Source organism: Excalfactoria chinensis, chromosome 5, assembly GCF_039878825.1.
Source record: "Excalfactoria chinensis isolate bCotChi1 chromosome 5, bCotChi1.hap2, whole genome shotgun sequence".
NCBI classification, from domain to species: domain Eukaryota; kingdom Metazoa; phylum Chordata; class Aves; order Galliformes; family Phasianidae; genus Excalfactoria; species Excalfactoria chinensis.
The window spans coordinates 22288011-22535320 of NC_092829.1; the positions used below are offsets into that span (position 1 = coordinate 22288011).

Consider the following 247310-nt stretch of genomic DNA (forward strand, 5'->3'; position numbering starts at 1 on the left):
TATTCCTTATCATTACTGCAAACAAAAAAGAACTACTGAAAAGAGAAATTCTAAATAAAAATAATGAGCAGATGGCACTTCAGGCCCAATGTCTGACATTCAGGTTATTTTTAGCCAAATGGAAAACACACAATAATTTGTTATTAGATAAAAATGTTTGCAGTTACTTGATGAAAAGGTCTCACCCTTGGTAGAAAGACAGGCAATTCCCTGCATCTTCCAGCAGCTTCACTTCTTTTTTCCTGTTCATGGTTTATATCTTAAGTCTTTCCTTACAGAGGAGTGGGGCAAGCTTTGTGCTAGAAGCAGCTTCTTTAAAAGTCAATGTTCACATCAGTGTTCAATACTGAACTCCTAAATAACATTATTTCACAGACTCCTGTGAGCAGGGTCTCAAAACTGCAGAAGGTGCTTTGTAAGCCTTCTCAAACATGAGGCGTGCTCTAAAAGTAATGCCTCCTATTTTATTATGTTGGCCCCTGACATTGGAGGCAGATGCTGGTGTTAAGGCACCAGTCTGAACCTTCCCACCAGCAGTTACACCTTCTTGCTATGTGACAGATGGCTGCAAGGGGGCAGCCTGACTAAATGGTTTCTGACGTGGAAGCACAGATGAGGCGAAGGTTTGTCACTGAATTTGTCCATGCAGAAAAAAATGGTATCCACTGACCTTCATCAAGAGTTGCTGAACTTTCATGGAGACCAAACAGTGGATATGAGTACAGTGAGGTGGTGGGTGGTGCATTTCAGCTGTGGTGCCAGCAGTCACTTCCTTTGGGGCAGATTTTTCTGAGCATGGCAAGTAGGTTCTTGTTCATTGTTGGTGAAAATGTGCAGCTAATGGCGGTGACTCTGTTAAAAAATAAAAAGAAAAGAAAAAGAAGAAGAAAAAGGAGAAGAAGGAAAAAAAAAAAAAAAAAAGGTGATTTGTAACAGATAATTTACCCAATCAAACATCGTTATTGTACTCATTGCATCTGTTGCAGATTCCATTGAAGTAAATATGAGGCATTATTTTCAGAGCAGCCTACACATCACCTTGCTGGTGCAATATTTCTGAACACAGACAACAGTATATTTTTGTTATTTCTTTTCACTTTCTGATTTTTAAATCTTCTCACACCCTCTCTCTCTTCTTGGTAGGACTCACACATGAAGACCAAACTTTGCCCCAGACAGGAACCCCCCCAGAACAATTCCTCAGCAAATACTTGAGCCTCTCTGCACCAAGAAGAAAGGCGAGCACCCAGTTTTGTCCTTTGCTATTCTGCAGATGTGAGTCTTTTCTCCTACAATAAAATTCTACTGATAGATGTCAGAGTCCATCTTCTAGCATAATAAAACAAATATTTTTCCTGACAGAAGAGGTAAAAATTTGCCCTTCAGTGACAATGGACCACAATATCAATGTTTTGCATAGTATAATTCTTTTGTGGGGCATTTAGGACACAGACAGTTGTTGCAGAAGTGTTAGCATTACCACCTCTCTGCTGCTAGGTAGCATGCTCTCAGCTAGTTTGCTCTAAAAGGTCTATCCATCAGTCCTCTGCAAATGCAGAAGAAGAGGATTCATTTAAGCCCTCTTTGAGAGTGGTTTATGCTGATCCATTTAACTGTGCATTGCAACACCAACATAATCAGTTACCATTTCCCAGCATAATTGGGCGTGCTAAAATAATTGTCAGAAAATGCCCTAGAATGCCAACATGTCAGTTCAATCAGCTGATGTCAGCATGCTAATGAGAATCACATTTATTCATTCATGATATCCTGGGCTGTAAGTAAAACAATTAAAATTCCATTACAGAGAACACAGAAGCAAGTGGATTTCAAAAATCTTCATCACAATGATTAGAAATTTGACAGAAAAAAAGAACTGTTGATTCCAGAAGCCTTTTTTTTACCCCTGAAAAACAGTCTTAAGGTAGCAGAGGTCACATTTTAGATCTAAAATATGGAGATAATGAGACTCGTCTCTTTTGTACAGTGCTTTGAAATCTCCTGATGAAAAGTGCTACACAAGAACTCGATATTATTATGATTAATGCTCATAATCACCATCTTCTCAGTACTTTTTCCCCTTCTGACCTTGTAGTTTCCATGTAGTAAAAGGCACTTACCTCACTGCTTGATCAAGCTCTTAAGACAGCTCAGGCAGCAGGTTTATGCCTCCTTTCCAGGAGGTGGATTCAAGAATCTACCTAGGTGGCTTGATAAAAATAACGGGATGCTCTGAGAAAAAATTTGTTTATCCCAGAAAGTTTTTCATCTCCCAGCTCTCAAAGTTATTTCTCCCTGAGTCACTGACCCCTTAGGAACGACACCCATAGAAATAATCCTAAGTGAAATTTGTGAGAAAGAATGGATTAAGAATAGTGTTTTAGCAGTGGGGAGATCTCTCTTCAAATAGCATTCATTCCAGTACAGCAATTGCAGGTTTGTGAGCAGAGACTGCTGTGGCACCAGTCCTCCATCAGGTTTTGGCCAGCTGGTGTTCTGGTTATTCTGCATGAACAGGTGGGTTTCAGTCCCATCACATACAGGATTTAGAAAGTAGCGTTGAAGGGAATTCAGAATTTAAGAAGCTATGTAAGCATATGTGTTCTGGTTTTTGTTTTTTGTTTCCTCTTTTTCCCTTGGGAGGGAGTCAATAAATGGATATCCCACTACAAGTGGCATATACTTGCATTCTAGGTAATGTGACTGACTTGTGACTGTCAGTTTCCTAAGTTCAGGTAGAAAGTAATGTATTGCAAATTTGAAACAAGCAGAATATTTCCAAGCTAGAATGTAGGCCCTGTGCATCTGGGTTTCTGATGTACAAGCCATACAGATGTGTCCAAACTCTAAGGTAAAACAGCAAAAATAAGTATTTCAAACCATGAAAGCAAAGGAAAGAACGAATAAAATAAAAATAAAAAGACATTTTTCTGTGTTGTAGTCAAAATTTTCTTTCTGAAAACCTAAAATTTCCTAAGATACTGAGTGTCCTAAGATAGGTGATGTTTTAAGCATTATCAAGTACATCCTATATTTTTCATAATACTGTGAGAAACTACAAGAATTTAAGATAAATACAAATACCAAAATGGGGAGGTGCAACCTAGAGCTTGGTAGTGCAGTTTGTTTGTTTGTTTTTGTCTGAAAGAAAAATACCCAAACTAAAAGAGGAAAAACAAGCCCTCTAACTAGCAGTAGTTACTGAACTACTGCTTGAAAACAAAGCAGGGAAAAATCATATGTGAAGGAATATATTCTCATTCCTCAGAACACCTCCTGTTCAGTACATATTTGAACATATGTGTGGAACACTGTAGAAGAGCTGTCAATAACACCACCAGAGTTTGATGCGTGGAAAATATCAGCATTTAAGACATTTTACAAGGTCAATATTCACATGGAATTATTTCCCTTCCTTGGAACTCACAGGCAGGTGATTGACTCTTTTCAGTGCAAATGAGCCTTTCTCCCCACAGACACAGATATCTCTCCCAAATAACCTTGGATAAAATTATTCTTTAATTTCTGTGAACATTCCCTCTCTTTGCTGTGCTGAATTGTGTTTATTTTTACCTTGCTCCACCAGCTGCAAAGATACCACTAGCTGTGAGACAAAAACCTTCACAGCTGGAAACCAACTAAAATAGTCACTGGGATGATGCCACAGATACACAGCATCAATTAGCAGCAGGAGCAGCTGTGGCAGCAGGCAAGGGCCTTCCTGTGTGCAGTTTGCTGCCTTGCTTTGCATCAGATGGCCCTGCTCCTGGGCAGGAGGTAGCACTGCACATGTGCTGCACCACATTTGTGCTGCACAGGGGGACAAAATGAGTCTGTGGAGTCACTTAAAGGTGTTACAGGCTCTAGTTTGGGGCTGGTAAGCAGTTCATACAGCTTTTGCCTGGTAGAAAGCTCCTAAGCAGTTTCCTCTATGCTGAGGAAAGTACAGTGAGCCTTTAGTTACCACCTAAGATCTGCCCTATTTTTGAGTGGCCCAGATTCATGGGAGTTCATGAGATTCATCATCTCAGTGATGGTGTTCCAAGGGTGGTGCATGCCAGAGACCTCAAGAGCCATAATAGTTCTGCACAGCTCCAATGGATTGTTACTTACACATGCTCATCTTTCAAACCAGAGTCTTCTGATACTGCCCAGGCTTTTAGGGAGAGAAACCTGAGAGGAAGTGGATGAGGGGAAGAGTAAGAGGAGGGAGAAAGGAGGGGAGAAGAGAGAAAAGAGTAAGAGGAAGATAAACAAGAAAAAAGATCTCATTAAATTCAGGTTGCAAATTAAAGGCCAGATAATAAGCCAGTTTAATTAAATTAGTGTTGTTAAACTAAATTCAATCAGTCTCCATGCACTTGGTGCATATGCAAGTTCAGATACTAAGTAGGCTGTTCTGTCAGGAATCCAAGATACCAGCGTGCAACAATCTGCAAGAACCCTGCTGTAGGCCATGTACAAAATTACTTCAAATGTATTAACTTCCCCAGCAGTTCTCCCTAAATGAGAAAACATACAGGAACATCGTATACAAGGCATTCAGAGGAAGCCATGATGTGAAATACAATGAAACAAGCTTCTCAGGGACAAGCTGCATTTTGGAAAGAAATAGAGTTTGCAGAGCCATAGAGTAAGAATGCTTTGTAGGTGGACAGGTGAGTGAAGCATATTCCATTATGTCGGTCAAACCCTTCTTCATCCCATTTCTCAGTAAGTAAAACTAAGCATAACAGTAATAGATCCCAGAAGGCCTTTACGAAGCACAAACAGTAAAGAAAAATTAAGAAAACACCCAACTATATTTTACTTGAAATAGTATGCTCACAAAGTACATTTTGAGGTGAGATTCTTTGTCTTTCAGTTGTAGCACTTAAAACACTGTCATCTGTACTGAATTCAGCCTCAGATTAATGGAGACTTAACAGATTTAAATGATTCTTTAGCCCCTCAGAGGTGAATCACTGGGGAGATACAACATGAGACATGATTTTTTTTTGAAACTTAGAAAGTATTCTTACCACCTCCATAAAATGCACATACCAGACTGAGAGAAGCACATTTTCCATTGTTTAGTTCTCCCTATGTTTTAAAGCCTCGGTGAAAGTATCAATTGCCTTACCTTAACTGTTTCACAGATGATAATTTGTGTGCTTTCAGTAACACTCGAAGAGAATACTGATCAAAGCAAAAAATGGCAAAATGCATCTTCTTAATTTCTTTATAGTCCAAGAAACTCAGCAATAATTTTATAGATTCTCAATGCTTAAACAAGATACCTGTAAAATGTAGCCTTGGTGCTCAAAGCTGTGCTACTTATAGTTAGAGGCACTGTTTCTTTGCTGAATCACCTGCCTACTGGTTTCCTAAGACAGCTCAAGATGCTTGAGCCTTCTTCCCTGCAGAGCCCTCTGTGGTGGGAATGCCTGTATTCCCCACTCCTGGGCAATGCTCCCAGCACTGGGCTGCTCAGTAAACTCTTCCGATATTTTCAGAGGTCAGCTTGTCCAGCTAATGCAAGGAGCATGTAAAATGTCATATCTTGGCACCTGGTACCAGCTGGGGTAGCTGTCTTGTCACTTCATACATTGCTTATTGTGACTCTCAGCCTATGGCCTTCACATGCTTAACGGGCTGAAATCAGACTGCAGCCTTATGATGGTGTCAGATGAAAAGAAAATAATGGAAGATCATCAGACACTGAATCATTACCTGTCACAATAATCACGTTTGGACTGTGATGAAGAATACATGTGGCAGGGCAGAGCCAGTCCTGCTTGCATTGCCCGTGGGCTGTACATGAACTTAGGGTCTGTGTTCCCCAAGCTGTCAAAGCAGGGCCTTTCATGAACACTAAATTCACATAAAAGTGCAGTAAAGTTTTATTAGGGGAAAAAACACCCTCTAAACATTTGGCTCAATTCTCTGCTGCAGGAAACCTTTCTGCTTCAGCAGTCAAAAGAACTCAGGCCAAGACAAAAGTACATTGGCAGAGTTTAACAGGAACTGGCACCAAACTGAACAGTAATTTCCTTACACCAAGTGACACGAGCTCCTTGCTTTTATTATAAATCAGATGTGTCCATGTATTTTCAGAACTGAAAACAACAGTCACAAAGTTATGCCTGAATTCATGCTCAACTCTCACACAGCCCATAGTAAGCCAAGACATCACATAGCACCATATATTATGTAAAACAGCTCTCAAGAGCATAGCAAATTAATCTAAATGATGTTACATTGCTCAATATGCTCTCAATGTAGATCTTTTCTTTTTATTATTATTTTTTATTTATTTTTTCCCAGAGAAGTAACATGAGGATTTAACTACTATAGCTTGAGACAAAATGAGAAGAACAGCACTTAAACTTTTTCTTCTCTGCATCTTCTATTACTACAGAACAGACAATGCACCAGGAGAATGCTGTAAGAAATATTTCCAGAGACACATAAGTGCCTGTGGAGCCTTTGCCCATTGGGCTAATTCCACCAATGTATTCAGTGCCTAAACACACAGAATGATGGAGAGATGATAGATAGAGAAGGGTATTTAAGGGTCCTAGTCTCATTCTAACTGGTTTTCTGCTGAAAATTCCCACGCATCCCAGACTAATGGTACTAAAATAAAGTGAATTGCCCATGCACATTTGACAAATCAAAATGACATGCTCAAATTCATTTCCATACGCTGTGTATTGGTAAAAGTTGGCCTTCGTATGTTAGATTCAAGAGGAGAATGAAGGCATCTTAGTATCTCTTAAGTATCCAAATAAAAATTTCAGATCCTCAAAGATTCCTCAGGTTTCCACAGGTCAATTCTCTTAGGAGACCAAGTTTCTGCACTAGGAATGAGCTGACATGTTTGGGTCCTGAAAGCACGTGGCAGCGTGATGTCATTCCCACACTTCAACTGGCTGACCTTCCCAGACAAGGAAGACAGCTTCAGGGGTTGGCCTGTGAAATACACAACAAGCATATCTGATCTTAGTCAAATCACAGCTGGGAAGAGAAGCTGTCCATTTTCTACTCATTCCAGTCACTATCGGTATTAGAAGTATTTCCTCAGGATGCAATTTCTCTTGAACTTGCTCTCCATGTGTGTGAATTGACTACCAAACTGCAGGCTGTTAAGACTGTCATTATGTAAGAAGCACACCTCACACTTCGTGTGCAATTATAGACTCACAGAGTTGCAGAGAAGACTCTCTCTCCAAAATGAAAGAGAAAAAATCAGAAAGGGACAGGGCAGGATACTCAACTGCAAACACAAGGGTTGTACTCGCATCCCCAGTGCTTCTTAGCATTTCTTCCCAATTTGGTTATCTCTGTACAGCATTTCCTACTTTCTCATCCTTTAGTGCGCAATTGGAAGTAAGAATTCACTTTTATTTCTTACAGAGCTTCTTTTGTCAACCAAAAACAAACTGTTCAAGGAGCTCTCTAGGATTAGAGCACCAAATAGCCATCAATTTAATTTTCAGTTCATTGATTTGGTTTGTCACTTTCAATAAATGGGACTCACATGTCCATGCACATTTAGAGACATGAACAATTTTGTAACTGCGGTTTCGAGTTCTCTATCGCTAAGATACCTTAGTAAATTTTATCAGACATCACATTCCTCAATATTTGCAAAACACTAAGACAGCTTGAGATAAAAACTGGTCTCATTAAAATGCTGTGAGAGAGATCACTATTTTCCTACACCAAAACCTGTAAAATAGATTATGTAACTTAAGAACAACCTATAATTGGATGAAGTGAGACTTAAGAGTTGCAGGTTTGTGTTTCTTCTAATATTAATTCTCTGCCAAAGCACTTCATTAAATCTCAGTTACAGGTCAGAGTTGCACCATGTAATAGTGGGATATATTAAATAATCTTGTACTAAGCATGGGTCTTTATTGCCTCACTTCACCAAAAAAAAAAAAAAAAAAAAAAAAAAAAAAAAAAAAAAAAAAAGTAAATTTGTGAGGCAAAAATTCCATATCCACCAGACATTTATAGATCAGGAGAAGGAAATACATTTGGTCACAGGATCCCCTGGAGTTCTTCCTCCATAAAGCATTCTCTCAGGTTACCAATGAAATCAGTGAAGCAGTGGCTCAGCTGTAACTAAAACATGCGGTTCAAAATTTTAAAATGAAGGAAAACACAGGCTTTGTTTCTTCACTGCCCAGACTAAAAACATTTGATAATTCTTTTATGTGTTCAGTAATTTGACCGGGAAAAATCAGCTGAGCAGTGTAAGGTAATGAGTAAGCAGGGAATATTTGAGTCTCCAAGGCCAAGTGCTGGATGTAATTCTTCCCTAAGGCATAGGAAGAATAAGTGCAGAGGAAGTGCAGGCACACCATGCAATATACTCTTTCAATATGTAGGTCTAAGATACAGGGATGGAACTTGTGCTCTTAGCAGGGCAAAGCTTCCTTTGTGGTTTCCTCTCCAGCCTGTCTGAGTCTGCTTCAAGCTTCTCCCACCTTGGCTTAGACAGGACATCTTCCACTATCAAAGGAAGAACTGACTTTTTTTCCTAAAGGTAGGGTGAGCTTTTTGTCATTAAACTGTTCTGAAATTTGAAGCAGATTCTAATATTAAATTTATAACAATAATTTTTCAAATAATTAAAAGAAAAAATAAATGGTGGTCTATCACTCAGACTGGATTACTGGCTACCTTCTCCATGCATGGTCATAAATGAAGCTTAAAACTTGGCCCTTTACACTGAACATAATTTGGAGGAAAAAGCCTCCTAGACAGATGTCTACTCCACGGTTCATAAGAGTATGTGATACCATCCACACTTTTCACAGCTAAACCCTTGAAAACTGGGAGATTGATAAAGGGACCCAAACGTGAAGAGCATTCATTAAAAGATGCAAATAGCCAAGATCCATGCTGTTTTGTTTCAATCTTCTTTATCCTGTTGAAAACAGGAAAGCCTCCTGTCATGCAGGCTCAGGGATTTTCAGGGCCCAATAAAGGTTAGTGACATTTTCAATTCATGTTTGTTTTCATTCTTCTAATCATGAACCCTGTGTCAGCCTGAGAAACCAGCTGAGCTTAATCCATAACCTTTTACAAGTGAAACATTAACTCACAGCATGTTCTGTTGTCTTTTTAAAGCAATACAAAAGCAAAAGGAGGGGGAAAAAAAATAAGAGAGCCACAATATACATTATTAAACATAGCAGCAGCCAAATCTGAAGGTTACTTGAAAGCAGTTAATTGTGGAAAACAGCATATTTTTAGGTCCTTAAATTCATCATCTACAGATGTCATAACTACTGTTTATTTCACAGGATGATTCAGGACTGTCTGTGACAGAAACCTAAGGGCAAAAATGTAGAAATCAACAATGAAATATGAACTAGGATATTTATGTACATCTTCATATATTACTCCAGTATTCTGGCCCATTTTCTTACCAACCTTTTGGTTGGTACAAACCATAGGGAAAATATCCAACTACTTTCTCCACTTCTACAAATAAAGTGCTTCCACTGGTCTCCCCTCAAAGTTCTTTTCAGATTTGTGAACAGTGCTTCATGCTTTTAGTGAAACACAGTGTGACCATCTGGGTTTTACACAAGGTGGATGGCTGGCCACACATGGCAGCTCTCCTGCCCTGAAGAGAGAACATGGTGATGCACATGAAGCCAGCCTAGAGAACAGCTCTGGCTACAAAGCACACACAACCAAGGAAGAATAATTACTTCTCAAGCCTGTAAAATCCATTATGCAGAAATCCTGACCTCCCATATCTCTGCTGGATAACAAGCAGAGTCACCCATGTATTAGGGAGGAACTCAAGTTACAAACTTTTCTTGCTCAGAAAATGAAATCATGTAAATTCTCAGAGAAAAGTGAAGAAACAGCACTTGGGAGGTAGTGAAAGGAAGACAGCGAGGCAGAAATCAAAGAGTGTTGGATTTCTTGAAAATGACCATATCCTTTGATAGCAAAGGAGCCCTCATAAGAAAATCTTAAAAAGGGGGAAAAAAATAAAAAAATAAAATAGAACACAGTTTGAATAAAAGTATGGACTGCAGATGGTTCCTCTGAAAGACAACGTGGAAGAATGTGAAACCTAATACTGGATTTTCGAAGAGTTGCTCAAATATCTGAAATCATAAGGAGATGTAAGATAAGTGTTAAAGAATGCACATATTCAGCACACAGTGAGGATAAACTAATGAAGCCAAAGGTCTTTTGTGCCACAGCTGACTGCTCTTCTGACTGAGTTACATCAACATTAAGCATGAACTTACTCACTGCACACGTATGAGTGAGTGGTTCAGCACTGGGAATGCTTCCCCCAGAGGTTCTCTTCAATTAGACCTCAGAGAACACAATGAGAGGTAAAACTTCACTAAGTGCTGAGATTTTTCATGCCTAATGGAGACTGAGCACAGGTTGCACTTTTTTCTTCAGAAATGGTGTTAATAGGATTTCTTTCCCTTATTTGACCATCTATTTCATTAACACCATTGGGATCTCTGTTCCTGTGTGATTGGGTTGGAAAAATAAGCTAAATATCAAAGAGGAGAGGGAAGAAGAAAAGAGGAAAAGGGAGAAAGTGAATGACTAAAAGGAGAATGGATCGAAGTGTAAGCAAACCCATGCGGTAAAATCATATGAGAACCATTTCCTTAGGAAGCTGCCTGAAAATAACCAGAATGAGCTAGAGGAAGCTGACCCAATGAGCCAAAAATCAGAAGGCTGACCTGTCCCATCTCCACTGTTGTTGCACCAGACACAATGCTGTTTCCATATCCAGACTGCCTGATCACAGCATTTTGACAGCGCTCCTGAGCCTGCTATTCAGCATGGCATTAAGACCTCTTCATTTAAATGAAGGCTATGAAAAATTAAGAAGCTGAAGCTGAGACTAACAGAGAGAACAAAGCACTGTATTACCTGCTGCACACTGCTCTCTTGTGCAGCAAGAGTTTTGGCACCAAGAGCAGGACTCACCATGTGCAAGCGGGTCAGCCGGGAAAGAAGTCCCAGTACCTGCAAAATGCTTTGGTTTGTCAGCCAGGGTTACTGCTTAGACTGGAAGTAACACAGCCACAGCCCAGCCTTGTCTTCTGAAGCGGAGCACAAAAAGAGACCAGAGCTCCAAGACCTACTTAATTCTCCAGGCTACTCCTGGGGCAATGCAGCTACTTAGCCAGGGCAGAGTGTAGCATTAGAATCAAGACCAGAAAGAATAAAAGGGGCTCAGGAGGATTAAAAAAGCTTTTATAGCTAGGGAAGTAAATACTAAAGAGAAAGGAAGTCCATTAACAGATGAGGGGATGAAATTATGGCAACTCAGAAATAGGTGAGATAATAGCCTTGCTAAATGAAAAGTAGAAGGAACAAAAAAAGAGCTAGAAGGTCCTCTGAAAATAACCATTGGTAATCACATCTAAGACTCCACATTAAATATTTCACTTATCCTCAAGAGAATTAGCTAATAAATTTATTCAAACACTACTTATTATACCTTTGGTAAGAACAACTGCATACTCATTCATGACTCGTGCTGATGTCACACCAGAGTTTCCAGGTGCTTTATCAGATGGGCTAGTATCTTTGTGGCCTTGCCAGTGAATCCATCATCAATTCAGCCTTCAAGCTGGCTGTCCTCCTCTGTGTTATTCCACCACTAGTTCTTCTGCAGTTGCTTTCCTGATTTTCTTCCCATTCATAAACAAACATAAGATTTTTTAGATTTTTTTTATTTTACTAATTTAAAACCATATCTCTGAGCATATTTTTAATTATTAAAAAGTCATTTTATTTTTAATGCCTATGTCAGGACGTGCTTTTTGAGTCTCTACATTTCTTAGTATTCTCTTAAGCCTGAAAGGTGAAAGATGTCAAATGTTTTCTAAACAATGAACCATTCAATCAGCAGCTGATCACGGTCTTTAGATGTGCTTTCAGTGCTGCTGATGAACTGCGTGTCACCCTTCTCTAACTCAAGCTTTCTCCTGGGTGCTGCTGTTTCTAGCTTTTGCTTTCTTTGATCCTATCTTACTCCGAAGGGGTATCACTGAGAGCTCAGTTATAACACACTTGTGTTTTCTTTGATAAGGACAGAAAAATTCCATTTGGACTCCTAAATATCAGGGCCAAAATGTTCATGAGCCCTTTTGTGGGCTCAGCTTTTCTGAAAATGCAACTTTCCCCTTCCAGTTCCCATTGTAAGTTTAGGGTCTGGGATCTGCTTGTGAATATCTGGCTTTGGAAGCCTTGCCAAACATCAGCCAGAAGAAATGGGACTAAGCAGGAAAAGGGAAAACAGTGTTACTATAAGACCATAACTGATTATGTCAGACAGATGTTTAAATGCAGTAATTTCCAAGGGGAGAAAAAGAAGAAAAAGAGCTTTGATACCTGGGCAGATTTGCAAGGATTGCTCAAGCCTGCATTTCCCACCTACCACATCATCTGTTGTCACTAACAGGTGTGCCAGAGCTAACAATAGTTGTTAGTGGTACATCTGTACTACGTGTTGTTCATCGTCTCACTCTCTCAGAAGGCTTCCCCTGTTTGCCGTGTCCAAATTTCAAGAACTCAAGTTTCCTTCTGTTTCCTGGGAACAGAAATGCATGTTTTGCACTGTGCTGTAGGCAGAAATTTGAGTAAACTGAGCCCTAAGTTATGAGGCTCTCTCAGTAGGTAGCACCAGGTGGGAGTCAGAGCCAATGGGTATCCTTGATCTTTAGCATAGCATTTATTTCATTACATCTAATTTGGTTGATATTATCAACATTATTACACTGATAGTTGTTTCAACTCCGACTAATTTAATTGATAGAATTCTCTGTCCTTGCTATTATATGAGACAATTAGCTCTCATTAGTTCACATTTCACTCATTTTCCACTGACTGATTGCACTACATACTGATACTTGCTAATATCAATATGTAATGCAATCAGTCAGAGGAAGTGTTGGTACAGTATCTCTAAAAACTATCACACTTATCATTCTGATTGTCTTCAAAGTACCAATATTTTCCTATAACTTAATGGTTTCATAATGTAATATTTTGTATTAATAACAATCTTTTTAAGGTCACACAGTTAATCACATACAGATTAAATAGCGGTTAACTAATGAGGATAGCAACTTATTAATAAATTGCAGATAATACACTTCCGTTATTCAGAGTAACCTTTAAAGAGAAGAGCTAAAACTGAGGGCTGACTTAAAGACATTTTACTTCCCTTTTCCTACATATTTTTTTTCTTTTTCCTAAATTCTAAGCTTTTCTTGTTTGCTATTGTCACAGACCTACTGTAACCATATGGGAGATTTAGCAAAGCAGGAACATGAAGTTGATGCTTTGATAAAAAAGGTGAAGAGGTTTCTCAAATTATTAATTTGTCCTGTAAGCACCTATGGTGGGGAGTCTGTAATGGTAAGGATTGAAGCACAGAGATTTGTCTATCAGATTATTTCATCAGAAATGCTGAAGATTCAAAGGAACAAAAAGGGCTAAAGGCTTTTTATAACCAACTGAATACAATCCACTGAGCTTTGTCTGAGGCCCAACTGTAAATACACCAGCAGTTTACTCAGAAAAATGCATGCCTAAATTTCTCTTCTTAAACTTTCATATATCAGAACTCACAGGCGTGAATTTGTAGCTGTGTTCATAAACAGTAAACCTGAAGTTGTTACATTTTAGCAAAGCACGTAATTCCTCAATATGCCAGTAGAGTGGGGATCATTCTATGAAAAATAATAGTCCAACTCTCTCAACATGCTATTTGTTCAGCCTCAGCAATTCAATAGCAAACACATTGAATCACCTCTACATTTAGTCTGAAACAATCTCATAATCTTTAAAAGAAAATAACTGATGTGGGAAATCTTAAATAAATAAATAAATAAATAAATAAATAAAAAGCATAAAATACATGATTTGCAGTTAAGGACTAGGAAAATTCAGAACAATCATATTTTAAAGAGTAAATCCAAATTAGTCTTGCTATGCTGAATTTAATGCTGAATAATGACAGAGGACATTTAAATACCAGAGTTACTATAATAATCTCTGTTTGAATCATGGCTTCCACGAACTGGGCTAAGCCTTCAGACAGAAACTAATTGCTACAAACACTAATTTTCAAATCCCTTTTGTTTCCTCCTGCAGGCACCTCTGGATGCAGAAGGTACCCAATTAGCAGAATTCATGATTCTGATTGTGCATTGTGGGGATAGTATAAACACTGCTGATTACTATTCCACTGCCATGGTTGATTTTTATTTTATTTATTTCTTTTCCGATTGCTTAATAAGGCCATCTATTCTGCATCAGGCACTGGCAAGGCTGCTGGTGAAATCAGTTAGGTCACTTTTTCTGGTCATAGTAGCAGGAGGAGCCTTGTGATGGCAACAGATAACTAAAGGCATAATTACAGACTATTTAACCACATCTGTTTCCCTACTTAACATTGTTTGCTCAAGTTAGATGCAGTTAAATAAATCAAAAGGAAAATAATGGTGAAGACACTAAAAAAAATTACTATTACATGGGTAAAACTCTAGAGCTTGTTATAATTACAGAAAACAGAATTTACAGTGAGTTTTTAAAGGTACTAATTTATTAGAGAGTTTCTATACACATACACTCTCATCTATTTGCTGCCGATTTTATAGCCTCTATTATTTAAATACCTATTTATATAGGAAAAAACAGTTGAAACTAGAAAAAAAAAAGTAGATAACTATTATGTACTGAGTTTAGCTGTATGTTCTTATCCAGTATAGTAATGATAAATGAAGTTTAGCAACTCTTTTTACAGTTTTGTGATTAAGAGCAAATCCTGTAAATATCAGAACCTCCTATCAATGACAATGGATAAGGCAGAGGTCTCCTAATACCTCTACGAGCAACAACATATGTAACTCCAGCCATCCAGGGATACTGTATTTCTCCTTTGATTTTATTTCTGCAGGTACCTCCATTGTTATCATTCCTTACTATATTGCTACTTCAGAACCAAGTATAGCACAGAAATACATAAGCGCTATCAAAGGCCACATTGGCCACAAACGGCCAAATGACCTGGTGCATCAGATACAGATATATCTGTATACTCAGCAAACATCAGCATGTGTTCTAAGATTTTTTTTCTGCACAGAAAAATATAATTAGAATAAGTAATGTCAGATGTTAGAAGACAGTAGGGGTTTATTTTATTTGGCCATGCCTTTTGGTTTGGGGTTTGTTTTTAAGTTGATTTTTTAATTTTGTTTCTATGTGGTTTTTGTCATCAGTGTTGGTTGGTTTTAAATTAATGGGCCAAAGAACAAGGGCAAATATCAAACTTCTTAATGTCAGCTGCTACCAAGAAGCAGGTAGGCAGATGTTTCATGCTATCCTTAAAAAAACTACAGCAAAGCCCACCAACAATGCAGAACCCACTGAAAAAAATGAAGTTTGCCTGATGCTCAGGCTGTCATAACACAAGACCATCATATGTTTCAAAATAAAAATTAGTGTTTGACTTAAAACAATGGAATTCCACAATCTTACTTCAGATACGTCTATTCTCCCCACTCCCTCCTTCTTTTGTTTTTTCCAGTTATCCTTTGTTTTGACAGACCATTGGAAAAAGCTTGAAGCCTGTTAGGACAAGTAATTTGGGTTTTCAGCATGCTCCCCCTGTGTCAGGAAACTTTTTTTGCTGGTTACAATGGATTGTACTGATCTAGTTCTGCATCCTAGGCAAAACACAAGCGTCACACTTGCAACCACTGGAGGAAAAAAGCCAAGCTGTTCCAGAGGTAAAAATGGGTTTGTAGAAAGATGGGTTAAATAAATAGTACAATCCTAGTTTCAAATGATGCAGATGAAAATACTGTCCTTTCCAAGCTGAGTTCCAAAGTGAAACACAACTGGGGAATACAAGGAGTCTGAGTTACTCTGCTGGCAGGGACTTTTACCGCTCATCAGCGTCAGTACAGGCAGAGCTTGCTGACTAAATTAAATCTGTAGCATCTGTCACTGACGTAGGTTACTATTGTGTGAACTGACCAGTTCACAGTTTTTGCTTGGTAACAAGTAGTTATGACAGTGCACATCCTCACTGTGCATGCACACATGTGCACACCTATGCACATCTGGAGGATTAAAAGATTTAGCATTTTGCATGCTACAGAAGCACGTGTATTTCAATCACTGCGTCTTAGGGTTAGATGCCTCATTTTCAAGGCAATGCATTCAAGGCTGACCTTATTCATGTTTTATCTATTTCCATTCCCTGTACAAAGAAAATGAGACCACTGTTATCATTACAGGCTTAACTCACGATTTTCCTCTGAACTAATACCAAATCTTCCCTTTAGCACATCTTACTCCCAGCTCTACCGTCTACACGCTGCCCAAATTGAAACAGTTAAGATAGCCTTCCCCCTATGCCTCCCTCTTATCCTTTAATACATTTTAAAATCCTGCTCTCAATTTGAATGCAACATAACAACTCTTCTCCAGCTTCTTCCCTGCTATTCAGTTGTGTTTCTTAAAACCACTCTTGCAAAAGAGCTGTTTTCCCCTTTGACCATATCTAGTGAGCTGTGACTAAACAAACTTCCACAGAGCCATTTGCCCTCAGCAACTGCGGACACTGAATTTAAGTTTCCACTGTCACAACTTCCCTTCTGAGACAAAACACAGCATTTTAGAAACCAGACATGAACACAATCCTGCCAGGAGCACCAAGTACATACCTACCACTGCACAGCTTCACCAACAGCTTGACCTCCTGCCCAAAGCAGCATGTTGTCACCAGACAATAAACTTACACATGACAAGGAATAATAGATGTGAGGCACATAACCCCTTGCTCAGCTGTAGTATTTTCTAATAAAGCTATTTCAGAGAATTTTGGACTAGTGCATATCTTCTTCAAGCTTACGTGAACAAAGGTAGAGCTGCTTTGTTCTGTAGTCCAGTCCTATGTTACAGTGACTAGGAACAGCTCTGGGAGTTTACCTTTATTTCTGGCAGACACAGCATCTGTGTATAAGGTAATGTTTACTTGTCTGTATAAAATATTCTAAGCTCACTCTCTTAGACTTGCTAATCTTTCACTATTACTCACACATTGCCTTCTTCTCATTTATTTTTGAAATTATTGTTACAAATTACATCTTAGTGTTTTAAATAAATGCTCACCTGTCTTGCTGTAGTGAAGCCAGGAAGGTGTGATCTCAGCTTTCTTGTACTAATGAACTTGAGCTCATTAAGAATCTAGCTAACACCAGGAGAGTTTTATCTGAGAAAAGATAAAACTCTGGTTGGCCAGGCTTTGGGGATCTCTCAGTATTTTAAGTGCACTGACAAGCACTGGATTGATCTCTGGCCTTTACTATCATCCGTTGTTACAAAGATTTTTCAGCTTCCACATAATATATTTATAGCTCAGTAAAAGAATCTCTTAATTCTTTGGAGATGTTCTTGTAGCTACTGTTTTTGTACAACAGGATTTATCATGCTAGGTTTGAAACATTTGAACCTGTATCATCTGTTTGCTAGGAAAACATAAAAGGGGCTGCATTTCATCTGTAAGGTCTTCCTCTAGCACCTGCATTTGTATCATGAGGTGAAGTAGCATATTCTGGCGTAGTCTCACCTTCCATTTTTTTTAAAAATAAATCTCCTATTTTAAAAAAGATTGTCTGAAAAATAAAGCTTTACTATGAACACACATGCAGTCACAAACCTGCAGGTATGCTGTGACTGTTGCTCTCACAGCTCTGATGGCAGAGAATGCAGAATGTGGCTGCAGTCAGCTACAGCAGCTGAGATCTGGAACATGACCATTCCCAGCTGCAGTGATATCAAGCTCTGGCAAAGCAGAAGAACGGATAGCATGCAAACTAGTGCTATTTATTACAAAGGGAAAAGTCTTCTACTTGCATTATCAGTAATACATGAACGGCCCAGGCTTGGGAAGGTACTATTAACCAAACCTACTACCAATATCACACTGTCAGGTAAGCAGCCATTTCCAGTTAAGATAATTGACCCATACATTTTTGTTTGAAGTTATGAACAACTATGCTGTAAGACAGAAATTTCTAGTCTGTGGAAGTGCTCAATGTATTTCCAGGTGTAACGCACCGTATTGGTTATTAATATACAGATGGTAGCAAATGTACAGAAGGTATAAGTAAAGGAAAACTCACCAGTGGTGGTGCCTTGGCTGAAGAAGCTGGGGCAGTCCTCACTGGTGAGCAATCTCCAAAAGATACGGCTTCAGTGCGAGTCAGCCCTTAAATGAGGTCTCAGAGGGGATTGAATCGAGCTCCACCCCTTCCAGGAGCACAGCTACATCACTCTCACCTGTGCTCCCACAGCTGACCCCATACTTGCCTCAGCTGATTAATCAGAGGTTCAGGCTGTGATTACCAATCTCCCATACACACACCCAGAAGACATCTATTTTCCTAAACTACACCTTGGCAATTTTATAGTAATTGTTGGAGGATAGTCCTGTACCTAATCAGTTCTGAGTTGTGTTTTGGTTTTTTGGTATAAAGCCATTTGATAAAACTCATAAACTTGCTTGTGTGCTGATACTGGATCGTTTCAGGCTGAACATTTTACCTGGCATTATAAATATTGCTTATATTTGTCACTCCATTGGACAATTGCATGTGGCTTGGTTTTACTTGCAGTTGTTTCAACTTGTTAATGACATCATCATCATAACCTGGCATTTTTGTAAATGCCCAGTTTGCCTGCTGGCCTTTGTTTTCACAGAATCACAGAATGATCCGGGTTGGAAGGGACCTCAAGGATCATGAAGCTCCAACCCACCTGCCTGGCAGGGCCACCAAACTTCCACATTTACTAGATCAGGTTGCCCAGGGCCCCATCCAACCTGGCCTTGACCACCTCCAGGGAGGGGGCATCCACAACCTCCCTGGGCAGCCTGATACAGGACCTCACCACTCTCCTAGTAAAGAACTTACCCCTAACGTCCAACCTTTCCTTGTTCTGAGCCTCTTGATCCAGTTGTTTTGAAGTTTTGTGCAAAATAGTTTCTATAGTCTCTGCAATGTTTTTCTTCCACCCATCTAATATATTATTATATTAGATATATAATAAATATATTATTTTCCATGAAAAAGCACAAGAATAGGAAAAAATATATGACACTACATTCTTCTTTCTTCCAGCCCTGTTAGAAGCTTGCCATTTTGTTATGAAGATTTAAGGATTTTACATCTGTTGAACCCATTTATTCTCATACCCATGTGCTGCGGAGCAGAAACGTAGGATACTGCCACTGCTACTTGTTAATGTTGTTTTATTTCATTTCTCTTCTGTAGAGTCAACAAGTCCTTAGGTGCATTGCTTTTGCTGTCTTACTCAGCCGTCAAGCTGAAGTCTCCATTCCTCCCCAAGATAGGCTGTTCTCATGAGCATTTTCTGAAAGTACCAGGCCTGTAAATACAGAATAATGTGGCAACATTACTCGGATAGCAAACACTATGTAGGCAGAACACAACCATAATGCAGAAGCAATAGAGATTATTATAAAATAAATAAATAAATAAATAAATGCATAGAAAGAACTCGAGATTTCTACTTACAAATCTTTGATTTATTAAGCAATTTAGGTGTGAACACTCACAGACTATTAAAAATACGTAAGGTATTTAAAAATACATAAAATATTGGTCATACTTGGGCATATTAAATTTTAGAAAGTGGTTCCATTAAAAGTTATTAGGCAACAAAGATCAAGTATTTGTTTTAAATCAAAGGATACAGTATTATTCATCTAAGTTGCAATTTCAACTTTAGATTTTAAGAGAGAAAAGTCTGGAGCTGCTCTTTTCTTTCTTGTGTAACCAGTTATTTAAATCTATTGAAATAGACACCTCACTATGCCAAGTAGTGTTACCAAGCAATCAAAATCTGGAAGCACACAAGTGTCATTAAGGACAAAACATATAGATCACATATTCTGAAAAGTACGTTACCCTTTTGTGTCAAAAATATTACCCAGCAACTTTGTTCCAACTGGATGTCTACCAAAAAACAAGACAAGTTAAAAATCAGTGGAGTTAAACCCCTTGGAGAGATGTAGTGCTGTGAGTATAATTGAAATGTTAATAATTGCGCTCATGCTGATAATTACCAAGAATAGTTTGGTATAGTAGTTACAGAGCTCACCCTTCACCCCTGGGTCTTGGATTTGATTTCTACCTGGAACTGTATGAAAAGAGTTCAATTATCTCCATCTCCCTTTTAGTGGATGGATTTTCCACCCCATTCACACTTCAGGAATAAACAAGAATAAAAATGGAGAGGGACAGAAAGAACATTTTATGGCCCCTAATTAGCTAATTAGTGTGAAGTTGTTGGGTTTTTTTTAATTAAATTTGTGAGGAAATGTAATACAGTTTAGACCATTTGGAAAAAGAGACAAAATGACTGAAAAAATGCAGGCTGAGAACAAAGATCTACTGAAGACCTTTCAGTACATTTTATTTTCATGTTTTGAGTACAACTTACAAAAATTACAGTGGTCTTGTAATGTAAAGATAATACATATTGTTGCTGTGCAACAGCTTCATAGCTACGTACCAACCTTATCAATATGACATAAACACTTTCATTCAGTACTTATTACTATTCAAGCTAATGCTTAATAGGAAAAAGAATAAAATTATAACATGCAAAGAATTAAAAACAGAAGGTTGAACAAACACATCATACCAATATTCTGAAGCTGGACTTTAAGTAGCCCAGTCACAACCATCCACACATGCAGAAACAAAGCAATAACTATGAGAATATGTAAGTATCCATATGGTTCTCTATCTCCAAGGTTTCAAAGACTATATATAGTTCTGCCCACTTTGGAGTTCATCTCTTGGAATTGAAAACATTGTGATGGGAAGAGCAGCCCAGTACCTGATGCCCTAACACAGAGCTATAAGACAGAGCACAGTCTGGAATTCAGGGAACTGAAGGTTGTGTCATCATATCAAGTGAAATCAAAGAGGGCTTTTCAGAGCTACACAAAGATTAAGCAATAAAGATCAATATTTCACACTTACTGCTCATGAAATGCTGTAATTGGTCTCCATAAAATCACTTACCATTTACTATGATAAATGCTCGTTTAGTCTGTGAATTGTACAAGTGTAAAAAATGCAACATGGTGGACACCAGCCACATTCCTTAACTATGTTAAGAGCAAACCAGGTAGGACATTACTTCATTCTTACCTGGAAGCAATACCATCATTACCTGTATTCTTCTTTCTGGACTGTTCTAGGTACTTAGATGGAATAGAAAACGAAATAACATCCAGACGTTATGAAGGGTTTGTTTGTTTGTTTGCTTTCTGGTTTTGTTTTTCTTGTTTATGTTTTTAATTGTAGACTCCACCAATTAAATGCCACAACACAGGAAACTAACTACAGTCTACACCTGGAAAAGAACAGGAATTTTTCTGTTCCTTGGATTACAGTAGCATTCAAAGGAAATTTGAAATTAAGTAGGGTCGGGACAACCATGTGAGAGGATTCAGAACATTTTAGAATTGAAGTACATGCATCTGCATTGCACTGATATTTGGAATATTCACTGCAATAGGCTAAAGTACATCCAGGTGTAAGGAAAGGGATCACTGCCTTTTTGTACCCAGAAAGTTCTCCAGCTGCTGACAAAAGGGCACAGCATCCATTTCTCCAGTTCTGTCCTGTTTTCCCTGGCTTTTATTTGCAAATACTTTATTTATATATATAACTATATTTAGTATATTTATATACTCAAATAGTAAATAGTGAGACATTATACACATTTTTACCCCTTTCTTTCCGCAATGTGGCAAAGTATAAGGGGAACAGGAGGGAACTAGTGCCATTTCAGTCCAATCACAAGGCCCAGAATTTGTGAAATCAACCCTTGTTTCCTGTATGAAGAACCTTAAGTGACTGAATTTTCATACATTGTAGGGCCAGCTTAAATCTACTTTCTGTAATAAAGCATTTCACGAGTCTTTATTTCTCTCTATGCTAAGATGGCATCTCCCTAAATTACAGAATTAGCCACAAGAGTATATTTGTGAAACAGTACTGAAGTTTGCTCTCACGGCACCAGCAGGATGATTTGTGAGCCATATTTCTATTTGGTAAACATGCAAACTGTTCTGCATTTGTCAGTTTTAATTGCTACAATTACAGAGCATGAAAATACCAAGTGCCTTACTAAAGGTGGGGAAAAAGAGTTGAATTCTCCTGGCTTTGCTTTTCAAAGCAACAGGACAATTCATTCATCTGGTAATGTTTAAGATGCTTTCCCTCTTCCTAGAAGAGAAAACTGTCAACACAGGAAAGCACTGGAAAGGCCTTGCCATGCATGTTGTTCCCACTGTCTGTGAGGTGTTATGCTCAAGTGCACAACACTTCAGCACCATGCAGTGCTGTGGTTCTTCCTCCGGCTATATATCACCTGTGGTGTTGCCACTCATTAAAATAAATAAGTAAAAATCCACAACCATCAGCCACAGTCCTACAAAGTTACCTATCAATTAAAATGTATTTTGAAATTTTTGAAGTGGTAAAAGTCATAAATCTACAGGGAATGCAATTATCACTGGTAGTAACAGGGCAGGGAATAACTGCTCCAGCTCAACATAATCAAAGGCCTTGATAGTAAATGTACAGGTTCTGCACTGCACCCACAGAGTTTCAAAACAGTGAATACAAGGTTTTTCCTCTCTGGGTTTTAAAACAGGAAAAAATACTAAAACCCAAGTGAAAATGGGAAAATAGAGAATCCATTAAAGATATTCTCACAGTAGGGCACAATAGGCCTTCTATTTAGCAGCTCACAGCTAAAGCATTTACAAACTGTATGGTTATCAAGAAAATGATAGGTGAAGGAACTTAAAATAATAATTTCAAATACTCATTTCTTTGACCTTGCTCTATTTAATTTCACAAGAGGAGTTAACCTACAAAATGTTTTGACATCAAAGGGTTCTGTCCTTGAAACACCTCTCACAGTTGCTGTATGGAGGTATCTCTTATGTCCATTATTTCTTTCAAAATACAAATAATTCCACTTCTTCATGTATAGCTTCACTTCTCTGTGTCCCCAATTCCTCTGATTTCTACAGGGCAGTGATTGGTTCTATTGGTCATTCCACACACACTCCAAAACTTTTTTCCCCCATATTAGTAGTCTTCTTTTTAAAATTACAATTTCAGTACATGTGAGGATCTAAAGGAAATATACAATATTTCAAGTGCAGACACACTTATGAGTCTTGAGAATACTGCTGCCTGTAGTTTATGTACTGACTCACAATGCATTCCACCACAACCAGCCTGGCCTTCAGTCTATAATTTCACAACAATTTTTTTTGTCATTAAACTCTACCCATTTCCACTGTTACTGACTTCTAAAAAGATAATCTCCAAATTGAATCCATCCTGTTTATTTGTCTTTGTGTGCCACACACGACTTTACATTTGCTGGTATTTATTATGATGTCAGATGTCTCCCATGTCGTCCAGCCTATTTTGACCATTTCCAGGCTCTGACAGTTATTTCTGTTTTGGAAAGCAGAAAACAATACAAAATGGAAGTGGATGGGGAAATAGTTTGTCTGATCAGAGCAAAGCAGCTCTATAATCTTTCATACATGATTACCCCTTGACGATATCACACTTCTAAGGAAACGTTTCCACACATACATACATCTAGCAGTATGATTTATGAAAGTTACCTGCTCTGTTGTCTCTCCTTTTTCCTTTCAAGTGCAGACTTTACACAGTATTTTCCACAGTCAGACTCCAGCCAATGCCCTACTTGCCACCTAGCCTGCTGACATCCCCACTGCATTGGTACCATCCTGACTTGAAACAGAAGCAGCCTTCATGTCCGTGATAAGTTTAATTTTCCTTCTTCCAGCTGTGGGCTTGATGAAATGAAACAAACTTCCTCTTCAAAGAAGTGTAAATTTCTTTCACCTTAATTGTGTGTAGATTATGGCTCACATTAAAATTGACAGCACTATTTTATGACATTCACGGCACTGCATGGGAAAAGGAAAGGAAATTTCCCATAACCTGCCCTTTCTGGTTCTTTACAGACTCCACACCACAGCAGTCCATTGGACATTTTGGATTCTCTGGCTGACTTCTTTTGCAAAAATTGCTGATAGTAATTTTTAGGCACCTGTTATTTTTCACTGTTTCTTTGCAAATAAGAATGCATTTTTTAAACTGAAACACGTTAGCTTGGTTAAAGAGCTATTTTCCCCATTTTTCCACAAATACCATTCTGTTGAAAACAGAGTCCCAGGGCACTGGTTCTCTGCTTGCCTTTGTAAATTGACTATGCTTTTTGTTGTTGGTGCTGTTGTATTCCCTCCCTCTTCCCTGTCTTCTTAATATTTCTATGGCTAGAAGACAAAACTGAGCTGGTTATTGAGACAGTATCATTTATTTGTGTTCTTTAAGCAGGCTGCAGCAGAGCCAGAAGATAATGGGCACCTCATTTATTCAGGCTTTGAATGATCATATTTAATTCCCAGTGACAGCTGTCTTCATTGCATTAGCATTGCAAATCAGCTCTGTTTTGTAATGGCCTTCTATTGAACATGATTCAATTATGTGTGGTCCGTACCAAGCCAGGATATGGTCTTAGTATCTATAGCAATATTTCTGCAAGCTGCTGCTCTTTACACTGCTCACATTTAAGCTGTCTGTTTACCACAATGCTTTCCTTGAACTACACTGAACTCTCTTCATTTTGCAGCTAAATAAAGAAGAATGAATATAATTTGTAAAAGCAGTTATCTGGTCAGACATATTACATAGCCCATCTTCTTTACACATGCCTAGAATCAGGAAACACTTGTTAAAATAATTGTTACTATACTTAAAACATTTATATTACAAAAGTCATTAAAGTGGATTTAAATGATTATACAGTGTTAAATGGTATTAAGCACTAAAGCTCAATGCTGGTTCAGAAGAAGATTATAATAACATACCAAACAACTACATTTCTTTTAAGGTTGTAGTTTCCCAGGAAAAGGGCAGAAAGGCTTAACATCTATAAAACAAGTTAGAAAACACAACGTTTTGAACATACAGTTTCAAATAATTTGATTCCTAATTAATTTACTGTGGAATATCTAAATCCTGTTGCAACAGACATTCCAGTCTTTCTGCACCTGGAGCTGACATATAGGTTACATTTCAGATGAAGCTGCTGAGGGCCTGGATCACATCACTGCAACTTAATAGGTTTGTCTACTTGTTGCAATACTACTACCTTTCTAAAATCTGATTCTACGTGTAAAGTAACTCCTCCTATTCTGTCAGGCAGCCCCAGAAAGAAAGTTTCCACTGTACAGATCCAACAACACATGCCTCAGTTTGTGCAAGGCAAAGCACAAACTGTACCCTTTTCTCCAGGATTTCTATTCCTGTGGTCTCTAAAAGAAATTAATCTCTTGCAGAAATCTCATTATAAACAATGCAGCCTCAGGGCTTTATTAGCACCCTTCATCTTGTTAATAATAGCAGAAATGACAGAAATATGTTGTTTATTCCACACACTAAGGTGATGGTCCATCATTCCAGAGTTCGTTATTGAACAAGGTAAGGTTTCTTAGCCATCCACTACTTTGAATTGCTTGAGGACCCTCTCTGGATAATAGTGGTGGAGCAATCATAGTGCCCTTCTATGGGATCTGGAGTCTGCCAGCCATCTCCAGCTGTCCCAGGCCAGCAGGCAACTTAGTGGCCTCCATGCAAACACATCACTCCCTAAATGCTGTTGTGCAGGACTGATGTCCACTTTCCACCTTCAATCAATACAACTTCAGATAAACAGGAACTCTTCTGCTGCAAAAGTGACACCTCATGATATACATGAAGAAAAATTGTACACATCACAAATTAGAATATCTCCATTTTTTATCAAATTCTTTCACCTCAGAAGCACTGCACTGTAGCTGAAATGGAAGAAAAAGTACAGTAACTACCCTGTGGTAGGGCTGGTTGGACTCCTGGTGGAGTCTCATGTTTTGGCAGCCAGCCACGTGGCCCATACAGTCAGGTTCAAATTCTGAGACACTGATCTCCATACAAAATATTTTTTGTCTAAGGAAACAAGGTTTGTGTGACCAAAATATCTCCCTCTCATCCAATTTTCTCCTCCTGCAGTCATAGTTAACCCAAATCCGTAACTTATTAGAAGTTCTAGAACTCCACAATGCAATAAACATCACCCATTGTATATGCATTGCTATTATGTAAGATAGGTCATGTTCACTGTCATAGGGAAAAAAGATAAAATAAAAAAGGAAATTTCTATATTGCTTTATGTAATAGATACTAATGAAAACTTTCTCCACCCATCATATAATTTGGTGCAATTAATGTAATTTTTTTCTGATAATTGTAAAAACCTCAGGACCAGAGGTCACGAAATACGAATTCCACATCCCATTTCAATATTTATCATCCTGTGCTATCCATAGATACCATTAACATACAAATAACATAGCTGAGAAACAATAAAGGTTTCATCAAATAAAAAAACCTGTCAGAGAAGTAAGGAAGTGGAAAGTAAATCCCTTAAAACCTTCTCACCTTCAGCTGGATGCATTCATCCATCACAGTCCATTGCTTCTAAGTATTCTAGCAAATATTCCAAAACCACGCTTGTCAACTGACTTGCTGCAGTACTTTGAAGCTGTTTATATTGCTGTCTCTGCCTCAGATGACATTCTAAGTACAAAGGCAAGTCATGCAAATAGGGAAAATAAGGCTAGGAGTATTGCTCAGCATGATCTCACGTGACTGCTAGTGCTGTCCCAGTCCTAGATAAGAAAAGTATTAAGGAAGGATTTGGAGGATGAATGAAATACTTTGGGGCTGTTTACAGGGATATTCCCTTTTCCCAGCTGAAAGGGAGGTACAAGAATAACATGGAGAAAATAAAAAAGTGTCTGCTTGGAACCTCAACAAGAAGATGAAGAAGCTGGGCTTGAGGGCTGACTGGATGTTGGTACTAACGCATAGTCTGGAAGATAAGGAGAAAGGTTTTCCAAAGCCTTGAGAATGAATCAGTTGGTGAGGCAAAGTGGATTTTTGCAAAGCAAAGAAACTAAAGGTGAGAGAAACATAGGAAGAAAGATTCTTGCAGCCATATAAAATAAAATATTATTATAAATTATAAAATAAAAAAATCAGCGTGGACATAGAGTCAAAAATTAGCAACTTTCTCTAAGTTTACAGACATGTTGGGACATACAAGAGAGTTGGCCCAAGTTTAAGCAGAGTAACTGAAGACTTGAATAGAGAGACAGGTTTGTGAAAAATTGGCCTAGAAAACATTTATCAAATTCATCTTTCCATGGACACGTATTCAGGGATACTGCTAAGGAGGACAGATGCAGACCATGCAGAATCACTATAAAAATTGCAGGAATTGTCACTTGGGCCATTTCTCCAAGGGAATCCTTCCTAGAGAAATGCATCTTTAAAATTAAGTTTTTAATAGAAAAGAGTCAATAAAAAAGAGATGGTTCACATGAGTTCTAAAAATAAGAAGTCAGCCCATGATTTCCTGTGCAACAGGAAAGCTGGTTGTTGGTTTTTTTTTAATTAGTTCTCAAGTTCCTCTTTTTAAAAATAATTAAATAATGGAGAAAGTTTAATATGGAAAATGTTGACTTGTAAACCTGAATTAGATTCCAAAAATCTATAAATAAATGCATTATATTAAATTATCACACATATAATTAATCTCTCCAAAATTGATATTAGCTATAACTGCAAAATGAATTTGACCTTGATTGATCTTCAGCCAAAGTATTAATTCCCTGGATAACATCTGGGGAAAACCAGGTAAAAGATTATAAAATTCAGTCTTGGAAGATGGAAAGGACAACAGATCTTTCTGGTTTTCAATTTTGCCTTGTACTATTATTTATGGGATGCGGTTTCATTGTCTCTTACACTCCTTTCTTCCATATAAATTATTTGTATTTGATATATGGTAATTCACAATCACCATATTCAAAAGACCTTTAAGAGCACTATAAATAGAACTAAGAGGAACCACTCTGAGAGCCAATTTGCCATTTTCTCTGTGGACAAAGTCAGGTGAACTAGCTTCCATTACTAAAGAAGCTCTGCAGCATTTTCAAACATTTTCTCAGACAGTTTCGAAGTAACAGCTGTCAACTAGAGCAAGAAGGCTGGAGAAGTTAAGAAGATGTGAATTTGCTTATGAAGAGCAAAATCAATCAAGTAACCAAATAATCAGATTCCAGTACAATTAAATAAGGGAAGTATAGAATTATTAATACATCTTAAAATCTTCTGTCCATACACTTATCCTTTTGCTTTGCCTCACTTAAAAAAAATTACTTATGAGCACATAAAAGAAAAGAGTTAAAAATCAGGGATGTCTTCATCACAAATATTTGTCCATATGAGAATGGAGTATCCTGGAACAATTACTACGTATCTAGGCAGCAGCACTACAAGTGAATGTGAATTAACATCACTACAGATTATTCCAGTAGTTCCTATTCATCACAAAAAACAGCAGCTTCAGGAAAACATAACACTACCACATACAACCAGACAGCAAATATATCTGAAAACATGTTTTCAAATCAAGAAAGTTGTCACAAATACCGGTATACAAGGAAACTCACAAGATGATATTCAAAACTTTTTTCCTTTTTTAATCTGAATTTCTTAGAAATTTCTGAGAAACTGCAGCAGGAAAGCTCTTATTTGTGAGATAGAAAAGGTTACAAGCAGACAATCCATTCAAACAGTGACCTTGTCAGCCAGTGCTGGAGGATAAAAAAAAATCAAGCAGCACCACACCTCGTCACATTCTCCAGCACTCTTATTGCTCTACTTTCTCAAAGAAAAGCCATGCAAATAATAGAGGACAATTCACATTAAATTGCAGTCCACATGCACAAATGTTGAGGAAAATATAACTAGTACTAATATGAAGAATATTTTGCAACTTATTTCCACAGTTGTTATTCTAGCAAATGAAAGGAAATACACCAGCTCTCCACTATCTTCTCTCCGTGCATTACTTATCACCAGCACAACTCCATGCAAGTAGTACAATAGCTCTTAATCTTGCATTTATACTAAATTACTGAACTGGGTTTTACAAATAAATACGAACTGCAAATGTGTTGTTTAGTTCATTAATTTTGGATGTGTGCTTTTCTGGAAAAAAAAAAACAAAACAAAACCATCAACTCTCCTTATGTGATAACATTAATTCTGGTAGTAGAACCAGAACTTACTCTGGTTAAGATTAAGTGAACAAGTATTTTCTCGGACTGCAATCTGCATACACTTACAATCACTGTTAACAACATAATCAGCATCATATATCTGGGGGATGACGGGAACCATTATTCACACCTTACTCATATCAGACTCACCTTACCTGGTACAACCTAAAAAGCATCCTCATTCCTGGATTTCAATACAAATTTCATAGAAAATAGTAAAAACATGAATTTCTTTTATACAGTTTTGTGTACATATAAAAACATATATACACACAATTCCTAGATAGTATTATCTACATTACATACAAAATTATTTACAGATATGGCTAGGCTTTCCTATCTGCATTTTAAAAGTATGAAGATACAGAGCCATAGAAGTTATATTAACAATTATGGAGTAACAACAGAAGTTCAGATTTGCTCTTTTCACCCAATATTTTATCCCCACAAGCCAGTAGAAATCAAAGCTACACTTACATTTTGTTGTCCAGGTCATAATCTATGAAGTTTCCATTTTGAGTAGTCCTATTTGGGCATAAATGCAGATCCCATTTCTGTCGTAGTTTCACTGAATTATCTTTATTTCACTGGTTTCACAAATTCCAGGAGTTCAAGAAGTGAGTTCAGAACAGTTCTGCAGGTAACTACTTGGTTCAACCAGCTGCAAACACATAACAAAGGTAATCAGAAAGCAACTGGCAGTGACAGCAATGCAGGAAGCATGCCCGAGCAGACGAGAACTTAAAAGCAGAAGATCTAGAGAGTAATCCTCTAGAGAGTAAGATCTAGTGAGTAATCCTCAGTGATACCTGCATCCAATTTGCATTTCAGGTTTTGGCACAAATTGCTCAAATCACCTAAAACTGGCCATAAAGCAGGACCTGACTCCTATCTAAGGACAAATGGAAAGGCTTCTTGGTGTCTGAGTCTTGTGGGCCAGGATGTAATTATTGTCCTCAAGACTGTGTTGTCTTAACCCACATGTTTATCATCTGAAAGGACTGTTTGGCTATTTGCCACTCTGCAACATGGCCAGTGTTAGATGCAGCTCTACACAGCTTTCCTGGAAGCCCCATGTCTGACCAGTGGAAGCACCAGAGGTCCCAGCTCTTCTAGGAGGCCACATGAGTAGCAGGGTGCCCATCAGACAGGATCTTACATATTTCTGAAAGCTAAAAAACGTATCTATATATTCCAGGCAATGCAGTGGTACCAGTCTATAAATTTTAAATAGCGGAACACTTGATTCTTGATAGCTTATCTCAATATTTCAGTGGCTGATGACAATGTTAGTTGCCAGTCTTTCCATTTTCTGTCATAACCCTCATCTCACAATCACTAGGGGTATGACTCTGCCTCAGATATTTAGGGTATGGCTTTTGTTTTTTGTGTTTTTTTCCACAGTATTCTCAACACATTCAGCTTTTCAGTCAGAAGTATCTAATTTTCTCTGCCCAGAAAGAGAGGAGGAAAAGCCCTCTAACACATAGCTGACTGCATAGCTATGTTTCTGTTCATATTGGGCCTTGACGGAGAAAGGGCTATTGTTGCATTAGCTCTGTAGACCCACAAAGACACCCACGTTCTCCAACCACACTGTTTTCTGTTCCCACAGAAACCACACGTTTAGTGGGGCAGCCCTTGAAATGAATGGAAGCCTCAGCATTCATACAGTAATACAGTAATGGATTACTGCTCTTCCAGTACTATTTTATGAATACAGAGATACTGAAAATATGGAACCATTCCTTCCTTCTCTGATTTTGATTTACTAATGCAAAACTGTACAAAGAATGAATTAACACCTTTCACAAGATCATAGACATATATGTCTCATCTCCAGTAACTCAAACTGTACTTACTGTTCTGAATCTCAGTGTTCTATTTTATTCCTCATTCTTATTGACATGAAAAACATCTGCATGCTATTAGATATCTGATAAATGCATAGAAAGAAATGATGAATTTCATTAGATTATTATTGTGAGTTTGGTGATTATTAAGCTACACCAAATTTAATCAAGCACACTCAGTGAAAGCCTGGTTAGCTTTTATGCTAAGCATAGGCCAGCAGAAAGCATAGCAGAATCAGAGCTTGCATGCTTAGTATTGAATAAACCATATTTTCTATACTGTTTTCCATAAAAACAGACATGCTAGATCAAACTAAAAGATTTTTCTCAGCCAGTAGCCAGAACCTGATGTTTAGGAAAAGAAGCATGTGCAAAAGGAAAAGTAGAGTGCTATTTGCCACTGATTCCTGTTTAAAATCACCCACCTTGTATTTGATAGCTCTTAATTATTCTTTTCTTATAAAAATGTTTTATTGCTTTTAAACATTTTGTAATTTTGGCATCCTATGAAAATGAATTTTAAAATACAATATGCTTAAGCAGAAAAGATCTTTCTTATGTTTGTTTTAAACCTGCTGCCAAAAAGTTTCCCTGGGTGCCCTGCAGCGAGTAATCATTCCCTATTCAGATTCTTCATGTCATTCACGATTTTCTATTCCTCTCTCACACCCACCTTTTGTTGCCTCTTTCCAAGCTGAAGAGCATGAGTACAATTCTCATACAGAAGCTGTACCATTCCCTTTCTAGGTCTGTATATCCTCTGTCCGCTCCCCAAATCAATCACTGTGTTGCTATCTCATCAATGTATGCAGTGACATAATCAAGATTTCAGTTTCTTTTTCCATTCTTTTTCAGATACTTCTGAGTATTGTTTGTCTTTTGATGGCTGCTAAGAGCTGGGCTGATGTTTTTAAGGCATTAATCAGAGTAGCTCCAAGATCTTTTTCACTAATTTTGAGTCCACCACTGTGAGCTTCATAATTATAACTGTTTTTCCCTCAGGAGCATTACTTTGCACTAATTTGGTATTTTCTTACCCAATCATTCAATGCAGTAAAATGCTTCTATAATCCTAAAGAGAAAGTTCGAGCTACCCTGAGAAATTTCATATCAGCCAAAAATTATCTCCTTACCTCCTCCTTTTTCTAGACCAGTCAAGAATCTAGACTTCATTTCCCTTCTAAACCTTTTGTAAAGTGATTGCCTCTCACTTCTCCCCCTTTTAAAATCCATTACTAAATCAGAAAGAAACTTATTTCTTACTCCATAATAGTCAATTTTTGTTGACCTTTGGTAAGTTGCCAATTAAATATCCAAGTACATAACATCAAGTTTTGCTAATTTTTCCCCATTACAATACATTAAAACACTGTCACGTATTAGTTCTGGCCTCTATTACAGCTTCAGCTAATCTGCTCACTGCAGAATTTAGATACACTAATGAATTTTGGTCTCTAATGAATTTCATGCTCTACAGGCTCTGAAAAAAAAACAACGAACGGGCATCACAAATGGCCCTTTCCACTCGTCAGGCATCAGTGCTGACAAAAGCCATAACTATCCCCCACAGTTAGCAGTTTAGAAGTCTACTTATGATTTTTTTCAGGTTCTTAGATGAACACAATCTATTTCTATTGGTTTGTTACTATACACATACCAACATTTTCAGAACAGCAAAATTTACTTTGATCTCTACACAGAAAGGTTCCGGTATAATAATAATAGCAATAAATAAATACATAAATATAAATAAATGAAAGAAACATACAAACACTTCTGTTTGTTCCATCAAGTTACTAAGAACACTCATGAACCATAACACATAAACAATAGAAATAATTCATGTAAATTAGAGGATTTTGTAGGGATTTATTATGATCTACCTAGAATCACAGAATCATAGAATTACTCAGGTTGGAAAAGACCTTGAAGATCATCAAGTCCAACCACAGCCTAACCAGTAGCCTATCTCTTAAAAAAAAACAACCACGAAACAACACCACAACAACAAACTTCTGCTAAATCATATCCCTGAGTACCACATCCAAACAGCTCTTAAACACATCCAGGGATGGCGATTCAACTACCTCCACCTACCTTTCCTACTATGTCTCTTTTACATTTCATCTGAAATAGAGTCAGGATTTCTCCTTTTCTCACTTAAATGATGTCACTATTTGTGTTGGTGTTTTTATCATGATGAGGCTCAACAACACTTTGGCTTGTTTCATTACGGTTTTCAATTGAAGCTTCCAGGGTTTTCTACATTCTATTTTGGACACAACTTTTGTTGCAATTGAAGTTGTCTCTGATACCTTTAGCAGACTCCTGTCTGAGTTTTACCCTCGTGCTTGCCTCTTTTAATTTCTTTTAGAAAGGTTTTTTGTGTGTAAGTACTTTCCTCTTCAAGATTATATTATGATGGGGAGATGTGCAGGGAATTGCTCTTTCCTGGCCTCATTGATACTGAATTTGAGAAGGCTGGGGCCAGCAGTACAGGGCAAATGATTGATTTGATTTTAGGAAAGAATTTCAATAAATAAAAGAACATTATTTTCAGTATCAATTTGTAACCATTAATTGGTGGATTAAAATAACTGCCTTCGGAATACGCTCACAGTCATGTGCAATGTGTGGCGTGTAATTAACATCAAACTCTTGTTTAAATCACTGCCATCAAGTGAGAAAGCTGGATAAAATTTCTGCTCTCCTGGATAATTTATGAAATATTAAATCATTACAATGATGTGGGCCTTTCTGTTGTTGTTTTAAAATTGATTTACTTCATTCACCTGACTAAGCCTGCCTTTCTCATGAATGTGTAGAACCTTTCACCTGGGATAAAGATTAGACATGGCACTTCATCATTCAATGTGCAACTGCAAAACCTACCTAAATTACAAGGAAAATAAAACCTGCTATTATTTCAGCAAAATCTATTTAGAGATAATTCAAATGAAAAAAAAGAGCAAAAGATTAGTTGAAATTTGTGCCACTAGAGATGAGAAAAACAAAAATGATAATTGTTAAGTAAGTAGCTTATAAACAATTCTTATAAAAACAAGAATTTCTGCATGTTGCTACTGACATGAGTGACCTCAAAGAAATTATTCCAATCTGATGGCAGGTTTTTTTTTTCATTCTTTGCCCATACTGTGAAAAAATCAGAACATTTTTTTGTCAGAAATAACTTCACATTCTTGTTTTTCAGCATAACAGAAGGCAAAATAACTGAAAATGAACTTGCATTAGAGAATCATAGAATCATTAAGGTTTGAAAAGACTTCTAAGATCATCTGGTCCAACTGCTGACCCTCTGTGCCCAATAACCATGTCCCTCAGTCCCTCATATCTACATGGTTCTGGAACACCTCCAGGGATGCTGACTCCATCATCTCCCCAGGCAGCCTGTTCCAATACATGTCCAAACTACTACAACAATTTTTACTAAACTTTTTTGTCCGCATGACTTTAATTGGACCATACTGGGCTGCCCACAATGATACTCGATGAAAAGTTTATTTTTGGTTGGAGCTAAATTTTTCTTTATTTTAAATGTTAAACAGAACTGGTCTTCTCTGAATTTTATCAGTGGCTGTGGCGGATTGCAAGTTATTTGAAACACTGACCCATGCATGAGATCAACAAATCTCAGCTTTTTTAAACAGAGCAGAACAAGGGCTACAGGTGGAAACCAATTCAGAATCGGTGTTTTGCATGTTTGCTTTTAACTGAAAGAGGATCAAAGGTTAATAAACATCTATTTTATATAAACACTGACTAGGATTTTTTGACATTTTATATTATGGAGAGTTGCTGTAACAACAGTCAATGTCAGCAAATGACTCAGCTCTGCACAACAGAAAGAGTCAGCTGTCTTCCAGTCACCCACACCATGACTAAATTGGTTCAGGCACATACAGATATTTCTTTATAATCTCTCCTCTACCTGCTTTGCTACACAAAGCCTTTCCACTTCCCAAAAAATTAAAAACAGAATCATGCCAAGGCATGCTTATTTTACTCAGAAATAAGGTTGCACAAGCTGACCCACAACAGTGAGAAATAGCTAGTGTAGTGGGGAGGACCTTCACTTTAGTAAAGATGCATTGAGTGTTCTAATAATAAGCCAAAAAACAGATCTGGGCCACAAAAGTAATTTTTGAACAGAAGTCAAGGATGAATAAAGGTGACTAAAGACTGCATTAGGGGCTCTTACTTTCCTAAGTGTGTATGAAATTACAGACAATTTTCAGGACAGCCTGAAATCTGAAGGATGAGAGTTGAATAATGGTAACACCAAAACCAGGAGGAACGTTCCATCTTGCAGCTACAGGTTGTAACCAAAACCACCCTTCTACACACTTAAAACAGGAAAAGCAATATTTTTCTTTCAAATACTCTTTAATTATAATAAAATCTTGCACACAAATATCTCATGGAACTACTCTAAAGAAATCCAATTTAGACAATGTAGCACACAGGCATCCTTTTTCTCACCCCTCTTCATTTATAGCCCTGCATCCAAACAGCTGTCTGCCTCTGCCTAAGCCAATCTCAGCTAGTTTACGCCCACAGATTAGACATGACACTTGAACGTATATGCCTTTTTCCCCAGTACCTCAGTGTATCAAAGCACGAGTTGTGGTCTAAAAATAAGAAGGATAGAAAACCTGTTGGCTTAGGGACCCCTCAGCCTGTTAGTGATTCAGACAAAACAGTAGGTCTATTACTGTGCTTACTTTCTTATTGTTTTCACTTATTTCAATCAACATGTTCACTGAAAAAAATTATTGTAAAAATGGGTGTCTTTTTTTCTCCAGCTGGTGCTTCTTGACTCCTCCTCCCATCTCTGCCACATTGGACTACCCACCCATTACAGCTGCTTGTCACACATAGCAACCATGGAAAAACAGGCCTGCAAAGGAAGAGGGTATTCAGAATTGCTTTAAAATTTTACCACTGAACTTTGCCTTTGGTTTCTTGTAACTCATGGAGCAATTTATAAAAAATATGCCTAACTCTGATGAATTATTATTATTAAACCATATTAATGACATTGAAATGCTTGAAAACACAGTCCTCAGAGTATTTGGCACAAATACCAACCCATGTTCCAATTGAAACAAGAACCAGATAAGTTCACCAGGTACCAGACAATCATTCTCACATCCTGACTTGCCAACTCCCCAGTGTTTTCAAGAACCACATTCTCAGTTATTCTCACATGTAAATAACTCACAGTGTAATGACAAGAATGTACAACTGAGAAGTCCTGAAGAGATGTTACCTGGCTTTAAAACATTAGAATGAGAGTTTTTGTTGCTGAATATGCAGCTATTCACAGAACATAATAGTTATATGCTGCATTTTAGGAAATTTATATATGTTCAAATTTTAATTACATTAAAATCTGCTGATAAGGAAAGGAAGTTATTTTAACCGAATGCTAAAGCAGTAAAAAGAATGAAATTCTTCAATGCCATAACAAAGTTTGTCTTTAAACAGCTAGGTGATACGTTTGACTGCCTTTGTAGAACACATTCCCTCCTCTTTTATGCATATTTCTTTACTGAAGTATTAGATTGCCACTGATTCCCTTCCCAATAGCATTTCCTGTGTCTAAAGAAGTTCTCTCTTTGCACATTTATTCAATCTGCTCAGACTGTAATCTTCTTGTCTTTAAGAATTAAGGCAATGCTGAGTAACACACAGTCTTTAATATCTATTATTATAGAGAAGAAATCAAAGTTTTACTCATTGTTTATATAATCAGAGTAAGTTTCTTTCTAGAGCTCTTGTTATGTTGTCAAAAGATAGTTTGATTTTATTTTTCTACATGCTGCTATAATGCTTTTCTACAGTTATGTTGGAATAGTTCTTCTAAAGAACTGCCTTCCTCACACAGCATTTACCCTTGTCATATAAATTTTTGCCACAGTTTGCTTTACGCTTGATTGTTCACACTAAATACATTGTCAGATGTTGTCTATTCGCAAGCCTGAGCTGCATTACTTTTGACTGCTCTATTATTTGCTATTACATGTTTCCCATGTCTCTTCAAATGAAGTCATGTGCCACAACAAGGAAGCCACAGCCCCTACCCTATGCTGCCTTCCCCCATACCCTGGCATGGCAAAGGATCAGTGTCACATAAGAATATTGCTGAATAAAGCTGGTCAGGATGTACCTCTCCCCTTAAAAAAAAAAAAAAAAAAAAAAAAAAAAAAGTCAATATTGTACTTGAAGGGCAAACAATTGTGAGATCTGGGTAAATTTGGGTAAAACACATCTTTCAGAAGCATCATCAAATTAGAGAATGTTTTCAGATGTCCTAACCAAGCAAATTTATTTGCTGGATATTTCTAAAATAATAAAATACAGATATATCCTTTTCTGTTTGAGTTTCTACTTCAACAAATCTCTTTTCCAAACTAGAATTCTTTAGGGAAACAGAACTAAATTTGGCTTGTGCTATCTGTTTCTTGCAGGCACTGATAGGTGCACCAAAAACTCATGCAGTGTCTGGAGTCACTACATGTATAAAGAGACAAAATTCAATGAGGTGAGTGCCTATCTAGAGACAGCTGACTAATGCATTTATGGAAGCGGTGTCACTCTACTGATTACAGTGCTGAAGTCAGCAAGGAGAACCATGCCTCATCTGAACAGTTTAACTCCATTGTTCATCGCTCCTAAGTTGCAAGGCTTCAATAAAGCTTTGGTGCTCCACCTGTGCTGGGGGCTGTGAAGGAGCCAAAGCCTTCCCTAGAGAAAGGCTTTCAGTGTTCCATGTGACAAAAGTGTAAAAGTGGTCTTATCTGGCCAAAACAATGAAGTCTCCCCAAAAAAACATCATCATGGCAAGCCAAAAGACAATTCACGACACATTTACAGCCTGAAGTCTATAAAATATTTGAAAGCATATCTCCATTCTCTGGGATGAAATGTAATCTTCTTGCTATAACTCAAAGTGCAGAATATGGACTGATTTTAATGAAGAAAAAAAGAGAAGAAAGAGTAGTAATTAATCTGTTTTTCTCGTGTTGAAGATCATTGCTGGTCCACATTCTTTCTTCATATTAGTACAGCTCAGTGTGGGCAAAGTAAACAAAATTTATCATCTGAAAGAAGTGGGTCTGATAGCTTTAAAGCCAAGCTGCTGGACAGGTAGACCATTGTTTATAACACCACTACTTATTCCTATTGCTTCCTACATAACATTTACAGTAACAGTGAAAATTTACCAGCATAATTGGCAGATATCTATCCATCTCTCATGATGCTTTTTGTTTCAAATGGAATAAATCCATGTACAGATATACACATCCAAAGAATATTCCAAAGAATAAACAAAATATGTTTACCATGGATACATGCTCCTCAAGTCTTCAAATACAGCGCTTTATCATGAGTAATACTTTTTTTTTTTTTTTTAAGCAATAGTATTTTTAAGACAATTTCTACTGAGCAAGACTGCGGGCAGGGAAGGATTTTATAGCCTTCCCTGCTTTTAATCCAAGTTGAAATGCAGCAATAAATAACATGCATTTTTAAAAAGAACCTTTCAAACTATGCCTCTGTCCCTGTGCCTCTCAGTTAATTCATTAATTAAAACATTTCCATTAAAAATACTAAGGGTCTGAAAGCGGAGTAAGGCACAAAGAAAAATGAGATTGTGCTGCACTTTTATTATAATCTCTGTAAAGCTAAAGGAAAAATTTGAATATGTTGAGGCTGAGAATCTTTCCTACCTTAATGGAAAATTTACTTTTTTTTTTTTTCCTTAAATTCAAGTGTAAACCAGAAAATGGGCAGTATTTTTCCAACGTTATGCTTTCTTTATGTTAATTCTGATGGTGAGCATCCACTGCTTTTCAAATCAGATGGATAGTTAACATGATTGTTTCTTTTATGTATGTATATATATATACATATACACATTTTAAGAAATTGCATGCTATCAGCTTCTACTTTTGATTTCTGTCCCTTTTTTTCAGCTGATAAATGCAAGAAGTGGCTGTCTGCTTGGTGACCTTCCCAATATATGAATGAATACTTTCAGCCAAGGCATGCCCTTTCCCAACATTTCTTTTAGTTTGCATTTAACAAAATAACAGCAAATGTCAGGTATTAGAAGGGTTGAAACAACCTTTTCTATTTTGTTGTCTTTAGAACCCCATCTTTTATTCATGACTCTCTCTTGGTGCTGCAAGGGAGGCTGTGTTGCTATAGCAATGCCCTGCATATCCTTGTGGATAGCTTACAGTTTCACTTTTTTTAAACAACAAAGGGCCATTGATACTACGTGTTGCCAAAGGTTACAAAAGTTGAATTCTAAAATGGAAATATTTCTTCTATAAGACTGCACAGTATATCTGCCATGTAAATTCAAAGATTCAAGTAAGCACATAGCCCTTTCGTGAATATAGATGAACCTGGGATAACACCATTTGGCTTCAATATATAATTCAGAAGACAAGTATTTAAAATACAGTCCCATTATCTCCTGTTCTCAGGATACGAATGTTCAAATATATACAACATACTCTTACACCTTTCTGACCTAGAAATAAAACCTCTCTATATTTTAACTGTTCTGGCTAATAAAGCCCAATCTCATATTCCAATTATGATTTAATGCTAAATACACTTCCAGTGCCAGGGAACAGTCACCTTACAGGAGCTTCCCTGCCCACAGTGGATATTAAATATAGTTGAGAGTCCCTCAAGACTTCACAAGTATGATTTTTGTTTCTACCCTAATTGATTTCTGTCAGATTTGCGTCCCAGAGATAGATGTTTACATAGTATGAATTCAATAACGGTTCAACAAGTTAAATCAAATAAAGAATTAGAAAAAATTAGAGTTATGGTAGTAAAAAGGGAATTGCATACTGATGATTCAGCAGGCAGCACCCAATGACTCAAAACAGATCAAAGGGAGTAACAAAGGAAAAGCATCTTCTGTCACTTATTCGGATTAGTGAATCAGAGAGGAAATACAAAGTTTTCTACCCTCAGAGTGCTATACAGAACAAATACATCCCTCAGCATACTGGAAGCTTTCACTGTATGTCTCCTGCTGTGCTTACTGGAGTAGCAAAGCAACTTCAAGAGGTGTGCCAATGAAATGATTCCATTTCAAGTTCCCCTCTCTCTTCTGCAGAAACCCAGCACACAAAGGCCACTGCTCAACCTCCACCAGCATTCCCTGCACCTTGCGCTCAACCCAGCCCACTGCTCCCTCATGTCTGTCCTGCTGCAACAATTTGAGGTGACCAGTTCACAAAGGCAGCTCTCCTCCCACTCAAGTGCAGAAGTAGGCTGTGAGCCCTTGTGTTAATTTCCAAATCTCACCAGGTTTACAAACCCACAATCAGTTGCTAAAAGAATAGCAGAAGCAGAGTGCAACAGAAGGAACGTGGAAATATTCATCTGCCCTGGACCTTTTGGATGCTTGAGGATAAAACTTCTTCATCATAAAGCAATAATTATAAGGAATAAGGAGTGATCACTTAAAGCTCTATTCATCAGGTTATCGGGTTTGTTAGATCCATGGGAGCTTGTGACAGGCTTTAGGCTTAAAGGTAGGGGCCTCAAATTGCACCAGAGGAGGTTCAGGTGGGATATTAGGAAAAATTTCTTCTCCAAGAGAGTGGTAGGGAACTGGAATGGGCTGCGCAGGAAGGTGGTGCAGTCACCATCACTGGAGGTGTTCAAGAACTGCATGAATTGCGGCACTAAGGAACATAGCTACTGGGAATGGTGGAGATGGATCAGCAGTCAGACTACATGACCTTTGAGGTCTTTTCCAGCCCAAATGATTGTATGACTTTGTAGACCTGGCACCAACTGAATTTAATGCTGTTCATGAACTGTAAGCTTACTGGTACTTAATGAAACAAGACTTGCTTTTCATTAGACTTTATCTCAAAAATGTATTGCCTATACAAAAATAGATGTCTGTAACAGCCACTTAGCAACCAGAATATATTTTGTGTCACATATTTAGTGTTTGAAAAGCTGTAAAATCAGTAACAAATTTATTTGTCGCTATTCTATTTCAACTGAAATTACTACTGCTGATTTACTTTTGTTTTCCACCTGACCTGGCATCACAAATACTTTCCCAAGTAAGCTACCCTCCTCCCACAGCTGAATCACCTGCAGTACTGATTGCTGTCTGTTGCATGTTCCTGGTCCCCAGACCTCTCTAGTCCTCTATCCCTGTTTCCTTCACACTGCTGGCTGTCTTCTGATTCATTCTTCTGATACATTCTTCTGTTTTCTGATGTGCTCTGCAAGTATTTTCTTTACTGTATGTATGCTCCCACAAGAATAAACCCCTCTCTTAAAGTGTTCTCACAGATGGAGTCTTGGTTTATGGCCACATGTAAAAATTTCTTCTGGATAAGAAAAGTTTTACACCCAAGATCAGTGCAGAGCAACAGATGCCACTGTTTGCAATTACAAAGGCTCTATTTCGATCACATTAATCTCTAGTTGGCTGCTATGTAGTTTCACAATGCAATCTGAAATGAAACTATTTGCAGTGAACCTCCCTCAGAAACTCAGCAACAAAGATCTGTGTTCATTTTCAGATAAATACTGCTTGGAAATGGAGTTAACAGTAGGCAGCAATGATTTGTGATAAAATCATTATAAGGCTGAATTGTAATCATCTACAGAATTAAGCTTCATAAACCCTTGGGAGATTTGGATGTAAGTCACACTTCAGATAAATTCAAACATGCAAAGATACTTAAGGATACTGTTTGTAGGATGGGGTTTTTCTTCCATACTCAAGAGCCTTACACTGACCTGGAATAACACCAGCTAATAGATGTTAGATTCTGATTAGGCAAATTTGGCTGTCGAGGCCAAGATCAGAGACCTGAAGCTGCTCTGTGGAACTATATTGAAGCTTAGAGGTTTTTCATAGCTTTCAAGTATTTGTTCTTAGGAGCCTTAATAGTTGTCATAGCTGACCATAAGAACCTGAAAATTTCCATAACTGTCAAAGTTTTAAGGGCTCTTGAATTTGGGATTTTACTCCTAGGCAAAGTCTGTGTTTAAACCATACTTCATTTTTAATGCTTTCTTGCCCTCACAGCAGGAGGTCTATTTCTGTATCCATTCAGAGCAAAATAAAAGATGGGAAACCATGTGCATGACCCAATTTTTAATTATATTCAAATTAATTTTATCGTATTGAAATGCAGGGTTTCTTTAGAAAATGGCAGCTGAGCCCATCACAGGTTTTGAAGAAAAACCCTGCAGCTTTCATATACTAAAAAGGGACCTTCCTGCAACTCCGTGCTCAGTGCAGTGTACTAAATGGTTTTGTGCTTTTTAAAAGAAGATGACTTCTCCATTGATAATGGCAGATTTCAAAATTCTGAAGAATTAATATCAGGATTTGGGGCACTTCTGACACAGGGACAGCAACTAGTAGATGGGCAGAGTATAGTACAGACGCTGTCTTAGATCCTAGCACTAATAGTCTTTCCATTTATCTTAACTGTTAATTAGCATGATTCATTGTTTCTTTTCCTCTAATATCCATTGCAAATTAACTCCTTCAGTGTTGCTTGAGCTTGTAGAAATGAGCATAAGACTTACACAATCTTGGTCAACCAGTAACACTATGTTAATTAGAAACTGCTCTGACTTTCAAACGTTTAATAAAATGTTATGCAAAGCATTATTATCTTGTTTGTTCAGAATAACCCTCACGTGTCTCCCTCATCTTTCTCACTTCTAAGTGCAATCAACAAGCAGCATGCCCTTCACAAGCTTAAATTCACAGCAGCTTTCTGCATAGTGACAAACACAGCATCTTCTCTTCTGTATTTTCTTTAGATAGACAAATAGACAGACACGTAATTTAGACCGAGCAAATATTTCATTTAGTGTCAACTTAAGCACATATTTTCTTACCTATCACTCAATACATCTACTTTTAAATTTGTACATGCTCTAAATTAAAACATTTCAAAATGTTCCAGAAGCCTGAAGAGGAGACAATGATTGTGCTCTGACGCTGCCTCAACACCGGCCAGCACAGTCACTCTCACTCTCAGATTTCAGCCTCTCCCTCTATCATTCAGAGCACAACATAAAACTCATCTCACAAAACAAGGCCCTGAAGAAGAGTCCTCAAAGAGCCCATCAGATGGTCTGGCCATTTCAACTTCATGCAGACTCTGTCCTTCATATAAAAAGTTAAAAGTTCAGTATCTGAAAACAGAGACTGAAACCCAGGTTTCCCTCAACTGTAATTTAACTGATGATCTCTCATTTATGTTCGATTGGTACATAAAATACTTTGTAACATACATAAAAATTAATGTCAGGCAGGACACACCTTCCCCCCTAAGAAGCACATTTTTGTCCTGCTTGTTGAAGTCTTCTACTGGGATGTGGATGACCTGGGTTACAACCTCTTTCAAATCCAAACAACAGGAAGAACTGAATGTAGGTTTATACATTCTTGTTGGGAGTCCAGGTTACTGACTGCAAATAGATGAGGGGGTTTTCTCATTGATGCTTCAGTGAGTGCTACCTATCACCTTGAAATTAAAACAAACTAAGCCAAAACCAATTCATAAAATTGCACTGGAATTTGCAAGGTGTTTTCATTCTCTTGAAACTTCCCCTGAGGGGGGTGAGGGGGAAGGGAACAGGATAAAAGCAACACTAAACTATATTAAGTATGCTACTGGGCATACAAATTACCAAACAAAAGTGGGGATGCGCACAGTAAAGAACATTTAAAAGGTACTAACATCTACTAGTTACAAAGAGAGTACTGCTTTATCCTACTTTGTAACAGGGTGTTTTACCTTAAAACTCATTTATGGATAAAAAGAATTTCTGTTCTTTAGCCTCCTGTTCTTATCTTCAGTTATAGCATGTTTGAAGACTGTTATTAATGAAAAAAAAAATAATTCTGATTTCAATTAGGTTCCAGTTTCCCCTTTATTCTTTGTATAGTACTCAGCTACTGATAAAACTGCAGAATAAAACACATGTGGAAAACAGTATAGACCCATTTGTTCTGACTGAGTTTATGGGCACTTACCTGAAGTGTCAAACACATAAACTGCCCATCTTGATGTCCAGTCGTGGGTGAATGAGAGATCTCATAGCATCCAGAACAGAAACCACATGGCAAGAATCTAAGAACGAACGTTCTTTCTGAAGGACAGCTTTTCCACAAGTCAGGACTCTACACAGTAGTGGAAACTGTGTGGAAAGAAGCAGGGCAAAATGACCAGAACATTTTTTGATCAAGGCAATTTTATGAAATTTAATACCAGAGGGTAACCACAGAAGTGTCCTGGAAAAGCATAACAGAAGAATTAAAACAACATTGCTGAGCAAGCGTAAAGCTGGGAACGTTTGCAGAGTCACAAAAATGTTAAATAACATAATCCTGTTAAAAAAAAATAATAATAATAAATAAAAAAATCAATGCAAGGCACTTATTGCAGGAAGCCTCCTGAAACCAAGTTTTCTGAAGACTTCAAAAAAAAAAGCAATTCTTTCTGTAAGGTGATGATGTGTGGAGCTGTGTCCACTACAGTGGGGCCCGGGAGGTGGTGGTTTGCTGCCCCCCAGAGACTGCACGGACTGCTCCTGCGGCCATTGCCTCATTGGCACCGCCGGCAGCAAAATCGTGCGTCTGTGCTCTGCCCCGCACCCAAGCTGCTCTCACCAAGTCAGGTTTGAGCCATGATAGGTTTCACCAGCTGTGTTAGGGAAACTAACAATTTTGTCTACAGCCACAGCTGAGGCCTGATTCTTAATGCGATTGACAGGTGTGGTGCCTTGTGTTTTTTGTTACTGTGCTTCTGAAGTTTACAAAATGCTCACAGTCACCAGAATTAGTTTGTATGTGTGCTATTTGCTCACACAGAATTGCATATCCCCACCTATTGCTTCTTTGTGTTTGCATTTAAGAAATTAATGTGAGAGAGATGATTGCATCTTCCTTCATCTGACCTGCTCAGTGGCCACCAAAAAGAGGTCTCAACCTGAGCATTTGCAGACAACTTCTTTCTGCTTCTTCTGTGCTCTTTGTAAAATTATCTACTTGTATTGTCAGCTTTAACTGTATGTTTTACAATTCTAAAAACACAGCCTGCCTTTAAAATTAGTGACAGTGTGGAGTTGAATTGCCCGTACTTTAGGCAACAACTAACAGCTGTTAGTTCAGCTGTTTCTTATTGATTCAGCATCATCACCATTACCCCCCCACCCCACCCCATGTCCACATATATTTTGTTTTTTCTAAGAGGTCTCCGATGCTAAATCACTGTGTCTTAATTTTCACATAAAACACAAAAATAAAGAGCACAGGTAGAAAGGATTTGCAGTGTGGTATTAGTCCTTGACAAGGAAAGAAAACGACTCATTTCTCTTCTGTCCTTCATCTTCAATCAAAATGCAAATTTGTTATTTACAGCACTGTGAGAGCTTATCACGTTGTCCTCTGCATTTTGAAGACATGAGAAGCGATCTAGAAAAGGCAGAGGTAGATTTGTGGGAGACTGATTACAAAGCAAGTTACACCTTTTGGGTAAATACAGCTCAGACCCAGCAGATTTCCCCAAAGCAGGCAGTTGAACGAGGAGCAGGAAATAATAGTTAAAGGAGCGCATACATTATTACCCCTTGCCGCAGGACCATTTACCGCATATTCAACTTTTTATGTGATGTATTCATGAGTCTGAATGCAAAGATCCATAGATAAGTAGCAGAGACATATCCCCATCAGAAAACTGAATGGGAAAATTTGAGACCTGATTCTACAACGTGTATTTGGGGCTCAGAATGTTTCTCACAGTGCTGTTGTTAATCTGCATGGAAAAACATAATCTCTTGCCCAAAGGACCTCAGGGAGAGCACACAGAGATACCAGGACAGGGATAGTCTTGCATACTATCGCTATTCAAAGCCAACCGAGGGCTTTCAAGCCACTGACCCACATGAGACCATCTTAGCTTCAGCCAAGTAAAGAGCTCATACAGAGCCACGTCCTCCTGCCCTTGTGAGAGCAAAAGATCTCACTGCCTGGCGTCTGGCTTAACAGGATAGTACTGATGATCACAAACCAGAGCTGTTCATTCCAGCAAGTGTAAGTTAGAAGCAAAGCAAAGCAAAACAAAACAAACAAAGACAAACGTTTTGCAATCAGGAGCAAACTGCGGTGCATATCGTCTTCCAAGAGGCAGGCTGGCACACAGGTGAGGGCAGGCCAGCCGGCGGGAGGGTCGCTCCCATGGCAGTAGGTGTCCCCTTTTCAGCTCAGTAATCAAATAGGTTTGACTGGTCGATGTCCGCCTTTGTCCGACGCTGACCTACATGTTCCGCCGAGGGACATCTTTGTCTCACTTTTCTTTGGTCACCGAGTTCATGGAGCTCAATAGGCTGCGGCTCGCAGTCCATTAACGAGGGTTCTCAGCGCGGCCCGGGCCACCCAGGAGCCCCGGTGCATGTTCTCACTGAATGGCTTCACTGGTGGCCCATTCAAATGCACTAATGTCGGAAAAAAGGGCTGAATGGCGGAGCCAATGTACACCATTGCTCAGGCGAAGTGACTGCAGCCTCCAACAAAGCCTCCCCTGTGGCGATGTTAAGCAGAGTTATCAATAGTGCAAAGGCAGAGCGAGAACTAATGCTCCAATCATGTCATCAACAGGTGGCACAGATGCAGCCACTTCAATACAGAAATCACAGGGCAACATTTCCTGGTAATTCTATCCTCTTTCCAGTGCGAATGTACAGAAAAATGTGCAGATGTCATGTGGCTCTCTTGTAGCGTGTCAGACCCCCTTGAACTGCGCTCCAAAGGACTTTTTTGTTTCCTGTTTCTTTTACTATTCACATCCACCGTCGGCAATGTTAGAGTCTCATTTTGTGTAAACAAAAAATCTTGGTCTTAAGATACACAGAAATAATTTTATTTAGTTTTCCTCAGCTGTATGAAAGAGCATCACAACCAGGAATGGGAACTGTTCCAGTATGTACAACGCAGAACATATTCTTACACTATTTTATTAATTCTTAGGAGCACACTCTATTTTATTTTAAATCAAAATAAAGTTGAACTCACATGATCTATGAACATGAATGCCTTTTCTTCTCTCTTCGGTACAATGTTTACCCCTGATGTATTGGAGAAAATGGGACCTGTAACAATTATGTATACAACTTCCATACAAAGTGAATTTGCAAAGTGCATTTGAGGCAAAGAGCTGCCACAGTTTCTGGTTCTAATTAACAGCTCACAATTTTCCGCAATGGATTTCAATTACTGTTCTTGTGGTATATATTCAGCAGAAGGGAAGTAACCATCTCCACGAAATGTTACTTCAGAACAAGGTGGACACCCTTCTCTGCTCGGCTTGACAACTTGCATTTGTTTTCATGTTAGTAATATGAGACAAAAGAGGAAGGAAAAGAAATACGTATATATAAGGGAAATTCCCCTGCCAGGGCAAATCCCAGCACTCCATCAGGCTGGGACAGGATTCCTTCAAGAAGAGATTCCCACAGCTGTAGGCAGTGCTCAGGAGAGGCCCCAGGTTGGGCACACAGATCCCTGCCAGAAAGTTTTCCTGAATTCTGCACCTAACCTGAAAAACACAACTGGAGTGAGTAGTGCAAAGACACAGATGGAGATACGTTGATGACGTCTATGACAAGGCGTTGCTTAAATGCCGTTCAGAGATGATTTTAGGGAGAGAACTAAGCTCCATGCAACAAAGCTGAGAAGAAAAATTCCCTGTGGTTTCTAGCTGTATGAATGGGAGACATAATTATTCTAACTTCGGCTGTTGTTTGTTACCCCCTGTGTACCAGCAGGGGGCACCTTCTGCCTTAGATAGACGGGAGAGAAACTGGGGGCCGGAAACGTGAGCCAGCAGTAACCGCCAGCACGAGTGGCACATTTAACATTCCTCCACTTCAGTACAAAAAAGTGTCCATTTTAATGATAAATAGAATTGATAAAGAGAGTCAACACTTTTTCACTGCCATCACCTGGACGTAGATTTATGTCAAAAAAGGTTGGTTTACCTGCTCTGACTCGTTCAAAATCTGTTACTGTCTCTCCAGAATACATTTTGTCAGTACAAACACTGAACAGAGATTTCAGTTCTTTGTTCAGTTCTCAGAATATGACTTGCACTTTTTATTGGCAGCTTCTTGATCCATACATAATTAAGCTACTCCAAATTCAATCTCATGATATGAATGAAGCTGTGGTAATGTTTCCATATTAAATCAACCCCACTCTGGGAGGTATGGTTGCTCATTAAGAACAACAGAATACACCACCGGAAACAAATATTTTTGCAATAAACCTTGCAGAAACATAGGGAAGTGACCATGAGACAGAAATGAGCCCTGTATAGACGTCTATCCATCTACATCAAGTTTTCCATGACCCTTCTCGTGGCAGTTTGTGGAGTAGCGAATCAGCAGCTTCTAAAAGACGAAAACAAACCAAGAACAATATCCAGATAAAATCCCCTCTCTGCTTTGTACCCAGCTAGTTACTAATTGTTGCCAGTTGTGTTCTGCTTCATATGAAGCATACAAAAAAATCTGTCCTATAGGGCTAACCTGCAGACTTCAGGAACACTATGAACCTTCATTCTGTATTTTGTTGTAATGTTCACTATTGGAACTGGTCAGAGATTTCTAATTCATAAAAAGCACTACAACTTTTTTATGTTTTCACTGTAAATGCCAGTAAATTAATTTCTCCTTAAAAACAATTCAACGTAATTTACTATTAGTTAGCAGAGAATCACCCGCTTTTCATTATTTCCTCTTCCATTATTCTGTACACTTATAACCTTAAAGGCTCAGCAGATCCCTGTGGACCTTTAAATTATGGAGTGGTAAGGAAACTCCTGCTGCTTTGCACAACTTCATCTTTGCTGCCTTTGTAAACGTGCACATAAGCAAAGGGCTGAAATACAAACTGCAGCAATTCTTCAGCAAGGCCTCTCCTTCCACAGCTCAAATTCTCTACATCCTAAAGCAGCATCTCTCAGACACCTGGTGCTCTCCCAGGGAAACAACCACAGGTTGCAGTTCCCAGCTGGCACAGCAGTTCTTTATGCACAACAGTTGTCCTTGAAGGACAGGGAAAAGTGTTTTACATCTTCATATTCAGTGTTAAAAATGATAGTAATAATGATTGTTTAAATCTTCCTATAAATATGAGCCAATGGCTCTTACTTGCTTTTCCAATTGTCAGTATTTACAATGGTGATTATTCTTCCTGTTTCAGTCAGGTACTCTCAAGATACTTTCTAGTCACAGAACATAAAATGAGGACTGGAGATTCATCCATGTAAGGCCTCATGCCTAAAAGCATGCTTAATATTAGGTTGGATATTTGGAAAAAAATACTTCTGTAATGCTCAGGAATGGGCTGCCCAGGGAGGTGGTAGAATCACCATCCCTGGAGGTGTTTAAGAACTGTGTAAATGTGGCCCTGAGGGACATGGCTTGTAGGCGTGGTAGGGATGGGCTGATGGTTGGGCTTGATGATCTTGGAGATCTTTTTCCAGCTTTAATGTTACAATGATCCTATGTATCTGTTTAACACTCAGAAGGATAATTCATTTAACTAAAGCAGACTTGGCAAGAACAAATCCTTCTTGCACGTTTTCATGTTGCTTGTGGACAGAAGGATCCAAATATAATAAAGGATAATTTTCTAAAATGTGGGGAAAAAAAAAAAAAATAAATTAAAAAATAAATAAAAAATAATAAAAAAGCAATATTAATTTGTTTCTCTTCTAATTAAGAAAGAAAGAATATCTGTATCTTAAACATTAAAGCTGGCTTAAAAAATGGCTCCATATCTGGTGGAAAGTGGCAGCCTCAGTTCTCCATAGAACTCCATATTTATTCTCCATGTTATTATTAGTTCTCCATATTTATTCCCATGTACTGAAAAAATTTGGTGCCTTACAAAATTCTGTATTGGGTAGGTCAGCTATTTAATATGCATGTTTTTAGATAAGAGTGAGAAACGCTGACATTTGGGGACACAGCACCTTATGGAAGCGTTTACTTCCATCCACTCTGCCCTGCATAACTTGCACTGGGAATGACCAGCAGCTTTCCTACCGGTGCTAGAAGAAAGCAAGCACTGCCACTTTTCCTCAGGTTGGTAAAGCAGCCAGGAATGCAAACATACTCCCACTTTCCTCTGCTCACAAAGTGCAACAGTACCCTGTGCTTTTAGGAGAAAGAACTCGAATCTAACTTCTCTTTTTTTTTGTTTTTTTTTTCCCTCCTACTTACTCAAGAATACAGAGCAGAGAAAAGAAGGAGAACAGGACCTTGAGCATGAGCCAAAATACTGAGACACTGGCCATGAAATCTGGATAAAAGTCAGAGCTGAAATAGATGTCAAGAGATTGTTTAAACTCAGCAGGGAGCATCTTTGCTGATGTTAATACTACCGACCTACTTCAGCAACTTACCAGCTGTCACGCACTCCTTTGTTTGTTTTGTTTTTTAAATCACGAATCACTCCGGTCTGTCCCTAAGCCACGAATCACACCATGTTACACCTCAGGATGCAGCTCTACCTCCGATGTGGTCTGCAGACGCAGCTGCTTAAGAAAATTATTCTAGTGAGGAGGGACACATCGAAAGGTAGTTACTCTACCCACTGAAATTGCGTTTGTACATCAGAAGTGATTATTATTACTTTTTTAAGCAGTGCACTGGACTGGCAGGAAAGCATTTGTTCTGCAGCAAACGAGAGTGAAAACCAGTAAGAGACCAAGGCAAAAGAAAGACTACAGGTTTTGCTCACCCACCTGACAACGTTTAGATTTGGAAGAGCACATTTTAATCTTCCTCATACTCATTAACTGCTCTCTGTTTGACTGTTTACGACATTAATTGCCCTTATAGAAAAATGTAGCTATTACAATACACAGCTCTAATGAAAATCTAAACGAAAACGCAGCATCAAATAAATGAATCACAGAAAAGTCTTACAGCACAATACCTGCACAACACAACTCTTTTAAGTGTTTTGTAGCTGAGCAACGACACGTGCACTAGTTGTGAACGTGAAAGCTATAAAAAGGGCAAGCGTGCGTCTAAGAGTAAGAGCACACACATTGCTTTGTGAGACATGTAGCTCTGAGAAATAGCACTAAAAACCCAGTATTAGATTAGCTTAAATCTCACCGTATTCCAGGTAGCATAAGAGAGGCAAAATTTCCAGACAATGTCACCTTTGTAGTCCATCTTCCAGCAAATATAGCTAACATTATTCCAGCAAGTTATTCACAGCCTTGTGCCATTGAGCCCATAGGTTGCTCAACCTTTCAAATCTCAGAGTCATCAGCTTTGATCAGTAAATACCCAAAGAGAGATCATAACATCTCTTAAAAGACGCACAGATCAATCTTAAACACTGCGTTAATGTAGGAATTTTGTACTTCTCTGAGTAATTTCTCTCTTCTACTGCAGTCTCTGTTTTGCTGACATAGGAAGGAGAAACCAAATTATTACTCCCTGTAAATACGGTTTTCTTCAATGCAAGCTCATTTTTTTAATAAAGATCAATTCATATATTTGTGCAGTGAGAGGTCAATACTACAGAAATAAACTCAACAACCAACCACACAGTATCGCATAGTTATATGCCATTCCTGTGTGCTTATAGCCCCTAAAAGAATGTTTATATCATAAGCTACGCATTGAGTTTGTATGGGTAAAGCACTTCAAAGCACTTTTCTTGAAATAAGTCTCCTTCAGAGCTTTAATCAGTCCAAGAAGACACACAGTTTAGAGCATCAATTTAGTGTGCATTACTTAAACGCAGTGGATGTTCACAGTAGGTTTGCAGTCTCCCTTTGTAGAGACTGATGCATGTTTGTATATGTATGCACGTTTATCTATGTAAACACTGACAAACAAAAATACAGGGGCACGTTGTAAGCTTAGGTATAAATTATGATGACACATTACATTTACATTTGCCTTAATATGGTTTGGCTGTCACGTTATTTTTTGCCACCCTTCAGCAAGGAAACGTGAACTTGAGTTTAAGTATTTTGAAGAAGAAAATGCCTCCTTGACAAAAACCACTTGAGCCTTTTTATTTTTGTAGTAGTTGGATACAGCAGATGATCCACGTTCTACATTAGGCCTCAGCTGTCCTGACGAATACAAAGCATTCCCTCTGTCCTGCTAAAAGCCGTACTGCAGTGTTTTGTTTATTTTTTCCAGCATGGAACAAAACTGAAACTTTCCACAGTTTCAGTGGAAAAGAATCTTTGGGACCAGAACCTGGGCTTTCATTTAGTGATTGAGGCTGTTTCCCATAAAACAGACTTAACAACCATATAAAATATTTTAAAATCTTTCACGTGGTGTAAAGTCAGTTACACAGACTGGGACATTTTGGCACAGTCTAAATGGTTAATGCCTATGCTTGTACTTTTCAAACCTTATTATTACCTGTGGGACTTGTTTTAATAAGGCAAACCTAATTAGAGGGAAACCATTCATAAACAACAGTGTACATAACCCAGAATGGAGTAAAAAGATGCTCAGTATTTGTGACTTTCTTTCTATACAGCTTCTAGAATCTTTTCTTTTCACAATAATAGAAAACCTTGAATTTAATTGTTAACTTATATAATCAGCATTTATTCATTTTCTAAAGAAACTGATTGAGAAAACTAGAAGCAGACATGACCCTGAAAACACAGAAATACATCCTCTAAGTAAACCTTGTGAAGTGACTTAAACCAAAACAGGTTTTTCATTTTATTTAACTTTTTTAGCAGCTCAAATCCTACTAAAATATCCAAACCCACAAACACACTTTCTAGCAAGACACCTTGTTCCAGAGAAACCACTGCACAGTGACATTTCAGGTCTTTCAGGAAATCTCATACAAAGGAGCCCAACGTTTGGTGTAGATCTACCTGTTCAAAGTACTGCAGTTTTATCCTCTGGAGCTCTGGTTTCTAAGCTGTGGTGTAAATAATTTAACATCACAAGGCTTTTGTATGAATATTCTAGGTACAGATAAGAGGATTACTTCAGATCTTGTCCAGTACTTGACATCACAGCTCGGGGCTTTGGGTTTTGTGATCTCAGACACTTCTTGGCTGTGTTTTGCTTGCTTGCTGTTTTTGATATATATAGATTTTCTAGCTCACTTTTCCCAGGAAATGAGATTGATTCCAATACATCATCAGTTGTTCATCTGTCCTCCTATCGGTCCTCCTGCTAAAACTGCTGAACATCAGCTCTAATCCCATGGGCATTATGGGATGGGCAGAGAGAGGTTTCAGGGAAAGCCCATGGTGACATCACATGTGAAGCCCTGTGGAACTGCTGCTCCACTTCTCCTGGTAACACTAAGGGCAGCCTGGACCCAGACGTGGGACTGCAGCCACCTACTCACACTGCAGTTACTCCTACCAAGGGAGGGATGCCAAATTTCCCCATGCTGGTGAATGGGTACCAACAAATGCAGGTGCCAGCAAGTCTTGGCAGGAATGCTTCTAAAGCTAAAACCAGAGATGACAGTTTTAATAGTATTATGTCTCAGGAGATGACCACTGTGGTGATGGCCTCCCTCATAAAACAAATACAAACCCATCAGGATTAGTTCTTCTACAATAGAAAAATTATGAAATACAATAATAAAGCAACACACATCCTGAACCACGGCCAGGAAAACATTTTTAGTCTGCACTATTCCAAACAATACTGGGCTATTTATACCCCACAAAGGCAAAACAACTCCAAAAGCAAACAAACAAAAAACCAATGAGCATTACTGAAATAAGAAACAGCCTTTTGTGAGTTGCGTGTGAAATTTTTATGCTAGACCCCAATTCAGAGGAAGGCTGATTAAAAACGGTTCATTTGCAGGCATGTTGGAGTTGGCTGACTGCTGTCTAATCATTGGCAGTATTTATACGTGGATCTCAGACTCTTTAGAAGGGAAAAATTGGAGGAAAGAATTTAAAACAAAATGAAGAACCATGCATTTCACCCCAAAAGCTTTCTCTTGCTTTCTATTTAGAGCTTTACTGAGTACTCCAGTTACAGAAGCAGCAAAACCGAACAATAAAAGAATGAAAGAACCTGGGCAAGTATGAGAATCTAATAACTGCTAATAGTACATTTTGTCAGAACATCTCAGCTTTTTCATAGGTGCTGGGTTTTGAGCTGCTCAGTACAAGTGAGTTCATAAAACAATGGTGACATGTTTGTGACATGACTCCTAATGGGGTGTAAAAGAAAACTGAAACTGAATGATCATCTTTTGGTTACCTCCCGTGCACAGACTTGGTCTCGTTCTAGTTACTCGTGTACTTCCATCCAATAAGTGATCCAACAAAATAGTGCCTGGATAATAAAAATTGGAGCCCGTTTTGTTGACTTAAATGTAAAATTACTTGTTCATCACACTGGGCTCAAAACACACCCTGGGGAATGTCAGAGCTTCACTCTCACAAATAAAGATGAAGAATCATATACTGGCATTCTAACTCTTTTCTTTGCTGTAAAGACAAGAAAGCCAACAGAACGTGGTCTTCCTCTCATGGTCACATTTCAGACCACATGCTAAATAAAAGCCCTTTCTATGCAAGTGTGCCTGCATTATTTACCATTAGCAGATGTGGTCACCTTCAGAATTAAGCTAACAAAGAAGTAGCAACCACCATGACCCTTCTGAATTGCCAAGAAGCACATTTTAAGGAATAAAAAAAGAAAAAAATGTTCTGAAAACTCAGGCGAAACTTTCTAAGTAAATGACACTCCATAAGAAACCCCAAAGTGCCCTCTTTTGGCAGGTGGCACTAACTGCTAGCACATCTGCAGCGCGAGCTAAATCCACACTATTCACTTTCTGATCTGGCACATTATCTATTTGAAATTGTCTTACCATCGTTTGCCTTGCAGACAAACCAATCCAAAAATACACACAGCTCAAAAGTGTTAACGGGAGTTATTGTGACATGCAAAACTGGTATCATAAATGCGAAACCACTATAGAGCAAGGGTGTGCATCTGTTAACATACTCCTTTAGAATAAGAAACACTGAAGCGATCTGTCATTTTAAAGCAAGCATAATTAAACAGTTGATATTCAGAAAGAAACATGGTTGTTTGTTTTTGTCCCCAAAAATAAATGTACTTCAAATTTTTATTAATTTTACAGTATCATCAGCATCACATTAATAACATTAATGTTATTAATTTGCAGCAGTACTGATGCAAGACCTCACTGCATTACGTACGGGTTATTCTTAACACTCTTTTTTATAGCTTCAGTTTAGGAACCAAAGTATCTTTGGCTTGAGTTAACTGAACATCAAAAAGCAGCAGATGAAAATTTTATCTGAAAAATAATCCCAAAGCTCTGTTTATTTCTTGGGTTGGTACAGCAGCATAAAACACTCATTTATTGTCCAACCTTTCCTAAGTACGTTCATCAGTGTAAGAGTTGTAATATATTTCATTTTGTTTAATTACATATTTTGTTTCTATAGCAACTAGAAAGCATCTAATCCGTTTCTATTGCTTCCTAAGCCTTTACACGCCAATTTTCTCCATGATACAGTAGCTAGAGATAATCCTTCTTTAGAGCTCCGTGTACTATCTGTTCTTTCTAAATATCCCTTAATTAGTATGCATTAGGATTAAAACCAATTGCAGCAGTGCTACAACTAAAGGAAACAGGATAAAAAAAGAAAAACAAAAAACCCCAAGCCAGATATTGACAGAAAATTCATAATCTACCAGTGAGGAATTTGGGCATAAACCTACTGCCACCTGCAGGCACTCAGCACAACGCCTCTCTGCAGCACAGAAGCAGGGTACCTCCAGATCACAGGTCACAAAGGGAAGGCAGGTTTAATAGTCCTGTTTGTGCCAGCTGTTTCTGACTTATTTTGCTCACAGGAAAAAGGGGCTGGAGCATCTCCCTTACAATGAAAGGCTGAGTAACTGGGACTGTCCAGTCTGGGGAAAAGAAGACTGAGCCTGGACCTGATTAATGTTTATAACATCTAAGGGGAGGTGGGAGACAAATGGATGAGGCCAGGTTCTTCTCAGTGGTGTACAGTAATAGGTCAAAGAGTAACGGCCTAAAACTTGAACATCAGAAGTTCCATACAAACATGTGGAAAGGGTGACAGCACTGGAACAGGCTGCCCAGAGAGCCTGTGGAATCTCCTTCTATGGAGATATTCATGACCCACCTGGATGCCTATCTGTGTGATGTGCTCTAGGGAACCTGCTTTAGCAGGTGGGTTGGATTCTATGACCTCTTAAGGGCCCTTCCAACCCCTGCAATTCTGTGATGTCTGATGTCTTCTGTTCAATAAGTCATGCAGCTTATTTTCCTTTGCATTGCCCTATTCCAATGTGCTTCTACTCATCAGTAACCTGGGCTACACGACTCATTTCACCATTTTTTGAAATGCTGGTATTTGACATACACTTCAGTCGGTCAATCTTCATTCTGTAGTTAGAATGTCCTCCTCTCAACATTTCCTTCAGCTCACACCTAACTTTGGGTCCCCAACCAGCAGGTAAAACTCTCCACTCACCTCTAGCATTCCAACTCACTGTATAACACCTGGGAAAGTCCAACTTTGAAGAATGAGGTCTGTGTGAGCCAGCATGATGAAGCTGCAGTTCAGCACATCATTTTCTGGAAGCACCAAACTGGAACGGTAAACACTGAAAAAAAATCTTAAACATTGATTGAGGGTCACCTCTGTTTCACTGAGACCAGGTTCTCTGTACAGAGAAAACAGAAGCATACACAACGCAAGGACAGTTAGGTTGGCATTTCCAGGAAATTAGCAGGCTTAGGGAACACATGCTGTGCTTTTAATTAAATCGTAGGCTGCAAACTCCATGCTGATTTACTGCAGATGCACTACGCAGCTGAGCTACACGTATGCCACAGAGCTACTGAAGCAGTTCCAGACCCCAAGCAGTTCCCAAGAGCACCACCAGTATGCACGTGTCACCCAGAGCACCTGGCTGCAAGACCCCAAGGTACCTTTTCACACCAGAGGCACACCGCTGCCTGCCATTCCTAGCACCAATGGTAGATGGCCTTGGTTACAAACAACTTCTTTAGAAGGATCGCGTACCCCTACCATAGAGCTCACTAAGCTGTCTGTAAAAGGGTGCTTGGACAGAGCTGTCACACGCAGAAATTGTGTGAAGAAAGCCATCTAGCTAACATCAGGAACAGTGACAGGCTCAAACCAATCTGAGACGCACAAAAGCACCGAAGATTTAAGCTACTTAAATGTGCATTCTACAGACCTCATGCTTTCTTCTCAAGCACTTCCCCTTGCCCTCAAAAAAACAACCCCCCCTTCCCCACACACACACAACAAAACAACGAGAATACCCACAGCTCTTCCACAGGAAAAGGGGGAAAAAAGAAAAAAGGAAGAAAAACGAACAACAAACAAAAGACAGATGTAACCTTTCAATGGAAGGCTGCATAGATGTTGGGAGTGTGAAAATTGTAGTACTTAATCATCCCTTGCCACTTGGTGGGGTTGGTGAGCTGGCTATGCAGGCCTTGGCTCCCAAATCTTAAACAAGATGTTCCATGGAATGCAAATAAATAAACAGCTGATTTTCACAGTTTTAAAACAAAGACTGTGAGATAAAGTGTCAACATTCAAGTGTATTTGGAAAGCTTAAGGGCTTGCTGTTACAAGATACTTAGTCTAAATTCCACAATATTTGCACACTGAATGCTTTTGGGTTACAGCAATTGCATTCCAACTAAATATATCCACAGTTTTGTTAAGGGAAAGATGAACAGATCACCCTTGCTCAGCAAAAATAGCATCTCTTCTGAAGTATGACGAAGTTATGTCTTTATCAGTGCCAATTATTCTTATTTATTTTCCTTTCACAAAGTGTGTAGGTCAAGAAATAAATAGTACGCCCAACATCTTATTCCTTTCAGTGCTTCATTGAATTTAATCGTATTTGCAGGTTAAAGAAAAGCTACTGAACCTTGAAAAGCTTTCCTGTAGCGGTGCAAAAGACAGATGAACAAGAGGCTAACAATGTCTGTACTCCAAAGGACTAAAATCTCCTCAAGACACCTCTTACAATTTATGACAGCAGGCAAACCATTAACCAACAGAATACTACAAAGATCCGTAACCTGTACCAAATACAGCTCATGCAGAAATAAAACAATCACAAGTCAGATTTTCAAGAAAAGAAAAAAAATAAAGGACTAAACCAATTATAAGAAACACTCCCATTCCTCTCCTATCACACACACATGTAAAAAGGAAAGCCACAGCTCACTTTCTTGCAATTACAGAAACAGAATAGTTCGATCTCAGTTGTCTGACCACTAAGACATAGTGCTATGCTTACCAAATGCCAAGTTCACATGAGCAACTTACTCCGAAAAGAGAAACCACACTCACCAGGTGTCAGTCTAAAGGGCACAGATGTACAAAGCGAAGCTCTGCACCCAAACAGATCAGATTAGAAACAGTTTTAGAAACGACTGCAACCACAGAACACAGGGAGAAAACAGGTAAACCACTGAACAACTCAGGGGCCTCAGCACACTCTAAGTACAAATGATTTCAGGCCATTCAGGAACCAAGACATTGTTAAGAGTGCTTAAGAAAAGTGATTTATAAACAGTGCAGAGCAGTGCTTTCATAGCATACTAAGAAAAAAATGTAAGATGAAAAAAATAAGTGTGTACACGCTCAATATTCAAGAGAAAGAAAGTGCAAGTCAAAGAGCTTTAAAAAGGTTTATGCTTTCTACAAACTTAAATATACTTTGTTTACAGATCTGTTACATCAGCAACACCAAGAAGACTAGAAAACAAAAAAGCACAACAACGTTTGGGATGCCCACTAACACCAATCATTTATTTATATACTAAGTTAAAAAATACGAATATTTTATTACAAAAAGTTTATCAAACAACTGTATACATACAGGTCATCTTGTTAAAAGCCACTGTCGACTGATACTTTATATACATTATTCATGTCATACGCTTGTAGAAAAGCATCACTCAGCAGAAACTGATTTGGCATTTGGAAAGTAGTTACCACTCTGCACTAAAAGAAACAATATAGGAATAAACCATTTATATGTTACAATAAAAATACTTATTTGCTGTGATCCTTTAAACCAAATGGATGCTTTCTTACTCCACAAAGAGTCATCGTAAGTGGAGATTAAAGTGCACAAAACCAAGGCGTTAAAAATTCTTCAACAATCCCATCTAACAGTCTAGATGCTTCAAGCACATCACAGTAACATTAAAGATTAAGGATTTTTCTTGGTGGCTTAAACAGTAAGATACAAGAGAAATTCAGCTTTCTAAGCTGCATAAAATAATTCTGGTATACAATAAGACAAAATGGGTTACAGAAACTTGGAAAATAATGTTTGGTGAAGAAGTCAACATAAATTTACCCAGTTATATGATTTCCCTTTTGAAAAAAAAAAAACAACAAAACCCTCACCATATTCCATACAACTATGGATCAAATAAGCAAAGCATGCAACAGTATTTACATAATCATCCCGTCAGCCACCCTTCTTGGGCTGCATATAACACAGTTGGGGGAACACTATCTACTTTACACATAAATCTTGATGATAATCTGGGGAAGAAGAAAAAAAATCACCAATAATATGTTTACTGTAGAGTCCTAAGTTAGAAAAGTGCTCCTGAAAAGTTCTAACTCAAAGTATTGGCTTTGTCTCATTACAAACAACGTAGTAAAGCTTACAAAATAGAAGACAGTCAGAACTAGCAGAGCTGTCAAGGGCAATGATGTCAATAAATCGATCCACTTTGGATAAAATAATGCTTTATGCATGTTACAATCTATTCAAAAGCAACAGCTGAACAAGCTAAATTTATATCCACAAGAGAAGCATGACGGTCACTGAAAACAAAGGGAGTTGCTGGTAATTGTGGGTGTTATTTTTATCGAACAAACTGGTCACCAATGAAAAAAAAAAAAAAAAAGAATTTTTTATTTTTATTTTTTCCATTTTAAAAGATCAACTTTTAATGAGAAATTCTGACCCATTACATTTGAAGAGCATACTTCATATCGTAGGCACTGGACCCAATTTAGAGGTAAAATGTCAGTTAACATGATTTAACATCCTCAGGTTTCTGAAGGCCATCCATATGAAGTTTACGTACAGCACTACAAATACACATCAGATACTGCTGTAAATTTATGAGGAATACAAAACGCTATTAAATACAACTTTCATCCCATGGCACATCAAGCATGGCTTAGCAACAGTCAGTTGTGGTTATGTTTTATTGAATATTTTCCTTTCTGTAGCTGAGAAATATACAGCTTGGATTTGCTTCCATCCGGTCTTTTGAACCAAACTTCATCATGGTTAATTGTTGTAATTATGGCACTACAGAAAATGAGGGAAAAAGGGCCAGGGAAAGAAAAATAAGAAGCATTTAGAAAAGTTAAAGAGTAAATAACATCAAGAACTGCAGCTGTACTGTAAATGAAAATACATAGTAGGTATAAACGCTAGGCTCAGAAAGTACTGACTCTATTCTAAGGACAGTTTTGACACCATTTTTTAATAACTGCCTATATTTCTAGTAAAGACAGTTGAATTTTCAGCCAGCTATTTTTATTTCTCTTATGAGAAAATCCTCACAACACCTACAAATACTTTAAATGTTACAAAGGACAGTCACTCAGAGTAATCAACAATGGACTACTCACAGTACGCTAGAAAGCATATCCTTAAACATCCTTAAACATATAAAACCCCAAGTTATAGAGCTAAAACAAAGCTCAAATAAACGAATACAAGGAAGAAAGTGTTCAACTGTTAATCCCAGCACCAAGGCCATGAAAAATAAAGCTAAAGCCTGACCTATTTAATTTAACCAAATCATTCTTACATGATCTTCGTTTTCATGCTCCTTGTGGTAAACTCCAACAGAAATACTGAGGAAAACACCCAAACCTTAAAACGTTTCTTCCAAACAGAACTGGTGCCAAACACAGCTCAAAAACAGATTAAAACAGTGGAAGCAGAGGACAGACTCTTAACAGGATCCTCTATTACAGGACAAGGGGAAATTGCTTAAAACCAAAAGTGGGAAAGATTTAGATTGAATAAAAGAAAAAGTTTTTTATAACAGTAGTGAAGTAATGGCACAGGCTGCCCAGAGAAATTGTGGATGATCCATCCTTGATGGCATTCAAGCCCAGGCTGGATAGGGCCATGGATAACCTGGCCTAGTGGATAGCAACAGCAGAGGGTTTTGATCTAGTTTATCTTCAGGATTCCTTCCAATCCAAGCTATTCTGATTCTTTAAATTTTGGAAAAAATAGCTTAACTTTAACAGCAAAAAGTAGTTTTCCATAATTAACTATTTTACAGCTGGCCAACAGGTCAAAGCCTCAAAGCAACAAAATCCCCAAACACAACCCTTAAATCACAGGCTGTTCTGAAATTGGTTAAGAGCTTCAATCCTTCAATAAAATCCCAACCTGAGAAACAGTGCATTACCTTCAGTAAAATTCAACCTTTACAAGGACGAATTTATTTCCAAATAAGCCTTATTCTTCAAGGCAACCACGCTGCCTTCTGCATAACAGGACTACAGAGAGCTGTATAAAATGAATAACACTCACCTTGTAGGACATTCATCTTTCTTATCAATGTATATCGTCTGTCCACGTCCATACCACTCTCCATCATAATACAGTCTTCCTTCTTCAGATCTAGCACTGTGTAGATGCTTCTCTAATTTGACAGGTGCTAAAATGGTCAAATTTAATATCAGTTGGCAGAAGTCGGTAAGATTTAGAAATAAACATCCAGTAAATGATTTCTACACCACATTCGCAGTTTTTACATTGTTGGAGGTAGTCTCTATATAATAGTTAGCTCCAAATGCAAGAAAATTAGAAGCATGATATTTATTTCTTTCCAGTCAGATACATTAAAAGCTGCATTTCCATTTTAAAGAAGCTCTCTTTCATACAACCCTCCCATCTATGATGTGAAATTTCATAATTAGAATAATGCAACAAGACACAGAATCTGAAATCTCTTAATCAGGGCATTATGTCAGAATGCAAGCAGTAACTGACCACTGAAGAAACCACTCGTCTTCTCTCCCTTTTCATCATTACTCACTACCTCCAAGCATTTGATTTTACCTAGTATTAATATGCTTCTTACCTCAGACCATGTTATCATTTACCACTCCTTTCCCATAATGTTTTTTCAGAGCTGCAGCTTGCAGTGAATGCAAGGTGTGTTCAGAATGTTCCCTTAAAGTTCAGATGAGCTTCCTGCCTCACTTTATGAAAATACTGGCATAATATACCAATATGCACTAGTAAAGCCCACTCCTAGTCTTAATTTTTAATTAATTTTTACAATTCATGCAGCAATGACAATCACCAATCAAGCTGCAAGTATCAACAACTCAGAGCAGGAACAGACATCTGCCAGTTAGCTCACCCTACCCAGCGTTCAGTATACCAAGGCTAAAATAAATATAGCCTGCTTCGATGCAGTTTGCATCACTGTACATTGCAAGCTCTGTTTTGTGAAATCAGACAACATTTACTTACGTTCTGGCTTTACTCTGTGTGGCCCCAATGTAGCCATTGCCTTGAAACAAAAGAAAATGAAGACAGTCAGCACTTTTTTTCTTAATTGCCAGCTCAAATTGTGTTGTGCAGCACAGCTCAAGACATTTCTTTTTATGTGCAGCATTACTGTTATGTGATACTGATGACACTATGAAATGCGTACAAACCTTGAGTACTTTTTTGGGGGGAAAAACAAAATTGTTACTTTATGAATATAAACAAACATGTTACTTTATGAATATAAACTGTTTGGTTACACTTGCTTTTAACTGTTGAGGGAGGGGAGGAAAAACGACCTTCTCTAATGAGTTTTGACTTTACATATTTCAAGTTTCCTAAATAAAATCCTCAAAATGGCCATTATTCTATTTTAAAAAAAGAAAAAGAAAATGACAATAATTCTGGTTCTGAAAAACTAAGTGCTATCTGAACAACCCACTCTCCGGATTATTAAGTTGTATCCGCAAGCAGACAATTCATGTGAGTGAAAAAGCTGTGAATCATATGCAGCAGCAAAGTAGATTTTTAATTCTTTTTTGTTGCTGCTATTGCTTTAAATCATGTTACATTACAGCAAAGAAACGGAGTGAAAGCTATTTTTAATCCGTGTCTCCGATGAGACAGGAAAACAGACAGGTTTTCACGTCAGCAGCACAAGACAGATGGAAATAAATTCAACACCATTACCCAGAAAGCTTCCGAATTCTTACAACAGAGTTTCCTACTCCACAAGTTAGAAAGCACTGATTTTTGCCAGAATGCAAAGAAAATTCTTCCAACTGCTGTTGCAGGGCAAGAATAGCATTTGATTGATTACATCAAGTTACACTAACACTATGGCAAAGATCTGGTAAGACACTCTGTACCCAAAATTTGGATTTATTTTTTTGCAAATATATTAATTAGTCAAACAAATGTATCTTCCTATAAACTCTGATCTTCTTACAATCTGTGAAAAACACAGCATTGTACTTGTATGGGAGATTGGTAATCACAGCCTGAACCTCTGATTAATCAGCTGAGGCAAGTGTCGAGTCAGCTGTGGGAGCACAGGTGAGAGTAATTTAGCTGTGCTCCCAGAAGGGGTGAAGCTTGACTCCACCTCTTCTAGACCTCATTTAAGGGTTGACCACCACTAAGGCAGCATCTCTTGGAGATTGCTCCCTGGTGGAGATTGCCTCAGCATTTCCCAGAGAAGGCATCCATATCGGTGGGTTTTTCCTATAGATAACCTTTTGAATATCTGTTACCATCTTTGTATCATTCCAGCTTACAATACTTTAAGCCAAAAGGAAAAAAACAAAAAGGTGTAGTGAGAGGCTTGAAAGACACACATCATCATAAAATGACACACTTACTATCAGAAAACAAAACGTATTACATACATTCAGAAATCTTTACTTAAAATAAAACTATATCAAACTACCATCATATGACAGACTTTGGCAGAAACAATGAGAAATCGGATGGCTGTGATACAAGCTTCAAGTTCAATCCACCACAGAAATCACAGATGACACATATTAGGAGAAGTTCTGCCATCTCCTTTTCAGATTCCTTTGCTTGTTTTCAATAGAGTCAGGAAAAGTAGCAACAGCAAGGCTGAAACTGGAATCATTAGCAGACCACTTTCTTAAGTCTTGATGGTATCAGAAATGCATTTGCATATTTCTAGCAGGGAACAGGAATAGACAAGAACCCAAAGAAACCAAGGCTACAGGCATTCATGCTTTCATCTTACCTTCCTTATTGTTGTCCAGTCTTCAAGTATATCAAGGTCTTGCAACATATAAACTATATAGGGGCGTGAAAAAGTTAGGGAAAACTCTTGTAGACAGTGATAATACAAATATTTAAAAGATTGCACACAGATATTAATAACGTCATTTTGTCAGTGTCTCACAAAAAGAGCATCTGAGTGAAGCTGAAGCTCAGTAGAAATAAATGCAACTTTGAATTAGGCAACCTAGAAGTATACTTCTGAAGTTAGTAAAAAGAGGTAAGTAATAGCATGTAAATATTCATACTATTGGAATTCAACATAAAAGTATGATAAATGATTGTCATACAATCACACCATCCCTATGGGTTCCAAAAATCATTCTACTAGCAGTTGTAAGTTACAGTTAAAACTTCTTGCAATTTCAATATGCCTCTAAAAAAAGCATTTGCAGTAGTATAACCTCTTATAAAATCATCATTTTTACTGTATTCTACATTCTATTTGAAACTTCTAGAATCCTTCACCATTCTCATATTTAATTTCCTCTAAATCAGAGAGAATTACACAGCAAGAGCACTGCAGAATACCTAGGTACCTGCTTTACACAGGCCTCTGCAAAGTAACAAGTTCACAACTACCTTAACATCATAAGCAATAACAGTGTGGATTAGGGACAGGAGGGACATGGAATACTCAGTTCACAAATGCAATTCCTTCTTTCTTAGGAGACAATTTTTCTTCAAAGTGCTATAACTTCAGAAATCTCAGCTGCACTGTCTTCCCATCTACAGCTTTACAGAAGATGCTGATGCAAAATTCTTAAACACTCTACCCATTCTACAAGAACCACAAGCTCAAAAAATGCCTATAAAAATAAAAAATTCAAAGAATTGAGACAGTTAATCAAGAAGGGTTCTAAAGACGTGGAAACTGTTAAGAAGTCATAAATTGAGTTGAAGATTTCCCAGTAAGAGAAGCAAATCTATAAAGCACAAGTGACACAAGTCAGGTTGCGCTTCACAGACATAATGCCTGCTTCTGTTTTCATTTTGTAGCTAACAGTTCATCAGGCTGAATCTCCATTACACTGACAGCCAACACTTTACCCCACATCTTCTCTTCCATCCAAATAAGCCTTTTAGTAAAATCACAAAATGTAAAGTCATGAGAAGTTACTGATTAGTCATGTATGTCCGAGAAGAGTGTTTATTTTCATTTCAGAGCTATTACCTTTCTATGTCTCCACCTAAGAAAACAAGCTTTTCCTAACTTGCATCAACTATCTAAGCCCTTTTGTTCTAAATCTCTTCTCCCATATTCCTTGCTCTTCACAAAAATAAGACCAAGATACATCCTTCATTATGTACAGTGCATTCCTTAATGGGTCAAGTTCAGAAGCACTTCCTGTCCTTCCAACTATGATGTAAAAATGCTGTCGTGCACCTACACCAAATACTCAAAAGATGAGCCAAAGAGTTTCTACTTATTTTAAGAGATAGATATTTGTTATTAACAGTCTCTGTACACAGCTGCTAATTAGAGACTCCTAATTTTACTTTTCACAATGCGATGTGTCAACTAGACTTCTCTAATCTGAATTAGAATACCAATTGCCATTCAAAAATAAGTTTTGAGAATGTCTTATCACTTCAATTCGTTGTTACTGTCATACGTAATATGACTAGCTATAAAACAGCAAATACTACCAGAATGATCAATGATTCCAATGAAAGGATATCTGATACAACGACAGGCTTTTTTTTATCTGGACTAAATGGATCCTTCCTTTTTTTCCTTGACTGTAGCTCATCATTCCATAATTCTGAAAAGAAAACAGTAAGAATGAATGAATCAGAAATGTGTTTACCTAGTTGTTCTCACAGAAAAGAAAATCTGAAAAGCATTTGCTTTTATTTCCAGACAACCTGGTGAGATGCTCATTCTGAACAGAACAAAAGTGTCACAAGACCACGCAGTCACAGATGAATATTCTCTACACACAACAGATGTTGGTAATTATTGGACCAAAGTTGTTTTTCAAGCTTAAATTCAAACCCATCCCACAGACCTTGCACTGTTGTTCAGAACAGCATTCAACTGAATAACTTGAAACTCACCAGGAATACTACAGCTACCTGAATACTTAATAAAAGAATTAAAAAATTAAATTCCCACTCACCCGAGGTAATGTCAATGCTATGTCTGTCTTCTTCAAGCCTTCTAATCTTCTCTTCTAGTTCACTTTGTACAGTATCATACAACAGAAGCTTTTCACTCTAAAATAAGAAAAAATGAGGCATGACTGAGTTCTCACCTAAATGTACTTTACCATAATTTATAAAGGCTCAGCAGAAGGAAAGACCAGATTTGAGGTGAACACTTTCCAGAGCTGTAAAGCATACAATATTGCCCTGTACTCATTTCCTTATCGTGAGACCCTAGCTCCTCAAAGATGGCACATTCACTTGGCATCAGTATATATATGGCTATCAAGTATCAGTACTAAGAATAACTAAGTATATAAAGCACATAGCCAGACCTTCAGAATAGAACTCAATATTTTGACACGAATTCCTTTTGGATAGCAAAAATTTATTCACAGTGAGTGACTGTAAAACATTAAGTTCTACTCTAGCTTTCTTAAAAGTGAATGTTTTCATTGAAAGCCTTATATTAAGCCTCCAACGTTAATGAGATTGCAGTAATTTATAGAGAATTATTATCTACTACTACATTATTTACAATTACCTTTTCCCACAGAACTAATATATCTACTCATAGTAGAAATAATCTATTGTGCACATAAAATACTCTAGACAGTTGTGAAAGCAAAACTGTGTACCTTAACGCTGTGAGAAGCAGCAACCCTTCAAGTTACAAATTACTTGTGCTCCACAGATCCCCCTTTATATATTTCTCAATCCATTACTACTTAATAAAAAAAGTAATCCTCAATTAAACTGAAAAGGCAAAAGCCTTCTTATATATACCTGAAATGTCAAATGAGTACTACTTGTTCTGGCACCACTGTAAAATTTCCTTTTTGAAATGAAATATTGTTTGTTTTTATACACCTGTTTTGCTGCTAATCTTGGTAACAAATAAGGTGTGAGAAGATGTTACAGGCAACAGAGGCATTCTTGCTGAAAAGCTATACTCAGTGCAACGAGGATTCTACAAGAGTGTTACTGATTTTGGAGAGCTTTTCCCCAGGGACCCAATAAGGATTGGATGGTGCATGTTTGAATCCTGAATGTTCCACCGTAAAAGAAGAGCAACAAAACAAGCAGCAAGGACAACCTTAAGGACAAATAATACACAGCCAAAGAAAAACATTCAATCGCAGATGAGAAATCCTGCGAGTCTTATAGCATTGTCCAACATCCAGACTGCATTCATAGGAATGAAGAGAGTCAGTAACGAACAGTCTGTCCTATGTTGTACCTTTTCTTTTACAAGGAAACAAAAAAATGGAATTTTTAGATAGTATGTGTGTACGCTCTTAATTTATTGGCAGAATAAGAACAAGGGATTTCAAGAATACAGTCAGCCACCTAGAAGAACACACATTTAAGCCACTGTAATAAGATGCTGAGGAGGACTACACTGCACACATCAGCATCTAAGCAGTTATGCCACAGAGTCAGATATACAAGTATTTGATTATTTGTAATACAGTGTCACTGTTTAAGTGCTTCAATGGAAATGTTTGTGTTCAAGTAGATAAATACATTTTTTCAAAAGCAGTCACAGGAATGGCAACTCTATCCAAGATATCTCAAAAGCTGAATAAGACTATTATAATCACAAAAATGTGCTTTTTGCTAAAATTATGGTAGATATTTTAGTTACTGATCTTGGTAAACATTGTACCAAGATGATTTTTACCGATCTTATTTTGCCATGTAAGAAAATTACACTTATATGAAAGCCAACCTATTAGAAATCTAATTCTGATATGCTTTGAGCAAGCTTTTATGTGGATTTTAATATCAAAACAGGATTGCATTAAAATAGCAAGTAACAGCAACAGAAAAATTAGAACATAAAAAGTTAGAACAGAAAAATATGCACTGAATTCAGAAAGTATGACACACAGTAAAGGAAAATGATTAATACAGAATAGCTGGCACAACCTCACAGTGCTGTCGAGAGGCTTGAATTTCACATTCATACTTGTTCTTCACAGATTCCAGACAAAGCTCTCTATAGATACCTGTCATCAAACAAACGACAATGTTACTTTCTTTAACTAAAATCCGGTTTCAAAATTCTCTTTTAAGACTGCCTTCAAGTCCCAAAATATGTACAAAAGGTAAAAAAAGATTATACATTTTGTTGGGCAATTAATCCCCTTTAATTCATTAAATCTAAATATCTGAAGAAAAATAGATGCTATTTTCACTTTTTGCCCTATCAGTTAACAGTTAAACTAGTTACCATGCTAACCTTACAAAATAGGTCTATTTCATATGGCCTACCAAATTACCCTGGATATCCACACATTTCAAATACATAAGTATTCACCTATTCTATTTTCTAATTACTATTTTAAATAATACTTAGAGAGTTTCAAATAGGTAGGAAAACAGAATGAAAGAATGAGCTTTTACAAATTAATGTGTGAAATAAGGCTTGCTTTATGCAACATGACACTAATAAATCACATCATTTAACAAGACTCTATTCCACTCAATGAAAAAGACTTCTTGTGATATAAATAAGAGTGCTTCTGAGTATTAGGTCTATTTCTTGCACCTATCAATTTATAGTCACTGCTTATTTGCAGTCCGTAGGGGTTACTTGCTGAATCTCAAGTCCTGCTACTGCTCACTTCTGTCAAGGTTATGAAACACTAAGAGCAAATAGAACCTCTTTCTGCAGTTTCTGGAGTCCTTTAAAATAACTTTCTGTATCTCAATAAGTTGAAGACAAAATGAAAATAAAGAAATAAATAAATCTGATTTCTAGTCTTTAGGAAAGTTATAGTATTTCCCCTGAGCTCTTTCTACACCGGAACACTGATCTTCACTGCTGTTGAATACATCTATTATGAGAATCCTTAATATTCTGCCTATTCACACCCACCAACACCAAAACATTGACAGAAAGTCACATTTAAAACTAAAAAGCAACAGCCTGGATTTCATGTCACACCTCCTGGGAAGTTAAGCTTGGAATCTTCATCTTCTGCAACAGGCAAGAGTTCTACTCAAAATTAATCAAGTAAACCCAGAAATTCCATGTCATCAGCTAAGGGAAAGCATTGTGAAGATGACCAATAGAGAGAAAGATGCCAAAGACCATAAGATTTCAAATTCTCTTCACAGTCTGTAGTCAAAAGCAACAATGAAGCATCAAAGTTTACTGTTTCTACTTTAGAAACTTTGTGCTCACTACAAAAAGACAGATATTCTTTGAAACATAAATAACCCATATTTTTAGCACTATGTTATTGGACAAAGAGGGAAGCAACCTATTCAATTTGACTTGAAGAATACTTTAAGTTTAAAATCATGCCACAGTATTTCTAACTTTAAAACACACTCATAGCAATTTTAAAGTAAAAACAATAATAATTGATAAATTGATGTTTAAATGCATAGAAATATATTGTTGAAACAGAGATATTCATTTTATATGCTTACCTGCCACCTTTGTTCTGATTTGCATATTTTCTTGTAATGCTGCCAATGGTTCTAAATATTCAGGTGCTTTTCCAGCTATGACCTCTTGCAGTTTTGCATCCACTTGGCTTAATCTTTCTTTGTAAAGTCTGAAAACAATATATATATATTTTTAAATGTTTAAAGTAAATACAAAGTAGAAGGGATTTTAAGAAGAGCTAATCTGACTCTCTTTGTTAATGCCATGGTGCACCTACAGAAGAAAATTTAAGATTTGTTACCATTTAATTTTCCATGCTTGCATGACTGGAGGGAGAAAAAGATTTTTTAGATAGAAACTTGCATTCATTTTCTTGCACACATATCTGCTCCCACAGAACCACAAACAAAGGAAAACGACAGGCAGGCTCTTACCGAAGCAGCCCTCACTCCTTCTCTTGTGAAAATCCACACATTAAATACTATCAAAAATGTCACATCCACTTCTGAGTACACATGGCTATTCATTTTCTCATTTTTCTCTTCACTCTCATTGATACAGATATTATGGTAAACTACTGACAGACCTAGCACTGGTTTCACTTTCAGTATTGGTATCTGATTTGCAGTAACCACAAGAAATTTTCATTAGTACCAGCTATAAAAAATGCTGTGATACCTTACAAAAAACCCTTGTTTCTAGCTTAGCGAACACAATGCTCGGGTCTGTTTATACAAGTCGTACATGTACACAAAGAGGAGAAGGATCCTGATATACCCCTCCAAAGATCACAATTCCTTGGTGCAGTAGAAGCACACCTGGACTTTACTGCAACACTTCAGAACTGTTCTTACAGCAAAGCAGAAACAAATATATTTATATATGTATACACGCACATGCATACACATACAGTACACATCATGTGCATGCGTCTCCGTGGTATATATTCCCTCCTCTCAGAGACTCACTGAAGAGAAATATTCTGGAGCAACTGCCTGATAATCATATCAGAACTTTCAACTGTTATTCTTCTCCAAAAGTAATATCCAGATATTTGAAAGACAAGAAACACCAGTTGCACACAATACTCTCACAGAATAGGCCCTCAAATGAGGCTCTTAAGATACTTACTGATCTTTGAGATCTGTAAATTGCTTTTCAAGATTGGACATCTCATCTAAACACTCCATTCTTCTCCTCTCACAGTCTTCATCATCCATTTCTAAGAATAAAAATAGGTAACATATTTTGAACAATGTAACCAAGTAGACTGCCTAGTCTGCTTCTAAAACTTGAAGCAAGTCTGAATTTAAGCAATAAACAGATCAACCGCCATATTGCTATGCCACAGCAGGCTACAAAAAAACACTCATCACACGAAGTAAGAAACTTAATTTTAATTCAAGAAGCCCTAGGAAGTGCTATTTTTCTTTCTCACACCAGAAAACAACACGACTGTAAGACTTCAAGAGGTTAAATCTCATAAATGACAGTGCAAAATGCTGATGAAAGTGAGAAACAGAACAATTAATCCTTGTATAGCAAAACAGATGAGAAGCAGCATTACTCATGAAGAGTTATTAGCCATAACTGAAAATTCAAGTGTGCCCTGCGTCAGTATGAGCAAACGAAATCCCTGGAGAGCAAGCGAGCAAGTCAAGGCTTTCTTTCATTAACATCCATTAGGAAGAAAAATGTAACACTTGGTTTTGAAACAAGGTTTCATCCTCTTTAATTGGAAGAGCTGTTTGAAGCTAAAATATTCATGTAGAAATATCTGTAGCTCGTCTCATTGACCATTAAAAAGACTGAATTTGTAATTAAAGTTTTTAACAGTAAATCCTAAAAAATACAGGATTTTACAGAAACTTCATTTTGTATGCTTTTATGCAGCAAGAGTTATGTAATTATTTTCAGACCTTTTATTTTAATTTATACTTCCCCCCCCCAATTTACATAACAAACATAACAGTAAGGTATAATGAACACCCACTTTTAGGACAAGAGTTTTTGGCTCTTGTCAGAGGGACACCTGACCTTACTAAGCATCAGTTGTTACCTCCATTCCCACTTCTTAAGCTACAAAATAGAAAAATCATTAATGTTGTGAAGTGGGAGCACCCATTGACCTTCAGGTAAATGCCTTGACAGGGTGAATTAAAAGTTTCAGTTTAGTTTTCTTTTGCTGAAGAAAATAATTCTATCTATTTCCTTGCTTTTATAGCGGATTAGATAAACTAAAAGTTGCAAAGAGTTTCCCCAGGACAACATTTCTTGCTTCATACTTTTCTTCACACAGAAATCCTATCTCTGTCTCTGCCCTTTTAGATTTAGAGAATCACTCCTTAAGAGGATAAAAGGTAAAGATGGATGTAACAAGCAGCAACCACAGAATGGAAAACTGCTCAGTTTTAGTGACATGCAATCTTCTGCTGTACTTGGCAAACAAGGATGAAAAGGAAAGTTCCAGACTCTAGTCCTATCAAAGACATGTCAGTTTTCAGGGTATTTCTGAATCTAGTGCTCCATTAATCACAGTTCTCCATGACAATGAACTGAATTTCTAGACCCAAAGCTCCACCAGTCCCACTCATGCATCTATTAAATAGCAGAGAGGGAGAACAAGCTCTGCTAAGCTATATTCAGGAGGCAGAGATGTCCTAAAGCTGCTTTATTTCAGCTGCATCTCAAAGAAACAACTCTCAAGTTAAGGCACAAGCCATTACCAGTGTTAGAAGGGTGGACAGCCATGCAGCCAGGAGCCAGAGCACAAGAGGAGAGCTTGACTGAGAGGCAGCCATGCCCAGCAGCACAGTCACTTCAGAAAACAGCTGACAGAGGCCAAGCAGGGCCCCAAACCAAGCAGAGATGCTCCGGATCAGCTCCTCTAGTCCACAAACAGCTCTGAATGCCTTTGCCTCTTCCTCACCCACATCTTACAACAGACATGTTTCATCACTTTACATGCCAGATCCAAAAAAAGGCAGCATTCAAGCCTTCATTCTTGTTGTTTTGCAGAACAGTACAATGATTTGCAAAGGTGAGAGAAGCCTGTGTATCACCTCCCTGACTCAGAGGAACCTACTAACTCAGATTTGCCAGATCTCTTGATGTATGAAGTCTGTTCCACATTCCTTTTTACTGAAATCATACCTTTTTACTGAAATAGGCACAGCTTTTAAGTTTGAAAACCACAGTAGCCCCTTCTACCTGTGTATGAAAACCAACAGGCAGCAGAGAAGTATGTCCAAATGAAAGACTTACTGCAATTCCATATATTACAGTCAGTACAAGTAAGAAACACTGACAAAGTTTTAGATGATCTAGCCTGAAGTGAGAAAATTTAAAGCTGGAACTTCTAATAAATGCTTAGTACACAGGGAAGAGTCTGAGGGAGAGTAACATGCTGTTAAAAGGCACTATTTTAAACTACCTTATTCTCAAGAATAAGGCAGATCTTGAAACCCAGAATAAGACTGAAAATCAGATTTAAGAGCAAAGCTTTAGTTGGGGGTTCAATGTACTACCTGAGCTAAAATGACCAGGCAACTTTCATCTCTGTCAGATTTAAGGAAAGTGGCAACTACGTTACTTTGAGAGCTGTCTGAAGCTTTTATGTGCTATAAAAAAAGATTCTCTAAAGTTTGAAGGATCAGCCCTGTGAAACACAACAAGACCAAGCACATATTTCAGCTTTTTCCAGGTATTGTTTAGTTCTACGTATGTTTCAGCAAGCAATTCATTAGGAAGTTTTCCCTCATATCAACATGGATTTTATTGCTTATGTTTTTTAAAGGACAACAAACTTAAAACAAACAAAAAAAAACCAAACCAACACATTAGAACAGCAGCCTTTTCTGAACAGCAGCCTCCCCAACACTGGAGGGAAAGGCGATTGCATCTTATGTTTTTATCCTCTGTTTCAAGAAAACACACTGACATGAGGGCACATTGGACAATCTGGTACTTACTGAAATAAAACAGAGCTCATTCAAACCTCCGCTCAGCTACTCATACACTCAAAAAACATTTTACTTCCTGTCTGGAAGTCTACATTCTACCTCTAACACTGAATAACAATATTCTCTCGTTTTATCTTTATTCTGCCAAGTAACCATTTTCAAGTGTTAAGACTCCTGAAATACCTTTAATTTCCCAATTACACAGCTTTCTCCTATCTTTTAAGAACAGTTTAGTGAATAATCAGTAATGAAAAAGTAAAAGGTTTTCAGGTTATCACTCACAGCTTATCTGTTGAAAATTTATATCAATGGAAAACAACTCATTATATATTAAAGTACTTGCTAATGGCCCCATATTGTCTCAACACTTCACATTTCACATCAGGTTTCATACTACACAGAGCACTTGGGACATATTAAATCACTTTCAGAATCAGTCATTCTTTCCCTACTATATTCAAATAATCCAACTCAGCAACCAGGGCAGTCAGTTTAAGGACCGAAAAAAAAGTACTTAAAACACAAGAGTGCCTAAAGTAGCTCTTATGAATAAGCTGTGACCTATATAAAATGCTCTATAAAATGCCCAAATTCTCATCGTGTTTGGTGAGCACAACTTGTGGCTTTTTTATCCACCCCTGATATGCTACTCTGTACCTCTGCCAATATTAAAAAACAACACAACACTTTACTAAAAATGTATCAACAAAAGGAACAGGATAGAAATGGTGCCAGTTCTCAAGGGCACATTAATGCTGCTTCTGATAACAAATTTACTGAGAAAGAACTTGAAGGGATTCCTTTTTTCTTTTTTCTTTTTCTTTTTCCTTTTTTCACAGTAATTTTAATTACTACTGATTTCTTGCAGTGCCAATCATCTTGTGTCTGTAGAAGCAATGCACATCCATGGAGTAAATTCATATTTGTCAAGACACTGAGACAAGCATGTAATTTCCCATAGTCATCACATTCAAAGTGCTCCCATAAAAGCATTTCTCCATGGAATGCCAAAGAAGTTATCCACAGGTTTTCTTGTATGGTTTTAAAGTAACACATACTACTTTCACTGAAAACATTGCTCCTCCTTTATCCCTCTAAGGACTGTGGAAAGACAATAGCATTACTCGCTCCCATTTAAAAATAACAAAAAATAAAAAAATCCACAAACTTGTAAAACTCAAAGTTTGCTTTAAAAATGTCGATTACCAAAAACTACAAACAAGAATACAGGCAAATTTTCAAAGAGAGGAAGCTTCAAAACCTGTGGCTGCTACTAACAGACAGTCTTCCCTTAACCAGAGCCAAGGAGTTGGAAGAGAGAAAGTTACATTAGTATCTGTCATACCAAGCTCCCTTTCTCACAGAGAAAAAATGATTTATTTATTTACTTTTAAAAGACATGCTGTTTGGCTAGAAAAATAGGCAACAGAAAGGCAGACTATGTAACAGTAACCTACATAAACTGCATAATCTATTTCAAGACAAGCGGGAAGACCTGCTCGGCTAAGTAAGGGTTATTGTTGCAGTTCTGCTCCTGGACCTCATCAAGGAGTCCTTTGCAACCCTGCATCTCACGTCCATATTGCTCAATGAGCTTATCCATTCCTCCTCTACTCTGTTTACCCTCTGAAAGATTTAACAAACTGTGTCTGTTCCCTTCTTTTGAAAAACAGTCACGTTCAGTAGGGAAGAGCTATCTCCATTAATTTACTTTCCTAAACAGAATATTCACTTTTCAAGTCCACATTCAATTCTAATAATAAAAGAATTGAAACGTACCTTCCTTAGTCACATCAAAAAGGAACAGAGCAGGTTGCTGTGCAATCAGGGACATAATTAGACATGTTTTTCCAACTTAAAATATGATCTCTGCAGCTACTTGCCTGGATATCCTCACTCAAATGTACCTTTCTTACAATATAACCAACAGTACACACTGATGCTGCCCAGCCTAAGTTTCATCAAATCTACCCAAGTCATGTTAAGCACATCTTTCTGGTCCTCTTTTTTTTCAGCTGAACAACTTCAAGAGAATGGGGGTAAGGAAAGACGCTTCAGTCTTTCTCAGCAGCAGATCTGTACCTGGATCAATGAACTCTCCATCTGTAACAGCCCAACTATTTATAGTTGTGTGCACATATATGTTTCACCACAGAACAGCTTTGGGCACACTGGTTCAGTTTGCAGCGGTTTCAGTGAACAGAAACCAAATTTAACTATCAAGTTCAATTCAAAGCTTCATTCCAAGCACTTGCCAAATGTAGTCAAATATCTACAGAAAGCATAAGAGTTTGAAACAATGACTTTATCTTCAGGCAGCTCCCAACCATACATGTGCAGTTCAGGCTATATTATCTGAAACAAAACTGCAATTGCTTTGGAGATATAGGGGCCTCAGCACTATCTATTCCGAACGAGGAATCTCTTCAGCAAATCAGTTGTTATTATAGACATAAATAGAAAGAATGTTTGTAATAATTTTGCTAGTTCTTGCAAGCCCATACCTGGATGTGCTCCACAGTTTATGGACTGAAAATATCTCCTGGGTAATACTGCATTAGATGAGAGAAGCAAGATGTTCCCTCAGATGAGGAAACAGCCAAGAACTTCAGAATCTCTGCTTCAGGAAGCCTCCTGTCTAAACCTGTGCAAGTTATTAGTCTTAAACTCACAAAAACATGTGCCAAGTTAACTGATGTAAATTGGAGATCTTTACATATTCTAACAAAATAGCAATTCATGACTTCTGTTGCTATGGAGCTGCAGTCTATCTAAGCATTAGTACACATAGCCCCCAGTACCTCTCACTGAAAAGTCAAATTCTTCACTGAGACATTTTTGCTATTTCACTTTTTAAAGGGCTGTTTTTCTGACAGCTTAACATACAAAGGCCCAATATCACTGAAGACAGAGCAAGAAACAAGGACAAGAAAGTACAATGCACCAAGAAGGGTGAGTAAGAATGAGACGAAGGATGGTGTCAGTTTAATCCAAGCAGACAATCATTGACCAGCTGCCTAGAGTTGCAAAGTAGGGTTCAGTCAGCAATACTTGCCCAAGGGTATGCCCATACTCTCTCAGCAGGGCAGCAGCATTGCCTTCCTAGCGCTAGTAGGAATAGATGAACCATCACTATACACACCGTTACTGCAGAGCCAACTTAGATGACCCTGTATCATACCTGAGGGCTTCCACAGTTTTCTACCCAAAAACAGCCCAGACAAGAGGAGGCTCCATGGAACTACCACATCAGGGCTTTGCCTGGAATGAAGTCAGTGTGAATATACAAGCCAGAGGATGTTAATAGCAAAGATCTCCCAGATCTTATAATATCAGATAATAATGAATTAACAGTATATTGAGGGCTTTAACACATTCAGGTAAGCCAATTGCAGGTCAATGCATGTAAAAATACAATTTCAAAGTTGGAAGAGATAGGACACTCTGAACCACACAAGCCCTGTGCTCACACCACAAGTCACTGTGCTCCTACAAGCTTGGGCCTGGACCAGGGCAGCACACTCTAAATGCAAGGAGAGCAAATTACAGCTACCAGAAGCTTGCCTCAGGACTACAGCCAGCACTGAGCACCACTCCAGCTTTTCAAAGAATCACAGAATTGTTTGAGTCGGAAGTGACCTTTAATGGTCCATTTGGTCCAACTTCCCTGCAATGAACAGGGACACCTACAGCAAGATCAGGGTGCTCAGAGCCTGGTCCAGTCTGACTCTGATTGTCTCCAGGGATGGGGCATCTACCACATCCCTGGGCAACCCATTCTAGTACCTCACTAGCCTTACTGTAATTTTTCCCCCCTCCTATTCAAACCAAATCCTCTCTCACAGTTTGAAAACATTTCCCCTTGTCCTATTAGAACAAAATCTGATTAGAGTATGATGCCTTTTTTCCTGTAGCTCCCCAGTGCATCCAGTGACAAAGGTCCCGTGTGGGCCAGGACCTATGGAGCCCCAACGATCCCAGATTGCAGCGCACTCTCCAAAGCATCACCGTGGTTGCCATTAAATGACAAGTTTCTAATTTAGCCCTTGGAATTATAAGGTAACCTCCAACAGAAAACTTTCTATTAACAGGTGAACAGCTGCTGGAGTCACCTTTCACACGTTAAATCATCCTCAGACCACAGTCCTGAGCAAGTCAGGCACAGAAAAGAGCCTTCAGCAGAGCAGGGTTTAATGCTGCGCAGAAGAGGCCAATGGCACTGACAGGTCCCCTCCCACCCAGACAGGCCCCAAAACACCCAACCGAAATGTTCAGTTTCGCCTGCGAACAAACAGGCGGACACTGGCTCCGGTCTCAGACTGAAGCCCAAGAGAGGCCCCACACAGACACCGCGGCACCACGCGGCCCGGCCCGCTCGGCACCAGGACCAGCGGCGGGGCCGAGCTGGTGCCGTCGTGCCCCCGCCACGTCCCCGCCCCCGGCTGGGCCGCAGCAGCGGGAGGGCCGCGGGGCGGGGTCGCGGCGGGGGGCGGGTACCGGCAGTGCCGCGGCCGGAGCTGGGGGCCGGTTCCCCCCCGGGAGGGACAGAGAGAACGGCAGAGACGGTGACCCCGGTACCTGAGCTGTCCCCCTCCTCGGACACGGACGAGCTCTCGGTCTCCTCCTCCTCCGAGGTGCTCCCCTCGTTCTCCCCGTAGTCCACCTCCATCTCATCGTGGTTGTTTTCCTTCTTCTCCCGGGAGTGGACCGGCATCGTGCCCGCCGCCAAGACCCGGGACAGCCCTAGAACGGCCGTTCCCGCCGCCGCCACTACCAGCCGCGCCGCGCCGCCCCGCCCCACGGTGCCACCGACCCCGCCCAGCGCCCGCCGTGCCCTCCCATTGGCCGAGCTCTGTCATCGGCCGAGCTCTCTCATTGGCTGAGCCCTGTCATTGGCTGAGCCTCCCCATTGGCCCGGCGAGCCAAAGCGCGGCGCACGCTGGGAGTTGCGAGCTGCGAGTGCGGTGTGTGCTGTGAGTGGCGCCGCGGCTCCGTGCCGTTCCGTCCTCCTCGGAAGGACGCTGTGATGGCCGGCAGCACCTTGCGTCTCTTGCAGGTGGGCCCGGTCAGCAGGGACTGGGCTTGCAGGGGAAGCGTGTGTAACACGGGCTGGTCCTGAGATTTGAGCCGGGGAAAAGAGCAGCGGTGTGGGCTATCGCTGTGCTTTCCCTGTAGGAAGTTAGTGTTCTGTCTGTCTGCCTGCCTTGCGGGAGCAACTCTTCGTATTGAGATACAGGTTCATCTCGGCAGCACGAGGTCGCTGTAACCGTTGAGGGCGACCTTCATTCCCGCTTCCCCGGGGTGCCGTGCCCACTGAGCCATAGAACGCCCGCTGTGTCTGCGCATGCTCCGGACAGGCGCATGCTCTATGGCGGAGGTGGTGGGGCCGGGTGTGAGTGTAGGGCTTGTCTCCCTCATTGGTGCCCTTCGTGGGTGTATGGGCTTTTCTCGTTTCGGTACCCCAGAAGCTGACCACGAGCCGATTGATGCAGTATAAGAATGTAGAAGCAGTTCCCAGAGGAACTGGAAGGTACTGTTCCTTTGAGCTGACTTGCCCAGTGTGCGATGTAGGGATGTCAGGTATTTGGGTGGCTGAAAGGAAGTAAGGAAGTCTGCTAAAAGTTGGATGCGTCCCCATGGAAAAAGGGGTGAATTTTGCAAACTGAGGCTGAAATGCTTTATAGTGAATCCATATGGATTTAGTAAAAAGAAACCAAAAATAATAATAATAAAAATCTTAAGGTTTACATCTCAGTCTAGCAAGATAAAACAGGAAATCAAGTGCTATGGCCTAGAAAAGCCTACTGGAAGCAGCAGCAGGGAATGGCAGGAAATCAGGAAACTTTTGGCCTCGTGATGGTAATTTCCTATGCAAGCAGTTGGAACTAGATCTAAGGGGCTAAAAATGAATTTCAGGAGCAAAACAAGTTTCCCTTGCCACAGTGAAAATGAACAACTGAGGTACAGAATCGAGACAGATTATTATTTTTTTTAATATTAAATTTTTAGTTATGTGATTTTTGCATGTTTCCTCTTTTGTGTTCTTTATACTTTGAAGCCAAGAGGGAGTTACCCTGCTAAAGCAATACAGACATTTACTGTCTTGAGGGGGGAAAAATGTGCCAGCTGAAGTCAGTCTCTCTGTCCAGGTGGAATGCTGGACAAGGGAAGACATCAGGCTAATTCCAGGAGCTACATTTTGGCACAGCGCACAGGTAATTTGTTTCCAGGAATATGAAGTTGATCAACCTGATCACCCATACACCTTCAGCGTGAGAAGTGGCAACACCAAACTCAGTCATCTTTCTAGAGCCCAGATGTGTGCTAGGTGGAGAGGGAAAGAAGATTCTGTCTGGCTTGTGAGACAACTCTTGGAGATGAGTTCTTGCTGTGTGAAGATGCCTTTTAGGAATCGAGCTACCAAAGGATCAGCCTGTATATGAGCCGTTTTATTGAGATAGGTGAAAGAAAGCATCAGACCCCTGCATTGTGCTGATTTTTATTATTATTTTATTTTTTCTGGATTGAGTTTTGCCTGCCAGCAGAAAACAGCCATGAAAAAGGTGATCCTCGAAATCTCATCCTCAATAGCTCAGTTCTGCGCTTACCAGGGAAATAGTGAATAATGTCTAGTATGCGGTACTTGTGAACAATCAAAAGAAAGTACTCCATTAGCTGGGATAGTTGGCAGTAACCTAAGTTTCATAAATGGCAATTCTTTTAAAAGGTGGTAAAGAAAAAAAGTCCGGACAGAAAAAGAGTAGTTATAAATGAAACAGTGATCAGCATAGACCTGGACAGTATGAAATTTCCTTTCTCAGTATGGGAAAGAAAGAAAGAATGTTAGAGAAGGAACTCACACACAGACAGACAGGAAAAGCTTGAAAATGCAGGCATCAGCTTTGTAGGACTTAATCTGGGCCAATCTTAAGACAGTAATGGCAGTCTGGCTATTGAGTATAATCTGTGAAACACAGAGATAGGTTGAACCAGGCACAATCATGGTGGCAATTAGACCAGGCATCTTCAGGAAAAGGCTGGGAAGCAGACCTGTAATTTTGCATCTTATTTGTTGACTGGATATAGTGACTGGAAATGCATATTACTCTAGAATCTAAAGAGCAGTTACTATCTTCCTGGTTACCAAACTGCTTGCCACCTCTCTATGTGCAGAGTGGTAGAGAAGTGGTAGCACTGGAGTGTTTGTGAACTCCCCAGAAAATTTTACTCATTTTTGGAAGGAAATGATACATTGGATGTATCTAGCAAATTAACACTCCATTTCAAAAGCCAATATTGGGGATGGGGGGAGTCTCAAGAACATGGAAAAGACTATTTTCCTAACATGACAAGGTCAGCAGTAAGTTGAAGTAGTAATCTTCACGGTGTGCAAACTGTGTTGGAAGGCTATTGGAGCAAGTTCCTCCCTCTACTAACATGTTGTCCAGGAGAGATTCTGGTATATGCTGTAAGTGATCTAAAGTAATCTTAAAACTACTAATGCAAATAAACCCAAGGAGATATGACTTATTTCTAAAAGACCTTGCTTACTTCTCCAGGTGTGATATGGGGAGAAAAGCAGGGGCAAATTATTTTCTTTGATAAAAAGGAAATAATGCTATACTGGTTTCTTGTAGAGCCTGGAAGACGTGCTTTTTCTGTGGGGTTTTTCTCTTCTTTAAATTCTTTTGTGGGTATGTCAGTGTTGCAAAACCATTTCGTAAGCTGGGAAAGAAAAAGAGAACATCTTAGTGTTGAGAGGGAGTGTTTTGAACATTTTCAGTTGTTGTTTTTTTTTTTTTTTTTAAGCTGCTGTAATTGCTGCTGTATCAGCACACTGATATTTCAAAACCTCTTTCATATCAGATATGGGTGCTAATGTTTACCTAAGAATTCAAATATTGTGAGTTGGAGGTGACTTACTGCAGTGAAAGACTGAAGTTTTGCATCTACTGGGTGGGAATTGGTAATGGTTTATCTGTTAAGAATAACTTCCAAGCGTATAAAAGTTTCTGACCGTGATAGCTCGTGTATCTGTTGTTTAAGCATAGCTAGCATAGTCTTTAATTAAGCTTTGTTTTGGTTTGATTTTTATTTTTTCTTTATTGGAGTGTCTCTCTACTACTTTTTGAAGGCACTGTATCAAATTGTACTTCAGAGTAGAAGCATTAAATCAGCTCAGTTTCTGTGTGGTTTTGTATCTGGAACAAAGAGCCCCTGTTAATGTCCTATGGAGGACATTATGGAACTTGATTTTTTACCTTTCCAAGAGTCAGTGGTGAGCTCAACAAACTTCACATGTGTAGTTGAGTCTTGTCTACAGTCAGGACTCTTGTCCATCTCAAATAGGTAGGGAGGAACTAACTAAAGGCTGTGGATGGAGCTGAGGAAGGCATTCAGTGGCTAATGCACAAATTCATAGGAAATGTGTCTTCATTAATTCTGTAGCTCATAGGAAAACTATTCCAGCTTGGGATCTTTGATGAGTGGGAATACCACAGTGTTCTGGCTTTGTACCACATGCCCACACACAAGTCTTAATACTGATACTCTTCCTAACAAACAAGGTGATAAAGCACGAATTGGTCACTCAAAAGATAAGCTCATAAAGAGGTCTTTCCCTCAATTACATTAGAATTTAATGTAGAGATTTTATCTGCAAGATAATGTGGGAATGGGAAGCTGTGGTTTTTTTGTTTGTTTTCTTCTTCATGGATCAACATGGCATGGCTGGAATAGCTAATGCTACCGTTGTTCTCATTCTAGAAGTGTTTTACAGGATCCTGATATTTGCTTAGATCAGTGTAGCCAGCACCTCCAGAGTTCAGAATTATTCAGAAGTACAAAAGCCAAACTTGAATTATTTAGATTTGGGAGTCTTTTTTTCCCAAAGTAAATAGTTGCCAGTCGAGTGAACTAAAAGTTGTTAACTCAGGGTAGTTGGCAGAAATACTGAAGCACAGGCACTCACAAACATTCCACTTGGAATGTAGTATGACCTAACCCCTCCCCCTAAGTAATCCTGGTATTTTCTAACTTTGTCCTCCGCACATAATGAAAGTCATTGAAGTCACATGCTTCAGAGTCAAGCTTTTGCAAGATCATGGCCTTAACTGCATAGAACGTGCTCTTCCTGCTCAGTGTGCTTTCAGTGAGGAGGTTCTCTGTAGAAGCCATTATTAACTTGGTTAAAACCACTCCCTCCTTTCATTAACTACTTTGGTAACATTCTGTTCATCATTTTTAAGCTCTATCTTGAGTTCAAGTCCTAAAAAAATTACAAGAAAAGCAAGTAAATTCTATAAAGCAAAAGTGTTCTTGAAGGTTGTTAAGGTACAACCTTACATTTAGAACTGATAATGTGTAGGAAACAAAGCACTTAATTTATAGTAGAGTTATTAAGAGATAGTAGAGTTACCAAGTCTTTCAGAGGTAAATTCCCTGCTATGGTAAAATAAATGGTAATTGTAGCTGTTAGATAACATCACTAATCCTCAGATCTCCTTTAGCAGGATGATGGAACCATGAGATGATTTGTGGCACACCACATCAGCAGATGACGCTGGCTCCCTAATGTTGACTGAAACCCACTGCTCATGATAGCCACTGATGGGTCATGCATTTAAATGCCTGTGTTATCTCAGTAGCACATATATTGTTCAAACTGTTGACAGCTCTAATGATTTTATAATGTCTCAAATAGTTAAGTATTCCTTATATTGAATACCGTAGCTGTTGTAGTCACTCATCACTGAAGGAACTGGGTTTCCTTGATAGACTCAAGTATTACCAGACTATTTAAATAACAACAAAAAAATAATAATAATTGAGCAGAGGCCACTAGTAACCGTGTGTTAAATAAAACAATACAGTTCTATTGAAAAATCCAATAATTTGTTGTATTATATATATATGATGATTGTAAGCCAACGTTGGGATTTGAGGAAAACCTTTGGTCTTTTCCAGCACTCACGTGGCAATACAGCACATAGCGCTGGCTGCTTGCTGGCCTCCCTGTGACTTGACATGCACGGCTTGTGGAGTCTGCGTCTCACTCTGCTCCAGGACCATCATGGTCCACGTGTCCCGGGAGCACACAGCGGAGCATCACGCTGGATGCTGTTGGCTCGCTGCGGGTCTCCTCGCGCTGCCAGGAACATGGGCAGCGTTGAGCGACTCTGGGCGGAGCCGGGCGAGGCATTGCAGCACTCCGAGCACGGGTGTGGAAATAACTGTGAGGCGCTCGCTGATCGTTGACTGTTGCTCAACTGGAGCTTGGTTAAAAGCTTTGGAGCCACGGCCTCCACCAATATGGTCCTGGCCTAGATTTCATTTCTGCGTCCTCTGCGGGATTCCTCTCATACACCTTTTCGGTTTCTTGGTACGATACAGTCAGCAGCTCCCGAATCATCAGATAACTTTACACTGCACTTTTAATGAGCTGAACGGCATCGCCCTGCTCCAGTCACTGCTGCCGGGTTCCCGCCCTCCACCCTCTCCTACCCGCCCGGCACCCCAAGCCATCAGCCCCGGCAGGCCGCGCCCCCCACGTTTTCCGGACAGCCGCGGCCTCCGCCCGCCGCGCCCCGGAGGTGCGCCGGGTAGCGCCGCCGTGACGTCACGGCGCGGTTGCCATAGCGACGCCTGGGGTCGCACCTGACGGCTGTCGTGAAGCAGCAGGAGGAGAAGGAGGAAGGGGGGAGTCCGGGCCTGGGCCACCCCCTGGCCCGCGGGGAGTTGGCGCTGCGCACCCCCGCCCCGCCGCGCTCCGCCCCGCGGCAGCCGGAGGCGGCGGCAGCAGGAGGAGGAGGAGGCGGCGCCGCCGCCGGCTATGTAGGGCCCCGGTGCGGGCGGATCCGGAGGCCGCTGCCCGCCTCTGGAGCGCGGCGCCGGGGCCGGGCCCGGCGGGATGTTCTCCAAGAAGCCGCACGGAGATGTGCGGAAATCCACGCAGAAGGTGCTGGACACTCGCAAGGACCCGCTCACCCGTCTCAAGCATCTGCGCGTCCTCATCGGTGAGGCGGCCGGCGGGGAGGGGGAACGGGAGCGGGTGGGGCAGCGCGGCCCCCGGTCCCGGCGGAGGAAAAGCCGAACCGAGGCGTGGCGGGGAGGTGGTATGGGCCTGCGCTCCGCTGGGAGACCCGGCCCGGCCTCGGCTTGCTGCGGCGCTGGGGCGTGCCGCCGGGGCCCCGGGCGCCGCGCTGCACCGAGGACCCGCAGCTCTTTGGCGTCTGAGGGAGGGATTCGCGTGGCAGCTGTGGAAGGGGAGAAGCTGCTGTGTTTCTTAAGCGTGATGCTCTGTAGTACCGCATTAATGTGCAGTCGGTGTGTTTGTGTGAAAGTGGCAGTTGGGAGCGTCTGTAAGTTCCTGAGCCATTTTCCCTCGCTGCTCGACTTCATGTGTGTTCCCGAGGTGAGAGCTGCAGCGGTAGGTGCTGCCCAACATATGTGTAGACAGGTGTTCATATAGCATTTAGATGTTTCTGTTTTGTGGAGTGATCGAGGAGGGGACATAAGTACCAGGGTGTCGTTCAGGCAGTTAGTTCACCTGACTGGCACATTCTGCAATGTGGTTATATGCAGTGGTTGCCTAATGGAAGCACCAGAGTTCCCTCCTGAAACGTCTGTTAGATGTCTGTGTAGAAATCTAAGTCCATGTCATCAGACGATCCTTGATAACAGAAGTTTGCTTTCCAGTGTGTTTTGGCTTTTCAGCAAATGTATGGATTGTTTCTGATAGTTAATAAGCATATGAGCAGAACTTGGACAAGGGCAACACATTCCATGTTTAGAACTGAGTACTGAATGGATTGGGGTTCTGCCTACAGGCTGGAGGTCTTTTAAGTAGCTTGTGCTCAGCCTCCAAAAGCATGTTCTCTTTTCAAAATAAAACAATTCTTTGACCCTTTTTCTTTTGTTATGTCATTTCAAGGAACAGCTGTTCCCATATGCTGGCAACTGCTGCTGCATGCCTTATTTTCTGCAACATATTTATTCTGTGTTTTGAAGCAGGGAGTAACTTTGTCGCTTGCTGTCCTTGACCCTTCAGCAGTCAGAAGTAGTTTCTTCCTTCCCGAACCTCAGAGCTTTTCCACACTACCTGTGCTCAGCCAATTGTGGCTTATTTTATGTCTATTTTTGTTTATTTTTATCTGCTTAATCGGTCAAATAAATTTAGGAGATAAGATTATTACGAAGAAACTAAGTATGGTACTGAATTAGGATTCCTGGCTGCTGTAGGTTAACTCAGGAAAGCAGTATACCTGGTGAAGTACATTGAATACTTCTGGTTTGCTTTCTTCTGTTCTGGATCTCCTATTTCTGTCTCATTTTCTATTTACAAGATTTTTCATTCAGCTTTGTTAATACTTGTGTTTGCTAAGAGTCAAGCCGTGAGCTCTGTCTCAAGCAAACGTTCTTATCTAATCTAAGGCTTCTGCTTACTGACTGTAGGACAGACAAAATCTGCTGGGGCATGTTCTGGTGTGGTGGCCAGTCCCCTTTCTCTACTGCACATGCGTATATCTCAGTTGTTGAAGCATAGCACCCACATATCCTTTCTCTAAGTTTGGGAGCACACTGTGTAAGTGTACGGATGTGTGTGTAAGGAAAGGTGTGACCCTGCTCTCCAGCTTCTCTTGTATCTATCTGCAAGATTCTGTTGTTAAACAGAGCTAGATTCACGAGGTTTGAAACCAAGGTGCTCAGGGAGCAAGGAGGCACTTAATTCATACATTAGTGTGAAAGAAATACTGTGCAAGTTATTTCAAGTCCAAATGCTGTGCTGATCACATCTTTGTCCTATTCCTTACATCTCTTCTCCCTTAGCTGGCTTTCAAAGCACATGCCATTTTTCCTCCTGTTGTTTCTGTGACTAGTCTGCTGAACCACATTAAAAACAAGTGATGTGCCCACATAGGACAGAATACTTCCTGAGGTGGCTTTGCATGCAGATAGCATTCTGTGGCTTGAGCAGAGTAATGCTGCATTTTCCTGTTTGCCTTTTTTCTTTTCTTTTTTTCCCAGTGGCCATTCCTCCCTATGTAATGATCGGGGTGTTTCCATGCACTTCAGTGGAACCAGGCTAGCTATTGCTAGCAGAGTATCTCAGAGAGATGGTGGCGGAGTCTGTTCAGCATCTTTATTCATGGAAGTAGTTTATCTTGGTTATTGCTCTTAAGCCCTGCATGTTGGAGTCTAAAAGACCATTAAGAAGAGAATTCTCTGCTGTTTTACATCCAGCAGAAGGAGAGTAGTGTTTCTTATAAATAAGGTTAAAATCCTTTCAGTAGGCCTGCAAGGTCAATTGGACTAGAGTTAATGTTATTTCTGTACTCTTCCAGTGTTTGGTTCAGTGGCAATAAGCTGAAACATGACCATTGGATTCATGGCAAAGACTTGCTGGGAGGAAAGGGAGTGCTAGTTTGTCTTTTTATCTGGGCACCCTAAGCACCCATTCTCCAGTAAGACCTTACCAAATAATGAAATAGGCGCCAGGGTAAGTTTAGGTTGGATATCAGGAAAAACTTTACAGAAAGGGCTGCTAAGCTCTGAAATAGGCTCCCCAGAGAGGTGGTTGAGTCACCTCTCTGGATGTGTTTAAAAACCATTAGGATGTGGTGCTCAGGGACATGATTTAGCAGTGGGTTGTTAGAGTAGTATGGTTAGGTTGTGGTGGGACTCGATGATCTTGAGGGTCTTTTCCAATCTGAATGATTCTGTGATTATTGATAGGGTGTGGATGCCTCATCTCTGGAGGCATTCAAGGCCAAGCTGGATGGGGCCTTGAGCAGGCTGATCTGGTTGTTGGCAACCCTGCCCATGGCAGGGGGTTGAAACTAGATGACTTTTAAGGTCCCTTCCAACTTAAGTCATCCTATGAGTCTATTAGCTGAAGAGGAGAAATTAAAATAAAAAACAAAGCAAAAGAAAATCCTCATTATGGTGAAATACTGACAATTGGATCCTGCAAGGCAACAGTGCAAGTCAGGCATCATCTAAAAATAATTAAGCTGATATAGTGTGGTTGTTAGCTGAGACCAGAAGAGGCAGAACAGTTTCAGAGAGTAGATAGCACAAAAGCAGGTGACTAAAAATAGTGCACATTGGATGGGATTATTTAAATGTTTTTACAAGTTAACTTAGAATGCAGTGACTTGTACCATTTCTAGAGAAAAGAACTTAGTCATTATTGACAATTCAGTTTAAATTTAGTAAACAATGCAAATTAGCCTGTGGAAAAAAATATAGAAGTCTTATAAAACTGTAGTATGCTATTTTCTGGAAACATCAGCTTTACTTGCTGCTGTAGTTTGTACAGATAATTTAGAGATGAAAATGACACAGATAAGGATAAAGCTTTCATATGGAAAGAAATTTTTTGGCATCCCTTTTTGGAGGAGCAGGAAAAACATATACACGTACATGAAAAAGGCAAGGAAGTGAAGCCTATTTGGAGCCACCAAAAGCCGCCAAATCTGAAGATCCAGTAGGAGATTTCTGGTGTGGGGATCCTTGAGTGTTGGACTGTCAGTCAGGTATGGGTGTACATGGGGCAAGTGTATTCTCTTTATTTATTCATTTTCCCCCAAACCTCTTCTTTAGAATCTGCTCTTTGCCCTGTAAGTCTGGTATCCAGTCTCTGAGTAGTTCTCTGCCATGGCTCAGTATGTCTCTGCTGATGAAATTCAGACTTTTCCAGAGAAATTTAGGTGACTATTGAGTAATTTATTATATTATTATTTTTTATTTTTTTTTTAAATGAATGTAATAAATGATGGTTTTGTGCATTTCACAGGCAGTTGGTCCTTTAGGAGACCTCCAAGTAGCAATAAATATTGTTATTGCCAAGAAATTCTGTGAAATACTGGAAAACGCTTGAAGCCATATCCTGAGACATATCAGTCTGTGAGTGAGAGTTATCTGCTGTTCTGTTTTGCAGCTGAAATTTATTTCTTGAAACAGCTGGAACTATCTCCTTTAAGAGACTCGTTTCTTTTAAGGTAGATTAGTTTCTTCCTATAGTGACCTGTTTGTGTTTTGTTGGTTTTTTTTCCTTCCCCTTTTTTCCCCAACCCACTCCAGTTCTTTGAAGTACTTTGAAATCATTCAGTCCCTCTCTGTGGGTTTTTTGTTTGCTTGTTTAAGTGAACTCTTCTTTCTCCTTTCTGTACACTGAAAAGGCTGTAGCAGTTGTGCTTACTGTGAGCTACTTTGGTGGTAAAAGCATATCAATCTTGAGCAGAAATGCAGGCAGGGATTCTCCTCCAATCCATGGATGTGGATCAGCAGTGTCAGAAGTAGGGCGCTGCTGTTGAGGACAGCTGCCAGCTGTAACTGGTGTAGATGTGATCACTGGGATGTGGCTAGCAGATGGCACTGAAGGCACATAGCACACCTTAAGAAGTTAGGTGTTGCCTTTAGAACAAAGCTTGTAATTTTACAGAAAAATATGTATTTATATAAATCCTCAGTGTTTTAGTGGCTAATTGCAATTTTTGGGATTATTAAGGGAGGTACTATAGAAGTAATATTGCTTTGTTCTTACAGTTAGTGTTTCACTGTTTAATAAGACCTTTACCTCAGGATGAAGGAAGAAGAATATTTTGTTTCTCACAAATAATTTTATTTGTATCCGATCTCTTAAAAATGCATTACTTGTATCTCTGCATCCATAGTAACAATGTTTGTAATGCATAATGCTAAGAGAGGAGAGTTTTTGAAGTGTGATTTGTTTTAATTATTTTCTTCTGTTCTGGGTGGTCAGTTCTTGACATTCTGTGTAAGTGAGCTTCAAAAGGGAGAAGTTGAGCAGTACAGTGCAGGATGAGACATTCTGTGTTCAATGTCCATTTTGATATATTGCTTAATATTAAACACTGTGCTTGAAGATTACACTTATCAAAAGGGATTTTAATTTAAGAAATGTATTTGGCTGGCAGTCAGCCCTAATGCCTCAGCTGGATAAGATTCACTTGTGTTGCACATCAGCAACATCGTTCATTGAAATATCTCTTCTGTACTATAAGAAATGAGACAAGTTTGATTGCTGCAACAGCAGAGGGCTGCTGGAAAGCTGCAGCAGAAATAGCTGCCTGGAATTTCCGCTGGAGATAACTGTTCCAGAAGTTTCTGTGGATGTGCAATGCTGTGTTATTTTTGGCATGGATTGTATGTATTTTTTTTTATTTCCCTCTCCTGGTAACTCTAACTGCAGAGGACATGTCACCAGCAGCATTTGTGGCTTTGGCTGCAGGCTGAGCACAGTTTAAGATGCCTGAGTAGGTGTTCTGTCAGTTTGACTTAAACCCAATACTGTTCTGTTCTCTTCTGGCCATCAGAGAAGGTGGAAGAACCGTTTTGCTTTAGAATTTTGGCTCGTTTTGCATGTGCCTTGCAGACAGCAGTGCTGGTCAGTACTGCTAGCCTGTGAGGCTATGGCTGGAATGGGATCAAAGTCCCAGGCTAGACAAAGGGACAGCCCTAGCTGCTTGGACTTGAAGGGAAGGTCAGTGTGGGTTTAGTTGTGGCAGTTCAGAATGGATATAAGTGCATTGCTATGGGAGTGTTTGAAGTTGCTTAAATAAAAGCCTGACTTCTGGAACACACGTGAGTTATTATGGGAGTAGTTTTATAATGCTCATCAGTGTTGTAACCCCTCTGGAGTCTGCTGGCAAGCTGAAGCAGCTGGGCTGGTGAGCTGTCAGCTGCTCTGCTCATTCCTACAGTTAACTAATGGTGATATTTGGTTGCAGTTTGTAGGCAGATGAAGGTGATGCTGTTAACGTGCTTAATCATTTATATTTATTTTTCCCGTGCTTATTTGTCTCTAAGAGGTGCTCATGATCTGAAGTTCAAACTTGTCCAGTGCAAAATTGAAGTCTGTTAAAAAATTCCAGAAGTGCGTTCTTATTCTTTCAGTACCGGGGACCTCAGGGATGTTTTCTTTGACAATATTACATAAAAAATAACAAAAATAATTATCTTGGCTAGCTATTAGTGATCCGAAACAGTAAAGCTAAGGTGAAAGCCTTGTTTAATAGAAGTACACTTGTGGCATGCTGTTGGAAACAGTGTGGCTTATTATATCTTCTCTTTTCTCACTTTTTGTCAGTCTGTTAAATATCCCCAAATCATTGCTTAGTTCTAGATGTTTTCTACTTAACTTTTTAAATGATGTGGTTTTAAATTCAATAGGCTGTACATACATAAACTGATTCTCTGTACCGCTTTACTAAAAAGCGGCAGTTAGATTTTTTACCATGAGGAATTAAGACTAATCTCTGCTTGTTGTTTGGGTTATTTGCTAAATTTTAAGAAGCTTCAAAACGTCTTGCTTCCTAAAGCCACCTATTCATTAAGAGAATCAATACATAAAATTTCAGCCTCTAGTGGACTCTGGATTTACACAAAGGAGTTGTAAGTCTGGCCTTCCTCTTAGTCTTTGTTGGTTGCAGTTGTACTGCTATTAGATTTGTGGGTGAGGATGAGGGAAAGTAAGAAGCCACCGAGTCTCTGGATAATGCTTTTGTTATACTGTCTGCTGTATACATGCTATTAACAATCAACCGTAAAGCTAATGGCAGTTTAATTGATAATGGTGTTGATTATTCCATGAACTGCTATGGTAGATTTCTGTGCTGTGTGTAGATGGGGAATGTTCATGTTCTCTTCAGAAAAAGTTAGTGTCTTTCTAAGATCTGCGTGGGTTTTCTGTTGTTCTGGCTTTGAGTCCAGCACTCTGATTGTTTACCGTCAAAGTTCTGTCCTGTGCAGAAAATGACCATTTTAATCTTGTACAGAGGCAATCTTCTAAACAGTAATATGCATTTCTCTTGCAAATTTGCTCATAAATTTATAATACATACTGTGGACTACTTTGTCATAATTTTTGCTGTAATATGTTTAAAACAAAGTGGGGAATGATGGTTGTTTATGCTATAAATTAAAGCTCACAGAGGTCGCCCTCTGCAGTGGGATGGATTGGGGCGTTACATGTGTGAAATTGGAAACTTTCTAGAATTGTGCTTAGGTGAACCTGTACAAGTTTAAATGTACAGTAGAAATCTACTGCTTTTTCTGTTTCATATTTTACATCTGACACAATGATGGCTTGTTGTGTTTCATGGGTTTTTTAAAGCTCTTCTGCGCTATAATTCTAAGTATGATATGCTTATATATCTTCTTCAAGTGTGTAATATTAATGGATGCTTTAATTAAAATACTAGATTACTTACATGACTGCAGCAACCTTCGAAGCAGAGTTTTAGCAGAATTAGGCTTGGAATCTGATTTTTTCCTAAGTTTTGCATGCCTAGCTGGGTTACTTGAAAAGACTGTAACCTTCGGAAGGTTTTGAACAAGTAACTTGCAAAAGAGTTGGCTGTTTGAAAAGACACAAAAAACAAGTTCCTTGAAGAAGAATTGACAGAAAATGAGTGCAAGTAGTTCCTAAAAATATTATCATGTGTAAGCACAGAAATTGATAGTAGAGATGGAGGAGTTTTTTGATACAGTTTTGTTTCAGTGTATTTTTAAATTTTATTTTATTTAGTCCTTCTGTGCTGCAGCTCTAGTCTATAAGATGGGGAACAGTAGAACTTCAGGTTTCAATCAATTTAATGGAAATACAAATTCCAGTTTATTGGGTACTTGACTGTTTTTGTAATGAGGTTCATACAGATCTCTTGGATATAATTCAAGATTTGTTTCTCTGTGTCATGCATCAAAATAGAACAAAAATCCATGAAGGGAATACAACTTCTGCAATTTCAGCCAGGAAAACTAACTTACCTTCTTAATGCTGGGCCTAGAGAAAACAAAAGCCACTTTCATATAAGCTTAGTAGGAGGGAAGGGAAGGAAGGATAGAGGAGGTGTCATTTGTGTGCTGAAATGCAACTTTCTCCCTCTAAAAAAGCAAGGAAAAAAAACAACCACAGAACCAAGAGACAAATAAAAAACCCAAACAGATAAGAAGGAACCACAGAACACAGTTAATGCAGAGATCAGATTTGCATCAATTTTTAGGTCGTAGCGAGGAAAACTCAGCAATCCAAAAATAAATAAATAAATCCATGTTTACTCTTACTGTGAAGCATGAAGAAAACACAGCATTTTCTTGTCAGAACTTTTGTGAATGAGGATGCAAATCTGGATTCCAGTGTATTAAAACTATGTTTTAGAACAGTCTAAGCTTTGGTTTTTACATTCTTGGAATACGGAAATAGGTGTTGTCCTGTTTTTCCTTTCCTGTTCTGGTAAACTTTTCTATTTTAAATGGTGCCAGATCTATTTTTGAGGTTTGGGGTTTTTTTGTTTGGTTGTTTTTTTTTCCCCCCATCTGGGCATGAGTACTGAAAGCACAAGGAAGGAATGCATTACTTTGTGTTAGCTGCATGAAGCTGTGGTGAGAGAATGCAAAGTTCTTTTGTTTAAATATATATAAATTCTAAATGAAAGAGGAAAGCTTGTTTCTGTGTAATCCCACAAGGGTACATCTCTCTTAGAAAGGCAGGAAGGTTTTGAGTAGCCAAAGCAGACAAGCAGCTTCCTGCTAATTTCCAGTTCAAGGCTGCATGAAAAGGACAGGCATGTGCTTCTTGTAGAGGAAATGTTTTTATCTCTTTGTGGAGCATTTGAGATACCTTGGGAGATCATGGAGAAAGACGAATAAATTGCTTAGAGTTGAAGAAAATGGTTTAAAGTGATGGGACTGAAAATCTGTATTTTTAATTGATCGCAAAGATAATGGTGAACTAAATGTTTCAGAAACACTTCTGTTCAGAAAGATGATTAGCTTTTAAATGAAGGAAAGTATAGCAAAATAGCTCTGGAAGTTGGATAAATTCAAGTGATGTGCATGCAATACAATTTTGCTCTGGTAATCAAGGAGAGCAGTAGTCTGCCTCTTGATGTGTGGTGTGGCCATACAGACTGCTACAGGGGCAGCTGTGAATGGGGGTGATTACACGTTACCAGACAAGATCTTCTGAAATCTGCATCACTATTTCCATACTTTATCTGGTTATTCTTTTCTTACTTCTCCAACTTGCTGGGATTCTTGGTGCAGCTGTGCATAGTACCTTCCAAATTTCTTTCACTAATGTGGAATTCCCGATTTCTGGGTCAGTAATGTGTTAAATTTCTGAAGGTGCTGTTTGGTGATGTAGAAGCTGTCTATTATTGTAGGTGGCAAACAGTGACCTTTCAGCTGTACAAGCATCCCTCCCCTTAAAAATTTTCAGCCTTAAAAGAAATTTTGTGTGTGTGTGTTATTGGCAGGTAATGACTGAACAAAATTCATATTAAATAAAGTGTTGTGTCCTTATTTTCTTGCATCCTAAAGCAATAACGCTTACTGCAAGCACTCAGTGCTTACTAACTCTATGAATTCCAGAAATTTATTTTGTCTGTGTTGTTGAATGTGATCTTAGGAAGAAATGAGCGCGAGCTGCGTTTGATAGAAAAGTTGCGACTTCAGGGAGCTTTTGACTTGCATTGTCCTCTTCCAAGATATGGGTGTATTTGGGAGGTAGGCAGGCTTCTAGAGATGCTGTTCAGGTGTTAATGGTAACAATGCAGGCCAAGCAATGCTCGTATTGTTCTGAGGTGACTGACGCCTACTTACTGGTAATTAAACATATGAATACCACCTAAGTGGAATGGAATGTCTGCTGTATTTCTTCAGAGAACGGAGTAGTGCCAGTTGTACCTGTGGAGAGTCATTGCAGTAAGGGTGGGAAATGAAAACTGACTGTTCAGTTGGTAAACTTTCCTGTTCATACAGGGGAAAGCAGGAAAGCACACCCTTTCTACCCTCACCACAACATTTCAACCTCAGAGATTTCCAGAGTTACCAGCATCTCACCTCCAGAGGCACCACAATCAAAGGAGCCTGGGGCAGTGAACGAAGCTGGCAAACCTGAAGCTTGGGAGGGGAGGAAGGGGGAGCAACAGTGGGAATCATGAGCTGCCACTTGCTTCCACCCAAAATGTTTCTCTAAAGAACAGAGGTGGTCATTGCTTACTCTCCTCCCACTAAGCATAGTTGTGTATGGTAGTTGCTGCTGATAACAATGGATTGCAGAGATGGTCTTTCTGTTATACAGATTGGGGGCAGTTGGGTAGCTTTACTTCTAGTGAATTACCAGTTAAACCAAGATTCACCTGTACAGGGCTAGTCTTCATGGAATTCTGATTCCCTGTTGGGGTTTGCAGATGCTGCTGCTGTACAAGTGTGTATGAAAGGAGATGCTGCTTCCTGTTTTAAATTTTTGCATGCGCTTAGTATTTAATTTCATTAGCTTTACTTTAAAAGAGTGGAAACTTCAAGAATTTCTTTATCAATAATTACTTAATATTTTAATTCTCCTTTTCTGACTACAGGATAATGGTGTACTGGAGGTGACTGAATATTAGAGACAATGAAAATCTTCTGTTTTGTTTTTCAGAGAATGCAGAGTCAATCGATCTCAAACAGTTTTTTGATCTACATTTCTCACATATTTATTATGTGTTCTTTGAAAACTTTGTGACTATTGAAGTAGGTCTAAAACAAAAAGGTGAGTATTTAAAATAGAATGATTTTTTGGTCTTTGTGCTTCTGTGATCACATATATAATAGGGATGCAGGGATATGTATAAACATTAACGTGGCAAATAAAGGCAGAGTAATTAAATATGCCTGCAGTGGGGATTGAGTAAGGAGAGTTTATTCTCTAATGGCTGTTTTTGAAATTTTGAGAAATGGGAATTGTTTAGATGTTAGGCTTTTTGTGTTCTGCAGAATCATTGGAAGCTTTACTTCATAAGATGGTGTATAACTCAGTCACTGCCAACTGCTGATGCTGTAACAGAAAGTTATACGAAATGTAGATTATAAATTATATAAATTATACATGTTATAAATTATAACAAAAGAATATTTATTTATTTGCAGAAGGATTACAAAATAATTATTGATAGTAGAAGTGCATGTTTTTGTTTTGTAGTCAAAGAATCTTCTTCAGCATTCTTTAAATTCTGCTTTGGTATCTTCTTAATTGCACCTAGGTCACAAATCTCAGAGAGAAGAATTAGATTCTATTCTTTTTATTTTTGAGGTAAGACAACTTCAGTATTCTGTAATACATCTTTGGTTTTTAGTGAAGTCCTGTTGAATAGTAGCAGTAGCTGTCCTTCAGTCCCCTAGAAATATGCTTCATGCTGAACTGCATTCCCTTTTCCTTTAGCTTAGAGTTAACTTGAATTTTTGCAGGAAAGTGTCTTAACTGGAAAAAACATCTTATGCAAATGTTCCCAGGCTTTTGGTGGTGGTGGTTCTTTCTGTTGTAGAACCAGCCTACACAGATCCCTTTCATATTTTGGTTTTCAAAATAGCATTTCACAATATCCTTACCAAACACATTGCTTCACTTCCTTAATATGAATTAGAATCTATCCGAATTAAATCGGACTCATTCTGATGAGAGATCATAGTTTAGAAATAACTTAGAAGGTCGCATTTTTGCCTTTTAAAAAAAATTCTGCTTATGTAAGCAGGGTTTTTCTTTTCAAGAATATTTAAAATAGAAAGTTGCTGAATGCTGATTATGTGGTTGAAAACAGATTCAAGAGGTTTTTTGTTGTTGGTTTTTTTGTTTGCTTATGAGGTACACTGCTGCTTAAAACTGTAAGGTTAGCTGTATGGAAGAGAGTGAATCTGAAAAGAGCTGTTGAGCTGTTTTATTTATTTATTTATTCATTGGTTGTTGCCTAACAGTTATTAGGTGAGCTGTGCTTTGGAAGCCTAATACAACTGTTGTAAATGAGAGCAACAGAGGCAGATGCTCATCCCATTGCATTCCCTGTGCTGCAAACAGTAATATCCAGCAATCAGTGAAGCTAGATAAATGGCAGCAACATCTGAAATGTGCAGGATGTGCCAGACAGTATGTTAGAGCCTTTGGGCTTTTTAGCTTTAGGGATGGGATTCTATGGAATGGACAGTAATGTTTCCAGGGAAAGTAGTGTGGGAGTTTTCTAAAGTAACCTTTTGGTAACTGATCCATGGCTCCTGTGAGAGTGCTCTTTAGTCTTCTGAATATGATATCTACAACGTAGATCTGTGGGTTCTACTTTTGTTTTTTGCTTTTGTAGAAAATATTGCAGCTCCTTCCAGAAAGGATTCATCAGAGATGGCAATTTCATAGTATTGGTAAGTTTATCTTTTTTAATTTTTATTTTTTTAGCAGTAGCTGTTAGAAGTTTGTGCTACTCATTTCATGGAACTTTAAGTGCCATGGCAGGGATTAAGGTCTTGAAACATTAGCAATGTAGGGAAAGGAAAAAGTAGATGAGGAGGAGAGAAATGAAACAACAAAAAGCAACAACATGAGATACTCTTCTACCTGAGAATTCAGAATTGTAACAGTGGTTGAGAAAGACAAGGGTGAGTGGACAGCTGCGCTGTAAACTAATTTTCCAATTTTTATATAGTAATAGATGGAAAAAATTGGGGGAGATCTATATTTGTAAATGAGTAACTCTGGCTCTACTTATACTAATGATGTAAAAATCACTTATGTTCGGTGTACACCTCCCCAAAAATCCTTTAGGGAAGATGTTTTATGTCATAAGGAAGCTGTGAGAGGTGATCTTCTTTTTTTCCTTCTGGCATTGAGAGAGTTGCCTGAAGGTAACAAGTTCACCAAGATTAAAATGGAGGTTGCCAAGGACTTGTTTAAAAGATGTTATCAAGTCTGACCGAGAACTCTGACATCTTCTTAACAAAGAAATTAAGAAAAAAAATATTTTTTCTTTTCAGGGTTGATTTTGAAGAAGCTTCTTCATACTGGAAATTCATTAAAGGTATTGGAAAAAAGTTGCATACTATTTAATGTTGTCTCAAATACTTAAAAATAGGAACGTAAAGGTGAATTTTAATGGAAAAATCATATTAGTGAGAATCAGGTCATGAGTTATGTGCCATGAAGTAATCACTTCTAGTCAATGTTTTAATTTCAGTAGAACTGTTGACAGTAGCAATGTGCTTAAGTAGGATAGCTATTTTAAGAATGTATGCAAATAACTGAAGATTTTTGTATTAAAGCAGAAGTAAGCCTTAATTGTTTGTTGTTGAGGCTCTGGTTGTCTTAGAGAATTACCTAGGTCAAAGATGCTAGTGGGTAGTAAAATAACAATGGTCGTCGATGTAGTTTTGGTACAGCAGTAAGCAGCTGTGCCGCTTCTCTAAACCATCTTCAAGCTTTTTGGTCTCAAAGTCCTCCAGTGTGAGAACTATTCTGGGTCACTATCCCATTACTTGAAGATGGAATGAAAAAGGGTAGGATTATAAATATCTAAAGGGTGAGTGTCAGAGGATAGGCCAGGCTCTTTTCAGTGCTGGCAGTGACAGGATGAGGACCAACAGGCAAAAACCAGAATGCAGGAAGTTCCATGTCAACGTGAGAAAAAAGTTCTTACTTTGAGGCCGGTAGCAGTGGAACAAGTTGCCCAGAGATGCTGTGGAGTCTGCTTCTCTGGATACATTCAAAACCTGTTTGAACACTTCTGTGCAGCCTACTTAAGGAAACTTGCTTTAGCAAAGGGTTGAGCAAGATGATCTCCTGAGGTCTCTTCCTATTCCCACAGTTATGTGATTCTGCGAGTACTGCTACAGCAAAAAGGTCACTCTGCTATTACAATTCACAAATCTATTTTGAGATCTTATGATATTACATATTTTCTTAAAAATTCAGATGGCATCTCACACTATTAGCAAGTGAGTAGGTGTATGTTGGTTTTCTTCCTCTTCTTTTGGGGAAAGCACTATGAAAGAGATTCAGTGGGGCTTGCATTTCAGCAGAACCTGCAGATTGCTAGCTTGTCTTTGGTGGTGGTTATGCTGTCCTCATCTTTTCCACCCTTTTTCCTCCTCCCTACAGGATGCACAGAATTGTTTTGGTCCGAGTTAACTTGTTCCCTTGTTCCATTTTCTCATTTCAGATACGTCGAGAGGGTGTGCGTCTCTTCCTGCTGTGGCTGCAGGCACTTCAGAATAACTGTAGTAAAGAACAACTATGGATGTTTTCTTGCTTAATTCCTGGATTTTCATCACCGCAATCTGAATATGGTCCCAGAACACTAGATAATCTCATTAACCCTCCTCTTAATGTTCAAGAAAGTAAGTAATTTGGTAAAATTATTCATTTTTTTCCCACATAATTGATATGATATAAATTTTTAAAGCCAGGATTGTTATTTTCCCTGATTGGTAGAGTATAGAGGTAAGTTTCTCTTATGATTGTTTTCATGACAAATTTATTTTCAGCTGTTCACTTTAGCAGTAAGTATCAGTTAATTGTAGCTTTGGGGAAAATTCTTACTTCGTAATTCAGTGCATATACCTTCTGTAGGAATGTAGATTTATCCATGAATTGGAATTGAGTAGTCTTGTGTGCAAACTGTGCATTTGCTTGCACAGTTTGACTGTGTATTCAGACGAATGTGAGTAAGAAGCTAAGTGCTTTATTCCTCTGAGTAGAAAGTGCTGTTGCTTTTCTTCCCACCTCTACCTAGTGCTTTATAGCTGACACAAGCGTTACTTATAGGAGCAAACAGAATCTTCTTGGTTGGTAGTTAAGTTTACAGAAAGAAAGCTGACTTCAGCTGCTGAATTTCCTGACAGGTTAGCTCTGGAGTTGTAAGTTACTTTAGGCCCTGTTTTGAAGTTGTCTCATGTATGCAGACATAAGAGAGAAGGAAGAAATCCAGCTGTGTAGGCAGCATAGAATTGCAGAGTAGGAAGAGTGAAATGCAGACATCTTACTGCAGGACCAAGAGAAAGATAACACCTATCTAGCTTCACTTAGAGGCAAAGGATGTATAAAACTATTTTATATAGTTTCAAATACATCAAATAAACTTTATTTGATGTAACTGATGAATTGCTAAATGAAGGAAATGTAGATGTAAATATAGTGTTGACATTTATGAAACACGAACTCTATGCTCTTCATTATTTGTATAAATTTCAAAATACTGATTATGCCCTTTGGAAAAATTGAGTCTTAGCAGGTAAATTCTAAGGTGTATAAGAGAACTTAATTCTCTTCTGTGTAATTACTGGTATAATGATTTATTAGCTAAAACTTACAAAATTTCATTAATGTGTATTTGGTTTGGTTTGCCTGTACCTCTCTGTTTACGGCAGTACATTTCTACTTTCATGACTTGGTAGATATTTATATTGAAGTCATATAAATGTAGATCTGATTTTTAAGTTCTTATTAATATTCTTTGATAGCTCAAGTGACTATAGAGGAAATCACTCCACTTGTTCCTCCTCAATCGGGAGATAAAGGACAAGAAGACTTAACAAGCTATTTCTTGGAAGCGCTTTTGAAATACATAGTAATTCAGGTACGTTCTGTAGCTTTCAGGCAAATAAACATGAAACAACTAACATCTGTTTGTCCAACAGAAATTAAAAGACACTGTTAGAATTGTCTATACTGCAAATGTATATAAAAATGATATTGTTTCATGGAAATAATATATAAAGGGGCAATTTCTTCAGTTGTCTTTCTCTTTTAGATGCTTACTTAATTTAAATTATTTTCTTTTGTTTTTAAGGTTAAGAGTTTAGAATGGAAGAACAAAGAAAACCAGGAAAAGGGATTTTCATTTTTATTCTCAAATTTTAAGAAATATTATTTACCTTCTATTTTCCCAAACATCTGTAAGGAGACCAGCTTATACAACCCTATACTTGGTGAGTCTATGCAACTGATGAAGTAATTAATCATTACATTTCCTCCAGTAAAGAGCATGGCAAAGCAGTTTCTTGCTTGAGTTATGCTTCAGAGAATGTTCTTCATGCTCAGTATTTCTTATGAAAAGGCACATTATGACTTCTGATTCATGGTTTTCAATCATCTGTGTGTGAAGCATTTGATCCCTTCATTAATTTCTGCCAGTCTTGATGTATTAACACAATTCAGGTGTTGTAAAACAATTTTTTAATGTGACCTCGGTTGTTACGCTCAGAGAGAAACTAATTATGTTAAGACAAGAGAAGTTCTGCTCTTTGGGGATGCTGACTTTATCCATACAGTACAGATAAAGAATCATACCATACATCTGGATTATACCATGCTTGTTCAAGAGTTCAGTCAGGGCAAAGTTAGTTTTATTTCTGTATTAGCTGTACTTTTGTCATGAGCTTGCATTAGGAGGAGGAAGGTAGATTTTAAGTCTTTAAAATGGACCTTGCTAAAACTTAACTTCCATATAAAAACTGAAATTCTAGGTGTTTGCTTAGCAAACCCAACTAGTATTTTGCATAGAGTTTAACTCATTCTTAACTAGAATGTTGTTTGCATGTCCTGACTTTGCTATCTCAGGTTTATATCCACCTACACACAAACAGTAAGCAAACAAAGCAATGTAATCTGCTCTGGCTTTTAGATACCGTTTCATTGCCTGAATAATATGTACGCAGCGCCACTTATCTTGGCTGTTGATGCCGTATCTCATAAGGATTAATAGTAACCTTTCCAGCCACCATTCCATATTCTAAAATCAAGCTGTGGGGAAGTATGCTGAAAAGGTCTTTCTTATTATCAGTCTGTATGTGGATTATGGCTTTCTGTGGAGGTACACATAGTACATTAGCAGCCTCCCATGTTTCAAACTAGTCACTGTTGCATAACCTTTAGAAAGCCTGTTAGCTTCACAGAAGTTGGACGTGTAAGAAAGTCAGTTGAACTTGAGTCTGTCAGCAAGTTGTATGATTTTCTTTTAAAATCTGAGATGGGTGTTTCCACAAAAGGTGGGCCTTCTCACATAGGGGAAAAGGAACATTATAAATCCTGTCATAAGCAATTGTGGAACGAGAGTTGTCTGAAGATACTGAATAGCCTCACTGATGAAATCACTGCAAGTGCTGCTGCTGCTTTGATATCTTGGAAGAAGAAATGTGGAAGCTATATTTCTTTCTATGGAGGTCTTGATTGATTCTTCCACAGAAGTCCTACTGTAGTCCTTTCTTTCTCTGTGAACCATAAACAAGAAACCTGCAAGGCCTTGGGACAGTGGGGAAGAAGAAAAAAAAATTAACACAGATCTCCAGAACTACTGTCAATGCCTTAAGCTGTGCAAAGTCAGAAGCAGTCTGGGGAAGAGTACAGTAACAGAGGCAACAGAAACACTGGTAAGTGGAATAGAAAATTTCCTTTCTGAAATTCTTCTCTGGCATTCCTCGCCCTACCCTAATTGAAAACAATCCTCTACTTGCCAGTTCTGAACAAAATTGACAGGTTGTTTAGGCAGAAAACAGCAAAAGCTTGGACACTGAGCATGCTGATAAAAATGTGTGCTTTTATGCTACTAGCTTTATGTTTAATGTAGGAAAAATCATGAGGTTACAAATGAAGCCAGTAGTTTTACCAAGCAATCATTACTTCTTGGGCTTTATTGGAGATGATATATTGAGTAATGATTTCCTTAAGCAAGATTTTCAGATACATATCAGTTACAGAAATGCATATTCAGCTACAAGAAGCTAATGTGCATCCTGCAAATTCTTGGAGTCTCATAGGCTTAGAAGAGCAGTACAGTACAAGAGTAGAATTGATTCAAATGTCTTTTTAACATCTATTCATATTCTATGAGATGTTATTTGGAATATGGATTTCTGGGTCATTGTTGCTTCCATCTTACCTACCTGTTCCATTTCTAAACCATTTAGAAGAACTTACTTATTTACAGGTAAACCAGAAAGTAGTTTGTTCCATAGCTCTCTGTGCTTCTTACTGCCTTAAAATGTAAGCATGGTCAAAACTCCAAGTGACCACCGTTATATATATATATTATTTTTTTTCCTCTGTCTTTTCATTTTCTGCCCCATTTAAAACTTGTCCTCTTGGCATCACACTACGTGCCCAGAGTGGAGGGAAAAACTAAACAAAACAAAGGAAAAATGGAAAGTTGGGGAAGGGAATATTTTCTTGTATTGTTTTAGTCAGTGAAGTAAGCTTCTGATTTGCTTTGATTTTAGGTCTGTGCCCTTACATGGAGCCCTCACAAATACATTGAAGACTTGCAGAAGTGTGAAAATGCAAGAAGTAATTGACAGAGGATGCGTTTGAGAAACAGCTGCATATAATATAGTTGAGAGGAATACATAGAGAGGCTGTTTGGGGAAGATACTGTGAAATTACAGGAGACAGTGTACTTCAAAGATGTGTTTACTGTATGCCTACTGGTGTTTTCAAAACAAGTGAAACAACTATCCAGGTGCTGTTACTGTGTAGCTAGGATTGTAGCCTTCACATTCTACTGAATGCAGTAGAGGTCAGAAGACTGATTTTTCTGTGCTATTAAGTATTTCACTACCAGGCATATATTTTTTCATAGGCTGTGCATTAACACATGCTGCAGTTCAAGATGTTTAATTTTTTTTTAGATGTTCTTAAGTTGCTGCTTTCTGCAAAATGAGAATGATATACTTTTCTGTATTTGTAGTAAATAAAAACTTTCAAAGCTGTTTAAAAGCATTCTGTGCAATTGTAATTTATTCTTACATGTGTGGTGTACAAGTCATGCAGTTTCCTCTGAAAGCAATGCTTCCATTAGAAGTATTGGATGTAATTTTAAGGTATCTTTTGTGTTCATTCCTCACTTAAGTAGTGCTGTGTTGAGATTATCACTGCTTTTGCACGTGTCTCTTGGAAGGAAATTGAGATACATCAACTTGAATATTCTCAGTGCTGGTGCTGGGTGTTGTCTTGTGTATTTGTAATATTAACAGGGAAACTTGCTGTAGGGTCCCTGTAAACTTCAAACATCTGTAAGTTTCTATGTCTATCATAAGATAGTCAGCTGTTCTCTAGGCAGTTATTACATTGCTGCTGTCTAGATTTATTATTTCTGGTTTAATGACACTATCGGTAATCCAAAAGAAGTAATACTGTATCCCCCAAAACATATTGGCCTAATGTTAGGAAGATACAGATGGTGAACAATTTCATTTTCCTTTACATTTTCTTTGAATCTTAGCACTAGTATTTTTGAACTGCCGTTTGGTCTACTAAAGGTTGTAAAACTATGGAACTTATCTTAAGTGTCCCATGCATCTCTTTTCATGTCTGAATAGGATCATCATTTTCTGTTTCTTTCTCTTTTGGGCAGGATGTGGGATTGCATTGTATCCCCAGATAAAATCGTTATACTGAAATACCAGCAGTAAGATGTGCTTTGACGGCACCTGTTGTCCTCAGTCCTTAGCTGTGTTTTCATTGATTGTATCAGAGCAGTTCTCCTACTTGCCTTTCTACACTGCCAAAGTGAAATTAAGTGGGTGCACCATTCCCACAGAAATAGCATTCACATCCGGAAGTTTTGTAGTAGCTTCTGACTGTTGATTTTTATATAGCACTGTTCTGTAGCCTGTATTGGGTTGTGAGATGTAGACGTCGCATTTTTCAGTGCTGAGCTAGCTAGCTGAGCTAGCTATAGATATGTCTGGAATTTAACTGGGCTGTTGATACATGTGCTTGTGGTGTATTTTATGCACCATTTAAAAACAAACAAACTGTTCTCCCCGCCTGCACCCCCAGCACATTTTTATATTTTTGTAGAATTTTTACTGTAGTTGTGGATAGCATCTAAGCTGAGTTAGTAAGAAATGTTACTCCATTTCTTTTTTCTTTTTTTTCTTTCCAATTACATTCATGAGAGCCAGTGGCACTGTGAGCATCTTTGTCACTGCAAGAGTTGAGAACCAGGAGATGTAAAATGTTCTGAGTCACTGGGCAGAACATGGGAATTTTAGGTTATAAACCCAGAATTAGACAAAGTTCCTTCAGAGCAGGATTGTAATTCCATGGGGCATCATTGCATTCCTTACAAGCTACTGGCGGAGCTAGTACCTCTAGAATCAACTTTCAACTAAGTCATATGAAGGTGCATGTGCCCTTGCTCTGGCAGCAAAGTCCAGCAAAATCATACAATAGCAATGTAGTATTAGATGAAGCTGTGAGACTTGAAGGGCTTAGGAGCAGGATTTTCCACTGTTGTGTTATTCAACTTTCACCTATCCCAGGACTAACAGTTCATTTTTACTCCAGCTGCTTATAAAATATGATTTGTAATTAAGGCTCTCCCATAGCAGCTATGATTAGATTTTAGGATCGGCATCAGTAAACAACTGTTGACCTTTATTGCTAACTGTATTGCTTAGCTGTGGTTTGCTGCAGACAAACAAATATTCCTGGGTTTCCATTAGAAAATATGATGATACATTGCTTCTGAACTGCATCTGTTCACCTGGTACATTTGGTAGTAGGGAATTAAATTAAACTAAACAAGTCTCTTAAATGTCCATAGATTCAGTATGAATCACAGATAAGTTGTTGCTTAATAACTTAGCTGTAAGCACTTCTTAAGAATTTACAAAAAAAAAAAAAAGACAGTTCCTCATTACATGTGAACAACATTTTCTTGTGTAGGATGCATTCTAGTCTAGTTATTCGTTATTTTCCTACTTAGAGAACTCATTTGTACTTTTCAGTTCAAGTGTGAAGTAGTTATGCTCTTGGGTGAGTTTACTGAGGTTTCTCTTTATGTGTTAAACTTAGCATATAAATTAAAAATAAGGCTGAAAACATGAAAAGGATGCAAAAGCTTTTAAAATTTAAGCAAGGCTTTAGGACCATAAAACATATGACTTTCAGATGAAAGTTAAAGGTTTTGGAATAGCAAAAACTTGTCGCTGTCTGTTGGATTATAGATACATTTTCATTCCAGGAGAAAATTATAGCCTTTCGAATCCTTATGGTCTAGTCTAGGGGCTATCTATATTGTGGCTATTTCAGCATGACTTGTAATGACTTCAGCAGTGAATATGAAGAAGCAGCATCTCTGAACATTCACGTGTATTCATCATAATTTTAAGATTTCTTATATACAGAATTGTAGAATGGCTTCAGTTAAACAGAGCTTTCTCTTTGCATATATTTTAGAATGTTGCTTTTCTTTACAGATATTCCACAGATGAGACCAAAGCCACACTATGTAATGGTTAAGAAAGATGCTGAAACCAATGAGGCAATATATTGCACGAAGGAACCTTTTATTAAGGCTCGTGTTATTGTCATTCGGTGGTTGGTGTCTTTCTGGCTTGAGCCAAAACCTCATACAGGACCTCATATTCCTGGGATGGAAGGTGAAAATGTGCCAAAGAATATTCAGGTGAAGCCAAATACGCATTTTCTTGTTTTTATGTTTTTCACTTACTAGTATTGCCAGCAGCATGCAATCTTTTGGTCATCATAATTAACAAAGCATTGAAAAAGGGAATTTCTAAAAAAAATATTTGCTTATGAATTCAGTTTAGAAGGAGTAACAGTAGTTCTTTTTTCTGTTTTTAATCTGCTAAATATTCATGTTTTAATCAAGTAGAGGTAAAAAGCTTTGAAATGCAGTAAACTTTATATTTGTTCTTCCTCATGTACTCTGTACTGTTTTAAAGTGTACTTTTGCATGATTTAAATTGTGCCATTCAAATTATATTACTAAAATGTACTATGAAATACTCAATTTTTCTTTCAGAGAGCAGCTGCTAGCATGGCTTCAAGAGAAGACAGCAAAAATGACAGTGCTGACAAGCAGGATAGAAATGCAGAGCCAGAACAATCACATTCTAATACAAGTACTTTAACAGAGAGAGAACCAAGCTCTTCTAGTCTCTGCAGTATTGATGAAGAACATTTAACTGATATTGAAATTGTCCGCAAAGTCTTTTCTTCTAAAAGAAGTAATGTTAATTTTCTAACTGAGATTTTTCGACAGGTAAAAAACCTTCCTTAGAATACAATAGCAATAAAATTAGACTATAAGTGATAGTTACGTCATATTTTTTTCAAGTGTATTTGCTAACTAGAACATTTTTATAATGTTCATTTTTTTTATCATTTTGCCATTAAAATCTAAGAATTGGGAGATATTTCACTTTTCTTCTTATGTAGAAAGTCTCTGGACCCTGCTTTTTCTAATTCTATTTCTTTGATAACCAGCTTGAGAGAATTTAGCTTGGACGTTACAGTTTGACAGGAATGTTTTATCTCTTCAGTCCTGTAGTTGTTATAACTCACAACCAAACTTAAATATAAGTCTGCTTTAGGAGTCTGCAGCTGTTCAAGATCTGTTTTAGCAGCAGTCAAATGACCTTACTTTGACAGTATTCTCCAGAAAAGTGAGACAGATGTCTACAGAAGGTAACGGATTCTGCAACCAGACACATAAGCTGAACATACTCAAAATAGTTTTTTATAGCTGGAAACTTCACTAAACAAATTTAAATTAAGAGTATATGCAATAATATCAAGTCTTCCTTTGTAATAAGAAGATACATAGCTTTGAGTTCAAACCAAAACAATGAATGGAAGATAGGCTTTCTTTGTGCCGTGTGAAGGTGAAACCTTTTTTTCTAATAATATTTAAGAAAAATTTCTAACTTTCAGTTGAAATGCAAGTAGATTTCTTTAAAGATCAGGAAACTAAACATTAAAACCATCCCAGTATTTCTGGATGAAACTGATATCCTTAATGAGGTGAATGTCAGAAGCTTATCAACATCCAGTGTGTTGAAGAAACTGGACACATTAATGAAGAAAGTAGCAGTTACCATATGGTAACTGCCACTCAGGGATTGACAGTCTGAGACACTGAATGTAGATTCTAAATGAATAGAACTATTAGAACTCCTCCCTTTATTTTTTTTTTCAACACAATTATTTTTAGTGTGATGTTCATATTATACTTCCATTTCTGGAGAGAGGACATCTTGTTTGTGTCAAGTGGGTACACTTTGAATGCATAGTCGATGCGTTTTCAACATTCACCCTGTAGACTCCATAAAACTATGTGCTAGTGTAGTTTACCTGTTATTTTTATAAATACTGTTTAGTCGTTATGGCCTTTGATAAATGTGCTTACAGTTAGTTGAAACCTGGCTGATATTAACAGTTCCTGATCTCTGACTACTCATTACAGGCACAGGAGTTACATAAAACATCCTGGAGAGGGCAGAAATCAGCCATTACACTGGCTCTCAAATACATGATTTTTGAAAACAGTATTTCTGAAGTCTTTTCAGTGAAACATTAGTTTTAAGGCTACTATTCTGAATCTCTTTTAGATAAAAGTAAGATATATGGCTATGAGTAATGAATATTGCTTGCATCTTTATTAGCTATTTAGAACTGATTTAATTCTACTCTTCCAAGTGCTCTAAATGGAAGTTATTGTAGAAGAAACTTCTACTCATTTGTTTTGCATGGTTCTGATGAGTATTTAGGCTTTAATTTCAGCAGTCCACACACTTTGAATAGAGATCCACCTGTGCAGATTCTCATATCTATCTTTTCTTCAGTGAAGTTTTCAAGTTGTCTTGATAAAGCATTTTCTTTATCACCTGTCCTGTACACTTTCACATTACAGATGAAGAAAGTGAGCTAACACATAGGCTTGCAAGAAATTTGCTAGTTAAGATTCTACAGTGGTTGTACTTTTTTTTTCCTCTTATCCCTTGGAGCTTGCCTATTATAAAGCACTGCTTAAGTGAGTTTTAAGTTTGTCTTGATGCTTCTTTACTTTATACACTTGACACTTAAAATTGATCAGCTCTACATATGGCTTGAAGCCACACCGTTTTAGCCATTTTTCAAGTATTGTAACTGGGTTTTTGTGGGTTTCTTTTTCTACTCCCAGGCATTTCTGTTGCCAATATGTGAAGCAGCTGCCATGAGGAAAGTGGTAAAGGTATATCAGGAATGGATTCAGCAAGAAGATAAGCCTTTATTTATGAAAGAACCTGAAGAAGTAATGCAATGTGCAACTGTTGATTGTGATGAAAATGCTGTAGACCGCAATTCATCAGAGAAAGCAAAAGAAAGAGAAGAGGTAAAATATTGTTGACTGCTATTTCTGCATCTTTTGCATAGTAGGCAGAGGCTGAGGCCCAGTGGCTTACTCAACAGGCTGTATGTGGTTTGGCTTGTTGTTAAAGCATCTGCTGGGGGAATGAAGCAATGGTAATTTAACAGTGTGTGTATGAGCTACCAATTTGCTCCATTATCTATAATTTTGTAACATGCTTAGTTCAATTTTAAAAAATCATAAAGTTTTATAAACTGCTTTCAAGATACGGTTTGTAATAAAGTATGCAGGCTTTCAGCTGAATACAATTTATATACAAATAAAAAAGTGATGAAAATAGCAAGTAGTTAACCAGATACTTGAAAATAATTCCTACAAGCCTCTTAATGCATGATGTTGTCTTTAAGATACGTCTGTCTACTATTTATTATTATGTACTTTTTCTTTAATGTAAAACAAAATACCTGTCAAAAGATCAATGTGAACTTTAAGGGCATAATCTTTTTCAGGAAAAAGCTATGAACTCCAGTCATGTTAGGAACTCAAACTGGGCAAGAAATGGCTGTTACCAAGAGACTTTGCATAAGCTATCTGAGGTTGATACTGAAGAGCAAAATGTACGAGCTGGAATGCAGTCAGTATTACAGGTATGAAATAGACTTGATAATTAATTTTCATTCCAGTAGTAAAACTCATTATATCAGTACATTAAGAATGGAATACAGTATTCTTACAAAGAAATCCCATCCCAAAGCATCTCTGAATGTTGGTAATTATTTTAGATACAGTCAAGAGTTTTGAGGGTTTTTGAAATGCATTTATAATCATGTAAAATGTGTGCATTTGTATAGTATGTACACATACAAACTCACAGAACTGTGTGTATGACTTCAACCTTCATAACATTCTTCTATCTTGAAGAAAATTGATTCTAATCAAAACAGGTGTCTGTTTACTACTCTGTAGTTTGCACTTATGACATAAATGACCATCCTAATTAAGATTTCTGCTGTTTGAAGGATTTCCTGAAAAAGGATTTCCTATAATGCTTTTTTTTTCTTGTTTCTGCTTAATGCTAACATAATATCATTCCACTGCACAAGGAGCAAAAGATAGTCAGTGGCATTAAGAATTGCTTTGGATGTTTTTCATTGATTTCTGCATACTATGAGAATTATATCCTTTTGGCTCTGAGCGTACAGACTTGAATTTCCTTATCTCCAGCATGTATTTGGGCAAGCTTCCTAAAGTAAATATCTAGGAAGTGGTATTTGTGAACAATCAATCTTGACAGCAGTTAATTGTGGTAGCATTTATAGTTTATATGAGACTATTTCAAGTAGTTCAGCATGTGTTATACAAGTCAGTTGCTGGCCTGCAGGGGAACTTTTATACATAATGAAGCAGTAGATTTCTTTACTGGCTCATTTTGTCCATTGTATTAAATAATTGGATTGAGTAATTTATTCAATATATATTAAGGAGAACAAAGATATACAAATATGTTTTACACACACAAAAAAAAACAACATTAAAATTAGTGAGTCTTGTAGTTTTATTATCAAATCAAACTTGCTTGTATTACTTGTATTACTTCTCAGTGCATATGCAGCCGATTTTGTTAATCCTGGATTTTGTCTTTCTCAATTAATATTAACAGTATTGTTGAAAATATCAAAGTGCTTCAAGCTCATTGCATTTTTTTTTTTTTACCTGCAGGTTTTTATAATAAATTCTTCAAACATATTCTTTCTTGAACCTGCAAATGAAATTAAAACTCTGTTGGATGAACACACTGATATGTGTAAACGGATTCTTAATATCTACCGTCACATGGTAGTTCAAGTAACAATGGACAAGAAGACTTGGTAAAATGCTGATGTTTTTATCTTAAGTTATTATTTCATAAGATAAATATCGAACTGTTCTTGCTAGTAAACACACTAGGATAGTATTGACTGTGCAAATCAGTTTCTCTAAATCAATAAATATATGAGCTGTAACATCACCAGCAACTTGCCATAGGGGAATTGGTGAGCTCCTCTGCTAAAGCCAGCGGTCATCACTAGCTACTTGGAGACAGCTTAGCCTCAAAAAAAGAAATAAGCTGTTGTACATGGACTACTATTAAGTAGCTAGTGATGCCTTTTTTACAGGATGTTTTCCTCATGTTTCAGTGTGCTGACAATGAAGTCACATATGTAGCTTCACAGTCTGATTTGAAAATAGACAAAAATACTCAGTTAAGTCTGGATAATTATTATAGCAAGATGTGGGTTGCTCTTCATCTGCAATTAATTTCAGCTTTAGAAGTTCATGTGAGAGTCCATTCACTATTTAACTGTGTTGTTCCATTCCAGCATTTAAGTTGCATAGCAGGAACAAGAGACCCTCCTACCAAGTCTACATTATTTCTTCCTCTCTTTTAAATAACTGTCTCTAATGAGATAGTATATTGTCACCATTCTCTATTGCAAGGAAGCAGTAGCAAGGGGATGTCAAATGGCTAATATATTCCATTTTAACTTGATTTGCATTCAGTCTCTCACTAGTATCTCTTGGGTAAGTACCTTATATGTCATGTAAATTTGTCTCCTCTCATGAGGAAACAAGTAACCCCTAATGGGGAACTAGGGAAAAGCAACAGAAAACAGATTCCACCGAGTTGCTATTTTCTTCCTCAGTGTCTCATCATTTTAAAGAAGTGACTCCAGACTGTGATGACGGAGATTCTGTGCCACTCAGAATAACGAATGAAGCATTATTTATGATAATGTTACATTGCCAAAACCTGTCATTCATTTGAATAATAATAATAATAATAATTCTATTACAATAACCAAGTTAGGCTGTTTGCAGTGTATTTAAGAAAATCAATCTCAGTCCTTATCTTTAGAAGTATATTGGTATATACATAAATATAGCAAAGTGCTGACTCTAAGTTTAATATTGCTTTGCAGGGAACAAATGCTACTTGTGCTGCTCAGAGTTACTGAATCTGTGCTGAAAATACCACCCCAAACTTTCTTGCAGTATCAAGGAAGAAAAAACTCCACTTTAGCGGGAAGACTTGCAGGACCTCTTTTCCAGGCAATTAAACATAAATTCAATTTAATTAATTCAGCTTAATTTTAACCAAGATACATCGACTACTGTTGACTGATTTGCTATCTTGAATCATTGATCATCCAGATAATGTGAATGGTGTGGGTTAAGCATCTGGCTACATCTTACACTGTCTATAATTAATGGCATTCTAATAATTGTTTTCACACTGCAGTGATGTTAAAAAGAAATGTACTTCATTAGTTGAGTTAACTGGAAATTTATGCAATTTTAGTCCCAGTTCTGTTGCAGAATGAAATTTTAGCTCAGGTCAGCACAGTCTCCTGTGCTATCTATGCCTATTGAACTGATTTTTGTATTCCATTCCATTAGCTAGAATAGATGATTTCAAACTTTGTATTTGCAAAATGTTGTTATGACACCTTCTCTACAAATCTATAATGTCCTCAGATTCTTTAGTAGGGGAAAGAAAAAAGGACAGTAAAGTTACAAATGTGATGAGAACTAATTGAGAATGGTGTTATTAAACTGTCTGGCAAAACATGTAAAATATAGTAAGATCTTACAGAAGTTAAACCAGTTCTTACTATATTTTAAATCAAAAGCACGTGTTACTGTAATACGTGATTATTCATGAAAAGTCTGTGAGTAGTGGTGAGGAAATGAACACAAATTTCTGTGGGGGTTAGTTACCTTTTTGAGCAGTAATGTGTGAATATTGTCATCTTTTGTTGACAAGCTGACATTTCTCATTTTATTCTTTTAGACTCTTATAGTAGCTTGGATCAAAGCAAATCTAAATGTGTACATCTCTCGAGAACTTTGGGATGACTTACTGTCTGTCATGTCATCACTGACATACTGGGAAGAGCTGGCCACTGAGTGGTCACTGACAATGGAGACCCTAACTAAAGTGTTAGCTAGAAACCTGTATAGTCTGGACCTCAGTGATCTACCATTGGATAAGCTAAGTGAGCAGAAGCAAAAAAAACACAAAGGCAAAGGTAAGACAACACTGTACACTCATCATAAGAATCTGAGCAGAACTAATGAGATGTAACATCAGCAGAGCGTTAGTCCTGTCTTTTTAGTATACAGTTATGCATCTCTGTCACCTAAAATAACCACCTTTAAGATAAAGCTGCGTTTTATAACTACTACAAAATCCTACCACAAATGTTCAGTTCAGCAAATAGGCACTCACAGAATTTAGTTTTTAAAGGTGTGTAGAATTAAACCAAAATTTCTATGCTGCCATGGGTTGGACTTTTCTACAGTTATCAAGACAATTAAATAGTTGAGTCCCTAATCATAATGCCTTGAAATTAGTGAAGATTGCATGTCTGGTGACAATTAACTGGGTAGAAAGTGGCTATTGCAAGTGTAATTGGAACATTGATCCTGAAATCTTATGAATGTTGATTAAAGGTGAAATGTGAGATGAATGTAATTTTGTCAAAGTGGCTGACTGTTGAGGTGGATGTATACTAGTACCGTATTAATGGTACCAATTTTTAAGCAGATTCCTATATGATGCAGAAAAAAACTGTGTGGGACAAAGCATGGGGATAGAGGGTAGCTACTTGCTGATATTGCTACCGCTGAGACAGGAAGTCTGTCCTTCTACATAGAATGCAGAATTGGCATCGGCAAAACCTGGATTCTGTTCCCAGATTAGAAACTGAATTTCTGCATGTCATCATGAGAAATGATTTCTGCCTTGCTTTATTCTTCTGTAGAACAGGGGTAATAATACTGATCTTCTTTAAAAAGAGCTTTGAGATCTAATAGGAAGAGATAGAATTATGTGTAAGATGAGCTATAAAGGTGGAGAATAAGTATGGTTTTAATTCTGCTTTTTCATCTCTCTGTATTCTGATTGATGTGGTTCTCTATTCAAACCTGAGGGAAGGTACTCACTGCTTCCCTAGTGAGTGAGAAATAATCAATGCCCTATCTTAAAGCGAATGTTACTATAAGTTGTTTGTAGTAAAGACATTTCATGTGCTTCCAAATTCCTCATCTTGGGCACGGACATTTCACACTTTCATTTTATTCTTCCGCTACATGACAGCTGAACAAACTTTCTTCAGTTGACATTGAGAGTTTGTTCCAGACTATGCCTTTTTGTTTCACTCTACTACATAGATTTCTTCTTTTGTTCATACGACATTTTAAAAAACAAGTATGATGTTGGATAAGAATGTGTATTGTTATTTTGAATATAGTCTTTAAAAATATTTTGAACTATCTACATTACCCATACAGAGCCACTTGAGAAGAGTTTATGCAAACTTTCAGTAGCAGAATTCCAGAGAAAGCTTCCATTGATAACTGTTGGTTGCAGAATCAACTTCAGTGGGTTTTGGAAATAATTAATCACTTAAATGTTGTGCCCAGTTTGTTTGGCCCTGCTCATTTGTTAATAGCAATGAATGTGCACTACGAAGGCACAATTTCCAGGGAGAAGCCCTTTAACTATTTAATTGTGATCACAGTTTTGTGATCATGAGTCAGTACAGTGTGGGTAAGGAAATACATTGCAAATGTTTTTTCAGTTCACTGGGATTTTTTTATTTTTTTCCCAGTTTTTGGAAAGCTCCTCTTACGAGCTGTGTTTGATATAAATTTCAATTCCGATTTTGTTACATCTTTTCATAATCTTTTTACATCATCTGTGTGTATGTGAATTTTTGAAAACTTACGTTCTCAGAGCCCACCATCTGTTTTACTTACTTATGTGTTTGTCATCTTTATTTCATGTTCCTCAAGTCACAAAGTTATTTGACAAACAACCGCAGTGTTAATGGTATGCAGTGTATGATTTTGCACATTTTGTCTAATCGAAACAGCAAACATTGAAAGAAAAAAAATCTATAATTTCATGTTTTGTCTACGATCTTTTCAAAACCAGTTTTCATGTGATTTTGTACTTGATTGATTAGAAAAGAAAATCACAATAATGTAATAGCACTGGTGTTTCTGAAACACTTTCAGGACCCCTCAGTTAATGCTGACTGAGTGGGTTTAGGCATACTTAAAAATAGTAATTTGCTGCTTAGCTTTTAACATTGTGCTAGCTCCAATACTTTATTCTATCCAAATTTAAATCTCTCTGAAAGAGCACAAATCTCTGGTGATACCAGCATAGAAATGTATAGATTTGCAATTCTATTTTTGCAGGTGTTGGGCATGAATTCCCCAAATCTTCAGTGGATAAGTCTTTTTCTAGAGGCTGGAGCCGTGATCAGCCCGGACAGGCACCAATGAGACAACGGAGTGCTACAACCACTGGATCTCCAGGAACTGAAAAGGCAAGAAGCATAGTACGGCAGAAAACTGTTGGTATGTATCTGTAAATGCTGATACAAGTGACAGTTGAGAAAGGGGAAAGAATTAATAATTGTCTTTGTAGCTACACAGTTAACTTTTTTCCACAGGAGTATACTTTTTAAATATCTGGTTGAAGATCTAAGTGTGAATTATGCAGTCTTGTGTGTTTTGAGGGCAGCTGAATAGCTTGTTGTTACTACAATTGCAGTTACTATAAATGAAAGTAATGCAGTTATGGTTTATTTTTGAATAAGTTTGATTGCATGCTTAGCCTACATTAAAAAAATAATACAGTTGTACATGTGTGAAAAAGGGAAAAGAAAGCTGGAATGGTTTGAGCAATGCTATGGATGGGTGGCTCTTTAAGTCATAGTGCACAGAATAGGTTGAATATTTTCCAACTGCAGGAAGTAAAGCACAAGAAATACAAATGTATCTGCATAGTTCATAAATGTTGTCTTTTACTATACCCAGAATCGTGTGTTAATGAGAGATTGGTGCATCTCTGTGCAGTTCACTGTTTCTGAAGTGACTTCCAATTTCGTGACTTGCAGATAGTGTTTAGTTAGAAATGAGTGGTGCTAGACAGTGCTTTAGGTGGATTGTGCAAAAGGAGACTCATTTACATTTGTAGGATTTGAGTGCAATATCTTATTGAACTGGACTTCTAATTTCTTTATTGTCCTGTCTATCTTGTGGATCTCAGTGCTATCCATTATGTGAAGGTTCAACTCACTTCACTTGTTCTTTTAAAATAACACTTCAAGGACAATTTTATGTTTTTTCACTATTTCTGTAATAGTAGTGACTTCGCTCATGATGCATATTTTCTTCACTAATACTTCTTGGGAGCAGGTACAATCTGACATGATTTAAGAAGCAGGAATGCATATTAGTAGTTGAATATATATACAGTCATATTAGCTTTTCAGAAATTAACATTATTATCTTTTCACAAAGAAAAGATGGGTTGTTTTATGTTTTTGGGTTTTTTTTTGTTTTGTTTCGTTTTTTGTCTCAGATTATTTTGCTAGTGTTTCTATTTGAACATTAAAGAAAATTATCTTACTCCAATTTTACATTTTGTTTACTAATAGCATCTGAAGTCTTCTATTTGGGTGGCAGAGCTGATTAGTTGAAAGCACTACTCCGAAAAATGCATATTCAGATACTACGCAGCTTTTCCTTTATCTCATGCTGACAGCTCTAGCTTGACTCAGCAGTTTTTCTTACAGATCACAAGTACTTTAAATGTAATTTCTGCTTCTCTGTAAGTAGGCTGTGATTGCAATGTTTTTCTCTCTAAGTCTCAATTGTCTTAACAAGGTGAAGCTTGTGTTAACATTTCTCCCACTCGTGCTGTTATTTCAGATGTTCTGTAAGAAGGTTACACAATTTTGTAAAGGTTTTGTTTTGCTTTTTTTGGAAAGATGTCTATTCATGTGATGTTAGCCCTAAAAAATATTGAGTTTATCTAATCAAGCTATATATTGACCTCTTAAGTCAATTAATAAGCCAAATTTGTACTGTTAACAGGTAAAATTTCAGATCTATTCATATTGTAGTATACCACCTGTGAACAAGCATCTCAGTATTGGCAGGATAATTTTAAAAGATTAAAAGCCCAAACAAAGTTGCCAGCTCTAGAGTCCCAAACTCTGCAGGTTTTAAAGTGTTGATAAAGCATATGCTACAAAAGCATATGCCACTGTTACTGTCTCAGGTCTGCTAAGAGTCCTGTCAAGGTGCTTCCTAGCATGTACCAGTTAAATCAGGGTCACGCATTAAAAAACTGGCTGATTGTGAAAGTAAGTGCAATATTCTATATAGCATTTTGCTGGTCAGTTTGTCTCCTTCAATTTGATGCCACAAGCAAAACTTGGAACTGAGACAAACCTTGGATGTGTTGCATGATAACTGATATGTAGTATATTTCCTATGATTGTGAGTAATATACTCTTTATATCTGAGTAGGGGAGATGTGCATGTTGAATATTTTATGGTAAGAAAAAGCTGGGGTTTCTTTTTTGTCTGTTTTTTGTTGTACACATTTAGTGTACGTCTGCACACCTTTGTTTTTCGAGCCATCCTCATGCCAGCGCACATCTATGGCTGCACCAAGTTTGTGTGTATGTGGTTTACTCAAATGAAAATCACAGCTTTTCTGATATGCGGTGGTGTGTGCATTTTTAGCCTGAACTTATGTAAAGTAATTTTTGGTAAAGGGCCTTTAAATGTGATATGCATATGGGTTGAAAAATCTTTTGTAGGGCTAGGTATGGAATTTGTAGTCTAGGCAGCAGATTCTAGTCATATAAAAATATCAGGACAGAAAGAATTTAGGAATTCATGCCTCTGCTTTTTTCTGTAGACAGTAATGGAAGGTTTTAAAGCAACAAATACCTAGTACACATTCTGGTCTCAAATCTGCATCTACTTGGCTTATGAATTGATATGTCACATCTTATTTAAAATAAATGCCCAGGGAGCTCACATTTTCCTTTTTAGCATCTCGGAGTTGTTCTCCTTTTAAGTCTCTCTAAAATTTCCACCTTTCAAACAGCCTATGAGAAATCCTGTCCCCTCTTGCTTGAATCAACAAAAAATTGTTGGAAAGGTACAATCAAATTATAAGGGACGCTTCTTTTTAACTATTTGCATTCAACACAGTATCCAGTCTCCAAAGTTTGGTCTTTTTTCTGTGTAGCTTGGTATTTTTTTTGCTTGCCAAGATTGATTTAAAAAGGCGTAATGATGAATGCAATGCAGCTAACTTGCTGTATTCTGAGTTTTAATGTTGTATCTCTTAAAGAGAAGTTGCAACTGTGCAGGTAGTTGCTTCTTTTTTTAAAAATAAAAATAAAAAAAAGTTGCTTTCTGTCTTACGAGCTTAATGAATGGCTTCATTCTTAAAACATTTGTCTTTCTGAATTTATTTTTCTTCAAACTGATGTTAAGATTCTGCTTAAGGTGTGCTGCATTTGTCAAATGTATTTTCTGCTCAATATGTGTCAGCCTACTCAAGTTATCTTGTTTCTGCATTAGGGACAGTTCTCTAACCTGCTTTGTGAATGTGATATACTCAGGTTTTTCTGCACTCCATTCTGCTCTTATGATTCCCACACTGATCAGAAGCACTGAAATTTCAGAGGGTATATTCCATGTTGTTTTGAAATTGGGCATACAAAAGTTCAAAGACTACTTAAATACCATGCTGACAGTGTTTGTTTAAGATGCACTGAAGTTTCCTTAAAATAAGTTTATCAATAAGTATTCTAGCAAAAGTTTTCAAATTTGCAACAACCTGAAAAAGGAAACTGCTTGAAACTATGATTACTTTCTGAAGAACTTTCGCTGTACTGAAAGCAGTATCAGTTCTTGCTATACCTTACTCTGACAAAGGAAAACAAGTGCAATGAAGGTTCACTTCAAATGTACTGGAAAAGCTATACATATCACCTTGATCCTATTGCTACAATTCTTATGTAAGTTTTCCTTCTATAGGGACTGTTGGCAGGAGGGGTGATACAGAAAGGTTAATTAGGATCAGTTTAGCAAGATTTATTTGATATCTAGTAAAATAAGAATGTAACACTTTATGTTGACGAACAGTTTAATTTCAGTTTCTTCATTTTTAATGCAGAAACATGATGTATTGCATTGGAAGTTTCTCTACATGCAATTGCTTATTTTCTTTTTTCATTTTTTAACCTTTCTGAGAGTCTTGAATTAAAGACTATGGTTATGGGTAAAATTTAGATATACTTGTGTGTGAGTAATCCAAAGGAAAGTAGAAAACTATAAATGTAGAGTTAGTTGTTTTTCTGTTGAAAAATCTGGATTTCTGAGTGCTTGTGGAGTGGTTTTAACTTTGATTTTTCAACCCTTGATGCAATGGGAAAAAAAACTGTTAATTAGTTTCTTGGTTTTTGAATGCAAAATCTCTGTAGTAGTCATAATAAAGGCATTGTTTCTGCTTTACATAAAGATTAAAAACTCAAAATGTCGTACGTGTCCACTGATTTTTTTTCTTTCTTACAGCTCTGCCAATATCTGCCGTGCTGAAATGTTTTAATTTTTAAATTTTCTTCCTTTTTATCTTTGTTTTCTCTGTTGCTGCTTTTTCTGTGACACAAGCCTTTCATTATAGTCACTCTTCTTTTTTCCTTCCCCACTTCTTTCTTTTCCTTTTTAAAGCCATGAGAAGCCGATCCATTGGTGAATGTGCTCTGCCATCGGCCTATATACGCAGTGCTAAAAGTGCTCCTGTTCTGATCCATACTTCCAAACCCTTCTTGCCTGATATTGTTCTCACTCCCCTTTCTGATGAGCTTTCAGGTAGTGCCACCTCTGCTAATTTCTGCACCCCCTTTATCACTTTTTTAAACCTTCTGCTTTCAAATTCTGCAAGATCATTTATTTTTTTAAAGTACTTGGGGGATGGGGGGAGAGGGGAAGAGATTAAGAATGAATATTTGGAGTTATGTAAAATATCATGCTATTTTGCTATTCATTCTGGAACTGTTAGAAGTTAGTGCTGTGCCAATGTTTACTATCATAAAAAAATAAATTGAGAGGAATATCTTGCTTTTATAATTATTTGGTGAACAGTAATAGAGCTTCTGTCTACCAGAGAGTACAGCTAATCTGAACATTTTGTTTATGATTAGTAAGGGAGGAAAAGGAGGAAGCTTTAGTTTGACTTGCCATTTACGTCTTTCTTCTTAAATTCTGGATTTCAGTTTTGGATGTTATGTGGCCAACCATGATAATTATATAATTTAGCTCCCATGGGAAATAAAAACAACACAACTTTCTGAAGTGTTTGGTATCATTTAATGTGCTTTACAGAATGTCTGATTTTATTAATATATAAAAATATTATGTATACATATAAAGTATTGGATTCTGAAGTGCTTTGATTTGGTTTGGTTTCCCAAATTATCTGTCTTTACATATTTATCATTTTCTGTAATGTTACGTTTGGCTGTGCAGGATGATTAGCTAGAATTTTTCATAGCAGTTTTCTTTGGATAATTTTCTTTCACCAAATAGTTAGGACAGTTAGGATTAGCTCGTATGAAATTTTGTGGATAATATTGTCATTTTTTTTCTTCTACTCCAGCTATTACTTAGGTAGAAATTAGTGAAGTGTAAGGCTGACAATTATATTGTGCCTTTGCCTCAGTGAGTGAAAAAACAAAAGTGCATTGGAAAGGCTGCATACAAATAGGACTTACTGTCAGTACATTTTGGTAAGGAAGATAGGTTCTATTTGTGTTTGTTTGTTTGTTTGGTTTTTTGGTTTTTTTTGCCTGTCTTTGTTATCCAAGATGTATCAAGAGCCGTACATTGAAAACTGTACTTTATTATGTACTGCCAGAATGTGCTTGTATTTTAGCATATATGTCTCCACCTAATGCTGAAAAGCTGTCTTTTCTTTCTGCCTTCAAGCAGAAAAATAGGAGGTTGGGTTGGTGTTGAGGAAAGTTGCAATAGGTTGAGATTAGCTAGAACTGCCAGTTTCAGTCTCTTCCTTATTCTGGCATATTAGGGAGCGGGCAGTATTTCTTCCAAGTACATGCCTTGCTAAGGAAACAGCTCTCTGCAGAAACAGCTGTAATGGGTTTGGTAAAAACTATTTAGGAATTATTAGTCCCATTTTGATGGTAACTAGTGGGCAAGCGTGAGCTCTGATTTCCAAGGAGACTGTTCATTTGGATTTTAAAACATTATTTTCAATGGTGATGCTACAATAAAAATGTATTTCCTTAATTTCTTCTTCTGTTCTACAAAAATGAATTTTCTATTGGCACAAGCACTACACATTTGTATGAAAATCTTTGTGTACTTGTATGTGATATTCACACATACACAAGCGCCTATTAAGTAATACTGGATCAACATTGAAATAAATCTAGCTGAATTTATTTCAATATGTGGAGCTGCTTGGCGTGCTTTTGGGGTTCTCCATCCAGTAATTTTTAACATCCTAGAAAATCATAATCACTGCATGCTTGCCTAGTATGCAATCCATAGGCTGGTACTTTAATTAAAATGGAGTTTATCAAACATGAAAGATGCATGTTGAGGCTCAGGATGAGATCATTTTATCCTATTATTTTAATCAATAATATTATTGTACAAGTTTTAGAGGCATCCTGTGATCCTCAGATGTGGCTTTCATTAAAACCTATTTCTTAAAGCTGTGCAGAAACTGTTTAAGAATAATCCATACTAATATCTGCCTAAATCAATGAAAGACTCTGAAGTATCAATTCTAGCTAAAGAGAGACACCCTTCATTTCTGAGGATGATAGTTTGTATAGTTAGTAATAAACTGAATGGGAATATTGTTTAATAAGTTGATGTTGATGAAAGCAGAAAAGAAAGGGTTAATAAATTGTGCACTATACAGCTGTTTTCAGTTCATGTTTATTTTCTGAATGAGCTGGTATGTCTACTCTTTTTTTTCACCATAGACTTCTATGTCTTGTCTAATAGCTACTGTACAGTTAGTAAACTTTGAATCAGGTCAAACTTTAATTTTCAAATAAGAGTTTCTGTGAAAAATTGAGTGTGGAAATAATGGCTTTTTGTCTTATTTCAACACATGTGTTAAGTGCAACTGTATCTGATTCCTCCAGATTATGTGCTTTGCTCAGAAGGACATTATAACAAAATTCAGCTTCAGCTCTATCTCATAAAAGTGTGAGCCCTTCAAAATGGTCATTTAAGGTGACTTCAGATTATCATACTATGTAATATTGTTGAAATAGATGTTGACATCCATGAAGTAATTATCCGAAATACTTTAAAGTCAATTCAACATAATTTCTTTATTTTGGCAATAACACATCAGATTTGAGGGAAGGGGCTTAAATTGTGTGATATGCTGAATTTAAGTAAATGCAGTAAATTTAAGTACCACTGCAGTGCTGAAGATAAACCCTGTAGACAGAACAAGGTAAGTCTGTTTATTGTGGCAAGTAAGTGTTGTTGTTCACTTAAGCTCTTTTTTGCTATTCCTGTTTTTAAAAGCATATCCAGAACAAGTCTTAAAAAATAAATCTAAAGAATAAGTGATTCTATGAAAACAAAGCCAATGGAAAACTGACTAATCTGTTTTTACCTTATGCTTCAAGTTCCTATCCCATGAAAAGTAATGAATCCATGACATTTTTTCAAGAGACCCTTATCCTTGCCTTTATCATAGGTTTTATAGTATGTAGTATTCCTATTTATTAGAAAAAATCGATGAGGGATGTGAAAGCTTTTTATTTTGGTGGATAACATGAAGTGGGCTGACTGTATTTCTGTATATTTCCTCAGTGGCCCATGTTGACTGCTTTCATTGCAGTTAACTATTATTTGCACTAATGGTGAAGTATTTGCAGCCTCAAGAGAGACAAGGAATTACTGATTTAAATGATCATAACAAATGTTCTTGTCTTGTAAGTAAAAGTGATTTTACTCCAATGTTAACTATTGTGTGGCTGCAGGATTTGTTCAATATCTTTGTTATCAAACTCTTAATTTGACAATTCTTATGAGTTCCTTGGGTAAAACTGAAAGAAGATGGAGAGGTTAAATTCCATTTAGCATTTAGTTTTGGAATTTCAAGATGAGACATTCCACAAAGCATCTTTCTAGGGAAAGAAGATGTATTATAAATATATAAGTATATCCATCATTTATAGTAATCTTCAGCTCTTCTTTGTCATTTAAGAACTTAAAAAAATTAATAAATAAAAATAAAAAATCTAAGTCTTCAGATATACACTATATTATGTTTGCCATAATATTTATAACTGTACATTACTATTATTTCTGATATTTCAGTGATTTATGCATTTCCACACAAGTTATGAAAAACGTAATAGTTTATCTCTTCAGTAGACAATTCTGATTTGCCAGAAAACTTTCATGTTCTCCTTGGAGTTTTGTATTTTCTGAAGATGTAAATTCTATGAAGAGTAGTACTGTTGAGCTCATTTATATTGCAGGTTAACATTTCTTCAAGATAGATGGAATAATATTGCTTGAATTATTGAACTTATTGGCACAGCCCTAGCTTTAACTGTATTTCCAAATGTTCCATGGTCTCACTGTTTGTTCTCATGCATGTTAACATTTAAAACTATGTTCTGATGCTCTAACTCATTTATATTGCATTTTGTACTGGTTATTATGTGCGTTTGTTTTTAACACTCTAGTACTGAAAAAATATTTTCATTGTACATAATTGAACAAGGCTCTGGACTTTCCTGGCTTTTTCAGTCCTAATTAGAATGTAGCAGTAAATAAATTTTATCTTACTATATGAACTCTGGTTTGTATTACATACACTTTTTTCCTACAGACATTGATGATGCTCAAATTCTTCCACGTCCACCTCGAGTCAGACATTTTTCACAGAGTGAGGATGCTCCAAGTGAAGTTTTTGGTGCATTAAGTGAGGAACAACCACTGCCACGAAGTAGCAGCACCTCTGACATCCTGGAACCATTCGCAGTTGAACGAGCCAAAGGTGCAGTTCCTGTCATTGACAGTTCATCCCATCACGCTCCAAGTTTACAGAGTTCCACTGAGACCTCTTCAATGCATAGATCCACTGAAAGCCATATTACTGATTCAAATAGCAGAGAGTCCTCCTTGGAAGTTGGGGATAGTATTTATGACCATCTTTGTCACTTAATAGGGCCAGTAGAATTTGAAAACACAACCTTTGAACAAAACCAGTATGTTGACCTTGAAGGTGAAGATGATCTTCTTTCCTCTCTGAGAGAATATCTTAAAGAAAAAGAAGAACTTTGCGGTAACTTTGAGATAGATGAATGTGAGGCTTCTGCTCACGAAGGTGATACATCAGTAAATAGGAATGATAGATTACCACTGGATGGATTAGAAAATAGTGATCAAACTGGTCAATGCACGAATAGCATCACTGTTACAGAAAGACCTGATAACCCAGAGCTGCACCTAGAACAAAACCAAAGTGGCTTTATAAGTAATATTGCACCTACTCAAATAGACATTTTTGCAAGAAATGAAGCACTCGATAAAGTCAGACAGTTAAATATTGATAAACAGTGTGAAAATCTGTTTGATCATGGGCCAAGTAGTCCTAGCATCAAAGAAGGAAAAAGATATCTGTACAGGCAAGCAGCCACTGAAGCTGAAGTAGATTCAGCCGTGGAAGCAGCATTAGCTGAAAAGCATAAAAGTGCTCAGTTTAATGAAAGAATAACCAACTCACGTGTTATGCATGCAAAGAAAATTCTTCCTAAAGCACAAGTTAACCCTCAAATGCCTCACATCACAGGTACAAGCAAGCTGTCACCAACTAAAAGGAGTTTATCTGAAACCGTAACTCACAGGGCCAAGATCATGAAAATAACAGCTAAAAAGAGAAATAGTGTTCATGTAACGTTTAGACCATCTACAGAATCAGTTCAGTTTTACAATCCTCTTGAGAACAAAGAGGCTGCTTGGAAAGCAAGACTTCGTAAGCTTAGTGGCTTCAGCGGTAGCGGTAGTGGCAACAGCAATAGTGGTACAAGCACCAGCTCATCAGCTGCCACAGAGCTGGTTAGACCTGGAATATATAGACCTCTAGACGCAATCAATGCTGCTTCACTTAGTAGCAAGCAAAGTAAGGAAATTACGGAAACTCAAGCAGCCGTGCTGCAAAAGGAAAGTATTGCAGTTAATCAGTTCCATAATCGTAGTGCATTTAGATCATCAGGTCAGGAGTCAGCGCAACAGCAGGGCTCCCTGGGTGGTGTTTATAAAACTGTTGTCCATGCTCTTTCGAAGCCGAAGGCAAATGTTTCCCCACAGAGACAGAACAGAATGCCAGCAGAGGCTCCACTGAGGGATCTGTACAGTCATGTAATGGGCTATTTTGGAAGGAAAGCTGCAGGTGAGCACTGACAGTGTGCAGAGTGCAAAAGGAGAAAGGCAGCACCAGTTTGGCTTAATGCAACTGAAGCAAGCTATGATAAGCAATCAAAAGGCTTTGGGATGATCACTGCTTTTCCTGTTTGGTTATGCATGCGCCTATAGCCAGCTGATTTTTCTCCCAGCCTAAGTTACTTCTACATACTTTAAATTACTAATTTTCCTTTTAAAAATATTTGGTTGTGAACCTCTTTGCTGCTGAAGACCATCAGGTTAGGGAAGAGGAACAGACAGTAAATGACCTAATAAAGACTAAGCCTTGAAAATTCTGCATTTTCATCTACCATACAGAGCCTCAGAATTCAGCCTATTGAATGACTGGCATGTGCACATTATATCAGAATGTACTATTCTGCTCCAACTAGTTTGCTTGTCAGAAGGACCTGGCTACCTACCAGCTAGGTTCAATTAATTTCATTTCTGGTTCATTTAGTGTATTTTCTTCCTCCACCTCTCCCCCCTCCTTATAATCCTCCTCCAAAACAAAAAGGCCCCTCAAATTTACATTTAGAAGTCAGTTTAGATACCTTTTTAAAAGTAGTTTAGAACAGAAAGCTGTTACTGGAATGATTTTGTTATGACAGTTCTCTGTGAGTAGTCTTACAGTTTTGTGTGAATCTTTTTTGAATTCTGCAGTAGGCCTTTCTGTGTGCACTCATCAAAACGGATACAGTTACATCTTGGCAATGTCTTTCGTTGCTTTCTTTTTTGTTTGGAATCATTGATGTTCATGAAGGTCTCCTGATAGTCCTCCTGCTTACTATGAGACCTCCGTGGACTGAACAAAAAAAGAAGGCTGTGGCTCTAATATCCATTGGCTTAGTTCAAATCATAAATAACCTTAAATGAGCATTAAATTAACTTTCAGCAGTAATGTAGGTTTTCTTTATTCTCCTTTTTACACTGGCATGATTAACGGCATATTCTGTAACGCATCCTGCATTGAGATGTTAATGCCACCTGAGGGCAGTCTGTGAAAGCGTAGCACCATGACAAGTGGGCAGTGATGTCATTGTCACGTTCCTCAAAAAAGTTCTCTGCTTCTCTGCAGAATCTGATGTTCTGAAAGAGAAATCTAGAAAAAAAATTATTTGAAATCCGTAATGTCTAGCAGAGCCTCAATATTAGGATAAAAGAAAACCCTATTGTGGTCCCAAGAGAAAGCACACTGAGGAAAAAATTATTACATAGGGAAAAAGAACTGAAGTAACCTGAAAACTTTAGAGGATCATGCAGCTGGGTGTAGCATCCACAGTCAAATACAGAAAATAATTTATCAACAATTCAGATTGATAATTGAGTGAACTTAATTGTTCATCGCCATTGATCATCCAGAGATCGAATTTTCATTCCAAATAGTAGCATGTTATTTTATTACATAACATTTTTTTATTTGCACTATTTATACTAAACGTATACAGTGCCACATTGGCATTTGTCATTATTTTATGTTGCAGCCTAGTGTGCTTTTCCTACTACACTGCTCTTTATTAAGAGTGCAATGAAGAAGGAATGCCTGTAGGAATTGTATAAAATTGTTAGGACTTAGTATATTTTTTTGTGACATGGAGGAAGAATACATGCTGTATCCTTAAAGCAAGCATTAACAACTTTAAGTAGTGCTTACCTATAAGCTTTCTTGCTCCTAAAGATTGTACTGGAAATTGACTAACACCTGCTTAGTGGGAAGAAGTGGTTTTACTAATTCCTACAGTAGAATCTGCTTAAAAAGTGGGAAGTCTTAAAATGCATGTTTGGCAATTTTGAATTTTTAATTTCTGTTTATTGGCAGGGCTTCTTTGTTTGCAGTCTTTTGTTTGGAATATGTGTTGGTGTGTTCTTTACTATATACAGTTATTCATTTGCTTTTAGCTAATAGAGAGGACATGAGTCAAAAGCTGCACCCTATTGATAGTGATATTGGCAGTAGCAATACGAATGTTCCTGATCTCATGGATGAATTTATAGCTGAGAGACTCCGCAGTGGTAGTACACTGGTAAGCCTTTAAGCTTCCTATATTAATGATATGTACGTCTGCAGGTACATGTGAATAATCAGGTTGTTTGTGATTTATAAGTCAGCTCACTCCTTATTAAGATTTCATCTTACTCTGGATTTTATGCATAGGAAAGAATTCAGAATATCACTAAAGTATTCCTTGGCTGTAAATTTTTGGCACAAGTTCATGTTATTTTATGCATACTTGATATCATATCTATTAGAATTTCATTCTTCAAGCATGCAGAAGTAACTGTCAGGTGTCTAGTCTCACTGAATTAAATGATTTTAATTACAACTAAAAAGGTTGTCTTACACAAGCAGTTCCAAAGCTAATGTTTATATGTAAATTTGCAGTCCTTTTTGTGTTGCTGTATTTAGGCTCCATACTGGAGTACAGGAGTGCAGTACTATTCTCTACAATTTTAGTTAGTGAAACAGACTACAAAACTGCATTTGTATGTTTTTCCTTCTTTTTTTATTTTTTCTTTCACTTAGAAGTGTTGATTAGGATCTTTCAAATAACTTTCTGTTAATAGAGCTATCTTTTGTATTATTTATTCCTACACTTTTCCAGCAACGTCATTGTGGTTATGATTCATAATGAAAAAATTCAATCAATTTTAAGTCGATGATTTCTGGTTACCTTTGAGCATTTACCAAACAGAGCGACTGATTTGAAGTGTTCTAAGTGTCAGAGAAGGGGGAAATATTCAAAGAAATGTTGAAAATGAACAGAATGGGTAATAATTGAGATTGGTTGAAAGCTGTATTCTTCTAGATTAACCTTTTTCTCCTGAAAAAAAATAATATCTTAGAGGTGCTTCTATAAAAAGTTGCCAATGAATATCTTAGTTGTTGCTAATAAGGAACCAGAAGAAGATTCTTCAAAATGATTGCAAAAATTAATTTGCCATTGTGTTTGATAGATGGCAAGAGAGGACCTGTAGGATTTCTTCAAATGTGTGCTTTTTACTCTGTTGCTTTGAATTTAGTTTTAACAAACTTTGTTTCATCTGGAGTTACAAGGTGAAAAATCTGTATTGAAATATATTAAATATAAACTTCAGGATGCAAATCAATAAAACAGAAATCATCACAACTGATCACAGGAGAGAAAAGAAAAAGAATAGGGAGCACTATTCATGTTCATATAGATGGGCAAGAATGTTGATGTTGATCAACATTCAAAAACTATTAGTAAACATATTAAAAAATGATACTTTCCTCACATAGGAAAAGACACAGCCCAAGGTAAGCTTGAATCAATATTATGAAACTTTGCCTGCTCTTGATGTTGCAATCTAATGCAGAAAAAATGGATATTTTGTCTTAAAAAAATGAAGTACCAGTTTACTGTTTTTAGATTGCTTGGTCTATTGAATACTAAAACTTATCAGAATTATCAGTTGAAGTATATAGCTAATTTGTAGCAGGATATTAAAAGGAGAAGTGAAGTGATGAGACATAAAATAATTCACCTTCAGTCCCTTGATTTTCAATGCATAAAGGATTCAAGCTGTTTCATAAAAAGGCTTATCCATGTTTATCTTAGTTCCCACTGAAGCACACAGCAGTACTTTTCACTGCCCTTTCTGCTCTGTGATGAGTGTCTTAAAGAAAGACTCAAGTAGAGCAGCGTGCGTTTACATGAGCAAAAATGTATGTCTTGTTTCTTCTGTATGCTGTCTTAAATCATTGCTAAGGTTTTGGCTTAGCCATAAGTATATTACTGTGTGAATTAGGAAAATTCTTTTGCTTGTGGTGTATGTTTATTTATTTATTTTTATTGGTGTATGTTTTATTTTTAAGTTCCAAAGTCTTACCAAATATAAGCGGGGCATATTTTGGTTTGAATCCAGGTCTTTTAAGGTTTGTGCCCAAACATCCGTTGTGAAAGCAAAATGGATATTTATTGAATTGTGTGATGGCATGGGTTCTTCGCTTCTTGCTTTCCGGGGTTGTGGAAAGTGTTGCCTCTGTACGACGATGACAATTTTTGGCTTAGGTGCATGTGAACAATTGGTTGCATATAGACATTTGTGAATTTGTGATTGCTTTTCCCATTATAAGTAAATAAGCCATCCCAGATTGTAAAATACTTCATGTCTCTTCAATATTTAGAATGTGACAAGACGAGGAAGCAGTCCTGGCAGCCTGGAAGTTCCAAAAGACCTTCCTGATGTACTGAACAAACAGAATCAAATGCGTCCTATAGATGACCCAGGCGTGCCTTCCGAATGGACATCACCTGCTAGTGCAGGCAGCAGTGACCTCATCAGTTCTGATAGCCACTCAGACTCGTTCAGTGCTTTTCAGTATGACGGACGCAAATTTGAAAGCAAGTATACTTTTCCAAAAGTAGGAACATTTTTGGTTGACTGCTTGTGAACTTCTTTTTCCTAATTTTTGTAAGTTAAATACCAGTACTCTTCTGTAAAGAGAGCGTAACTTGATTCCCCATTGAATTCACCGCTAATTTAATGGAACAAGGAAGAATTCATGAGAGAGGCTAGCATTTGTGTACTATACTAATGAGCAAAACAGCACTGAAACATATTGCTCTACAATAGCTGAATGACAGTGCCTGGAAGTTAGGAAACAATACTGTCTTTGGAGTTTGCTATGCATAGCATGTAAAAACGAAAGATTGCTTCAGAATTTATTTTAATTCTTCTGAAAAAAAAGTTTAGGTAAAATGTTGAGGAGGTCATCTATTATTTTTACAGTGGTCTTTGTGTAGCTATAGATTGATAAAGATAATGTGTTATCATGGTAAAATTAGTATGCTTTTTTAAAATGGCTTAATATGTTTTTCATTCATTTCCTGCATCTGTTCGTACTTATATGAATATGAAGGGGTTATTGCACTTACCTAGAACTATGAATTTTTTGTATTACGTAAGAGAGTAACACTGTTTATTTGGTAGAAGTATTTATTGTATTTCTATGTATATTTTGGATATGTAGATGTAGGTAGCTAAGTGATGCTAATTAAACTGTTTCAATGTGATATCTTAAGTGTTGAGAAAGCAATTTGCCAGAATGCCATTTGCTGTAATATTTTTAGCTTGAAGTTAGTACTTTAATGAACAAGTTGGCTATTTCTAAGCTTATAAATTTTGCAAATAAATTCCTTAATGTAATTTTCCATTATTTTTACTTTATTCTCATTTAGGTACACTTACAGCGACTAAGCAGAATACAGGACATGCAATAGGAATGTCTCCTCCAGAAGTTCAGTCGCAGTTTTGTGACAGAAATGAGAATGTCCATAATAGCCAATTACTTTCTGCTTTTACATCTTATGTAAATTGTGCAACAGTGTGTTGGAAGCATAGGAGATGTACATACAAGTTTTACATGGAGGATTTTGGAGGTGCTAGGCTTTTGTATTTTATATTAGTGGTATTTTTAAGTTATCAGTTAATACAGCTCTTTCCTCATACAGATTTCAGCTTTGGCACAGAGGCAGGGACACCAGCTTCCGCTGACGCTGATGCAATTTCAGGACAACAACAGAGTGCTGAGGAACAAGAAGTAGCCAGTCTAACTACACTCCATATAGATTCGGAAACAAGTAGTCTGAATCAGCAACCGTTGTCTGCTGAAGCTGCAACTGTTACTGGTAAAATAGTTAATAAATAATCATTTGTTTCAGAATTTTTCCACCCATCTTGAAGAGTTCAAGATTCAGCTTCTGCAATGAATCTATTCTGTAGAAGATGATTCTTGATTTTCAGTCATTTTGTTAATGCCATTAAATACTGATGGGTGAAATTACAAATGGTAGTTACCTTCATAATCCATGACTTGGTGCTAAATCTGTTTTAAATCTTTAGTGAGGAAACCTGTACAGTTATCAGAGAAAACTGTTAGCACATAATGCAAGCTAGGTCTTACAAGTGCTTTTATATTACTGTAGTCAAATAGCTAATTTTCAGTAAGCTATTTTTTCTTGAAAGGCTTTGCCAGTGCTTTCAAACTAGTATGCAGAACTCTTATGGAATTCCTTTGTCTCTTAACTTCACTATATTGTCTGTTGTGAAATTTGAATCTTATATAATATGCAAAATGTTATTGTGACCTGTAAGATCAGTTTTCATTTGTGTCACTTATTTTTCTATTAGTATTGTTCCTTTTTTTTTTTTTTTTTTTTCTCATGAAATAGTCTTTTACAAACTAGAGTTCCACAGCCTCAGTCAGACTTGAGGCCCTACCAATTTATTTTACAAACGTTTCTTGAAAAAGAGGGAGAATAATGGTTAGATCAGCAATTGTCAAATGATACAGGTGAGCAAACTGAATGGGCTGCATTCTGAAAGAGAAAATCTTTCTCTCTGAGGAGCATTTAGAAGGAAAATCTCTTACCATATTTTGTGAATGAAAATTAGGGAAATCCATAGACATTTTTTTATATTCCTTGTTCCATAACTGTCAACACTGCCCAACAGAAGTGTGGAACAAGTACCTATTTGTGACAGCTTACACCTATATAGGTTCTGTTCTCTGTGACAAATCAAACCACATTTTCAGAGAATTCTTAAGGACTGTCTTGAGTTTCTTGCAACTATTTTCACATTCAAAAATTGCCTTTCTGTTGAAAGAATCACAATAGTAACTTTTTCAACATTGTTGTTTAGCTTGTTCAACAATAGTCAGCTTGACTTTTATTCTCTTTGCTATGTACTTGTTGAAAGTCCTCACAGAAAATCTGTTCTTTGTTTGTTTGTTTGTATGTTAATGATTTTATTGCTGTTTGATTGTTTTGTCCAAGTTCACATTGTAATTGACAAGACTGCAATTAATGATTGAGTTGTCCACTGAGAAAGTTCTGTGGCTGTCTTTTCTTGTTGTTTGGACCACTGTTTTAGAGAGGAGGTTTTTGTGTGGCACTTCAGTGCCCCCACAAAGTTGGAGCCCATTGTCTGTTATATTCATATGTAATTAGAAAACACAGTTTCTTTAAAATTTTATGAAAGATAGGCAGCTGTATAGTGTAAATTACATGCATGAAGAGAGTCACCTGATAGGCAAGCTGCAGTTTGAATTCACTGTGCATTAGATACCAGAAGATCCATGTGGAAACTCAACTTCAAAACACAGTGTCAAAGTTAAAAGCATGTGTACTTTTAATGCTTAGAAGACTCCAGTAGATCAGCAAATGTTCCATCATTATTTCTGTCTACTGTTTTCCATCATATAAAATCTCTTTCCCTCCCTCCCCTACTCTCTCTTTCTTCCTTCCTTCCTTCTTCCATCTCTCATTCCCTCCTTTTTCCCTCCTACTTCCTTACCCCATCGCTCTTTCTTTCTCTTGATCTATTTCAGTCCCTCCCTTTTTAGTGAACAGAATGGAAAAGTAGGAAATAATTTCTTATGCCACCTTTAAATGTGTGTTTTACATTAATTTTGTATGTTGAAAACAAGCGAACAGTGTCAGCTGGATGCTCTCCTATAATTCATTATAAATGCAGAATATGGAGTGAAACAATATTCTGTGTGTGAAGTAGAAGTGGAAGGGGAAAGGCATTGCCACAGTTCGTCATTTTGCAGAATTCAGTGACATTCGTATGTATGTCTATCTCTCCTACAGAGATGCATTGATATAAACTGTTGGTAAAAGCTGCACTGCTTTTCAGTCCAGCAGTGGAAATTTGTTTACTTTTGTTTCTGTTCTGATAACGCTTCACATTTTCCATCAAGTTCTTTAAAATGTTTAATTCTCTTTGAAAGAAAGAACATTTAACAACCAATAATATAGGGAAATTACTCTTTTTAAGAGCCTCACCTTTTATTTTTTGTCCTTAGAGTTTAGTTTATCTCCAGTGCTGAACTTCATATGTATTGTAGTATTTTTTTGAATCAGTTACATTTTTCCAGGAGTTAAAATTCAGAGACATTGATTCTTCCATTTTAAAATATGCTGATGTGTAGGGAAGTAAATAGTGAATACCTGTTCTTTATTTTACTGTTGTCTGAGTATTCAGTCTGGTCTTGCCATTTTGGAAGAATCTTTAAGCAATTCCAGGAAGTGAAATTTGTTTAGCAGAAGTACAGGAGCAAAGTAGAAGTGTGTGCTGCTCCTACGTAAATGTCTCTGTAGAGTAGATCAAGTAGCTGCCTAGAGAGGTTGTTCTGTGTTGGCCATGGAAAGATGCCTTTGCACACTGCCATTCAAAAAGCTTGTATTCTTCCTTCAAGGAAATAACATCCCTCTAAATATACATAGAAAATTCCCTCCATACAGATTTTCTGATCAGCAGATAAATATCAAAGAATATCAATCCCTGAATTCTTTACTGGGGAGAAACCCAAATGAAGGGATGTGTAGAGAAATTTGACTGGTTCTGAGCACTGCAAGTGCAGCAGAATAAACACACTTTAAATTATGTTGATTGAAAATAGAGTTCTGTTAGTCTGTTCACCTATCTGATTTTGATGTTCATCTCTTGCCTTTCCTGTGTGTAATTTGTTGTTTCTTGGAGCACCATTCACAGGGAGATCTGATTGCAGTTTCTAAATCATTTTCTTTTTTGGCCAAATTTATTATATTAAAATATTTAAAATTTCTCTTAATGCTGTGTTTAGAAATTTCAGTAGCTCAAAAGAACAGAAAAGTCTTTTAAGGTAACTGTTAAAAATTGCATTTGCAGGCTCTGAAAGTGCTTCTCCAATCCAATCTGCTCTTGGATCCCGATCACAGACACCCTCTCCTGCCACTCTTCATGCAGATCATATTGAGCAGAAGGATCTGCAACTGGATGAGAAGCTCCACCACTCTGTTTTGCAGACGCCAGATGACCTAGGCAATATCTGGAATAGAAAATATAAACCTGTTTTTCCTTTCTTTCGAATGCAATATAGTGAAGTAGATAGTATCCCATTAGCTGTAGACAATCCTGTACTAAGCTATTTCATTTGCACTTTTAAAAATATTTAATTGCAGTTATCTTCTCAGAAAACAAACAAAAACCTTTCTACATTTTTGTCTTGTATTTCATTGGAACTGTTAGCAGAGAATTTTTAGTCAATGTATCTATAACTGTTCTTTTTGATACATAGGGTTGTGTCAACTTAACCTAGTATGTGGTCCTACCATGGACAGTTTTATCATTGATGTACAAGTAATAAGACCTAATTTTTAAGAAATGTTTTTATTTTTTCCTTTCCCTTTAGTATTTATACAAGTTTTAATTACTTTAACTATCCAAGTTACTGAATTTTAGAATACATTCACTTTGTAAACACAAAGTTCTCATTTCTCCCATGTTCAGACTTTTGGAAACAGAAGAATGTCTGATGGGTATTATAGACTCTTTTTTTTCTTTCAAGTAGACTACTGATGAATACAAATGCCATCATTTTGCTTTATACTTTGAAATCTGCAACCCAGAAACCATCAGTGTCTCTACCACAGTGGTCCAGATCTTCAAATGAAGAGGCTATGAGATTAGGCTGAATTCAGATTTCATTTTCATTTTGTATGCCTATGGGAGCTGTGAGATTTACAGATCTCAGCAGGTTCTGGTGCTGAGGTGTTTTTAAAACCTATGTGAGAGGTACAGAAGGAAGAATGTGGATACTTCCTGCTTTAAAAGTGTGGTTCCTTAGCTAGTTTGCTTTGGCTGTTTAACTACATAAAATATGTGAAATTGTAATGTGTCTACGGACAACCTAGAATGAAACAGATCTTCCACCTAAAAAGGACTGTCCATTCCTATAGTGTGTAGAGATAATGTGTAACGATGCATAGAAGGATCTAGGTGAGAGCTGAACTGCCACACTAGGTTACTGAATTAGAGCTCCAGTAGTGACCTTGAATGTTACTTATGTGTCCATATGTAAGAAACAAAACAATTCAATTCTCCTAGTGAATTTGAAAGTAGTTACATAGTTAAAACAGTGTCAGTTTAATGGGTAAGAAATATCTTACTCTAAATATCAGCTTTGGTTGGTTTGTTTTTTTCTTTTTCAGTTTTAAGGAAACTATGTATGTAATAGTTCTGGCAGAACTTTTCTTCCTGTAAAGAGGTAGATCTCACTGTGCTTTTTTCTTCCTTTGCAGAAACTGGTGAATTCCCTTCAGAATGTTGCAGTGTTATGGCTGGGGGAACACTTACAGGATGGCACGCAGATGTTGCTACTGTGATGTGGAGACGAATGCTAGGAATTTTAGGGGATGTCAACAGCATCATGGATCCAGAGATTCATGCCCAGGTTTTTGATTACCTGTGTGAACTGTGGCAGAATCTGGCCAAGGTAAAAACAAACAAACAAACAAACAAAAAAGCAACAATAAAAAACCCAGAACCTCTTATCCAAGCTGATTCAACAAGGAAGGATTTTCAGAGGGAACAACCACCACCTGATATATTTCCCTTACTATTATTTTATTTTATTTTAATAATTGCAGATAAGAGACAATCTTGGTATTTCAACAGATAACCTCACTTCACCATCTCCACCAGTTTTAATCCCACCACTGAGAATTCTAACACCGTGGCTGTTCAAGGTAAATTTGAGCACTAAGTAGTAAAACAGAAATAAAAATATGTTGTTTCAGAAGTGTTTAATTTACTTTTTTCTTCCATGAATAATCAACTTTTTTTTTTTTTTTTAAATAAACTGTAGGCAACAATGCTGACTGATAAATACAAACAAGGAAAGCTGCATGCTTATAAACTCATTTGTAAGACAATGAAGCGAAGACAAGATGTATCTCCAAACAAGGATTTTTTAACACATTTCTACAATATAATGCACTGTGGACTTCTTCATGTTGATCAGGTAAGTTTAACTGTGATGTTCTAGTTAAAATGAATAGTAGAACTAAAAATGAAATTGTTTTGTCAGAAATACTGGATGTTTAGCTGAGTAATGTGACTGGTACTTTTTCCAAGCTTTGGTAGATGGCCTGTATGTTCTCTGTTGTAATCAGAAGTGCTTTTTTGTTGTCCATTTCAAGAAAGTAAGAGGACAAAAAGGTATTATGTCTTTTTTAACTGATTGTGTGCTACAGACTGAAGCACAGAAGAATGAAGGAAACAAATATCTCTAATGTCTACTGGTCTTATTTGCTTCCGAATGCAACTGTTCAGCTAATGGGAAATTAAATTGTCATCACTGTATGTCTAGCATAGTTTATTTCTACATCAGGTATAGAAACCAGAAAAGACATTTAATCAGAGGAGAAGATCTTTCTCATATGTTTTAATATGATCAAGTCTGAAAATAGTACATGGCACAAATGTTCTTTTTAGAGATTCATGTCACAAGTGTGACTGCTTCACTAAGTCTACAATCCTACAATTTAATGTGTTGAATGACTATACACCAGCAATGTTATAAAACACATTGTAATTATGTCTTTATATTGTGATTCCATAAAAAATACTTAACACCTCTTTTAATATTATAGTAAGGTGACGCATGTTGGAGAGGATTTAAACATATTGTTAAGAAGATATGAGCAAACTTATCTAGGGGAAAGTGACACTGCCCATGGGTGGGGGGGGTTTAGAACTAGATGTTCTTTAAAGTTCATTCCAACTCAAAGCTTTCTAAGATGCTGTATAATAGCTGGTTATCTCTTTCTCTCTGTTCTGTAGTTATTTAAATGAATTGTTTATCATTTGTAAAACTCTTAAAATCTAAATGCTAATGACTTAATACAAAGGTGGTACGATAGTGTCCAAGATTAAATCGATCTATGAAGTATACTATTGTTACATTAAGATGAGTATACATATGGAATTTATCTTTTTTGTGCTGCTCCTTGCTCAGTAATAGAACCTAGAATGTTCCAGTGGCCACAGTTGAATTTACATGCTTGTTTATTCCCACTTTTCTGTTCAATATCTGCCTTTTATTCATTATTTGTTCATGTTCTTGACATTTTTTCCCCTTTTTTATTCTTCCTCTTGCAAGGATATTGTCAATACAATCATCAAGCACTGCTCTCCTCAGTTCTTTTCACTTAGTTTGCCTGGTGCCACCATGCTTATTATGGATTTCATTGTAGCAGCAGGAAGGGTGGCAGCTTCTTCTTTTCTCAATGTAAGTGTTCAATGGTTCATTCTCATTAATGGGCAAGTCAGAAGGATTTGAGAAAACTGAGCAATATTTTTTCTTGACTGGGGTGTTAATTTATCCGAAGAAGTCAATGTAGAAGCAAATACAGACATTGTTAGTGTTTCATTCTAGCACACTATGCATGCAAGTCCTTTATGGAAAATGTAATGTGAAGAATGCCAAAATTGCTGTTGAAACAGTAATTTTAGAGTTCTAGGATTTATGATTACCATTTATCTGTGCTTTAAAATGTTCTAAAATAAGTGGTCATTTTGTCTATAACTTCATGTTAGAAATATACGTATATTTACACACATACATACACACTGCAGTGACTTTCATAGTCTGGCTTGGAAGCTCTTACATCTGATAGCACTGGCCTATTCAGAAGTCGCTCTTAAAGAACCTAGGTATCCTCAGCCTTTTATTGTAATACTGATGTGATTGTCCAAGTTCTGTTGATCTTGTGTGACTGTATTCATGAAAGGTCCTAAATACTCCAGTCCAGTTGTCAATGACTTTTGACTCTTCTCACATAATTCACCTTTTAACTACTTGTGAAATTCAGTTTCCCTTAAGGCACTATCAAAACTGATCTTTACATGTCTTTATGCTTTTGTCTATCATGTCCAGCAATGTTAGCTGTCCAGGACTAGTTATTTAGTCATTTTTCTGTGATCCTAACAAATCCTTCATTTCCTTTTGGCCAGCTTGGAAAATGGGCATAGTGTGTGTATGAATAGCAGTCCACTAGGATATGGTCTCAGCTTGCTCAGCTTTAGAGAATTTGGAAAAGGAAAAAAGAGATAACTGTGTAGAGCTTCAGACATTGTTCTTATTTAAGGCAGCTAGAAATGTCATCTTTGTGACTGCAGTAAGAGTATGTTTCCCCTCACCTGTTTTTCTTTCAGGCACCAAGAGTTGAAGCACAAGTTCTTTTAGGATCTCTTGTCTGTTTTCCCAATTTATATCATGAACTACCAGCTCTTCACCCAAACATTCCTGACATAGCTGTGTCTCAGTTTACAGATGTTAAGGTAGGAAATCTAAAGACTATTTGGATAGTATTCTGCCACCAATTAAATTTTAATATAATGATATTCCAGGAAATAATGACTAAATTTTTTTATGAGCTATTTCAAATAGTTCCTATAAAATACTGTGAAACTGATACTGATAAACTTATGGAGTGTTTACATAAACTTTGACAGTAACCTTCAGCTTTAGGAACATTTTGCTGCAGTTCAGTCAGAATTCTTGATGTCATTCTTGAAGCCCTGTAATCATTTGTCCTATGGATAATTCCAATGATTTTTTTTAGCTAATAGAATTTTGATTGGGAAAAGAAACAATCATTTAATACCTGCCTCAAAGTAACCAGCAGATGGATACATTCTGTGATATCCTTCGTGTCTGTTCACAGAAGTTAGCTCCAGGATGGTCATTTGTTTGTATGTTGGATTTTTTTCTTTTATTTTTTTCCCCATGGTGCTTTATGGAAATGTGTTGGATGAATCAGTGAGATATTCTTGAGTTAGCACAATAATGTACTTCTTTGTCAGACTAGAAGTTGACATAGTGTCAACAAACAGTTCTGACCACGACCCTAGAGAGCCAGCTAAGCAATGTGTCTGTCTGTCTCATAGTAATATTCTAATTTTCAGACATTTCATGTGATTTGTATTTGGCAAACCAGTAAGCATTTTCCTCTTTGTTTTAGGAGCTCATAATTAAAACTGTGTTAAGTTCAGCCAGAGAGGAGCCATCTGGTCCTGCACGGTAGGTCATACACAAAAAGAGTTTCTAAATTGGTAGTTACTTTTACATGTTATACTGTTTTGAAGAAGGTAAATTAAAAGTTGTAAAGTAAAACTTTGTATTCTATTCATGCTTCTCTTCACTGCCATCTAAACGGTGGCCTACCATTACAATTCAAAGTGGTTTGTAAGTATCTAAGCCATTATCCATCCTATTTGGAAAGTCGGCAGTCTCATGACATCCAGGATATTTCTGGGCAAATTTCATCCTTGTCTGCTGCTTTGAATGCATGTTGATTTAAAGAAGCTGATGAGTAGAAACTTAACAGCAAAGTTTTGTTACTGTTAAGCAAGATATTCCTTATTGGCACTGCTGGGGTAGCATTGAGATAACTCTCCAAGAATGCTCCCACAGTTGATCATTTATGAGCAGGATATATTTTCACATGTATGACGTATTCGTTACATGTCCAAATTTATTACCCTATCCACCCCCAATGATTGCCCAAAAGACAGTCTTATTTGGTGATCCTGTGTCATCTAGCCTTCTAGCACCTTGGTAGTCCACTGTCAGTCCATTGTTAGTCCTTGAGGTGGTCGTTTACTTACTCCCAACACTCCTTTTGTCCCAAAGATTGCTGTGGAATGCAGGGACAATCGAGAAGTGTCTGCAAACACGGATAAGGAAGACAAAGGGGAACATCTTGATGCTGTCTGTCTCACTCTAGGCATTTCTGTGTTGATTCTTTTGCCTTGTTAAAGAACGAGCCTTACAACGTGTCTACCCATCTACAATACTACATCACAGTTGTCATACTGTGGTGTTGCAAGCATTAACAGAACATTTTACGTAATTCCTGAAATCATTCTGTACACTTTCTTCTATTTCCAGATTTTAAAGGAGGAAACGACAATAAAAGTTATTTTTAATATTTAATCAGAATGTATAGTTTCTAGCATTCATTTACTCCTCTTCCATTCATCCTTGGTTATTGCCAATCTAAAAATACTTAAATATATGTGAAGAAGTAATGTACCCCTCTCCCATTTATTTGTCTCAGAAGCTCTAAAGAAATATGAGCAAACTCACACTGGGTATGATGACTTTCCACTACAGTTTTTCCTCTGCCTAAATAAAATACTTTTTAAAGATAAATTAATGATATCAATTCAAGATGTTAATTCAAGAAATTAAAACATTTAGAAGTGTTAAGAAAAATATTTTAAATCCATAAAACAAGCAGAGATGCAGGAGTTTTTAATTGCTTTTTGCTTTTTCAGTTGGTCGTTCCTTCCCTGTGCCTTGACAGAGGTGCCTGGGATTGACTGTGTTTTTAAGTTACAGGATAGTAAAGGTTTTTTATGTAGAAAAAAGCATTTATTAGGCTTTAGCAGGGCATATCATGAATATAAAAAGTGCTCATATTCTTGTAGTATGTCTTTCAAGTTATTTATCCTCCAACTATTGTTTTGCAGATGTGTTGCTCTTTGCAGCCTTGGTATTTGGATCTGTGAGGAGCTAGTTCATGAATCTCATCATCCTCAGATCAAGGAAGCATTGAATGTGATTTGTGTTTCTTTAAAGGTGAGAGACTAATTATTTTATGATGTATATTACCTTGACCACACCAACAAAGTCCCATTATCTGCACATCTCCCCCTATATTCTGTGTCTGTTCACTTCTAAATTTGCTAGCCATTGCATTATGTAACGTAGTGTCTCAGACCTTACCAGATGTGTAGAGGGTAGGTATGGTGCCTTCACCACATGCCTGGAAGCACTGTAAGATGTGTAATCCCCTGTGTTGAAGTTCTATACTTGCTCCCAGACAAGGTCAGTCAGGCCAGAATTTGTTACAAAAAAATAAAAAATAGAATCCAAAGACTGATCAAGAGTTTGCATTAAATGTTGAAGTTATAGCTCTGCTTTGTAAGTAGCTGGTTTTATTCCAGTGTATTTCTCATCTTTAAATTATTGCCATTCAAAAACTTCTGTTCCGAAATTCTTTTTGTTCTATTCATACTTCGTTGCCCAGGTGCTTCAGCTTTCTTAAAGCGTTTTTTCTTTTTTTCTTTCTAGATATGTGAGATATACCTTTCTCTGATAGGTTAATAGAATCGGACTTGTTAAGAATGCAGTCTAAGAAACTAATGAACTAGATTAACTATTTTTATAACGTAATTACTGTATTCTGAATTCAGAGGTTAGCACTTAGCCACCTTGGAGCACACACCTGTCATAGCTTCACTGCTAAGTAAAGTGAGATTGGAACATGTAAACTAATTTATTAGTATTTTAATAAAGGAAGAAGAATTCTAAAGTCACTCTTCTTTATCAGATAAATAGAATAGGATTTTTCCTGATGAAAACAGGACCTAATTATTTCCTGGGTGATACGTGATTTGTTAGAAATAAGGTTTTTTAATACTTATTTTCACTAAAGACAGTATTTAAGTAATAAGAATAGATTTTAAAATCCTTCCCTTCCTAAATCCTTGGGGCTATTGCATGTAATTTTTTCTTCTGTGACTTCTGTACTGTCTTAAGAATCCTGTAGTTTGACTATGCTAAAGCTAATAGGAATCTAGGGCAGCATGTACATCAACTACCAAGAATGTAGAGCAACTGTACAAATGCACTCACGTCTGCCTTGACAAACACAGTAACAGTTCAGGAGCTGTTTAAACCAGGCTCCTGTACAGTAACATTTTCCAACATTTAAAAGAGCACAGAAAAGAGGAGTAGAAGCCAGAGTGCATTCATTTCCATTCAGACAAGTGCTGTATGTAACAGTCACTAACAAGTAACTGAATAATTAGTCTCACTGTTTATAGTACTGTGTCTTGTACAATAGATACTTGACTATTCAGTTACCTCAGTTCTCAACAAAGACCTCTGATTTTCAGAATCCTGTGGTGGTATTTTTGTTTGCTTGTTTGTTTGTTTGTTGTGATAATACTAATGATAATGCAGGTAAGAAGGAGCTAATTTGTTTGTTCTGGCTTCATGGTATTATCCTAACCAGTCTGAGATTAAACTTAGAAGACTTCTTTCCCATTTCCTTTATTCTGTGCAATTTAGTTGTTGTCTGATCCAGACCTTGGATGTTAGCTGATAACATTTGTTTAGAATTATAAAATCATTTCTTTTATATTGTGCGAAAGTGTTTTCTCCTGTAAATGAGTACATAGGAACCATATGTTGGATTAATTCCATCACTGGAATTCTTGACCACCTCTCCTCCTAATATATTATTACATGAAGTCACCGTCATCATTACTGCATTGTGTTCTTTTCTAGTTTCCAAATAAAACAGTAGCTCAAGTTGCCTGCAGTATGCTGAACATGCTGATACATTATGTGCATAGACTTCAAGTGTATCAAGCTGATTCACCTTTAAGAATTATTCAAGTAAGTAATTTGTAAGTAAGATATATTTCACTAAGGTTAAAATACCACAGTATTGACTAGTGTGTTTCGCAAAATGCAAAATTGACATTATCTTACTGAATATCAATGGTATGGGTTCATGTAACACTTACTGACTCCAATGTTAATATGTAAAATGGCTATAGCATGTTGTTTTTTTTCTCCAGCACAACTTCATCATTATTTAGGTGAGCATATTTTAAATTAGGTAAATTATTTTATATTAGATATTGGCAAATGTATATGTTTAAGTTTAGTAAGAAAGCAGCTATCTAATAGGCATCTGCAATTGTATTTTGTATATCCATTGATGTGTCAGTATAAAGCAAATATATTTTTCTTTAATGCACTTTGAATAACAAGGAATTAGGCTATGGCCTCTGTGAATCTGAGCAGAAAAAAGACAGAGGTCTCCCAGGTAACCAGAAAGGGAATTGTGTGTAAGCTTCTTAATAGGCATAGGAAGGATTTCTCTGCTCCTGTGCAGTCATATTATTGATTAAATGAAAGAAGGTTGTTTACAAGTTCTAGTATTTCAAGAAATAATAAAATTAGTATAGTCCCATACACAAACCATCAGGATCATTCCTGCACCCTACAAATATGTGGAATCAAGTTCTCTTACTGCCTGAGTATTTGGAGTAGCTGTGTAATTGCACTGAACCTGAAGATTTTATGATACTATGAACTTATGTCAGTCATACATAACATTTTCCTACAATGTCTTCTCTGAAATTCAAGTAAAAGGGTTTTATATATAAAATTAAAAAATGGCAAGGAATGCTATGATTTATCTCAAAATAACCTAAATGTAATTCAGGTATGAGTCTAGTATTGTGTCCCATTTACCTGCTAAGAAAATCACTTTAAACCTTGTAAAGAAACTATGCTGTATTTTCTCCAGATTCTGATAGCAACGATTACCCATCTGCTACCTGGTACAGAAGCTTCATCATATGAACAGGACAAGAGGGTAAACATTTTCTGTTCCTTTTTACTTACAAGTAACTTAGAAATGTGTGGCAGTTTTGTTATAAATTTTAAGGTATTTCTTTATAGCAGGGATCCAGCTTTGTAAATATAATGCAGTATTGTCTTCCCAGACTTACAGCAGTGTTCTCTATGCAAATAACTTTCTGAATTTTTTGCTTAAAAATACGCTTTTAAAATTAATTGAAATAGATTGCTTTCAGTCATTAGAAAGTCTTCTGTCTTTATCCTTAAGTTAAGCAAGGTGGACTTTTTAAACTTGTCTTATAGTGAAAGTATATTTTCAGCTTCTTGGGAAATACATTTCAAAGTACTCAGAAGATTGTGAATTTTTATTCTTTCAAGTAAATTTTTCAACGAGGCAATCAGTAATATTCAGACTAATTTGATTGTTGATGTACTTTTGCTGTCTTTCCATATTTTCAGTGGATCTGAGTCCCCTGTTTATGATGTACTCTTATTTCAACCATCTGATAACTCTCAGTTGTGCTTTCTGCCTACAGAAAGTTTTGTCTTCTCTGAGTTATGTAGGTTGCTCCAAAAGTAATCCCTCATATTTATTTCCAACAGATACAAGGAGTGTAATACTGCTGTTTAATAGAGCAAGTTCTCAACTAGAAAATAGTATTTTTCAACATAGTCACCGCCATTAGCCATGCATATTCAGTGATCAACAAGAGCCTCCGTGCTGTGCTTATTAAAATTTGCACCAGCAGAGGTAACCTGCAATCACTGCAACTTCCCCAGCAGCCTTTGTATTTGGCTTTGTTCTTGGACTAGGGGACCAAGAGCTGTGGAACACAATGGTCGTTTAAATTTTTTCCCCATTTAGTGAAGTTTATCTATGGAAGGTCTGTCCTTCTGGACTACTCATTCTACTTGGAGCTGCACTTCATATGTTGATCATTTTGGCTGGCAGATCCCTGTTTCATCTCTCCTCTTTCCTTGAGAAGTCAGTAGCTGTTGCAGAATATTGAAGTATATCATGTTAACCACTTTTCAAGTTGATGATGCTTCCTATGAATGAAAAAATTTCCCGTGAGCTAATGCTGATCATTTTATGCCAAATACTGCATCAAAAGCATACCAAATACATGTTGAAATGCTCTGACAAACTTGTCCTAATGGCTTTCATAAAAATTGGTTTAATGTAAAAATAATTAGAGTCATTCACTGTTCCTTTTATTTTATGGTATCTTTGTGAGACAAAGTTGCAGATATGAAATGATTAAGATATTTATGCTAAAACAAGCTAAAAAACCCCTAAAAAGCTAAAGAAAACTAAAATTTTTACTTATGTTATATAGCATTTGAACATACATTGTTTTTTAAACAAGTGTGACCTGTAATTACTGTGTAAGGTTGCCAGGTTCTCTAAATTGAGAAAAGAAAGCGAAACAGAGAAATGAAATACAGTGATAACTGTGAGGCAGCAAGTGCTGTTTTAATTGATTTGTAATTGAAAGTGTTTGTTACAGTTGGTAGTTTCCTTACTTCTGTGCTTATTGGATTGGATAATGGCCTTGCCATTAAAGACCTTGCTGCAGCCTCTTCACGCAACAGGAGCAGAAAATGATAAGACTGAGAGATCTGTTCTCAATTGTATATATAAGGTACCTGCTACTTTACTTGCTATATCAGAATTTCTAGACATGAAGGAAGTGTCAGCTTTCATGAAAACAGGGACAGAACTGTTCTGAAAACTGACCTCATTCTACCACTGAAATTTGGAGTGCTGTCTTAGATCTTGACTACATTCTGTAGTTAACTATGTGATCATTGGTTTATTTGGAATTCTTAATATTGTCTTACCACTTTATGATTAACTATATCAGATTATGTATGCCATACCAATAGCAGATGCTTGTGTTGTAGAAGACCAGCCATGCCTTTAAGACATACAAAGATGTAGCTTTTACATACCAAAAAATTTTCTAATCAATAAGCAAAGCAAAGTTATCTTTACAGATGTGGGTTTGTTTCTGTAAATATCAAACATCTAAAACTTCCAGGATTTTATCCTGCCTACCTGCTTCTAACAAATTAATTTCAAAGTGTAAATAAAAAGAAATCTAAATTCTTACAAAACTGTCAAATAGAAATTTCAGTAATTAATGTAATGAATTCCTGTTTTTGTTCTAGGTTCTACATGGATGTGTCTATGGATCTCAGTGTTTTAGTAACCCCAAATATTTTCCCCTAAGTCTTTCTGATTTGGCATGTGTGGATTACGATCCATTTATGCATTTAGAAAGCTTGAAGGAGCCAGAACCACTACATTCTCCAGACTCGGAACGTTCTTCTAAACTTCAGCCAGTCACCGAAGGTTTGTCAAACTGCCTAAGTACATTTTCTTTCAAAAAGGTCTTAACCTTGTTTTCCACTACTGGAGTGCTTGTTTAAAGCGTAACTTTTAAGTCGTGCCTTAACACTGGGTAGCAACATAATTTTGAGCAATTGCTATTTGATTAACTGGAGTAAGTATCTTCTGAAGAACACGAAGATCAATTTGATATGGATTCTTCTGTGCTCTGTATCAACAAAAAAAAATTGTGTACTGGAACATGAATAAGCATTATTTTTCAGTGTACCTCCAGTAACTTTTTGATTTCTTTTGCAATTTTATTCCTTTTTCTGAGAGTATTTTGGACTTTTTTTTTTTTTCTTTTCTAAGCTTGCAGTATTTTAAGCTTGCTGTTAGTTTATTTATTTTTATTTAATATACTTTGTTGTTGATCTCTTTATGCTTTAATAAGAGAAATTTTCTCTCATCTGCTTGGAACCTTAAGAGACCTGGGAATTAACTTTTTCTTCAGATCTCAAAAACAAAAGTAAATCAAGAAACTTAAGATACAGAAGAGCAGTATTATACAGCGTATCTAGTAGATATGAAATGACTACATTGAGAAGAAAATTGAAAAAAGATGAGATTAATACAGGCACCAGAAACTCTATGTAGTGCTATTCTCCAACCATATTAAGTTGTTCCATTTAGGCTTCCTTAAAGGTATTAAGAACCAGATAAATGCAGAAGCTCTTTGTAGCAGCTGTGTGCTAACAGCAGGTGATTTTGTGGTCTGTAGTGACTACGTGCTGTTTTTTATGTAGAGAAAATGGCTAATCATTGTGCCCTTGTCTAAGGCATGCTTCATCATCCTCAAGTACTTTTTTGGCCAAAGAATTCTAAACATAGAGCTGTCCCCTAATAAGCTCAGTATTGGATTGAACAAGTCTGATTTGAGAACTATTGGCAGGAGGAGCTGTAATTATTAAATTTACTGAAGAATGAAGCAAGGTACTATAGTTGGCTTTTTGTCAAATGGCTGTGGTTCTTATTAGTAAAAAGTAATCATCTGCTGGGTCAGAATGAAAGAGGCTTCGAAAGATTCATTCTGTCCTAATTACAGTCTCACCTATACATATTATGTAAAGCTAATATTTAAAGCATTTGCCAAGATTAACTTCCACCGCATGTTCTATTACAGTGTGGAGAATTGTAGTAGCTTTTTATGCCTGGCATCTTTTGTATTCTGTAATAATCTGTAATTATGGGTTTGCAGCAAATGCTGTGTGGCTTGTTTAATCTGACAATCTGAAAAGACAACCCTGAATAGATTTCTCTTTAAATGAATGCAGTTGCACAAAGCCTTAGCATCGATATCTTCATTTCGCATTTCTGTATGTGATCCGTTCTTTTATGATTTCATGATAAATTTCTAAATAAAAGTAATTTCAGGTGTTACTTTTCGCTGTCCAGCTAAGTTTAAAAAGCCTATGTTTCTCAAGTTTCAGAGCTCTGGAATTTTAAGTCAGTTTGTGAAATTCAGTCAACAGATATCAGTGCTATAATGCAACCCTGGTCTCGCAACCATGGCACTTCTAACCTACACTGGCATTTTCTAACCCATCACAAAACATCTGTTCTCTTTGGCATTGAGCAGTGTAAAGTTAGTGTGTAGTGACCAGTCTGGGACTCCTTCAAGACAAGGGGAGTCAGGTAGTGCAAACAAGTAGCAGAGTAGGTCAGCTTCTTATTTAGTAGAGTACAAGTATTATCATATTTTTTTGAAGATTATGGAAACAGGTAAAACAACAGTTGAAGAGAAATCAAAGGCAGGATGGGGATTGCTAGACTCTTTCCTTAGACAACAAGCAAAATTGAAAGCACTGAAACAGCATTATTCTAAAGATAGGATGCTTTTTATCAGTTGAAAAGGTGACTGATATACCCAGTTATGCCTCCCATTGTTCAAGGTCAGTCATGTTACTGTTATGTGTCAGCTCATTTTATGGACGTTTACCCTCAGTATGATGCAGGATGAGACAAACATGGGACTTTCTGTGATACAGCTATATGGTGGGCTCAAGCTCTATTTGGAGGTTAGAGCAAACCGCCTATAAGCAACAGGACAAAGATTTATTAAATCCTCTGGAAGCGGGCAACAGCGGGAGAGAAGAAGACTGTGCCCATGTTTGTCTCAGTAACTTTCCAAGGGCTGTCTCAAATGAAATGATATACCTAGGATTATCATTGAAACTGTTTTTCCTCCTTTTTTTAGGTTCCAGATGAAATGGTAAATTGCAGTGTAAGGCACAGGAAGAACAATTTTGAAATTGTATTAAGATATTAAAATGGTATATGTAGACAAGAATGAACTATTAGCAGCTGACCATAAACAGCTTTTCTTGCATTATCAGAACTTCCGTAGTTGAAGTCTGTGGTGCTTTTGTACGAATACAGAATCACAGGGCATGTGTACCTAAAGGCTGATGAACAGATCCTCTCACTGGCATAATCAGTGGCTTCCTCTAGCTACAGTACAGGCACATAGCTATTTATTCTAATTATCTGCACCTGTCTAGCCTAAATGCAGCATCACAGCAATACAGGTGTGCTTTCTGCAATGAGGACAGCATTACAGCCATTCACTGTAGAGTTTAGTTGTATTTTGCTGTGATCTGCTTATCTGCTTCTGATCTTTTTCCTGTCATTATAGGACCATGAATGTATGTGAGGGAGATTAAAATAGAACCTCTTGTTAAAATAATTTTAATCATTTATATTAAATGATCAAAACATTTATGAGAAGTAAAATTGAGTTTCTTTTGTGATGCTAACGTAAGCAAGAAAGGTGGTTATATGAAAATATGTGAACATCTGCTGCATATCTTCTAATATTGATAAATAGCAAAATCAGAGCAATGAACAGAGTCTAGTTTGAAGGAAATAGTATTTTACAGGAATTTTTTTTTGCGACTCTGTGCAGAAATGCTTTGAGTCCTGCTCTTTATAGGTCACAAACCTGTTAGAGAAGATTGGAAAGGCAAGTAGTTCCATTGCATAGTTTCAGTGATAATATTAGTTATTGATTTTATCTTTTTTCCCATTTCTGACATTTCTTCAAAGACTTTTTGAAGTTTTGTTCATACTGATCATTTTTCCTAATATGCTTCAGTTTCTTAGTAAATGATCTTCTCCATCCAATATAAATTTAGACTCTTCTTTAAAAGTTAGAAAAATTATGTACTTTTGCTTTACTTTTAAAGCTTTGATGCTGATTGCCCTTTTTACTGAAACGAGACAAAAAATAATGCCTTTAAAAACAAACGGTTTATGCATGGTGCATCCAGATTGGCACAATTTGTGTCCTGTGAAATTTATTCTAAGCAGAGATTCTTCCCATACCTGTAGCTTAAAAATAGAATGGAGTAAGACTTCCATAAGCTAGTGTAAAATTTAGGTATCTAAGCTATGTTGAATTCTCTTAGGCTCCTTCTAAAAGTAATGGAGAAAAAGGAAACTTTCCAGAGAATGATTTGTCTCATTTCTCCAATTTGTGTTTATTACTGAGATGAATCACTACGTACAGGTGCATCATTCTTTTAGGTAGCTAAAAGGATAAACAGAGTTAAATTTTGCCTTCAGACATTACTTTTTTCTTCTACTATATAACTGCAGTTGTTTAGAAGCCGTTCAGCCAAAGTTGAAGTAAAGAGTTAACAACACATCCTAAGGAAATTTAGGAATCGTCCATTCCTGGCACTGATACAAATTAGTGGTGATAGACCTTCATTCTTCTCACAAAAGAGGTAATTTCAGGAACTGAGAAAAATAGCCAATATAACATGCTTCTAGCAAATTACCAAGTGATCATGTACACATACAAATTGCATTGCCCAAGTGAGAGACTGTACTGTTGTAAAGAGAGCAGAGATGTGTTCAGTCAGCATTACATATTGGCAAAGCAGCCAATAATGTGTAATGGTACGACTTAGTTTGTAGAATTTGTGGTAAAGTTCTGATGGTCGCGTTATTGCATATTTTGATCTGCCCTGCAGAAACACAGTATGTGGTTTCGATATGCATTTTAAGAATCCTAGTGTATTAAATGCCTGGTTGATCCAGTTTGAGGAGGTGTGCTTGTAGGAACAAACTGCTAAAATCTGCCCTTTATGTTGAAAATTCGATTTAAAACTCATCTTTTCAAAATGCATTATTGGTTGTTTTCTGTTTAGTTTTGTTTTGCCTTTTTGTTTTTGTGTGTTTGTTTTTTTTTTAACTATGGAAAACCATCACCAAAACCTGATTTGCTGTTTGGCAGAAATGTTTACAAGGACTCCTTTGTTTTATTTCAGTGTAACAGGCTGTGTGTTGATTTTTCAGTATGCCAGTGTGCTTTCTTAATAGTGTTTTCTATGTCATTTTTAGACCACGTGACCAACATTAATACATTCCGAGAAGATACTCAGTGAGATGTACTGTACTGATTTTTAGAAGAGTCTTTTACAGATTTATATTCCAGTTCTTTTTTATTTAAATCTTCTTTAAAAAGAAGAATTTCTAAAAATTTAAATTTTTCTTTTTTATTTAAATTCAAGAATAAAATTTTTACAGAATGACTATGGTGGAACTGGGAATAGACCTTCCTGATTTTAGTTTGGTGTTCCACTCTTTGTATCATTACATCACCTTTCCTTTCTGTATGTCAAGAGGCTCATAAGGGAGTATCATGAGTAATGTAGACAGAAAACAATCATTGTATGGTTTGAGATTTCTAGGATTTGCCAGTAAACAGTAATAGTAATATCTTACAAACTATGGAATCCCTCGTTTCTTTAGTTGTTTCAGTAGAAATACACTAAATGCAATTAACCTACTCATTGTGAGACTTCACCTAGCTGGGAAGCTCACATCTGCTCCTAGGAAACTGAGAAGAGTATTTTCTTACTCATCTGTGTGTTACCAAGCTGTAAACATTTGGCATAAATGTGCTGACAAAGATGAGCCAGTATCTGCACTCTCCGTGTGCTGACTAGTACTGCATTCGTAAATTATTCTTCGAGCATCCAACTTGATTTCTCTTTGTCTTGTATACCTTTGCTTACAGTTCCTCCTTATGTTTCAGCAGATGGCACTATAACTTAATTTCCTTGTATGCTATCAGTATCTGAGCATTTAATTCAGCTTCACTGAATGTTTTTATGTTTGTTAATTTTTAAATCACAAGAAGGCTGTAGGTAATCTAAATAAAAAAAACCTCTGTGCATAATATCTAATTTGTTTTTATTAGTGTCAGCAGTTTACAAGCTGGTTCAGCTCCGTTCCGTGACCTTCCAAGGCCTTAACTGATCAAAATATTTGAGTTTTCCTGAGTTTTGGAACAGGGTAGAAAGTAATTTGATGTTACCAGTTATTGACAGAATGAGATCTTTCTCTTTTTGCAGTTCAGATCTAGTGTTCCCTAAAAGGTATGGAAGAGCCAGAAATCCAACTGTTCTTACATGCTTTACCCAAACCTTGTGAGAAATATAAAAGGCAAACGTATGTGAAATTGTTTACTTCTGCAGATACAGAATATATCCATTATTTCAGAAACTTAACTGTCATGGCAGCTGTTATGCATTACAAAAATTCAGATAGTGCTGTATATAAGTGAAAGGTATCTGAGAGAGAATATAAGTGACAAAGCCTTGCAGAAATACATGTAAATTTCACAGGATAAATATCATATAAGGTGGGCATATTTAACTTCTCTTTCCAACTGGAAAAACTTGGAGAGAAACTTCTAAAAATGCAATTAGTGCATGAGATGCATCATTTTTTTTAAACATTGCTAATGTTATTAAGTTCGGTATAGGTAGCCTAATTTTTGCTATGGTGCTTTAAATTTATCCAGTGTTATTCTCAACCTAATCCACATCTATGTGCTCCCCTGGGAAATTAAGATGGATTAGAGATTTAGTGTGTCTGTGTTCCTTTGCTTTTCACAGGGTAATGATGTGTAGAAATAATTTAAAAATATATATATATTGCAATTTGAAATGATCTCCTTATAACATAATTATGATCTCTGCTTCATTAGTAATTTAAGATTTTTCACTAGACTAAAGAATACTATTGTTTATTTTAGAAGAATCATGCTGATTACCAAAATGTGATAAGGCTGTATGGTAGGCTGTAAATTGATTAAGATGCTTCTTTAATTGTGTTAAGACTTTTCATGCTAGTTATATATGAGACCAATGTTTGTCAAAATACATATATTCCTAATATCACCGTGTTGGTAGTATGAGAAGTTTGCACTGCTTATCTTTTCTTTTAAACTGCTGAAGTGGAAGAGACCAAAAGAAACAACTGAATTTCGGTGTTGTTTCCTGAACTCTTACTTGAAAACCTGTGTTCTTTCTCTTGCAGTGAAAACTCACATGCAACAAGGATTAATTTCTGTTGCTGCTCGTACTGTAATCACACATCTAGTCAACCACTTAGGCCACTATCCTATGAGTGGAGGACCTGCTATGCTAACTAGTCAAGTGTGTGAAAATAATGACAATCCGTACAGTGAAAGTCCAGAACTTTCTCCTGAACTTTTTGAGAACCCAAACCTTCAATTCTTTGTGTTAAACAATACTTCCTTGGTGTCTTGTATACAAATCCAAGCAGAAGATGACATGCCTGGGGGAGGACTATCTGCTGGACTTGCATCTGCTAATTCAAATGTCAGAATTATCGTGCGTGATCTGTCTGGCAAATACTCATGGGATTCAGCCATTTTGTATGGACCATCATCCTTATGTGCATCTTCACAACAAACATCTTTTGCCCTTTCATTATCTCAACAAGAAAAAACTGAAGATACTCTTTCTTCTTTTGAGCATGTGGAGGATATATCTGCTAGAGATGGAATTACACTCCAAGTAAAAAGGAAATTCAGAGACACTGTACCAACATGGGATACAATTAGGGATGAAGAAGATGCCCTTGATGAGCTCTTGCAGTATTTAGGTGTTACAAGCCCTGAATGCTTACAGAGGACTGGTGTCTCACTCAACATTCCTGCTCCTCAACCAGTCTGCATCTCAGAGAAGCAGGAGAATGATGTCATCAATGCAATCCTGAAACAGCACACAGAAGAGAGGGAGTTTGTTGAAAAACATTTCAATGATTTAAATATGAGGGCTATGGAGCAGGATGAGCCAACATCGCAAAAGCCCCAGTCAGCATTTTACTACTGCAGACTACTTCTCAGTATACTGGGAATGAATTCTTGGGATAAAAGGTAAAAAGAAAAGACCATATTTTTATGAACTCTTTTTGAAAGAATTGCACTGCTCATACTGTGTAATAATAGTTGTTAGTAGAGTGAGTTCAGCCAAAAATATTCTTGGCCAGCCAACAAAAGCAGAGGGATTTTGCAACTTGCAGCTAGGGGAAAAAGGAACTTTTCTCGTGCGTTTCAGCCTGTCATTTAGAGAGATGGAAAGGAGAAGCCTATTGCCTTTATTGCTACTTTCATTCTTAGTATTGGAGAGAGAATTGAAGGAGTTGTATCTTTTCTAATAATCCTTTCACCAACTGTACTGAGGGGTACTACCATTGGTAGATGTGACATGTTTTTGCTTTCTTTGCTTGCCTTGTGTGTTCTTGCAGAAATTGTTACATTTCTGTGCCAGAATGAGTCTCTGAAGTGTCACACTCTCAGCTATTGTTTTGCTGGTTGGTGTCCTGCTGCTTTGCCTGCTAAGACCATGCTTGCATGCAGCTTCCTTGTTAGCTAACTAGAAAAGTGTCTTGTAGTATTTATTTTGACATTGACAGTGTTGAGGTATTGTTTAGAACAGGAGACAAGACACCTTTGGTTATGAACTTAGATGTCTCTGCTTGCGTTATCATTATGATTTGCCTTTAAGGTGTATTTAGATATATGTGCATATATATGTAGGTGTGTAAAATATTAGCATCCTAGAATTAAACAGTCTGGAACCTTCTTCTGCTATATCTGTCAAATTCGGCATTACAGACATTGAAATATTCTTTTACTTTGAAGGAAAATGGATATTCTATAACTTATGCCACTGAACTACTACTGGAAACAGTTTTTTTTTTACTTCAAAAATTTTGGTGTTATGACCTTCCATAACTGGGACATTAACTCCTCAAGGCAGTCTGTTCTTGAACACCACTGCTCTTAAATTCATTCCACTGTGTTTTATAGGGAGTATTTAATGTGCTTTTTTATTTTTAGAAGTGCCTTTATGACTGTAACATATTGTTTTGTTTTTCCTTTAAATTGTTACAGCTGGCTGGGTGACTTCTGAGCTATATTCTGTACTCTTCAGTAATTCAGAAGTGCAAAAGCTCAGTATTGAATGTGCTAACTCTCTGTAACAGTGGATTGCGGAGTGTCTTTTGTCACTAAGCATGTGCTTTGGCCTCGTAAAATGCGCAGGTTGTATATGTGTCAAAAGCCATTCTACCCATTCTTCTGCAGGGAGCAGATTGATTGCAGCTGTATCCAGTAGGTTGAGTGAAGAAGACAGAAAGAAATAACATTTGCTTTCAGGATTATAATGGATATAGAAGATTTCCTGGAGTAAAAAAAAAAAAAAAAAAAAAAAAAAAAAAAAAAAAAAAAAGGCTTAGATTTTTATTTATTTATTTATTTAAGATACCCTAATCATTTTATTTTAGAAAGGATGGTTGAAAAGACAAAAGTGTTTGTTGGCTGTTCATACTTGGGCTTGACAATGTTTTTGAACAATTCTTTTACTGTCCTGATGCTCCATAACTAAACAAGTAATAAAGTTACAAATTTTTCTGTTTAGAAGGAGCTTTCATCTCCTGAAGAAAAATGAGAAGTTACTTCGAGAGCTCAGAAATTTGGACTCAAGGCAGTGGTAAATTCTTCTAATGGCTCCCCTAACCTTTTTTTTATGTGCTTGTATTTAAATGGCTGTAATTTGCATAGATGAGAGAATTGAGCTGATGTTAAAAATAATGCTGTAAACTTTTTGTATATATTGCAGTATATTGTAGTTGTTATTACATGGAAGTTACGTTAATGTTACTTGTAGAGTGATAATTTATAGGTCAAACGTCATAAAATAGAACAAATTTCAAAATAACTTGAAATTACTAGCATCTGGAAGTGCAACATGAGATAGTTTTAAAACATCAATATGTATATGTCTGCCTTTTTAGTTTTAGCTACTTGTTTTAGCTGTTTTACAACAATATTTGTATTTGAAGACATGGAATTCTAGGTGGAGTTGTAGCATAGAATTCAAAAGTTGTATAGCTGTACTTTATTTCCAGTCTTTTCTAAAATTAAAAAGCCCGTGGTCTATGTGTAGTGTTTGTGTATTTTGGTTTTGTATTAGCAAAGACACTGTTATGTGGTGACCATCCCATGTTTTACAGCCGAGAGACCCACAAGATTGCTGTGTTTTATGTTGCTGAGGGACAAGAAGATAAACACTCCATTCTTACTAATACTGGGGGAAGTCAAGCCTATGAGGATTTTGTAGCTGGCCTTGGCTGGGAGGTATTCAAATTTTGTATTCTAAGTTTGTTTACAGACAAAATTATATATCCCTACAATTCTTTGGCTCTTTAAATTACTTGCAAGTACTGTTTCACTAATAGGATGCAGGGAAGAATGCTAATTTCATTAGCAAAGCTAGATATTTAATTCTAAGCTGTTTCAATTTAGGAAAGTTTATGCAGGCAGTGATTATTCATTAATATGCAATTTTGTACTTCATGGACTCATGAGGAGGTATCTTGATTGCTCTGTGGACCTGTAAAGCATAAAGTTCACTGAAGCTTTAGCTTTGTTAGAATTTGTGAATCCTAAAAATATAAGAATGCATCTTTACCCATGTTCTCCTCTAGCTCCCTTCCACTGCAGGCATGCGCCCATTCACAGTCACTCTGTTCTCTTCACATGTCTGTTCCAGCAGTCACAGATGCTGTCTTATACCCCATCATCTCTACAGCACTGTAACTCTTCAGTCAGTGGTCTGATATTGTTAAAAGGATTTCCCTTTTTCATGTCCTTTGTTTCTGACTGCAAAAGATTAACTTCCTGAGACACAGCTCCATCTCACAGAAGTACAGGAATCACTCCTGCTTCTGGCTGGCTATGAAAAGTGACCATCAATTATTAAAATTCAGTTGAAATTGAATTAAAAATGTTGTATATGAAGACTGTATTTATCCACCTGATCGTGTTTTTTCTCCTAATGTCTCCTGAACTTTACTTTTAGGTAAATCTCACAAACCATTGTGGATTTATGGGAGGACTGCAAAAAAACAAAAGCACTGGTTTGACCACTCCATATTTTGCTACCTCAACAGTAGAAGTAATGTTCCATGTGTCAACAAGAATGCCTTCTGATTCAGATGACTCTCTAACAAAAAAGGTACATGTTTCTGATTAAAAGATTTCCTTGCAGTAATAGGACTAGGAAAGTAAGAATCATTCTAAAGAAAATCCAGTAATTTTCTCTTAAGAAATAAATCATAAAACATGCTACATTTACCTGCTGATGGTAGGTATTTTATAGGAAGTTAAGCCATATAAACTGTCAGAATGGTGAATTTTGCTATTATTGTAAATACTGGTGGGATCATATGAATACTGATGAAAAATGAAAGAGAGAAGCATTTGTGTAGGCAAAAAAGGGGTGCATTTTTTTCTTGTTTTATATTTGAGAATTGATAAATATATGGTGAGTAATTTCACAGGTGACTTTTTATTCGCTGAGGGATCACATGCTGCCTATTAACTTAATTTTCCCTTTAAAAAAGTTTAATATACTAATAATTTGACAGTGCTTATCATACATAAGGTGTTTTGTTTTGGAGCAGACCGGAATGTTCAAGAGTGATAGTATGTCTCATTGCGATGATAAGAAAAGAATGATTTTCTGTATTGGTATTTTTTTCTTGAGAATTTAATAAATTCCATATTAGTGATAATAAGTTAGCACCTCAAACACGTGTCCTATTATAAATGAACAATTGGCTATCACTAGGTTGTCCCCTGTGCTGCATACATACGTCTTCAGATGTGCTAATCCATTCAGTAGACACGTTAATGAGCACTAGTTGAAGTGTAATATTGAAGGAACTGAAGCTGGTTGACCTCAGCGTGGAGTTTAATACTTGTAATTAAATTAGACAATAGACAGTCAGTAAAGAGAGTAATAGCCATGCCTCTGGCAAACTTCAGTTATTAATGACTTTTTGTTCTTTGTGTTCAACTTGAAGAAAAAAATATGAATGTTACTCTTGTTATTATAATAGACTAACTGTGGGTTCTAACTTCTCACCGCTGCGTCTTAGGTTGTTGTTTTTTGTTTGTTTGTTTTTTAATTAAAGATATTTCTTCTTGTGTGCCTGCAGTGCTGGGTCCTTCCTGTTCTTTATTTCATTAAGTATAGCCAGAGTAATAGTCAGATTGTTAGTGATTTATGAGTGGATTAATAGATAATATGGCTAACTTTAAAATAAGGTTGCTGCTTTTGTTCCAGTTTAGTGCAACATATATTCTTACAATATATGCTGTTGTGTTAACTGGCTTCTGTATGTTTTAACAGAAATGTGGTTTTGTGCAACACAGCTTATTGTTATGTTTTCAATCTTTGCATGTGATGTTTGAATTAGAGCATTACAAAGTGTTGGAAAGGAGAAAAATGGATCAGAATGAAAATTATTTTTTCTCAATTATCAAATCCAGTAGGCTTCAGCAGAATGCGCAGGAAAGCTCTCATGTCTGTTTCCAGGAGCACTCTGAATCTTCATATAGCTGTTCTGTCAGACAAGGTTCAGTGCTGGTCCAGGCTTCCTGTGATTTAACTTGTGAAGCTGATGTCAACTGGACTTTTTTAACATCTCCAGTTTGCCCCAGGCCCATTTCTATCTTCTTTCACAATCTCACTTTTCAGCAATTAGGAATTTTCGAGGTCTGCATGGATATGTCAGTGGACTATATATCAGAATGTTGGGATTGTATTTGTAGCGCCCTGCTGATGGGCTGTTACCATGCTGCTTTATTCCATGTGGCTTTCTTTCCTGTTCCTCTTCTACCTTTGTTCTCTGTTCATTTAAAGCTCAGTTTCCCAATGAATGAATGCTTGTGGGCCTGCCTTTACATCTCTCCTCCCTTCTCTAATATCTCCATTTCAATCCATTTCAATCAAATTTAATAGAGACAGGTTCGAAAGTATGAATTTTATGTATGTTCAGTGAAAATAGCCTAAGTAAAGGAGTTAGAGACTAGAGTCTCTCTAGACACTAGAGAGAGTTAGATAGTGCTGACTCCTACTTGTCAGGTAAAGACTGTATGGAAAGAAATATTAGACATTAAGAAGCCAGCACCAGAGATGCAATAAATGTCATCCCAAATTAGAGAAAATCATCAAATTTGGATCTTTGGAAGAATCATCAAGCTGGATCAGGAGTCATGAGAAGGGAAGCAAGTTTAGTGCTTAATTATTTTACTGGTTCTGAAACTACTTGTGCTTCTTACACTGTGAATGGGTCAGAAAAAAATGTATAAATTTTATGTCCTGTGCAAGTAGAATGGACTACAGAATCCCTTTAATTGTGCTGAGCACTGTACTGTTCATGACCTCAAGAGAAACTTGAGTTTGTCTGCAAGACTTTCATGTACTTTCTTTATCTATTTCATTCAAAGAGAAAAACAAGCAAACTTCCAGTACTTGGCTTAGAACTGCTGCTGTTTTTATACTGTAAATGTGCCTAGAGGTGCATGATAGGTCCATTTTATAAATGGAAATCAAATTAAATTAAAACAAAACTTCTTCCTGCCTGTCCAGTTACTGCAAAATCAAGATTTTGCTGTTTCAGAGGCCAACCCAATTTTAAACTTATTTTCCATCCATCTTACAGAGTAGTAAATAAAACTTCTAAATGTCTTGGGTACCTCTGAAGCATTTGTTACTGAAGACACGAACAAGAAAAGGCATGAATTCGGGAAGCACAAATTAAAATGTGGATACATAAAGGAACCTAGCATTGAAATACATATCTAAAGCATGCACTTAATTTAAAAATACCGAATTAAAGATTTAATACTAATAATATAACCCAACTTGTTTCTTTTAGAATTAAGGGTTAGATTAAAAACTTACAAAGAAAATGTCAGAGTTTAATTAAGCTGTGAAGACTCCGTTTGTAGAGTGAAAAAGCTCATATTTGTGCCTCTATCTTATCACCTGTGTGACTCCCCCTTCCTTAGCCAGATGGAGGAGTGGGGATGTTGTAGGTGAGATTATGCACACGATGCATAAATAACTAGTTGTAATGTTATTAACAATTGGGGTACTCATTCCTCTTGGGCCTTGGCAATATTACATGATCCTAGTTTATCTTTGATGTTGTTCTAAAAGAACTAGAACTCTCAGCTATTTTTTTATGCTGTATCAAGATGTATCATGGAGTTGAAAATTTATAGATGTTAATTATTAGTTTTTTTTATGAGTTACAATTGAGTACACATTATACCTAGAAAAACCTAAAGACACAACAAAACCACAATACTGTAGTTGTTAAAGTTTTGTGAAAAATTCAACCAGAGTTAGTTTATACTATAAATGCAAGTGCTCCCTACATACAGTGGGCAAAACTAGCTGCAGTATGCCAGGACTTCAGATGTTTCTGCTTCTTCTCTTCTTTTTATAATGAACACTTTCATTTTTGAAGAAGCAGCAAATTTGGGGACGTTGCTGTATCAGAAGGAAATATAATAGCCTTTTTTCTCCCTCCTTTAGGTAAGTGAATATTAGAAATTACAGTAATTTTGGCAAGAGTTCAAGGGTTAATGCAACAGATAAATAAAAGGAATTTTTTTGTAAATTGAGCCCTGCATTATTTCACTTGTCTTGCCTTTCCAAACCTAACTCATTTAATTTTAAAAAGTAAATACTTAAATTCTTCCTGACAGTGTGCTTTGCTTTTACTATCGTTTATTACTTCAATTATACTTGGTATCACTTAGAACAATCTGCCATTTGGAAATTTCAGTATAGCCTGCAGCTTAGTATTAAGTCTGGCTGCTATTGTAACATGTACAGCATATGACACTAATGTATCAAAATTAGATTTGATCATCCCTCCTGGTTATATTTATTTCACGTTTCTTTTGTATTCAGTTAACATAAATGTATTAAGAGAGCTGACACATGATGATGGCTATAGAGTAAGAATATTTTAAAGTATTTTGAGTTAAATTTGAAATTTCAGGTAATCTTACAGTTGGTCATTTTTATATATTTATTTTAATGGAGTAGAGTTTCAAAGCAAGCCTAAAAAATCTGTCCATCTCTGACATTTCCTCAGGCTGTCTTCCTGTCAGCTCAGGTATAAAATTGGTAAAACAGAGCTCTTAATCTATTTCTCATTGCCACCTTTGTGGATCACCATGGATAACGTGGCCATTGTGCTTGTCACTTATGCCCATAGCCGGAAATCATCTTTAATTTGATCCACTTTTCTGGATTCTTACATTCATTTGGTACTTAATGCTCTGTTCCTTTTTTCCATGTAACATTTCTTGCACTATAGCCTTTCCTTCTCCACACACACAGCTAGAATTTGTTTACTCTATCCTAAACTGCTATATTGCTTGCTTAACCTTCCATTTTGCAGGCTTGATACTTATATCCTTTCAGTATGCTCCTGCAAAGGGTATTTGCCTTTTTACTGATTCTTTTCTTTTCCCCATTTCTGTTCTGTGCATTGCCTTTAATTTCAACAGTAAACTATCTAAAGCTGGATCTGAAGTTATACAATATTTAGTATTTTTGAATATTGATATATATATCTAAAGTTCCAGGTGTTTCAGCTGTAGCGTATTACCAGTTACTTGAAGTATAACATAGTTTTAGCAAATTTAACTTATTTATATTATTGCTGTTCTTCAAATCTCTAGTAAATATTTGCACTTGACTACTTGCTTATGTACATACAAAGCTCTACATTTAGGAAAACAAGGTCAGGAAATTATTTGAAGATGGAATGGCTAAGACAACTGCTGGTGGAGAGTTTTGAATAACCATTGACACAGAGTTCAGTCTTGTTACCTCTACATTCTGTACATACCACATCCGATCCTGATAGATAACAGTGGAGCCACACTTTCTTCATGACAAACTATGTTGCTGTCTGTCCTGTGGATTCAACTCACAGAAATGGTTATAATTCAGTACCTTTGTGCCACTTGTGTCCAGGGCACTAATTTCTGTGATGCGTCCAATTCAGACTTAAGGAATCCAGATTAAAGTTGAAAGAGGTCATACTATGACCTTTCTGTAGTGTAATTATTACAGTGTATGATGGATTCTCCTGATGTTTGCTGTGCTTGCAGGAGAGCTTTGTGGTAGAGCAGCTCTCCATTTCAGGGTTATTGCAGAGGGAAATGAAAAAAGAAGAAAAATTGAAATTCTTCTTCCTAAAAAATTCATGCAAAAGCTAGCAGACCATCAAAAGCTTTTTGAGACAATTCTAGGTATTGGAGCTCTTCCTTGAATCAAGCAGATTCATTAGTCAAGTTATAACCATTCAAGCTTGCTTGTAAGCTTTGCTTACTGTCCATGATGAGGTCATGTGAAAGAAGCAGTAAGGAGCTCTTTTTTAAGATCAGAACTCTTTTTGATCTGCTCTTGAAAATGAATAGAATTAATTATCCAAGTTTTAATTCTTCTCCAGGCAGTGAGATGAAATAAGCAACATCCAGTCTTTTATAGTTGTATATTCTCTTGTTGCTCTTCTTCCTCCTGTGATGGGCGTAAAACATTGATCATAGTTTTGATTTTGAGTAGAATACATTTTGTTATAAACCAGCACTCACAGTTAATACTGTCATTTACCTGCTTGCACTATCTAAGTTTGACTCAATGCATTGTGTGTCACAGAGTTCCCATTCTGCACTTAAAATAAGTCTTCATCAAATCATTTTTGGGAGTACTCCTGAGAGATGTGAAGGACAGCTGACAGAACTTGGCACTCAGTGGAATCATCCAATTCATTGTTCTTTTCTTCTGAATAAGTTAGTGTAGCCTGGAGTGTATCCTCACACCTGTATATAATAAAGCAAATTTCCAAAATAAAAAGAAAAAATCACTAATCACTTCAGTACACTTGGCATCCTAAATTATGTGCTCTTTTTCAGTAGTCCTTGTGAAATAACTGCACAATAGACTTTTATTGCACTTTATCACACTCCAAAATCCACACCATTCTTATTTGCAAATATGCATCAGTAGTGATGCTCCATCTCAGCAGCTATCCCAGAAATGCAAGAATTGTTAGTGTACCTAATTAGGTGTAAATTCTAGTTACAGATAAGCAGGGGCAACCCTTGATAAATGACATTCAGGGACATCCAGAAACTGTACTATCTAAACTCAATATGGTTAGGATTTTAAAGCTGTTTATTTGGCATGTAGTTTGTCTCTACCCATTACTTGAAATGTAACAGTGCAAGTTTATTGTCTATGAGTCCAAAGATGATAAGTAAAGTTGTCTTCTAATTAATAGTTCAATAATGCTGTAATTAAGAATGGTACTTTGCAGTGATAAGCCAGCAATGATGGCTGTTCTGCTTTTTAGCAGTCAGTTCAAAAATGGTGTTCTAGATGACCCACTGTAGCTCAATCTAGGATAATACTGTTTCTTTTTCATATTCCACAAGATTTTCTATCTGAACCTCTTACTTTCTCTTTGACAAGGCTTTCTCATCATTCCTGAACTTTTCACCTACTTCTGAGTGTGAGCCTGGCAGTTCCACATGCCCTTATGTCACTGTCACATTTTGATGCATTGTTTTAATGTCGCTTTACCTTGGAAGGTGGAAGAAATTCAGGCCCTCCAAACAGTTCCACACTTAGTTGTCTTTCACAACATGTCATTGTAAACATGTCATCCAGAGTTTCTGCAGCTGTTGTTCTTGTGTTCCATATCAGTGGTTCAGGTTGCTACCTGTTTTTTTTCACATCTAGTCAAGTAAAACTCAACATCCTGAATGCTGTTGTAACCAAGTCTTAACTTGGTCTAGGTTTATGGTTTGCACAATAGTGTCTAAATGCAGTTCAAAATAACATCTACAAAATAGGCAAAAATAGCTCACTTCAAAGGAATTGCACTTGTCGTTCTTTATATATATGATCTGGTCCAGGCAAAACAAATGAACATCACAGGAGGTATGGCACTGATGCCATCTGTAGTTTGCCCAGTCCATAACTGAAAAAAAAAAGCTTTTGTTGTAGAAATAGTGTACTGGTTTTCAGTCTGATGCAATGCAAAGCCAGCAGAGAACAAAGGCATGTTTGTTTGTTTTTTTTCCTTTATTTTCTTTTTTGGTTTGTTTTTGTAGATTGCCACTGATGACCAATATAAGCATTCAGGTATGACAAAAATAGTGTTCCAGGAGATTTTATAAGAGAAAGAAGCAAATATTTGAAATGATATTTCTCTGATGACTCTGTATATGTTTCCTTTTTATTTAAATGCAGTTATATTGTAAAAAGTGAATACAGAAAGTTGTTGCCTTTTCATACAAAACAATGACTTGGAATGCTCAGGTTTGTATCCTTGTTAACAGCCATTCATGGGTGCTGCCCTTTGAATAACATCAAGGGAATTGATTGACAAACTCAAGTTGGCCAAAGCTGTGCAAACAAACTGAAAACTGTGGATAAAGAAAATCGTCAGCTATATCTGGTGGTGCACAAGGAGGAAAAAACTGTGGTGGCCGGTTTAGAATTTGGCTAGAGTGACGAAGTTAAAAGACTGCTCAGATGGATGTCTTTTAAACAAATGTTTATCTATTTTTAAATTCATATGGAATTTAGTAGTTTACTGCCTGTCAATGATGGCAGTCTTGAAACCGTTTTGGCAAATCAGATTGAATTACTTGGCATTCTTGAGATAATATCAACAAAATTTTAGCTTTTATTAGCCTCTGTTGACATGATTATTAATTTAAATAGTAACTGGCAGCAATGTATAAAAATCCATAGCAAAAGCCAATACCGTGACTGAAAATGTGAGAGAACTGTAGTGGAATTTATTTTATTCCTCTTTATTTCTTTTTCCTGGTTTGTTTGTTTTTTTCCTATTGAAGTAAGACCATATCTGTATGTATACAGAACATATTTAAACTGGTGCTCTTGTATTTCTGCTTTTCCAGCTAAGACATTTAGGGAACGATGAAGTACACATTGTTTGGTCAGAGCATACTCGAGATTATAGAAGAGGAATAATTCCAACAGAATTTGGGGATGTTCTTATTGTTATCTATCCCATGAAAAACCATATGTTCAGTATCCAGATCATGAAGAAGCCTGAGGTAAGTCACGTGTCGGGTCATGTGTTTCCTTCATGTCTTTATACCCATGGAAAAGTGATACGCATAGAGCAGAGAGAAAGTATATTCTTTGTCATATTCCGAATTCATGAACTGAGTTCTATTTTGAATACAGAGCTTTGGTGTAATAAACTGATTCAACAAGGTGATCTTGTGGTTGGAGGAAGTGAGAGAACTCAGAACAGTGCATAGCAAAACAAGTAACTTGAACCTGCAAAGGCCTGATCCAGTCAAACAACTCTGCTAGCATTGTAAACTGCAAAGAAAGCTGCAATGTTCTGCTTAATTATTTAAATTCTAAGATAATCTTTGAAATTTTTTGTATGAAATTGATATGTCACTGTGGCTGTTAAATCATAACCTGCTCGAGCTTTTCCATCCATGTCATGTTCCCCTTCCTTCTTTCTCAAAACCAATTTTCATCTTCTTCTGAACTCAACGCAAGAACTTGAAAATTAATTCAGCAAAGCAATGATCTTTCATCTCTTAGGCATAAGAACACACATCCTTTCTAATGTTTGTTCATGAAATGTCTGTGCTGTAAGTGGTTTAAGATGGGGAACGCTGACCAAGTACAAGTCATCATGGATGTTTGTACTGCAAAATTTCTCTCTGCCATAAGTTTCTGCACTTCATATATTAAAATGCTTTTTTTAAAGTGCTAAAATTAATTGAGATATAACAGAAGTAGAAATATAGGAATTTCATCTATGTGATAATTACCTATGATAATAGGTATGAAATGATACCCAGTACATGGTCTTGTTATCACAGGTTTCCAAGTAATAAGTTAATAAGTGTATTGTTTTCTTTACTAGCTTTTGTATAGCATGTTATGAGGGATAGGAAAGGGCTTGAATGTTGAAAATGAAAAAGAAGGCTGCTCTTGCTTATTTTTGCCTGCAGTATTGTCATCTGACCTTACAACCTTATAAACATCATATGCATGGCTATTCTTCAGATTTTGGCAGCAAATTTTGAAAATAAGCTTTGATGAGACATAGTATTAAAATGGTTGCTTAATTTTCTTAAAATACTTTGTTATCTGTTACCAAGGATATCAAGCAGTTATATGACTGTATATTTCCCCAAAAGAAAAGGTCTGTCGTGGAGCACAATAACTGGTCTGATTATCTAAGAATGAGGAGAAAAAAATTATACCCTTGGGCACTCTATTGTTAGTGTTGATTGCTAATTGTTAAAGCTTACATCTTGCTTTAGGTTGAATTTCTTAATTTTTTATTCAGGTTCCATTTTTTGGTCCACTCTTTGATGGAGCTATTGTGAATGGAAAAATTCTTCCTATTATGGTTCGCGCAACAGCTATAAATGCAAGCCGTGCATTGAAATCGTTAATCCCCTTATACCAAAACTTGTATCCTTTCACACAAGTGGTTCCCAAGGCATATACATCTCCCTGCAATTCTACAGATATGATCTTCACATTTTATGTCCTCTTTTTTTTTTTTTTTTTTTTTTTTTTTGTGAGATATAAGGAAAATGTTTTCAATTTATTGTGGTGTCATTGCTTAAAAAGGTATAGCAAAGCACTGATAAAGACCATATTTTTAAAGTAATCAAATAATAAATTCAGCACTAAAAAGTCATTTGTTTCTGATAGCTTATAACATGGTGTAAGTTGTTATCACTTTGTTTTAATTATTATCGTGACCACTTTGTGGTCTCAGCCTTTCTAAAACAACATCATGGTGTTACTAATCTTTTTCTACTTAAAGATGTTAAGTATTTCCCCAGTGTTAAAATTAGTTTTCTGTATTTTCTAGTTCCAATTCAGCTTTCCTTCAAAATGCATAATTAGTTCATTTTTCTCCTAAGGATTTTGTTGTTTAGCTCAGAATACAGTGTTGTCAAAATGAAGTTGGTAGAGTTCGTCAAGATGTCAGAAAGGGCTATATCATTTTTTGGTTGAAGCTGAAATTGTAGTATTTTGAAAGGGCTTCTCTAAGGAGAATAGATTTACCAATCAGAAATTAAAAAACGTAAGTCAATCTCTTCTGCTTCTCCCCATCATAGGACTGAGTTCTGTCCTGTTCTGTACCTGTTACTTAAATCAACAAGAATGTACTACTTTTTGTTTTCATAAATTGAAAGATGAATTTGAATTCTGTGCTTAATTTCTGCTTAAGCTGTACGTATTTGTATTGTTCATGTGATATATTGTTGCTGCAATACTATTTTTTTTTTAAGGCTGACTGTTAATACTCATGGAGTTTTGGATTTCTTCTCCCTTTAGATATGATGAAGTGTATTTAAAGATGAGTGATGGATGGTGTTTGGTGTGATCGCAGTAAATGACGTTTGTGTCATTTCTGTAGATGACAGATGTTGATTCATGGTATCTCTGTGCTCAGAAAGGTCCGATCTTTTTGTCATTACTCAAGTGGCTTAATCAAAGAATTTAAAATGTATTATCATCATTATACCGTGAAAAGTGATGGCTTATAGCATTATGTTGATGTATAGTGATGAGCAATTGGAAAAAAATTTACTTTGAAATAGCAAACTTTCAGTGCTGAAAAATACATCCACAAAAACATTTGCGTTCCAGATTCTTTACAGAATATACAAGCTTTCAGAAGTTCCTCAGACATAGCTTGCCAACTCAGTGTCTAGGAATTGGCCAGGTCCTAAGAGCCGTTTATTGTACGTTCACTTACAATTTAGTTCTCCGTAACTTTTTTTATATACTTTTATCAATTCATTGCATGTCATTTATGACATTGCTTCCATAAAACTGTTGATATGTGTCCCTTAACATGGTTGTCATGGTAGCTGTGGAAAGTATTACCTATATTTGGTATCAATTAGTGTTGGTTGGTAGGTTTGTGTCCTTTAATATGTTCAGCATGTTAACTGTGAAAAGCATTAACTGGCTTTAATATTAGTTATTATTAGCTGGTAGGTTACTTACTATCACTTGGTACGCTTACTAACCATTGGTTGATTGGGCATTGATTTTAAAGAGTGGATTTGTTAAGTAGTCATTGGAATTGTTTTTCTACATGATTTGGATTATTGTACTCAGTGCTTTGTACAGTACTTCAAAAATTAATCTGAGGCATGAGGAGTTCTTTAAAAGCTGTTGGTTTGGAGTGAGATTAGAAAAAAAAAAATACTGCAAACTTCTTTGGCCTGAGGGAAGTCAATTGATTCAATAGGCAACAGAAAATAAATAGATAAGTAAACTTGAAAAACTGGCCACCTTCTCTATGTCTTAAAAAGTCTTGAAAAAAAAAAAAAAAAAAAAAAAAAAAAGATGTTATGTTAATGCTTTAGGTATTCAACCTATTATCATATTTGAGGTCAAGAAAGAATTTCCCTCAGATAAGAATGGTAAGGACCAGTAGGAGTTTTCTATAACAGACATGTTCTCTGAACTAGGAATATTTGAAAATTGAATCCAGTTTGTTTTTGTAATAGAAGAGAATTGAAGATGTTGAGGATTGTCCCTGGTGTCTCCCGCTATTTTCCTCTGGCATATTTTAGCTATGGCTCTACTAGCTTTCAAGTTTGTTGTGAACCGAAGAGGGTGGGGACAGGAGGGTTTTATTGTCTGTGGTTAAAGAGCATTTGTGGAGACCTCTCCAGACTTGATGACTCTTGTGGAAGACAGAACTTACTGAGCAAATAAAAAGAGGACTCAGAGTGGTGTAAACAATGTTTCTGAAGAGGGGGGAAAGTAGGAACAGAAAAGCCATTTTTCAGAAGCACACCAGAAACAGAAATCTGTTTCAAAAACTGAAGCCGGTAATCAAAGTCTCCCACATGTCCAGGAACATAATGGTGTTGGTGAACAAGGCTTCTTAACTGATCTGCTTGAAATTATTTTTTATTTCTCTATGATTGTCTAATATATTGGACCTGTGATGTTAATTTTGTATGATCTGTGATGAATTTCAGTTTAGTGTGGGTCTTAGGGAAGCAAGAATACTTGAGACTTCTGATGAATATGTTAAGAATTCAAACTCTACACTTGTGTATTGACTCTCCTTTTGCTAGCACAGTTAGCCCTTCAGAAACAGGGAATTTCGTTACTAGTATCAGTGTATGGATATCTCTATTCCTGCAAGGCTGCAGTTCATTTCACTGCACTGTAGAATATTTGATGGATGCTTTTTTTTACTAAGTGTGGAGTTGATATGTAGATCTGTGCTTATGTATACTTGAGGAATATTCACAGTGTTGTGTTGTAGACCTTTGTAGTGAAAATGGATCATGTTAAACTCTTGATTAAACTAGTTGTGTGTTGATCTGAAAGCATATGGCATGTGAAGAAAGTGGCAATGAAATGGGCCATCCTACTTCCAAGGAGGGTTTATCTGTCCTTTGAGTTGGCGCTTTTGCTAAATGTAGACCTGACTGAAAAAAAAAATCAGCTGTCATTTGTAATCAACGGAGATATTCATTCCTCTTCATGTAACCTGATTGCAGCTTTTCCTTTATTGCTCTAGTCTGTTAATCACAATGCGGCAATGGGTAGCATGTGTGAATAGTATAATGGTTGCATGGATACAGGAAATTCTGCTCATCTCCTTTTTATAGTCTGCTCCAACTTTGAGAATGTGTGTTCTGCAGTAACTTCCTGACACTGAAATACTCAGTCGTTCACCTTGCTGTTTCTGATGTTATTTTGACACTTCTAGTAGCAAATTTAAATAGCTTAAAAGATTTGATTTTGTTAATGATTTGTAAAGGTTTCATCTGCTCTGTTTTTATTCTTTGCTCAGAACACTATAACAACTTTTCAGTGTTGTAGTATTTTAACATTTAAAATTTACTTCGTGTATCAGCAGCCATCACACAGGCATGGCAGATGTCTTGCTTTGACTGGATGCTTGCTATTTTCATTGCTGTAGCTGCATGAAGAGAGAAATGCTGTTATGGATTGAGCTTCTTTGTTAATTTGTGGAATTTGCTTTAGTTTTTCCTTCAAGAGTTCTTCAACCCCTCACTGTCTTTCAGTGGTCTTACTTTTGTTTAACAGTACCCCTTCACCAATAGGCAGCATGTATGCACACAGTAACAGATGACACGCTCAAAATACTTGCATTGTCATGCTAATGAAACAGCAGTACCCCTTTTCCATCTGTGTGTTTCTCATTGCATTTGTAATTGCATTAGGAAGTGAATTCATGTCTTCTGAATACACACCAACTGCATGTATGCTAGAAATACTGCTAAGACATATAACTGTAGGTGTAGTAATGGTACTGGATGTTGAGAACAACCATTCTCACTGTGGTGTAGAATAAGAAGTTCATTGTATAGGAGGTAATTGAATATTTTTTGTTTACTGATTTCTATGAAAATTTCTGATAGGATTGTTTTTATTAATGGCTTCAATATCAGAGCACTTTGTTTCATTCTGAATTTAGAAGCTGAAGTGTAGGAAATTGATCAAAATATTTTGAGATATATGTATCATGTATATATAAAATATGTTGACATATACTTGAATCGTTGGAATGAGATTTGTCTGCAGAGCTAGAAGACACTTACTTGGGCCAGGGTTTTTTTGTTTGTTTTTGGCTTTTTTTGTATACTTTGTAGTATAATAACAAATAACAAATAATTGAAGATTTCAGGATTTCAGTGAATATTTATCCCACCCTGAGTCATACTTGTTTGATATAAGTTCAAATAAGAGTCATGGATGAGTTCATCATATGACCCTTGCTGTCTCTTTCAGGAGAAAATAGAGTTATTTCTAGAATCTGTTCTACTGTTTAGCAGTGGAAATTTTTTTTCAAGTTCAAACAAGAATCACGAGATAAAGAAAATTATATTCAGTATTTCCTTTTAGTTTGACATGCTCAGTTTTTCAGTTTTCCTAAGTCCTAGTTCTTCTGACAGTTCTTTTGATCTTCTTAATTCAAAAGGTAGTTAATTAAAGGCACACATACAACAGTAAAACTGGGGATTTTCCAGGAATCTGTAAATATCAGATTGTTTTCATAGACTGTTGAGTTATTTCAGTTTCAAGGAATGGGATAACAGGTTCTCTTTGCATTCAAAGACTTAAATATAAGAGGAAAGTTCATCTCTACGTAGAGTCATACGTGTGAGTGTGACAATTTGTAGATATGTAATGATAGTATTTTTTTATACTATTTTAATGGATTTTTTTCTTTGAACAAATGCATTTAATTAATGTGTTTTTTTCCTTCAATGTCACAAGCATATGTGAACAAGAAGAAACTGTTGTAAGAAAAATGCCAGAAGTATCCACAGGATTTGTTTTCTTGTAAACCATGAATAGTGAAAGTACTCAGAATGGTGAATACCTAATGAAAAAAGCAAAACAAGCTGTCCATAAGTAAATGCTGTGCTTAAGAATGTTCATATTCATGATTAGTGCTGTAGTGCATTACACTGAAAATTGTTGCAGTTTGAATATCTCCCTTAAAGGAATTGCATATGTAATGGCAATGTAACAAGAACTATACAAAGTAACTTTTGTATGGGTAATAAAATCACGTTGAAGTTTTCCCCATCAAGAATGGACCAAATGAAAAACCAGTGAAGATTCCAAAGCATAAGTTATTTATGTTCATTAAGTATTGTTAGAATCCTATCATAGGAGTACCTTACCTGACTATATATCTAATGTTGCACAGTAAATGAGGCAAGTATTGATTGACATATGCTGCTTAAATCGATCACCTTGACAGCCAGAATTACAGTAATCTGTCAGTGTTAATGACTGTCTTTCAAGCTTTGATACCTCTCCTTCGCTCGTCTTGTCTTGCCTCTCTTCTATTTGAAGTGCATTTTCTTGCAGCCTCTGGTTTTGTCAGGGTAGGTACTTTTGTAGTGTTTTTTGTCCCCTGAGTCCAATTTATTGGCTTGATCGTGCAATTAGACTTAAAATGCAACACCAGGGAGCAAAAGTGTTCCGAGTAACAATTGGACCTCGGGGGTAGTGCAAGCCTGTTCTCAGCTGTCATTTATTAGTTACCTGTTGAAAGAGTAAGACTGTTTTGCTATGAATAATTCCAAAGCATCACTTTAAATGCCTTTATTTTAGCCACTAGAGACAACTGATTGAACCAACATTTGTGATAGGTTTTTAAACTCTTGCCTTAGTTTTTGTCACGTAGACACTTCAAATAACTACTGGAGTGATACTTGCAGATGTGTGTACAAAGCTGCTGTTTCTACTGCATTTTCAGGTAGACACACATCATTTCAGTTGGTTTTCTTCATTGCTCCTTTTCCTTCTGAATAATGCATTTCTAATACTAGAAGGAAATTGAGATCGAAAGCTTGAGAGCACTACTTCTGTGTTGCCGTGTAGTGTATTTTCATGCATAGACTCCATGACTTTTTTTTCTACTTTTTGGTGTTGTTGTTTTTGCAAAACATGCGATGCTTTTCTTTAACAGCAGTTCTGGATTTGTATATGTTAAGGTAAACATATTTTCTTTAGTAATTTTACTGCTTCTGCTCCCACGGAACCTGCCATCTCTACTCCAGTAGTAATTCTGTCTCTTCCTCTTCTTATGGGCTGTTAGCAGAACCTGGCTAGGATATTAGCAATGCCTGTTGAAGAGCTATAACTCAAGGTATCATAATTTGGTTTTGAATTAGTAGCATCCTTATTATTTATTCTTCCCAAATGAATGCATGAGACTCTCTTGAAAGCAGTAAAATAGCAAAATATAAAATAATACAAAACTGATTCATTCCACTAACACAGTGTTCTGCTAATAATTGTAAAGAGTGTTCTGTTGATGGAGACAGTTTGAGCGGGATTTGGATATTTTTGTATTGTTCAGGGGGAAAAAAAAATAGGGTTTTTTACATCAACATTCTTTCATTAATTGAATTTAGCCATCTGAAGGGGCTGGGGAGATATAACTGTTTTGTTACTTTAAAAAAAAGGGGGGCTTGATTTTTGTATAAAATGTATGTAGGCTTATTTGGGAGGCATTATGATTTAGAATAAAAGGATGTCAGTGGGCTACCATGAAAGGCAGTAAAGTGCTTTCGCAGCCTGCTAGAACTTCTGTACTTAGAACTATGAGTACAGATGGCTTGAGGGAGGGAAGTTCTTTGTTACTGTGTCTTTTTAAGGTAGGAAATTTGGGGTATATTATAAATTGAAAATTAGTAGAACAATCACTCTATTGTCATAAAATGCATTTTAAAGGTCTGCATATCCTTCTTTGAAAATAAAACAAACAAAACAAAAAACAGAAAAAAGAAGGCTTATATTCCTTAAACTGGAATAGAAAAGATAAAGTAGTTCAATCAGATGCGGAGTAATTGCTTTGTACATAACACAAAATGGCAGGGTTTTTTGTTAATACCTACTTAACCTTATTAATAAATTAAACATTTTGGATAACAAAAGCCTATTGTTAAAATGTTAAGACTCTTGCCCTCTTAAGGTGTTAAAATTCATACAGATTCCTTCGATAGCTTTCAGATGTCTGAGAATAAAAAGAGGGAAGATGAAACATTTTATTTCTGATATTTCTAGAATTTAAAATAAAGAATTAAAAAAACAAAACAACAACAACAAAACACTTTAAATTCTGTTTTTATTTTCCTAAGGAGTGCATTGTTTGTTGATGTAATCCTTTTATGGTAATAAATCCAACCCTAATAGCAGAAATTGCTTGAAAGTTTTGTATGTTAAAACTGAGAGCTTGATCTATATAAGAGTAAGTATGTAGCATTGCATGTGGTTGATTCTCTTGTTTTAATTGGTGGGAAATGTGGAAGATTATTGGTAACAAGCAAAGGTGACAAATGCTAGTGTCTGTGAGATAAAATGTTTTAGGGTGAGCTGAAAAAGATAGTGACAAACTGTTCCAACATCAGTCTATATATGATAATCAAGACAGTTGGGACATAGCTGTAGTGCCAACAGAGGGATTAGATGATGATATGTACCAAACAAAAAACAAGGAGATAATAGAAACAAACTCATTGGCTGTCTTTGTTCTCAAAAAGTCTCCAACAAGTCTGTTGTCTTTTATTGAGTAAAGCTTTTTATATAATACCTTTAAATATGTGAAAATGTATAGCTGGAATATACTCCATGTAACCATATTCACTAACTAAAGCAGTCAAAATTAAGAAAAAAAAACAAACAAACAAGCAAAAAAAAAAAACAAAAAACAAAAAAAAACACACAATGTAATAAACCAGCATAAAGCAAGGATTAAAAGTTAGTATTACAGTAATTGGAATTACCATATGGTATTCCAAAGAACATGAGTCCTAATCATGGCCTGGCCAATCAAAGTAATCACAATATACTTTCTAGACATTAGAAAAAATAGTGCAATTGCTGATTAGCTGCACCTGAATAGATCTTTTGGTCACAAGTGTATCTATTTCCTTCAGAATGCTTCTCATTTTAAACATAGAAGAATGAAGGGTATTAGAAAATCTTTTAATTTCTGCTTGCCGAACCATAGTTACCACCCATCTGTTCATGCCAATTGTGGGAAAAGGTCAGTTTTCAGCAAAGCCATGTATTTCACAGAAGGTATGTGAACTGAAATTTCACAGGGGACATGATGGTTCCTGATTCTTAGCGATAAACCTTTGGGGCCAGCAGGGTTGGCATATGGTTCAGCATGATATGAAGGCTTGGGTTCCCTGGCTTCACTTCTTTGGCGTTGAACTGATAAAACCTGGCTCTTAAGTATTGTTTCGCTGGACACCAATCATGGGCAGCAGGAACTGCCCATTTAACTCTCTGTGGGAAGGAAGCCCAGACTGCATTCACAATAGTACCATTGTAGTGTTGCAAACTGCTCTCAACAGCTTGACAGCACTAGGGAGGAGGGAGAAGGGGCTGATCTACTAATTGCTATTCAAAATAAAGGAAGAGGGAAGTAACTGAAAATTCTTTTTTGTTTTCATCATTTGAATGAAAGATGCCTTTGACAGACTTCTAGTTCTAAAAATTGCAGAAGACTTTGCTGCCATCCAAAGAGACTTACAAGTAGGTTATCTTGTATCTTCACTGCAGCAGCCCAGGGTAAAGATAAAACATTCTCTAGGTAGTTGTAATGATCATTTAAGTGTAGATTGGAATTAGAGACGAAATTTCTCATTTGAGAGTTGTCTCTGTGTACTGTGGAATTGCAAATTAATGTCTTCATCTGTAGTCTTTTTACTGGGCAATATTTAATATTATTTTATATCTTTAGTTTTTGCAGTTTTTGGCAAGGTCTTTATGAAAGACATTTTCATAACTGTTTCTCTCATCAATGAATACATCTATGTATGCAGAGAGTACTTAAGATAGAAATTTAAACTTTTGAGTGTATGAGAACAGTGGACTTCAGCATTCATGCAAGTGCTTGAAGCAGAGCCAGTTTTGCTTTTTATATTTACATGCATGAACCTAGATTTAAACCAATGCAATGCTGAGTGTCAGAATAGGAATAGCCCCTCTCCCCAGATCTGGAGTCAGTGCATGTGGTAGCACTTTCCTTTGCCCTGTATATTATTTGTAGGCTGAAGCAATGGTTGAAATGACTGAACATCTCTCCCTGGCACGTTTGGGGCAACATTCTTAATAAACTTTGGCCCTTTGGCTGGTCATGTCGTTGCTTCTCCTGCCACTCATCTGTGTCACAGCAGTGCCACTTTGGAAGCACTTTGTGAGCCACTCTGTCTGCCTCAGGGAGCCTGCTTCCAAAGGAGTCCTGAAGCTGGGTAACTGTGATGGTCTGTGAAATAATTAACACAACACACCGTCAAGTTTCATTGATTCTTGTCTGGACAATGTTAGTAAGACAAATCCTCCTTGGAAGGTGAAGTGGAAATTCTGCCTACATGAGAGCTGCAGCACTGCACCTTCACTGTTTTATTTTCACCCCCATAGGCTGTTACCACAATATAGGCTACTAGGGATGTTTGTAAATGCTGTGATTAGTCTTCTGACTACATCACAAGTAAATTTAATGAGTAATCTGCTACAGTCTTGAGGTATTTTTCCTTCTGATACTGTTAGTCATTTGATCATACTGTTGTTCATGCTGAATTGCAGTTCAGGGTTTGTAAATTTTGTACAAAATAAATGGTAGCAAAACTGAGACTTTCTTCTATATGTTTGTGTTAATCTGCTGCTGCTATATTTCAAACAGATAATTCATTGAATGCCCATTCTTCCTCTTACTTCAGAGAAGATTATATTTAAGTCAAGATTAATGGATAGATTCTGATGTTAAAACCCAGTCTCTGAGCCTGACGTTCCCTAGAGGCATATAGTGCATTAGTTTAAGCCAATATGCTGCTTATCATAGATGCTATGACACTGTCTTGAATGACAGTTTACTGTACTTTGTTACTGCTTACTCTGGTAATAAAATCACTATATTGTGTTCTTGATAATTACAATATTAAATAGAAACTTAATTTGATTACTGCGCATTTAGATACAGATAGTTCTTAAGTAATTGCCCGCTGTAAAATTCCTGATATTCATTTTTCCTCTCATGAGGTGTGTTCTGTCAAAATTTAATACTTAGTTCAGTCACCTTAGCTGAAAAAGTGTTGAAAAAAAGACCACAGTGTGATTTTCAGTAAAAGGATGAACCTTTTATCTTTGCTTTTTTTCACTGGAACGTTGTTGTTTTAAGATCATTCCTTAAGATGCTTTTGTTTGCCAAAGTCCTTAGAGTAAAATAACTATAAGGCTATACAGAGTAGAATAATTCAATAAATATTATTAATTCTGAATTTTTCATCTTACCTTGGAAATTGCTCGAAATCTGAGCATCAGTGGTGTCATTTTTTATTTGCATGAGCAGTTGATTGGAATTAGAATCATTCAGTTTAATAAGTGTAATCTCAAAATATTTTGATGCAATTGTCTTAAAATGATAACTTTTTACATAGCTGTTTTTTATATAGTTTGATTCAAGAGAATATTTATACCGAATGCAAAATTTATGTTAAGTCCATTACACTTGCCGTTTAATTCTACGCATCTTTATGTGCCTTTTCCAAAGGAGCTTGGTACAAAGTGGTTACATTTTTCATTTCATAATTGAGTGTTTTAAGTGGTTAAGCAGGGTCCAAATTTTATCTAATTCCAGTTTGTGTTAATGGTGCTACACTCACACTGCTTTAGCACCTGTTATGGATTTTGAGTCATCTGGCAGCCCGTGGGACTTAGATAAAGAAGTACCAGGTGTCCTGCCTGTCTCTTAATTGAGACGCAATGTAAACAATATAGACTTGGCAATATGGTTACAGGAATGGATTAAAGCCTCGCTTTGTCTGCTCTGATGAATCACAGCTTTTTCTTCACAGAAGATGTTATAACCACTGAAGAATTTAGTTAGCTTTAAGATCTGATGGAACAAGATAAAAAAAAATAAACAATACGTCAAAAATGTTCCTAGAAAGACAGTACTGGGTTTTCTAATGAAAATGTAAGCATCAATCACAATTTCTTGCAGTAATTTAGCAATTTTGCAAGTGCTTACATGGTAAAAATAAAGAATCTGATATAAATCTAGATAAAGTCAATGCCTTTCAATCTATAATGTGGTGGTAAACTAGGCAGAAAGCAGTACACTGACTCAGAAGCAGTCAGTGGCTGTGACTTTGCCCGGCCTGTGCTTGCCCTATTCATCATTTAACTATAGTATATCTATACTGGAATTAATCACTTTTAACTGTAAAATTAGTACTTTTTTAAAAAGCTTCTAAATGGGAAAAAAAAACAACAACAAAAACAACAACAAAAGTTATAATTTAGCCCCAAATTTTCAATTCATTAAAGTATGTTGAACTTTTTAGTAGCATAATAAATAACATGTAATTTTAATTATGTTCATATAAAGAATGATGTAAGTATATGCATTAAAAACAATTTTCAAAATCTGGAATGATGAGATTAATTTGTATGGATTTATCTATTATTCATTTCTGTATTTTCATCATGAAGGCATATACCTCAGAAATTGCATCACAGAACCCTTTGGCAGTTACAGTTTTTGTTGAAAAAGATTTTCATTAAGGATTAAGATACTGCATTTTATGTTTACTTAAATTCTGTCGTCTGTTTGTTACTTACTTTTAATATTGATTTAGTTTATTAACAAGATATCTACTTTACTTAGTAGCTTGTCATATGAACACATTGCTTCTTAAAATCAGTGGGTTTGGATAATCAGCACTGAGTCCCTTCCACAGTTTAAGGATATCTTCATGAAAGGCAACTTAGAACTTTGCTTTAAAAATACTACAGTGGGTCCTCTGAGTTTTATTTTCCGTTTTATGAGTAAGGAAATAGATTGTTATGTTTTACAAAAGCGCTGTCACTAATGCAGAGAATATGATTTCTCTGGGGGAAAAAATCACCCTAGAAAACTGTAAAATTATTCACCTTTTCAGTAGTGTCGAGCACTGTCTTTTTTTTTTTTTTCCTTCCCTTTAACCTGAAAATCTTGCATTGGATATGAGAGGCATAAACTGAATTCTGCTTTATAAATCATCAGTGATGTGGATAAACTCCAATTGCGTATGCAGACACTGCTTTCATTTACAGCATATCTGTGTAAACAGATGCACAGAGCAAAATATTTATGTGCCAATTTTCAATATTGGTAGTATTTAAGAAACAGAAAAGAACCCAGGCTGACTATGAGAAATAAGTTGACTTGAGTTAATAGAAGTTACAGTTGGGAAAAAGAATCTTTCTGTACCATGCAAAATAGATGCAGGAATCACTGAAATGCATTAAGTAGGTGCTACTTCTACAGTCACTTTTCAAAGTAGAACAGAACTTTAACTGTTCTTCTCAGTGTGGCCAGTTGATACTGATCATCCACCTACATACAAAATGCAGCTGGTTGCAGGGCTTCCAACACCGGATCAATAGCATCCCAACTTACATCCTTAATTCTAAGAGCCAACAAAGCGTACAAATTGTTGTGACTCGGTATGAGTTCATCTGATTTGACAACCACCAAACGATCTCTTCCTTTCAGAGCGAGATTTCCCAGAAAAAACAACAACACAAAAACACTTCCATTTCTGCAAGTATGATGGTTGGGTTTTGTCAAATTCTGCTAAGGTTTTAACCTTAGGTTTTTACCAATTTGTACTTGTGTGATATTGTACTGTATCATTTTCTGGAGTCAGAAAATGTAATTTACAAGGAAAAATCTGCCAAATAAAATGGCTGCTTTCTTCATTATAAATATATCAGATTGTAGCAATTAATTCTTCAGAGTTCAAACACCTTTTCAGACCCAGGTATCTAGAAGGTTAAAATCCTACCAATGTCTACCATTTATTGTCCCTCACTATTTTCTCTCTCTTTTGTATATATATTTTCCCCCTTGGTCTTTAATATTGTGGGAGCTTTTTTGATTGTTGACAATATTGCATCATTATTTTTCCTTGCAAAGAAGTGTGTTTCTAAATTTGGTGAGGGGGTAGGTATAAACAAAAAGGTGCCATCTTACATAGCTTTTCTTAAAACATCATTAATCTCTTTTATACATTGTGCATGCAATCAAAAAGAAGCGGCCTCTTATAGGTGTCCATTGAGCCTACAAACAACTATCTCTGGGTGGAAGATTTTCATTTTCCTGTTAAAAATGGAGCAGTGCTTTGGTTACTGCTTGTCTAAATTGTTTTTCAAATGCCTGGCTTTTACTCTTCACAATCATATCAATATATATTGACTTCTTAGATGATTTTGCTAACAATTGAAACTGCCAGGGATGCAGCTGTACATGTATTTCTAACAATAGTTTGTAATTTAACCTGAAAAGGTCCATCATGCTATTTAGAAGTGCATTCTCTGGCTTTTGTTCTAAAAGGTATTTCTAGGCGATCATCAAAAGATTCTCTTTTTCCTAGCAATGGAATCAAAGGCTCTCAGATCTACATACCGTCAGTGTTGTGATCACATGTACACTGTGACACCAATATGCTTTTTTATTGTCATATGCTAAATGGTTGTGCACATATATGTATATCAGAAGGGAAGATTTATTAATATAACTTTCTTGATATTGTGATTTTTATTGTTTGTCTGAATAAGAGACAGAGATAGGAAAAAAAAAATACATTTTCTTGTGCCTCTTGCTCATGCTGCTGTCTACCTGTTGAGCAGAGGTAGGTGTTTCTTTACTCATCTTACTTGTAAGGCAGCAGTACATAGAGTTTTGAAAGTATGCTTACTGGGTTGGTTTCCACACAAATACAACAGGAGGTAACTCAGTACTTACATCAGTCATCTAGGAAATAAGAGAGTGGTTTCCAATTTTGAGGCAGCACCTACTGCCTCTTACAAGAATGTCGTTCCAGCCATCGGAACTGAGGACATTTTGTAATAGGAGTGCTTGGTACACTGCTGAAATTGCTCTTTGCTTCAAAAAAGGTCCTCATCATCACAGGGAGAGTACGTGCTCATCTGTACAAAGCAGTGGTTATGGTACTTTAGTGAGAGAAGAGACTTCCTGGGTTATGGCCCCTGCTCAGGAAGTCTTTGGCCGACACTAGAATTTTTTTCTCCAGCCCCTTTGTAGATGTAGCACATAGATGCTCCTGTAAGAACTGTGAAGAGCCATATTCTTAATTAAAGTCTTGAGAATTTTAGTCCATGTTGAAACTACTTTGTATTTTCTCAGCTTCAGGTTAAATGAAATTTTAGGACTGATAGTCCCTTAATGATTATAATGCACTAATCATAAATCCCTTCTTCTTTAATTGTTAAATACTAGATAGGTTACTTGCAATACATACTATTCAATTCTAAAGCTTACAGGCTGACTTTTTACTGAGTTTAGAGAGATGCGAATATAAATGGGGGGGGGGGGGGGGGAAGTGTAGTTTGAATGTGATGATAAACCTATGGAAATGATTATGAATAGATGATTATTAATCTAAGATCTAATAAGATCTAGAAAATTGGAGACAGTAGATGGGACTGGGCAGTGGAAAGTAGAGCTTATGGAGATTGCATGGTTAGAGTTGCAAGAAAGAAAAATTTGAGACAAATGCTTAGAGATGTAGGTAATTAGGAAATAGATATCCTCATCAAATGGAAGGATGACAAAACTGTGAATAAAAAAATGGATCTGTGAAGGAACTGTTTTGAATATGAAGGAAGGAGATGAGGGTGGTGGATGAAGATGCATAGCTGCAGACAGTGTATAAACATGACCATAGACCACAGTCTCGTTATACTTACATACGTATACGTTATACATTGCACAGACTAGGCAAATGCTGTTTGTGTCCTCAAAGTTAAAAAGCTAAGTATAAAAATGAAGGCACAAAATGAGGGAAGATACAAAACACAAGGATATGTGAAACAGTAGTGAGAAGTATGAATGGCTGTGTGACTTGCATGCCAACAGATTACATAAGCCTTCCAAGATGTCATCTTAGTAGTTTTGATTAAGTTGATCAAATAATTATTGACTGTAAAGTTAAAATAAGTAACCTGCATTTATGTGAGGAAATAGCACATTGAAAGTGATACCTGAAGAGAATGCCCTGTCAGTGCCCTGTGGCTCTTGGCAGCCTGGTATAGTGGTTGGCAACCCTGCACATAGCAGGGGGATTGAAACTAGGTATCATTGTGGTCCTTTTCAACCCAGGCTGTTTTATTATTCAAAGTGGGATGTCCTGAAAGCGGGTTCTGCAGTTCTGAGTATACAAAAATTCACATAAATTGTAATGCAGATGAAATGTTAGTTGCAGTGACTGCAACCTGATTGACCTGTAAGGGCACAATTTCTGGATTGTTTGTTGTTGTTATATTGATTGTATATTTCAGGACTACAACTTCTGAAAAAGTATAATGAAATCATTTAGTCAGATCTTTGGATGTTTTATTGTGCTTTTTGTGTTAAGTTATATATCTGCCAGTTTTTAGCCAACAGATTTGAGTGTCTGTATAGTTAATGTATATCTTGTTCTTTATCTGCTCTCTTTTTTGCCAGTTAGCTTCTTCAGAAGCAGAAAGGTTATGGCACAGTTAGTTTGTGTTTAGTCACAAACTGATTCTTTCTCTGCTGGTTTATCTGTGTGTCCATCCCATTCCATCTTAATTGGGATGCCAGTGGCAACATCCACTCACAGCAAGAATGTAGCTTGCATTTCCACTGTTATTACTAGCCATTGAGTTTGTGTGTGCCACTCAATTTATAGGTGCTAATAACTCTTCCCTAGAGAGCAGCATTTTAAAGAAAGAAATGTCTAGCCTAATAGAAGTAATGCAGAAATTAACCTCCATGGGATTATGGTCACTCTCTGCAGATAAGTAGCATTCAAGTGAAGTGTAGAACTGGATTATCTCAGTCACACACACACATAAAAATAATGTTTTAAAATACTAGAATATTCTTGAAGTTGTTGCAAGTAGAAGATGTAAGTGTCCAAACCTCAGCTACTCATTTTCTAACAGAGGAGCTGTTCTGTTTTGTTTTGTTCTGTAATGATTGTATCATTTCTTAGTGCAGGTTTCGGAATTAGCTTTCGCATCAGATTTGTGGGTTGGTTTTTTTTAGCAGAATTCTGGTTTTGACACAGTGCAGATAGTTTTGAGGATTGCTAAGACGAGAGGCAACCTGGCCAGCTGAATTACCTTTCTCTGGGTGTGCTAAGTGTGCATTTGAATTAGTCTTTTAGAACTGATATAAGCGTGTCCTCTCCACTGAGTAACAAAAACATCATTATCCTCCCCAGTCAGCATCTGTGTCAAGACTTCTTTATTTGGTTAGGACATGTGTACAAAGACTGAAGAATGAGAAAGTCCTCGTTGCATTCAAAGTGGTAACTTTCCTTCATTTCAGCCTTATTTGTGTATAAGCTTTGGGTATAATAGGGTAACCTGAAAGATTTTCTTCAGAGACCTCTGAAAGTAGTGCATTTGAAAAGGAGGTAGGTGTCTCCACCCTACTTTACCATGAAACATTTTACCCATTCAAGCAGACTTTTAAAAACAGCTTGTTTTGATAGCAGCCTGTTCTCCTGTGGGCCTTCAGCCTTTGCTTCCTGGCAGCACCTTTGGTGCGAAAAGAGAGTGATCAATTGGGAGACTATCAGTGCCAGCATGCATAGAGTGATAAGTTAACACACCACTGGGAATTTCTAGAGCCCACCAAGATACTTCACTTCTAATGTGCTAACAAGCTCATTTTTCTACCTCTTGCCTCTTCAGTTATTTTTTTTTCTCAGAAGAGCTTAGAAGTTGAGTGCATCAGGCATAATGAAAAGCTCTGTAGGAGGGAGAAGCAATAACCCCATTTTTCCCTTTTCAGCCAAATAGAAAATTAGTTTCTGGTAATACACAAAGGCCAGTATATTTTGTGCAAGGGGCACTGCTGTGAATCAAAGGACTCTATTAACTGCAGAAAATTCAGCAGCTGTGAATCTCCCCCAATGAAAAAAAGTGCTTTTCAACAAGTTGTGAGATACGTAGTATTATTTAGACTTCAACCATCAGTTTCATCCTCTACCACTTATACGTAGCCTCTTAAAAAATGTGCTATATTACTCTTCTCTCTTAAGGCTCGACACTGTGTTTATCCCCCAACCTAAGGCTCTTTACAGTAGGAGATTTTTGTATTTTCTCTTGTCCCATTGCTTTTATTACAGCTTCTCCAGATTGAGAATTCTTCTGGGTTTCAGCTCTGTCTGGATCCAGAAGACAAAAATTGGAACACAAATTTTAAAGGTGAAATTGTTTTGCGGTTTCACTGTGTAACCAAGTTGTGGTCTAAGGAAACAGCACTAAGGTGATCATATTCAGTAGGAAGTTGTTTTCAGATAATACATTCTCTCTGCATTCCTACATATTAGATGTACTGCAAGATATATGGTAAATATTGTACATAGGAAAAGTTCTGTAATAGCTGAGCTCTAGTTTTCATAGCTAAAATGAAGGGTATTGTTTCCAGTGGTAATATAGGGCTGAGAATTTTATCATGATAACTGAAACAGTTATTTAAAATGTTAGCACTTGTTACTAAAAGCTTCAGTCACTTCTAATGCGGTTTAATTTACTAAAATATGTGTGCAGGATACAGAGATTAATATTATCTGCATTTCACAAACAAAATTGAATCAAAACGGAGGTTTCCTAACTCCCTCTTCTGCTCCAAAAGAGCAGCAAACCTGAAGTCAGAACTCACAACCTTTGCAAAATATTCTGAGTACATTCCTCCACAGAATGCTGATTCGGATTTTATTGTGCGTATTTTTTGGTTGGTTTATTTGGTTTCAGGGCTGGGAAATTGAGGTTTTTTTGGGAGAGGTTTTCTAGGCAACATGTATGTATGTACACGATTTTACTATCGACAGAGAAAATACAGAAACAAAATATGCACAATCATAGATGTAAGGAAAAAAATTTGATCGTGTTGTGGTTATGTAAGGTAACTTGGGAAATTCTCCCTCATTCAGCATATTGAGTGCAGCTGGAGGACTTTGAAAGTTGTCAGAGAAAAGGTTAACTGATTTCTCAGTTCGGGAACTGTACGACATGAAGTCAGCATGGTAGTTTTTCTTGATAATTGTATGTTGCTGCCTGCTGCTCTACATTTTGACAGCCATTTCCATAGTTGCTTTCATGAACAGCAGAAATATTCTCTCTTTTTCTCGCTCTCCCTGTGCTAACAGCACAATCAGGCCTGCTGGAACAAGCAGCCTGGAGAGGGTTCTTCAAAAGCAGCAACACTTCAAGACACTGCTCTCTTGTCAATAATATCAGAGAGGGAGAACATGGTGAAAAGGAAGAAGTACAGCATTTTGCTGTCAGTGCCCTGCCAGCACCCTGTTAGCCGGTATTTAGGGGTCTTGCAGATTCTTTACAAATACTCTTGCATGTTTTAACAGCATAATCGATGAGGTGTTTTTCCCAATACCCAAATTAAACTCGGTATTTATCTTAGCTGCGTGTGTGTTTAGGGATTATGGAAAGAGTTTGTCAAAGCAAAGTGCAAAATAAATTATTTTGTTAATGCTCATGTTACTTTTCACACTGTCTTCTTGAAAATGTAGGGTTTTTAATGTGATTGTAACCAGAGCGTAGCCAAAGCATTTTGTTTAGAGAGAACATTTAAACTGCTGTAGTTTGAAAAGATTTTCGGAAAGTATTCTATGAAGCTTGAAAGGGGGATAAAGGAACAATAAGGTTCATATTGATTATATTTGTTTTACAGTTTCTATTGTTACAGTGCTTCAGATAATCTTATTTTTAATTCCTTACATAACTATAAGTGTGTACCATCGTTGAAATACATATTTACCAATAAGAGCTCTGAATTACTAGGCACTGATATTTCACAATTACAGTACATGATATAAATTGTTCCTTAATTCTAAACTAAACCAGCTATGAGGAGAGAGCACGATACCTGCAAACAATTGTTCAGCATCACCTAGAACCTACAACTTTTGAGGATTTTGCTGCTCAGGTTTTCTGTCCAGCACCTTACCACCATTTGCCCTCAGATGCAGGTAAGAAGAACGGTCAAGAACTGTTCTTATACAATCTTACACCAAATGCAGTATCCTTACTTATAAAGAATGAACATTCAAACCTTTTCATATCATTGATGGTTTCCATTAATCTGAAACACTATATGCACCTATTAAAGAACTTGTACAAAGTTACCTTTAGCCCTTTTTCTTTTGTCTGGCATGAGCCAATGCCAGACAGTAAGACTTGGCCAGCTCTTTTAATGTAGCAAGTGTATTTTCACAGTGTATTTGATTGCATTATCTCATGTAAAATTTTGATGACTTGTCAGTGCTGATTCATGCAGGCTAGTTTAGGCCAGTGTAGGCTTCTTTAATGTCAGTACACCTTCCCTGTAAAAATGTTTTAAGCTCTCTACATTTTTAAAATGAAAAGTTCAAAACTAGAAACCTGAGAGCATTGCAATTATCTGTTTCCAGCTTGTTAGTTGTAAAGTTTTCTTAAGGTAATTTTTGTTTTCCTCTGTTTTTATAAGAGGATACTGCATTTTCAGTTACTAATAATAAAATCGGTAAGAAAATGAGTGACTCAAGGCCTTCCTGTTCTGAAATTTCCTGAACTCCTTATGATTATTTCATTTATTTTATTTCCCCTCTTTTTAGATCATTAAATATCAGTTCTGTTTATCTGAAGGTAAGACAAAGTGTCCAAAAAACCCCTTTGTTCCTATTACTTTTACTAGAGCACTAAGCTTGTAACCAAATTGTATGCAAACTTTCCTTGTTGCCCTTGTTCACACTAAAAAGAATTTCACACTGACTGAGAAATGAACACTACATCTTCTTAAAGTTTTAGTCTTTTACTAACCTCAGGTCTGCATGAAGCACTAACACTGGTTCTGGGATTAAGGTAACTAATGGTAGAGACAGTTGTTGAATGAGTAACACTTTATTGTATTGACCTTCGTTTCTCAGCATGAACAAGTAGTACTGAATGGCAGTGGTGTGTTTTGTACCCTGTACTGTCTTTCATTGATGTTGTAAGGCATTCTGCAGTGATAACATAGGAGAGAAGGAGAAGAAGAATGTGTAACACTTGAAATCCTTTGTTCAGAAACCCTTATTTAATGTCAAATAAATCAAAGTGCTACTGTGGAAAAGCTGTAAATCTAAATAAAATAAATTTTGTAAGAATTAATTAATTTGGTAAGTTATTATCTCAAAATTTGTTTCTTAATTGATAAAATATGCAGAAATCAATTTCAAAATTACAAAAGCATTCTGGTGAAGTCTGTAGAAAGAATGACTGAGAGATGTTAAGACAGTGAGATTCTTTTGTGTGTAAGTATAAACCATGAATAGAAGTTAGTTTCAGAGTATAAGTGGTAGAGCTATTCCCGTGTAAATAATCAAAACCAAAGGAAAACTAAATTAAATGGCAGTAATTTAAAACTAATCAAACTAGTTCAAAGATAGTAACATAATTTAATGTATGAAAACATTTGAATAGGAAGAATCTATTACTGGAAACTTTAAACCAATGCCCAGAGACACCAATCCCTGCCACTTTTCCTACTCAGTATGTACTCAGCACCAGACACTCCGTATAGTACATATTTTAGCGTGCCTGTATCAGTTCTGGATCAGTTCACTTTTGGAAATCTCATTCCAGGCTTAGTGGTTCTGTGTCCTTCATCTAGCTTATTCTTTCAGGGAGAAGCAAAGTCTGCATCAAACTAATACAGGACATTGCTCCACGGTGGCAATTCCTGTATTCCCTTAAGAACTGTCCGAGTCGTACTTGCTTACTCTAACTTGATCTGGAAAAAGAATTCTGAAAAAATTGATTTTTGTCTTAAGCTTTCTCTCGTAATGGTTTTCTGCAGAAAACTCATTAATAGGAATCTGTGGTGCATTTCACATCTGACTGAATGTGCGTGTTTATACTGCACAAAACACGATGTCTTGTCCTCAAGGAGATGTTCTTCTGCACCTTGTGCCATGCAGGTAGCAATCATCTCCCAAGCTTGATTAGTCTGAAAACCGCCAGTTTCCAGTTCTAATGAAGGTATACCTGTGAGCAGGGTAGGTGCAGATGATCCTCAACTTTGAAGGACCATGGTCCTAAGAAAGATTCCACCAGATTTCAACTTTCCATGGTCCCTGGATCTAGCAACTCTTGAAAGATGAGTGTGGAGTTCTGACTTGTTCCAGGACTTGCATGTAGGAGCAGCACTGGAGTCCTGCCTGGGCATCCACACACATTCATTGCCCCCAGAATGACTCAAAACTTTGCAGGCTACCTGCCAGTTGTTTTCACATCACCTGAAAATTTCTGACCAGCTTCTGAAATTATGTTGCAGTTACTCTTCAAAATTAAAAATATTTTGTCTGCTTTTTATGGAGGGGAAAAAAAAAAAAAAAAATTAAAAAAATTAAAAAAAAATCAGAAATAACCAGAAAATATTTCCACGTGTTAGGTATTACAGACTTGATTGTTTACTTTGATCATGATCTCAAAGCTTGTAGTTGTTGAATATGTTCAATTTTTATAAGATACTACATGCCTACAATTCCTTACTCTGAAACAGATACATGGAAGCGGTGAAGCTACAAAATCCCACCACCAGGCATTGTAAATTTTGTTGTGATCCTATCAGCCACTTTCAGCATGCCAAATTTTTCATTTAAATTACGCCAATAGAGAACATGCTGTTCAGTGACAGTGTGCTTTTTCAGTTTATGAAAGCTTCAGTCCTTGGCAAGAACTCTTTCCTTCCTTAGAGTGGTTACTCCTTGATAGAACGTTCTTTTGGCTGCTGCTGTCTTACCTAGATATGTAGGTTGTCTTGTCAAAATATCTGCCAAGTCCACCTCCCCATGCTTAGGGACTTGAATAGTGTAGTGCATCTATGCTTTTTCTTTTTCTTTTTTTTTTTTTTTTTTTTTTTTTTGGAGATTTACCTCTACTTAGTCACAGAATATAATTCATTTACTTCTCTACTTTTTTTCTGTCTCTAACAAACAGAGTAACTGCGAACTAATATTTCCTGCTCTACAGCTATTGAGTAAAACCAATTTCTGTGACACCAGAGTAGGCCAAGGAAACTGTCAGTGACAAGCTCAATGATACTGAAGGACTTATTGACCTCATGATGCTAAGATTCTGAGTTTTAAATTGTATTGATGATTTACTTTTGGTTCTTCTCTGAGGTACTTTTTTATTCCTCACTCTGATGCCATAAATAGGACCGCCATATAGTAAACTTCACAGAAAGGGAACCTCTCTGCCATAGTATCTTACCTGTGATGCTGGCAGAAGACCTTCTGATCTCAGCAGTTATTCCTATATTCTCATGCCAGACTTCAGCAGTTCTGCTGCCTCTCTCCCACAGTCAGTGGGGATGCTGTTTTACAGGTAGAGAGATGGGGGAATGTGGAGTCAATGGTTCTTCAGCCCTGCACAAGATCTCACATTCCAGAGCCTGCATCATCATCCACTCTGCTGTTCGTTTGCTTTGTACCTTTGAATAGAGAATTTGATAATCTTTTTTATCCTGTCTTAGCCCTTCAAAGGTGATGGTGGTGCTTTTCTCACTGCAGAGAGGTCTAACCAATGCTCTTGCTGGTGTTTGAATTTGGGATTGAAAACACGCGTAAAAGCAGGAGTGTTTTATGAATTGGGGCTGTGAAGAGTTTCTCATTATTGTTCTTCAGTCTAGACTTATTAAGATTTTTTTGTAATTCCAAGTTAGAGCAAAACCACAGAAATTAATTTGGTTTTCCAAAAATTCCACACTGGACAACTGAAGCTGAAACATTAAATGTTTCTGAAATGTTTCTGAATATCTGTTAACCACTTTGGTCATAGTAAGCTGAGGATCCTCAGCACCTTGAAGCAGTAAATTCAGTTTGGACTAGAGCAACCTGATCTAGCTTTAGATGTCCCTGTTCACCACAGGGGAGTTGGACTAGATGACCTTTAAAGGTCCCTTCCAACTCTGTGATACTCTGACTGCTGGAGTCCCAGACGAGTCAACTTGGTACAATTAATGGAGTCTACCGAAAAAAAAATGGAACATGGTTGCCTAATTTAAAAAATCCCATACATAAATGTACCAAGGGATGAAATTACAGCAGCACGTACAATTCTAGTTCTGGTATTTCCTAGCTTTTGAACATTTGACTTTACAGATTAATTGTTTTGTAACAACATTTAATGTGTAGCTCTTTCCATTCTTGTTTTTGCTTAAGGCACAGGACAAAAGAGAAACTGTGACATTGATTAACAGCCATACTGATTCATAAGCAAAACTGTACCCTCAAGATCCACCACCAATTTCTGCAAACTGGGGCAGTGCAGTGATTTGTGGTGCCAGTGAGCTCTGCCTGAACCTCTACCAATGGAAAGAGTAGAAATGTTGCCAGTGTATGTTCAAAGTATTTGCTGATAGAGAATAGGTTTCTCCAGTAAGTCAGCTTTCCAGACAGGTTCTGAAGAGTATCCTTTGCTGGACATAAGCTCTTCAACTCATGTTCCATGAACCCCTTTTGGTTGTGCATCTTTCTCATGTCTGACTCCAGCTCTCTCTCTCCTACCCAGCTTCAGGCCTCCAGGCCACTCATCATCTCTTCCTCTGCTTCTCATCTTGCTTGGCAGCTGCTTTTGCAGTCTTCCTCTCTGTACCTGCTTCTTGCTTACTTTCATCTTTTCCTAAAACTGCAGACAGATATAAAGCCTTGGCCCTAGCAAGGCTCTGCTGAGTGTAACTGATAGTCTGGACAGCTTTGGGCTGATGTTTGTGAGAGTGGCAGAGGGCACAAATTATTCGAGTGTTTTTTCTCTTCCCTGGAGGTTGGGTGAGGTGGGGCTTGAAGCATCTTAAAATCAGAATTTGCCAACATGGACAAATGGTGTTTCCCTGTGTGGTCGTTCGCAGAAATGACACTCAGAAAAACACTGATCACACAACTGATGTGATAAAGCCAGAAAGCTCAAGAAGCTACATGCCCTGCTGCACTTATGGTCTAAATTTTTCACCTCTGCAATTCAGAACTGTTGAGTGAGGAGATAAGCCATGCAAATGGGTGTGCTGTGGTGTTTCTGTATTCCTCCACCGCAGTTCCTTTCTAAGCCAGTGTGTAGTCAGGGTTCCTTTTTTAAGTTTAAAATAGCTCCATTCTGAGACAAATAAAAATCCTACTGTCTTTAGAGGGTTCTGAAAATTGCAGATGTATTGGGAAAGTGTCCCGTTTCAACTCCTCAGAATAGCTTCCACATTCACAAACAACTGAAACAGCTTCATGCTGTGATCCCACGCTATCAAACTGATATCAAGCTGATCAAATGCTTCATGCCAGTTTGGTCAGTTGTCAAGCTTAAGACACTAAAAAAAAAAACAACAAACCAACAAATTACTTTTAAACATTTTTCAAAGTCTTAAAAAAGTTAATTCATCTATTTTGTTTATTTTAATTGAATTTTCTTGTTACAGGTCGATTGAGAATAAGGCCTTCTTATTTAATCATAGTTTTATAGTTTGGATAACTAAATATTTCATTGCACAAAGATATAAAGCTTCAACATTTTACACTGAAGATTTTAAAACTGAAGGGGAAACAGAACTTCTGAATTTATATAACCACACTTAGTATCTACGTGTGTGTGTGTGTGTGTGTGTGTGTGTGCGTGTGCCTGTGTAGATATATATTCATATCTAAAATCCAATGAAACTGAGTTATGAATTGGTCTGTTGATTGCTGTCAGGCTTTAAGTATATTTTAAGTGCCATTATTCTTCACTCTTCTGGTGTGGTATGTTCAGATGTGAAAATCACTTTACATGACTTCTGTTCTTCAGCAACTCTAAGTCAGTTTCTTAAAGTTGATCCACATGTGAATGCTGTGATTTCTGATGTCTGTTACAGAAATCATAACCAAAACTTGAAGGTATGACAAGAATAACACCTTGATTGAAATAGTTGGAATTTTAAGACTTTCCTTATCCTGCCCTTAATAAAATGTTGAAGTGTGGCTTTACTCCTTGACTTGGTCTAACAGGCTCAAATCCAGTGTTTTTTCTTCTTGGTGTGATTTCAGAGTCTCGTGTTGAGATTGGCTGTAATTGTAGCATAAATAGAAAGGTGGAACAGCTGGGGAGCAGAAGCCATGTGTCAAATTGCCATTTGTTTTTCCTTCTCAGTTGTGTGTATGTGTGTGAGTATTTAACTGTTTTCACAGACTTGGAGAAAACATTGCAGACAATGCTTAGGATGTATCTCAGTTGCTGTAAATAAGGTTGCTGGATCTGGATAATGTCATAGAATTCTTTTCTTTCTCTCTCCCTTCCTTTTTTTCTTGTAATGCTTAGTTGGTAAGTATGACACCAGATTTCTGAGCTGTTGCTTCATTGCACATAACTAACTCATCACTCTCTTTAACCCGTAGCATGAGCAGCAATTGCATAATGAAACTCGAAATTCTGTTTTCTGTACTCATCTGTTAATGCCCTTCAATCTCTGCAGTTCGTGTCTCATGTCTCACACCTGTTATCTTTTATCTTTTCTCCTCCCCCTTCCTTACTTCTTTCCACTTCTCCTTCCTCATCACTTCTTCATTCTCAACAAAGAAAGAAATGCTGTGATATTTCTTCTCCTTCCAAAACCTCCACTAGAAAGCATTGGCCACATCAAGGTAAAGGGCAAAGGCTTGAAACGGAAGGTCTTTCACGCTAGCTGTGAATGGTATGCTGTGCAAAACAACAACGGTTATTTTCTGTTCTCTAACTTCCACCGTTTGAAATGCTTTAATTCCTTGTAAAATTAGAACAAGATAGAATTTCAGAAAATGAGAGCGCATGTTTCCCTGCCTGCCTTTTTTTATGAGGCGCAGTAAGTCAGGCATTATCGTGCTTTTCCAGATTGTTTGGCAATGAAGTCTCCAGCTCATGAAGAGAATTGCTGTCCCCAGCTGGGGAACAAATAGCAGCCCGTTTTCCTCCCTGTCACCTCGGTGGCTGGTGTCAGCTGGAGAAAGAGAGTGTGGGGCCTTGGTGAAACAGGCAGGTAGTGGCCAGGCCAGGGGGGCTCCAGGCACCAAACCCTTCAGGCTTATGGCAGTGCTTTAACTGTACTCTCAGACTTCCTACCTGAGCCATGATTTTATTTGACAAGAGCCTTTCCAAAGAAAAGAAAAAATCTCTTTTTAGCAGGGTTTTTTTTTTTTTTTGCACCCACTCTATACGAAATGTTAACTGAGAGAGAAATACCTTCAGTTCTGTTTATTGTATTATTATTATTTTAAAAGCATTACCGTGGTGCAGAAGGAATAGAAAGCGATATTCTTTTTGCCTTACTGAAGCCAGCAGGGGTTTCCCATTGACTTCTGCAGGACTGTGCTGCTGTCTGCAGATTATACAGCTCAGAAGTGACCAGAGGCAGTGGGGGGAGACTGGGGCCAGGCAGCTGTCGGTCTCCGCAGATGGCTGCTCAAATCAGTTTAGTTTTGTGCATGTGAGTTTGCAGCATCTCACTTCTGTACCCAGGAGGCAGAATATAACTGCCGCGTCGCACTGCCTCCTTCCCATAGTATCTATTGGCAGAGGTGAGCTGGGCTCTATGAGAAGGGCTCCTTGGGGACGTCGCTGCGGAGCAGCTCTGGGTGTGGGGATGAGCTCTGCACCGTTATCTCAAATTCATCTTGTTCCTTTTACAAAGAACGTGGGATGCGCAGTGCATCCAGCTCATACGATCTGTTCAAGCTTTGCCTTGTGGGCCCTGCAGGAATTGGAGCACTGACCGAAGTTCAGATGGGAAGAGGCGTTCTGCTCTCCCAACTCACTCCACCTTTTCAGTTGCATCCCCAGAGCTCCCTTCACACACAATGGGCTCTTACCTTCCATGCTGTCATAAAAACTTAACTCTTTGGGGTGACGGCCTGCATAATCCCTCCCCATCCCTGCAGGGAGCCAGTCAGGGGTCAGTCCCACTCCGTAGCAGTTACAGTGCCCACCTCAGTGCTGCGTCAGTGGCAGAGGACAAGGGTTTCTGTGGCCTTGCAGCCCGGTGGCCCCCGGCACCAACCTTTCTCTAGAGGTGGTGCTGAGGCAGGCACTGCGGCCACCCGCAGCTGGTGAGGGGCTGGTACACGTGGTGGGCTGCAGGCAGCGTGGGGCTCCTGCCTGCCCTCGTGTACGGATGCCCGCGCCACGGCATGGAGGCAGCACTGACAGCCTCGGTTCTTGCTGTCCTCTGCAGGCTCCTGCCCAGAGACTCAGCCGGGAGAGCCTCCAGCAGCAGCAGCAGCAGCAGCGCAGGCGGATGGAACAGACTTAGCCTCACCCATGTCTCCTCGGACTAGCAAGAGCCGCATGTCCATGAAGCTGCGGCGCTCCTCGGGCTCGGCCAACAAGTCCTGAGGGCGGGGTGCCCACAGCTTCCTGACAGCACCCAGCCCCTGCCTACCCTTCTGTGTGCTTATTTTAAACAGTGACACTGGAATTTTACTTTCATATTTTAGTGGGATTTTTTTTTTTATCAAACTCCAGGCTGTCTTTTTTATTATTATTATTTTATTATTACTACAACTTTTTCCCTTTCTTTTAATTTAGTGCAGCCTGTCCCCTGTACCAGTTGCTGCTCTGGGTGGTGGACGCACCTCCCCAGAAGTCCTTTTTAGCTCTGGGTTGATCTGAGTGACATGAGAATTGGAGACTGCCGTTTGGTTACATCGTGTTTATTGTGCCCCATTGCAGTTTGCTCTGGAACAACGAAAGGAATACGTACAATTTGAAAGACGAACGTACAGTTTTGAATTGGAGTTGCGTTTGTAAAGTCTCCATCAGATGTCACAGCGCTAACGCACAGCCTGCGCGCAGATCATTTACGTTAATGAAATGATCCAACAGCCTTTCAGGCGTCACAGAGCCCAAACAGAGCAACTTGTGCTCCTTCCTCACAGAGCGGTGTGTCATGTCATAGCCGTGCAGGTGGTGCCATCAGCTATGCCAGAAAAGATAAAAAAATCACTGTGTTGAAGTTCTCCTTCTGCTTGGCTTCCAAATATTTTTATAACGTTTGCTTTTCAAAGTGGTATCAGTAGTCAGTGCCACTGAGTTCCATGAGTTTTAGCCTTTCTCACCAGGCTGCTGGGCTGTATGTGTGTCATTGTCCCTTAAAAACAAACAGACGACAAAAAAAGCACTTTCCTGATCTAAACTCATTGCTCTGATGCTGTGTACTGCAGAAGCAAAGGGAACACGCTGCAGGATCGGACCTGCGGTGCCGCTGATTCGAGCCCCAAGAGCAGCTCCATACACGCATTCCACCCATCCAGAGATATTTTCCTACCGGAGATGAGATGCTCACATTTTGGGGCTGGCAAACAACAGAATGCTGTTAACAAAATGTAGCATGGCATCGGTACTAACTGCATGTGTAAATATATCATATGGGCAACAGTAAAAATATAAATTATGTATTGTCATTCATGTAGTATCTACAAATTTGTAATGGTTGAAGAGAAGACATGCTATTTAATAATACAATAAAATTATTCTTACCACCTTTTGTGTTTTAGTCATTCACCTAAGCCGCTAGATTTCTGCTCCAGTTTGTACAAGGTCAGCAGAGTGTGCACAGAGCGGCTGCGAGGGATATGGGGCTTCCATCCCTACTGGAATCGGCTGGCTCAGGCTGGGAGCAAGCTCCGGGGGGCACTGATGGGGATCCACCACAGGAACAAGTGAGATCCCCATCCCCAGGTGTGGGGAACACGGTGCCTGGCAGCACAAAGTGCAGCCCGGCGCTGCTGCTGACTATGGGAACAGCCAGCAATCGTGTCCGCAGGGTCCGTAGCCCTTCTCCCTTTGCTCAGACAAGCAGAGAAAGGAGGCCGATGGTTTAAAAACACACACTGACACTGAGTCCAGTGACATGAACAGGCACTTTTAGCTGAACCTCAGTTACCACCAAGGGTCTGACAGAGGCACTGTTACAATGCCCGCTGCTCCCGTGCGGGGACACGGCGTGCTACAGGTGGGGCCTCGGCAGGCGGCACAGAACAGCCCGACAGGGCTGCTGGATGCTTTCTGTTTTCCAGATCCTGGAACCCAAACACGAAAAGTCCTCAAAGCGCACATAAAATGAAGCATTATCACTTGCTCTCAGCCCTTGGGCGCGATACCTGCGAGCGCCCTGTCGTGTGCAACAACATACAGAACTAGGGAATTCACCGCTTTTAATGAAAAGATGGAAGCACCCTGCTCTTCAGCGCTCACCGAACGACCTGCTTCTCCCCCCGGAATTCAAGCAAGGCGTTCGCTTTGTTTTAGACCGTTTATTGAATTTGCTCGTCCTTACTTTTGGCCTCATCCGCGATCACATTTGGAAACAAGCAGCACCGCGTGAAAATAAATAAATAAATAAATAACCAACCGAACGAAGAAATACAGCCCGGCACGCCGGCAGCGGGCCGGAGGGCCGCGGCGCGTCGGAGCGCTGAGCAGGGCGCCGCCAAAGCACGGTGCGCGCCGCACCACGGGCGCAGCGGTCCGGTCCGGCCCGGCTCCGGGACACCGGCAGAGCGCAGAACCCGTGGCAGCCCCGGAGCCGCGCGCACCGTGCCGGAGCGCGGACACACGGAAGGAGCGGGAGATGCGTACTTAGCACGGAGAGCAACACCTCGCGTCTTAGCAAGCGGACAGCACGAAAAGGTTCCCATACGATTTGCTAGCTATTATGTGACCGGACACCGACTGAACGGGAACATTCACCTTCCTGACTATTTGGTACATAATACAGCGAACGAAACACTTCACAATAACTTCAGTGGTGAAGCTCGGGGCTAAGGCTACCGGAACAAGGTCGCTGGGTCGGGCTCCTTTCGCGCGAAAAGAAAAAAATAATTCTTCTCTTTAAGTACCGTCTGTACAGCCGCGCTCCCTCCCGGGCCGAAGGCAGCCCGGTACCGCCCCGCCCGGGGCTGCGGCCCCTCCGCCTCGCGGCCGCGCGGACACGGACCGCGACGTTCCATAGGAATTACAGCGCGGCCGGTCCCGGCCCGGGCTCGGGGCACCCGGCGGGCTAGCAGCCCGGGCGGACGGGCACCTGGAGCAGCAGGACCTGCCTGCCTTCCGCCGGGTGGCACTTGCTGGCGTGCCGCGCCAGCCCGGGCGCGCTGAAGAAGGTGGCGGGGCACTGCTTGCAGGGGAAGCCCTGCCTCTCGTCGCCCGCCGCCCCGCCGCCCTCGGGCCGCCCGGGCGGCGGCAGCAGCAGCTCGTCCCGCACGGCGTGCCACAGCCGGTGCTTGTCCCTGATGTCCGCCGAGGGGAAGCGGGCGCCGCACAGGTGGCAGCCGAAGGAGAGCTGCCCGCGCTCGGGCGGCCCGAGGGGGGCGGGCCGGGGGGCGCCGTGCGTGCCCAGGTGCTTGCGGAGGTAGGCCTGCCGCCGGAACCGCTTCTGGCAGCACGGGCACGAGAACGCCTCCGTGCCGGGGGCCGCGGCGCCGCTGTCCGCGCCGCCGAGGTGCTGACGGGGCGGCGCGGGCTGCGGGGCGGCGCGGGGCCGCCGCTCGGGGCTGTTCTCCTTGCCCGGCGGGGCGGCGGCGGCGGGGCCGTCGGCGCTGGGGCCGGGCCGCGGCTTGTGCCAGCGGCGGTGCGAGGCCAGGTTGGCGGGGCAGCTGAAGATCTTGTGGCACTCGGGGCAGCGGTACTCGACGCGCACGATGCGGGAGCAGCGGTGCTGGGCCAGCGCCAGCGGGTCGGCGTAGCGCTCCTTGCACAGCTGGCAGATGAACTCGCCCAGCGGCGTGCGGCCCCCCGGCGGCTCCGCGCCCGGCCGCCCCTCGGGGCCCTCCTCCTTGATGCGCAGCCCCAGCACGGGCGAGGTGGTCACCTCGTCGGCGAAGCTCAGCTTCCGCGTGGCCTTCGCCTTCTTGGCGGGAGCCTTGGCCCGCGACGGCCGCTTCAGCGCGGGGACGGGCGGCGGCGGCGGGGGAGCGGGCAGCGGCGTGCGGGGCGGCGGCGGCGGCAGCTTCTCGGCCGGCGGGAAGGCGGCGGCCAGCGGGAAGGACTCGGCGGAGGCGGGGGAGCTCAGGCACCGCTCGAAGAACGCCGCCCGCGGCCCCGCCGCGCCGCACGGCCCCCAGCCGCCGCACGGCCCCTCCGGATGACCGAGCCCGGCGCCCCCGCCGCCCGCGGCCCACGTCGCGGCGGCGGGCGCGGGGCGGGCGGCGGCGGCGCCCCCCTCCTCCTCGCCCTCCTCCTCCTCCTCCGCCCCCGGGCGAGCGGCGGGGCCGCCCTCGGAGGCGGCGGGCGGCGGCGGGGGCGGCGGGTCCCGCTCCCGGGGGCGCGCCCGGTAGGAGCCGCCGGGACGCCGGCTGCGCTTGACGAGGAAGCCGCGCGGCATGGCGAGGCGGGGGACGGCGGGAACGGAGCCGTCTCTGCTTTATACCCCCGGCGCCCGCTCCCGCCCGGCCGTCATCCTCCCTTCGGCGTCGGCGGCCAATGAGGAGTTGGGGCCGGCGCTGGCGGCTGCGGGGGCGGGGGCGGCCGGACCCGGCCGGGGCTCCCCGCTGTCGGGGCGGGCGCGGAGAGGGCGATGCGGCCCCTTCTGTGCCCCCCGGGGCGCGGCCGCTCTCTCCCCGCCGAAGGGGACGCGGTACGGGGCACGGCGGCGTCCCCGGGCCCGGAAGCCCGGCGGGGTCACGGCAGGAGCGCCCCTCGCTGCCCTTCGCGGGCCGTGCCGGCGGCCCTCATCCGCGGCGAGGCCGAGCCGTCCGCCCTGCCGGGTTTTCCTCCGAGAAGCTGGAGGGGCTGCAGGAACGGCTGTCGACGGGCGCCGTTCTACCGCACCTCGAGAGCGTTTCCGCAGGTCACAGTGCGGGCGTCGCGAAACGCCGCTCCTTCAGCTCCTCGGCCGCTCGGAACGCTCTGTCACCCCGGGAGCTGCTGCGGTTCGGCACCCGGCCGCGTCGCTGCCGGGCATCCTGCGGCGCGTGAGGGATGTAAGGCTGAGCCACAGAGCGACGAGTGGCTGCAGAGCCAGCCCTGCCCCGCTGCTAGCCTCGGCCACGAGTAGGTGCCGCGAGTCTGCAGCCGTGCGCGGAGCAGGAGCGGCTGCGCTCACCGAGTTGCTAACAGATACCCTTGGGAAGCACGGCTGTACGTGGGGGGAAGAACTGCTTTACCACGGTTCCCCTGAGCCGCCTCAAGTTGTCAGCACCTCACTTTTGGGTCACTTGGTTACCCGGGGTGAGCTGTAACAGTCCCGTGGGGCCTTCACAAAGCAGCACGCCATGGCCGATGCACAGGCTGGAGCCTTGCTCCGTGCCTTGCTCCGTGCCTGGAGCCCAGCCACAGCCACGGCTGTTCCACAGGGTCTACCGAGAGCATCCACTGCCTGCAGAAATGGGGCCATGGGGACGGGAGATCCAGTGCCCCTCAAGCAGGGGGTTTGCAGCAGTGGTGGCGAGGATGTGAGCCCTCGTGCAGAAAGAGAACTTTCCCCACCTGCTCCAAACACTCAGCCGCTTGTCTCTCTAAGTGCTCTGATTACATTTGCTTAGCAAACTCTTAATCATGTTTTACATTACTCTCCTATTTTCCCTCATTTTCATTGTTGCACTGAATTTTAAATTAGATTACAGTCTCTGTGGGCTCGAGATCACCCTTTGTTAGTACAAACCACTCTAATTGGGACCGATGAGCCGTGCTCAGCACAGCTGGATCCCTCCCTGACAGACGGTGCGATTTTTCCTAGTGTTTGGTTGACCTTTGTGACTGGGACTTCCCAACTTCATTTCTCACTGAATTACCACATCTCCACTTACAGATACACCGTGTTTCGCTGCTCCTCAAGCAGAGCATAAATAGCTTTTGATTTGCAGAGCGGTGTTCCTTCCCTTCAGTGCTTGTCTCGCTGCGGTCACGTTGCACAAGGAGCCTCTGGTAGGAACACCCTGTGTGCCTGTGGCCCTACAGGCTGAGGAGCCTGGTGGTGCCTCTTCCTTTCGGGAGCAGCCAAGGTCATGCTGGTTGGACACCATCAGGTGCACTGGGTGTGTTATCTGGAACACCAGACATATCCAATAACAGCACCTGTATGGCAAGCTGGGACTGTGACAGGAGTGTCCCTGGGTCCCGGAGTCTGGGCCTGTCCCCAAAGGATGCAAGAAGGCTGTGAGTACTGCAGAGCCTCCCTGATGCAGTGCAGCCTAAAGAACTGCTCCAGCCTCATCCCTTACCACCCTCTGTCCTTCTACAACTTTCTTTAACAGTGAAGGCTCTGAGCCCCCTGGGCTTTGCAGCATCCACGGCACCCACCCCACCCGGCTCCATGGATGCCGGGTTGAGGTGGGACTGGGCCTGACGAGCTCACTGTCCCATTGATATCTCATCACAGCAAGTGCTTGTGGGTTATTAGCAAAGATGCTGCAAACCTGTTCTGGGATTTGTGCCTGGTTTTGCCTCAATAAGTGTATCATCTGCCCTGCCCTTCTCCTGTGCTGGCTTAGAGTTTCATTCCGGATTATTTTCGCCCCATCCCTAGTGAAGTTCACCCTGTTGACTGTCCTTGCACTGTATCTGTGAGCTGCCAGGTTTTCAGGGTTGTCGTCTGGTGTTACACTCTTATCTTCATCTTGTATTCCTTCTAAAATGTTCATAATTAAGAAATTCAAGGAATTTATAAAAATATTGAACACTTCTGTGCACATGTATGTACAAATCCTGAACCTGCGGGATTTTTATCCACTTTATTCCATTGGCTGCTGATGGTGCAGCTCTCAGCCCATCTAACCACAGCATGACAGGGAGATTAATGTTGAAGGTTTCCTAAGCAAGGAACTGATTGCCCTCAGGAGAACCAGCCAGGTCTCCTGCCATACACTGCGTTCTCTGTGGTCTGATCAAAGTGGATCGGGCTTCATCAAATGTATTGGCTGCTTACCTAAAACAGCCATCCTAGGGTGTTGATTGGATTAGCCAAAGGGTTAATCCCACAGTGTATGGAACTCACATTTCTAGATGACAAATGCAGTGGCATCCTATGTGACCTAGGCCTGGTGGGGGCTGGGGAATGAGGTGTGATGCAGTATCCCAGTAAATCAGCGCTGAGCGAGCACACGGCTGCATTTGGAGCTTCTTGGAGTGTCTTCAGGCACTAACATGGAGAGGAATGTATGTATGGCAGCAGTCCCGGCTGCAAGAGAAAAGGCTGGGGTGAGGTCTGGCTCTCAGAGAAGCCCTTCTGGGGGCTGAAGGGGCAGAGAGAGGGAGAAGTGCCTCTGGCTGCTTAATAGAAGAAAAAACAACCGCAGCTTTAAAAAAATAAAAGTTAAAACTAAAATAGAAAGGGACCATAAGCAGAGGATTAAAGAACATTTCTCCCCTTCATGTATCCCCTCCCCACCACAAAAAAAAACAACAAAACAAAACCTCCCTGTGGACAAGTATTTTTTTTTATATTTTTGCATTTCAAATAAAGTTGACTTTTAAATCTTCTCTGGACATCTGGTTTGCAACGACAGGAGCAGCAAGCAGAAGGCAGACAGCAGCCGCCTGTCCCCGATACCCACAGCAGCACCGCCGGTGGAACGGCCCCCGCCCCAGCGCTCACACAGACAGGCCCCGCTGCTCTGGCGCTTCTGCTGGGCCGGCACTCGGCGCTGGTGGCAGGCGCTGGAGGAAAGCTCTGCATGATGACGGTCTGCACTGTCTAATTTAACTGACCTTGATGATACGTTAATTGGGTTTTGTTTTACCTGAGGACGATCTGCCTCAAGGGGGAAATTGCGCTAACAGCTGCTGTGTTTTCTTTATTGCTCAAATATTAGCCAAAAGGTTTCCAGAAGAGAAGGTATGAAACACTTTGTTCTGTGGACTGGAGGGATTTTTTTTTTAGGCATTTTAGAACACTATGAAAGCATTTACCTTTTATTTATCTATTTATTTATTTATTTATTTTGCAGATGGAGTCAGGCCGTTGTTGCTCTGGCCATAGAGCTGTGCACATGGCCACGTTGCTGTCATCGAGCAGATACAGGCAGTGCCATGGTGCTGTGGCTCCCGGCCCTACCCCTGTGCCAGAGGGCTCAGGGACCCTCAGTGCACCCACAGAGCGGCTTCTCCTCACCTCCAACCCACCAGGGCTGCTTCAGGGCTGCTTGGTCCTCTCCAGGGAGCTGCTGACACGCCCAAACTCCCACCAGTCCTCCAAGGGCCTCCATGGGACCATCAGAGCTGTTGTGATTTCATTATGGGTTTCAGCTGGTGTCCCACAGGCTGAAGCCATTTGCCATTACAATTTTGCTTGTAATGGAGTTATTTATTGATCTCACAAAGTCATAAATAGGAAGCTCAGGCGTTCTTCAGCATGAGATACCCAGCGGTCTGTTTCCTACAAACATCATTATATGTCGTAATTCACTGAAAAAGATACTCATTTTTATGGAAAGGTCACAGTTATTAATTATATGAATAGCAACAGCAGCTCTCAGTGAGATCGCTTCCCAGCTGTGTGCTGCATGGACGTATGCACAGACAGGTGGGCAGCTCTGCCTGTGAAGAGCACAGCCTGAGAGATAACAGGAAAGCAGGGTGAGAGAGATGGAGCTCACTGGGCTGCGTAACTCCACACCTGCCTCCAATAGAGTTCAGGCAGGAGGGAGAAACCCACGGTTTCTCAATTCATTTCCCTAGAGGGTTAGATGTGGGAAGACTCTGAAGCACAGGGGGCAGGGCCAGGAGAACCACAGCCACAGAATATTTTGTCGCGGTGCAGGGAAGTCCTCAGCATCCCTCCCAGCAAGCTGGTACCACTGTCCAGGAAAGATGTCGTGGTCCATAACCATAGGATGCTCGGGCTCCAAGACCCAGCTCCTCCTCCAAAGACTGTGTATGCGCATCCAAAAACTACAGAATCTGCTCCAGGTAAGGCAGTAAAACATAGAGGGAAAAACGAAGCCCCCAGGTGATCTACCCGCCTCTGCCCACACCCAAGCACTTGTTTACAAAGCAGAATAGTGCAGGCAAGGAATGAAGGACCCTGGGGAAGGAACACTTTCAGGCTCTGGGAACTGGCAAGCTTCCATATTCAAACTGATGAGGCTGCAGCTGGGTTACAGTGGGTCACTGTGGGGAGGTTTATACTCACAGCAGTGGTGAAGAGGGTGGGAACCCCCTGAGCATGAGGACAAAACGAGCTGAAGAACTCAGAGAAGGAAAAATGTGATGGTGTTTTAGGGTGCAGTGGGCCAGGGCTGCTGGCATGGAGACTGGGGCTGCCTCCAGCAGCACAACCGTCAGAACTCATTGCCTTTCTCAAACCGTGCCATACTTTGAAGATATGTGTGCCAGTAGGAATCTGCTGTGTTTACTCCCAGGTCAGACAAAACACAGGGGATTCAAAACCAGCATCAGGTCTAAGGATGGCAAACACCGGTGAAAACTGGCGGTCACCACATGAGATTCTCCAAATGTGTCTGTTTTGCTTCTTCTATGACATTTGATTAAAGTCTCGCTATCCTGGCTATTAATTAAAGTGTTTGAAGGCAAGGCCGAAATTTCAGCTCCCCTCCCAAGTTCACCAGCTCCATACTCCTCCTCCTCCAAATATGTTTTTGCTATAAATTACTGGCACTGTTTCTGTTGATAGTCAACATAATCAAACATTTGTAAGCATGCTGTCTCTTCAATCTGTTCAGTTGATGCACTTTACCTGATCTTTCATTAAAGTAATCAAAACACTTGCTGTGCCGCATCTAATGAATGTTGCATGTATGATTAAGTACTTTCATTCATATTGCAAGTTTGATTTAATGTAATCTGCCTTTCAGACAGCCATTAGCCTAGCTCCTGTGTGAATTCGATTAATTGGCTGAATTCTTCCAGATGTCCATTAAGTATTACAGGAATTTCTATGTAAAAACAGCAGGGACTGTCTAGCGGAGAACCAAACAATGATATGTTATATTGCTGCCATGACTTACAAAAAGCTAGATTCATTTTCATTAATAAAACATCTGTACTCCTGCACAGCTATGCATCAAGATGCATTTATTTTATATGTTTATTTCTCTTATGACTATAAATAGACAGTTAAACAGAAGCACAGTATGTTCTGCTGGAAGATACACAAACAGAAACACATTAGAAGTGAAAATGGGAATAAGGAATGGCTGAGTTAATCCTTCAAATAAGCATCAGGCGTTGGAACAAACAAGGCAGCCGCCCCTATAGCTGCACGATATTTCTTCCAATGAGGGTGTTTTCCCTTAGGCAGCTATGAAACTGCAGAACAGGCAGGCTCGGAGTTGAGAAGTCCTGTGCCTCTTCTGTGCTACAAGGTTTCATCACACCTTTAGGTGGGAGCAACGGCACTGCTTAGCATTTTTAGATGATATAAAGAAAAAAAAAAAAAAAAAAAGCCATTAAAATAAATGTTTTCTTCTTAATGCTTAAAATGGAGACTTTTTTCTTCTTTTTTTATTTTATTTTTTTTATTTTTTCCATTTTGCCATTTAGAAAAGAACAACTTTTTTCCTAAAAAGCAGTTTGAATTTTAGTGTGCCCTACTGAGCTGTGGTAAGGACAGTGATGTTTTCAGGGGCAAGGAGGATGCTTCTGCATGCAGATGAGGCTCTCATCTTTGCGCTTTGCTTCTCAGCTGTAAGAAGGCTGCCTAAAGCACCATGTGGGTCCAGCAGACTTCCTTTCCCTTTCTGCTCCTCTCCCCCTACCGAATGCCCTCCTCCCTTTGGAGGCCAGGAGCCCGGGGCAGCGGTGCAGTAGTTTGGTGCTGACTCTGAGAAGCACTGACTTCCACACAGTTCCATTGCCCTGATGCTCCCTACATCTCCCCAAGGGCAGGGAGCTACCAGGAGCCGTGCTTTCCTTCACTCCACTGCCCCAAATGGTCAGGAGCCGGTGCAAGCCAGTTTGCTTTCAAAGGCTGCTTTAAAGATGCTCAACTTCCAGGAGACAGCAGAAAGAATACTGCTCAGCAAAACCCAGACTGGACAGCAAGAGGAATTCAGATTTGCTGAACTGTAGCTCCCATTCTCTGTCAATGGCTCACACAGTAATGCTGTTTGCTCCCTTGTTTGTTTACATACAGCCTCCTGGCGCCACTTCTTTCTCTATTTCTTGGTTTTGTTGCCATGTTCTCTACTATCCTCCTATAGAAAATGCACACCAAAACTCCTTCCAGCCTTGCACATTTTTAGGTTTCAGCACTATTTCTATTCTGCAATGAAAAACACTTTAAGACAAATTTTCTCCAATAGTTGTGCTGTGACACCTTGGGCCAGGACCCAAGCAGCAAAACGAAAGTCCAGCCCTATGAATTTCAGCCCTCATACCGAAATATTTGCAACAGCTCCTTGCAACCTTCCCCCTGCAAATGACAGAGGAAAGCAAAACGTCCATCTTTGAATGATGGCATTGATCTTCACTGCAGAAGCATTTGCTTGGCAGTGAGAGCTGCAGCCTGCAAGGAGCAGAGGGCTGCAGCGTGTGTGGGGGGAGCAGAGAGGATGCAGTTCTCTGTGAGCCGCACAGCACTAGCAGCAGCACCGGGAGAAGCAGCCCCCCAGTCTGAAACACAGCACAATCCTGGCTCCCGGCACAGCCAGAAGCAGCTCTTGGATTGTTGCGAGTGGCAAAATTGTGTAAATATCATTTATTGGTGACAAATTTCAAAACGCAGCAAAACAAACGGAGCCCAGGCGAGTTTACAGAGCCGTATGGTTGTTTTTTTTTTTTCAAGGCAAATGCAGACAAGTCACATCTTCTTTTGAAGCCCGAGAGACTGAAAAATTAAATCAGTAGGCTTTGTTATTGATGTTTTTCTAATACAAATGTTTTGAAATCCTGCCTTTCATGTGTCTCTTACAAATAAGCAGAAATGTGCGATGAATCATCTCAGCTTTTAATTCCTTTAATAGATTCTTATCTCACCCACTAACATCTAAACAATTTTTGTTTCTGCAACAATCCCTTCCTCAGTGGTAAATATTGCTCTCAGACAACATCTTGTTGTTCGGAGGTTCATTATGTTCATTCTGTGGCTGAGACTCATTATACTCACTTATTTATTTAAAAGAACAAAATGACAGCAAATGCCTGCATTTATCCTGTTTCGCTTTACGCATTTACAAAATATATTTCGGCAGGAAGGCCCAGCCACTCGCAGTTTGGATGAAGCAGCTGGCCGCCCTTCGCAGCCATCACCCCCGACAAAGCAATGCTTAAAGGCTCTGCTGCAGTCTCACCTCGCTCGCTAAATGAGGCTCCGCCGAAGCTAATGGGTGATTTGGCAAAGACAGGAAAATAATTTGTGAACTATTCGCATTTTTTTCAATGACAAAATAAAAACTTTGGGAGTCATTACAGAGAAAGAAGCAAATGAAAATGCCTCTGTAAGACACGGTAAAATGGTACGCGTGGAACCAGTCCAAGAAATGGTTTGGATACCTGAGGATGAGTTTGAAACTCTGAAATAACAGCTTTACCACTGAAGAGGCTGCACTCTGCTATGCCAAAAAAACATCACTGTTTTTCCTCAGAAAAGACCTCAACCCTTTAAACTGGCATCTCACATACCCAAAATCTGTATAGCGGATCCTGTTTGTGCTACTGTTATATAGCCCTATCACCCCACCTGCTAAACCAAACCTCAGCTCCCATGGTGGCACCCGCTGTTCCCACCAGACCACATATGTCCCCAGAAGAGAGGTGCTCACTGGCTCAGAGTCATAGCAAAAGGCTGTTGAGATGCCGATATAGATAATTGAAATCAGCCTAATTATAAGAAGAGAGAGTGGCTTGGCCTCAGCGAGCTGTAAAATACATTTTAAAATAGGCCATTGATATAATGGAGACAAGGTGAGAAATGAGAGAGGAGGGCAAAGGTTCAGCTGTACAGCCATTCTGGGAACTGCCTGAAAAACAAGAACAAGGCTATTCAGGGTGGAATCGTTAAGGGAAAAAAAAATCTAATCGGAGTCTGAAAGATAGGAAATAGAAATATGACACGGTATCTTACAAAGCAGAGGTCAAAAAGACATCAGTAATTAATGGTGAAAAGATAAAGAACCAAGCACTTAATTTAAAAGAAATAGTAGGAGTAGGCATAATGGTAATGCCAGGAAAAAAAAAGATTTTGCAGAAGTAAATGAAAATGAATAAGATCTCAATAGGGGAAAAATGGATAATTGAAGAAGTAGAAGAACTGTAAATTGCTGTAGAAATTCGCCTGGAACATAAATCAGTTGTTTAGGACTGAAGGCAAAAAACATTTCTGAATGGATCAATTTTTTCTAAAGGACCTCTAAGCACACACCACTGATTTTACACTGATATGGTTCCATATTCGGTTTTTGTGCATGGAAAATACAGGTGAAAATGTCTACTGTGTTTGGAAGTTTAAAGTCTACTTTCTGAAGGTAAGAACAATGTGTTTCACTTCTGCTTAACCACGAGATGCCTACTGGAAGGTAGGAAGCACAAGCCAGGAGAACTGAAAATATCAGATATTATCATTAGCATCCTCCCATATTCTCTGATTGTTTCTTTTCTGAGCTGATAAATAAACAAAAGCAAAAGACAATGCTGAGGGTAAATCAACAGGGAGCAGTCTGCCAGCCTGCACTGGTACAACCTCAGTTATTGTCTTCAGCTGGAACCAAGCAATCCCCAGTGAATGTATGGCTCTTCCACAGCCACTGGAGCTGAGGCTGTCACACCACATCCGCTAGGAAATATAAGGAGGCGCAGGTGATTTCCTTACAGTCAGTCCTTGAATTGTTTCTGCTTGTTTCTGAGTTATGTCCCCATTTACTTTTCTCCAAGAACTGTGTGAGAAGATTTACCTACCAAAAAAGAAACAAAGAAAAAAACCGCCAGAAACCCACCACGATTGTTAGGTGCCTTGTTAACCAGGTCAGGCTTATTTCAGCAATTGGACTTCACATGAACTCTCTTGGTTGAGCGTCGATGCCGAGGGCTGGAGATGACTGCCCAGCTCTGCGCATTCCCGCAGGATAGCAGAGCCCAACAGAGCCACGGAGAATTTATATCTGCTTTTTAGAAGCAGCCGCTGCACCGGAGTTTTGATGTATTATGCGGCACAACAGAAACCCTTACACCAGTGACTGCTCCAGTCTTATCAGACAGATTAATAACCACATCAACCCAGTATTGCAGAGCCAGCTCGGAGATGGCAATTCCCAGGGGCTGCACCACAATGTTGAACTTGTACATGGATATGCAATATGGGATGTTGCAGTCTATGAAGTGCAATGAGTCTGCTGGACAAAGAGCAGCAACAGGTTTGCTTGACTGGGCTGCAGCCTGGGGCAGGGCAGGGAGTGTGCACTGTGTATGAAGGGGACCTGTTTTAGCAAAAAAGACGTGGTGCCTTCTCTCAAATGTTGTTTTTCAGTAGCACACCTGTATGGATCTGGGGAAAGGCAGTATGTGATATTCTGTGTATCCACAAGACTTGGGAAAATATTCCCTGCCACCCTCAAAAACCAAGGAAAAGAAATCTTTGCAGCTGTAAGTGCTGAGCAAAGGCACAAAGCCCTTGAATACTGTAGCTCACAGCAAGGCACATCCTCTCAACACTGATCTGTAATCCTCAATGGCTCACAGAAGACTAATCCCTTCCAACAATGGGATGAGCTGGGAGTCCCATCTTCTCAGGATTTATGCAACACTCCAGCACAGGTGTCTTCCAGCAGAATAAGAACCCCTTAAAATACACTGAATTCATATTTCTACAGCCATTCATTTTATATCCTGTGGGAAAACCTGAATTACAGAAGTTATCTCCAGCTCACCAGTGGGATCTTCCCAGCCAGCTTGGCTCAACAGCAGCATTCTTGCACCCCCATGCCCTGGCACAGCACACTTCCTTGTGCCACACTCCCTGCCACCAGCCAAGTGTGTGCTTTGTGTTCACTTAAGGAGATGGCAGTGGGAACGTGTGGTCTGGAGTCTGCTGCTTGGGGGAGGACAGCAGATGACAGGTATTAGCTGTGAAAGGAGAGCCAAGGGACACACTACTATTTAACCTTTCATTTTGTTGGTAAACGGTTGAGATTCTTACCTGAAAGGTGATCTACACCACAGAGCTCTATGGTTGTCCTCCTGGTGGGTTACATCTGTCATATTTATGTGCCAGTCTGAATGTTGCATCCAAAGGAATGATGTTTGCTCTGACACTAAACTGTTGCTGGAGAAGTTCTTGGTTCCTCTGAAAGGAAGAGGCAAGCCTGACATCGTCTGTCCTCACTTTAATTACTTTATTTTCTTCATGTCAGCAGTCTCCCATGGATGAAACAATCAATTCTCAGGACAAGAACAGATGAACAGCTAACACATATGAACAGAAATGAGAACAGAAAGGAGATAAGAAATTGAGAAGAACAGACTTACGATGAAAATTAGCCCAACCTTTGGCTGTCAGGTGATAGTCCTGCATCTTTCTTTTCCCATCAGCTGTGTTTTCTCATTCTTCTTAGTTAAGCACTGGAATAGGCTCCCCAGGGAGGTGGTTGAGTCAGCGTCCCTGGAAGTGTTTAAGAGCCATTTGTATGTGGTGCTTGGAGATATGATTTAGCAGAGGGTTGTTAGAGTTAGGGTACTATGGTTAGGCTGTGGTTGGACTTGATGATCTTTGAGGTCTTTTCCAACCTGGGTAATTCTATGATTCTATAATTCTCTTATATGCCCACATAGCTGCTTCATCTGCAAGCTGGCAAAGTAACAGGGTTCCCTTGGCTCTTCCTCAGCAGCACTTGTCTCTTGCTGGAAAGACCTTCTCTTATTTTGCCAGGAAAACATTCCAGCATTATCAGCTGCAGGTTTTCCAACATTACTTTAATCTTGCAAGACTTTTCTAAATCAACAGCAGTATGAGGACCAGCCCCTAAGCCCTGCATGGAAGGGCAAGGCTATAGGAAAAAGAAAAAAGAAAAGTAAAATAAGTGAAATTGTGACAACACAAAAATCAATCTAGAAATTATCAAAATCTGTCCTTAACAGCTAGAACTGGGTGCTTACTGATATTATGCAAACGTGGTAAGTGAAGTAGGGTCAAAAATCAGTATTGTTGTAGTCTTCTAGGAAAACATAAAATGTATTGATCTCATTTAGGTGCTGCCTCAATTGAACCAATGCCTGTGGTTACGGATGTGCCCATAGTAGAGAAGTGGCATTTATTTTCTTTCATATGTCTGCTTGCATGTTTCCCAACATAGTACTGCAAGTGCCTGGAGTCATAAAACTATGTGGCGGCCACATGCCTGTGGCTGGACAATAGTTCATAATAACACAATCTGAGAAAGACAACAGGCTCAGAATCTTCAAGGCCTCCTCTTGCCCACAGAGATGGTGTATGCACTGTTTGTAAGAGAACAAGCATCTTCCAACCCAGCTCCACATTTTGCCTCATCACTGTAGTAGGTGGGAACAAGTGATGGTGACAGGGGATACTTGAAGAGAACGTCAAAGAGATAAAATTAAACGTGTAGCATTAAATGGAGCAGAGCAATAGCTTGCTCAAGATAACCAGAGACAGAGCTGGAGCTCAGCACCAAACCTGCACAGGGTCACTGGCTGCAATCTTGCCTTGGTGTCTGAGAATCACACCCGGTCAATGGAAACAAAAATGAGCATGCAATGGGTCTGTTTACCTTTTCAAAATATTGTGATAGAAGAAGAAACCCAAAGGAAATGGATGAAATATTTTTCAGATTTAGATATTTTAGGGGGTTCAGCAAGCCAAAACACAAACAAACACAAATTTTCATTTGTCTGGCAATACAGTTTTATGTCCCATAATAGTTTCCATCAGCATTAAAGTCAAAAAATTGCCAATAAAATAAGAGCTGCTGGGATTGCTAGGAAGAATTTTGTGACAGGCAACTTCCTGTTAATAGCCCCTTATACGCAATGTTGTGGAAGAGAAAGAGGTGAAAAAACACTGCTATAAGCAATATGGCCATTTAATCTGTAACATGGGAATGTATTTCTGCTCTTTTTCCCTCCCTAGATTCATTTTATGTTCCCATCAGAAGGTTAATTGTGTTAACAGGAGTTACGGCCACAGGGGAAAAATGTGATTGAATGCTGAGTGCAGTTTTAGCTGATAACCTCCGAGTGAGTGAAAGGGCACAAAAAGGAGCTGATCTCCTCTAAAGGGGTTGTCAGTCATTCAGGAAAAATGCAGCTGTGGGAGAAACAGCCTTATCTCCCTGGCCACGAAGAAGAGAAGCTATCAAAATAATCTCGAACCTGCACTCATCCCAGGCTGTGTGCCTGTGCCTGTGGATCTGACAGCCAAGTTAAATATGACTGACTGGCTATGTTGTGTGCATGAACACATGATTCATAAGCATTCTTGAAGACAGATTAGATTGCATGAAAACATGTAATTAACAACAATAGGCACAAAATTATGATATTTCTAAAAAGCTGGCATGAAATCCTGACACCTCTGACTCGACAGCACAAGTCCTGTTCACCGAGCTGGGGACATCATTACTTCCCAGGATTTTAGTAAAACAAGCATCAAAGTCTTTCCCATATACAAAAACTTAATTAAAAATGCACGAAAAACAAGGACTTCCTTCTCCATTGATCATTTAGGCTAATGTCTATACTCATTCTGCAAAACTGCATAGGATTTATGTTCAATAGATTAAGGAAGAAGAGAATGCTTTGTCTTGATTTGTTTGGTTTTTAAGGTTAAATATTTCTGTAAGTTGCAGTTGATAAGAGTGGATATTTGCAGAACTGTCCAGACCCAGGAAGACAAGACACAGGACCAGAGCAAAGTAAGGGCTAGAATATGGGCAGTGAGGTTCGCAGCTGACATGTTGTACAGGAGCACTGCAGACACTATTGACACAATGTCTTCTCCATCCTTCACTCTCCAAGTGTACCATGGAAATACCCGCTGTTACAGCTGCATCACAGCAGTCCTTCTCTGCTTTGAACATGGGAGGGATGCTAAATCTCCAAACGCTAGTGACCTCTTCCCACTGAGACTCTGGTTCTGCTGCCTTTACAGTGAAGATCTTTTTCTTACAGGGATAAAAATATTAATCGGTTCTCCTGGTTATATCCTGAATATACCAATTTTTTCTTCTAAGAGAAGAAAGTAGCTGGAAAAGAGGTGTTTAGGCTTTTATCTGAAAATGCCAAAATATAAACTGACCTGTCATTTCCCCCCAAAGCTTCCAAGTGCAAAAAAGTTCTGTAATACTAACATCAACAGTACAACCTGAACAAAACAACTGAAATGCTTATTGATGTGGTAGCAGGGAAGGCCAGTTTGAAATATTTGATCCTAACACCAGCTAAGCAAGTATGTGTAAAGTGTAAAGCCTGCACTTGTTGATTTCTGAGATAAAAATCAATAAAACTGTCCATAACCTATAACTCCTTGGTTTACCTCTCCATAGAGATCAAGAGAGAGTAATTAGATTTCTGCCTGACTAGCAGGGGTAGAAAACTGTTTCATTTTGGATCAAAACCTTCCCAGAGGATTACACCTTCTAGCCACTGCCTATCAACACTTAACAATTGCTTCTGTATTTGACTTTGACAGAACTAGCAGAATGTTACTATCTAATTTTCAGTGTAGTTGATACAAGGTTTTGAAGCTTTATTCTACTGTCAGATTTTACAATTAATTCTTCCCCCTTTGTATTTTACATTTTTACTCTCCTTGGTGTTTTGTAACATCCAATCTTGCTAATGTTATAAATAATTAAAAAACAAAACGACAATACCCATCTAACCTCTAATTTACGACAAGCAAAAAACCCTTAATCTATTATTGATGATCCAGCCTTTGGACTCACATATAATTCTAAACAAGCAGTTGTCTGCCTTGGATTGTCTCTGCATTTCATATTCAAATGAGGTTGATGCTGTTGCATATATTTTCATCTGATGACATTTTAATATCACCAGATGCTATTGCCTGCATAAGAGATAACTGCTTCAAATGCAGCCTCCTTCCCCCTCTAAGCACAGTGATATTAAGGGGCAGCAGAAAACAGGTCATGTTTTAAAATAACAGTTTTATAATGTTTGCTTCTATCACCTTATTCTCACATTTCAACAGTCCTCCAATCTTTCGGTAATAATGGCTTTTTAAAGAGAAATGTCACTCTGCATTTTGATCTTCCTTAACTCAGCAGCTTTTTGAACAGTCTGAGAGCATGAAATATCAAATAACAAATAGCACACACAACAACTTCACATGCTAGATAGAGATTAATCTATCAGAAAATATGTGACAGCTTAAGTTCAAGTTCTGTGTAATGAGCTGTGTTGATGGACAGATGCAATAAATTCCCACCCTGATACAGAGGACTTTGTCAGATGAAGCCCAGGTCACAAACAGAGCCTCCTAACCTCCAGTGCCTCCTGCTGTACTCCCTGTGAGCAGGTGGGGGCATTTTGCACTCGCTTCCATACAGGATTAGCAAATATTTCCATTCGCACACCTCTGAGCATTAAAAAAAAAAAAAAAGAAAGTAACCTCATTTTTAGAAAGAACTGAAACTTGCCTTATCTAAGCCATGGTGCATTGTTTATTTGTCCAAATGCTTGAATTGTGTAAGGTTTGAGTTTATTTGAAGTGTATGCGTTTAGATTGAAAGACTGATTCACAAGTCCCCAACTCCCCAGTGCAATATTCATGCATCCAGGACATCTCTAGCCTAATCTCCTTTTAGAGAGCTGTTTCCACTAGGACAGTTTGGATGCTTTCTCCCTGCTGTGACTGAAATAGAGTCAAATGCCAGTCCTCACCCTAAGAAGACAGAAACATTTGGGGTTGGTGATAACTGTGCTCAGCACATCCAGAAGTAACATCTCTAAGCAGCAGAGAAATGTTCCATTTTTGCACATTCATACGCAAGATGGAACAATTTGTCCTACTTCTCCAGTTTCTCATCCCTGCACATCTGTTCTCCACCACCATGGCTGTTGTACATGCAGAAGCACTGGTTTACACCTGAGCAGTGGATCCAAGTGGCTTCATACAGAGTTGTGATTGTTTGTGAAATGTGGCTGTAAATATTGTAGACTTACACATACATTATTGAGAGCCATTTCCCTAACCTCGGGATCATCAACTTATTTCCCTACACTATGCCACATTTTAAATCAGATTCAATTCTGTCTTTGGTTTTATTTTTCCCTTAGAAAAACATATCTTTATCCAATCTTAGTCTTTCATCAGTTTCCATTAAATGTTGTCCAGATGCATCAGAATTAAAACAGAGACAGTAAAGATTTTCTATTCTATATCCACTGAAGGGTTACATTGATGGAAACAATTTTATGTGCAGTTCCACAGCAGAGTTTCCAAGGCAAAGCCAGTTTTAGATGGTCCCAGTTCTCTATGATGAAATTTAATTTGTCCACCAATTGGATGGACAAAGCTATTTGAAGAAATGTGTCCTGAATTGCACCAGTTACATATTTTTAGATAGGTATATGTTTGAAGAGTAACTGTGTTGTTTTAAGTAGTTGTATTGTGATAACTGCTCAGGAATTCCTCACCTATTGTCACCACTGAAGGCATCATAATAGGAAACACATATGCATTATGCTGAGATGCAAATATGCCAGAGAAATCCATTCCTGAACCACACCCCCAAAAAAGGTGTCTTGACCTTTCAGAGGACATCAAACTGTTAGCAGGAGTTAAGGGAAGGCATCTGAGGAAACAGAGGTTGGCAAAGTGCTTGTCTTCATGAGACCTTCATTGTCTGGTAGTGATAGGACAAGGAGGAATGGTTTTAAGCTAAAAGAAGAGAGACATAGACTAGACTTTAGGAAAAGATTGTTTACACTGAGAGTGGTGAGGCCCTGGCAAAGGCTGCCAAGGGAAGCTGTGGCTACCCCATCCCTTGAGGAATTCAAGACCAGGTTGGGCGGAGTCCCGAGCAACCTGATCAGATGGGGAGCAGCCCTGCTCATGACATAGGGTGGAACTAGGTGATCTTTAAGGTGCCTACCAACCCAAATCATTCTATGATCCTATGATTCTGCGATTCCTGCTTATTTTGAAGCAGTAGCTGACATGCTTTGTTGAACTGGGACTAGCGACTTAGTTATGAAGTTATCTGTATTTTGTGTTTCACATTAGGTAGAATAATTTGGTTAGATAACCTAAGCACCTAAGGAGGACAGTTAAATTGTGAGTGACATCATCTAAGTACAAAGCCATTGTTCACCTGGCATCTCTAGAGAGGCATTTGGGCACTTCATGTTCCCTCTCCTCCTTCTGATTTTCCTGATGAGAGGACTGTTCTGGTCTTCATTACTACCCCCCATTCCTCCCGTCTTATTCTTTCTGCTCTGTGAAGGAGGGAGCCTTCTGTCTTTATTAAAGTCACACCAGTCAAGAAGTACTCCCTTGACATGTAACAGGCTGAAACACAACAGATTCTGAAGAGCTGGCAATTGCAGATTGTTCTACAATGCTTTTTCTCTTGGTCCTACTTTTGGAAGCAGGTGATTGTGTGAAAGATACACACAGTTCCTTTCCAGTGTGCACGTGTGGTTGTACGACTGTCTGTGCGCCTTAGCTTCACAGGCATAGGAATTGCACACAACCTATTTCCAGGCAGGCAATGTTCTTAGACCTTCCTCTATAGATGCCAATTAGAAGATCAGCTTCTTTTCTCTTCCCCTCTTTGCTATTAAATAGCCACACAAAAGCCGAGCTGACAAATTGCTCTCTCTATGGTGTAGGACAAATACAGACAATAGATCAACATCATTTACTATACTCAAATCCTATTAATCACAGATTAATGAGAACATGTCTAGAGGGGGAGAAATTACCAGAATGTAGGCATACTGGCTTGTTACTCATGTAACATCTGCTGTAGCTTTACCTTTAGTGTTGTGTCATCTTTTATCACATTGAAATAATGTTTGCTCCAGAAAAATAATTAAGATAATGTGCCCTTTTAGCAACCAGTGAGGTACAGTAGGATTATGTTTCTCAGATATTTGGTTTGTAAAAATCTCTCTAAACTACTTTCTCAATATTTCTATAAATCGTGTGATTAATAACAATGTATTTGTAGGCATGAATAGAAACCTATTATCTTTATAATTGCTAATTATAGTATTTAATTATTTTTCCTCTGACAAATTATACAAATACAGAAGTAAAACAAGATTTTAGCTTAAAATTTTTAAGCTCTTTCTCTTTTGTGAGTAATAAATTTTTCACCAATTCACATTGCAACAGTATTCAGTGTTATGTTTGTTTTGATAAAGGTACACTTTCCCAGCCTTCTCCTTAAAATAATTCTCTAGTTGAATAGCTTATCAATTTGTTTCCCCATTTTCTTTTCTGTTGCTCCCACTGGAAAGGAATATTGTTCAGATCAGCAGCCTAGTTTGCGTATTGTCTCAGTACATCTAACCACCTACACCGACTCAAATATGATTTTTCAATTAATTCTTAAATTTGCCTTTAAGACCTGAAATTTGAAGTTCTGGGTTTAAGCAATTAATATTCTTTGTGAGGCAACCTAACGCCGTTATCCTCTATATGTGGGTAGCTCCTCCACGGATAAAGAGCAAAGCAATTACAGCTATAATAAAACGACAAAAACGGAGTGACTACAGCCTACACAATGATAGACTATTTTAGAAATTAACTGCCCCTCGTTCTCAACGTCCCAAGCGCCCAGGCTACCCGGGAGAGTGGCTGGGGGGTTATGGGGGGGGAAGGATGGCAGGGATGGCAGGGAGGGGCCAGCAGCGGCCGGCACTGCGGCGCTGTGGTTACCGTCTCTTCAGCACCACAGGGAGGGACAGCTCCGTAGCTCCGCCAGCCGCGGGTCATGGAACTGTAGGACCATTAAGGTTGGAAAAGCCCTCTAAAATCATCCGGTCCAACCGCTGGCCCATCCCCACCATGCCCACTAGCCATGTCCCTCAGCAACACATCTACATGGTTCTTGAACATCTCTAGGGACAGTGACTACAACACATCCCTGGGCAGCCTGTTCTGCTCTTTCTGAGAATATATATATATATATATATATATATTAATATCCAAACGAATTCTCCTCTGGCGAAACTTCAAGTCATTATCTCTTGTCCTAACACTAGTTAGCCGGGAGAAGAGGTCGACTGTCACCTTGCTACAATTTCCTTTCCACTTACAATTCCTTATTTGGAAGCCCTTTAAGTCTGCTTCTTCATCCCACTAGTTCCAGTAAATGACTTTCCCACTGTTTGCTTTCTGCTGCTGTGTCTAATCCATAATTGCCAATTTCTCCCAGTGTTGGCATCTCCTGGAGAGGTAGGAGGAAAGCACATAGAGTAGTCAGCTGGCAACAATGAGTTTGAATTTTCAGTTCCTTAGGATTTGGCACTTCATCTCAGTGTGGCAGGTATATGCGTATTCACAGAACTGCACCCTTTTCTTAAGGTAGTTACATTAGCTGTGCATCTACAAAGCTAAGGCATACATTCCACTTGTATTAGTTGTGAAAAGCGGCCAAAGGATTCTGGCACACTCAGAGGCCAGGGCAGCAGATTCTCCCTCTGGAAGAAATGAGGAAAGACCTGCTGAGGTTCAGACAGGAGAAAGCTTAAACATATCAGCTGCTGCATTCTGATCAGACTGAGGTTCTTCAGGGAAAGAAATCTTCAGTTATGAAGGACTTTAATGTCCAAAACAGAGGTACATTCAGACCAGGGAGATTTTAGGTAGCATCTCCAAGAAGTGGCCCCGAGGATTAAATTTGGATGTAGGTCCCTCATTTCTGCCTAAATTCCACATCTTTTTGTGGCTTTGGTCTGTAAAATGGGGATATACAGCATTTCCAAGTGACTATGAGGATAAAAGTATTCATGGTTTTGAGGTAATGGTGCTAAAATTCTGGTAATAGGGAGCCAGAGATAGATGAGGGCTGCTTACTCACACTGTGCTTCCTTTCTCAATAACTAATAGCATGTCTAGGCTTTGATGTTGATGGGTAGGCAGAAGAGTGGTCTTGATTAAAAGCATTAATTTACCTCTCTGAGATAACAGATTCATATACACAGGTCTAAATCAGGAGTAACTCCATCAAAATAAACAGCCCTCGGGTAAAACAGGTGTAAAAGAGAAGAGAACCAGGCCCTGCATCTAGCAGATATATGACAAGGTAAATGGGTGAACAGAAGGAAAATGAATTATTGTTATTATATGTGCACGTTACATTTGGTACCATTAAAATCTAATGCTACCAAATAATAATAATAATAATAATAATACCTTTCAAGCTTGCAACAGTGTTTTCAGGAATTCATCAAAATCTGCAAACATTTCCTTTGTATATGCTGCCTTCATTGCAACATTGATGTAAATAACGAGGATGTTCATCTGAGAGGAGAGAAAAAAAGTGGTCTGTTCAGTCTAAAGAAATTAACTGAGACTCATTGACTCAGGAAAACCTTTAGAAAATTTGCATTACATCTTAAATGAACATTTAATTTCATAATTTGTCACCTTAGACAATATTGTTAAGAGATCTATGCTGGTACAAACCATTGTGTTAATTACAGTAAAAGCCATCAAATTAAATTAAATTTCTGCAATCAATAGCATTTCTCCAAGTACCATCCCTAATGGCAGCCATACCTTTCATGTGGTGTTTTATTAATGCATGTGTTATATCTATCACCTTCTTTAGTTGTGAGCAAACTCACTATATGTTAATTCACAACAGATAACAATCATTTTTCTCTTACTTAGTCTCTAATCTTCTAAAGTCTCTAAATAAGATGTGCCCGTGCTTACAGTTTTTTGTTGTTGTTTGTTTGTTGGTTTTGGGTTTGGTTTTTTTTTGGAGGGGGGGAAAGTGGGGGGAGTGGAAGGGGAAGGATTTTGTTTTCTTTTTATTCTTTCTTAATTTTCTGCCACGTGGTAGTTTCCAGAAATCTTAATTGTAATGGACAATAAAAATGAAGAATAAAAGACCTGACTCTCTTTGCTGCAGTCTCCACTGTAGTCTGTAGATATGCTAGGCAGTAATGAAATCTCAGTAAATAAACTTTTTAAAGGTTATATTTTAGAAGTTTCTCTTCTCACTTCTCAGGTAAAGTACTCTAACGCTTCCACTCAGAAAACCATGGCTGTATTAACACAGACACTTGCATACACTCTCCAAATCACATGAAGTTTAGAGCCAATACTTTAGAAAATTCACCGTCACACCATCACACTTCCTGTTTATCATGTTTTCACACTGTGCATCACAGTCAGAGCATCACCTCCTTCAAAAGACACTCTCATGACATACTGCCAGGAGACTATGAAGACTGCTGTGAGTGCATAACACCCTATGCTAATTTCCAGCATGTTTAATCTCTGCAGTCTTACCTCCTTCTACCATCCACATCATTAACGAACTTTTCCAAAGCAAAATCACCTTAATTACATTTTAATTTCATCATAGAGAGAAATGACGGATTCAATTACTGTTGGGAGGCAATTTTCAGGTTGAGCTGTGGATGTGGGGTTTTTTTTTGTTTTGTTTTGTTTTGTTTTTTTTCATGTTGAAAGTTTTTGGTTGTTATTTGCTTGTTTGTTTGTTTTGAGACAAGGCACAACTACAGTTAAAGTATTAGAAAAAAGACTTCATTTTCCCTGTCTCTTATTTGTCCTTTAACAGATTATGAAAATTATTTAAAAACAAACCAACAAACAAACCAAACAAAAACCAGCCATCAACAAAATCCCACAGCATTCTTCCTGTGACAATAAATGACTCTGTAAACATCAGGTCAAGGCATCCCACCTCTTCTCACCAGCATTTAGCCGTGTAAAAGACAGTTGTCCAATCTAAATCAGTTGGCTAATCACCTTCCACAATAGGATGCCTTCAGGGGCATTTGCTTCTAGCCTAAAGTAGACCCAAATGTTACTTTTTTTTTTTTTCTCTCTCTCTGTGGCACAGCTGGGACCACAGGCAACTCAGTCTAGGTATGGTGAGCTCACCACTGAGCTTCGTTTTGTTCCACAGCATGAGTTTTACAAAGGAATTTCCACTTAGTTTTACTGCAGACCAAGAAACCTGCACACACAATGTTTAGCATTAGTAACCCATACCTGAACTCAAATCCCCGGCTGAAGACAAGGAGCAGCACATGGAGAGCTAAGACTCCCTAAGCAGATCAAAGTGAGATGGGAAAAGCTGCCAAAAATGAACCTCAAAGATAATGAAAAAAAGTCATAACTGAGGCAGGACCTACAAAGGTAAGTGAAAGTGTTACCAGTCTCAAACAAGGAACTGAGATGTTATGAAGTATGACAGAAACAAAGAACTTCTGTTAACCTGTGAAAGTCTTGAAGTTAAGTGAGCAGAATCCACCTTCAGGTCCCAGAGTCCCCTGGGACATGTGCCCAACAAACTGTGGAGACCAGGATTACCTGTCCCAGTGTCAGGGACTACCATCCTCACCATGTTTACAGCATTGCACAACATAAATAATGCTCATCTGAGACAGGATAGAGTAAGGAAAAGACACTGTGGAAAAATGGAGCATTGTTATGTTAAACAAGCCTGTCTCCTAATTGGATGGCATCAGATAAAATTATAATCTTATCTGATAGATCTTATCTGATCTGATCTAATCTTGAGGATTCTCAAAGATCATTTATTTTGACATTTTCTTCCCTCCAACTGCTTCATGTTTGCAATCTTGATGGTGCTATTATGATGTTTGCTATTTTGTTTTCTGGTTAATTTTTAGTTTTCTGACACAAATAGACTCATGTCAAAGACTCATTCACACACACACACACACACACACAAAAGCAAACAAAAAGCAAACAAACAAACAAAAACCAAGCCACCATTGGGGATTTGGAAACACTCTCCCAACAAGGCAGCACAAAATAGACTGTTTGGTTGTATTTGTCCTAAAAACACCCTGTTGGCTCAGTAAAAACTCACCTGGCCTAGCATCAGATGCAGAAGCTTAGGGAAATGTATAGAAACAGGAAAGCATAAAGTGATACTTCCTCTGAATATCCTTTCAACACCCAGCAATCTTTGGCTCTGGCAATTCCTGAGTGTTGCCTTTGTATTTAATATCTTTAATAGATAGGCTTTTTCATCCATTCACTTTTGACATCCTGTCAACATTCAGCATCCTCAAGAGACTTCAAGAGGCAGAGCAGAGGGGCAGCCAAGACTTCAGACCAGGCTGCAGCTGGGAGCCTAGGAAATAAGCACGGGGTAACCATGAACAGGGACTTGTGTTCAGTATCCCAGGGGGCCCTGGATTCTAACTGGGGACTGAGGCATTGGACTTGGGGCAGCCAAAGTCCTTTACCACAGGTAACTGTGGCATTCAGACTTCAGGCTAGGGTAAGACAGCAGCAGAGTGGCGGTTCTCATCATTGCAGCTTTGAACTGAAGCATCTGAGCTCTGCCAAGTCCTGCAATTACATCCCTCTTTCAGCTGGATGCACACCTGCGAGTCATTGTTCTGGCATCCCTGTTGCTGGTACTTTGCTTCAGTAAAAGCTAATTAAGAGCCTTTAAAGTGGTTCCAACAAGAATTCATATAATAGAAATAATATTTAAAAGATACAACATTAATGAACATGCATTAATCGATATTATTGAACATATTTACATGCTGTTATTAACTCTTACAACATTTTGAAGTACCCACAATTACTTTTTAATTTAAAGAAAAATAACCAGAAAAATCACCTGCTTCCCCTACCAGATGCCGCGGAACAAAAACATTTCCTTTTCTTGTTCAGAGACTCTAAAAATCTTTCCACAGGTTCATCTGTCAAAATGAATGAACTGTGCCACATACTTTCCACTTGTTTATTGTCTTTCCAAAGGGAGAGAGAGATGTCAAGGAGGATGCATTGATGTGCTTAGGCAGCTTTATTAGGATGAGCTTTTGAGAATCATTGCAAAATGCCATCTTGTTGATAGCACATTCATGCATGAAAGCCAAAAGGGCGGCTTGCAATCCAGCAGCCTCTGTTGTATGTACTTCAGGGGGTTTAGTCTGCACCCAGGCACTGTTAAGAGAATAGCAGCTCCATGGCCAATAGCAGCTACTTACATGGGAGGAGGGTGGTAGGCTAGTAGGAAAACATGAAGGCTGCTCCAAAAGTAATACCTCCTATTTTATCCTGTTGGTCCACATCAAAAACAGATGCTGGCATTATGGCAGTAGAGGTCGAACCTTCCTGCAACCTTCCATATTCCATTACATTTTGTTGCCATGCAACAGGTGGCAGCAGAGGGGTGACAAAATGGCATATGACATGGAAGTATGCAGGAAGCAAATGGGTATCATTAATTTCCTCCTTGCATAAAAACTGGCACCAACTGACATTTATCAATACTTGCTGAATATTTATGGAGACCAAACAGAGGATGTGAGCACAGTGAAGTGGTGAGAGGTGCATTTCAGTGGTGGCAACAGCAATATGAAAGACAAGCCATGTTCAGATGGCCACTCACAGCTGTCACACCACAAACTGAAAAGCATCTTGTTCAGCTCATCCACACAGATTGGCTAAGGGCGGTGACTGCTGAAAAATGTTTTGTAGCTGAGAATTTTCTCAGTCAAATAGTGTCATTGTGCTCCTTGTTGTCATTTCCAGGGAAATAAATAGTAGGCATTAGTTTCAGAGCAACCTACATACATGGAGAAAAAAGACAAGGGCAATACAGGAGAATGTTAGCATAAGGGTCCCAACATGGGACTCAAATCAGCAACAGGTGTCATGCCCTTAACTTCCGCTCTGCATAAAACTGAGCTTGTCCCAGCAGAGATTGTGTAATGAGATTGAATGTGGGGAGCAGGTTTTGTTAATCACAGAATCATAGAAGTATTGAATATCCCCACTTGGCAGAGACTCACAAGGATCACTGAGTTCATGTTTCAAGAGCACTTTGCCAAGCGATGCTGCTATTGATCCAGAATGGACAACTTCACATATTCGAGGCCAGATCAGGTATACATCATAAAGACATGCCTTGGGAGTCCAGTGAAGCACAGAGAAATATTTTTGCAGTAAAATCGCTGTTGTTCACTTGGAGACATGCTGCAACATTCTCGGATCGGTGGCTGAAACAAATATGAGTTCTGTGAGCTCTGAAAGCCACCACTCCAGCCATCCCTGCAGAGTAAGGCAGCTCGCAGGCGGCTGCACTTTTCTGCAGGGCACAGGCACCACTAGAGGGAAACACAACACCACGGAGGGAAGCAAACCCGGCCTAACAGAGGAAAACACACGAATACAGTACAGTTCTCGGCAACGGCCGGGAAGAAAGAAGATGGGGGCCAGGAGGGAGAAGAAGCGTTTGAAACACAGTGTCTGAGAGCGATGTTCAAATGCCTCTTGAGCTTCAGCAGCTTGGGGCCATGATCACTTCCCTGGGCAGCTTGTTCCATGCCCACCACCCTCTGGTGAAGAACCTTTCCCTAATCCCCTACCTGACCCTCCCCTGATGCAGTTGCATTCCCTTCTCTCCAGTCCTGTCACTGTCACAGAGAGCAGAGACCAGTGCTGCCCATCTTCTCCCTGTGAAAAAGCTGTAGGCTTCAAATGTATCCACCACGTTGTCTCTGAAGGAGCCTCCCAGAAGCTTATAGCACCAGGACACAAAAGTTGCAGGGACACAGGTCCTCCCCTGCATCGCTACCGTGACTACAGGCACCCCCGGCCCAGTGCAGGGTCACTGGTCTGCCTGGCCAAGTGCAGATAATTCTGTTCTCCTGTGTCAGTTTGCTACGACCAAGATAGCTATTAAAGGACAGATCAGTGACTAAAAAGTTTATGAGAATGACCAGTGTCATCCTCCTTGTTACAATGTACCACTTTTACCTTGTACAATAGATGTGTTTTCTCCACATAATTGGCTTTTAAAGAAAACAATGTCCATTTCTCATGTTGTTATTTTCTGTGTATTTGAAGGACATAGCAGAGTGAAGAAAGAAGCAGAAAAAATCACAGATGATACAGAATTAGGCACAACAGGTAAAGTTGTGACTGAAAAGAAGTACATAAATGTTTAGAAATACGATGTAGCAGAGCAATAAGAAGTCAGACTTTGCATTACATTCTGCATCAAATGCACTACACAGCGCCCAAAGGAAAAAGGCTATTTATACATGATCAGTCACGGGCTTTAAATGAACTGTTTTGACTAGAAACAAATCTCAGATCCACAGTGGATACTGGAGGTCAGAACTCCACAGAGGCCAAAAGAACAGGAAAGAGAATCAGAATTAATAGGAAGAAGCAGAGAAAAAGCGAAGTGCACCATTTTGTCTTTCTTTAAATTCTTCTTAAATATAATTTAGATGCTATATCAAAGGGACAGAAAAAGAAAACAGGTTCTGTAAAAAGGTAACTGTGTACGAAAAAAAGCTCCACAAGAAGAAAATGAATGTGTTAGAAGTAAGCTAGATGAAGCTTAGAAAGGAGACAGAAGAAGGCAGTTATGGTTCAATCACAACACACATGGCCTAAGGAGGTGAAGAAGAAATCTCACTCCTTGCTTAATATATCAGGAGTATCCCTTTTATGACCTAATAGTTTTTAAAAAGACACTAGGAAGCACTGGTACAACTTTGGTTTTAATTTATGTATAACGAATGTCACAGGGCACTGTGGAGACCAAAGATGTGGAGAAGCCCACCAAGGGATTAGACACATCCACTGCAGTTAAATCCAAAGACAGATGCAGGGGAAGCTCCTAAAGCAGTGAATGCTGGATGTTGCTAATTTTTCTCTCATAGGCAGCTTCAGATGGCCAATGTCAGATTGGGTGACAGGTGAATTGGCATGGTGCAGCCAAGGGGGAAAGATGGGTCATAGTATGGCTGCGATTTTCTGCAGTTCATGTGAAAGTTAGAGAGGAGCTGGGAGCTGACTTCTCATCTACAAAGCACTGTACCAGGATTACAACAAGGATTAACTGCAGGAGCAGTTTCTCTGCACAACTGCAAGTCAGAGTCTCACTTGCTGCTCTGGAAATGAACCAGGCAGTAAAAGCAATTAGCAGTGGAAAGACACTAGACAGCTGTAATTATCTAAATGCCTTCCTATTAACCATGTGAGAAACTAAATCCTCACAATCACATTCGTTAATAAATGCTAATGACAAACTAACTACATGAAGTTTCATTTGATTAGATAAAAGAATCCTATTCCAATATAATTATGTTACACAGAATGACCTAAAAAAATAAGACCAGCCAGCCTCAGAGAGCAGATGACTGTTCATGCTAACAGACATGCACAGAAGCCCTGTCCTTGCAGTATGATGGCTGCTTCTACTGCTGAGCAGCATGCTACCAACATCTTGCATGGTATGACATGGCCAGGCTCCTCTGGTCAGTGGCCAAATGCCACTGAGGTGCCTGGGGGAACTCCTACCTTGCCATAGGACCTGCTGCCCTGACACTTCCTAACACAGCCCCAGGCATGCAGTGGGTACCAAGTGCAAGTGGGACAGAGCTGGTGCTGCCACAGCACATCATGGTGATTCACTGTCCATTAGCCTCATTCAGAAAACCCTGAAATGTCAGTAAGAGCAAGAAAAATTTGCCTTGTTGTTGTCTATGCTGTTTTTCACCCCAGGGGAACAACACAGTTCAATGGATGGGGCATCAATGTGAAATGTGTGAGCACATTCTGGCTGCCACTGACTTCAGAGGTGCTGGGTTTTTGTCAACCCAGGCACCTCGCATTTTGAAAGTGCATCACCGGTCCCTGTGCTTAATGTGCTCACTGCTTTCTGCATTTGCAAAACAGCATGAGAGCTAAGAATAAAGATTCGTAGAGAAATGTGAAAACAACACAGTGGACAGCTTTCAGAGCAGACTGCTTTCTTGGTAACTTTTCTAATTCTATTCTCGAAATATTACTGAAAAACAAGCATTACTGAACTCATCTCTTCAGTCTATCCACTGTAATTAACTAAGAAATAGCTATGTTCATGGTCTTGTGAAACCCAGCTGGCATTCACTTTCAATAGCAATTCAATAGCATCTCCTGCTCTGCTCACAAAGGTGAAGTGGCACAGAGGCAGTGTTTCAAGTGCTACAGAAGTAGGCTCCTCCCTTGGTGAGCAAGGACTGGGCAGGACTGCCCCAGCAGGGAAGGATGCCTTTGTGGAAGGCTGAAGGCAATCCTAGCCCCAGGCTGGAGCTCATTGCATCTGCAACATCCATCATTCCTACATATCCAGGTCCCTCAGTGACAGGCATTGTCAAGTAAAGGTGTGTATCATGGTCATTCACAGCATGAAGTTAGGGACATGGTTAGTGGGCATGGTGGTGATGGATCAGTGGTTGGACTAGATGGTCCCACTGGTCATTTCCAACCTTGATGATTCTATGATACCTTGAAGTAAATAAAAAAGTCCCTCCAATGCCCATGAAAGCCACAGCCTTGGGCATCCTATCACCACTCCTTTGCTGCTCCCCAGGCCAGGTGGCTGCCATGTTGCTAGCCCAGCGATGAAACATACATGGAGGCCATACAGCGGGCAGCCATCCAAGCACCTGGCTGCTCTCCAGCCCATCCTGCATCAACTCTGCAGGTAAATTCTTTATACATAATCAAATAAACCAGGATGTTATTAGATTTGAATTAGCATTCACTAACACAATTGATTGTGTGGATTTATTTAGTCATCTGAATGGTCAGTGGTAGGACATTTGGATAATTATTATAGTTCAGTGATATTTCTTCAGTTAATTGCTTTTATTGAATGACTCACTGAGATGATGCAGCTGAAACTAGTGTGCAGCTGGGAGCCAGAGGACAGGCTTTTGTCTGCTTTGTCCTCCTCCCAGTGCTCCATCCTGCCCATAAGGCAGCACGTGTGGGTCCCTCTGGATACTCCTTAGGAAAGGACCCACTGGAGAACTATTCCTCCCTCCTCCAATGTATGCTGAGAGATGAGGTTTCACAGCAGCTCACTCCATCAGGGTGAAACAGAATTGAGATAACTTGGCTAATTAGGCAGCTAGGGAAGGCAGGCATGTGTGCCATCGGGGCTACACTGTGTGCCTCCAAATGTCTCCATGGGGCCTGTGCACAAAGTAGGAATAACGGAGCTTATCTTAGAGAAGTTTCTGCCTGGGAAACACCAAAGCCCAACCTCTCTAAGAATCACCCACTAAACCTGAAGAAAACAGCCCTGAAAGGCATATACTGATTCTTCTCAGGAACTAATGCAACCTTGGAGAGAGAGAAAATTAAACTCGGTTCAGGCTGAAACATCTGGATAGCATTTTCATCTGCTCCCATTTCCTTCAGAGCCCCATTAATGACTCCCAGCCCAGCACTGTATCTCCTTACTGTATCTCCAGATGCAGCTGGGGGACTCCAGCACCTGAGGGCATGGGCACCGTCCAACACTTTGTGCAGTGTATCTCCTTGCTCCCTGTAACTCAGCCCTCATGCAGCCCTGCTCAGCAGCAGCCTTTTGTGAACTCCATGCATGGGCTGGAACAGCAGGACATTGTGTGAAAACACGTTCAATCCTGGCCAAACTGCCTGCGTTCCCTGTAGGCAAAGGCAGCTCCAGAACTAGTTCAGAAAAAAGGAGCTTCTGTCAGGAGCATGACACACTGTGGTACTTGAAGCAAAGTCCTCCCTGGTGCCAGTCCAGCAGCTGCTTTATGGTGGGGAGAAGCGGGGCTGGGGCCAGCCAAAGGCTTCTTTATTTGCAGAGGGTGCTCACAGCAGGAACCAACCTCAAGACCTCTGCTTGAAGTCCCAGGGCCTTTTCAGGAAGCACCCAACCCAAAGTTCATTTTATGCGGTGCTTTTTTTTTTTTCTGTTTCTCTCTTTTTTTTTTTTTTTTTTTTTTTTTCTCCTCAGGGTTATGCTCTCTGTATTCTGTCTAGTATTTCCTGCTTCCTTCCCCTTGGCTCCCCTGCTATCTCACAGATGCAGTTACAGCACTCAGTGCATTAGCCCCTGTGTTTGCCACATCCGTCCCCAGGGAAATTCCTGAGCCCACACACAACTCGGCTGCTAATTCAGGCTGCCCTGTGGCTGCTTTCTGAAGAGGGCTCCAGTTGCTCCAGCCACTTCCATATAAGCAGCATATCTGCTTACTGGGATGAAGTGCAGCCTTTGCACCCACTAACTTTAGGCATCAGAGCAATTGAGACCCACAGTGCCTGGACTCAGAGTGCAGCCAGCCCTGCTGCACTGAGCTCAGGCATTCCATTTGATCAAAATATCATCTTGTACCACAGGGAAACTCACATCTAGACCCAGCTTCAGCCTTCTATATCCCAAATTCAAGCAGAAAGGAAAACAGCACCTTAGTATAACCCTACTAGCTTCCTGTGCCTGACCAGGACCCTGCCCTGAATTCCCACAGTGCTTTTCTGCACAGTTCCATGGTGCTTTTTTCCCCACCTTTGCAAGCTTCCTTCTTGCTGGGAAAAACTAGAGAAGGTAATGTTACCAAATGTCACAGCTGCCTGCAGGGGAAAGTCCCTCTGTAATTGTCAGCACGCTTCCAGTTGGTGTTTTCAGTATCAGGTGCTTCCACTCTGCCATAGGAGAAGGGGCCATGCTGATGGAGAGCGATGTTATTTGTGTTGCTGAAGGGGAAGTTGTACTACAAGCCCATGAGACTTGCCTTTGCTCCCCCTCCTACTCCACAGCTTTTCTTATACGTGGCAGCAAGTTTTGCTGCAGCAGGCAACAAGTATCAGCTAAAGGCAAAGGCACTGTGAGCAACATGCTGTAACAAAACTTCCATGAGAAAAATGGGAATGACACCAGAGAAAACTTGCCTTCCAAGTGGTAGTAGATTTCAAATGATGTGACCTATATTTACCCCTAAGGCATAACAACAAAAGCAGTTTAAATTTATATCGCACATCTCATCCCTAAGGATCTCCAGACATGCAAGCAATGGATTTATAAACAGCCCCACAGTTCACAGAGAGAAATGCAGATCTTCCCAGGGATGCAACAGACAATTTAAGAGACATCAAAAATAAGACACAGCCTAAAAATAAAACAAGAACTGAGTGTGGTCAGAAATGCAGATTTCTGACTGTTATGAAAAACAATCCCATGAAGCTCTGGCTGGACACCCTGGCGAGCTCCATTTCTTTCACTGTGGAACAGCCTCAAGATTTTAAATGACTTAATTTGGACCTTGGCTATTCACGCTGAAAAAGCACCTCCCACATAGCTTGCTTGGCTATCATGTCAGCCTGAATAAGACAGAGAAATATTTCCTCTGTATCCACAGCTCACAGTTTTGGGGCTGTTCTTTGACAGTCCGCAGTCAAAAATATATGAGGGGGAGGGAACAGCCCACTCACAGTAACACCGTGAGCTGACAAAAATAACCTGTGCTTAACTCTCTTGTGCCTACATGGGCTTTTAAACAATCATTTCAAATTAGCTACAGTCAAATTATCATTGGAAAGCAGGAGGGAAACATGTTGCCCTCATTCAGCACTGGATAAAGGGTTCAGAAATGAATGCTGACTGGTCCTTACCCCTATAGCAGCTGTAGATGGGAGGACAAGGTAAGCTGATTTTAACTGCAAAACACCATCAGAATAAGTGTTTTCTAGTTAGTGTTTCTTAGCTTCCATTACACAATCACGTCTTTAATCCTTTGGATAAATAAAGGGGAATCCTATTCCAAAAGGGCACACATTAGAAAGGAGACATCTCACATGGACCAACACATGCAGGCAGTGGGTTTACTGCACTGCTTTGTTTTGCTTTTGTTTTTAGCCTGGGCCAAGATCCTCCTGAATGCTGTGAACTCCCTTTCCTGTTATGTTTACCCCTGGAAATTCACGGTCCCTGAGATTAAGTGGGTGGGAACAGTTAATAGATATCTGCAGGGGCAATCTCAAAAGTACAAAGTTGAGGGACCGACTCTGGTAAATCAACAGCATCACAGAGACAGCAGTAGACAGTTCTCATGATTAGTGTGGCAATCAGGAAATTGCAGTTTAATGTGTTTCCTTGAGGAAGAAGCACGAGAATCTTTTGTGTACTTCAAAAATGGATTAAAATCCTACTGCCCCTTTCGAGCAGTCAGGCACGCAATACTGCTTCTCAGCCTTGCCAGCTAGAGGCTGGAATAAAACCAAACATATTCCCCACAGCCTGGCAGCATAGCAAATGGGGTGTAGAGTGCAGAGGGGACTTTTGCAAAATCCAGTCCTCAGGCACCAGGTGCAAACCCACATGGTCCCAGCTTTTTGCATTGGCACAGCGCTGTTCAGGTAGCCCTCAGTACTATGATGTCTATGTAACAAGGAGAAGGACCCATTTGCAGAGATCTGCACAGCCCTTCACTGAGCACCACAAAACTGCTTCCTTCAGGCAGCAAGGACTCCTAACATGGTCACAAATACAAAATGCAAATACCCTGGGTCCCAAGAAGATGAATGTGAAAAGCACTCCTACGATATGAGTACATTCAGAGGAGAACTATTGAGCCAACATATACAAGAAGATAGAGACCTTCAGGTTGGCACAGACCATGGCAATTGACTCTAACCTGTCCTGGGTGAGTACAGCTGCTCTGACCCCAGGGCCATGCAGCATTCAGGTGAGGAGCTGTGCAGCAAATCTGAGCATCAGGCAACCAAAAGGACAAAACTGCACACTGAAAAGCTGAGCTTGTTTCTTTCCATCGTATTTATTTGTGCTTGTGGACTATGTGGGAAATTGTACAGAATGATTGATAGGAAGAGTTAATTTTCAGCGGAAGGACAGTGCCCCAGCAGCATAAAAACAGCATCAATGACCTCCCCACAGCTTCAAAACCTTTGTGTCACGCTGTCTCCTACAAGCTTATGCCCTCCTCCTGGGCAAATACCATAAACAACATTGTTAGCTGAGAGGAGTTACAGAGAAGATAGCAGCTTTATTTGTTTTAATAGATCCTGCTTGCCCTGCCATCCACTGGCTGCCTGCTGCTTCACACATGGACTGGGGCAAGGACAGGGCTGGTCCTTGAACTGAGCTTTTGGCTGCCTGGGGCCCTGCGGTGAGACTGTCAGAGCTACTATTAACTCTGGGATATCACTTTCTTAGAGCAGAACTCAAAACAAAACAGGCATCAGTGAACATGCAGCATGGATGCACACCCACTGGCCCTGAAGCTCAGCCCCTGCTGCCAGGGGCACGGCTGGGGCACTGCAGCCAGCAGGAAGTGGGCTGACCTTTCCAGCCAGAAACTGTTTTTCCATCTCCTTTCCACCATCTACAACAGCCTGAAGCACCACGGCTCCCAGACATACGTAAAGCAAGTACACCTCGACACGTGTGCCTCCATAATGAGGCCTGGCAAATGCTTTCTAAAAATAGCTTAAGGTTGCCCGTGACAGCAGATGGAAGTCTTTTGCAGAGGCAGAGAACTTGTTTTGCTGAGCTCAGTTTCCAGCTGCTGCAGTGTGGACGGGAAGTTCTGCGGTGTAATTTCTGCATGGCTCCAGCAGAACCCTGGTGGAGGCTGCTTGGCTCAGGCCTGCATCCAGCTCCCTTCCCTGCCATGAGGCAGGCAAGAGGAGATTCATTTGATAATTAAGTTCCCCCGCCAATTTACATCAAAAAGGGGAAACCCTTTCAAGAAGCTTGCAAAACTTTCAAAACCCCATAACCTATACAAGAAAAAGTTGCCTGGCTTTCCTAAACCTGCCCAAAAGCACCAGTGGCTGTCCCAGGCCTTGAGATGAATAATGAGAAAAAGGCCAGGAATGGTATGGCTGGGCTGGAAACCAGGACCAGCTGTTTTCGTGCACCCACCTGCCCTCTCTGCTCTTCCTCCCGCTTTCATCTCTGGGTTTTCTCCCAGGGCCTCTTGCAGAGGGACACCATCCCACGGGAAAGCGGCTGGAGCACATCTCGGGCAGTTAGTCAGCCAGGCCAGCAATTGCTGCAAGAGGAGAAAAATTCTTAATGGGAATCCCCCACATCTGAGAAGCAGCAGAGAAATTCACCAGGGAAAAGTTCGGCATCACTAAACCCCACGCTGCCTTTAATCCTTATGAGAGGCTGCATTCAGCCAGCTTTCATTGCAAGCAGATGGGAGGGTAACCAGTATAGAGCAGAGATTAAAAAATTAAAATGGACACAGAATAAGGATGCTGACAGGATATAACACTTTTTAAGGGGGAAAAAAGGTTTTTTGTTTGTTTGGTTTTTGTTTTTTAATCTGCACAAACATTCTGAAGGGTTCTGTAGAGTCCTTGGGAAGAACTGTACGCAAAGAGTGGAACAGGACTTTCCTGCCTATTCCATCCCATACCACTGAGACTGATTAAAATCTTCCACGGCAGAGAGGTGAGTTGTTTTGAAGGCTGATGCCATACCTGCAGGCCTGCAGCCACTATGACAGTTTAACACAAGTCATGCACAATACTGTATGAATCTCTCTAAATAAATATATATAGAGAGATATATAATCATTGTGGCACACTCAAGGCTTTAGGACACGGGGTCAGAGCAGACGAGCTCCTTTCCTGCAGCCCCAGGCCCTGCGTGGAGCTTCCCTCCCCCAGCACTGGTGAAGGACATGCAGCCCTAGAGGACAGGTGTGGGTGCTGTTGGGACAACACGGGCACGAGGACGGAACACGTGTGGCAGCGTAGCAGTGGGGACTCAGCGTACCGACGGAAGCCCCAGCATCCACCCCTCTGGACAGTGACTGGCTTTACCGCGTCACTTCGCCACCAGCAGGCCGAAATATGCCCCCGGTCCGATGCAGGTCAGGCGAGCGCTGGTTAATGCCCCCTCGGGGAGGCCCCTCTCCCCGAGCCGGGCGGGGAAGCCCCGGGCGGGCCGCAGTGCAGGACAGCGGGCCGGGCACCGCAGGGAAGTACCGCAAGCACCGCGTTACTCAGCGGGACGGCGAGTACTTCCCCACCCCGAGTCCCCCCTCCCCCCACCCACACACACGGCAGGGAATTCCGCCGGGCTGGGCCGGGCCGTGCTGCTTTGGGCCGGCCCCGTTCCTCCCCTGCCCGCCCCTGGCGCCGAGCAGGACCGGGCTCGCCCGAGTGGCTGGAAATTCCCGTGGCGGCGGCTCCTCCCCCGCAGAAATCCCCTCGCCGCGGTGTATAGGCGCTCGCCGCCGCCGCCGCCGCTCACTCGCGGATGCCCGCCCGTTTCGGAACGCCGCCACCAGCACCAGCAGCCGCGGCGCCGCGCAGCCCCTGCAGCCCCGCCGCCATGCTCAGCGCCCACCGCCCCGCCGAGCCGCCCGCCGTGGAGGGCTGCGAGCCGCCGCACAAGGAGCGGCAGGGCGGGCTGCTGCCGCCCGACGACCGCCACGACAGCGGGCTGGATTCTATGAAGGAGGAGGAGTACAGGCAGCTGGTGCGGGAGCTGGAGGACATCCGCCTGCAGCCCCGCGAGCCGCCAGCCCGGCCGCACGCCTGGGCCCAGCAGCTCACCGAGGACGGCGACACGTAAGTCGGGGCGGCGGGGAGGCCGTGCCGGGGCGCGCCGGCGGCGGGGAGGCGCCGGGCGGGGAGCGGAGCGGAGCGCGGAAAGTCCCTGGAGCGGCGCCAGGAAGAGGCGGCTCCGCGGTGCGGAAAGCCCCGGCCGCCGAAAGCCCCGGCTTTCGAAACCCGCACATGACTGCGGCCGTGACCCGGGTACCGCGTCAGCCGCGTCCCGAGGGGGGGATTTGAGTCTCACGTGGGGCGCTTCCTTTTTTCCTTGGTGCAGTTTCCTCCACTTGGCGATCATTCACGAAGAAAAGGCCCTGAGCTTGGAGGTGATCCGGCAGGCCGGGGGGGACGGCGCCTTCCTCAACTTCCAGAACAACCTCAGCCAGGTACGCTGCAGCCCCGGCCCGGGCCGCCCCCGCCAAAGGCCCGCGGGGAATTCCCGAGGAGAAGTTTCTCTGTAGTTGAATGGATGTTCAGTCGGAGCCCACGTTGGGGAAAGCACCTGGCTCACTCCTAGCGGTGGGGGTGCAGCGCTTTGTCCTGCTGCAGCCTCTTACGTTTTTCATACGCGATGCAATGGATCGCATTCCTCTCCATTGGGATGTTAATGATACCCTTCCATATGGATAGAATATCTGATATCTGGAGAGCCCCAGGTCCATAGCTACCAAGACTACAGAGCAGCAGCGTGCTGTGCCAGGAAGCACAAAGAACTGACTTGCAGTACTTGCATTTGGGCAGAAGTCCTCAATAGCCTCTGCAGAGTTTTTGTATTTAGACCTTTGTCAAACTTGTCGCATAACTCAAAGCTGTGTGTTCCCTCCTGCCTGCAGACTCCTCTCCACCTGGCGGTGATCACTGACCAGCCTGAAATCGCCGAGCAGCTGCTGAAGGCTGGCTGTGACCTGGATGTCAGGGACTTCCGTGGGAACACCCCGCTCCACATCGCCTGCCAGCAGGGCTCGCTCCGCAGTGTCAGCGTCCTCACACAGCACTGCCAGCCCCACCACCTCCTCGCCGTCCTGCAGGCCACCAATTACAATGGTACGCGTGCAGCGCCCTAGCAGAGATCTCAAAAGAAGTATCTTCTTCCCATTGGAGTGCTGAGGAAGGCCCAAAGCAAAGCAGCACCTGACTTCCTTAAGATGTCGTGGGTTCAGCCTCGTGGGCCTCCTTGCTCGTGGTCATTGGCTCTAATGGGCCTTAAATTTAGTATTTTTAATGAGTGCTTCTGCAGTACTCATAGCAATTACGTTTCTGTGGTTTGTTTTTTTTTTCTTTTTTCTTTTTTTTTAATTTTTTGAGGGGGAAGTTGTTACAGTAAGGCGCAGTTAAAACTGGAATAGAGCCCCTAAGAAATCTTTCCAAAATTCAACCCAGTTATTCATACTTAATGGAAACTGGAAAGCTGTTTTGAAAAACATGTCTTTGCCCTGGTTGATTTACAAACTTAGATACTGTACTGTCTTATCATCTTGACTTTAAACAAGTTACGGGGCACTAGGTAAGACTTACTCAAATTTTGCCTTCATTTTTATCTTGCAGGACATACGTGTCTCCATTTGGCATCTATTCAAGGATACCTGGCTGTTGTTGAATACCTGCTGTCCTTAGGAGCAGATGTAAATGCTCAGGTATGTAATTTATACTATGAATTTAAGTGAGCTGTCTAGTCAGAAGTATCAACTGGTGCGACAGTGCTAAGCCTCACTCCCCTAATGCAGTACCTCATGTTGTATCCAAACAGGAGCCATGCAATGGGAGAACAGCACTACACTTGGCCGTAGACCTGCAGAACTCAGACCTGGTGTCACTCCTGGTGAAACACGGGGCAGATGTGAACAAAGTGACCTACCAGGGCTACTCCCCATACCAGCTTACATGGGGACGAGACAACTCCAGCATACAGGAGCAGCTGAAGCTGCTGACCACAGCTGACCTGCAGATACTGCCCGAAAGTGAGGACGAGGAGAGCAGTGAATCAGAGCCAGAGTTCACAGAGGATGAAGTAAGTCCTATTTGCTTCTTTTCAAGAGAAGAGTCACATCCTGCCCTTTGTTGTTTGGCTGGTACTGCAGTGAATGACCTCTTCCCTATGTAACTTTTGGGGGTTACAGCCCGTGAAGTAAGGTTGTGCTGCCAGCCATCAGAGGGGTGGCAGTTAGGGCAAGGATATAAACAGAATGAGCTTAAGAGTGAGATATAAATAATACAGTGGGTACCAGAGGGTAGCTTCACATTATTTCTCTGAGTTGATACCTACAGAACTTCATGAGATAAAATAGTTAATGGGTGGGTTTGGTCTTCCCAGCATTTGTTTTTGTGATGGTTAAATAGCAAATGTAACCATTTCAGTGTAGAAGTTGCAGACATACTGGAGTTAGGGCATGCAGAATTTGGCTGTTGTCCCAGAGTAGATGGGATAATCCTAGTAGGAGTTTGGCATTAACAGCACTTTGTTTTTCTTCCAGCTTATGTATGATGACTGCTGTATTGGAGGAAGACAGCTGACATTTTAAAGCAGAGGTTTCTGTGAAAAGTGACTATGTACATATGTATAGGAAAAAGAGCCTGACTTTCTTCATTTAAAAGGAAAGTCTTTACTCGAAGGAGAAAAAAGTGCTGAGATACTACGCTGCCCAGCCAGGAGCACATCATGCTAACAGGTTCCATGTTCTGACCTGTACTTAAGTAACGGGAATGGGATGTGTAACATCGTCAAGAGATCAGTGAACATGCACACCACCTGAGAAAGAGACACATTATCTAATTTTCTCTGCAACATGAGGATAATGGACTGTATATCCAATGTACTGTTGTCAGAAATGCATTTTGAGAGCTGCCTTGTAACACTAAGTGCTGTGAGGAATGCTCATCCCCTCGGTGGCAAGACAGGCTTGCACAGACATCCCATCTGCTTGAAGACTGTGAGGTTGGCATTAGGTTGAGGCGCTGCTGTGCGCTGACCCTGGCTGCTCAGGGTTGAGGTGCAGCAGGTGGAGGAGTCCGACCATGGGAGAGATGACCTGGCTGCTGGGAAGAAGGTAGCAATGATGTTAACTGTGGGCATTGGAAACTGTGTGTTTCACACCATGTGTGTCATAATTGCTACACTTTTTAGCAACTGTATAGAATGTAAATACTGTACATTTTTGTTTATAATTATTTTGGTACCTGTGAAATATGTATTTATTAAAAAAAGCAGATTTCTGTACCCAGCTTGTGAAACGGTTCATTATCCATCTCAGCATGAGCTGCATGGGATCCATGAGGTTAGCTTTTTCAGAGATAATTGCTATGTAGTAGACGTAGAGGGTCAGAGGCTGGGGCGTTTGGGGTAGTTCGCTGGCAGGAAGAGTAGGACATGTAAACAGCTTTCAGCTTCCAGTGCTTTGGCTGCAGCTAATTTTAGCAGCACACGTAGGTGTAGCTTCCTGTGCTGGTTGTTGCAGGCGGGCAGGGGGCTGGGATTCCCCCTCTGCTACACAAGTGCCAGGTCGCATGTGCTATGGAGAGACTGAGTCTATCTTCAATGAGAACTGCTTGCTCTAGGGGCATCTGTTTTGTTCTTTCTTTTCCTGGCTCCTGCTGTCCATGGGTGCAGTGAGGATACAGAGCGTAGCTTTAAACCTGGCTACTCTTGTATTGACTTGCTCAGGGACATTTTCAGAGGAGCCCTGTGCCTGCCTTCCCTCTCGTTTATCACAGCCTGACTCTGATTTGAACTTGGACATCTTCAAACTTTCCAAAGGGGATTTCCACAGGAAGGAGTGCATGCCTGGGAAGGAGCACTGCTGCCTTTCCCCAAGCTGCAGGCAGGGGCGTCCCCTTCTCCCTGCTGTGGGAGCTGCATTTCTCCCTGCCCAGCCCGCAGCTATGAAGTAGGTGCCCTTCACACATTTCAGTTATTCCTCTGTTTTTCCCAGGAATTAATGCAGATGGAATAATTCTGCTCAAACTCCCATCTGCATCTGATCGCCTTTTGGCAGTGTGGTGCAGAGCAGGCCTAATTTTACATGCAGATACCAGAACAGCATGTGAGAAACATAACAGTGACTGCTCAGCTGAGTGAAGCATGACCACGGGCAGCTTTTGGGCTGCATTTCACCTGTACCACAACCTTGGGATCAGGGTGGGGTGTGTCAGAGCTGCTGACGCAGGACAGAGCTCTGCCAGGAGCACTCGCCGGGGGACTTTTGTGCAGCTGGCAGTCAGCCAGGCTCAAAAGCCAGTGTAGGTGGCGATGGCTCCAGGTTGCACATGGGGACCCATTTCCTCTCCTATAAGGGATTTCTGATACAACCTGTGCTGTTTGGTACGAGGAAGAGCGCTGCATCTGTCTGAGTGCTTCTTAATTTGCATGGGAGCCAAAGGCTGTTGTGGAAGTGACTGTACAGAAATTGTCATCCTGAGTCATTTGTATTTCCCCTCCACTCTCATATCATTAGAATTGCCCAGGTGTATGCGCTGGAACTTCCTTCTTGTAGAAAGGACCATGCCTGAAGTTCAGGCCTGCAACATTTTCCAGGATTGGGTCTGGGCAATAATCTTCTTTCTGGGGCTTTGGGCCTCACCCTGAACTCCTGCAGATGTAGCACCCATTAAATCTGATCTTCAGACGAAGTGGTGGGGGTTTAGCCACCCACTGCAGGGTTTTTACCAGCAAAGAATCCCAGATGACTTTCAGCCTTTCCTAGTTAAGCACCGCATTGCAACAGCTGAAAATAGAAGGGGTTCCAACATCGAGCTATGTCCCAGTTTCCCACTGACAAAACATGGGCTTGAAATTATGTAAGGGTCCTTTGGTAGTATTCACCACGTACAGATACCAATGTGTTGGGAGTGCTGAGGTACATGGCCAGACCTGGTATACAAATATTTAAAAAGATACCATCTGAATACAAATATTTTTTACTCAAAGGCTGCAGAGTGGGAGGAAAGTGCAGTTATCAGGAGTATCGGGCTGGCTGAGTACGTTCAGAGGCAGTTGTATGTTCCCTGGCACCCAGTGCAACATTCAGACAAACAATACCTTAGGCAGGTGCTGTTATAACGTCATAAGAGTTCTATAATGACTTAATAAATGAAGCAAATGCTGTACTGCTGTACAAGGAAGTAAGTTCTGCATCTAACCAAATAATTACCAAGGTACAGGTTATGCTACTGTTTGCCTTCATCGGTCATGCAAAAGTAACAAGGTAATGAAAATGCAGGAACTGCAGTTAAAGCAAATAGGACACAGAGTAATGTGAGAATATGTGTCTGTTCACAAACTAGCTTTGGGCATGTTTTGTATTTATTTGCAGCCACTCCACAGGGTATGTTGCTATGTTGAACTCGCTCATGCTATAACAGAAGTGAAGATCATCCATTATAAGTTATTCCCTACCTCCCAAGAAAGCAAATTTTGACACTTGCCGTTGGCCACCGCTTATCTGCACTGTCTCTTTTCCATACCTATGCATTTGGAAAGATCTTTTGAGACTGGTTTTGTTGATAACTTTCTGCTTCCTTCCTGGCACTCTTATAGACACATCTCATTAGTGAGACCAGGAAAGGAAGATCCTTGGGCGTTCATTAATTCTGCCAGCATGGCTGCTTTTAGCAGAACAGCTCAGCTTGCTCTTGCTTGTCTGTTCCCTCCTTCCAATGCTTCTCCACATAGGCCCAAAACTTTCTTCCTGCACCCTGAACGCCTTGAATAGGGCACTACATGGCTCAGCAACCTTTAAAGAGTTCAAAAATATCCATTCCAAATACATATCAGGGTCCCATTCAGTTTAGTTCCAGTTTCCTGACTCTGGCAATGGCCAGGAACATGCGCTACAGAAAAGCACACAAAGACAGCAACTATAGCAATACTGAGCACAGTCTCCTAACATCAGCAACCTGAGGTTTGAAGATTGACAGAGATCAAGGTGGCCTCTTTCTGAGAGATGGTTCTTCATGGGGTTTTATTCCACAGAACTTGATAACTTCTGAAGTTACTGCACACCTCCAACCTCAGCAGCATCTTGTGACAGGATTGCCCCCAGTCCACCTACAAGTGGCGTGAGGAAGCAATCAGGTAACTTCCCTTGAAATGCCCCTGACTACAGACTGATACTCATAGCATATTCTCCTTCCAGTTTATCCCGTGGTATCACAACCCCATTTCCTCCTAAGAGTGCAGGCTCTGCTGCCTTCACATCACGGACACTGCTTCTCTAGAGCTGCTGGGGACTTCCCACCACAAGGTCCCTCATTCCCACTGTTCTTCAGAGCCAGGACAAGCACACAGCAATACATTTCTCTGATTCCTTAGGAATTCCCTTGGTATTTTTAATTTGTGTAGTCACACCTACTGTTAGGTAGGTGTCAGTTCTCTCCATTAGTCCACCTCCTCAGCACCTTTGTCCTTCCCTCTTCTGCTCCACCCAGCAGCATGATCCACCTTTTTCTGTTCTTTTCTGCATTCCAGACTGAGCCCTTCCCTTGGGTTGCTCGTGTTCTCCTGCACCAGCTTCCCTGTGATCTCATTCACTCATCCACTTTCATGCACTGTACTGCCTGAGCTAGCATTTTTGTGTCCAGCCTGTGTCCTTTGTTCATAACTGTAGATCTCTTTGATAATCTCTCAGGGATATACCCATACTTCCTTATATTGCACACACAGGTCTGAACTCTTATTTCCTCCCACACCCTCTTCTTCCTTTTAGTACCCTGGTTCCCTGCAAGCCTCTCTTACCCCCCAGCAGATTCAAAACCCTTCTCTTAAATTCACTGTAGAAATTGTGAGGGCGCAGGTGTCTCACCTCAGCCTCTCTACCCTCAACAAGGAGAGGTAGGACAGGCAACCCACGTGTTGTGCAGCTCACAGCATGACAGTCTTGCACTTCGAGATTTAACTAACTCCTACACTGCAGATTTGATTCTACTCTGCAGGATTTTATGCCCACAGTGTGGGGTTTAACTCTTGCTCTTCTCCTCTTGCAGCCCATTCTTCCATTAGGAAGTGGCTCCCTGTTGACTCTTTGGTATTTAACATAGCACAGAAGTACTACTGGGCCAGACAGAGCCAGGGCACAAGGTTTACCAATAAACTTGCCCTGCTGCCTGCCTGCCCCAGCAAGGCTCAGTGCACTAAAAGGCAGGGAAGACACAAAGACCCTTAATCTGTTTAAAAAACAGCTGCTGGCTTTACCCTGCAGCTTTAATTTAGTTAACTGGGACAGAAGCAGAGGCCACACAGTCTCTCCTCATCTCCAAGAGCCAGCCACAGCTCTCCAAAACCTTCACATCTGAGCAAAAAGGCTTAAACGCTGTTACATTTATAAGGCTGTAGTTTAAGAAACAGGAGTCCAGAGGGCTTGAAACAGACCCACCCCTTCCCTGGAGGTCTGATCTCCCTTCCTCCCCCTCACTCTGACCCTCAGCTTTCCCCAAGGCCATCTTCTCGTCCAGTTCTCCAAACAGGACTTTCCAGTCTGGATCAGAAGAAATATAGTTTCTTCTCTGCTCAGTCCTTTCTGCAATGACACTGCTTTAGAGCCATCACAAGCAGCTGCAATGGGCGCTGTCACCTTTCCCAGCAGTGGTCACACAGCCTTGCACCTGTCCACCACTGCCCATGGCTATGGAGGTCTCACCATCTCTCCAGGCAGTCTGGTCTCTATGCTGGTCCCACCTCCTGCCCTCTGATGCTCTGCCCATTTATTGAGCTTATCTTGGGGGTTAGTGCTCTTGCTTGGAAGGAATAGGCTCCCACACCTTCAATTTAAATCCTTTTTATATTCCCAGTTTAAGGTAATGAGACTAATTTTCCTGTGTGTCTTTCAAGGGACACCCTGAAAAGAACCTCACCATCCCTCCAACTGACAATAAAACACAAAACACAATGTAAAAATAAATGAATGTATGCAAAGTACTGCAAGATCATCACACAGAAAGAGCCTTAAAATGCAAACATTTCTAACTTCAATGCGCCCAGCAAAGTGCACCCACAAAGTGGCTGCGATTACAGAGCAAGTTTTAACTCAGTTAATTATTATCCCAGGATTTCAGTAGCTTGGAGGAGGGAGTTTCACAAGGAAGGAGGGAAGAGTTCTGTGAGCGCTGTGCTTCACAACCCTGTTTGTCTGCACCTGGGACTGCCCAGGTGTTGCACAAGAGGCAGCCCACACTAAGCAGCTGCCAGCAAGGGGCTGCGCTGCTCACCATTCATGCAGTGCAAGAGGACCCAAGCTGCCTTTTTCCACTCTGCATGGGAAGAGGACACGCAATTTCTGAGCTAGAGCTAGAGCTCTAAGTGTGTGTTGAACCGAGGACTGAAAGTCAGTAGTGACAGCTGCCTGGCCCAAGCAGTACACAGAGCGAAACCACCCTCTTATTTCAGTTTTTCTAAGAGGAGAACTTTCCACTCCAATCTGCGTCAGAGCTGATGCTTCTGGATTTGAGTTAAAACACAAACCTGACTTCTTGTAGAAGCCTCTCTGAGAAGCCTTGCACCAGCAAACAAGAAAGCAAACAGAACCTCTCCTCAGCTGCATGAAGCCTACTTACCCTGGGCTGTGCCAAGCTTGGTCTGAGGAAAACTCTTCAGAAGGGGGGGATTCATACCACCCACTCACCTCCAAATACACTTGACCTGCATCTCCTGTCCAACAGCCTCAGGAAATTTCCTGAGCTGTAGCAAAACGTTCCACAATGCTTGTCTGCCCAAGACTTACCCTTTCTCCCATCCTTGCAGGCTTGCACTACACCAACAGCAAGCTGAAATGCCTGGCACTGGAGATGCTGGGATATCCTGTGGGACCCTGACCCACTTCCTAAGGTGAATATTTTTCACGTGAAAATACATTAAGCTTTTCCCCACTGTATGATCTTTGGATCTGCTCCCAGGGTAAGAGAGGCGGACAGCCACACACAGCCAGTACTTCTGCCAGCATCGCCTTCTGCCCCTGGTGACAACACAACAAGCCAGTTTGTTCCTTCCTCTGACCTAGTAAAGGAGGCTGACCTCCAAAATGCATGGGTATCTGCTTCCCTTTGTGAGCCATTTCTGTTTCTAAAGGACTTGTGAAGTCAGGAACCATTGAGTGTTCATTTCCTTTTTCAGAGAACTCTTGACAAAGTGGGATGAGGAAGCCACTCAGGTAATTTTGCAGTTGACTGTCTTCAGTGCTTCCTTCTCTCCAAGTAGCGTTCAGGGTGGTCTCTTGAGACTGAGTACTCTGGGAAGCCCATTCCTAAAAACAGCTGTGCTGAGGGGTAGAAGATAAGAGAAAAAGCTGTATTCACACACTGCCTCAAGCTGGAGAAAAGCATGTCGGTACAGCACAGCAGCAATGTGGCACAAGTAGAACCTAGAACACTTTTTGCAAACATTTAGAAGTATGATTAAAATAATATTGAGAACTTCTGGACTGAAACAGAGTGCTCGGGAGGCTCATAAAACAAGCCTTTATTTCTTTTTTTTCTTTGTCTTTGAAAACATCAGATGTTTTTGTCACTCACCTGTAATAATAAGCTTTTGCAATTGTGATAACACAATTTCCTCTCCCATTCTTCTCCTGACTCATGAGAACTGGGCATACATCTGACCTGGGTCTTGTTGTGTCATTTATTTGTGAAAAGCCAGCCCCAAAATTTGCATCCAATTGCAGTCTCCACAGTAGCTATTAAACTCCTTGGATTTGTTTAGGGGCAGGTTTTCAATCAGCCTTGCAGTTGGAAGCCTTCAGTCAGGTCTGCTCAGCTGCCCATTGCAATGAGAGGCATTCCCTCACCTCACACATGTGGATCCTATTTCCTATATCCACAGACTCTATCTTTTGTCTGCTCCAGATGTGCAACATTAGAAGATAGCTCACAGGAGGGGATATTTTCAAAATAGATCCAGAGGATTTTGTTGTGGAGAAAGTTTTGGGGCTGCAAGCATACAGCTGCTCACAGGTTAATGGATGCTGATTCAGGCACCTCGTGGTTGGTGTCCTGGTGTATGTTACCCATGACTTAGACCATGTCTCCACACTGATTCAATCAAAGGCATGAAGCCAGTGCACATGACCCAGGGCTGTTAGGTGTTTCCCATGCAGATGCTTTCATTTAGCACCAAAGTTTCATGAAAGGAGCTCATTGTGTCCTCCTCTTCCTGTGGGTAAGTCCCTCGCATTGTGAGCAAGTTTGTCATGAAGCACCACCACAAAGGTCTTCTTAGCATTGCTTTAGGAAAAACGTTATCTCCATAGCTTTGCTGACTGTACAGCTGCTGTCAAAAGAAACTGCACAGTTCCTGAAACGACAGTGGAAAGACAAATCTCTATAGCCTTATTGATGATTTTGCTTAATGTTGTATGAAATAACATCTTCAGCTCCAGTCCCCAAAGCATCTGAGTCTTTGAGCACAGCTAAAATTAGCAAGGGAGCCCTTTGGGAGCAGCATTCCTATGGGTGATGGTGAGCTGCCTGCCTGAGCAGGGGTCCACCAGTGCAAGCTGCCTTGGGGAAGCTGCTGCTGTGAAGGCTGTGAATGACACCATCCTTCCTGGAGAGACAGCAAACCACCCCAGCACAGATGTCAAGAATGATGGAGCACTGCTGGGTCTTACTATAAGAGGAGTTTTCAAAGGTGATCTAAAATGGAGGTATGCCCTAATTCAGGATGGGAGAGGCACCATTTGCCCACCGGTTGCACTGAAGTTAGCAGGAGTTCAGCACCTCTCCCACTGAGCCTCCAGGAGTTCTCCAGGCAGAAAAGTGCAAGCTGGCTCCCAGTGAGGGATCTGACTTTACCTTGTTCAGTGAAGTGGTGGTGAGAAAAAGAGGCAGTGATGGTAAATGCAAATATCTGCAACACATCAGGGCCTCAGCACGGAAAACATTTTGAACCTGCTCATCCCTTGCAGTACTCAAGCATGCAGATAAAGGAGCAGTGTGGCTTTGACATGTGATTCACAAGGGCCTTGCTGCAAAGACCAACTGCTCTTCTGGATAGAAATGTTACTGAAAAGTTTAATTGAGTAAGGAGTTTTTGGACTCCTTTTAAGACATGATTGAAATAGGTTCTGATATCTGCTCTTAAAAGTGAGAGCTTGACACGCACTGCTGCCTTTGGCATTACAAGAAGTGAAGAAGAAAGAGGAAATGATCTGAGCTGTGTGCACGCAACATGAACTGCAACAGTAGTTGGTATGATTCTCCCAGGATACAGTGTTGCAGTTACACTAGTGTCACTCTCTTTTAGTGCTGGCAGCCGAATTATTTCTTGCATTGCTGTAGTCACACACCTAATAAACTTGATCCTGCACATCTCCCTTTTGCTAACTGGCAGTCTGTTGGATCCTGTGCCTGCGCAGCACCAAGATCTCCAGTGTAATGCCAGACATGCTGCTGGCATGGCTCTGAGCAGCCCCAGGATGGGCCCCAGCTCCTCCCAGCCCCTGCAAGCTGTGTGTTCCCCATTTGACAGCCAGGCTGCAGGTGTCTCAGGAGAGAGCCTTTGTGCCAGCAGCCAGCACAGCGCAGAATGATTAATACCAAAGGAATGAGGGAGAGGGAAAGAGATGTTTTTGCTAGCAAGCAGCCAGCAATTAAGGATTGCAGTAATACCAATGAGCCTGACCAAGGCTCATTAGCTTCTCATATATACTTGTAGCAAAACTAATACTATAGGTTTGCAGTGGGGAAGACGGAGGTGCAGCTATTTGATGGCTTATCTTACCCCTACTCCTGGGTGGCATATCATGCAAGGAGAAAATAAAGCATCTCTGATCCATCAAAGAACTTTTCAGGGACAGTGGGCAGCAGGAGCTGAGAGAGTGAAGCTGTTGGCTCTGCCAGTGCTAGCCCAGGTCTGCATGCATGCCAGGTCACCAGGACCCCAACACAAGCCTGCCCTGGGAAACAAAGGCAGAGCCTGCAATGGGCATACAGCCTGCAGGACTCAGGCTGTGAGCTCCCTGGGACTCAGGCTGCTTGTAAATATGATTGTGTACTGCCAGCCCCCTCCTTTGCAGGGCCAAGAGGAATACAAACTGGTAAAACCAGCAGTGGCAAAGTTAAAACTCTGATGCTTCCAGCTGTCTGCTGTGAAAGCTCAGGTTCAGGCCCTCTCTCTGCACAGGGCCTCTCTCATATGCATTAGGCTCCAGCAAAAGAGCAGATTCCCATCAGTGATGTGTAATAAGGTGAGATGGAAGACTGTGGGCTCCTGAGCAGAGTGAGGTGGAAATTCAGCAGGATTTCTGGCTGGGCCCAGCTCTTCCAGCGGGTTTCACCTTTGCTCAGCCAGTCTTGCAGAGGCACTCTATGCAAATGCAGTTCTCAAGCTCTAACACATGTGACTTTTGAAACGTTCAAGCTATTCAGAAAGAAATGTATAGGATCAGATTTTCCTATGTCCCCTCAAGTCATTTTATTAATCACTGGGACCATTCTCAAATGCCTTTCAAAGTTGAGAAATTCCACTTAATCACAGCCTGCCCTGCTACCACCCTTCTCAGCATTAGATGGAGAAAGAAATGATGCAGCGAGGACCTTAGTCACACTAACAGTGCTTCACGGCCAAGTGGGGAATGGGATATGAATCATCTTTGCCTTTTCTTTCATTTAAGGGAAATAGCGAATACAATTGCTGCTGTGAGTATGAAATGCATAAGACAGTGACGATGCTTCCTGCTTCATTCCCACATGGGTCCCTGCATCCCAATCCTTCCCTGCACACAGCTACATGGACTGAAATAGCCCAGCTCTATTTAAAGCCATTCCTTGGAGATTTACTGGCCACATCTTAGTAAACACAGAGCTATTATCCAGGACTGCCTGTGGAGTGAACCAAAGGATACTTTCCAAAAATGCCAGTTCCTTTTACGTAAGCCAGCCTCACCCTGTCTGGAGACTTTCTGCACATACAGATGTAGAAGAGCAGCAGGATGTGGTGTGAGGAGAAAACAAACCAGCTTGTCTGAAAAGTGCAAGCATGGTCATGATAGGTATTGCACCCCTTCACATTTAAAAGCCTATCTGTTTGCTGAAATCGACAGGGCGCTTTTGACACCCAAGGTACAGAGCAAGGGGCAGCCTGAGCAAGCAAAGGGGAATGCCAAAGCCATAGGCCAACATGGTGGGAAGCAGAAGGTGAAGCAGGATCTCCCTTGTGCAGCCCCACAGGAGCGGATCCTCTGCTGCAAAGGAACATCCAGAATTTGTTTATGTGCTTTGAGCAAGGGCTCTGCTAAAGAGCTGGGAGCTCAGCTCCAGCTCCCTCTACTACTTCAGCCTGCTCCTGCCCTACTAAACATAAAGATCTTCTGGGGCACTGAGGCCATGGTATCTGCAGTGGCTTCCTGCCAAAGCAACAGGAAGCTGCAGGCGGCACATCTACACCCAGCAGCTGGGCATGCTGTGGTGCCTTTGCAAGCTGCCCTAAAGGGTCAGGGCCAGGCAGTGAGCCCGTGGCAAGGAAAAGCTGTGCAACTCTCTGCAAGCCAGCTGGGCAACTGCTTGCTGAAAGCAAATAGCTCATTGCATGTCTGCCCTAGGGAGGAATCCTAGTGAGCTTCTGGACAGGCAGAAGTTGCCGTGCTTCTGCTGGGATTTCCTGGCCTGAAATACATGTATCTGTGATATGGTGCTGCGCATACACTGAGCTTGACAGGTTGAATGTGTCAGGCTTCCTGCACAGTGGGCGGCGATCTGCTCAGGGTGGCCAGAGAGCTGCAGCTGCTGTTGCACAACAGATCCCAGGATTTCCAAACACTCGGCTGTTGCTGGGCCACAGCTGTAGTGCTGCCCAGTGTCAGCTCAGCCAAAGCTCTCTGCTTCAGTGCCAGCATGACTTTCAAAGGTGCAAAGAGCTTGTCCAGGCCCGAAGTGCTCACTCTGTGCATGGTGCCCTCTTTCAGGGACCAGGACGTGGCCACCTGCCCCTGCTGTTCCCTTCTATGACTCCACATGCACACGCCAACAAGCTGCTGGCCTTCCTGGCTGAACTGAGCATGGCTCTGGACAGCAAGCTGCCATTAATCTAGCAGCCAGGTCTGCACATTGCATAGCTTGTTATTAACTTTGGTACATCTCGCTTCTTTGTTGACATGAGTTCCTAGCTGTCCACGCTCAAATGACAGGTAGAGCTGGGAATCTCCCCACCCCTAAACCCTTCTATCACTGTATAAAGCCACCTCCCTAAACCATGGCCATCAGCCTAATTGCAGCTCTCAGCAGCACGCCTGTACTAACACACTCCTGCACTGTAACGCCAAGGTCATAGACTCAGGCTGCAGCCCTGTCTGCAGAAATAGTGCTGACAGTTTTCTTGTTCTGCCCCAAAGCCACTTAGCCCCCCACCACAGCTGCTAGCTAGTAGCCATAAAGCAGTGTCCTGTCATATGAGCTCTGTGCAGAGTAGGCTTAGGAACTCACTTTTTTGTTTTGCTTGATGAGATTTATCAGCCTAGAGGGGATAAACAGCGGCTCCATTCCTAGCAGCTTTGCTGCAGGAGCTGGCAGCCTCCACCAGCCACCAGAGACAGCAGTGCGAAAAGGCAATGCCAGAAGTTACGTGAGATGGCAGCTTCCAAGGCTGCTCCTCCTCCTCCATCAGCCAGAGCACATCTCCCTGGCAGGCCCTGCCACAGCTGCACGCTCCTGCAGAGCCTTTGTGAAACCTGGGAATCAAAGCTGTGCTTAGGGCAATCTGAGCTCATGTTAGCTAATACTTATAGAGGGGCCTCATCCTCTGAGTTGAGCAAGCCCATAATTTTTGATGGGGATGATGGGCTCTGGGAGCACGCTGAGCCACTGGGGGAGCTGGTCACGTTGAGCACTGCTTTGCAATTTGTTTGCTGCCCAGAGTGTTTCAGGCTGTGTCAGGGTTACTTGAAGCTCTCTGAACAACAGGCTGAGTCTGACACTTAAAGATACGGCAGTCACCATCTCAGAGATCTTTCCAACCTGGTATCGTCTTCAGCTA

General features: G+C 39.4%; 4 protein-coding genes and 1 long non-coding RNA gene across 18 annotated transcripts; 2 read left to right on the plus strand and 3 right to left on the minus strand.

The window, feature by feature from the left end:
• Positions 1 to 19265: 19265 nt before the first annotated feature.
• LOC140253170 (uncharacterized) lies at positions 19266 to 44999 on the minus strand. Its single transcript, XR_011903790.1, has 4 exons — positions 44915 to 44999; positions 44279 to 44442; positions 29816 to 29999; positions 19266 to 19461 (listed from the first exon to the last, which is right to left on the minus strand). It is a non-coding gene; the product is annotated as an uncharacterized lncRNA (long non-coding RNA).
• Positions 45000 to 59020: 14021 nt separating this feature from the next.
• Positions 59021 to 79025, minus strand: BRMS1L (BRMS1 like transcriptional repressor). The gene is made up of 10 exons (XM_072337539.1): positions 78787 to 79025; positions 71378 to 71468; positions 70288 to 70415; positions 68776 to 68855; positions 66819 to 66915; positions 66378 to 66461; positions 64658 to 64722; positions 62896 to 62935; positions 61945 to 62071; positions 59021 to 60696 (listed from the first exon to the last, which is right to left on the minus strand). Exons 1-10 carry the CDS (start codon positions 78920 to 78922, stop codon positions 60573 to 60575), a joined length of 972 nt encoding a protein of 323 aa, XP_072193640.1. The 5' UTR covers positions 78923 to 79025; the 3' UTR covers positions 59021 to 60572.
• A 5845-nt stretch (positions 79026 to 84870) lies between these two features.
• RALGAPA1 (Ral GTPase activating protein catalytic subunit alpha 1) lies at positions 84871 to 194426 on the plus strand. 14 transcript variants are annotated; one of them, XR_011903849.1, is made up of 43 exons: positions 84871 to 85223; positions 95660 to 95770; positions 96261 to 96310; positions 97347 to 97404; positions 98014 to 98057; positions 99195 to 99372; positions 100495 to 100610; positions 100824 to 100962; positions 106234 to 106442; positions 106803 to 107042; positions 108963 to 109154; positions 109640 to 109777; positions 110850 to 110998; positions 112091 to 112220; positions 112963 to 113200; positions 115380 to 115541; positions 119727 to 119867; positions 123892 to 125454; positions 127365 to 127489; positions 129616 to 129832; positions 130943 to 131119; positions 134148 to 134300; positions 135560 to 135753; positions 135908 to 136006; positions 136126 to 136281; positions 137422 to 137550; positions 138477 to 138602; positions 139286 to 139344; positions 140799 to 140907; positions 142624 to 142734; positions 143657 to 143725; positions 145221 to 145355; positions 145885 to 146068; positions 152438 to 153302; positions 154849 to 154920; positions 155444 to 155567; positions 156292 to 156447; positions 164241 to 164399; positions 165665 to 165792; positions 184777 to 184901; positions 185526 to 185556; positions 191233 to 191605; positions 193118 to 193151. XR_011903849.1 is itself a non-coding variant. In XM_072338968.1 (43 exons), exons 1-43 carry the CDS (start codon positions 85118 to 85120, stop codon positions 193218 to 193220), a joined length of 8055 nt encoding a protein of 2684 aa, XP_072195069.1. In that variant the 5' UTR covers positions 84871 to 85117; the 3' UTR covers positions 193221 to 194426. The 14 variants fall into 14 exon arrangements, 13 of the variants coding, with proteins under 13 accessions (XP_072195069.1, XP_072195078.1, XP_072195070.1 ...); XM_072338968.1 differs by lacking the exon at positions 185526 to 185556 and adding an exon at positions 130670 to 130870 and having other exon boundaries at positions 191491 to 191605; positions 193118 to 194426; XM_072338977.1 differs by lacking the exon at positions 185526 to 185556 and adding an exon at positions 130670 to 130870 and having other exon boundaries at positions 123892 to 124059; positions 191491 to 191605; positions 193118 to 194426.
• A 923-nt stretch (positions 194427 to 195349) lies between these two features.
• INSM2 (INSM transcriptional repressor 2) lies at positions 195350 to 197266 on the minus strand. The gene has a single exon (XM_072338694.1). The coding sequence runs from the start codon at positions 197264 to 197266 to the stop codon at positions 195944 to 195946; it is 1323 nt and encodes a 440-aa protein (XP_072194795.1). The 3' UTR covers positions 195350 to 195943.
• A 34674-nt stretch (positions 197267 to 231940) lies between these two features.
• Positions 231941 to 235573, plus strand: NFKBIA (NFKB inhibitor alpha). Its single transcript, XM_072338238.1, has 6 exons — positions 231941 to 232375; positions 232638 to 232746; positions 233194 to 233404; positions 233906 to 233994; positions 234108 to 234368; positions 234832 to 235573. Exons 1-6 carry the CDS (start codon positions 232062 to 232064, stop codon positions 234877 to 234879), a joined length of 1032 nt encoding a protein of 343 aa, XP_072194339.1. The 5' UTR covers positions 231941 to 232061; the 3' UTR covers positions 234880 to 235573.
• Positions 235574 to 247310: the final 11737 nt, after the last annotated feature.

Bases quoted from the DNA above. Each gene is read 5' to 3' on its own strand.
- BRMS1L (XM_072337539.1), bottom strand. From the start codon at position 78,922: ATGCCGGTCCACTCCCGGGAGAAGAAGGAAAACAACCACGATGAGATG. The intron at 66,916-68,775 runs GTTGTGCCAGCT...TTCTTATTTTAG, and splicing joins CCTCTCGACAGCACTGTGAG to AGTGAAAAGCTTCTGTTGTA. The intron at 66,462-66,818 runs GTGAGTGGGAAT...TTTTCTTTTCAG, and splicing joins TAGCATTGACATTACCTCGG to AATTATGGAATGATGAGCTA.
- RALGAPA1 (XM_072338968.1), top strand. From the start codon at position 85,118: ATGTTCTCCAAGAAGCCGCACGGAGATGTGCGGAAATCCACGCAGAAG. The intron at 136,007-136,125 runs GTAAATTTGAGC...AATAAACTGTAG, and splicing joins TAACACCGTGGCTGTTCAAG to GCAACAATGCTGACTGATAA. The intron at 146,069-152,437 runs GTTTGTCAAACT...TTTCTCTTGCAG, and splicing joins ACTTCAGCCAGTCACCGAAG to TGAAAACTCACATGCAACAA.
- INSM2 (XM_072338694.1), bottom strand. From the start codon at position 197,266: ATGCCGCGCGGCTTCCTCGTCAAGCGCAGCCGGCGTCCCGGCGGCTCC.
- NFKBIA (XM_072338238.1), top strand. From the start codon at position 232,062: ATGCCCGCCCGTTTCGGAACGCCGCCACCAGCACCAGCAGCCGCGGCG. The intron at 233,405-233,905 runs GTACGCGTGCAG...TTTATCTTGCAG, and splicing joins GCAGGCCACCAATTACAATG to GACATACGTGTCTCCATTTG. The intron at 234,369-234,831 runs GTAAGTCCTATT...TTTTTCTTCCAG, and splicing joins CAGAGTTCACAGAGGATGAA to CTTATGTATGATGACTGCTG.